General features: G+C 44.8%; 9 protein-coding genes and 1 long non-coding RNA gene across 16 annotated transcripts; 5 read left to right on the top strand and 5 right to left on the bottom strand.

Annotated features, from left to right (window-relative positions):
- Positions 1 to 1,305: 1,305 nt before the first annotated feature.
- On the bottom strand, positions 1,306 to 5,165 carry LOC106593981 (oocyte zinc finger protein XlCOF6). 2 transcript variants are annotated; one of them, XM_045710676.1, is made up of 3 exons: positions 5,040 to 5,165; positions 3,968 to 4,550; positions 1,306 to 3,717 (listed from the first exon to the last, which is right to left on the bottom strand). In XM_045710676.1, the coding sequence occupies exons 2-3, from the start codon at positions 4,541 to 4,543 to the stop codon at positions 1,621 to 1,623; spliced, it is 2,673 nt and encodes an 890-aa protein (XP_045566632.1). In that variant the 5' UTR covers positions 4,544 to 4,550; positions 5,040 to 5,165; the 3' UTR covers positions 1,306 to 1,620. The 2 variants fall into 2 exon arrangements, with proteins under 2 accessions (XP_045566632.1, XP_014040835.2); XM_014185360.2 differs by having other exon boundaries at positions 5,097 to 5,149.
- A 10,802-nt stretch (positions 5,166 to 15,967) lies between these two features.
- Positions 15,968 to 30,081, bottom strand: LOC123731538 (zinc finger protein 665-like). 2 transcript variants are annotated; one of them, XM_045710664.1, is made up of 3 exons: positions 28,975 to 30,081; positions 25,923 to 26,490; positions 15,968 to 18,494 (listed from the first exon to the last, which is right to left on the bottom strand). In XM_045710664.1, the coding sequence occupies exons 2-3, from the start codon at positions 26,430 to 26,432 to the stop codon at positions 16,488 to 16,490; spliced, it is 2,517 nt and encodes an 838-aa protein (XP_045566620.1). In that variant the 5' UTR covers positions 26,433 to 26,490; positions 28,975 to 30,081; the 3' UTR covers positions 15,968 to 16,487. The 2 variants fall into 2 exon arrangements, with proteins under 2 accessions (XP_045566620.1, XP_045566613.1); XM_045710657.1 differs by having other exon boundaries at positions 29,038 to 30,081.
- Positions 30,082 to 30,200: 119 nt separating this feature from the next.
- Positions 30,201 to 46,062, bottom strand: LOC106594665 (RNA exonuclease 5). Its single transcript, XM_045710640.1, has 18 exons — positions 45,963 to 46,062; positions 45,158 to 45,512; positions 44,829 to 44,955; positions 44,344 to 44,461; positions 44,106 to 44,213; positions 43,863 to 43,951; positions 43,262 to 43,377; positions 43,034 to 43,172; positions 42,394 to 42,488; positions 42,052 to 42,154; positions 41,736 to 41,830; positions 40,012 to 40,120; positions 39,281 to 39,394; positions 36,283 to 36,420; positions 32,591 to 32,686; positions 31,616 to 32,243; positions 31,021 to 31,312; positions 30,201 to 30,549 (listed from the first exon to the last, which is right to left on the bottom strand). The coding sequence occupies exons 2-18, from the start codon at positions 45,394 to 45,396 to the stop codon at positions 30,459 to 30,461; spliced, it is 2,697 nt and encodes an 898-aa protein (XP_045566596.1). The 5' UTR covers positions 45,397 to 45,512; positions 45,963 to 46,062; the 3' UTR covers positions 30,201 to 30,458.
- An 8-nt stretch (positions 46,063 to 46,070) lies between these two features.
- On the top strand, positions 46,071 to 54,993 carry eri2 (ERI1 exoribonuclease family member 2). Its single transcript, XM_045710649.1, has 9 exons — positions 46,071 to 46,307; positions 46,509 to 46,573; positions 46,668 to 46,748; positions 46,866 to 46,993; positions 47,815 to 47,968; positions 48,896 to 48,996; positions 49,104 to 49,185; positions 51,756 to 51,844; positions 52,712 to 54,993. Exons 1-9 carry the CDS (start codon positions 46,285 to 46,287, stop codon positions 54,659 to 54,661), a joined length of 2,673 nt encoding a protein of 890 aa, XP_045566605.1. The 5' UTR covers positions 46,071 to 46,284; the 3' UTR covers positions 54,662 to 54,993.
- Positions 54,994 to 60,692: 5,699 nt separating this feature from the next.
- LOC106593171 (uncharacterized) lies at positions 60,693 to 61,752 on the bottom strand. The gene is made up of 2 exons (XR_001325808.2): positions 61,298 to 61,752; positions 60,693 to 61,202 (listed from the first exon to the last, which is right to left on the bottom strand). It is a non-coding gene; the product is annotated as an uncharacterized lncRNA (long non-coding RNA).
- Positions 61,753 to 62,616: 864 nt separating this feature from the next.
- Positions 62,617 to 65,351, top strand: LOC106593172 (trichohyalin). The gene is made up of 2 exons (XM_014184504.2): positions 62,617 to 63,792; positions 64,359 to 65,351. The coding sequence occupies exons 1-2, from the start codon at positions 63,733 to 63,735 to the stop codon at positions 65,349 to 65,351; spliced, it is 1,053 nt and encodes a 350-aa protein (XP_014039979.2). The 5' UTR covers positions 62,617 to 63,732.
- A 4,346-nt stretch (positions 65,352 to 69,697) lies between these two features.
- On the bottom strand, positions 69,698 to 82,997 carry LOC106564087 (zinc finger protein 600). Of its 3 annotated transcripts, none has more exons than XM_045710624.1 (7): positions 82,896 to 82,997; positions 81,093 to 81,295; positions 80,125 to 80,694; positions 78,518 to 78,613; positions 78,055 to 78,165; positions 73,901 to 74,099; positions 69,698 to 73,774 (listed from the first exon to the last, which is right to left on the bottom strand). In XM_045710624.1, exons 1-7 carry the CDS (start codon positions 82,915 to 82,917, stop codon positions 71,079 to 71,081), a joined length of 3,897 nt encoding a protein of 1,298 aa, XP_045566580.1. In that variant the 5' UTR covers positions 82,918 to 82,997; the 3' UTR covers positions 69,698 to 71,078. The 3 variants fall into 3 exon arrangements, with proteins under 3 accessions (XP_045566580.1, XP_045566581.1, XP_045566589.1); XM_045710625.1 differs by having other exon boundaries at positions 80,404 to 80,694; XM_045710633.1 differs by having other exon boundaries at positions 80,590 to 80,694.
- A 6,178-nt stretch (positions 82,998 to 89,175) lies between these two features.
- LOC106593758 (THUMP domain-containing protein 1) lies at positions 89,176 to 97,491 on the top strand. The gene is made up of 6 exons (XM_045710621.1): positions 89,176 to 89,369; positions 89,522 to 89,746; positions 90,067 to 90,232; positions 90,845 to 90,930; positions 91,106 to 91,268; positions 95,795 to 97,491. Exons 2-6 carry the CDS (start codon positions 89,543 to 89,545, stop codon positions 96,226 to 96,228), a joined length of 1,053 nt encoding a protein of 350 aa, XP_045566577.1. The 5' UTR covers positions 89,176 to 89,369; positions 89,522 to 89,542; the 3' UTR covers positions 96,229 to 97,491.
- Positions 97,492 to 106,883: 9,392 nt separating this feature from the next.
- Positions 106,884 to 168,860, top strand: LOC106593205 (axin-1). Of its 3 annotated transcripts, XM_045710612.1 has the most exons (16): positions 106,884 to 107,058; positions 131,024 to 131,216; positions 133,765 to 133,900; positions 136,984 to 137,581; positions 137,893 to 138,007; positions 139,408 to 139,604; positions 139,743 to 139,883; positions 142,710 to 142,853; positions 142,957 to 143,053; positions 145,154 to 145,291; positions 145,428 to 145,809; positions 150,155 to 150,356; positions 153,772 to 153,951; positions 154,264 to 154,515; positions 158,970 to 159,131; positions 167,624 to 168,860. In XM_045710612.1, exons 4-16 carry the CDS (start codon positions 137,061 to 137,063, stop codon positions 167,748 to 167,750), a joined length of 2,658 nt encoding a protein of 885 aa, XP_045566568.1. In that variant the 5' UTR covers positions 106,884 to 107,058; positions 131,024 to 131,216; positions 133,765 to 133,900; positions 136,984 to 137,060; the 3' UTR covers positions 167,751 to 168,860. The 3 variants fall into 3 exon arrangements, with proteins under 3 accessions (XP_045566568.1, XP_045566561.1, XP_045566572.1); XM_045710605.1 differs by lacking the exons at positions 106,884 to 107,058; positions 131,024 to 131,216; positions 133,765 to 133,900 and adding an exon at positions 134,561 to 134,811; XM_045710616.1 differs by lacking the exons at positions 106,884 to 107,058; positions 131,024 to 131,216; positions 133,765 to 133,900; positions 158,970 to 159,131; positions 167,624 to 168,860 and adding exons at positions 134,561 to 134,811; positions 158,635 to 158,734.
- A 5,310-nt stretch (positions 168,861 to 174,170) lies between these two features.
- gtf3c1 (general transcription factor IIIC subunit 1) lies at positions 174,171 to 244,495 on the top strand. The gene is given in 40 exon segments (XM_045713288.1): positions 174,171 to 174,638; positions 175,290 to 175,493; positions 178,976 to 179,152; positions 179,372 to 179,515; positions 180,275 to 180,371; positions 184,378 to 184,501; positions 186,057 to 186,236; positions 186,376 to 186,491; positions 186,720 to 187,119; positions 189,217 to 189,380; positions 189,490 to 189,581; positions 190,072 to 190,225; positions 190,641 to 190,744; positions 190,851 to 190,996; positions 191,091 to 191,163; positions 191,269 to 191,638; positions 191,641 to 191,686; positions 192,837 to 192,982; positions 193,205 to 193,302; positions 195,354 to 195,450; positions 198,903 to 199,080; positions 199,320 to 199,437; positions 199,515 to 199,647; positions 200,092 to 200,167; positions 203,642 to 203,818; positions 204,631 to 204,776; positions 212,289 to 212,431; positions 213,340 to 213,421; positions 214,031 to 214,143; positions 214,272 to 214,331; positions 220,337 to 220,430; positions 220,950 to 221,122; positions 222,323 to 222,539; positions 222,780 to 223,208; positions 223,428 to 223,576; positions 230,009 to 230,244; positions 230,960 to 231,288; positions 233,206 to 233,653; positions 234,495 to 234,775; positions 243,463 to 244,495. Coding segments are annotated over 40 exon segments (7,011 nt in total). The 5' UTR covers positions 174,171 to 174,417; the 3' UTR covers positions 243,739 to 244,495.
- The last annotated feature ends 43,863 nt before the right edge of the window (positions 244,496 to 288,358 follow it).

Here is a 288,358-nt window from a genome sequence, read left to right as displayed (position 1 = left end):
TATTTGACCCCTCTGCAAAACATGACTTAGTACTTGGTGGCAAAACCCTTGTTGGCAATCACAGAGGTCAGACGTTTCTTGTAGTTGGCCACCAGGTTTGCACACATCTCAGGAGGGATTTTGTCCCACATTACTTTGCAGATCTTCTCCAAGTCATTAAGGTTTTGAGGCTGACGTTTGGCAACTCGAACCTTCAGCTCCCTCCACAGATTTTCTATGGGATTAAGGTCTGGAGACTGGCTAGGCCACTCCAGGACCTTAATGTGCTTCTTCTCGAGCCACTCCTTTGTTGCCTTGGCCGTGTGTTTTGGGTCATTGTCATGCTGGAATACCCATCCACGACCCATTTTCAATGCCCTGGCTGAGGGAAGGAGGTTCTCACCCAAGATTTGACGGTACATGGCCCTGTCCATCGTCCCTTTGATGCGGTGAAGTTGTCCTGTCCCCTTAGCAGAAAAACACCCCCAAAGCATAATGTTTCCACCTCCATGTTTGACGGTGGGGATGGTGTTCTTGGGGTCATAGGCAGCATTCCTCCTCCTCCAAACACAGCGAGTTGAGTTGATGCCAAAGAGCTCCATTTTGGTCTCATCTGACCACAACACTTTCACCCAGTTGTCCTCTGAATCATTCAGATATTCATTGGCAAACTTCAGACGGGCATGTATATGTGCTTTCTTGAGCAGGGGGACCTTGCGGGCGCTGCAGGATTTCAGTCCTTCACGGCGTAGTGTGTTACCAATTGTTTTCTTGGTGACTATGGTCCCAGCTGCCTTGAGATCATTGACAAGATCCTCCCGTGTAGTTCTGGGCTGATTCCTCACCGTTCTCATGATCATTGCAACTCCACGAGGTGAGATCTTGCATGGAGCCCCAGGCCGAGGAAGATTGACAGTTCTTTTGTGTTTCTTCCATTTGCGAATAATCGCACCAACTGTTGTCACCTTCTCACCAAGCTGCTTGGCGATGGTCTTGTAGCCCATTCCAGCCTTGTGTAGGTCTGCAATCTTGTCCCTGACATCCTTGGAGAGCTCTTTGGTCTTGGCCATGGTGGAGAGTTTGGAATCTGATTGATTGCTTCTGTGGACAGGTGTCTTTTATACAGGTAACAAGCTGAGATTAGGAGCACTCCCTTTAAGAGTGTGCTCCTAATCTCAGCTCGTTACCTGTATAAAAGACACCTGGGAGCCAGAAATCTTTCTGATTGAGAGGGGGTCAAATACTTATTTCCCTCATTAAAATGCAAATCAATTTATAACATTTTTGACATGGATTTTTTTGTTGTTATTCTGTCTCTCACTGTTCAAATAAACCTACCATTAAAATTATAGACTGATCATTTCTTTGTCAGTGGGCAAATGTACAAAATCAGCAGGGGATCAAATACTTTTTTCCCTCACTGTATGCCTCAACCTCCCCACTGGAGACCAGGGTTCAATACCTGCATCTACTCTTCACTGTCTTCCCTGCTCATCTGTCTCCCCCTCTACTTCTAACTTGTCTCCATTAAAAACAATTACAACATCAAATATACCCCCCTTTAAAAAAACTAATCCTTCACATCTTGTCTCCTTGAAGTAGTAAACACATCTATAAGGGATTGGACAGGTGTAAACCAGGTTACAATGGTGTCTGATGTGGGTAGGGATAAGGGATTAGCTGATTGTGTGGTAGGTAGGGATTAGGGAGTCTTGGGACAGAGACAGGCTGAGTTTGTCTGTGTGTCTCCTGATGTTTCTTCAGACTGCTCAACTGGGCAAAGGCTTTATCACACATGCGGCACTGGAACGGTTTCTCTCCTGTGTGGGTCCGCCGGTGGTTTTTCAAGACATTCCCATCACGAAACCTCCTCCCGCAGTCAGGGCATTGGTACGGCTTCTCTCCAGTGTGGATTCGAAGGTGAAGAGTGCAGTGGCTCTTACTTGTGAAGCTCTTGTCACAGTAAGTACAGCGGTAAGGCTTTTCACCAGCATGAATCCGGAGATGAAGTTTTAAACTCCCTGTCAGAGAGAAACTCTTCCCACACTGAGGGCAAAGGTAAGGCCTCTCTCCAGTGTGTTTCCTCTGGTGGACTAGTAAATTACGTTTAGTGGAGAAGGTCTTGTCGCACTGTGGGCAGTGGACACGGCTGTTGTGGGTCTTCTGCAGGTGATCCTTTAGAAGAGCCTTGGTAGAGAACTTCTCCCCACAGTGGGGGCATGGAAGAGGGCCTTGGTGCATACGGACTGGACCCAGTGTCTCCCCCTTGTGGTTCTTCAGGTGGTGCTGCTTTAGCGAGATTGTATGACGAAACTTCATCCCGCACACTGAGCAGTGATAGGGTTTCTCTCCTGTGTGAGTTCTCATGTGTCTCTGTAAGAGTCCAGATTGAGTAAAATCCTTACCGCAACGAGGGCAGACGTACGGTTTCTCCCCAGTATGGATTCTCAGGTGTATTTTAAGATTGTCAGCATATCTGAATCCCCTTCCACATTCAGAGCACACGTGTGGATTCTTCAGAGGATCATTTGGCGGGTGTCGTGTTTTTATGTGTGATTCCAGTCTTTCTGCAGTTATGAAACTCTTCTTACATTGACCACAACGGTGAGGGTGTTCTGTGTGAACAATTTCCTGGTGATGTTTCAGGCTTATTTTTACACGGAAATTCTTCCCACAATCCAAGCAATGGAAAGGTTTCTCACCTGTGTGGGTTCTGATGTGTTTCTGTAAGTTACCAGAATCATTGTAGTCCTTCCCACAATGATGGCAGACGTACGGTTTCTCCCCAGTATGAGTTCTGAGGTGTCTCTTAAGACTGCCAGCCTCACTGAATCCCTTTCCGCATGTAGAACACACGTGTGGTTTCTCTCCAGTCAAGTTATCTCTGTATTTCTTCAGGTATTGTAGGTGTAGTTTTAGACTTCTTGCTGTGGTAAAATTCTTCCCACAGTGATCACAGATATGGGAGCCATCTCCTGAGAGGGGTTCCTTACGTTGCTTAGCATTAGGCGTGCTGCGAAGCTTCTCTTTTGTGTGTTTTCTCTGTTGTAGTCTCTGTTCGCGTGAGGTAGCAAAGCTCATCCCACAGTCGTCAGAGGAGAAATGGTAAGGTTTCTCTCCTGTATGGATGCTCTTCGGAGGGACAACGACCTCCTCTCCTGGGTGAGCTCTTTTGATGTGTTTCTTCAAGCCTCCAGATTCAATAAAATCCTTCCCACAACGAGGGCAGTGGAAAGGTTTCTCACCTGTGTGAGTTCTGATGTGTCTCTTTAAGGTTCCAGATTCTGTGAAACCCTTCCCACACTGATAACAAACGTAAGGTTTCTCCCCAGTATGAGTTCTCCAATGTATCTTAAGACTGTAAGCCTGAGAGAATCCCTTTCCGCATTCAGAGCACACGTGTGATTTCTCTGCAGTGACGGAATCACTGAATCTCTTCAGGTTCTGTATGTGTAGTTGTAGACTTCTTGCTGTGGTAAAATTCTTCCCACAGTGATCACAGATATGGGAGCTAGGTCTGTCTCCTGAGAGGGTTTTGTGTTGTTCAGCATTAGACGAGCTGTGGGGTTTCTCTCCAGTCTGTGTTGTCTTGTGTATTATATGGCTACTCTGCCCCTGTGTTTTCCTGCAGTCGACTAGCCGCACGGACACCTTCTTCTGACCCTGCAGTAAGGTACTACTGGGAAAGGCACGACCTGGGGACTCTGAGAAAGGGGAGGGGGGTGGGGGAGGCTTGTCCTGGAAATCATAAAAAAAGAGAGAATTAATCAGGGTGGGTAATACTCTCCTTCGTGTCAAGGAATTTTCACTCTCAAAAGGTGATCTCAAAAGTCTTTCCTTGATTCCTCTCACCATTGATTACTTTGAATCCTTTTCAAAAAACATTGGAAGAGATATTCCAAGAGGATGAACCTTGAATCTTCTCCTCCAATGCATTTATAGAAGGAGGTCAAGGAATCATTTTCTGACTGGGAAAATAAATACTCACCTCTCTTACTCTCTGCTCTGGAGTGTGCCTCTCTGGATCTGAATCTGCCTCCAGCCCATCGCTAGCCAACCAATCCTTGTCCTCCACGTCCCAGTCTTTGTCGCAGTCTGCAGCGTCATCATCGGATTGGCTGGAACTAAAGTGCTCCGCCTTCAGTCCATTGCTAGGCAACCAATCGCTGTCCTCCTTGTCGCATTCTTCTTCATAGTCTACAGCATCATCATCATCATCGGACTGGCTGGGACTAATTTCTGCATCGCTAGCAATCTCCAGCATCCTTCTGATGTCCTCTTTCAGTTGGACTAACCATGACACTCCCTGCTCCTCCGATTTCATTGAATCAGTATTGTCCCACATTTCCTCCATGATTCTACGGCGTAATAAGCGATGATTCATCCCTTTAATTTCCGATCCATCGTTGCCATGACGTTCACACAGGTAACGTAAATTGTCCTCGGTTAAAGTGAATAAACTCTGTTCAATTTCATCAATCAACGTTTCCTTCTCTGAACTGAGTGGATTCATATTGTCCTGCTCTTGTGGCAACAACGACAATGCAGTCAATGGCAGGACCATAGAGTACCTGTAAAAAAAGATGAATACATCAAAACACTCATCTGTAATTTCATGTCCTCATTAGCTGGTATTTAAAACACGTCACCAGGCGTTGTGAGATCTGGCAGCCGTCTACAAAGAAGCCTGGAACGAGACCATCGCTCTGTTAGCCGTTTAGCTAGTTAGCTGGCTACTTAGCTTAGCTAGCTATTCTGTTCACGTTGTGTAGGTGAGCCAAATCAGTTCAATCGATTTACAGATCCTGGAAATACACATTCACAGCTTGAACGTGTAGCACAGTTAGGAAAATAAACCTCATATTACACTATACAATAAACACTACAACAGATCTAGCTAGATAGCGGTGTTCAAAGCAGCTAGACGTCAGCGTAGCTAGATAAGCATGTGCTAACCTAGCTAGCTACCCATGTGGACCTAGCCATCTAGCAGCTATATTGCTGACTATGCCTATCTACAAAGCGAATATAAATTGTCTATATATGCATTTATAATATACCTGGCTGCTTTTAATAGCTCTGATCATATAGTCTGTGATTTTCCTTCTGATGTTTACATTTTGACCACAATTCTACTGGCAGCAGATCGATGACGTCGCATTCTGCTTCTTCTTCTTCTTTGGGATGTAACGCCGGTTGGCATCCAGTATGTTGCATTACCGACACCAACTGGACTTTAATATAAATCCATGATACTTTGTGATACAAAATGGGAAAAGTGGAAAATAGTCAAATCAAATATTTTAAAAACACCCTTCCTACTAACCCTACATTTATTCATAATCGCAGGGCCCTCCAGAGTGTGGTGTGTTCTGCACAACGCATCACCGGGGGCAAACTACCTGCCCTCCAGGACACCTACAGCACCCGATGTCACAGGAAGGCCAAAAAGATCATCAAGGACAACAACCATCCGAGCCACTGCCTGTTCACCCCGCTTTAATCCAGAAGGCAAGGTCAGTACAGGTGCATCAAAGCGGGGACCGAGAGACTGAAAAAGAGCTTCTATCTCAAGGCCATCAGACTGTTAAACAGTCATCACTAACACAGAGAGGCTGCTGCCTACATACAGACTTGAAATCATTGGCCACTGTAATAAATAGATTGCTAGTCACTTTAATAATGCCACTTTAATAATGCCACTTTAATAATGTTTACATGTCTTGCATTACTCATCTCATATGTATATACTGTATTCTATACTATCTATTGCATCTTGTCTATGCCGCTCTGGCATTGCTCATCCATATATTTATATGTATATATTCTTATTCCATTCCTTTACTTAGATTTGTGTGTATTGGGTAGTTGTTGTGGAATTGTTAGATTACATGCTAGATATTGCTGCACTGTCGGAACTAGAAGCACAAGCATTTCGCTACACTCACAATAACATCTGCTAACCAGGTGTATGTGACCAATAAAATTTGATTTGAATTGATTTTGAAACCATGTTATCAACAATCACATGTTTATTAGGTGGACATGATAAAGACAACACGAGGCATCATGTGGCATCATGCGATTCAAGTCAACACCAGTAAAACAATGAATATACAATATGGGAGTTTATACGAAATAACGACCTAATGCCTATATAGTGGACTACTTTTGGCCAGTGCTCATTGGGCTCTGGTCAAAAGCAGTGTCTTGCACAGGAAATGGGGTGCCATTTTGTGTTTTCTTTCTTAATTCCTTCCCTCTGTGAAAACCCCTTAGCTGTGGTATACTGGCCGTATACCACAAACCCTCAACATACCTTATTGATATCATAAACTGGTTACCAAGATAATTAGAACCCGTGATATACAGTCTGATATACCACGGCTTTCAGCCAATCAGCATCCAGGACCCGAAATACCCGGTTTGTAATTTAAAATAACTTTATATTCTCGTAGTGTTTTTCATTCAAGTTTAATTCATCCCGGGTTATATCACACAAAGATGGTTCAGTAGAGGTCTTTGAAGCAGTGCAGTTTCACTCTCTCTCTCTCTTTTGTGAAAATGCTTTCTGATTGCACAATATTTCAAAATCTAGGCCTAATCGCGGGAAAAACTCTGTATTGAAAGCAACCAGTGTTGTTACTGCTGGAGAGAAGAAGGATCAACCAGTGTTGTTACTGTTGAAGAGAAAAGGATCAACCAGTGTTGTTACTGTTGAAGAGAAAAGGATCAACCAGTGTTGTTACTGTTGAAGAGAAAAGGATCAACCAGTGTTGTTACTGTTGAAGAGAAAAGGATCAACCAGTGTTGTTACTGTTGAAGAGAAAAGGATCAACCAGTGTTGTTACTGTTGAAGAGAAAAGGATCAACCAGTGTTGTTACTGTTGAAGAGAAAAGAGCTTTCTGGTCTGAATTGTATTTAATATTGAACAAAGGGCACTCACGTCAGCCATTCAAAGTGGGTGCATAAGCCTATACACTAATGTCAAACCAAAAATGAATGTCAATCACTGGTTTAGTTTGCACATAAACATTTCTAGAATCATGCATTCGTGCTTGGACATGATGTTAGAATACACAATTTATTTGTTGAATCTTACCATTCTAGTAGGCCTATTCTAGAACACTTCCACTGACTCCATAAAATGAGGAGGCTTCTAATTTGTTCTATTGCTTGACCCAGCAGCAATTGTGATACGACCAAATCACGGGCTGGTGCCACCAACTGAAAATGTTAGTATGGAGTCCTCCCTGTAACTACGCTTTTAGAATAGAACATGTGAATTACAGGATCTTTAGACTGTGCTCTCACACTAGTCCCCAGTGTGGAAATACTACTACAACAACAAAATGCTATATTAAGTGAATGTTTTTAAAACGTTTAAAAATATTTCTGGGTGTTAAGAAGGGAAAGTAATCAAATTGTAATCAGATTACGTTACTCATTTAGAGTAATCCAGAGGATTACGTTAACAATTACTTCATTTTTCATGTAACTGTAATCAGTAACAGGTTACATTTTTTCAAGTAATCCGCCCAACCCTAATCCTAATCTTACTTCATTTGCACACACTATATATATACTTTTCTATTGTGTTATTGACTGTACGTTTGTTTATTCCATGTGTAACTCTGTGTTGTTGTTTGTGTCACACTGCTTTGCTTTATCTTGGCCAGGTCACAGTTGTAAATGAGAACTGTTCTCAACTGGCCACCTGGTTAAATAAAGGTTAAATAAATAAAAAAGTTAAACCTGTCTATAGGCAATATCAAAATGTGCAAAAGTAACCTAAATAGGTATAATTACCAGAGATTCTCATGTGGCCCATTATATTAGGCCATTGGTATTTAGAAAATAGATGTTGTGGTGGCAGCTGCAGAGATGTACTTGGGTGTACGAGGTTCTACTGCAGAAGGGTTAGAGGGTGCGTTGAACGAAAGAGTCCTGTCCTCCCAGACCGTCGGCCTGGTGTAGGATCAGTTAGGGTCTAAGTAGTTGAACGGGGTGGTGTATTTTATTTTACTTTATGTAGTAGTGGTATGGTGTAGGGATAGCTGGTGGTATGTAATAGTGGTATGGTGTAGGGATAGTTGGTGGTATGTAATAGTGGTATGGTGTAGGGATAGATGGAGGTATGTAGTAGTGGTATGGTGTAGGGATAGTTGGTGGTATGTAATAGTGGTATGGTGTAGGGATAGCTGGTGGTATGTAATAGTGGTGTGGTGTAGGGATAGCTGGTGGTATGTAATAGTGGTATGGTGTAGGGATAGCTGGTGGTATGTAATAGTGGTATGGTGTAGGGATAGCTGGTGGTATGTAATAGTGGTATGGTGTAGGGATAGCTGGTGGTATGTAATAGTGGTATGGTGTAGGGATAGCTGGTGGTATGTAATAGTGGTATGGTGTAGGGATAGCTGGTGGTATGTAATAGTGGTATGGTGTAGGGATAGCTGGTGGTATGTAATAGTGGTATGGTGTAGGGATAGTTGGTGGTATGTAATAGTGGTATGGTGCAGGGATAGTTGGTGGTATGTAATAGTGGTATGGTGTAGGGATAGCTGGTGGTATGTAATAGTGGTATGGTGTAGGGATAGCTGGTGGTATGTAATAGTGGTATGGTGTAGGGATAGCTGGTGGTATGTAATAGTGGTATGGTGTAGGGATAGTTGGTGGTATGTAATAGTGGTATGGTGCAGGGATAGTTGGAGGTATGTAATAGTGGTATGGTGTAGGGATAGTTGGTGGTATGTAATAGTGGTATGGTGTAGGGATAGTTGGTGGTATGTAATAGTGGTATGGTGTAGGGATAGCTGGTGGTATGTAATAGTGGTATGGTGTAGGGATAGTTGGAGGTATGTAATAGTGGTATGGTGTAGGGATAGTTGGAGGTATGTAATAGTGGTATGGTGTAGGGATAGTTGGTGGTATGTAATAGTGGTATGGTGTAGGGATAGTTGGTGGTATGTAATAGTGGTATGGTGTAGGGATAGCTGGTGGTATGTAATAGTGGTATGGTGCAGGGATAGTTGGTGGTATGTAATAGTGGTATGGTGCAGGGATAGTTGGTGGTATGTAATAGTGGTATGGTGTAGGGATAGATGGTGGTATGTAATAGTGGTATGGTGTAGGGATAGCTGGTGGTATGTAATAGTGGTATGGTGTAGGGATAGATGGAGGTATGTAATAGTGGTATGGTGCAGGGATAGTTGGAGGTATGTAATAGTGGTATGGTGCAGGGATAGTTGGAGGTATGTAATAGTGGTATGGTGCAGGGATAGTTGGAGGTATGTAATAGTGGTATGGTGTAGGGATAGTTGGTGGTGTGTAATAGTGGTATGGTGTAGGGATAGTTGGTGGTATGTAATAGTGGTATGGTGTAGGGATGTCTGGTGGTATGTAATAGTGGTATGGTGTAGGGATAGTTGGTGGTATGTAATAGTGATAGTTGATGGTATGTAGTAGTGGTATGGTGTAGGGATAGCTGGTGGTATGTAATAGTGGTATGGTGTAGGGATAGTTGGTGGTATGTAATAGTGATAGTTGATGGTATGTAGTAGTGGTATGGTGTAGGGATAGCTGGTGGTATGTAATAGTGGTATGGTGTAGGGATAGTTGGTGGTATGTAATAGTGATAGTTGATGGTATGTAGTAGTGGTATGGTGTAGGGATAGCTGGTGGTATGTAATAGTGATAGTTGATGGTATGTAGTAGTGGTATGGTGTAGGGATAGTTGGTGGTATGTAATAGTGATAGTTGATGGTATGTAGTAGTGGTATGGTGTAGGGATAGTTGGTGGTATGTAATAGTGATAGTTGATGGTATGTAGTAGTGGTATGGTGTAGGGATAGCTGGTGGTATGTAATAGTGGTATGGTGTAGGGATAGCTGGTGGTATGTAATAGTGGTATGGTGTAGGGATAGCTGGTGGTATGTAATAGTGGTATGGTGTAGGGATGGCTGGTGGTATGTAGTAGTGGTATGGTGTAGGGATAGTTGGTGGTATGTAATAGTGGTATGGTGTAGGGATGTCTGGTGGTATGTAATAGTGGTATGGTGTAGGGATAGCTGGTGGTATGTAATAGTGGTATGGTGTAGGGATGGCTGGTGGTATGTAATAGTGGTATGGTGTAGGGATGGCTGGTGTTATGTAGTAGTGGTATGGTGTAGGGATAGTTGGTGGTATGTAATAGTGGTATGGTGTAGGGATGTCTGGTGGTATGTAATAGTGGTATGGTGTAGGGATAGTTGGTGGTATGTAATAGTGATAGTATGTAGTAGTGGTATGGTGTAGGGATAGCTGGTGGTATGTAATAGTGGTATGGTGTAGGGATAGTTGGTGGTATGTAATAGTGATAGTTGATGGTATGTAGTAGTGGTATGGTGTAGGGATAGCTGGTGGTATGTAATAGTGATAGTTGATGGTATGTAGTAGTGGTATGGTGTAGGGATAGTTGGTGGTATGTAATAGTGATAGTTGATGGTATGTAGTAGTGGTATGGTGTAGGGATAGTTGGTGGTATGTAATAGTGATAGTTGATGGTATGTAGTAGTGGTATGGTGTAGGGATAGCTGGTGGTATGTAATAGTGGTATGGTGTAGGGATAGCTGGTGGTATGTAATAGTGGTATGGTGTAGGGATAGCTGGTGGTGTAATGTTTTCCTTTCCCCCTTTTTATTGGGTTCACAAAATGTAACTTGATCGACCACACACACTCCCACACAGTAGGCAGTGGCATGCACAAACAAAGTGTGCGAGTGACATGATACCAAAGAAAAGATGGCAGTAGACATAATTGGAACAGGTGTTGGAAGCCTGTGTACTAGTGATGGGGAACACAACTTCCCGAAGCATTGAGGCTTCCCAGACAATTGTGTCGAAAATACTGTAGGTTAACTACTCGGGGCTTCATTATCCGTTCACAATGCACATTAATGACATCTGCTTGTCGGCAATAAAAATAGCAACGGGTGATTATCAAATGGGGTGGTGTAATTTTTTACAGTTTTTTTTCTCTCCACTGTTTTTATCAAAACTCCGCAGCGCAGCGTTAAATCATTGGCTTTAATAGCCTACAATCAGTTGGATTACCAGGGTCGCATCTTACGTCATACTTCCCCTTTTTTCCTTCAACTTTACAATTGTTCTAAAACTGAATCTAGGGCCTTATTTAGGATGCTTAAGACAGAAGCTTATACTAAGTAAAACTAATTATTTTAACAACAGTGCAGAAAGTGTGGTTTCACGTAAAACAATTTTCTAAATAGTGTGCCTTCAACAGGATTCGACCTCATACTCTCAATGTTCCCTACTGTACCTGGAACCAAAAGCATCTTAAGGCTAAGTTCATTATTAGAAACGTCGTAGGAGCATCTTAAATCTCCGAGCTGTTTCCCAAAACCATCGTTACTAAAGTTGCACTTGAAAGGTTCTCGTTATTTAACGACTGCCCCAGACCACTAGAAGAACAGCTAAGTCCGTTGTTAGATGCTTTTTTTACCCTTCCGTGTCACTTTATACACAAGATATCCGCTAAACACAAAATCGTTGTCAGTAGCCTATTGTGGAACAATTGTAATGTTAATATTTCGAAGGGAACTGATCCGAGAGCAGCGATACCTTTCTTTCGATCCTATCAGTATCGACACATGCCGTAACAACGTACTTGGCTAACATTCTCTCTGCATAGTGTTTTGGAAACACATGTTACATCTTCGGCCGTTGTAGGAAAGATGCGTCGTTAAAACTGTTGCAACATTAAAACGCGTGTAAGCTTAAGTTCCATCGCTATTGGGCCCTAAACATTTAGTAAGTGATAAATTACATTTTAGTTGCAACCCTCTGAAGTTACTTAATGGGGAAATGCGTTGGAACCCAACCTGTAAAAGCGTCCATTGAAGTGGCTTTTCTTTTATGTTAGAACTGTTAGGGTTGAACTGGCTATTTGTTTGCATAACTTATATAATATACTGGGGAAGCTATGCTACAATATTAAGTATATGAACTACGGATAAGTCAACTGCTGAAGACAAGAAGAACTACACCCGACGACAGGAAGTGCGTCACGAGGCTGGGATCAGCCTGCACGCCGACAACAGGAGGAGCAAGTTTAAACCACGCTCCTCCTCCCTCTGACAGGCCAGCATTGAGCGGGAACTATCTCTGTCAGAGTATATAAGAGAGAACAATAGGATGTGTCGCTCTCTTTGTCTGCCCTGCGAGGTGTCACAGAGAGACCGTATACGAACGACATATTTACCATATACGTGTTTGCATTAATTAAAGTACAGATAAATCAGAAGTTACTATGTGCTGACTATTTTGTTCTGATACCAGAAACGAATTGACGCAACTTTAACAGAACCTAGCCACTTCAGCAATCTTCTAAAGAAATAATCATATATTTTCCAGCACGTGTTTAGTTTCCTTATATTTTGTAAGAACAAAACTACAGCCCATTCTGCAAAAAGCTCATTTTGGTCCTGTAACTCCAACACAGCAGCTATGTTTCCATTAACTTGTCCAGTCATTTTTTTGTCAATATTTAGAAAGTTGGCATTGAAAATAGATAAAACAATTAATTCCCTGCTTGAGTGCGTTTGATTTAACTATCTTGTGTAGATCAACAGCCGGATGTAATGACGTCACACCTAAACTAGAACGCATTTTCGTAAAAACAGAGTGTTGAATAAGAACGTAGCGGTTGAAGTGTTTCCATTACCCATTGAGGGAAATTGGGCATTAATAAATTGGCGACAGCCTTTATTCCTTCCCACCTATGTTTCATGTATCAGGTATACCGCGAAACCCAGCATGGAGAGAATGCAATACTTTACTAATATTTGCCATATTCTAATAATTCTGATGTGCCAACGAATTGCCACCGTCCGTAGATCTGAAATAATTGGATGGTGAAACTTGCCAGCCAACCAGAAAATCAAGTCGAAGCAATTCACACATTCTTTAAAGTTAGGAAAATCGTTGGCCTGCAATTGTTTAAAAAAAAAAATTCATAGGCGAACAAATAGATTTTGCAAGAAGTAGGTATTTAGAATTAAAATGTGGAGTGGAGCTTATCGTTACACGATGACGTCACCTTCAAAAGTATTCTGCAATCATTTATACAAATGTAATTAAAAAAACAGCTTTTCCATTTGTCGCAATAAAGTTATACAAATGAAAAAATCCACCCCTGTTGAACGGATAAAATGTTGTTGATCTTTAGAAAATGTCTCCTATATCTTCCATTTCCATTAACACGTTGCAATTCTTTTCTTTGTGCTATTGCTTTTGTCGAATACACCTGGGTCAATGGAAACCTGCCTATTGTTAACTTGCAAACCACCCTTTGAAATGGACAAAAACAAATGAAAAGTGTGGATTTCAGGCTAACAGACAGCACCATACTACAAGTTATGTGAGCTCCGCATCAACAGGTGCCCCTGGTCTTCACCGTATGGTTAGGGCTACCCTGCGCTAACCCAGGTCTCTCTTACTCATGCCTTAAACTAATGACTCATGAATATATCGTGTCATAATTACAGCCAGTGTGATATCAATATTTATAAACTGGGTGGTTTGAGCCAAGAATGCTGATTGGCTGGTATATTGGCTGGTATATCAGACCGTAAACAATGGGTATGACAAAACATTTGTTTTTACTGCCCTAATTACGTTGATAACCAGTTTACAATAAGGTACCTCAAGGGTTTGTGATATATGGCCAATATACCACGGCTAAGGGCTGTATCCAGGCACTCTGCTTTGCTTCGTGCATAAGAACAGCCCTTAGCCCCCTCGTGCCTTACTGCTTAAATATATACTATACTGTAGATTGGGTGTTGCAATGTAGTCTACATCTTAGATTTACAACTGACAGGACTAATGGTTGCTATGGAGTTGTCTAGATAATCATTAAAAAAACGGAACAGTTAAACAGAAAACAGCTTCAGTCTGGGTTTGGAGTTACATTGTTTTTTTTTCTCACAACATTTTTTACAATTATAAATTGATGGTGGTGTTTAGAAATGTTATTAACCCCTTTAAAAAATGAACTAGCATTTCTTTAGTGGTCTCCATGAATCGTGGCCCCTCTGCAGTTCACAACACAGCTCTGTAGTTGGAGACAACCACGTATCTGAATAAAGCAGAATGTTTTAAATAACAAACAAACATCACAACAATTTTACCCATATTTGTCATTTAGAATGAACTGGTCAAGGCAAAGATAGTGGATAAATGTTAGATGAACAACTCAAGCTGTTTACCATTGTCTACTTAAGTCGGTGGCTCTCCAATAGACACCAAATGCGAGTCTGGACTACTTAGTTCATTGACTTCCACTGAAACGGAAACATATGGGAGTGGGATGTCTCGATTCAATCTCTGGTCAAGGAGGTAAGTTTGCGGTAAAGTATTTCAAACCCCAGAAATCAGGACACACCAGACCCAATACTTTGAGGAAGTCAGTTGTATAGTTCGATTCAGTCTCCCATCTGTTTTGTCTTTCATTACCTCATCTGGTTCCAAATCCCTCCCTACATCTGGCCAACATAGAAGGGGGAGGGGCCAGGGGGACGTAGTAGGTGGGGGTTTGAGATGTCCTGAGTGCCAAATGGCACCTTTGTCCATACAGAGTGCAATAATGTTGACCAGAGCCCTGGTCAGAGCCCTATGGGCCCTGGTTAAAAGTCTTGCACAAATTGTAGGGCATAGGCTCTGGTCAAAATTAGTGCCCTCTATCGTACAGAGTGTGCCATTTTGGACAGGCTGAGTCAAAGGCAGTGTTCCAGGACTTAAGAAATGCTTCCTCCCAATCTATTTGCTTCAGTTGGTAACCAGATCTATAGAGTGATTCCTCACGAAACCCAGACAACAACAACAACAACAAAAAGACTGGGCGCAGACATCCATTTTAATTCTATTCCATGTTGGTTCAATGTAATTTTCATTGAAATGACGTGGAAACAACGTTTATTGAACCGGTGTGTGCCCAGTGGGATGGGTTTTGGGGAGTGTAACTAAATGTAATCCATAGAATGGTCATTTGGAGGAAGGAATGTTTACATTTATTTGAGATTCATCTCTAAAAGCATAATTGAGAAATAACTGATCAAAGTTATTAGATTTTGGCCTTACCCAGGCCTAATTTAAAACTCTATGTTTCATCTGTAAGTGCTACAAAGCAAAAAATAAACCATTTTTGATTTGGTCATAATATATATATATATATATATACATATACACACACACATACCACCGTTCAAACGTTTGGGGTCACTTAGAAATGTCCTTGTTTTTGGTTGGCCTTCTAGGCAGAGTTGCAAAGAAAAAGCCATATCTCAGACTGGCCAATAAAAATAAAAGATTAAGATGGGCAAAAGAACACAGACACTGGACAGAGGAACTCTATCTAGAAGGCCAGCATCCCGGAGTCACCTCTTCACTGTTGACGTTGAGACTGGTGTTATGCGGGTACTATTTAATGAAGCTGCCAGTTGAGGACTTGTGAGGCGTCTGTTTCTAAAACTAGACACTCTAATGTACTTGTCCTCTTGCTCAGTTGTGCATCGGGGCCTCCCACTCCTCCTTCTATTCTGGTTAGGGCCAGTTTGCGCTGTTCTGTGAAAGGAGTAGTACACAGTGTTGTACGAGATCTTCAGATTCTTGGTAATTTCTCCCATGGAATAGCCTTCATTTCTCAGAACAAGAATAGACAAGAATGAGTTTAAGAAGAAAGTTCTTTGTTTCTGGCCGTTTTGTGCCTGCAATCAAACCCACAAATGCTGATGCTCCAGATACTCAACTAGTCTAAAGAAGGCCAGTTGTATTGCTTCTTCAATCAGCACAACCATTTTCAGCTGCGCTAACATAATTGCAAAAGGGTTTTCTAATGATCAATTAGCCTTTTAAAATGATAAACTTGGATTAGCTAACACAATGTGCCATTGGAACACAGGAGTGATGGTTGCTGATAATGGGCCTCTGTACGCCTACGTAGATATTCATTTTTTTTTTATCAGCCGTTTCCAGCTACAATAGTCATTTACAACATCAACAATGTCTACACTGTATTTCTGATCAATTTGATGTTATTTTAATGGACAAACAATGAGCTTTTCTTTTTAAAAAACAAAGGACATTTCTAAGTGACCCCAAACTTTTGAAAGGTAGTGTAAAAAATATTTATATAGTTGTACATAATATACTCTATAAGCATATCAAAGTTCCAATGTGGAATCTCTTCTAGTTTTAAAGTTAAGCCCACTTTATGAAGTGGAGTCAACATGGGCATCCCTGTGGAATGCTTTCGACACCTTGTAGAGTCCATGCCTCGACAAATTGAGGATGTTCTGAGGGCAAAATGGGGTGCAACTCAATATTAGGAAGGTGTTAATGTTTTATTCTATGGATTATATTTTGTGAATTTCCCCCAAATGATGGTATTTTTCTGTCTGGGTATCGTGAGGAATCCCTTTATAAGAGATTGGACAGGTTATAAACCAGGTTACCATTGAGTCTGTGATGGGTAGGGATAAGGGACATGCTGATTGTGTGGTGGGTAGGGATTAGGGAGTCTTGGGACAGAGACAGGCTGAGTTTGCCTGTGTGTCTCCTGATGTTTCTTCAGACTGCTCAACTGGGCAAAGGCTTTATCGCACACGTGGCACTGGAACGGTTTCTCTCCTGTGTGGGTCCGCCGGTGGTTTTTCAAGACATTCCCATCCCGAAACCTCCTCCCGCAGTCAGGGCATTGGTACGGCTTCTCTCCAGTGTGGATTCGAAGGTGAAGAGTGCAGTGGCTCTTACTTGTGAAGCTCTTGTCACAGTAAGTACAGCAGTAAGGCTTTTCACCAGCATGAATCCGGAGATGAAGTTTTAAACTCCCTGTCAGAGAGAAACTCTTCCCACACTGAGGGCAAAGGTAAGGCCTCTCTCCGGTGTGTTTCCTCTGGTGGACTAGTAAACTACCTTTAGTGGAGAAGGTTTTGTCGCACTGTGGGCAGTGGACTCTGCTTTTGTGAGTCTTCTGAAGGTGATCCTTTAGAAGAGCCTTGGTAGAGAACTTCTCCCCACAGTGGGGGCATGGAAGAGGGCCTTGGTGCATACGGACTGGACCCAGTGTCTCCCCCTTGTGGTTCTTCAGGTGGTGCTGCTTTAGCGAGATTGTATGACGAAACTTCATCCCGCACACCAAGCAGTGGTAAGGTGTCTCTCCCGTGTGAGTTCTCATGTGTCGCTGTAAGAGTCCAGATTGAGTAAAATCCTTACCGCAGCGAGGACAGACGTACGGTTTCTCCCCAGTATGGATTCTCAGGTGTCTTTTAAGACTGCCGGCCTCACTGAATCCCCTTCCACATTCAGAGCACACATGTGGTTTTTTCAGAGGATCATTTGGCGGATGCCGGGTTTGCATGTGTGATTCCAGTTTAAATGCACTTACGAAGCTCTTCATACAGTGAGCACAGCGGTGAGGGTGTTCTGTGTGAACAACTTCCCGGTGATGTAAAAGGCTTATTTTTTCACGAAAATTCCTACCACATTCCGAGCAGTGGTAGGGTTTCTCACCTGTGTGCGTCCTGATGTGTCTCTGTAAGTTTCCAGAATCATTGTAGTTCTTCCCACAATGATGGCAAACATACGGTTTCTCCCCAGTATGAGTTCTGAGGTGTCTCTTAAGACTGCCAGCCTCACTGAATCCCTTTCCGCATGTAGAACACACGTGTGGCTTCTCTCCAGTCAAGTTATCTCTGTATCTCTTCAGGTACTGTAAGTGTCGTTTTAGACTTCGTGCTGTGATAAAACTCTTCCCACAATGATCACAGATATGGGAGCCATCTCCTGAGAGGGGTTCCTTACGTTGCTTAGCATTAGGCGTGCTGCAAAGCTTCTCTCTTGTGTGTTTTCTCTGGTGTACTCTGCGTTTGCGTGAGGTACCGAAGCTCATCCCACAGTCGTCAGAGGAGCAATGGTAAGGTTTCTCTCCTGTAAGGACGCTCTTCACAACGACCTTCTCTCCTGGGTGAGTTTTTCTCATGTGTCTCCTTAAGTTTCCAGAATCACTCCAAGCCTTCCCACAATGATGGCAGATGTACGGTTTCTCCCCAGTATGAGTTCTCAGGTGTCTCTTAAGACTGCCAGCCTCACTGAATCCCTTTCCGCATGTAGAACACACGTGTGGTTTCTCTCCAGTCAAGTTATCTCTGTATCTCTTCAGGTACTGTAGGTGTAGTTTTAGACTTCTTGCTGTGGTAAAATTCTTCCCACAATGATCACAGATATGGGAGCTTGGACTGTCTCCTGAGAGGGTTTCATTGCGTTGTTCAGCAGATGAGCTGTGAGGATTCTCTCCTGTCTGTGTTGTCTTGTGTATTATATGGCCACTCTGCCCTGCTGTTTTCATGCATTCGACCAGCCGCACAGACACCCTCTTCAGACCCAGCAGTAATACGCTACTGGGAGAGGCACGACCTGGGGACTTCGGGAGGGCGGAGTGTGACGTGGAAAGCTTGTTCTGTAAATCATAAAAATAGAGACAAAACAAATCAGGGTGGGAAACACTCTCCTACGTGTCAAGGAATTTTTTGTCTCAAAAGTCTTTCCCTTGACTCCGCTCATCCTTGATTAAAAAACATTGGAGGATAAAGTCCAAGAGGAGAAACCTTGAATCTTTTCCTGCAATACATTTATAGAAGGAGGATAACAAGATGCCGCCGACAGACACGGTTGCCTTGTTTCTAGCTACTAGTCAACTTTTCAGTATTATTTGGGGGTGTTATTTCTGACATATTGAGGTGTTATTTCTGACATTATTTGCTCAGAACGTTTCTTGTATTATTACCTACAGCTGAAAATAACTGACACTAAATCGGCGGTCACTCACCAGAAACTCGAGCAGAAATTCGACTTCCCTGACCTGGATCCTTTGTTTGAACTTCCCGAGACAGGTCTATTCATCCCGGGAGCTGCACCAAAACACTGACGCCGGAAAAGAGGAAGAAGTGGAGCCCGGCGTGCATACCATCCACCACTTCAGAGTACATTACTCTCTAACGTTCAGTCCCTGGACAATAAAGTAGACAAGCTCAGGGCGAGGATCTCCTTCCAGACAGACATCAGGGACTGTAACATACTCTGTTTTACGGAATAATGGCTCTCTCCGGATATATTGTCGCCTGTCCAATCAGCCAGCGGGATTATTCGACCATCACACAGACAGGAAGAAAGAACTCTCAGGGAAAAAGAAAGGCGGAGGGGTTTGTTTCATGATTAACAACTCATGGTGTGATTGTCGTACAGGAACTCAAGTCCTTTTGTTTTCCCCATCTGGAATACCTCATCATCAAATGCAAGCCGAATTACCTCCCGATATACTTTTCTTCGGTCATTGTCACTGCCGTGTATATTCCCCAATCAAGCACACACCGCGACTATGTGCAAACTGGAAAGCACATATCCCAAGGCTGCATTTATTGTAGCTGGGGACTTTAGTAAAGGAAATCAGAGGAAAACGCTACTGCAATTTTTATCAAAACATCGCCTGTACAACATGCGCATCACGTACCCTGGATCATTGTTACTCTCCCTTCTGGGGATGGCCCTACCCTGCCCTCCCATCAGAAAATCAGATCACGCCTCCATTCTGCACCTCCCCACCTATAGGCAGAAACTTGAAGAGGAAGCTCCGGTGGTAAGGACTGGTCGAGGTTGGTCTTGGAATCTACGCTTCAAGAATGTTTTGACCACGCGGACTGGGAAATGTTCCGGGTCGCCTCTGAGAATAATATTGACGTATACACAGACTCAGTGACTGAGTTCATCAGGAAGTGGATAGAGGATGTTGCTCTCACGGTGACTGAGTTCATCAGGAAGTGGATAGAGGATGTTGTTCCCACGGCGACTGAGTTCATCAGGAAATGCATAGAGGATGTTGATCCCTCCTGTCTCAGCCTCCAGTATTTATGCTGCAGTAGTTTATGTGTCGGGGGGCTAGGGTCAGTCTGTTACATCTGGAGTATTTCTCTTGTCTTATCCGGTGTCCTGTGTGAATTTAAATATGCTCTCTCTAATTCTCTCTTTCTGTCTTTCTCTCGGAGGACCTGAGCCCTAGGACCATGCCTCAGGACTACCTGGTATGATGACTCCTTGCTGTCCCCAGTCTACCTGGCCGTGCTGCTGCTCCAGTTTCAACTGTTCTGCCTGCGGCTATGGAACCCTGACCTGTTCACCGGACGTGCTTGTTGCACCCTCGACAACTACTATGATTATTATTATTTGACCATGCTGGTCATTTATGAACATTTTAACATCTTGACCATGTTCTGTTATAATATCCACCCTGCACAGCCAGAAGAAGACTGGCCACCCCTCATAGCCTGGTTCCTCTCTAGGTTTCTTCCTAGGTTTTTGGCCTTTCTAGGGAGTTTTTCCTAGGGAGTTTTTCCTAGCCACCGTGCTTCTTTCACATGCTTTGCTTGCTGTTTGGGGTTTTAGACTGGGTTTCTGTACAGCACTTTGAGATATCAGCTGATGTACGAAGGGCTATATAAATAAATTTGATTTGATTTGATTTGTTCTGGCTGTGACGATTAGAACTTATCCAAACCAAAAACGTGGATAGATGGCAGCATTCACGCAAAACTGAAAGCGTGAATGCATTTAACCGTGGAAAGGTGACTGGGAACATGGACATGTACAAACAGATGAGCTATGACCTTGGTAAGGCAATCAAAGAGGCAAAACGACAGTACAGGGACAAAGTGAAGTCACAATTCAACGGCTCAGACACGAGATGCATGTGGCAGGGACTCAAGACAATCCCAGATTAAAAAGGGAAAGCCAGCCACGTCGCGGACGTGGATGCCTCGCTCCTGGATAAGCTAAACACCCTCACCCACTTCGAGGAAAATATTGAGCCGCCGCCGAGGTCCCTTCTGCTCACTAGGACTGTGTGCTCTCGTTCTCCGTGACCGACGTGAGTAAGTCATGTAAACATGCTAACCCTCACTTGGCTGCCGGCCCAGACGGCATCCCAAGCCGCATCCTCAGAGCATGTGCAAACTAGGAGTGTTTACGGACATATTCAAATTTCTTCATATTCCAGTCTGTTGTCCCCACTTGCATCAAGATGTCCACCATTATTCCTGTACCCAAGAAAATGGTCACTGAACTAAATGACTATCGCCCCATAGCACTCACTTCTGTTATCATTAGGTGCTTTGAGAGGCTAGTTAAGGAACATATCACCTCCACCTTACACAACAACCTAGACCTACTACAATTCCCACTACCTCAACAGATTCACAGATGACAGAATCTCCATTGCACTGAACACTGCCCTATCCCACCTGGACAAGATAAATACCTATGTAAGAATGCTGTTCATTGGCTACAGCTCAGCCTTCAACACCCTAGTGCTGTACAAGCTCATCATTAAGCTCAAGGCCCTGAGTCTGAACCCCTCTCTGTGCAACTGGGTCCTGGACTTTCTGGCAGGCCGACCGCAAGAGGTGAAGGTAGCCAACACGTCCGCCACACTGATCCTCAACACTGCGTGCTCAGCCCCCTCCTGTACTATCTGTTCACCCATGACTGCGTGGCCACGCATGTCTCCAACTCAATCATCAAGTTTACTGACCACCCAGCAGTGGTAGACCTGAGTACAGCCTACAGGGAGGAGGAGAGAGCCTTGGCAGAGTGGTGCCAGGAATATAACCTCTCCCTCAAAAAAAATGAAGGAGCTGATCGTGGACTATAGGAGACAGAGAGCGTACGCCCCACATCCGCATCGACGGGGAGTCAAAAGAGTCAAAAGCTTCAAGTTATAGGCATGCAGATCACTGATGACCTGAAATGGTCCCTTCACACAGACAGTGTGGTGAAGACGGTGCAGCAGCACCTCTTCAATCTCAGAAGCCTGAAGAAATTTGCCTTGGCCTAAGACCCTCGCAAACTTCTACAGATGCACCATTGAGAGCCCCCTGTCGGGCTGTATCACCGCCTGGTGTAGCAAATGCGCTGTCCACAACTGCAGGGCTCTCCAGAGGTGGTGCGGTCAGCCCAAAGCATCATCGGGGACACACTGCCTGCCCTCCAGTACATCGACAGCACCCGATGTACCAGGAAGGCCAAGAAGATCATCAAGGACCTCAGCCACCTGAGCAATAACCCGTTCACCCTGCTACCATCTAGAAGGGACCCACACATAAGACAGACTGTCAAATACTGATTCTACCACCTCTGCAACATTGCCAAAGTCAGGTCTTTCCTCTCCTGTCCTGCTGCTGTAACACATATACATGCATTCATCTCCTCCTGTCTTGACTACTGCAACTCACTACTCTCCGGTATCAATTCAAGTTCCCTCCATAAGCTCCTAAAATCTGCAGCCCGCTTCACCCAGACTAACTCCTGGCAGTACATCACCCAGACTAAGTCCTGGCAGCACATCACCCAGACTAAGTCCTGGCAGCACATCACCCAGACTAAGTCCTGGCAGCACATCACCCAGACTAAGTTCTGGCAGCACATCACCCAGACTAAGTTCTGGCAGCACATCACCCAGACTAAGTCCTGGCAGCACATCACCCAGACTAAGCCCTGGCAGCACATCACCCAGACTAAGCCCTGGCAGCACATCACCCACACTAAGTCCTGGTAGCACATCACCCCACACTAAGTCCTGGTAGCACATCACCCACACTAAGTCCTGGTAGCACATCAACCCTTGCCCTCCGTGAACTCCACTGGCTCCCAACTCATTGACTACAAGATCCTCCTTCAGACCTACAAAGCCCTTCACCATCTTGGTCAAATATTCACACCCGAGTTAATACTTTGTAGGAGCACCTTTGGTGGCTATTACAGCTAGCTGTAAGTCGTTTTTGGGGTAAGTCTCTAAGAGCTTTACACACCTGGATTGGACAATATTTACTATTTTCTTTCCTTTTTCCCTTCAAGGCTTGATCATTGCTAGACAGCCATTTTTCAAATCTTGACATATAAATTTCAAGCCGATTTTAAAGTCAAAACTGTAACTAGGGCACTCAGGAACATTCAATGTCATCTTAGTAAAGCAACTCCAGTGTATATTTGGCCTTGTTTTTTTTGGTTATTGTCCTGCTGAAAGGTGAATTTGTCTCCCAGTGTCTGTCTGAAAGCAGACTGAACCAGGTTTTCCTCTAGGATTTTGCCTGTGCTTGGGCACTATTACGTTTCTTTTTATCCTTAAAAACTCCTTAGTCTTTGCCGATGACAAGCATACACATAACACGGTGCAGCCACCACCACGCTTGAAAATTTGAAGAGTGATGTGTTGTGTTTGCCCCAAACATCACACTTTGTATTCAGGATATATAAATCATTTCTTTGGCACATTTTTTGCACTATTAGTGCCTTGTTGTAAACAACAACTCCAGTGTATATTTGGCCTTGGGTTTTAGGTTATTGTCCTGCTGAAAGGTGAATTCATCTCCCAGTGTCTGGTGGAAAGCAGACTGAACCAGGTTTTCCTCTAGGATTTGCTGCAGTATTACTTTAGTGCCTTGTTGCAAACAGGATGCGTGTTTTGGAATATTTGTATTTTGTACTGGCTTCCTTCTTTTCACTCTGTCATTTATATTAGTATTTTGGAGTAACTACAATGTTGTTGATCCATCCTCAGTTTTCTCCTGTTTAAAACTGTTTAAAAGTCACCATTGTCCTCATGGTGAAATCCCTGAGCGGTTTCCTTCCTCTTCAGCAACTGAGTTAGGAAGGATGCCTGTATCTTTGTAGTGACTGGGTGTATTGATACAACATCCAAAGTGTAATTAATAAGTTCACCAGGCTCAAAGGGATATTCAAATGTCTGCTTTTTAAATTTTTACTCATCTACCAGTAGGTGCCCTTCATTGGACAACCTCTCTGATCTTTGTGGTTGAATCTGTGTTTGAAATTGCTCGACTGAAGGACCTTACAATTATCTGTATTTGTGTGGGCTACAGAGATGAGGTAGTCATTCAAAAATCATGTTAAACACTATTACTGAAAACAGAATGAGTCCATGCAACTTATTACGTGACTTGTTAAGCACATTTCTCCTCATGAACTTATTTAGGCTTGCCATAAAAAAAAGAGGTTGAATACATATCGACTCAAGACATTTCAGCTTTGTCTCAAGGCTTAAATCCTTATTTAAGCTGTCTCTTACCCTTCATCTACACTGATTGAAGTGGATTTAACAAAGGATCATAGGTTTCACCTGGAATCACCTGGTAAGTCTGTCATGGAAAGAGCAGGTGTTCTTACTGTTTTGTATACTCAGTGTATTATGTACAGTAACAGTCGAAGGTTTGGACACACCGACTCATTCAAGGGTTTTCTTATTTTTTTTAAACTATTTTCTACAATGTAGAATAATAGTGAAGACATCAAAATTATGAAATAATTTGTGGAATTTCTTTCCTTCTTAATGCGTTTGCGCCAATCACTTGTGTTGTGACAAGGTGGGGGGGGGGTATACAGAAGATAGCTCTATTTGAAAAAATACCATATTATGGCAAGAACAGCTCAAATAAGGAGAAACGACAGTTCATCATTACTTTAAGACATGAAGGTCAGTCAATACGGAAGATTTCAAGAACTTTGAAAGTTTCTTCAAGTGCAGTCGTAAAAACCATCAAGAGCTATGATGAAACTGGCTCTCATGAGGACCGCCACAGGAAAGGAAGACCCAGAGTTACCTCTGCTGCAGAGGATAAGTTCATTACAGTTACCAGCCTCAGAAATTGCAGCCCAAATAAATGCTTCAGAGTTCAAGTAACAGACACATCTCAACATCAACTGTTTAGAGGAGACCACGTGAATCCGGCCTTCATGGTCGAATTGCTGCAAAGAAACCAATAAGAAGAAGAGACTTGCTTGGGCCAAGAAACACACGAGCAATAGACATTAGACCGGTGGAAATCTGTCCTTTGGTCTGATGAGTCCAAATTTTAGATTTTTGGTTCCAACCGCTGTGTCTTTGTGAGACGCATATTAGGTGAACGGATGATCTCTGCATGTGTGGTTCCCACCGTGAAGCATGGAGGAGGTGGTGTGATGGTGTGGGGGTGCTTTGCTGGGGAAAATGTCTGTGATTTATTTCGAATTCAAGGCACACTTAACCAGCATGGCTACCACAGCATTCTGCAGCGATACACCATCCCATCTGGTTTGCGCTTAGTGGGACTATCATTTGCTTTTCAACAGGACAATGACCCAACACACCTCCAGGCTGTGTAAGGGCTATTTGACCAAGAAGGAGAGTGATGGAGTGCTGCATCAGATGACCTGGCCTCCACAATCACCCGACCTCAACCCAATTGAGATGGTTTGGGATGAGTTGGACCGCAGAGTGAAGGAAAAGCAGTCTAAAAGTGCTCAGCATATGTGGAAACTCCTTCAAGACTGTTGGAAAATAATTCCAGGTGACGCTGGTTGAGAGAATGCCAAGCGTGTGCAAAGCTGTCATCAAGGCAAAAGGTGGCTACTTTGAAGAATCAAAAATATAATTTGATTTGTTTAATAGTTTTTTGGTTACTACATGATTCCATGTGTTATTTCATAGTTTTGATGTCTTCACTATTATTCTACAGTGTAGAAGAAATAGTACAAATAAAGAAAAACCCTTGTATGAGTAGGTGCTGTATGTATGCATTTTTATACACACATATACATTATATATATATATACACATATCAAATTCCTGCCTGACATTGCACGTTTATTTATTATTTTTCAGATATTATTACTGTTGGAGCTAGGAACACAAGTATTTCGCTGCACCTGTGATAATATCTGAAAATGTGTGTTTCGCGACCAACAAACTGATTCGAGAACAAGGAATCAAGGATGAGATTTATCAAAGAAAGACTATAACACACATTTTATGACTGTAAAAATAAATACTCATGTATCTTACTCTCTGATCTGGAGTGTGCCTCTCTGGATCTGACTCTGGCCCCAGCCCATCGCTAGCCAACCAATCCTTGTCCTCCACGTCAAATTCTTCATCGCAGTCTGCAGCGTCATCATCGGATTGGCTGGAACTCAAGTGCTCCACCTTCAGTCCATTGCTAGGCAACCAATCGCTGTCCCCATCGCATTCTTCACCACAGTCTACAGCATCATCATCATCGGACTGGCTGGGACTCATTGGTGCACCACTAGCATCCTCCAGCATCCTTCTGATGTCCTCTTTCAGTTGGACTAACCAAGACATTCCCTGCTCCTCCGATTTCATTGAATCTGTATTGTCCCACATTTCCTCCATGATTCTACGGCGTAATAAGCGATGATTCATCCCTTTAATTTCTGATCCATCGTTGCCATGACGTTCACACAGGTAACATAAATTGTCCTCGGTTAAAGTGAATAAACTCTGTTCAATTTCATCAATCAACGTTTCCTTCTCTGAACTGAGTGGATTCATATTGTCCTGCTCTTGTGGCAACAACGACAATGCAGTCAATGGCAGGACTATAGAGTACCTGTAAAAAAAAGATGAATACATCAAAACACTCATCTGTAATTTCATGTCATTATTAGCTGACATTTAAAGGAATAGTTCAGGATTTTGGCAATGAGTTTCTTTACTTCCCCAGAGTTAAACGGACTTGTGGATACCATGTTTATGTCTCTGCGTCCAGAATGAAATAAGTTAGAGGTATAGTTTCACAAGCCAATGCTAACTTGCAGTAGAGCAATGACAAAGTCTACAGAAACAGCTAGCAGTTTCCTTAGACTTCCAGCCATTCTTATGATCGAAATCAATACAGGCAGGCTTTCATTGTTTTCAAATATGTAGCCTATTTGACTGACAAACCTTAGCTTATTTATTACATAGGCAAGTCAGTTAACAAATTCTTATATACAATGACAGCCTAGGAACAGTTAAATCAACCGGTTTATCCTCATTAGCTGTGATAACCGTTGATAACAGGGAGCTTCATAGCAGGAGATTCATCCATCATCTTGGCGATACTTTCCTCCTTCTCTATTACATGCTGACCAAACCGGACGTGTGAATCCTCTTTCACCTTTATTTAACTCATTAAGTCAGTTATTTACAATGACTGCCTAGGAACAGTGGGTTAACTGACTTGTTCAGGGGCAGAACGACAGTTTTTGACCTTGTCAGCTCGGGGATTTGATCCAGCAACCTTTCAGTTACAAGTCCAACGCTCTAACCACTACCCTAACTGCCTCCACATCCTCATTGGTTTTTAGGAGCATATACACACGTGGGTGATTGAAAGATGAACTTAGGTCCACACTCTGGTAGGTTGTAGTAATGCTGTAAAGTTGGTTGCCAACCGCCATATAAAGTCCAAAGAAGAAAAAGAAGCCTTTAGGAAGGAGGAGAAAGGAATTCCGTTTACCGTTTTATCTGTGGATTAATTGTCAGAGTTGAGGACCTTGTGTGTTTCAGGTAAAATAACAACCCAATGTTTATATCCTAGGACAAATTAGCTAGAAACAGCAAGCTAGCTAGCTAAAATGCCATAAATGTTTAAAATGCTTTTTGACCTGTCCCCAAATTAATATAATTGGTTCTGAGTTTGTTTTCATATTTCAACCTGCGTGTCCAGTTGCTGGGGTAACGTTTGAATTTAGAAAACATTTAGTTATTCAATTAAATATTTTGCTCCAAGAAGTAATCCAACAATGTAAACGTAGCCATCTTGTCTATTCCTCATCTCTCATTGATCAGAGTCGGGTGAGTGTACGCTTGATTGGTGGACACCCACCTGGCTCTTTAATTAATCCACCAATCAAGCGTCACTTTGAATGACACTCACCTGGCTCGATCAATGAGAGCAGATCAGAGATAGAAAAGATGGCGGTGAATACCTTTATGGCGCAAAACATGTATTTAATAACGGGAGCATTTTATGAATTCAATCGTTCCCGCTGCAACTGGACACATACATTTAAGAGAATGGTGCCTCCTAATCGAGAACGATGAAAGTATCGCCAAGAATAAGTTGGTGGCTAAATCTCCTGCTATGGCTATGCAGCTGCCTGAGATCAACGTTTATCACAGCTGATGAGGATAAACCGTTTGATTCCATTAACTATCACTTTACCCAGCTTTGGGACAACATCGGGAGTCTGTATTGGTTGCATCATTCTGGTGGTTGGCGACAGAATATAACGTACCACAATATAGCCGGCTACACACACAAAAAAACGTTTCTGTCAACAAAGGCATATGCATGTATAAGCTCTAGGAACTATTTACCGAAAGTAAAGTGAAATGTGACCCTCGATATCAAATGAACGTTTGTATCCCACTTTTGTCAGAACAGCACCATGTTCCTGTTGAGTTAGACAGTGGGTTGTCATTAGACCACGCACATCCTACCAATGTCTACAGAGCAGGAATGTGGTGCGGTTCGGACAACGTTTGGATTCAGACGTTTATTTGATAGTGAGGGTCACATTTAAATTTACGTCTGGTAAATGGAGTTCCTAGAGACTATACATATGCTTTTGTGTATCCGGCTATATTGTGGTAGGTTTATTTTCCGTCGCCAGCCACCAGAACCACTATATGCACAACTCAGGGAGTCCACCAATACAGACCCCCGATGCTGTGTCCCAAAGCTACACTATACCATGCATTTCTTTGGAACCACTATATGCACAAAAAGCATTTTCTGGCTATTTAACCGTTAATTTGACCAGCATTGCTCCGCGTAGACGCGAGAAAAATAGAATCTGATGCTTGCAGCGTCTTTTCTCATTCTGCATTATATTTCCATCGTGAGCACGCTCATTCACATGTTCAAAAAACACTTAACGTATGATTTGGGCTTTTTTAAAAGGTCTATATAAACCGTTCTGATATAGGTGACGTTTGAACAAATACGTTAAAACAGCTAACGTTAACTAGCTAGATCAGCTAGCGATCCATGTGGACCTAGCTACAAAGCGATTAAAATTTGGCTAGATGCGCATTTATGATCTACCTTGATGCTTTTAATCAACTTGAATCATATCGTATGTGTGACGTTTCCCTCCGATATGTTTACCTTATGACCAAAGATGGTTTAGATAGTCTTGCTTTCAACTCAGCCTGTTTTGATGGCAGCAGTTTGATGCCGTCATTTCCGGTATGGGAAGCGAGCCTTCTTCACAGGTGTCTTGGCAGACTTGAATGTCTATTGCAGGAAAAAAAATAAAAAGCATTTTTTTGGGGGGGGGTAAACGACATCATAGGCTATACCAGGGGTACTCAACTCTTAGCCTACGAGGTCCGGAGTCTGTTGGTTTGCTGTTCTACCTGAATTAATTGCGCACACCTAGTGTCCCAGGTCTAAATCAGTCCCTCATTAGAGGGGCACAATGGGTAAAAAAACAATACTATACAAAAATAGACCCATTAAAAACCACATCCAGTCATAGCGCAGGGCGGAACATTCTTCGACAGGATTCCAAAGTCCCAAAGAGCGTTCAGCTGCACTTACAATGACGCCAATTGTCTCGGATTTCTTCTCCGTTTGTGCTGTGCCGTTTATGACCATTGCAATCAATTATACAGTCCACCTTTTTAACATGAAATATATCAGGATCCCTTGGTTGCCGAGAAACATTCACGGGTGTAGGCTCTACTACCATTGAGTCTTCAACGCCACTAGATCCTCCCACTTTTCCTTGTTCACCACGGTAACCAACTCGTTCTTACTCTCTGTGTTCTCATCTTCACCCAACCCACCATTAGTTTCAAACAGAACATTGGTTTCCCCCATCTTCCTTCAGAGGAAGCCTTCAAAATAAGACTAGAATGAGTTATGCATTCTACTCAGTGACAGAATGAGTTATAAATGTACTACCAGACAGTAGAAGCTAGCCCTCTATTGAATGACAGAACCATGTTAACAACAATCACCTGTTAATTAGGTGGACATGATAAAGACAACACAAGGCATCATGTGATTCAGATCAGAAGCAGTAATACAGGTCAAACACACTGAGTTTACGTCCAAAATGGCACCCTAATAATCCCTGTAGAGGGTTTTGCCAGGACCCATGGCGTGCCCATAGTGCACACTACATAGGGAATAGGGTGCCCATAGTGCACACTACATAGGGAATAGGGTGTCATTTCAGACACATCCTGTGTTTTACCTTCAATTCGTTGCCTGTGTACAAAACCCTGTCCAGCCTGTACTGAATGAAACATATCGAGCACTCGTAAGTAGACATCTCTTTTTATTTAAAAATAACTTCATATTCTTGTAGCCTATAGCTCTCTTTGTTAGACAAGTTGCAGCACTCCTGGGCTACAGCACACAAAGATGGTAAAACACGGTATCGCAGGCGAAGTGTTGCCAAAATCTGTTAACTTTCCCATTTGGAAGATTCATGAAATCAGGAGGGAATAAGCAAGAAATCCAGAATCCTCCAACCAGGATTTCTGGGAATCTTGGGAAGGTAGCGGATTTTTGCAACCCTATGCAGGTAGCATCAGGTTGTGGGCATGGTCACTGAGTGCTGCTGACCCCTGTTTGACCTCCAGGAAACACAGACCATCGCCATGGGAACTGAAAAAGCAAACCGACAGCGTATTAGAATCCACCCCTCTCTAATATAGGAAACAACAGCTCCCTGAGTTCCCTCTCTCTATAGAAAACAGCCCATCCTGTGAAAACCCCTTTCCTCACCAGGGGTTGTATTCACTAAGAACCCATTGGAAGCAAAGGGACAAAACAGGGAGGGACTACCATAACTAAACATCGTCCAAAAGGAGACTCGTTTTTTTGTTTTGCTACGCTGTGCACTAATGGATACACCTCTGGTGTCCTAATATGACTTTGGCCCGATCTCAAATAAACCCCTAAGCACTTGTGGAGATCTGAGATGAGTTGACAGGTGTAAGAAATCTGGTAATAGCTCCACATTGAACTCCTGATAGGCTAGGTGATATCAACATATTGCTCATACCAATTAAATCCTTTCAGATCTCCACAAGTGCATAGGTGATGATTTGGGATTGGGCCAGTGTCTTTTCTCACCTGTTGTGACCAGGTAGCAGTACGATGCTGAGGGTGTTGTCAGGTAGAGATCTGAACAGCTTCCCCACGCGCCGGTCCAACTTCCTCATCACACACGCCACTTCCTGTTCCTCTCTTCCAGTTTCCTGTGACGACTCGTCCGGTGTCTCTCTGTCAGACCCAGTCGTCGTCATCATAGTAACCCAGGAGTGCAGGTGGGGCGGAGTCAGGGCTCTGCGAGTGCTCACCTTCCTGTCCCAGAGTTCCACAGGTGAGCTGAGGACCGCGTCCACAGTGTCAGGACTATCATACTCTGTAAGAATATACACCGTGTACACATTTTAATATGATGATTAACAAACAAATTGCATTTTCAAATCATACTTTATATTTCGAACAACAAATTCAACAGCTAAAATTAAACTCGGGTCATTGATGATGGGCAGCAGGTAGCCTAGCGGTTAGAGTATTGGGCCAGTGACCTAAAAGGTTGCTGGTTCGAATCCCTGAGCCAACAAGGGTAAGTTGCTCCGGATAAGAGCGTCTGCTAAATTACTAAAATGTAAAAAAAAAAAAAAAAGAGAAAAGTGTTGGTACATGTGAAGCATTGACTCACTTAAGAAAGCATGTCTCCTACGTTTCTGTTTTCCAGAGTGCTTTGCAGGTAGGATTACGCCCTGAACCGTTCCATACTGTCCAAAGGCCTCGCAGAGGTCCTCTTCACAGAGTCCGGCAGTCTTAACATGTAGCCTCGCTCCAACATTGGCTTCGGCTGCTATCTCTGCTAGCATAGTTTTCGCTTTGAGCAGAGTGCCATTGACTTCAGCTGAGAGCTCTGCTAGCTTAGCAAATTTAGCTTTAGCATGTAGCCCAGGTCCATTCACTTCAGCTAGCTTAGCTTTAGCATTTAGAAAAGTTCCATTGACTTTCTCTAAGAGCCCTGAATGGTTTGCTTTAGCGTGTAGCCTAGCTCTATTGACCTTAGCTGGGAGTGCTGCTATGTTAGCATTTAGCCCAGTGCCATTGACTTTAGCTGCTGCGTTAGCATTTAGCCCGGTCTCATTGACTTCAGGTGCTGCGTTAGCATTTAGCCCAGTCCCATTGACTTTGGCTGCAAGCCGTTCAGTTTTAGCATTAGCCTTTAGCCCTGCGGCGTAGATGACATTAGCATTTAGCGGGTCATCCTGCAGGCAACTCAGGAAGACGTCCAGATCCAGCATGGACTCCTTTACAGGTCTCTGGACCTGACAGGTAGGAGAGAGTTATAACACACATTAGATTTACATTCAGAAAGAGCATGAGCAACAAGACCAAAAGGGGTGAATTACTGGAACCAAAGGTCAGAGGGAGAAATTAGAATGAGTATATGGAAAAAAGGACAGAGTGGGAGAGTGAGTGGGGAGACAGACAAAGTGTGAAAGAGACAGACAGAAAGGCAGGGCAGAAAGCAATAGAGATTGAGAGAGACAGAAAGCGAAAAAAGAGAGGTAGAAAAACCAGACAGATACATAGAGGGGGTTAGGAGAGAGCGAAACGTAGACAGAGTAAGAGAGGTAGATAAACAGAAAACGAGAGAGGGATAGATCCAGACCTTGAGGATGTGTCGGGTGTGTAGCAGTGTTCCGTTGAGCATCTCTATAGCCAGCACAGCTCCCTCCAGCAGCTCAAACTCTACCTCTGCATGCACCTGCCGAGTCATCACAGGGTCAAAGGTCAAACTCACATTTATGAGGCACATATACTCATAGGAAAGTAATCTTGATTACTGGTCACCAACTCTGGACCTCATCAAGACTTTGATTAGTGGAATCAGGTGTTCGTGCTGGTCCGATGAAGCGGATGCTAAGCTACTGTTTCACTGGCACAGACTGGAATATATTCCGGGATTCATCCAATAACATTGAGGAGTTTGGCACATCAGTCACTGCCTCCGTTAATAAGTGCCTCGACGACGACGTCATCGCCACAGTGACCGTAAGTACGTACCCCAACCAGAAGCCATGGATTCTAGGCAACATCTGCATTGAGCTGAAGGCTAGAGCTGCCGCTTTCAAGGAGCGGGACATTAATCTGGAGGCTTATAAGAAATGCCGCTACGACATCCGATGAGCCATCAAACAGGCAAAGCGTCAATACCGGACTAAGATCGAATCCTCTACGCCAGCTCTGATGCTCGAGGGAAGTGACAGGGCTTGCAAACTATCACAGATTACAAAGCCAAACCCAGCCACGACCTGCCCAGCAACGCAAGCTTACCAGACAAGCTAAATTTGCTTCTATGCCCACTTTGAGGCAAGCAACACTGAACCATGCATGAGCGCACCAGTTGTAAGTAAGTAAGACCGAGTAAGACCTTTTTAAATAGGTTAACATTCGCAGGGCCAGACGGAATACCAGGACGCATACTCAGAGCATGCAATGACCATCTGGCAAGTGTCTTTACTGACATTTTCAACCTAACCCTGTCTGTAAAGCAACTTGTTTCAAGCTGACCACCATTGTCCCCGTGCCAAAAACCTCCCAGGTAACCTGCCTAAATGACTATCGCCCAGTACCACTCACATGTATAGCCATGAAATGCTTTGAAAGGCTGGTCATTGCTCACATCAACACCATCATCCCAGACACCCTGGACCCACTCCAATTCACATACCCAACACATACACAGATGACTCACTCTATTGCACTCCACACTGCCCTCACCCATCTGGACAAAAGGATTACCTACCGGTATGTAAGAATGCTGTCCATTGACTACAGCTCAGCATTCATCACCAAGCTCAGGACCCTGGGACTAAACACCTTCCTCTGCAACTGGATCTGAACTTCCTGATGGGCCGGCTCCAGGCGTTAAGGGTAGGCAACAACACATCCGCCACGCTGACCATCAACATGGGCCGCTCGGGTGTGTGCTTAGTTCCATCATGTATTCATTGTTCACCCACGACTGTGTGGCCGCGCACGAGTCCCAACACCATCATCAAATTTACCTGATGACACGATGGTGGTAGGACTGATCACCGACGATGATGAAGCAGCCTATGAGGATGAGACCCGAGGCCTGGCCATGTGGTGCCAGGACAACAACCTCTCCCTCAACGTCAGAAAGACAAAGGAGCTGATCGTGGACTACAGGAAACGGAGGGGTGAGCATGCCTCCATCCACATCAATGGGGCTGTAGTGGAGCGGGTCGAGAACTTCCAAGTTCCTCAGTATCCACATTACTAAGGAATGAACATGGTCCACCCACACAGTTGTGACGATGGCACGACAGCGCCTCTTCCCCCCTCAGGAGGCGGAGAAGATTTGGCATGGAGCCCTCAGATCCTCAAAGTTCTACAGCTACACCATCTTGAGCATGTATTGACCCTCTGGGCAGAATAAAATTGGTTTGAGCTTTCATATTGTCCATTGAGTTTTAGCTCTGAAAATTAGAACCTAACAGCACACACACTCACATACTCACACCCCATTTACACACTACATACACACACACTCACACCCCAGCACACACTACATACGCCCAGACACACACTCACACCCCAGCACACACATACGCCCAGACACAAACACTCACACCCCAGCACACACTACATATGCCCAGACACAAACACTCACACCCCAGCACACACTACATACGCCCAGACACACACACTCACACCTCAGCACACACTACATACGCCCAGACACACACACTCACACCCCAGCACACACTACATACGCCCAGACACACACAACATGCATGCTGATGCCACACACACTTTTCATACTCACCACATATGCTGCTGCTACTGTCTTATCTGTTCTATTGCCTAGTCACTTTACCACTACTATATATCTACCTCCATTACCTCGTACCCCTACACATCCACTCCGTACTCGTACTCCCTATATATAGCCATGTTATGTTTAAGCAATAAGGCCCGAGGGGGTGTGGTATATGGCCAATATACCACGGTTAAGGGCTGTTCTTAGATACAGTCCTTAGCCGTGGTATATTGGCCATATACCACGGACCCCAGAGGAGCCTTATTGTTATTATAAACTGGTTGCCAATGTAATTAGAAGGGTAAAACTGAATGTTTTGTCATACGGTTTGATATACCACGGTTTACAGCCAATCAGCATTCAGGGCTCGGACCACCCAGTTTTATAATATTCGTTATTCACTGAGTATTTGTTTAGTTTATTAATTTGACCATTTAAAAAAAAAAAAAACAAGCACACATAAAACTTAAGCCATAAATGCACATGAATAAAATCATGGAGTCTGGGACTTATTTCAAAGTCTGGGACTTATTTCCATTGTGGTCCTCTTGAGACAAGATGGCTAGACAAGATCAAACAGTATGGCAGAGAAATAATACAACAGAAACAGAAGAAGAACATCTATCTCATCATGCAGTTACATCATAGGGGTTATTCATATGGGGACAGAGGACATCAAACATATTTTTACTTCCTTTTTAAAGCTGTCCAGAGAGGACGTTGTTTTTATAGGCAGAGGCAACTCATTCCATTCTGAGGCTCCAGTACACAAGAAAGTACCTTTCCCAGCATTACTCCTGAACCTGTATAAGCACACATCAGCAACACCTGTTCTGGTGCTGTGATTGTGTGCATCCCTAACACGAGGAAAGTAATCACTTAGATATCTGGGTGCAGGACCATAAATACTCCTGTAAACCAAACCTAGTCTAATCTAGGATCATATAACATGTTTATTGTTACCTCTGCGCTGTTGGAAAATAACCTATAAGTAAGCATTTCACTGTTAGTCTACACCTGTTGTTTACAAAGCATGTGACAAATAACGTGATTTGGATGGAACAAAAGCCTGTACCCATTGGAGATCCCTGGGCCAGTACTCATAAAGCCCCTCTGAGAAGGAGTGCTGATCCTGGATCAGCTCTACTGTGGTAATGAATGGACAAGGGGGACCTGATCCTGGATCCGCTCTACCGTGGTAATGAATGGACAAGGGGGACCTGATCCTGGATCAGCTCTACTGTGATAATGAATGGACAAGGGGGACCTGATCCTGGATCCGCTCTACCGTGGTAATGAATGGACAAGGGGGACCTGATCCTGGATCAGCTCTACTGTGATAATGAATGGACAAGGGGGACCTGATCCTGGATCCGCTCTACCGTGGTAATGAATGGACAAGGGGGACCTGATCCTGGATCAGCTCTACTGTGATAATGAATGGACAAGGGGGACCTGATCCTGATCAGCACCACTGTGAGACGCTTTATGGCTTCTTATATTTGGTCACGTACCCTCTGAGTAGCATTCAGCAGCCTGACAGCCCGTACTTTTCCACAGCTCCTGAACAGCCTCCTCACATCCCTCTCTGTGTAGTCGCTAGGCAACGGCCCTGCAAACACCACACACATCTCTCTCAGACGCTGAGACATCTGGAACACACGACATGACATGGCACACACGACACACACATACAAAGTTCATTTAGACAGATATGAAATCAACAGTAGGCGCCCCCTATTGTATACAGTAGGCGCACCCTATTGGAATATAAAGTCATTACAGCTGACGGGACTTGTTCAGTATACAGTAGGCTCCCCCTATTGGAATATAAAGTCATTACAGCTGACGGGACTTGTTCAGTATACAGTAGGCGCACCCTATTGGAATATAAAGTCATTACAGCTGACGGGACTTGTTCAGTATACAGTAGGCTCCCCTATTGGAATATAAAGTCATTACAGCTGACGGGACTTGTTCAGTATACAGTAGGCTCCCCCTATTGGAATATAAAGTCATTACAGCTGACGGGACTTGTTCAGTATACAGTAGGCGCCCCCTATTGGAATATAAAGTCATTACAGCTGACGGGACTTGTTCAGTATACAGTAGGCTCCCCTATTGGAATATAAAGTCATATGATAGCCAGAGAGGTAGACAGATTCATACCATATGGTAGTGATACACATAGTAGACAGAGAGGTAGACAGATTCATACCGTGTGGTAGTGATACATATGGTTGACAGAGAGGTAGACAGATTCATACCGTGTGGTTGTGATTAGAGGTCGACCGATTATGATTTATCAACGCCGATACCGATTATTTGAGGACCAAAAACCCTGCTGCCGATTAATCGGCCGATTAAAAAAATATATATATAATAATAGTAATAATAATAATAATAATAAAATGTCAATTATTATTTTTTGTAATAATGACAATTACAACAATACTGAATGAAATGAACACTTATTTTAACTTAATATAATACATCAAAATCAATTTAGTCTCAAATAAATAATGAAACATGTTCAATTTGGTTTAAATACCAAAGCAAAGTGTTGGAGAAGAAAGTAAAAGTGCAATATGTGTCATGTAAAAAAGCTAACGTTTAAGTTCCTTGCTCAGATCATGAGAACATATGAAAGCTGGTGGTTCCTTTTAACATGAGTCTTCAATATTCCCAGGTAATAAGTTTTAGGTTGTAGTTATTATAGGACTATTTCTCTCTATATGATTTGTATTTCATATACCTTTGACTATTGGATGTTCTAATAGGCACTTTAGTATTGCCAGCCTAATCTCGGGAGTTGATAGGCTTGAAGTCATAAACAGCCCAATGCTTGAAGCTTTGCAAAGAGCTGCTGGCAAACGCAGTAAAGTGCTGTTTGAATGAATGCTTACGAACCTGCTGCTGCCTACTACCGCTCAGTCAGACTGCTCTATCAAATCATAGACTTAATTATAATATAGTAACACACAAATACGAGCCTTAGGTCATTAATATGGTCAAATCCGGAAACTATCATTTCGAAAACAAAACGTTTATTCTTTCAGTGAAATACGGAACCGTTCCGTATTTTATCTAACGGGTGGCATCCATAAGTCTAAATATTGCTGTTACATTGTACAACCTTCAATGTTATGTCATAATTATGTACAATTCTGGCAAATTAGTTCGCAACGAGCCAGGCGGCCCAAACTGTTGCATATACTCTGACTCTGCGTGCAATGAACGCAAGAGAAGTGACAATTTCCCTAGTTAATATTGCCTGCTAACATGAATTTCTTTTAACTAAATATGCAGGTTTAAAAATATATACTTCTGTGTATTGATTTTAAGAAAGGCATTGATGTTTATGGTTAGATACATTGGTGCAATGATTGTGCTTTTTTTGCAAATGCGCTTTTGTTAAATCATCCACCGTTTGGCGAAGTTGGCTGTCTTTGTTTGGAAGAAATAGTCTAAACACAGTTCTCAACGAGCCAGGCGGCCCAAACTGCTGCATATACCCTGACTCTGTTGCACAGAACGCAAGAGAAGTGACACAATTTAAAAGAAATTCATGTTAGCAGGCAATATTAACTAAATATGCAGGTTTAAAAATATATACTTGTGTATTGATTTTAAAGAAAGGCGTTGATGTTTATGGTTAGGTACACATTGGGGCAACGACAGTGCTTTTTTTCACGAATGCGCTTATTAAATCACCCGTTTGGCGAAGTAGGCTGTGATTCAATGATAAATTAACAGGCACCACATCGATTATATGCAACGCAGGACACGCTAGATAAACTAGTAATATCATCAACCATGTGCAGTTAACTAGTGATTATGTTAAGATTGATTGTTTTTTAAAAGATAAGTTTAATGCTAGCTAGCAACTTACCTTGGCTCCTTGCTGCACTCGCATAACAGGTGGTCAGCCTGCCACGCAGTCTCCTCGTGGAGTGCAATGTAATCGTCCATAATCGGAGTCCAAAAATGCAGATTACCGATTGTTATGAAAACTTGAAATCGACCCTAATTAATCGGCCATTCGGATTAATCGGTCGACCTCTAGTAGTGATATGATAGCCAGAGAGGTAGACAGATTCATACCGTGTGGTAGTGATAGATATGTGATATGACAAAGAGGTAGACAGATTCATACCGTGTGGTAGTGATAGATATGACAGACAGAGAGGTAGACAGATTCATACCGTGTGGTAGTGATAGATATTACAGACAGATTCATACCGTGTGGTAGTGATAGATATGACAGACAGAGAGGTAGACAGATTCATACCGTGTGGTAGTGATAGATATGACAGACAGAGAGGTAGACAGATTCATACCGTGTGGTAGTGATAGATATGACAGACAGAGAGGTAGACAGATTCATACCGTGTGGTAGTGATAGATATGACAGACAGATTCATACCGTGTGGTAGTGATAGATATGACAGACAGATTCATACCGTGTGGTAGTGATAGATATGACAGACAGAGAGGTAGACAGATTCATACCGTGTGGTAGTGCTGGTCAGTAGAGATCATAGACGTCAGATGGTCAGAGAAGGAAGACAACTGGACAACGCTGAACGAGTGAGACTCTAGTCCTCTTTTAAAGGAAGACAGGACCTGGAGGAGAGAATGAGGGATAGTTAGGGTGGAGGGTTTAGATGGTAGGGTGGAGGGTTTAGGAGGTAGGGTGGAGGGTTAAAAGTTAAGAGGTAGGGTGGGAGGTTCGGAGGGTTAGAGGTTAGGAGGTAGGAGAGGGTAGGAATGAGGTTTGGAGGGTTAGGAGGTAGGGTGGAGGGTTAGGAGGTAGGGTGGAGGGTTATAGGTTAGGAGGTTAGGAGGTAGGGTGGAGGTTAGGAGATAGGGTGGAGGGTTAGAGGTAGGTTGGAGGTTAGGAGGGTTTAGGAGGTAGGGTGGAGTTTAGGAGGGAGGGGTAGGAAGGTTGGAGGGTTAGGAGGGAGGGTGGAGGGTAAGGGAGGTAGGTGGAGGGTTGGAGGTAGGGTGGAGGTTAGGAGGGTTGGGGGTAGGGTGGAGGTTAGGAGGTAGGGTGGAGGTTAGGAGGGTTTAGGAGGTAGGGTGGAGTTTAGGAGGGAGAGTTAGGAGGGGTTGGAGGTAGGAGGGGAGGGTACTTTTCATACTGGTCCCCAGTGGGAATTGAACCCACAACCCTGGCATTGCAAGTGCCATGCTATACCAACTGAGCCCCATGGAAACCCCTGACCAATCACACGTCTCACCTCTCTGTCTGACCTGTGCCACTGCTGATTGGATAGATCCAGGGTGATGTCAGCACGCTTCCCTATAAACACGGCTGATTGGCCAGAACTCTTCAGGGCCTCGGCAAACCTGAGAGAGAGAGAGAGAGAGAGAGCTATAGTAATGTTGTTACTACAAGAGGAAAATGAGAGTCACACTCTAGGTCAGATGCAATCATTTATTAACCATTTCCACAGACAAGCTGTCTTCATCACCCTTTTCCAGGTGTTCTACTCCGCTAGCCAGCACCTCTCCTAAACAGGTGTTCTACTCCGCTAGCCAGCACCTCTCCTAAACAGGTGTTCTACTCCGCTAGCCAGCACCTCTCCTAAACAGGTGTTCTACTCCGCTAGCCAGCACCTCTCCTAAACAGGTGTTCTACTCCCCTAGCCAGCACCTCTCCTAAACAGGTGTTCTACTCCCCTAGCCAGCACCTCTCCTAAACAGGTGTTCTACTCCGCTAGCCAGCACCTCTCCTAAACAGGTGTTCTACTCCGCTAGCCAGCACCTCTCCTAAACAGGTGTTCTACTCCGCTAGCCAGCACCTCTCCTAAACAGGTGTTCTACTCCGCTAGCCAGCACCTCTCCTAAACAGGTGTTCTACTCCCCTAGCCAGCACCTCTCCTAAACAGGTGTTCTACTCCGCTAGCCAGCACCTCTCCTAAACAGGTGTTCTACTCCCCTAGCCAGCACCTCTCCTAAACAGGTGTTCTACTCCGCTAGCCAGCACCTCTCCTAAACAGGTGTTCTACTCCCCTAGCCAGCACCTCTCCTAAACAGGTGTTCTACTCCGCTAGCCAGCACCTCTCCTAAACAGGTGTTCTACTCCCCTAGCCAGCACCTCTCCTAAACAGGTGTTCTACTCCGCTAGCCAGCACCTCTCCTAAACAGGTGTTCTACTCCCCTAGCCAGCACCTCTCCTAAACAGGTGTTCTACTCCGCTAGCCAGCACCTCTCCTAAACAGGTGTTCTACTCCCCTAGCCAGCACCTCTCCTAAACAGGTGTTCTACTCCGCTAGCCAGCACCTCTCCTAAACAGGTGTTCTACTCCCCTAGCCAGCACCTCTCCTAAACAGGTGTTCTACTCCGCTAGCCAGCACCTCTCCTAAACAGGTGTTCTACTCCCCTAGCCAGCACCTCTCCTAAACAGGTGTTCTACTCCGCTAGCCAGCACCTCTCCTAAACAGGTGTTCTACTCCCCTAGCCAGCACCTCTCCTAAACAGGTGTTCTACTCCGCTAGCCAGCACCTCTCCTAAACAGGTGTTCTACTCCCCTAGCCAGCACCTCTCCTAAACAGGTGTTCTACTCTGCTAGCCAGCGCCTCTCCTAAACAGGTGTTCTACTCCCCTAGCCAGCACCTCTCCTAAACAGGTGTTCTACTCCCCTAGCCAGCACCTCTCCTAAACAGGTGTTCTACTCCGCTAGCCAGCACCTCTCCTAAACAGGTGTTCTACTCCGCTAGCCAGCACCTCTCCTAAACAGGTGTTCTACTCCGCTAGCCAGCACCTCTCCTAAACAGGTGTTCTACTCCGCTAGCCAGCACCTCTCCTAAACAGGTGTTCTACTCCGCTAGCCAGCACCTCTCCTAAACAGGTGTTCTACTCCGCTAGCCAGCACCTCTCCTAAACAGGTGTTTCTTTCGCCTCCAGGCTAATACAAGAGGAACCACATATGGACAAGAGGGGAAGGGTTTGTTGGTCGTACCTGTTGTTGTTATGTGTAGATGTTGCTCTGTTGACAGGAGGCTGGTATATGGTAGGACTCCCACCCCACAGCTCTTCACAATACAGCTCCACCACCTGATACAGAACACACAGTCTGGTTACACAGCCTGGGAGTCTGTGTGTGTACCTGTCGTGGTCCAGTGTGTGTGTGTGTGTACCTGTCGTGGTCCAGTGTGTGTGTATGTACCTGTCGTGGTCCAGTGTGTGTGTGTGTACCTGTCGTGGTCCAGTGTGTATGTGTGTGTGTTGTGTACCTGTCGTGGTCCAGTGTGTGTGTGTGTGTGTGTGTCGTGTACCTGTCGTGGTCCAGTGTGTGTGAAGTACTGAGCCAGTTCCAGGGCAGCCTGGGCGTCCTCTGTGGGGTCATGACCCTTCCTCTCCTCCGTCTGGATCTGCTTCCTGTGGGTCACAAACATAAGAGTTGGATGAAGTTGCCCATAGACACTGATCTTGGGTCAGTTTAGCATTTCCCCCACTAATGGTTAATGTTAGGATTAGGGGAGGAGGAAGCTGATCCTAGATCTGTACCTAGGGAAAAATTCACCCCAGAGCAGAAACAGAAACATGCTGCAGTTCCTACCTATTATGGAGCGCAGCGGTCAGTTGTCAGTGTGTGTGTGTTGTGAAAATGAACTCACTTGAGCACGGTCTCAGCCAGCACCTTGAGTTTAAACCTCTGTCCAAACTCTCTCCTGTACAGCAGGGAGGTGTCAATCACATGGGGGTGGATCAGCTGGGAGGAGACAACACAACAAGTCAGGGCTTAGAGGTCAGGGGTCAGCTGAGACGAGACAACAGGTCACAGTTCAGGGGTTTTGAGGTCAGGGGTCAGCTGAGACGAGACAACAGGTCACGGTTCAGGGGTTTTGAGGTCAGGGGTCAGCTGAGACGAGACAACAGGTCACAGTTCAGGGGTTTTGAGGTCAGGGGTCAGCTGAGACGAGACCGGGTCGAATTCATTAGCGCTCACAGTAGCAAAACGCTTTTCAATGGAAAACAAAAAACAAGGGTTTCTTATTTGACAAATTCAGGTAGGTCCCTCCCCGTTTTGGCCCGTTTAGTTCCTAGTGAATATGACCTATGTGTGTATTCCAGATAGAAATGAATAGATCTGACATGATTCCTATTCTACCTGACAGTCATATCTGTTCTACAACATACATTTCTATCTGAACGTTCTGTAATGTTATATTCTCCTGAACAGGCCTCGGGCATTGCTGCTAGCTGCCATTGCAACCACTATCGTCATGGCTACATTGATAAACCACGGCGACTCACGTTCAGGGCCCTGAGGTCGTTGTCAAGGGAGTGGCCAACCAGGACCGCGTCCCGAGGCAACACTTTCTTGAGCTTTGATTGGACTTCTCTTAGGGTGGTGGTGATTGGCTGCAGCATTGCACGGGTGATACCAGAGAACCTATCAGGGGAGAGGAGAGGTTACGTACAGATATTGAGAAGCAAACACGCACATACACACGTAAACACACACACACACACTCGGCTTACTGTGTAAGGTAGTTGAGGATGCGGTTGGGAGGTTTGACCAGCTCGTCCAGAACACAGCTCCCTGTGCTGTCTACTAGAGAAATACGCGTCAGCTCGTTGCCCCGTTCTGTCAGACACTACACACACACCACACACACACACACACACACACGTTAGACACCGAGCAATAACTAAAGAACAGGAGGTTTCATCTACTGTTTATAAAATCTATGAATGATATGACATGAATATGGGATGTCACAAATGGCACCCTATTCCCTATATAGTACACTACTTTTAACCAGAGCCCTATTCCCTATATAGTACACTACTTTTAACCAGAGCCCTATGGCACCCTATTCCCAATATAGTGCACTACTTTTAACCAGAGCCCTATGGCACCCTATTCCCTATATAGTGCACTACTTTTAACCAGAACCCTATGGCACCCTATTCCCTATATAGTGCACTACTTTTAACCAGAACCCTATGGCACCCTATTCCCTATATAGTGCACTACTTTTAACCAGAACCCTATGGCACACTATATAGTACACTACTTTTAACCAGAGCCCTATGGGGCTGGATCATGGTGCCATTTGGGATGCAGTCATGTCCTCACCATCTCACAGTCCAGCCCATAGAGAGGACTACTGTCAGTCACACAGTCATCACTGTCTGTACACACAAAGCCCTCACTGCCAGGCATACCTGGAAAACACAGCACAGAGAGACATCAGAGAGAGAGAGGGACCTGTGTGTCCAGTGTGTGTGTGTGTCCAGTGTGTGTGAGTGTCCAGTGTGTGTGAGTGTCCAGTGTGTGTGAGTGTCCAGTGTGTGTGAGTGTCCAGTGTGTGTGTCTCACCGCGGACAGGGAAGTGTTTCTTGATCATATCCTCCTGGGTGAGGAGGTATCCAGTCAGCCCTCTGGTCTCCAGACCAAACTTCCTGATCACTGGGTGCCACCGCAGACCTACACACACACACACAGGTACAAAACACACTCCGGAAATCAACATCCTAACAATTAGACCAAGAGGAAATCCCCCCTTGCACCGAGGGTGGCTGATTTTGAAGTTGCAGACAGGGCTACCCATACATACCTCCCTCTGGCTGAGCACTCTTCTGGTCTCCTAGCGCATCAGCAGGACTATTGTTGACAACTTCACTGCTGAATATTCCAGAAATCACGTTGCCAGGCGACGGAGTATAACAGTGTCTCTGAGGTCAGAGGGTAAAAAAAAAACTGTCACGGTGGAATCTTATGCAATATGACTAACACAGTCTGTGTCCCAGATGTCACCCTGTTCCCTATAGAGTGCACTAATTTACGACCCCTACGGTTCTGGTCAAAAGTAGTGCACTAAAAACGGGAATAGGGTGCCATAGGGTCAAGTCAAAAGTAGTGCACTATGTAGGGAATAGGGTGCCATAGGGTCAGGTCAAAAGTAGTGCACTATGTAGGGAATAGGGTGCCATAGGGTCAGGTCAAAAGTAGTGCACTATGTAGGGAATAGGGTGACATAGGGTCAGGTCAAAAGTAGTGCGCTATAAAAGGGAATAGGGTGCCATTTGGTCCTTGACTTACAGAGGTGTACTTGGTGCGGAGGTGTTTGAAGTGCAGGTAGTGTCTGTAGAAGTGGGCCTGGCTCAGTCCTTCTAGAAGGATCACGCTCACCCCTGATACCCTCCTCTGGTGGTGGAGGCGACACCAACTGAAACAGGTACAAGACAATAACATGTTATCACTTATCAATCCACATACATATCTATCATGTTATTATTGTGGCAGAATGTTTGCTTCAGTTCCTGTCGTGATGTGACGTCCATCTCTATGGAGTGGTGTTGTTGCCTCGAGAGTCTAGACTGATCTAAGTTTTGAAGTGTTTTGTTGTTGTAGCTAGCTAGCTAACATACCTGGGTTGTTTCAGCCCACCGGTATTCCCCAGAGCAGCAAACTGAAGCAGTTCCGTCAGATCTTTCAACGTGACCGGTTCCTGGAGACGGTCAAACGGCAGAGAGAGCCGTGGGGGTCGGGAACCGGAACGGTGCTCAGACTCTGGAACTCCGTTAAGTTCTGTCTCTTTCACTTGTTTACTGCTCTCTGGTGTTGGGGAAAGTTCCCGCTTCCTCTTGAGACAGACTTGTGGATCCATGCATACGGGGAGTCCCAGGTTGGATGGAGGAAAGTTGTAGCTCCGAGATCAAGTTCTCATGAACGTCAGCAGCTGTGTTGGTTGGCTAGTTGTTGTGACTCAAACTGGACATGGATCTGAGTGAAGAAAGTCAATTATATCATCCTAACTTAAACTCTGTTTTTCGAAAATATTAAGTTATTTAAGAATAGGACAGTTAGTTGAGCTGACTAATTTATTAATCCTGCTTTTATGGAACAAATCCTGTATCACCCAATGGAGTTTTCAGAAGATACATCTAGCTAGCGATCATATCCTAGCAACAGTCTCAACGGTGACAAAATTCCATTACATTTTCTTTCATAATTGATTTAATAAGTCTTCCTTATGTCGTTGACGTGTCTGTTTTTTACCGGTGATCGAACTCAACACTACTGCATCTCGACTCGGTCGACGAGAAGTGATCGTGACTTCTTTATTTACACAACCACAACAATCATACATACGCAAACAATAAGTAAATACAGTAGCATGTCCATAGTCTACTAACAAGTTACAGTGTGACTAGTGCAAATAAAGATCAATACCTCGTAGTGGGTCAATCTGTTTTGTAAAGTTCTCCGGCTTCGCCTCACACGTTTCAAGGTTTCCATGCTGCTGATCGATCATCACTTCCTGCTCGATTGTTTTTTCCTTTCAGCCCAAACCAGTCGAGCGCAGCAGAGTATCACAGATGCGACGAGAATTCAAAAAAGATCACCGCGAATCCAACACTGCTTTGTTATGAAGTTGTATGCGATATTTTACCTGGTACTTTATTTTTGAAGTCGTACTTCGGTTGTCACATTGTTCACATTTTAATGTACACTATTCGTAACGAAGTTGAGTCCGTGGCCTGAGGAAAACGACATGTCTACAAAGAAACTGGCGAAGTAAGTAACGTTAGCTAGCTTTCTAGCTAGAGTATATCTAGACAGCCATACTAGCCGAGAAACAATGTAATTCAAATGCCGACTTGCCATGATTCTCAAATGGTTTTTAGCGCTCCCATGAACATAAAAGTACAACGAGTAATGTTCACAGTGGCAGGGGGTGACAAAACTGAAGGGATGATGTCTTCCCTAACAAAACAGACAATTAGGGTTCGTGAGGAAACGCAGCCAGTCATCAACTGGACAGAAGAAACCACTAACATCTAGTAAGTCTTTTAAAACGCCCTACATTTTTGGTTTTCTGCTTGAATCAATGACATCTCGTTCAACTTCCATAACTTTTGACTTTCTACTTTCCAGATCAAATATTTCCATATCTGATTGTCATTGACTTCGAATCCACGTGCTGGAGAGAGAGGAACAGCTATGGGCAGGAGATTAGTAAGTGTACAGTACTTTGACAATATTTGTGGTAATATCATACCTACATACTGTAACCATTGCACTTTTTTTGTCCCCCTCCCCTCTCCTCTCTCCCCCTTGCCTCCCCCCATCTAGTTGAGTTTCCTGCAGTTCTCCTGAATACCGCTACAGGCGAGGTGGAGTCAGAGTTCCATACGTACGTTCAGCCGCAGGAGCACCCCATACTGTCTGACTTCTGCACTGAGCTCACTGGAATCACACAGGTATTCACACTGTCTGACTTCTGCACCCAGCTCACTGGAATCACACAGGTATTCACACTGTCTGACTTCTGCACCCAGCTCACTGGAATCACACAGGTATTCACACTGTCTGACTTCTGCACCCAGCTCACTGGAATCACACAGGTATTCACACTGTCTGACTTCTGCACCCAGCTCACTGGAATCACACAGGTATTCACACGGTCTGACTTCTGCACCCAGCTCACTGGAATCACACAGGTATTCACACGGTCTGACTTCTGCACCCAGCTCACTGGAATCACACAGGTATTCACACTGTCTGACTTCTGCACCCAGCTCACTGGAATCACACAGGTATTCACACTGTCTGACTTCTGCACCCAGCTCACTGGAATCACACAGGTATTCACACTGTCTGACTTCTGCACCCAGCTCACTGGAATCACACAGGTATTCACACTGTCTGACTTCTGCACCCAGCTCACTGGAATCACACAGGTATTCACACTGTCTGACTTCTGCACCCAGCTCACTGGAATCACACAGGTATTCACACTGTCTGACTTCTGCACCCAGCTCACTGGAATCACACAGGTATTCACACTGTCTGACTTCTGCACCCAGCTCACTGGAACCACACAGGTATTCACACTGTCTGACTTCTGCACCCAGCTCACTGGAATCACACAGGTATTCACACTGTCTGACTTCTGCACCCAGCTCACTGGAACCACACAGGTATTTACACTGTCTGACTTCTGCACCCAGCTCACTGGAACCACATGTCTGTCCCGGTTCTCTCTCACACACACACACTTTGTTATTCATTTTGTTTACAGCAACAGGTGGAGGCCGGGGTTCCCCTTCACATCTGTCTGTCCCGGTTCTCTCGGTGGCTGCAGACTCTGGAGCACCAGAGGGGTGTGGTCTTCCCCAGGGACCAGAGGGCTCCAGTCGCAGAGCAGCGCCCCTGTGCCTTCGTCACCTGGTCAGGTATAGTAGCTTAGGATAGGAACGGTTACCCGGGTCACCTTCAAATGAGACCAAATGTTTTGATACGGAAATCAGAAATTCTTATTTCCCTCCCTTTCTCTGTAGGCCCAGGACTCATATCTGACTATATACTGCCTTTCTCTGTGGGCCCAGGACTCATATCTGACTATATACTGCCTTTCTCTGTGGGCCCAGGACTCATATCTGACTATATACTGCCTTTCTCTGTGGGCCCAGGACTTATATCTGACTATATACTGCCTTTCTCTGTGGGCCCAGGACTCATATCTGACTATATACTGCCTTTCTCTGTGGGCCCAGGACTCATATCTGACTATATACTGCCTTTCTCTGTGGGCCCAGGACTCATATCTGACTATATACTGTCTTTCTCTGTGGGCCCAGGACTCATATCTGACTATATACTGCCTTTCTCTGTGGGCCCAGGACTCATATCTGACTATAAACTGCCTTTCTCTGTAGGCCCAGGACTCATATCTGACTATATACTGCCTTTCTCTGTGGGCCCAGGACTCATATCTGACTATATACTGCCTTTCTCTGTGGGCCCAGGACTCATATCTGACTATATATTGCCTTTCTCTGTGGGCCCAGGACTCATATCTGACTATATACTGCCTTTCTCTGTAGGCCCAGGACTCATATCTGACTATATACTGCCTTTCTCTGTGGGCCCAGGACTCATATCTGACTATATACTGCCTTTCTCTGTGGGCCCAGGACTCATATCTGACTATATACTGCCTTTCTCTGTGGGCCCAGGACTCATATCTGACTATATATTGCCTTTCAGTGGATTCTTTAAGGTTTAGAGGAAATAAGGATATTTTCACACTTTTGTACAGTCTCAAACATTTAATGGGAATAAGCTTGTTCAACTTGATTATCTGTGTCCTATTGTTTCAGACTGGGACCTGGGGGTGTGTCTGCTGTATGAGTGTAAACGGAAGCAGCTCCACAAACCTGCTGTTCTGAACAGCTGGATAGACCTGAGAGCTACGTACAGAGTAGGTGGTTGTGTGTGTGTGTGTGTGTGTGTGTGTGTGTGTGTGTGTGTGTGTGTGTGTGTGTGTGTGTTACTCTTAACCCAGTCTAACTCATGTCTCTTTCTCAGCTGTTCTACAACAGAAAACCAAAAGGACTGAATGGAGCTTTACAGGATCTAGGGATACAGTTCTCTGGACGGGAGCACTCAGGTACACACAGACCAAAGACATCTCTCTGTCATTTATAGTGCCTGAGCTTCTCTGGACAGGAGCACTCAGGTACACACAGACCAAAAACATCTCTCTATCATTTATAGTGCCTGAGCTTCTCTGGACGGGAGCACTCAGGTACACACAGACCAAAAACATCTCTCTGTCATTTATAGTGCCTGAGCTTCTCTGGACGGGAGCACTCAGGTACACACAGACCAAAAACATCTCTCTATCATTTATAGTGCCTGAGCTTCTCTGGACGGGAGCACTCAGGTACACACAGACCAAAAACATCTCTCTATCATTTATAGTGCCTGAGCTTCTCTGGACAGGAGCACTCAGGTACACACAGACCAAAAACATCTCTCTATCATTTATAGTGCCTGAGCTTCTCTGGACGGGAGCACTCAGGTACACACAGACCAAAGACATCTCTCTATCATTTATAGTGCCTGAGCTTCTCTGGACAGGAGCACTCAGGTACACACAGACCAAAGACATCTCTCTATCATTTATAGTGCCTGAGCTTCTCTGGACGGGAGCACTCAGGTACACACAGACCAAAAACATCTCTCTATCATTTATAGTGCCTGAGCTTCTCTGGACGGGAGCACTCAGGTACACACAGACCAAAGACATCTCTCTATCATTTATAGTGCCTGAGCTTCTCTGGACGGGAGCACTCAGGTACACACAGACCAAAAACATCTCTCTATCATTTATAGTGCCTGAGCTTCTCTGGACGGGAGCACTCAGGTACACACAGACCAAAAACATCTCTCTATCATTTATAGTGCCTGAGCTTCTCTGGACGGGAGCACTCAGGTACACACAGACCAAAAACATCTCTCTATCATTTATAGTGCCTGAGCTTCTCTGGACGGGAGCACTCAGGTACACACAGACCAAAAACATCTCTCTATCATTTATAGTGCCTGAGCTTCTCTGGACGGGAGCACTCAGGTACACACAGACCAAAAACATCTCTCTATCATTTATAGTGCCTGAGCTTCTCTGGACAGGAGCACTCAGGTACACACAGACCAAAAACATCTCTCTATCATTTATAGTGCCTGAGCTTCTCTGGACGGGAGCACTCAGGTACACACAGACCAAAAACATCTCTCTATCATTTATAGTGCCTGAGCTTCTCTGGACAGGAGCACTCAGGTACACACAGACCAAAAACATCTCTCTATCATTTATAGTGCCTGAGCTTCTCTGGACGGGAGCACTCAGGTACACACAGACCAAAAACATCTCTCTATCATTTATAGTGCCTGAGCTTCTCTGGACAGGAGCACTCAGGTACACACAGACCAAAAACATCTCTATCATTTATAGTGCCTGAGCTTCTCTGGACAGGAGCACTCAGGTACACACAGACCAAAAACATCTCTCTATCATTTATAGTGCCTGAGCTTCTCTGGACAGGAGCACTCAGGTACACACAGACCAAAAACATCTCTCTATCATTTATAGTGCCTGAGCTTCTCTGGACAGGAGCACTCAGGTACACACAGACCAAAAACATCTCTCTATCATTTATAGTGCTGAGAGATTAACAGAAATGTGTTTATTTAAAAAAAAATTTAACAACTCATTGACTGACATCGGTTAAATTATTTAAATTCCATTTAGGTCTTTTTTTCTTCTTCTGTGAGCTCAATGTGTAGTTTCTCTAGAGATGCATCAGATCCAGCCTGAACTGTGAGATGTTGTAGTTTCCAACAGGCCAATATTCCACATAGTTTAGCGCATAAAATGTGGTAATTAACTACAATAACCATAATCCATTGCTCGTCTACTTGTCCGGTCTGTTTTATGTTATGCCTGCTACGGAAGAGGCTGAAGAGAGCAGCTGTTGCTTCATGAGGTAGCTCTCTACCTGAAAATGCATGCTCTAAGTGATTGATAGTTGGTAATCAGCAGTCAGAAAAGTATGCCTTATTTACTTTGAAGAACTACAAAATACTGATTTCTGTCAGACAGCAGCTCTACAGAGATCAACCAAATGTTATATACACAACAACTGAAATATTTTATTAGAGTAAAGTGAATAAATGGTTAATTGGTGATGAGCAGTGAGGGGCCATCATGGGACTTTTAGTAATAGTTGGATTCTGTGTTACAGCATTCATCCCACATAATCGAAAACCTGGATTATTTTTTAAATGATCGAATTGAAACTGAACCGTCCTCAAAAAAAAGCACTAATTGCTCAGCACAAGTGGCTGGCTAGCTAGCTATTAGCATTCTCTGCACTAGTGGCAGGCTAGCTAAGTATTAGCATCCTTAGCACTAGTGGCTGGCTAGCTAAGTATTAGCATTCTCTGCACTAGTCATTTAATAACATTAGGATCGAAACATACACACAAGACTCCAGTCATCATTGTCAGTTACTGGGAATAATATACATATTGTTTGATGGTCTGGACGAAGCCCATAACAGTTACAATGAATAACATTCATATAAAACAATGTGAATATTTCTCTTCAGCATTTTTGATAATCTAGACATAGTTTATAGTACATAGAAAACAGTTTTTGTTGAATGTTATTTGCAGGCCTGGATGACGCCCGCAACACGGCCCACCTGGCCTGGAGGATGATGAGGGATGGCTGTGTGATGAAGATTACGCGCAGTCTGGAGAGGGTGAGTGGCTTCCTGACGAACCCCCACTACTACACCCCCAGTACTAACGACCCCACCGTGCTGACGACCCCTGGACTACTGTACTACGCCCCTAAAGACTCACCCAGGGGCGACCTACATCGAACCCTTGGATTTCTGTCAACGCCCCAGAATACCCACTCCTCCTCCCGTAAAGACTCACGCGCGTAGGTGACTCTTCCCCCGTTCCATACACACCTGGGTTGTATTCATTAGTGTAAACCGTAGCGAAACATTTTGCCATGTAAAACGTTTTGCAATGAAAACGAGTTTCTTACTGGAGTTCAGGAAGCCACTCCTTGTTTCGGGTCTGTTTTCTTCTGTTTGGTTTCTAGTGAATATGACTCAGTCTCCTCTGTTTACTGGACTGACTATCAATAAAGTTTGTAAAAAAAATGTTTTGATTTGAGGCCTCCCGAGTGGCGCAGCGTTCTAAGGCACTGCATCTCAGTGCTAGAGGGGTCACGACAGACCCTGATTCGATCCCGGGCTGTTTCACAACCGGCTGTGATCGGGAGTCCCATATGGCAGCGCACAATTGGCCCAGTGTCGTCCGGGTTACGAGAGGGTTTGGCCGGGGGGGCTTTACTTGGCTCATCGCGCTCTTGTGGTGGGTCGGGCGCCTGCAGGCTGACCTCGGTCATCAGTTGATGCGGCTGGCTTCCGGGTTAAGAGGGCGGGTGTTAAGGAGCGAGGTTTGGCGGGTCATGTTTCGGAGGACGCATGACTCGACCTTTGCCTCCTGAGCCTGTTTGGGAGGCGCAACGATGAGACAAGATTGTAATTGGGGAGAAAAGGGGGAAAAAATAATTATAATGTATTGATTTATTTTATTTGTTTACCTCTTAGGCACCTTTGAAGACCAAACCCCTGTTTGGAAATGGGAACGTGCCAGGGAATGCTTGTCCTAGCAACAAGGGGGATAACAACACCACTATCAAAAAAACCTCCAAGACGGCAGAGAGCGGCGACCATCTTGAAAATCAACCCAACAGCAAGCCAGTTAGCAACACAGACGTTGTTGAAACACGACCCAAGCCTTCAGACAACATGGTTCCCAACACAGAGGTGAACTACAACTTAACCGCTGAACCTGTTCAGTATCAGAGTATTGTTTCACCAAAGACCCTTCTAAATGGTCTGACCACTCCAATGTGTGGTGGTAGTAGTAATAGCAGCAGAACAGTTAGAATAGGAACAATACGGTCCGTCTCCTCTCCTATGACTTTCAATATCCCCTCTCCTCATCACTACATCAACAGCCTCGTTCTGGTCTCCACCACTATGAATTGCATTACCCATCTACCCCAGCCAGACCCGACCCTTGACCCAGAAACAGGAAGTATGGAGGAGGACTTGCCCATCTTGGTGGAAACGGAGTCGTGCGGTTCATATGACGACGTGGTGTTGGAGGAAGACTGGGATGTCATGGTTAGTGACGAGGCTTCTGTTTCTGATGTGTACACAGAGAACGAGAGGTTTGAGGTGGATGATACCTCTGTCTATGGGAAGACCTTGCTGTGTCCAAGCCCAGTACATTCAAATCCTGGTAGAGGTCCAACCAACAGTAGGCCTAGTTCCAATACCACCAACACGCCCTGCCAACATCTGACCAGCCTGGTACACAAGACCGATACTAGAACGTCCTCCAGGAACTTGGTGTCTTTGAAGGCTGAGACAACAAGGACCTACAACACCTCTGCACCCAATAGTCTGTCCCCTTCCTCTTTTGTCAAACCCAGACCTGTTACCCCTGGCTCAAACCTCTCAGATACACGGTCAAGACTGAACACGGAAACGTCAAAAAACTCCTTTGTGATTGTCAAGAACGGATCGAGAATATCCTCCAGTTCTACAAAAGCTGAGACAACGAGGATATTCAGCACCTCTGGGTCCAATAGTTCATGCAGTTTCTCCTTTGCCAAACCCAGACCTGTTACCCATGATTCCAACCGCTCAGCTACACGGTCAAGACCGCAAACGGCAACATCAAAGAACTCCTTTGTGATCTACAAGGACAAGCCAAGAGCCTCAAATACCTCTTCTACATCCAGTATTTCTATCACATCCAATACCTCGACAGCATCCAATCATTCCTTTGTCAAACCCAGACCAGGCCTCCAGAACTCCAACCTCCATGCTACACTGTCAAGATCGCTCACAACAAAAAACCCTGGTAACTCCTTCACATCCATGTCCTCTACTACAAACCTTCCCAATCCTTCCTTCACTAGACCCAAACCAGTTACCACCAGCAGTGATTCTAACCTCTCTGTTTCACACACACAGACATCAAACGGCTCTGCATCCAATCTTTCATTTGCCAGGCCCAGACCTGTCATCCATAACCCTAACCCTTCGACTTCACGTTCAAGTCTGCACGCAGAGACGCCAAACTCATCTTTCATGATCCACAAGTACTCTTGCCTCTCCTCTGTCTCTCGTCCTTCTGTCGGTGGATCGTCCTCCATCCTCTCCTCGTCCGTTAACCGGTCCTCGTTCCTGCCGAACCGCAGCACCAAGATCACGGCCCCGCTGTGTGACTGTGGGCGGCGAGCCAAGCGTCTAACGGTGTGTAACGGCGGTCCGAACCAAGGCCGAGCGTTCTACTGCTGTGCGGTGCGTAAACACGGCCCTGGGGGACCAGGAAGGGATGTGAGTTATTTAAGTGGGAGTCTGCTCTCCTCCAGGCTAAATCACCAGCCTCCGCTGCCGCCTCAATCGCTCTGTGTTTTGGTCTCAACTCCAGTGTTGTTCGTCCCCCTGTCATCATCTAGGATGAGATATCAATTAGCTTGAGGTCATAGGGAGACTCTCAAAAGCATTTCCTTCTCATCCAATGGGTTTGTGAGGCGGCGAGGAGAGGACACGAGGAATCAAGGAAATGCAATTGAGATTCTCCTCACAAAGGTCTCATATTTTAAACTGTACTTTATGAAAATATGTATGATGCGTGTTTTGAGTATATGATTTATGTCCACATACTAAATCTGGTGCATTCATTGACCAATATCCTGTACAGTTTCTAAATGGAATTGATCCTCATAATGTGAGATGACATGACGTCATGATGAAATGTAAAATACTTTTTAGGTCGGTATAGTCATTAATAAAATATGTCATGAATTTTATTACATGGGTTCTATTGTTGTAAATATAACAGTTGAGGTCGGACCAAAATGGAAATTATAAATGTTTTGTGTTCTGACATGAGGTTGGAATTGCACATATTGCAAATTGTCCCTCTTGGCGCCCTGTACTAGAGCCACCAATATTTTACATGCGCAAAAATAGTGGAATCGGCGGTAAGCCTTCAAAATTAACTGTGAATAATGAGTGAGAAAGTTAGTGGGTCAAAGATCATACCGCTGAAGACATGCTAGCCTCTCCTGTTATTGTAATGGTGAGAGGTTAGCATGTCTTGGGGGTATGATATATACTGCTCCAAAAAATAAAGGGAACACTTAAACAACACATCCTAGATCTGAATGAAATAAATAATCTTATTAAATACTTTTTTCTTTACATAGTTAAATGTGCTGACAACAAAATCACACAAAAATAATCAATGGAAATCCAATTTATCAACCCATGGAGGTCTGGATTTGGAGTCACACTCAAAATTAAAGTGGAAAACCACACTACAGGCTGATCCAACTTTGATGTAATGTCCTTAAAACAAGTCAAAATGAGGCTCAGTAGTGTGTGTGGCCTCCACGTGCCTGTATGACCTCCCTACAACGCCTGGGCATGCTCCTGATGAGGTGGCGGATGGTCTCCTGAGGGATCTCCTCCCAGACCTGGACTAAAGCATCCGCCAACTCCTGGACAGTCTGTGGTGCAACGTGGCGTTGGTGGATGGAGCGAGACATGATGTCACAGATGTGCTCAATTGGATTCAGGTCTGGGGAACGGGCGGGCCAGTCTATAGCATCAATGCCTTCCTCTTGCAGGAACTGCTGACACACTCCAGCCACATGAGGTCTAGAATTGTCTTGCATTAGGAGGAACCCAGGGTCAACTGCACCAGCATATGGTCTCACAAGGGGTCTGAGGATCTCATCTCGGTACCTAATGGCAGTCAGGCTACCTCTGGCGAGCACATGGAGGGCTGTGTGGCCCCCCAAAGAAATGCCACCCCACACCATGACTGACCCACCGCCAAACCGGTCATGCTGGAGGATGTTGCAGGCAGCAGAACGTTCTCCACGGCGTCTCCAGACTCTGTCACGTCTGTCACGTGCTCAGTGTGAACCTGCTTTCATCTGTGAAGAGCACAGGGCGCCAGTGGCGAATTTGCCAATCTTGGTGTTCTCTGGCAAATGCCAAACGTCCTGCACGGTGTTGGGCTGTAAGCACAACCCCCAACTGTGGACGTCGGGCCCTCATACCACCCTCATGGAGTCTGTTTCTGACCGTTTGAGCAGACACATGCACATTTGTGGCCTGCTGGAGGTCATTTTGCAGGGCTCTGGCAGTGCTCCTCCTGCTCCTCCTTGCACAAAGGCGGAGGTAGCGGTCCTGCTGCTGGGTTGTTGCCCTCCTACGGCCTCCTCCACGTCTCCTGATGTACTGGCCTGTCTCCTGGTAGTGCCTCCATGCTCTGGACACTACGCTGACAGACACAGCAAACCTTCTTGCCACAGCTCGCATTGATGTGCCATCCTGGATGAGCTGCACTACCTGAGCCACTTGTGTGGGTTGTAGACTCCGTCTCATGCTACCACTAGAGTGAAAGAATCGCCAGCATTCAAAAGTGACCAAAACATCAGCCAGAAAGCATAGGAACTGAGAAGTGGTCTGTGGTCCCCACCTGCAGAACCACTCCTTTATTGGGGGTGTCTTGCTAATTGCCTATAATTTCCACCTGTTGTCTATTCCATTTGCACAACAATGTGAAATGTATTGTCAATCAGTGTTGCTTCCTAAGTGGACAGTTTGATTTCACAGAAGTGTGATTGACTTGGAGTTACATTGTGTTGTTTAAGTGTTCCCTTTATTTTTTTGAGCAGTGTATATTGCTAACCTCCCCTGTTATTGGTAATGGTGAGAGGTTAGCATGTCTTGGGGGTATAATATATAATGCTAACCTCCCCTGTTATTGGTAATGGTGAGAGGTTAGCATGTCTTGGGGGTATAATATATAATGCTAACCTCCCCTGTTATTGGTAATGGTGAGAGGTTAGCATGTCTTTGGGGGTATGATCTTTGACCCTCTAACTTTCTAACTCATCTTTATTCACAATTCATTCAGCATTATCCGTAATCATGGTAGCATCCACATTAATGTGAAAGTGTTTCTTTTTGTAACTCCAAAATGACACACTACGTTATTTACCATTTAATTTCTATTTGTTATAACATAATCTGAAACAAAAAAATGCTTATGGAATATGATCTACATTTGTCAAGGTGATATAATCATTGCGTGCTAGGAATGTGGGACCAAATACTAAACTTCTGACTACGGTATAAGAATCTTTAGGGGTGTCAATTTGTTGTTGTATTACTTGTTAAAAACAATCTTTCTCTGAGCGATTGTATAAAATAATAGAAGTTACCCGTTTGATTATTTTGTTGCATACAATATAGCTGTTTGAATTATTTTATACAGTCATTATTGTTCATCTTTATTAAGGGTGTCAATTTCACACCCCACTGTGTATATGGTGTTACTTCATGGTGGACTGAGGTCTATAAGCCTAGAAACACTTTCTACTTCAACCACTCCATTGGTCCCAATGCAATAGACTATATGCCTATAAATTACACATTGGCTTATAGAGAAGAAATGATTCCATCTGCCTTAGTAAAAGTGTGGTTGGGATTACTTAGTAGGGTCTGTAGAATCAATGTACGGGTGACTCAGTTGGTAGAGCGTGGTGCTTTCAACGCCAGGGTTGTGGGTTCGATTCCCACAGGGGACCAGTAGCCTATGGATATGTATGCACTCACTACCCTAAGTCTCTCTGAATAAGAGCATCTCCTAAATGACTAACATGTAAATGATACATGGTCTATGCCTACAGTGTATTGCATTGGAACCAAGTGGGTGGAGTAGAAAGTGCTGCTGGGTATTTAAATCACAGTCCCACAAGAAATAACACCATATACAGACTCTCCAGATTCTACAGTAATCCCAACCCTAGCTTTACTTCCACACACACAATTGTTTTTTCTCCCTCTATAAACCAATTTGTAATGTTATAGGCCTACAATGTATTCCAGTGGGTTGGGTAGAAAGTGCTGCTGGGTATTTAGACCACAGTCCCATAAGAAATAACACATTGTATAGATTCTACAGACCCTATACAGTAATCGCCATGGATTCTACAGACACTATACAGTAATCGCCATGGATTCTACAGACACTATACAGTAATCGCCATGGATTCTACAGACCCTATACAGTAATCGCCATGGATTCTACAGACCCTATACAGTAATCGCCATGGATTCTACAGACCCTATACAGTAATCGCCATGGATTCTACAGACCCTATACAGTAATCGCCATGGATTCTACAGACCCTATACAGTAATCGCCATGGATTCTACAGACCCTATACAGTAATCGCCATGGATTCTACAGACCCTATACAGTAATCGCCATGGATTCTACAGACCCTATACAGTAATCGCCATGGATTCTACAGACCCTATACAGTAATCGCCATGGATTCTACAGACCCTATACAGTAATCGCCATGGATTCTACAGACCCTATACAGTAATCGCCATGGATTCTACAGACCCTATACAGTAATCGCCATGGATTCTACAGACACTATACAGTAATCGCCATGGATTCTACAGACCCTATACAGTAATCGCCATGGATTCTACAGACCCTATACAGTAATCGCCATGGATTCTACAGACACTATACAGTAATCGCCATGGATTCTACAGACCCTATACAGTAATCGCCATGGATTCTACAGACACTATACAGTAATCGCCATGGATTCTACAGACACTATACAGTAATCGCCATGGATTCTACAGACCCTATACAGTAATCGCCATGGATTCTACAGACACTATACAGTAATCGCCATGGATTCTACAGACCCTATACAGTAATCGCCATGGATTCTACAGACCCTATACAGTAATCGCCATGGATTCTACAGACCCTATACAGTAATCGCCATGGATTCTACAGACCCTATACAGTAATCGCCATGGATTCTACAGACCCTATACAGTAATCGCCATGGATTCTACAGACCCTACAGAGTATTCCCAACCCCACATTTATCTCAGCACATAATTTTTTTTTTTTTTTCTCTCTACAGCCCAAAATTGTGAATATACCAATCTGAACATTGTATTTTTCGATAGGGGTCTTAAAACCTGTTATGGACAGGAGCTCCGCTAGCGGAACCCCTTCGCCAACAGCCAATGTAATAGCAGGGAAATACAAAACAGCAAAAATCTCATTCAATTTTCTCAAACATACAACTATTATACACCATTTTAAAGAGAATCTTCTCGTTAATCCAACCACATTGTCCGATTTCAAAAAGGCTTTACGGCGAAAGCATAACAGTAGATTATGTTAGGACATCAACTTCACAAGAAAAACCACAGCCATTTTCCAAGCAAGGAGAGGCATCACAAAAAAAACAGAAATACAGCTAAAATGAATCACTAACCTTCGATGATCTTCATCAGATGACACTCCCAGGACTCAATGTTACACAATACATGTATGTTGTGTTCGATAAAGTTCATATTTATATAAAAGAATAATAAACATTTTACATTGGCGCGTGATGTTCAGAAAATGTATTGCCTCCCAAAACTTCCGGTGAATGAGCACATCAATTTACAAAAACACTTCATAAACGTTGATAAACTTTACTACAGTTATTGAAAGAATTATAGATATACTTCTCCTTAATGCAACCGCTGTGTCAGATTTTAAAATAGCTTTATGGCAAAAGCACATTGTTCAATATTCTGAGTACAGAGCTCAGCCATCAAAGCAAGCTATACAGTTACCCGCCAAGTTCTGGAGTCAACTAAACTCAGAAATAGTATTATAAATCTTCACTTACCTTTGCTGATCTTCGTTGGAATGCACTCCCAGGACTCCCACAAGAAATGTTCTTTTTGTTTGAAAAACTCCATATTTATGTCCAAATACCTCCTTTTGTTCGCGCGTTCAGATCACTATCCAAAGGCAAAATGCGCGGGCGTAAAACCAAAGAAAAAGTCAAAATGTTCCATTACCGTTCGTAGAAACATGTCAAACGATGTTTACAATCAATCCTTAGGGTCTTTTTAACATAAATATTCGATAATATTCCAACCGGACAATAGCGCAGTAAACAACTCGCTGATTCCAGGCAGTCCACTGGTTGACTGGGCTCTTATGCTCTGCCCAGTAACAGTAGAAGCATGAAACAAGGTTCTAAAGGCTGTTGACATCTAGTGGGAGCCTTAGGAAGTGCAATATGACCCCACAGACACTGTAGTTTGGAAAGGGATTAGATAGAAAAACTACAACCCTCAGATTTCCCACTTCCTGGTTGAATTTTTCTCTGGTTTTTGCCTGCCATATGAGTTATGTTATACTCACAGACATCATTCAAACCGTTTTAGAAACTTCTGAGTGTTTTCTATCCAAATACTAATAATATGCAAATATTTGACTCTGGGCCCGAGTAGCAGGTAGTTTACTCTGGGCATGCTTTTCATCCGAACGTGAAAATACTGCCCCCTATCCCTAACAGGTTTTAAATGGTTTTTGAAGCATGTTTGTAATTGTTTCCATAAAGTACTCCTTGCGTTTGCTTATAAATCACAATAGAAATTGACATAGATTAAAATGTAATATTTTAATGTTTTTGAATGAATTCTACACATTGCAGTGTTTTGAAATGCGGGCTTTTATTTTGAATACTAGTCAGAATAGCGTTTTTGAGCGCTAAAGAAGACCATTATGATAGCCTTCATTTAGGCCTTAAAATATACTGTTTGGTTTGTTGTTGAACACAGCATCATTTGTCCTTGTCTTTAACTTGTCTCGAATTGTCCCTTATCCCGTCTTTCACATCCTTTACTAAAGAATCCCGAAGTCTTCCGGCTTTTCTCCCCATCTCCCCGACGTTTTTAGGCAGTCCCGAAGCCTCATGTCGTATCTGGCGAACTGTTTTGAACTTCAGCAGTTTGGTTGTCGCATCTTTTCCGGCAATTCTTGCCTTCATCCAGGCATAAGCGGTGAGCTGTGCGGCCCGTCGTATAGGTCGCAACTCGGCCAGTTTTTCCACCACTGGCGCTTTGTTGAGCAGAGCGGATAGAAGACGACTCAACACCATGTTACAACGATCTGTTTGGGAACAATACAATAACCTGGCTTTATAATGTATGCAATCGGTAGGTATAGAGGAATGTGAAATGAGGATACCTGTCAATGCAAGCTACCTTAGCTGTCCCGTTCTGGACTCGGCATTGCTTCTTCTTCGATAGCCCATCTCTATGGAATGTGAAAGGTTTTTTAGGTCCGTGTCGCCATCTTGTGTCACGGAGGTCCTGAAACATTTCTGAAAAACTCAAAAGGGTCGTTCCACTAATTCGGTGCCTTTTGTGATGTGGAGAAAAAAAAAAAACTTATATTTCACCTAATTTTAACATTGCCAAAAAGAGAACACGTTCAACTTAAAAATAAATAAAAAACACATCCCATCTCGAGGTTAAGTAAAAAAAAGACCTAATATTAAGTACCAAAACAAGTAACAGGGTTGACGATTTCATCTTAATTCAGACATAAATCCCCTTGTGACAGGGGAAATGGAAGCTTGAGTAACCGGGTAGAGGTGTTATGCTCGACCCACTCAGTTTCCACCACAAAACACCAGAAAATGCCCCAAAAGTGCAGAACCAGCTCACCTTCTTTTACACTATGATTTGACTATTACATAGACGTTCAATGTTTGTTTTTCTTTTTTCTATTTATTTTATTAAGGAATAGTTTCTCCATATTAAGACGAGAGTTCAGTTCACGTAACACGGTTTACCTTAACACAAGGGACAGATTATTTTTCTTTACCTTTAATTTTAATCACTTTAATCAAATTAAATGAATAATAATAATCAGAAATGACTGTCAAACAACAAAATAACGGTTTTTTGGGGGGGGGTTAAAGGTAAGAGGTCGATACAATCGGTCGTGTGTCCTCCTTAACAAATGTTTTGTTTTGTACCGAAACGTAATGTTTTTAATTTGTACGGTATGATTTTACTCGCATAAAAACTATGGATGTTAACGTGGTTGAGAGACAATGGGAGGAATTGGAATTAATGTTAACTTCGTGAATTGACTGAATTGAAAATGAATGTACCCCAATTTAGGACCAAGCTCATGAAAAGGGACAACCTGAGAAAAGGACCAGCCGAAACACATGGAGGTAGGGTTGCCACCTGTCCCGTATTGGCCGGGATGTCCCTTATATTGGGCTAAATTGGTTTGTCCCGTATATTCATCCAAACACAGTAAAGCGTAAACGTGCAAATTCCTGCAAAGCAATTTCTGTTATTGTTCGGTCGGTTTAGCATATCAAGGAAATATGGATAAACCTGTAAAAAAAGACTGCAGCTACAACAAACAATGTGAAGCAAAAAAAAGACGTGGGTTAAGCCCTTCAGTGGTGACTCGACGAAAGCTTTCTGTACTTTATGCGTCGGGAATTCTCAATTGGCCATGGAGGGGAGAATGACCTAATTCAGCATGCATCCACAGAAATGCACAAGGCCACGCGAGCTAAAGGTGCTAGTAATATCGGTGCATTCTTTGTGACGTCTACTGCGGAAACACCTCACCGTTTACCAGTTATTGAGCAGTGCCAACAATCGCATTCTGAAAGGTAATTGCCCAGCTCACATAGCTCATAATGCCTGCAAGCACGCCTGCGATCAGCTGTCAGTGGATATTGAGACAATTGTTTTACAGATCTACAGCCACTTATCAGTATCTGCTTCCCGAAGAGATGACCTGCGTGCATTTTTTTCTTTGTTGACATTGAGTGGCGTGAAATTCTGCGACATGTTTGCACGCGATGGCTCTGTCTTCATCCAGCTGTCGATCGTCTCCTGCAAAGCTGGCCAGCTCTTACTTCATACTTCAGGTCCCTTGGGGAGACCTGTCCTGTGGCACTGAAGAGTATTTTTGAGTATGAAGAAAAAACGGAAGCTGCTGAGATATATCTGTGCTTTTTCCACAACGTGGGTGTGTTTTTGACCAACTCGTAAAAAGCGGGAGGAAACAACGCTCTGCATCACAGATGTTTACGAGGAAATCAAAAAGTTCAAAATGAAGATGCTTCAGCTGAAACAGGACCGTTTTTTGGATACCAGACCAAGCAGCTGATGGACAAACAATTGTCAGCACAAAGGTCCAAGCAGCAACAGGACTTTGAAGTTCTATGACACTGTCATTACATACATTGATAAGTGGTTTGATTTCTCACCAGAAAATGTAATGGTGAAACTGATGTGCCTCTATGAGGAGCTCTCCTTCACTGATCTGGAGCAGCTGGTGGTTGCCCTCAAACTGACAGAGACGGTCAGTCAGTATGGACCAACTCTATGAAGAGTTTTGTGCTAGCCGGGAGGAAATACAGAAAGCCAGACAGGATACCACAAAATCCGCCAGTGAGAAGTGGGTGGCAATTTTCCAAGACCTAGGGAAAGCCAACTTGTTCAACATGTTCAGGATTGTCTCATTTGTCCTCCATGTGCCAGGCTCAAATGCCTTTGTAGAGAGGATTTTCTCTCTGATGACCATTAAATGGCCAGACTCAAGAAACAGATGCAGAGCTGATCAAAAATGAACTTCAGATATTTGTGAACTGTGATTGGCTATGCAAGAGGAGAAAGGACTGCTTGAATCAGTCAAGAGCAGCAAAAAATATGTAGACTTGGTGAGTGACTCATGCCCCTCTTTTCCTCTTTTGCATTTGAAAAGTATTTTTTTTTCTGTAAAGGTCCAAATTGTGATTTCATTGATCATTTATTTTGAGGTTTATTCACATTTGTTTACATAATGATACAGTTTTAGTAAAGCTATAGACTAAATGGAATATAGTGTAACGACCCTGGGTTTATAAGCGAGGATATCGACTCTGCCGCTCGAGCATGCTTTTGCTGCACAGTCGATAGCGCGCTGGACTTTGGGCTAGAAGGTCGAGGGTTCGAGACCTGCTCCCTGCTGTTTCATTACAATACAAATGTTTTGCCTTTCCAATTGGAATAAGAATATGAATATACACTGTATATGAGGAGACTCTCTCCATGCAGACACAGACAGATTTTGGTTGTGGCATTTTTGTGGCTGTTTGGTTTGTTTGCGTTGGCAACTTTCAACACCCCTCATTATCACATGTATACATGCGACCACTCACTTACACCATTGTTAATTGTATTTACTTCAGAGAATAACAAAATGTATTTATTAACTATCTCCACGTTGTCTCCCTTTTTGTTACAGGCTTCTAGCCGGTTCGTGACAACACCTACCCATACCACCGAGCACTGGCACGCGACCTTTTGGCCCTTATTTGATAGTGAGAAAGTTGACAACCATAAAATGGAGGAGAGGAGCTCAAGAGGACCAGACGAAACACAGGGAGGAGAGGAGCTCAAGAGGACCAGACGAAACACACGGAGGAGAGGAGCTCAAGAGGACCAGACGAAACACAGGGAGGAGAGGAGCTCAAGAGGACCAGACGAAACACACGGAGGAGAGGAGCTCAAGAGGACCAGACGAAACACAGGGAGGAGAGGAGCTCAAGAGGACCAGACGAAACACACGGAGGAGAGGAGCTCAAGAGGACCAGACGAAACACAGGGAGGAGAGGAGCTCAAGAGGACCAGACGAAACACACGGAGGAGAGGAGCTCAAGAGGACCAGACGAAACACACGGAGGAGAGGAGCTCAAGAGGACCAGACGAAACACAGGGAGGAGAGGAGCTCAAGAGGACCAGACGAAACACACGGAGGAGAGGAGCTCAAGAGGACCAGACGAAACACAGGGAGGAGAGGAGCTCAAGAGGACCAGACGAAACACAGGGAGGAGAGGAGCTCAAGAGGACCAGACGAAACACAGGGAGGAGAGGAGCTCAAGAGGACCAGACGAAACACAGGGAGGAGAGGAGCTCAAGAGGACCAGACGAAACACAGGGAGGAGAGGAGCTCAAGAGGACCAGACGAAACACAGGGAGGAGAGGAGCTCAAGAGGACCAGACGAAACACAGGGAGGAGAGGAGCTCAAGAGGACCAGACGAAACACAGGGAGGAGAGGAGCTCAAGAGGACCAGACGAAACACACGGAGGAGAGGAGCTCAAGAGGACCAGACGAAACACACGGAGGAGAGGAGCTCAAGAGGACCAGACGAAACACACGGAGGAGAGGAGCTCAAGAAAAGAGAGGAGAAACCAGTAAAGGAGAAGAGGACAACAAACAAGGGGAGAAAACAGTGAAAACAGAATATGGGTGGGAGGGGGAAACGGAGAGTTGTGAGGGCAGTCAGTAGATAAAGCTGCAGAAACAGACAGAGAAGAAGACAATGAGGAAGAAAAGAAAACCGTGTGAAGAGAATGACGACTGAGAATCGTGTTTTCACGACATACCCACCTCTGAGTGGTGTCAACACAATGGTTCTCTGACACTACATACCCCACACAACAACAACCAGTAGACACCATATTTGTTGTTAGCCAAATGGAAAATGAAACTGTTTTGAAATGTCTTGCACGTTGGTCAGTTGGTGCATTACTAGTGTGCGATATGGATTAGTTGAGAAGCTCCCGTATAGTTTGAATAGCGTGCCTTCTTTTGGTTTTAGCTAGTAACAGTATGCCACACTCATGAAGAATGAATGTGGCTTTGGCCACATCACGTCCAAGGCTAACGTAAGTCTATTCCGTTTTTAAAAACCCTCTTGTAGTTAAAGCAGAACTAGGGACCACGCTACTGTAGATGAACCCAATGAGGGCAGAGAAGAAGAACCATGTGACCAGAAAACAAACGAAAAGGAGGAACAGAAAAGAAGTGGATTAAAAGCAATGGTTCTGAAACTAAACGAGGACAGCGAAACAGAACGTTGTTTTAAGAGCTTCTACCCAGTCCTATCTATCCAAGAGAACAGTGAAACAGAACGTTGTTTTAAGAGCTTCTACCCAGTCCTATCTATCCAAGAGAACAGTGAAACAGAACGTTGTTTTAAGAGCTTCTACCCAGTCCTATCTATCCAAGAGGACAGTGAAACAGAATGTTGTTTTGAGAGCTTCTACCCAGTCCTATCTATCCAAGAGGACAGTGAAACAGAATGTTGTTTTGAGAGCTTCTACCCAGTCCTATCTATCCAAGAGGACAGTGAAACAGAACGTTGTTTTAAGAGCTTCTACCCAGTCCTATCTATCCAAGAGGACAGCGAAACAGAATGTTGTTTTATGAGCTTCTACCCAGTCCTATCTATCCAAGAGGACAGTGAAACAGAATGTTGTTTTATGAGCTTCTACCCAGTCCTATCTATCCAAGAGGACAGTGAAACAGAACGTTGTTTTAAGAGCTTCTACCCAGTCCTATCTATCCCAGAGGACAGTGAAACAGAATGTTGTTTTATGAGCTTCTACCCAGTCCTATCTATCCAAGAGGACAGTGAAACAGAACGTTGTTTTAAGAGCTTCTACCCAGTCCTATCTATCCAAGAGAACAGTGAAACAGAATGTTGTTTTAAGAGCTTCTACCCAGTCCTATCTATCCCAGAGGACAGGTAAACAGAATGTTGTTTTAAGAGCTTCTACCCAGTCCTATCTATCTTCACCAAAGTATCTTATTAAAGGTGCAATCTGTGATATAGTAAATGCAGTTTAATGGTCACTTTAGTTAAAGGTTCAATGCATTTAAAAAAAGTGATTTTCCTGTGTTTTATGTTTCCACACTATGAGGTTGGAATAATACTGTGAAATTGTGAAAATGATGATAATGCCCTTTTAGTGTAAGAGCTGTTTTGGTGGGATGGAGTTTTGCCCTAGCTACCATGACAAAGAACAAAGCCGGCGGGAGTACCGTTGAGGACAGTGGAGTCTATCACACGTGAAGGATCTTTTAAACAAACAAAAATAGTTATACAAGCAGTTGTTACAACAACAACAAAATAGCTTCAAGTGTTTTGTCCAAATACTGATGGATTCAACTAATAAAAGAATGAACGACCTGACCAGAGAGGACCAGTACCTGACCAGAGAGGACCAGGACCTGACCAGAGAGGACCAGAGGTCCAGGACCTGACCAGAGAGGACCAGGACCTGACCAGAGAGGACCAGAGGTCCAGGACCTGACCAGAGAGGACCAGGACCTGACCAGAGAGGACCAGAGGTCCAGGACCTGACCAGAGAGGACCAGGACCTGACCAGAGAGGACCAGAGGTCCAGGACCTGACCAGAGAGGACCAGGACCTGACCAGAGAGGACCAGAGGTCCAGGACCTGACCAGAGAGGACCAGGACCTGACCAGAGAGGACCAGGACCTGACCAGAGAGGACCAGTCCAGGACCTGACCAGAGAGGACCACGAGAGGACCAGGACCTGACCAGAGAGGACCAGGACCTGACCAGAGAGGACCAGAGGTCCAGGACCTGACCAGAGAGGACCAGGACCTGACCAGAGAGGACCAGAGGTCCAGGACCTGACCAGAGAGGACCAGGACCTGACCAGAGAGGACCAGAGGTCCAGGACCTGACCAGAGAGGACCAGGACCTGACCAGAGAGGACCAGAGGTCCAGGACCTGACCAGAGAGGACCAGGACCTGACCAGAGAGGACCAGAGGTCCAGGACCTGACCAGAGAGGACCAGGACCTGACCAGAGAGGACCAGTACCTGACCAGAGAGGACCAGAGGTCCAGGACCTGACCAGAGAGGACCAGGACCTGACCAGAGAGGACCAGGACCTGACCAGAGAGGACCAGGACCTGACCAGAGAGGACCAGGACCTGACCAGAGAGGACCAGAGGTCCAGGACCTGACCAGAGAGGACCAGGACCTGACCAGAGAGGACCAGAGGTCCAGGACCTGACCAGAGAGGACCAGAGGTCCAGGACCTGACCAGAGAGGACCAGGACCTGACCAGAGAGGTCCAGGACCTGACCAGAGAGGACCAGGACCTGACCAGAGAGGTCCAGGACCTGACCAGAGAGGTCCAGGACCTGACCAGAGAGGACCAGGACCTGACCAGAGAGGTCCAGGACCTGACCAGAGAGGTCCAGGACCTGACCAGAGAGGTCCAGGACCTGACCAGAGAGGACCAGGACCTGACCAGAGAGGTCCAGGACCTGACCAGAGAGGTCCAGGACCTGACCAGAGAGGACCAGGACCTGACCAGAGAGGTCCAGGACCTGACCAGAGAGGACCAGGACCTGACCAGAGAGGACCAGAGAGGTCCAGGACCTGACCAGAGAGGTCCAGGACCTGACCAGAGAGGACCAGGACCTGACCAGAGAGGACCAGAGAGGTCCAGGACCTGACCAGAGAGGTCCAGGACCTGACCAGAGAGGACCAGGACCTGACCAGAGAGGACCAGAGAGGTCCAGGACCTGACCAGAGAGGTCCAGGACCTGACCAGAGAGGTCCAGGACCTGACCAGAGAGGACCAGAGAGGTCCAGGACCTGAAGAGCTGTTCTTGTCTATTAATGTTCTGTATTATGTCATGTTTCATAGGGATCCTAATAAAATACCAAATACCCTGACTGGTGACATCACCAGAAGGTAAATTAGTTAATAGACCAATAAGAAAGAGAGTTCCAAACTTCTCTGCCAATAACAGCTAGTTTTCCATTTTCACCTTCCCACTAAGGCCACTCCAAGACAGTCCTAGCAACATTCTAGCTTGAGAAATTGCTCTTTGCTGAGAAGCAATTTTTGACCATTTGAATTGAAAACAATCACAGTAAGGTACTCATTTGTTACCCAGAAAATGATTTGATTATTAAGATGAGAAAGCCACAATGATTTCTATGTTAATTCAGCCTGTCTCACTAGGTGACATACATAACTGCCAAAATAAAGGAACACCAACATAGTGTCTTATTATTGGTGTTGGGTCACAACGAGCCAGAACAACTTCAATGCACCATTTAGGCATAGATTATACAAGTGTCTGGAACTCTATTGGAGGGATGTGACACCATTCTTCCATGAGAAAATCCATAATTTGTTATTTTGTTGATGGTGGTGGTGGGGAAAACACTGGCTCTGGCCCTGCTCCAGAGTCTCCCATAAGTGTTCAATTGGGTTGAGATCTGGTGACTGAGACGGCCATGACATATGGTTTACATCGTTTTCATGCTCATCAAACCATTCAGTGACCACTCGTGCCCTGTGGATGGGATCAAGGTCATCCTATGAGAGTATAGCCATGGTAGCCAAAATAATTGCATTTACATTTAATAATTGCCAGCCTAGCATTTATATACAGTACATGACCCTTAGCATGATGGGATGTTAATTGCTTAATTAACTCAGAAACCACACCTGTGTGGATGCACCTGCTTTCAATATAATTTGTATCCCTCATTTACTCACATGTTTCCATTATTTTGGCAGTTACCTGTAACAACCAATACCTTAAGAATGATTCCCACAGAATAATCATTTCTGTACAATGGATGTAAATTCAGAAACTGTTGTCGATAACTTTTCACTAAGACAGATCGGGGAGAGGCCAAAATGATTCATTTTGAAATGTTTTTAACCGTTCATTACAGGGCATCGTAGAACAAATTGTAACATACAAAATGGAAGGATGACAAAATTGAGGATAATGCATGGGTTGCTGTTATGTTTATTACAATTCTTCTAGACATATAGTTGCAGTTTTGTAAAGGATATATACAATTGGCTGTTTTACAAAGCTAAGAAGTTTGTAATTAAAAAAATAAACATTTTTCAACAGATTAGATTATTTCATTCAATAGGGAGAATTAAAAATTAACTCATTCAATAGGGAGAATTAAAAATTAACTCATTCAATAAGGATAATTAAAAATTAACTAATTCAATATGGAGAATTCAAAAGTAACTCATTCAATATGGAGAATTCAAAAGTAACTCAAAGAAGCAGTTTATTTTGTGTGGAAAAAGTAGAAGGGTTTTAGTCTGTTGATAAGAACCACCCAACAGGAATGCTATCTAATTTACCCAACAAATACATCTGGTTAGTGTATATCACAAATCAAAATGACTAGTGCTCTTTTCAGAGTTGGCTGAATTATGAGTTTACTGGCACAAGCCCCAGTATTCAGACTTCTACACATGTGCTTGAAACTGGGCAGTGCATCATCCTCCCCAAAATTCACCCAATGGAACATCTGCCCACTGAGAGATCTGTTACAATAGCATTTTATCAGCATTTCAGTCTTCAGCGATTCCTCGAATCAGACAATATTTATCTTCTCTCAGAAAGTTCTGGATCGTTGCAATAAGACAGCCATGGACAATTGTGCAAGACAAAGAATTTAAACCATTCATGTACTTAATAGGCCTTATTTATGCGACGGGTGGAATAAGGTCTATTGCATTTGGAAACATCCCCATTGACATTGGTCTAATAGGCTAATTGATAACCTCGTCAAAATAGTAAGTTGAAGTCTCCATTCCAAACCTTCTTGGAATGCACCTGCAGCACTTCCCATGGGCGTGCTTTATGCTGCCTTCACGACAAACGGGAAACTGGGAGCAACGAGTTGAGTACATTCACATGCTTTGAACCAATTTAGAAAACACCGATTGGCTGATGGCAAAACTGTGTCAACCATAAACTGAAAGTACAGCAACCTGCTCACTAACAACTTGTTTTCAAAAAACATATTCATAGATTTTTTATTTTATTTTTTATAAATAATGTTTTGTTGTTGCATTTAACTGCCAAAAATGCTGTTATCAAGGTAATTTCCTTAATTACATTTCTTTGTCTGTGATGTCAGAGTTCAGCATGTGGCAGAAGTCGGAAGCTCAGAGATGACAGACCAGTTTCCCCACTAGTAATTACCAGTTGGAGAGGCGTTAAAGTGGATTCTTTTTCACAGTCAGATTGCTGGTATTCCCAAATTTACCAGATGTTATGAACGCAGGGTAAGACAGAATTATAACACGTCTGAATACTGACACAATAAGAACTCTTTATCTTAACTCTTGAGCCGAAAGGCAACTAGGAACACAGAGCTTGATGTTGCCTCAAATCGCCTTTCTGTCTAAAGCCCTTCCCACAAAGCGTACATTTGAAAGGCCTCTCCCCTGTGTGACACATCATGTGCAGTTTCAGATGCTTATTAGTGGTAAAGCGTACTTGACAAAGAGTACACGCAAATGGCCGCTCTCCCGTATGAATCAGTCGATGTTGTGTCAGGGTACCCTTACGCTTAAAGGTTTTCCCACAATCCGTGCAAGAGTATGCCCGCTCGTCTGTGTGCACACGCTCGTGTGATTCCAATGCACTCTGAGATGGGAAATCCTTGCCACACGTATCACATAGATAAGGCCTGTAACTATGACAACGAATATGAAACTTTAATTGATTATGTCCAGCAAACATTTTCCCACAAAAGCTACAGGAGAACCCATCTCCTGTGTGACATACCATGTGGGATTTCAGTTTCTTTTCGCTTGTGAACTGTTGCAGACAATCGGGGCAAGTGAAGACCGGCGTGTCTTTTGTGGGAACGATTACGGTGGTAAGATTACGGCGCATTGGCCCACAGCCTGATTTGTTGGCCAGGTGAAACTTTAAATCCCTGTTGCGACCAAAGCACCTTGAACATATGGGACACTTAATGGCCCCCTCACCGTGACGTCTCAGATGCAAAATCAGGGATTGTTTCCTACGAAAACTCTTGGAGCACACATGACATGTTCTAGAATCTAAATTCACACCAGGGGGCAGAGTGGGGGAAGTGTCGCAGGTTGTTGGGTTCTGGGATTCAGTACTGTGGGGCTGGGGAGTCTCTATCCCGTTCCCCCTTGAAGGCTGAGATGTGCTTCCACCTGCTCGGTCAACCTCCCTTAGGGGTTGGCTTGCATTGACTTCCTCATTAAAGTCTTGCTGTGTCTGAATGTTCCTCTCATCACACTGGTTGGCTCTTCGGGGTCTAGACCGGCTTACTGTAAGAGCAGTTCGCTGATCGAAAAAGCACCTTACAAATAAGTTTGATTGATTGACTGATTGGTTTAGCTGGTGTTGCTGAGAGTCATTTGAGAAGTCAACGTCTGTGCTGCTGGACTGTGGGATCTCCATCTCCTTTTCCCCTGTATTTAGTGGCCAGGCTGTCTGGTGTCTTTTAAGGTTCACTTCCTGACTTGTCATTTCCTGCTGCTGCTGCCTATATTGAGAAGTCCTTGTCCTGCACCCGGGACACTTTCTGGAATCTGGAATGTTTTGACCGGAACACTCGTCTGAGTGTTTCTCCCGATCAGATGTGCTTTGGAAACTCTCCCCACATTTGAAGCACAGATGAGGAAGTACGCCATGTTGAAATCTCAGATGTCTTCTCAGGTCATCTCCGTTATCAAAAGCTTCTTTACACAAAAGGCATTTTCTGTAATGATTAGCTAGCTGAAAGGGCAGAGCATTGGAGGTGGTTGGGTTTTGGGGTGTTGTGTTTGAGGGCTGAGGTATCTCTGTCGCATTCTCTACTGCTGCTAAAAGCACGCTGGCCTCTGGAAGAGCCTTCCTCTGAAGTTGCTGTGGGTTCACGTCCTCACGCACGTTTGGCTCAGAGAGATCAAAGGTGTCCCCGCACAGAGAGCAAGAGAGACGTTTCTTTGTCTTCAAGCACACTTTTTTATGTTTCTTCAAAGTGGAGTTCTCAAAAACATCCCCACAGTTGAGGCACAGGAGCTTCCCATGTGTGTATCTCATGTGCTTTTCCATGTGGGACGCCTTACTGAAGGTCCTGTCACACAGGGAGCATTTGATGACTTTGGAAGACTGTCTTGGTTTACCATGTTGGATTTTCATGTGCCTTCTCTGGGGTAAAGTGTTGTGGGGCTGGGATATCTCTGTGCAATCCTCCGTCGATGTCGCAGACGTGTTATCCTCTTCTGGTTGAATTGCCACCTCACACACATTCTGACGATGTTTCTGTAAGTCCTCATGGTATTCAACGTCTTGTCTACACATGGTGTTCTGGTAAGGCCTCTGCTCAGTGTGAGATGTTATGTGTGCTGTCAAATCCTTTGCTTCCCTGAAAGTTTTCCCACACAAGGAGCATATTTTGACACGCATGCTTCTTTTAGGCTGCCCCTTAGTATGGCATGGGCCAGGGACCAGAGAATATTGAGGTTGGCTATCTGAGGGCTCTACATCGACATTCCTCTCGCTCTTTTGTGATATGACCCGTCCTTCTCTCTGTCCTTGGGTTTCCACATTGTCAATCTGAAGCCTCTCTCTGCTCGGCGTTGGAAAAACCTCTGACACAGGTGACAGCATATCATTAATGTCAAGTCTGTGCAGCAGCACCGTGGGCTCAAGGAGCCGACAGGACGTAGACAAATTAGAAACGTCCTGCACTTCCTTTTCGAAGCGGCGAGCTCCTGGTTGGATTTTCGGCCCACTGTCAGCACGAAGGTGAAGAAAAGCATGATCCATTTCACTCTCTTTGTCAAGAGTTTCCTTGTTTACACACTCTACCTCTTCATTCAAAGGCAAAATGTCCACATTTGCAGTGTGGTCTAAATTCATCCCTCGTTGACTCTCCCTGTAATCCAGCGAAGGTGTCATTTCTGACTCAAAGTAATATGATGCAGGGCTTTGAATGGTTATAAATGTCTGTATGGGTTCTGATTGGATCTCTGCGTCAGCTTGGTCAGTGAATGACTCTCGGGGAGATGGAGACAGGATGTGGTTGTCTCCAGATTACAGAGCCGAGGACAAGAGAAGAAGAAAAGGCAATATCAAAACATGAATGTCAAAAACCGTAAAAAAAAACATTACAATGATCATTCCTTAATTTTTCAAAAGTCTTCTTCTCCTACCATTGGCCTCAATATGTGGTACTGGAGAAGGGTTGGTGTGGTACTGGAGAAGGGTTGGTGTTGTACTGGAGAAGGGTTGGTGTGGGACTGGAGAAGGGTTGGTGTGGTACTGGAGAAGGGTCCTCAAAGGTTGAGGGTGACGCACCGACTGCCCACATTCCTCCAGGACAGAGGGGTCAGGTAGAAACCAAGATGCAGTCTGAGGGAAAGAGAATGGCTTGACAATGACAATAGATCCAGTTCTATAATATCATAACCTCGTTGTCCTAGAAACCCACTTTTTGATGGACTATTATTTGTCTTTTTTACATGAAAAAAAGCTGTTGTTGGCATCTAGCAGTTATTGCCATCCATGTCCTGTAAAAGTTTAATGACTGTAGTAGAACTAATAAAAGTAATTCAAATTACCTTGTGGACTTTTAATACAAGCAACTAGAGGGTAATTTTCCATTAAGAAAAATTGTGTGACTTGCTTGAGCTATTTGAATGTATTTTTTGGTAATGGAAGAAGTGTTCTGATTTTAGATTTGAAAAGCAGGGAAGTAGACTAAGATTTCATACACTACGTTTTTGTCTAACTTGTTGAGAAAGTGGTCAAACTGTCAGTTATAAAAATTAAAAATTAAAAAAGAGAAAATATATACTTAACAAAAATATAAATGCAAAAATGTCAACGATTTTACTGAGTTACAGTTCATATAAGGAAATCAGTCAATTGAAATAAATTAATTAGGTCCTAATCTATGGATTTCACATGACTGGGCAGGGGCGCAGCCATAGGTGGGCCTGGGAGGGCATAGGCCACCCACTTGGGAGCCAGGCCCAGCCAATCAGAATGAGTTTTTCCCCACAAAAGGGATTTATTATAGACAGAAATACTCCTCAGTTTCATTAGCTGTTTGGGTGGCTGGTGTTAGACAATCCTGCAGGTGAAGAAGCCGGATGTGGAGGCCCTGTGCTGGCGTGGTTTTACACTTGGTCTGCGGTTGTGAGGCCGGTTGGACGTACTGCCAAATTCTCATTCCTGCAGTCAGCATTCCAATTGCACGCTCCCTCAAAACTTGAGACATATGTGGCATTGTGTTGAGTGACAAAACTGCACATTTTAGAGTGGCCTTTTTATGGTCCCCAGCACAAGGTGCACCTGTGTAATGATCACGCTGTTTAATCAGCTTCTTGATATGCCACACCTATCAGGTGGATGGATTATCTTGGCAAAGGAGAAATGCTCACAAACTGGGATGTAAACAAATTGGTGCACAAAATTTGAGAGAAATAAGCTTTTTGTGAATATGGAACATTTCTGGGATCTTTTATTTCAGCTCATGATACATGGGACCAACGCTTTACATGTTGCGTTTATATTTTTGTTAAGTTTAGTTTCTGTGATTACTAAAACAGCTGTAACTTTTGTTTGGAAGAATATATTTCTGTTCTGATTTCAGATTTTAATAGCGGAGACTTAAGGCTTGTGGTCTATCGACATGTCTGTAGACAGTTGTCACAGTGACATCATGAACATTCTATTGTCATCTGACAGCATCCTTGTCGTTATGAAAAAATATAAACACAAAAACGCCAGGCTGCATGACATCAACAGCATGGTGGTCCAAATAGCATAAATGCTGTATTTTAATTGAACCCATCCGTCTAAAAATGTATTTAGTAGATGTCAATCTATCAAGCCAGGCAACTAAAAGCAACTTCCTAAACAATGTTTGGTTTGTTTGTAACTTGTTAGCTAGCTGCCTAGCCAGTTAAAATAATGACCAGAGCATAGCTGACAACGTCTTTAGCTAATTTGTATCCATCATTACAGGAAGATAAATTACAACAAGATCTAAATAATGTGACGAAATAAAAGCAGGGCATTCTACTTAAGATTTTTAGAACGTGTGCGCTCTCGTTTCTGGTAACCATGACAACGAACGCTGAAACAGGGTCAAAGTTTCATTTTCTGTCTGCAATATGAACATGGAAACCGACAGTCGCAGCTACGGTCTACAGACATTCCACCAGAGTATAAAATGAAATGTCGTTTTGACCAACGATACTTGTCGAATTGTAATTGTCTACAAACACGTTGTTAGGTCAAATATAAAAACAGCCTTAAGATGTTGTATGCTCTAAGTTTTTGTCTAAGTTTTTGGGAAAGTGGTCAAAGTCGCTGATTTGCATCAAAAGTGACAATGTTTACAGAATGTTAGAAGTCATGGGAGTATTCAACAACGGAAGCTTTAGAATGTTGAAGAAATTCTATTACATTTACATTTACATTTTAGTCATTTAGCAGACGCTCTTATCCAGAGCGACTTACAGTAGTGAATGCATACATTTCATACATCTTTATTTTCACACAGTTCCTCAGCACTGGAACATTTTGGAATCACAGTCATGAAACCCCCCTTAAACATATGACACAATGTTCTCACTACAACTGAGGACTCTTACAGTGGTGGACTTTATTTTAATAAATAGGTCTCAAATCAAATCAAAGTTTATTTGTCACGTGCGCCGAAAGCAACAGACCTTAGAGTGAAATGCTTACTTACAGGCTCTAACCAATAGTGGGAAAAAAAGGTGTGTGTGTGTGTGTGTGTGTGTGTAGGTAAGTAAAGAAATAAAACAACAGTAAAAATACATTTGAAAATAAGAGTAGCAAGGCTATATAAAGACATCGGTTAGTCAGGCTTAAGAGTTGTGAACTACAAATATGGCGTCTTTTTGTAGTTTTCTTCCTAACTCTAACCCTAGCTCAGTTCATCTGCTTTATCAATGGTGCAACATTCAGCCCCTCCAAAATGCCTTAATTCATCTGATGCATCCCTTACGCAGATCCACTGACGTCCGAATCACTATTTCAATTTGTCTACAGACTCAATAGTATTTGCATTTCAAAATGCAGTATTCTCATTCATTTTGCTGATTCTTTCTCATTAAGGGACATTCACTAAGAGGATTTGTTCAGATCAATGTGCTGCTCTAACATTTTAACACTGAGCCATGTGACTATACAGTAGCCTACATCTATAGTCTACTGTAAAATCATATGCTGCTTTAGGCTAAATACTATAGTTTTCTGTGTGTTTCAAAAGGACAAATGGAAAGTCGTCCTACTGTATTCTAGATGGTGGTGTAGAGTATCTACAATGTGACCTCCCTAAATAATGGTGGTGTAGTGTATCTACAATGTGACCTCCCTAAATAATGGTGGTGTAGAGTATCTACAATGTGACCTCCCTAAATAATGGTGTTGTAGAGTATCTACAATGTGACCCTTCCTAAATAATGGTGGTGTAGTGTATCTACAATGTGACCTCCCTAAATAATGGTGGTGTAGAGTATCTACAATGTGACCTCCCTAAATAATGGTGGTGTAGTGTATCTAGAATGTGACCCTCCCTACATAATGGTGGTGTAGAGTATCTACAATGTGACCTCCCTAAATAATGGTGGTGTAGAGTATCTACAATGTGACCTCCCTAAATAATGGTGGTGTAGAGTATCTACAATGTGACCTCCCTAAATAATGGTGGTGTAGTGTATCTACAATGTGACCTCCCTAAATAATGGTGGTGTAGTGTATCTACAATGTGACCTCCCTAAATAATGGTGGTGTAGAGTATCTACAATGTGACCTCCCTAAATAATGGTGGTGTAGTGTATCTAAAATGTGACCTCCCTAAATAATGGTGGTGTAGTGTATCTACAATGTGACCTCCCTAAATAATGGTGGTGTAGTGTATCTACAACTATTAAAGTGGAAGAAGTATTTATTTTTATTTTTTTAGGAAAAAACATTTAATAGTTTTAAAAGTATAAATGGTTTCAAAAAGGTGTATTTAAGCATACTATTCCAGACCAGTATGCACGTTTTAAAGTTTTGAATGGCATTTCTAGCTTAAACGGTGTAAAACGAGTAGCATTCCAAAGAATAACTGAAAAGAAATCGTGTTTATCCAGGACGCTGACAAAATGCATGAATGGTTTAAAACGCACAATGGTATAGAATAAAATATACATTTTATGCATCTATTCATGCACTTAATGGATATTTTTTCATTTGTGTAAAGTCCCCGTTTGGTATAACCCTGATGTATGAAGGCTAGCCTCAGTCCGATGCTGATGAAGGTAGTAAGATGTTATGGTGGTACCTGTTGAAGGGTCGGTGTTGGAAGCAGCTTCTCCAGTCTGGAGAGGAACTCCCACACCAGAGTCTGCAGTGCGGAGTGATACTTTGGGCCGAATTCCTCTGGAAAAACGTTCTGAGAAACAACCAAACAAGTAGAGAATAGGACAGTGCTTTTTGAATCTAAGCATTGAACACTACCTTGTCAAAGCATTCAACACCTTGGAGTTATTATCCTCCTCATCACCATCATCATCATCAACAGAATCAGCTACTTAGTCACTGACCTGAAAGAAGCGTTCTCTCTCAACTGGGTCTTCCAGCAGCATTTGAATCAGCTACTTAGTCACTGACCTGAAAGAAGCGTTCTCTCTCAACTGGGTCTTCCAGCAGCGTTTGAATCAGCTACTTAGTCACTGACCTGAAAGAAGCGTTCTCTCTCAACTGGGTCTTCCAGCAGCGTTTGAATCAGCTACTTAGTCACTGACCTGAAAGAAGCGTTCTCTCTCAACTCGGTCTTCCAGCAGCGTTTTAATCAGCTTCAGGAAGTTGGATTCTGATGCCTCCACCTCAGGATCACAAATCTACAGGAAGTATGGATAGCACAGTGAATAACAGGAAGTATGGATATCACAGTGAATAACAGGAAGTACGGATAGCAGAGTGAATCATGGATAGCACAGTGAATAACAGGAAGTATGGATATCACAGTGAATAACAGGAAGTACGGATAGCAGAGTGAATCATGGATAGCACAGTGAATAACTGGAAGTATGGATAGCAGAGTGAATAACAGGAAGTATGGATAGCAGAATGAATAACAGGAAGTACGGATAGCAGAGTGAATAACAGGAAATACGAATAGCACAGTGACTAACAGGAAGTACGAATAGCACAGTGACTAACAGGAAGTACGAATAGCACAGTGAATAACAGGAAGTATGGATAGCACAGTGAATAACAGGAAGAATGGATAGCACAGTGAATAACAGGATGAATGGATAGCACAGTGAATAACAGGAAGAATGGATAGCAGAGTGAATAACAGGAAGAATGGATAGCAGAGTGAATAACAGGAAGAATGGATAGCAGAGTGAATAACAGGAAGAATGGATAGCAGAGTGAATAACAGGAAGAATGGATAGCAGAGTGAATAACAGGAAGAATGGATAGCAGAGTGAATAACAGGAAGAATGGATAGCAGAGTGAATAACAGGAAGAATGGATAGCAGAGTGAATAACAGGAAGAATGGATAGCACAGTAAATAACAGGAAGAATGGATAGCACAGTGAATAACAGGAAGAATGGATAGCACAGTGAATAACAGGAAGAATGGATAGCAGAGTGAATAAATCAAAAGAGCCAGCATCTATAACACCTTGCCTGGTTAACCAGAGCACGTGGCACAATCGCAAGCTGTGTGTATGCCGTTGACGTACCTTTCTTATTTTGCCGTGAGCATTTGCCCAACTTTTGTGGAAAAATGCATTGAAAGTGTAGGGAACGTTACCTTACTACCCGTGAACGGGGATCAGCATTTACCCACCTATTTCTCCGTTACATAACTAGTTATCGCAAACCCTTTTCCCCCCAAGGGGTTGAGACAGCTGTAATGATTTGAAAACCATAGAGTTAAAATGATGGCTCTGGATGGATTATAACCCATTTTAGCATGGATAATGACATTGAAGGCTTCCACCATTTTTAAGTAGTCAACTGGGTGGGGATTCCTATGGGTTGGGAGCGATCAGCCAATGATCAGAGCGTTGTCTTTTTCATATAGAGTGCTATTGTTTTTAAATGGCTTTATGTTATATGACTGTCATCTTGTGGCCACAATAAATGAATGACATGCTAGATTTGGTTCAGGACTCCAGCACTGCAGGGGGTGGTAAATCACCAATATTAGCTTTACACTACGAAGAAAATTGACTTCTTTAAAAATGGAGACAGCCCTCAATAGCGCTGTCCATGCTGTCCCAGAAGCCATTATGGCACAGATACAAAAGTGAGCCGTGTTTCTGTCGCTATGGTTTGGTATCAACCACTACAAATAATACCAGCAGAGTTACAATGTCACTGAGTGACACTCACCTGGTTGTCCCTATGGGTGATGCTGCAGGTCTTCATCCTATTCAGGTGTGACTGAATGGTGTCAGAGTCGGCTAGTTGTTCTGAGTGACTCACCTGGTTGTCCCTATGGGTGATGCTGCAGGTCTTCATCCTATTCAGGTGTGACTGAATGGAATCAGAGTCAGCTAGTTGTTCTGAGTGACTCACCTGGTTGTCCCTATGGGTGATGCTGCAGGTCTTCATCCTATTCAGGTGTGACTGAATGGAATCAGAGTCAGCTAGTTGTTCTGAGTGACTCACCTGGTTGTCCCTATGGGTGATGCTGCAGGTCTTCATCCTATTCAGGTGTGACTGGATGGAATCAGAGTCGGCTAGTTGTTCTGAGTGACTCACCTGGTTGTCCCTATGGGTGATGCTGCAGGTCTTCATCCTATTCAGGTGTGACTGGATGGAATCAGAGTCGGCTAGTTGTTCTGAGTGACTCACCTGGTTGTCCCTATGGGTGATGCTGCAGGTCTTCATCCTATTCAGGTGTGACTGGATGGAATCAGAGTCGGCTAGTTGTTCTGAGTGCAACAACTTCAGAACCAGCTGATGGGAGTAAAAGATAGATTACTTTTTTAAAGAAGTCCATCAAATTATACTGGTGCGTGAGCCAGCAAACAAAACCAGTGTATTGACTGCAGCTGAGATGAGCCTTTTTCCTATGGAGCCATTTTAAGCACGGCGGTGTATGCATCATGTCTCAGAAAATATGAAAACTGTGCCTTTGGGAGAATACTTTTTCATGGGACGATATCAATTTCTATAGCAATGCACAGTGGTATAGCCTAGTTCTCAAGCTAATTACTTCATATAGAATTACCCAGATTATAACCAAACAACTACATGCATCTAATGAAGTGACCTCACCCCCGGTGTTGAAACAAGGGGTTCTCCTGAGTCTCATCTCTCCTTTACCCTCTCCACCCATCAGCCCCATCTCTCACCTGTGCTCTCAGGCCCATGATGAGTTGGACTTTCTCTCTGTAACTCATCAGATCTGGGACTATGTCCAACACAGTGATGACAAACTCCTCCACCAAGCCGTAGTCCATGACGTCTCTCCGCTGAACAACCTGCCATAGTGCTGCAGACATCAGCCGCAGTGGAGGAACCAAAAGACGCAGAGACGCTGGGGGAAGAAAGGGACCTACAGGCACAAATTCAGAAAAGGAGACATCGTTTGTGGACCATTCCCTGGGGAAGTCAACCTGAGCGTACAGAAATAAGGTTAGTCATTTCCAAATGATACCATGTTGCTAATTATCCCTGAGGTCTATATGTTAGAGTGCAGACTGAATCCGTGTATGTAGGAGTCTGCATGAATGTTGGCAAGTGTCAAATGATGCATTTCAGTCAATTATATTCCATGGCTTTTGGAAAGGGCTCACAGATCTTTTTTTCCACTCACAGCTGCCTCACAGTGTTTGTTATGAAGTTGACACTGGCTCTGACACTCATCGGATGTGGCAGGCTTGTAAACTATTACAGACTACAAAGGGAAACCTAGGCGCAAGCTGCCCAGTGCCTACCAGACGGGCAAAATGCCTTTTACGCTCGCTTCGAGGCAAGCAACACTGAAGCATGCATGAGAGCACCAGCTGTTCCGGACGACTGTGTGATCATGCTCTTTGTAGCCGATGTGAGTAAGACCTTTTAACAGGTCAACATTCACAAGGACGCAGGGCCAGATGGATTACCAGGACGTGTACTCAGAGCATGCGCAGACCAACCGGCAAGTGTCTTCATTGACATTTTCAACCTCTCCCTGACCGAGTCTGTAATACCTACATGTTTCAAGCAGACCACCATAGTACTTGTGCCCAAAAAAAGCGAAGGTAACCTGCCTAAATCACTACCGACCCATAGCACTCACGTCAGTAGCCATGAAACTAACAGACTGAATTTCAATAACCACCCTCCAAAGATAATCTGTTTCTGTTTTCATTGCGTTTTTCTGAGACTTTCCCTTTAAATCGCCATAGAAACAGCCATCTCAATGTAGATTGACCGTGATTATAGGCAATTATTTTTTGTGGTTATAGGCAATTAAGAGAAGGATCTGGAGATGGCTCCCGAGTGGTGCAGCACTGCATCTCAGAACTTGAGGCGTCACTACAGACCCTGGTTCGATTCCAGGCTGTATCACAACCGGCCGTAATTTGGAGTCCCATAGGGCGGCGCACAATTGGCCCAGCTTCATCCGGGTTAGGCCGTCATTGTAAATAAGAATTAGTTCTTAACTGACTTGCCTAGTTAAATAAAATGTAAAAAATGTTATCTAAAATTGTATGGTGGTATTTTACATGTTGTGTTGTGGATATGTGGTGGTGTAGGGATGTTATATGATGTACTGTTTTATCTTTAGTTCATTCAGTACAAACATAGTTCACTGTTTTATACGTAATGTGGGTGCTTTGGTGTGTTTGGACCACAAGAAGAGTAACGTTAGCTGCTGCCTTGGCAGGAACTAATGGGGATCCCTAATAAATACAAATACTGTTCTTGACATGACGTGAGGCTACCACGGCAAATGACAAGATAAAGGTTTTCCTGCCGAATTCATAATAGGCTAGTTTATATAGCTCGCTAGCCTAGCTGTCACTTGATCGCAACTTAAATAACTCACTTTAGCTAGCTAGTTAGTTAGCTATGAGACAGAGGCGAAAGAGAGATCAATCTTAGGAAAATTTCTCTGCAGATGCTACCACACTGCAACGATAGCAAACTACTAGCTAGCTACTAGTTACCTTTTTCCTTGAGATGTTGCATTTCGAGCTTTGTTAGCTAGCTACGTGTTCTTGCCAGTTGCACTAACAGGTCAAATCCGGGTCACGGAATTTAGGGGAATTTCAAAATAAAGTCCCCCATGCAATAGTAGAAAAGTGTCAAACGATTAATTTACAGCCACGTCCATAATTATTGGCACCCTTGATAAAGATGATCAAAAAATACTGTATCAAATAAATAATACAAATAATGAGCTATATTGCATGCTCAAAAAAATATTGAAAATTAAATTATTTTATACCAATACAATTTCTCAGAGAAAGAGATTTTGTTTAAAGGTCCAATGCAGCCGTTTTTATCTCAATATAAAATCATTTCTGGGTAACAATTAAGACAGGGGTGCACTTTGGTTTTAGAAGAGGGTGGGGGGCATAACCTGGAGGGGGGTCTGGAGTTCCTGCTCCAGATTTTTCGGATCTAAAGCTCATTTCCTGCCTTTCTACACAATCCAATATGACCCATGGCCCTTCTAGTCATCTCTATTTAGAACAACAAAAAGTAAGCAAAAATGCCCACAGTCATCAAGCTAGGTGAGAGATTATTACATATGTATAAGTGATTGATAAGACTGAAGTAGATCAAAGGTAATTAAAAAAATGTATATTATGTTGCACCTTTAACCAAAAGCCTAACAAACGAACTCTTAAAAAAATTACAAAGTACAAAGACTTGATTGTCTTTGTAACAGTGTAGGTTCCGTCCCTCTCTTCGCCCCAACCCGGGCTCGAACCAGGGACCCTTGCACACATCAACAACTGACACCCCACGAAGCATCGTTACCCATCGCGCCACAAAAGCCGCGGCCCTTGCCTAGCAAGGGGAAACCCTACTTCAAGTCTCAGAGCGAGTGACGTCACCGATTGAAACGCTATTAGCGCGCACCACCGCTAACTAACAAGTCCTTTCACATCGGTTACATCTTTATTAAGACATCCTCTATTTCAAATTTCAGCCAGTCAGCCCAAGCTGGCCACACGCCCGACCCCCACCAGTTTAGTCAATAACTCAACTCACTCCCAACACAATTTCCTTCCCACCTTTTCTTTTTTTTTTATTCCCAAGGGAAAGGTTTGGAAACCAAAGTAAAAAAAACACAAAAAACACATGCATCTACACATTATTATAATTATAAAAAAAATAATATTTAACCTTTATTTAACTAGGCAACCCAGTTAAGAACAAATTCTTATTTACAATGACTGCCTACCCCGGCCAAAACCAGACGGCACTGGGCCAATTGTGCACTGCCCTATGGGACTCCCAATCACGGACAGATGTGATACAGCCTGGATTCGAACCAGGGACTGTAGTGACACCTCTTGCACTGAGATGCCTTAGACCTTAGACCTCTACGCCACCCGGGAGCAGCACATTTTCCATATAATTAACCTCATATGCCTAATAGTACGGTAGAGCTCTTTTTACTTGCACCCAATATAGCTGGGTCACCCAGTCCTGCCGCTAGGGGTCCACCACCCTGCCCCTAGGGGTCCACCACCCTGCCCCTAGGAGTCCACCCTCCTGCCCCTAGGAGTCCACCACCCTGCCCCTAGGAGTCCACCACCCTGCCCCTAGGAGTCCACCACCCTGCCCCTAGGAGTCCACCCTCCTGCCGCTAGGGGTCCACCACCCTGCCCCTAGGAGTCCACCACCCTGCCCCTAGGAGTCCACCACCCTGCCCCTAGGAGTCCACCACCCTGCCCCTAGGGGTCCACCACCCTGCCCCTAGGGGTCCACCACCCCTGCCCCTAGGAGTCCACCACCCTGCCCCTAGGAGTCCACCACCCTGCCCCTAGGAGTCCACCACCCTGCCCCTAGGAGTCCACCACCCTGCCCCTAGGGGTCCACCACCCTGCCCCTAGGAGTCCACCACCCTGCCCCTAGGAGTCCACCCTCCTGCCCCTAGGAGTCCACCACCCTGCCCCTAGTGGTCCACCCTCCTGCCCCTAGGAGTCCACCACCCTGCCCCTAGGAGTCCACCACCCTGCCCCTAGTGGTCCACCCTCCTGCCCCTAGGAGTCCACCACCCTGCCCCTAGGGGTCCACCACCCTGCAGCACACCAACCTAACACACCCCGCTCACCTTAAGGATCTTAGTGAAACATTCATTATTGGTTTCGGGTGTGTTAGGCCAAGGCCAGAGTGACAACACACAGGACGGCAGACCCCCAGGACCAGGACTGAGTTGCCCAGCAGCTAGGGATTGCCTTAATAGACTTGGTATCTCCCCTGACCTGGGCATGTTTTCAATACAGACTCCTTTTGTTATACTGTATTCCATATAAGGCATCCAGACCTTATAAAAGTTGCCCAGATACCCTTAAGCTTGTAATAAATCAAATCTAGTGATATATAACTTCACATTTCTGCCATCCATTGTGACATTGTGGGTGGATAACCAACATTCCAATTAATGGCAATGTATTTTCTTAGTGCTAAAAAATGCTTGGTTACACAGTTTCTTCTGATAACAGACTCCAGCATCGACATTTTCCAAGCAAACAAAAACAGGAAGATAAAATAACATACTCTTTTCGAGAATTCAGCCAGCCTTCACTAGACCATTACATATGTAAATATGTCCCCTTTTGTCTTTTACACCTCCAGCAGAGGAATGACATTTCTGAGTGCATGATATTCAGTTTCACTGGCATATAGTACGTTCTATGAATGGTCTTCAACTGCAGCAATTTGTATTTGAGATGATATGAACATGACTGGGCATTCTAACATATCTGTATTCATTCATCATCATCAATAGCTTCTACCAGGTCTTCTTCACATTTTTGTTTTACATGTTGTGTCATCGGGAGAAGCCTTGATCAACCCTTGATACAGTTTTGAAATCAACTTTGGAGCATTGTCAGATTGCCTTAAAATAGTTTCAGATAAGAGCTACAATGCTAATATTTGTGTAAACTCTTCAGAATTGTAATCTGTGGGTGTCACTGAGTAAGCTGCCCATTTGGACCTCAGATCCATAGGTAAGGCTGTACATTGCAAGATAAGTATTCCCCCAATGTAAGAATGCTGTTCATTGACTACAGCTCAGCATTCAATACCATAGTACCCTCCAAGCTCATCATCAAGCTGGAGGCCCTGTGTCTCAACCCCGCCTTGTGCAATTGGGTCCTGGACTTTCTGACGGGCCGCCCCCAGGTGGTGAAGGTAGGAAACAACATCTCCACTTCGCTGACCCTCAACACTGGGGCACCACAAGGGTGCGTGCTCAGCCCCCTCCTGTACTTCCTGTTCACTCACGACTACTTGGCCATGCATGCCTCCAACTCAATCATCAAGTTTGTAGACGACACAACAGTAGTGGGCTTGATAACCAACAATGACGAGACAGCCAACAGGGAGGAGATGAGGGCACTCGGAGTGTGGTGCCAGGAAAACAACCTCTCACTCAACGTCAACTAAACAAAGGAGATGATCATAGACTTCAGGAAACGGCAGAGTGAGCACCCCCCATCCACATCAATGAGCCCAATCCAAATCCACAGGACAGTCGTGGAGAAGGTGGAAAGTTTTAACTTGTGATGGATAGGGGGCAGTATTTTCACGGACGGATAAAAAACGTACCCGATTTAATCTGGTTATTACTCCTGCCCAGAAACTAGAATATGCATATAATTAGTAGCTGTGGATAGAAAACACTCCAACGTTTCTAAAACTGTTTGAATGGTGTCTGTGAGTATAACAGAACTCAAATGGCAGGCCAAAACCTGAGAAGATTCTGTACAGGAAGTACCCTGTCTGACCATTTCTTGGCCTTCTTTGTCATCTCTATCCAAAACAAAGGATCTCTGCTGTAACGTGACATTTTCTAAGGCTCCCATAGGCTCTCAGAAGGCGCCAGAACGTTGAATGATGACTCTGCTGTCCATGGCTGAAAAACAGTAGCGCATTTGGTAAGTGGTCGATCTGAGAACAATGAGACGGGCGCACGCATGCACGTGAAGAGTCCATTTTAGATGTTGAGTCTTTGAACGGAAAGGACGTCTCCCGGTCAGAATATTATCGCTTTTTTACGAGAAAAATCGCATAAAAATTTATTTTAAACAGCGTTTGACATGCTTTGAAGTACGGTAATGGAATATTTTGAATTTTTTTGTCACGATACGCGTCCGCGCGTCACCCTTCGTCACCCTTTGGATAGTGTCTTGAACGCACAAACAAAACACCGCTATTTGGATATAACTATGGATTATTTGGAACCAAACCAACATTTGTTGTTGAAGTAGAAGTCCTGGGAGTGCATTCTGACGAAGAACAGCAAAGGTAATCCAATTTTTCTTATAGTAAATCTGAGTTTGGTGAGTACCAAACTTGGTGGGTGTCAAATTAGCTAGCCCGTGATGGCGAGCTATCTACTCAGAATATTGCAAAATGTGCTTTCACCGAAAAGCTATTTTAAAATCGGACACCGCGATTGCATAAAGGAGTTCTGTATCTATAATTCTTAAAATAATTTCTTATGTTTTTTGTGAACGTTTATCGTGAGTAATTTAGTAAATTCACCGGAAGTGTTCGGTGGGAATGCTAGTTCTGAACGTCACATGCTAATGTAAAAAGCTGTTTTTTGATATAAATATCTACTTGATTGAACAAAACATGCATGTATTGTATAACATAATGTCCTAGGAGTGTCATCTGATGAAGATCATCAAAGGTTAGTGCTGCATTTAGCTGTGGTTTTGGTTTTTGTGACATTATATGCTAGCTTTAAAAATGGGTGTCTGATTATTTCTGGCTGGGTACTCTGCTGACATAATCTAATGTTTTGCTTTCGTTGTAAAGCCTCTTTGAAATCGGACAGTGTGGTTAGATAAAGGAGAGTCTTGTCTTTAAAATGGTGTAAAATAGTCATATGTTTGAAAAATGGAAGTTTTCGGATTTTCGAGGAGTTTGTATTTCGCGCCACGCCTTATCATTGGATATTGGAGTGGTGTTCCGCTAGCGGAACGTCTAGATGTAAGAGGTTCCTCGGAGTATCATAGTACCCTCCAAGCTCATCATCAAGCTGGAGGCTTGCGACTTCAACTGTACATATGTACAGACTGTACATATGTACATATGTACACACTGTACATCTCATTCACCCCTTTATATCTGTGTGTATTGGGCAGTTGTTGGGAATTGTTAGATTACTTGTAAGATATTACTGCACTGTCGGAACTAGAAGCACAAGCATTTCGCTATACTTGCATTAATATATGCTAACCATGTTTATGTGACCAATAAAATTTGATTTGATTTGCAATTCTGAAGTTCAAATCAAATCAAATTGTATTAGTCACATGCGGCGAATACATTTCACCTTACAGTGAAATGCTTAATTACGAGCCCCTAACCAACAATGCAGTACCAATAAGAATAAGAAATAAAAGTAACAAGTAATTAAAGAGCAGCAGTAAAATAACAATAGCGAGACTATATACAGGGGGGTACCGGTACAGAGTCAATGTGCAGGGGCACCGGTTAGTCGAGGTAATATGTACATGTAGGTAGAGTTATTAAAGTAACTATTAAAGTAAGACTATGCATAGATGATAACAACAGAGAGTGGCAGCAGGGTAAGGGGGGGGGCAATTCAAATAGTCTAGGTAGTCATTTGATTAGATGTTCAGGAGTCTTATGGCTTGGGGGTAGAAGCTGTTTAGAAGCCTCTTGGACCTAGACTTGGCGCTCTGGTACCACATGCCGTGCGGTAGCAGAGAGAACAGTCTATGATTAGGGTGGCTGGAGTCTTTGACAATTTTTAGGGCTTTCCTCTGACAGCGCCTGGTATAGAGGTCCTGGATGGCAGGAAGCTTTGCCCCAGTGATGTACTGGGCCGTACGCACTACCCTCTGTAGTGCCTTGTGGTCGGAGGCTGAGCACTTGCCATACCAGGCAGTGATTCAACCAGTCAGGATGCTCTTGATGGTGCAGCTGTAGAACCTTTTGAGGATCTGAGGACCCATGCCAAGTCTTTTCATTCTCCTGAGCGTGAGTAGGTTTTGCCGTGCCCTCTTCACGACTGTCTTGGTGTGCTTGGACCATCATCCCTAAGTTTATACATCCACAGTGCGATCAACGGATTTTACATTTTTGTTGTCAAATTGTCTTTTGTTTCATTTTTATAACAACATTCCACACTTGTTTAGCATTTATAGTCCAACTGTGTCATGATTTCAATATTTTTATTAGTTTGCCTGTTTCAACGGGAACCTTTATTTTGAAGGCGATACGCCAATTCCACTTTTGCTGCTCACAACACTCGCGTGTTTGAATGAACGAAGGAGCCCACGAGTACCTTCAGACTCAACTTGAGAAGTTTACGATAAACATTGACTAGTATTTCTATAACTTAGCAAATTAAACGATACATTGTTAGCATTTAATCCAACGTGTACGGTTACTGATTGAGGTTTAGTACAGTAGCTAAAGTAAGCAATCCCGACTCGTGTCGTTTGTTGTGCTAGCTTGCATGTTAGCTAGCTAGCCAATTCTTCTATACTTGCTAGTGACAAATAAGAAACTAGATAGATAACGTTATCCAGGTAAATGTGTTTTTTCTAACAGTTAAACTATTATCCAGGAGTCCTGTATATGATCAAATATGTCCGAAGCACAAGACTTGAGAAAGCGCAGTAAGAAACGCTATGGCGGCGGACACCGGAGTAAGAAGTACAAGGGTTCCCGGGAGCTTGAGGTGGGCATGCAAGGTATTCTCATCACCTGTAATATGAACGAGAGGAAATGCACCGCGGAAGCCTTCAACCTGCTCAACGAATACGCCGATCAACTCTACGGACCTGAGAATGTAAGCAGTACATTTAGCGAGGCCATGTACGAATACGTGAAGAGGTGTTTCCCTTAATTCCTGCCTTGAAGTCATCACTGGTGAAAAGCCGATAACTGTCCAATCATGTCAATCAAATCAGGGATTAACTGAACGTACATAGGAGTAGGAGAAAGGAGTCATTTCTGAAGTAACTGCGCCAACTTTACGAAATGTTGAAGTGTGAATTGTTAGTAGATATTATTTGTACTGTACATCTTTATTGGTAGTTATCGTTGTTAATAGTTATAAATCTGTCTTTTTGTTTAAAGTAACTTCTCTAAACTCTCCTGACAACCCAGTTTAAGGAACCCGAGGAGAGCAGTAGTGAGGAGGATGAAGATGTGGAGGCAGCTCTGAAGAAGGAGGTGAAGCAGCTCAAAGCATCGTCAGGGAAACGGGAGCGGCGCTTCCAGGCTATGGACAGTGGAGCCAACAACGTCATCTTCATCAAGACGAAGAACCTCGGTGAGGAAGAGTTTGACAGACAGCATCCCAGCTCCTTAGACAGAGATGAAGCATGTCTCAAGACTCCCAGTATATATTTATATATTTTTTAATTGATCCTTTATTTAACTAGGCAAGTCAGTTAAGAACAAATTCTTATTTACAATGACGGCCTACACCGGCTAAACCCGGATGACGCTGGGCCAATTGTGCGCCGCCCTATGGGACTCCCAATCACGGCCGGTTGTGATACAGCCTGGATTCGAACCAGGGTGTCTGTAGTGTCACCTCTAGCACTGAGATGCAGTGCCTTAGACCGCTGCGCCACTTGGGAGCCCACTACTTTGAACCAGCACCCTGAGTGGAGAGTGAGACCACTCATTTAGTAGACACTTTTATCATAGTTCTTTGGAATGATTTGTGCCGTCATGCCACTACTTGGCATGACAAGGAACTGACATGACAGCAGAAACAGATCTGGGACCAGGCTAGGTTTTATCCTTAGTTCATTAAAGAACTGCCAACAGTGACAATTACACCTATTCAGAAGTCCTCAAAATAGTCTGTTTGGTTTATAACTAACTAGTCTTTTTATTCTCCCCATCCCCCCTCTCTTGCTCTGTCTCTCTCCAGACCCTGATAAGCTGGTGCATCACATCCTGTCAGACCTCCACATCACCAAGAAGAACAAGTCACGAGTCATCCTCAGAATGCTGCCGGTGAGCACATGTAATGTCATGTGGCTGAGTATCAGGTGGCATGGAGGTTTCCTGACCGTCCAACCAGAAGAGAGAGGGAGAGACTAGCTGGAAGAATTTCTCTTTTTGGGAATGTGTGTTTTTTTTTTGGTGGGGGGGGGGTTCCTTGTGGTTCTGATGGTTCTGTGTGTTCTAGGTGAGTGGAACGTGCAAGGCGTTCCAGGAGGACATGGATAAGTTCCTGAGTGTGTTCTTAGAGCCGTGGTTTAAAGCCCCCAACCAGGGCAGCTACCAGATTGCCTTCAAGGCCCGGAACAGCTCCCACAACAAGAGGGATGACATCATCAAGGCCCTGGCAGGTAGGCTACATGGACACAGTACTGGCAAACATCTCTAGATACAGTGTGTTCAGAGACGAGAGAATAACCCAGAATCAAATCACATTTTATTGATCACATGCACCGAATACAGCTGGTGTACATTGAAATGCTTGCTAACGAACCTTTCTCAACGATGCAGAGTTTAAAAATATAATGGTAACTAACACGAGGAATACAATAAAATACACAATAATTAAGCTATATACAGGGAGTACCAGTACCAGATCAATGTGGAGCTATATACAGGGAGTACGACAGATCAATGTGAGCAAATAAGATCAAGTGGAGCTATATACAGGGAGTACCAGTACCAGATCAATGTGGAGCTATATAAAACACAAGGCAAAAAGGAGTACCAGTACAGATCAATGTATACACAGATCAATGTGGAGCTATATACAGGGAGAACCAGTACCAGATCAATGTGAAGGGAGCTATATACGGGAGAACCAGTACCAGATCAATGTGGAGCTATATACAGGGAGTACCAGTACCAGATCAATGTGGAGCTATATACAAACCAGATAACAGGGAGTACCAGATCAATGTGGAGCTATATACAGGGAGTACCAGTACCAGATCAATGTGGAGCTATATACAGGGAGTACCAGATCAATGTGGAGCTATATACAATAAAGAGACCAGACAGTGGAGTATATACAGGGAGTACCAGTACCAGATCAATGTGCAGAGGTACAAGGTATTTGAGGTAGACATGTACATGAAGGCAGGGTAAAGTGACTAGGCATCAGGATAGATAATAATGAGGTATTTGAGGTAGATATGTACATGAAGGCAGGGTAAAGTGACTAGGCATCAGGATAGATAATAAGGTATTTGAGGTAGATATGTACATGAAGCCAGGGTAAAGTGACTAGACATCAGGATAGATAATAATAAGGTATTTGAGGTAGACATGTACATGAAGGCAGGGTAAAGTGACTAGTCATCAGGATAGATAATAATAAGGTATTTGAGGTAGACATGTACATGAAGGCAGGGTAAAGTGACTAGGCATCAGGATAGATAATAAGGTATTTGAGGTAGATATGTACATGAAGCCAGGGTAAAGTGACTAGGCATCAGGATAGATAATAAGGTATTTGAGGTAGATATGTACATGAAGGCAGGGTAAAGTGACTAGGCATCAGGATAGATAATAATAAGGTATTTGAGGTAGATATGTACATGAAGGCAGGGTAAAGTGACGAGGCATCAGGATAGATAATAATAAGGTATTTGAGGTAGATATGTACATGAAGGCAGGGTAAAGTGACTAGGCATCAGGATAGAATAATAAGGTATTTGAGGTAGACATGTAGATGAAGGCAGGGTAAAGTGACTAGACATCAGGATAGATAATAATAAGGTATTTGAGGTAGACATGTACATGAAGGCAGGGTAAAGTGACTAGGCATCAGGATATAGATAATAAGGTATTTGAGGTAGATATGTACATGAAGGCAGGGTAAAGTGACTAGGCAGCAGGGTAGATAATAATAAGGTATTTGAGGTAGATATGTACATGAAGGCAGGGTAAAGTGACTAGGCATCAGGATAGATAATAATGAGGTATTTGAGGTAGATATGTACATGAAGGCAGGGTAAAGTGACTAGGCATCAGGATAGATAATAAGGTATTTGAGGTAGATATGTAGATGAAGCCAGGGTAAAGTGACTAGACATCAGGATAGATAATAATAAGGTATTAGAGGTAGATATGTACATGAAGGCAGGGTAAAGTGACTAGGCATCAGGATAGATAATAATACAAGTAAAATAAAGAACAGAGTAGCAGCAGCAAATGATGTGTGTGTGTGTGTGTGTGTGTGTAAAGTCTAGTGAGTGTGCGATCAGTGCAAGATAGTTCGGATTCCATTAATTGACTATTTAAGCAGTCTGGCTATTTAAGCAGTCTGGCTATTTAAGCAGTCTGGCTATTTAAGCAGTCTGGCTATTTAAGCAGTCTGGCTATTTAAGCAGTCTGGCTATTTAGCAGTCTTTTAGCTTGGGGATAGAAGCTGTCTCGGAGCCTGTTCCAAGAGCCGATGCTCCGGTACCGTTTGCCAGACTGATATAGAGGTCCTGGATGGCAGGGAGCTCGGCCCCAGTAACATACTGGACTGACCGCAACACTGTAGCGCTTTGCGGTCAATGACAGTGCATTTGCCACACCAAGTGGTGATGCAGCCAGACAAGATGCTGTGGATGGTGCAGCTGTAGCTCTCGACCCGCTCCACTACAGCCCTGTTGATGTGGATGGTTCTCCTGTAGTCCACTACAGCCCTGTTGATGTGAATGGTTCTCCTGTAGTCCACTACAGTCCTGTTGATGTGAATGGTTCTCCTGTAGTCCACTACAGCCCTGTTGATGTGAATGGTTCTCCTGTAGTCCACTACAGTCCTGTTGATGTGAATGGTTCTCCTGTAGTCCACTACAGTCCTGTTGATGTGGATGTCGTTCTCCTGTAGTCCACTACAGCCCTGTTGATGTGGATGGTTCTCCTGTAGTCCACTACAGTCCTGTTGATGTGAATGGTTCTCCTGTAGTCCACTACAGTCCTGTTGATGTGGATGGGGGCGGTGCTCTCCCCTCGTTCTCCTGTAGTCCACTACAGCCCTGTTGATGTGGATGGTGCTCTCCCCTCGTTCTCCTGTAGTCCACTACAGTCCTGTTGATGTGGATGGTGCTCTCCCCTCGTTCTCCTGTAGTCCACTACAGTCCTGTTGATGTGGATGGGGGCGGTGCCTCCTCGTTCTCCTGTAGTCCACTACAGTCCTGTTGATGTGGATGGGGCGGTGCTCTCCCCTCGTTCTCCTGTAGTCCACTACAGTCCTGTTGATGTGGATGGGCGGTGCTCTCCCCTCGTTCTCCTGTAGTCCACTACAGTCCTGTTGATGTGGATGGGGGCGGTGCTCTCCCCTCGTTCTCCTGTAGTCCACTACAGTCCTGTTGATGTGGATGGGGACGGTGCTCTCCCCTCATTCTCCTGTAGTCCACCATCAGCTCCTTGGTCTTACCGACATTGACTGAGAGGTTGTTGTTGTCGTGGCAACACATTGCCAAGTCTCTGACCTCCCTGTAGGCTGACTCATCGGTGTCGGTGATCAGGCATACCAAGCGTCGTGTCGTCGGGTAAATTTGATGGTGGTGTTGGAGTCCTGCGCGGCCACACGGTCGTGGGTGAATAGGGAGTACAGGAGGGGACTAAGCATACACCCCTGAGAGGCCCACGTGTTGAGGGTCAGCGTGGCGGAAGTGTGCCTACCCTCACGACCTGGGTGCGGCCCGTCAGGAAGTCCAGGAACCAGTTGCAGAGGGAGAGTTTCAGTCCCAGGGTCCCCAGTTCTATGATGAGCTTGGAGGGATCTTTGGTGTTATTTCTCTTGTTCCGGTGGGAGAGGGCAGTGTGCATTTCAGATTGCGTCATCTGTGAATCTGTTGGGGTGGTATGCAATTTGGAGTAGGTGCAGGGTTTCTAGGACAATGGTGTTGATGTGAGTCATAACCAGCCTTTCAAAGCACTTCATAATAACAGATGTGAGTGCTACAGGACGATAGTCATTTACGCAGGTTACCTTGGGGCTCTTGGGAACAGGGACAATGGTGGTCAGTTTGAAACATGTTGTGATTACAGACTGGGACAAGGAGAGATTGAAAATGCCCTTGAAGACACTTGCCAGCAGGTCTGTGCATGCTTTGAAAAACTTGGTATTCTGTCTGGCCCGGCAGCCTTGCTAGTTTTAACCTGTTTAAAAGTTTTACTTACGTTGGCCATGGAGAGTGAGATCAGAGTCATCCTTAACAATAGGTGCTTTCATACAAGACTCAGTGTTGTATTCCTCAAAGCGAGCATAAAAGGCATTTAGCTCATATGGGAGTTCTACATCGCTGGGCAACTCATGGCTGGGTTTCCCTTTGTAAAACGTTATCGTCTGCAAGCCCTGCCACATACGATGAGCATCGGAGGCGGCGTACTAGGATTCCTCCTATATTGTCCTTCTGCATGTTTGATGTCGTAGCTTTCTTGTGTGTGTCCATGTCCCGTTCCTTATAAGTGGTAACTCTAGCCTTTAGCCCAGCGTGGATAGCCCCTTCAGCCCTGCCTGTAATCCATGGTTTTTAGTTTGGATACATTCTTATAGGCCTGTATGCACTTATTGAGGAAGCTCGTGACTGTTGTGGATGAATCCCGGAACATATCCCAGTCTGTACTAGCAAAACAGTCTTGTAGCCTCATGTCTGCTTGGTCCGACCACTTCCATCCTAGATGTTTCAGTATATCTCATCGGACCAGTTTCCCCAGACACAGATTAAGCCTAGGCCTGGACTGAGACGCATGCTGGATAGAGATTACATGCAGGAAACTGTCTCTATATGTTCCTAGTGTGTTCATATCTCACACACCTGTCCTCTGTCCATGGGACAACCCCTGTGTGTGTACTGTGCTCTCTCATATAACCTCTGTACCTGGCCACTCTCATTATGTTTATGTCCCCCTGCAGGCCTGGTGGGGAAGATGAATCCTAAAAACAAGGTTGACCTGACCACCCCTGAGCTCACCATCATCGTCGAGGTCATCAAGAGTGTGTGCTGCGTCAGCGTCGTCAGGGACTACACTCTCTACAGGAAGTACAACCTGCAGGAGGTCGCCAAGGAGGAGGGGCCTAAAGACGTGAAACAGGAAGAGGTCACCACAAACCAGGAAGAGATAAAGTCGAACCAGGAAGAGAAGGATGGGAAACAGGAAGAGATCAAGTCGAACCAGGAAGAGAAGGATGGAAAGCAGGGAGATGGCAAGTCGAACCAGGAAGAGAAGGATGTGAAACAGGAAGAGATCAAGTCGAACCAGGAAGAGAAAGATGGAAAGCAGGAAGAGGGAAAGGATGCCCCAAAAACAGACAAGGAAGGAAAGGGGGATGAAGAGGAGGAGAAGTAGATCCATGTACCAGGAGGGGGAGAAGAAGAGGAAGGGGAATGAGGGAGGAAGTGAAATGGGACTGATAAACAACTAAGGCATCTCACAGTGCAGGTGATGCAGTCAATGTGTTTTAGATAGCTTTACTGTAGAACAGGTCCTATTCCTATTGTCCATTCCAAATGGGACCCTAATCCCTACATAGTGCACTACTTTTGACCTGAGGCCTATGGGTCCCGGTCAAAAGTAGTGCACTATAAAGGGAATAGGGTGCCATTTGGGACATAACCCGTATGTTATTTTTTTCCTTGTACCTCCAGCTGTATGGTGCATAGTTAACTAGTACCAGGGTTGGGGTCAATTCCCTTTTCAATTCCAGTCAACTCAGAAAGTACACTGAAATTCCATTTCTCTTCGATGTGTTTTCAATTAGGAACCTTTTGGAATTTGGGTTACTTTCTGAATTGACCCCAACCCTGACTACGACAAAATCCTTTGGTCCTCCATTTTGTATTGTCTCCAACATGTCCTCCATTTTGTATTGTCTCCAACATGTCCTCCTCATCACTGACAGTCCATTGGTCTCCTCTCCATCACCGAGCACTCACTGGAAGCTGATGGGTACATTTTTTAATTTCATTAGATTTTTAAAAAGATTAACTTTTATTTTTTAACATAAAAGGTGTCATACATTGTTTTCGAATATATATTTGTTGGTTTTCCAGAAATCCTGGTTGTAGGGTTCCAAGTTTCCTGCGTATTCCCTCTTTATTCAGGAAATCCTACATCTGGGATTTCTGGAAAACCAGGGAATTCATTGAAAGTTCACAGAATTTTTCAACCCTAGTCAGCTGACAGTCTTTCCTCTGTAAATGAAAGTTAGAAGAATCTCTAGTCTTCTAAGTTGACCCAGTTCTTACAGGGCTGGTTTCCTGGACCCAGATGAAGCATAGTCATGGACTAAAACACTTTTTTTCATTGAGAATCTCCATTGAAAGTGCTTCTTTGTCCAGGGGCCGTTATCTATCATGTGTCTCAGAGTAGGAGTGCTGATCTAGGATCAGGTCCCCCTGTCCATATAATTGTATTTGTTATAATCTTAAAGACTGATCCTAGATCAGCTCTGAGACCATTGATACGGCCCCAGGAATGTAGCCCTGATCTGAGTGCAGGACTCTCATATACTGTCTGATAATGGAGGTATACTGTAATATACCTTTTTGTTTTGTAGAACAGAGTAACTTCCCAAAAAAACTGCTCCTTGAAATAAAGTGTGATTTTTTTTTTTTTTTTGGTGTGTTTTTATATTCTCATTCTCCCTCCACTTTGTTTTCAAAGTAACTCACTAGCTCGGTTTCCATCTAACTGATGAGAGATTTTCAATATGAATATTGTAAAATCAGCATAAAAATAATATGCAAATTTTCCCACGAGAGAGATGTTTCCATCAAACTGACTTGTTGCAGATAAAAGGCTGTGTGATGACGTAGGGCACATAGAATATTTTTTTTTAGTGTTAAATTCCCACGTAGCGAATAAATCTGTTTCCATTGCATTTTCAACTCTCACAAGACATGTTGCGTTGTATAGCGAGTGATGAGATTTATGTACTAAAGAGAGAAATCATTTTTATTTGTCAAAAGGCAGCCAATCATGTCAACAGAATAAGACCCTCAATATTTATTGTAAAGGAGCATCACTTTTCACCACCCTGTGAAGTTCATATCTTATTTCATCTGGAGGCTAATAAACTGCTTTACCGACGAGTCGTAGGGGAGGACCACTCACCATGTCATCGCGTGACTCCAGGGTTACTTCCATATGATGGGTATTATATCAATATCTGTACGTAAAAGCCTTTTCACTGACACAAGAAGATCCCACCTTGTCCGGCGTATTTAGTTTTGTCGACATTTTGAAAGTTTACCGAAAACACATTTTTGTTTCTGTCAGGCTTGTCATGAGATTTTGACTTAACTCAGATAACAAATAATAATTAAAAGTTGGGTGGAAACCTGCTTCTACACCTGCATTGCTTGCTGTTTGGGGTTTTAGGCTGGGTTTCTGTACAGCACTTTGAGATATCAGCTGATGTAGGAAGGGCTATATAAATACATTTGATTTGATTTGACTTATTCCAATTTCATTTTGATGTTTGCCATTACTGCTCTGTAACACAAGGTGGCGTTGTATTGCACTGTAAACCCAGCCAGTAGCACAGGTGACCAAATCCTCTCCATATGGAGAGCTACTGACAGAGCAGGCTTTTGTTCCAGACCTATTTTAATTTTTTTACCCCATTTGTTTTAGTAGTTACGGTCTTGTCCCATCGCTGCAACTCCCGCACGGCGAAGGTCGAGAGCTGTGCGTCCTCTGAAACAACCCAGTCAATCCGCACTGCTTATTGACAAAATGGCAGCTTAACCCGGAAGCCAGCCGCACCAATGTGTCGGAGGAAACACCGTAACCTGGCAACCGTGTCAGCGTGCACTGCACCCAGCCCGCCACAGGAGTCACTGGAGCGCGATGGGACAAGGACATCCCGGCCAGCCAAATCCTCCCATAACCCGGACGACTCTGGGCCAATTGTGCGCCGCCTCATGGGTCTCCCGGTCGCGGCCGGCTGCGACAGACCCTGGACTCGAACCAGGATCTCTAGTGGCATAGCTAGAGACCACTGTACCACTCGGGAGGCCCTGCTCCAGACCTATTTTACACAACACACCTGGTTCAGCTTATCAAGGTTCTGAGTATCAGCTGATTAGTGAAATCAGGTGTCACAGTAAGGCTGGAACAAAACCTTGCCTCTGGTGCGTATCTCTGGCCACTCCGACTCCTGGGTCCAATTCATTAGAGGCACACCGTAGCGAAACATTTTGCAACGGGGAAAGCGAGTATTATTGGGCTAGTGCAGGTAGTCCCTCCCTGTTTTTATACCTGTTATTGACCAAAATAACTTTTCACTGCAAAACAACTGAAGATGGCCAGGTTCAGTACATCAGCCATCGGTCTCTTCATAACTCTCCTTAATGAGCAGGTTAGGATCATTGTCTGAACACTCACCATCTCAGGAGTGTTAGAATGCTTCCCTAATGGCACCGTATTCCCTATATACTGCCCTACTTTAGACTAGAGCCCTATTCCCTACATAGAGCCCTACTTTTGACCAGAGCCCTATTCCCTATATACTGCCCTACTTTAGACCAGAGCCCTATTCCCTATATAGTGCCCTACTTTAGACCAGAGCCCTATTCCCTATATACTGCCCTACTTTGGACCAGAGCCCTATTCCCTATATAGTGCCCTACTTTGGACCAGGGTGCATAGGATAGGGAATAGAGTGCTACTTGAGTGTAATTTGAGCAACAACTCATTGACTTCCATTATGGATCTGTAGGCAGAGTGAAATGACTGTAAGACAGACAGACAGAGACAGGGGGGATGGCTTGTACTAATTGGCTCATAGACTTCCAGTGATATTGACAGACAAACGGATAGGAGAGACAGGTTGTCAATGTGGAGACAGAGGCTTCCATTAGAATAGAACAGAATATTTTCATATTGAATTCTGTCTTCCATTTAGGAGGAGCTGCGCTTAGGAACAGCTGACTCATTTCTAGAGCTAATTTAGAACACCTCTCTCTCTCCCCCCTCTCTTTCTCTGCCTCCCGCCCTGTCTCCCTCTCTCTCCCTCCCCCCTCTCTCTCTCTCCTGCCCTGTCTCCCTCTCTCTCCCTCCCCCTCTCTCTCTCTCCCACCCTGTCTCTCTCTCTCTCTCCCCCCTCTCTTTCTCTGCCTCCCGCCCTGTCTCCCTCTCTTTCCCTCCCCCCTCTCTCTCTCTCCCACCCTGTCTCTCTCCCTCTCTCTCCCCCCCTCTCTTTCTCTGCCTCCCGCCCTGTCTCCCTCTCTCTCCCTCCCCCTCTCTCTCTCTCCCACCCTGTCTCTCTCCTCTCTCTCTCCCCCCCTCTCATTTGTATGCCATATTGACCTCTCTCACACACACATCTCCCCAAAGTGGCAGTTTTCACTCTCCCTTATTAAAGCTAATTACCTGGGCAGGGAGTGTTTCTAGCGACCCCGTCGATCGTTAGTCCCGACAGCCGGTGCGTTCCGTTCCTCCTCGTTGGAAAATTAGCTGCTACCGGCTCGTCTCAAGCGCCCCGGTTTGACATTTTACTGGACAAGGTGAGAATCTCAACAGCGCCCGAGTAGAGGATGATTGGAGCGCGTTTTAAAGCCTAGAAATACAACGGCCATTAAAATTATACCCCATTAGATATCTAATGTCATAATGACCAATTTACAGAATATGAGTCATCGGAATACGGTCTGCCTGTTAGTCTATCCTGACCTGCACCTGATGGGAATGAATTAACCAGTTAATACTGTTAGAATAATATGGTAAATAGGTCACATAAAATGATTCCTCCATCAGGCTACAGGGGACAAACATTGTCGCCATTTGAAGCGGTTAAAGCCTACAATATTATCCATGAATTCAGTTTGTACTTGGTCGTCTCTTAAGAAAACTCACAGGAGTCTCACACACCCTCTTCCTGTCTCTGTTGTTTTAATTGGCCCTCTGGTCCTGTCTAATTGCTCTGTGTTTCTCTGTGGGACCTGAGCCCCCTGCCACTCAGACCTGAGACTCACACACCAGTCACTCAGGATTGTCCGAAACCCCTCTCGTTTGAGTGGAAAGGTCAGAGGCCCCGGAAACAATGGAACATACAGTACACACACACACACACACACTCATGTGCACGTTGTCCCTGAGGACATGGGGATTATCAGCCACTAGCGTAGCCCTATGCCTGTGTTCCAAACGGGACCTTATTCCCTATATAGAGCCCTCTGGGCCCTGCTCGTAGCCCTATGCCTGTGTTCCAAATGGGACCTTATTCCCTATGTAGAGCTCTCTGGGCCCTGCTCGTAGCCCTATGGCTGTGTTCCAAATGGGACCTTATTCCCTATGTAGAGCCCTCTGGGCCCTGCTCGTAGCCCTATGGCTGTGTTCCAAATGGGACCTTATTCCCTATGTAGATTTGGGCCCTGCTAGCCCTATGGCTGTGTTCCAAATGGGACCTTATTCCCTATGTAGAGCCCTCTGGGCACTGCTCGTAGCCCTATGGCTGTGTTCCAAATGGGACCTTATTCCCTATCTAGAGCCCTCTGGGCCCTGCTCGTAGCCCTATGGCTGTGTTCCAAATGAGACCTTATTCCCTATGTGGAGCCCTCTGGGCCCTACTCAATAGTAGTGCACTACCTAGGCTATAGTGTTGCCATTTGAGGAGCAAGCCATATCTGACCTTCACCGTCAGATGCAAACTTATCTGTCTCCTGGGCCTCCTTCCAGACATCTGGCCCTGACACACACACACACACGTCCTCTGCATGTAGGCATCACACTGGTCTCTGCTGAAGAGTTAGCTCGCTAGTTATTGAGTTCTGCCATTCAATTCAGCATTTAAAGGATGTCAGACTGCTGCTACAGAGGTCAGAGTTGAACAGGATGTTAGACTGCTGCTACAGAGGTCAGAGTTGAACAGGATGTCAGTTAGACTGCTGCTACAGAGGTCAGAGTTGAACAGGACGTCAGTCAGACTGCTGCTACAGAGGTCAGAGTTGAACAGGACGTCAGTCAGACTGCTGCTACAGAGGTCAGAGTTGAACAGGACGTCAGTTAGACTGCTGCTACAGAGGTCAGAGTTGAACAGGACGTCAGTTAGACTGCTGCTACAGAGGTCAGAGTTCAACAGGACGTTAGACTGCTGCTACAGAGGACAGAGTTGAACAGGACGTCAGTCAGACTGCTGCTACAGAGGTCAGAGTTGAACAGGATGTCAGTTAGACTGCTGCTACAGAGGTCAGAGTTCAACAGGACGTCAGTCAGACTGCTGCTACAGAGGTCAGAGTTGAACAGGACGTTAGACTGCTGCTACAGAGGTCAGAGTTGAACAGAACGTCAGTCAGACTGCTGCTACAGAGGTCAGAGTTGAACAGGACGTTAGACTGCTGCTACAGAGGTCAGAGTTGAAAAGGACGTCAGTCAGACTGTTGCTACAGAGGTCAGAGTTGAACAGGACGTTAGACTGCTGCTACAGAGGTCAGAGTTGAACAGGACGTCAGTTAGACTGCTGCTACAGAGGTCAGAGTTGAACAGGACGTCAGTCAGACTGCTGCTACAGAGGTCAGAGTTGAACAGGACGTCAGTCAGACTGCTGCTACAGAGGTCAGAGTTGAACAGGATGTCAGTTAGACTGCTGCTACAGAGGTCAGAGTTGAACAGGACGTCAGTCAGACTGCTGCTACAGAGGACAGAGTTGAACAGGAAGAAGTGATATTTCAGGGTGTGATTCTCTAGACTGTTGTGTGCTGAGTGGTTTTGTGATTCTCATGCCACACACACTTTCCCCTTCCCACAGTCACGACACACACACACACACACACACACAACACACACACACACACACACACACACACACACACACACACTTCCTGAACTCCTCTCTGTATCACTCACCACAGGTAATATAAAGTCCCACTTGTTATTCACACCTTGTTGGGAGATGTAGTTACATCCATTTACTGGTGAGATTACCCCATAATGACTCTCCCCCTTCCCTCTGCGAGCGTGTGTGTGTGTTTGTGTGTGTGTACGGTGTGTAGTGTGAATGAGTCTTATAATGAGAAACTCTTATCATCACTCAGCAGCCTGTCAGCTGAATGCTATTAGCTGTAACCACGGCAACACAGCAAAACACAGCAGGTAGGGCTGTCTCAAGTGGCCCGTGTTGACTCTGAGCACCCATTGGTCCCCTCGGACCCCAAAGCTTCCTGTGGGAATGGAAGTCATCAGACTGATGGAACCCAATCCCCCCTACATAGTGCACTACTTCAGACCAGGGCCCATAGGGAATAGGGTGCACTACTTCAGACCAGGGCCCATAGGGAATAGGGTGCACTACTTCAGACCAGGGCCCATAGGGAATAGGGTGCACTACTTCAGACCAGGGCCCATAGGGAATAGGGTGCACTACCTCTGACCAGGGCCCATAGGGAATAGGGTGCACTACTTCAGACCAGGGCCCATAGGGAATAGGGTGCACTACCTCAGACCAGGGCCCATAGGGAATAGGGTGCACTACTTCAGACCAGGGCCCATAGGGAATAGGGTGCACTACTTCTGACCAGGGCCCATAGGGAATAGGGTGCACTACTTCAGACCAGGGCCCATAGGGAATAGGGTGCACTACTTCAGACCAGGGCCCATAGGGAATAGGGTGCACTACTTCAGACCAGGGCCCATAGGGAATAGGGTGCACTACTTCAGACCAGGGCCCATAGGGAATAGGGTGCACTACCTCTGACCAGGGCCCATAGGGAATAGGGTGCACTACTTCAGACCAGGGCCCATAGGGAATAGGGTGCACTACTTCAGACCAGGGCCCATAGGGAATAGGGTGCACTACTTCAGACCAGGGCCCATAGGGAATAGGGTGCACTACTTCAGACCAGGGCCCATAGGGAATAGGGTGCACTACTTCAGACCAGGGCCCATAGGGAATAGGGTGCACTACTTCAGACCAGGGCCCATAGGGAATAGGGTGCACTACTTCAGACCAGGGCCCATAGGGAATAGGGTGCACTACCTCTGACCAGGGCCCATAGGGAATAGGGTGCACTACTTCAGACCAGGGCCCATAGGGAATAGGGTGCACTACTTCAGACCAGGGCCCATAGGGAATAGGGTGCACTACCTCTGACCAGGGCCCATAGGGAATAGGGTGCACTACTTCAGACCAGGGCCCATAGGGAATAGGGTGCACTACTTCAGACCAGGGCCCATAGGGAATAGGGTGCACTACTTCAGACCAGGGCCCATAGGGAATAGGGTGCACTACTTCAGACCAGGGCCCATAGGGAATAGGGTGCACTACCTCTGACCAGGGCCCATAGGGAATAGGGTGCACTACTTCAGACCAGGGTCAATAGGGTGCTATTTGGGCCCTAGATATGGAGTAGTTTGAGATGTGATTGGAGGAGATTATGAACCAGGAAGGGAATGGAAATGGGAAGATGTGTTTTTATAATGATGTGTTAATTAGTGATGAGAAATGAGTTTTAACACCTGACTCAGGGTAATCAGTCACTGTTACTCAGTATTTATTACTGTTAGGGGAGAGAGAGAGAGAGAGAGAGAGAGAGAGAGAGCAGTATGAATTAAAGACAAAGTGAGAGAAGAGGAGGAAAGGGGGAGACTGACAGATTGAGAAAGAGGGAGAGAGGGACTCTGGTCTGGACTAAATGACCTTGACAGCAGTGTTCTAGTTCTTTGTTGTTCTGCTGTCGGTGGTTCTACATGGCTGATTACCATACTGCTACAGAGGTCACATGACTAACTGGACTCTGGAGGACAGGTGGGCTCTAAAGCAGCAAACATATTAAAATGGTAATGTCTGAGGAGGGGGAGGGGAGAGAGGAGAGGAGAGGATGAGGGGAGAGGAGGGGAGAGGACGGGAGGGGAGAGGAGGGGAGGGGAGAGGGCGAGAGGACGGCAATGGAGAGGAGGGGAGAGGAGGTGAGAGGAGAAGGGGAGGGGATGGGAGAGGAGGGGAGGGGAGATTGAGGAGGGATAGTCTGTTGTGGTGTGAACTGTGGAGAGAGAAAGAAAGCGACAGGAAGAAGTAGAAGAGGGGAAGAAGCTGCTTCAGAGTATTGAGATATGTCCCATGTCTGATTCAGAGTATTGAGATATGCCCCATGTCTGATTCAGATTATTGAGATATGCCCCATCATGTCTGATTCAGAGTATTGAGAAATGTCCCATCATGTCTGCTTCAGAGTATTGAGAAATGTCCCATCATGTCTGCTTCAGAGTATTGAGATATGTCCCATCATGTCTGCTTCAGAGTATTGAGATATGTCCCATCATGTCTGCTTCAGAGTATTGAGATATGTCCCATCATGTCTGCTTCATAGTATTGAGATATGCCCCATATCTGCTTCAGAGTATTGAGATATGCCCCATCATGTCTGCTTCAGAGTATTGAGATATGTCCCATCATGTCTGCTTCAGAGTATTGAAATATGTCCCATCATGTCTGCTTCAGAGTATTGAGATATGCCCCATCATGTCTGCTTCAGAGTATTGAGATATGTCCCATGATGTCTGCTTCAGAGTATTGAGATATGTCCCATGATGTCTGCTTCAGAGTATTGAGATATGTCCCATCATGTCTGCTTCAGAGTATTGAGATATGCCCCATGTCTGCTTCAGAGTATTGAGATATGTCCCATCATGTCTGCTTCAGAGTATTGAGATATGCCCCATGTCTGCTTCAGAGTATTGAGATATGCCCCATGATGTCTGCTTCAGAGTATTGAGATATGTCCCATGATGTCTGCTTCAGAGTATTGAGATATGTCCCATGATGTCTGCTTCAGAGTATTGAGATATGTCCCATGATGTCTGCTTCAGAGTATTGAGATATGTCCCATCATGTCTGCTTCAGAGTATTGAGATATGTCCCATGATGTCTGCTTCAGAGTATTGAGATATGTCCCATCATGTCTGCTTCAGAGTATTGAGATATGTCCCATCATGTCTGCTTCAGAGTATTGAGATATGTCCCATCATGTCTGCTTCAGAGTATTGAGATATGTCCCATCATGTCTGCTTCAGAGTATTGAGATATGCCCCATGTCTGCTTCAGAGTATTGAGATATGCCCCATCATGTCTGCTTCAGAGTATTGAGATATGTCCCATCATGTCTGCTTCAGAGTATTGAGATATGTCCCATCATGTCTGCTTCCAGTGAATGGATCAGATAGACGTTTCCAATATGGCTGCTTTCTGCGGCGTCATCTTCTGCTTTCCCCTTTCCAAGTTACCCTCTCTAAAGCAGCACATCAAACTATATAGATTAAACACACACACACACACACACACACACACACACACACACACACACACACACACACACACACACACACACACACACACACACACACACACACACACACACACACACACACACACACACACAGAGATAGCATGTCAACACAACTCTAAAGGGATAAAAAAATGTTGAAAGGAGGAACATGAATAGTGATTATATATGAAAACTTCAAAGAGAAGCAGCTGCCATGGTTGATGATCTAGACAGAAGGGCTCTCAACAAAAAAAAAACACAAAACAACAACACACACACACACACACACACACACACACACACACACACACACACACACTGCACCATGCAGCATTAACAGGATTTGAGAAGGTATTGAACATAGAGAGAGAGGGAGAGAGGGACAGAGGAAGGAGAGAGGGGGCGAGAAAGAGAGAGAGAGAGGAGAGAGGGAGGGGGGGTGAAAGAGAGAGGGGGTGAGAGAGAGAGTAAGAGAGAGAGAGAGAGATATGAATGAAGCTGTTAAATACAACATCAAACACAGGGCAAGCCCAGCAGGGGGTCTTCTGTCAGTCTGACGTCCTTTCTACTGAGGGTCTGTCCGGTGTGTGTGTTGGTGGCGGGGCCCCCCTGCAGAACGGAGAAGGCCTTCGTTGCTCCTCCATATCGCTGCAGCGTGATGACATCACAACACGGAAACAAGAGAGGGAGGGAGGGAGGGAGGGAGAGGTGGGATGAGAAAGAGAGGAGGAGGAGAGAGAGAAGGGCTGATAACCAAGACAACGACACAAAGATGGCGACAGATTCCACTGCGGGACGCCAACAGGAGTCCAGATTAACAGATCGTCCTGCGGAGTACCAGATCCGTGTCCGTTACAACGGGACGACGACTGGCCTGACACCACGACACGACCACCACCGACCCATCATCGCCACGGTAAGAATCACCATTTACCGTATTACTGCCACCGCCCTCCCACCTTCCGTATGCCAACGGAACCTCCAAACAACAAAGCCCGTTGTGCCGTAACATCTCCCCGCGGCGGCGGCGTCGTCGTCCGACCCGTTTGTTGTCGTGTTCGTCTTCTAATCTAATAACAGTTATTTTTTTCTTCTCTTTCTTTCGCTCCTTTCATCCTGGTCCTTATGTCCCTCCAGAAGCCCTTTATCGACATCAAAGGAAGCACATCAATTGGTTTGACTGCCAGGAGAGTCTCCAGGAAAAAGACCTCGTAGCAAAGATCACCACACGCTTTCCTGATGCATTTATTTACGTCTTCGCCTTGCTGGGGTTTTTCTCCCCATCCTGCTCCATCCTGCCCATCCTGCTCCATCTGGACCCTCCATCCCCTTTCATCCCATCCTTCCGTCCATTCATCTCTACCCTCCATCTCCTTCCACCCCATCCGCTCTTCCTTGGCTGCGGAATGCCTCAGAACTCTCCACCATTGTTTTACAAATCCACGACGTTCCGATTCCACATTCTCATTCCCCAATCACATAGAACTCCTTTGTAGATTGTTATAGAGAGGAAATATTTCCCATTTCTAAACTAGGTTAAATGTAGAGTTCTTTTTTCTCTACTGGGCAGTAGGTAGAGTCTCTATGACTGTTGATGACAATACGTGAAACAATATTTGAATAAGCAGCAGGAGGTAAATCTTTTAATCCAGTGTAGCTAATCCAGCCTTGCAGCAGGAGGAGGAGGAGGCCATTTTGGTCTCTCTATATTCACACTGTCTCAATACACATCAGTAGGAAGCCATGGCAGACATGCTGACACTCCTCTTTATGGGCCCAAGCCGGGCTGAAAAAGAACAGGGGATGAATGAATGGGTTTAAACACCTCTCAGACGTTGTGGTTTCTATGCTTTTTTTCTTTGCGTTTTTTTTCTTTTTCTGGTTATTACTCGGTAATGAGCCTGTGTGGAGCTCTGAGAAGAGAGCCATATCTCAGCCTTTCTCTCGTTAGCTGTTAGGGTTGTCTGTGTGCTATAGAACCCACAGAATACGGATGATAGCTACTATTCTACTATCTCAAGACAATAAGCCAACAAGTCGTGCTCGTCTCCTTAGTTTGATGCTTCGTGACTCTTAACACACATTGTGGGCTATTTAGCTATGACCCAACCCTCTCCAAACAGCCGTTCTCCATGGCTGTTTAGCTACGAACCAACCCTCTCCAAACAGCCGTTCTCCATGGCTGTTTAGCTACGAACCAACCCTCTCCAAACAGCCGTCCTCCATGGCTGTTTAGCTACGACCCAACCCTCTCCAAACAGCCGTCCTCCATGGCTGTTTAGCTACGAACCAACCCTCTCCAAACAGCCGTCCTCCATGGCTGTTTAGCTACGAACCAACCCTCTCCAAACAGCCGTCCTCCATGGCTGTTTAGCTACGAACCAACCCTCTCCAAACAGCCGTCCTCCATGGTTGCGTCCCAAATGGCGCCCGATTCTCCTACGTAGTGCACTACCACCATATTGGCTCAGGGTAAAAAATGGTGCACTACACACTCAGTGTACAAAACATTAGGAACACCTTCCTAATATTGAGTTGCACAACCCCCTTTGCCCTCAGAACAGCCTCAAGTCGTCAGGGCATGGGCTCTACAAGGTGTCGAAAGCGTTTCCGCAGGGATGCTGGCCCATGTTGACTCCAATGCTTCCTACAGTTGTGTCAAGTTGGCTGGGTGTCCTTCAGGTGGTGGACCATTCTTGATACATTCTTGAGCGTGAATAACCCAGCAGCGTGGCAGTTCTTGGCACACTCAAACCGGTACCCCGTTCAAAGGCACTTAAATCTTTTGCCCTTCAATTCAATGTCACACATACACAATCCATGTCTCAAGTCTTAAAACTCCTTCTTTAACCTGTCTCCTCCCCTTCATCTACACTGATTGAAGTGGATTTAACAAGCGACATCAATAAGGGATCATAGCTTTCACCTGGTCAGTCTATGTCATGGAAAGAGCAGGTGTTCCTAATTATTTGTCCACTCAGTGTATTGGGAATAGGGTGCCATTTGGGACGCAGGCCATATGTTCTCTGAGCCCCGAGGTTCCTCTCTCTTTCTCCGGGTGGTATATAATGAAGATTTCACTCATCCTTTCAGCATTTAAATGGCTCTTTGTGTGAGAGGAGGTAAGCCTGTTTCAGTCAGGCCCGTGCGGACACTTAAATCCGCCATGGCAGCTGCAGCAAAGGACCCCTAGACCAGGACACACAGACAAAGGGTGTATCTCAATACTCTTGACTAGACCCTCGTCTAGGACACACAGACAAAGGGTGTATCTCAATAGTCTTACTGGTCCCTAGTCTAGGACAAACAGATAAAGGGTGTATCTATTTGTTAATTTGGACCCCCATTAGCTTCTGCAGAAGCATCAGCTACTCTTCATGGGGTCCACAAAAAACAAGTGACAAAAACAAGTGACAAAACACTGATACACTGATAGACAAGGACAGTCCCACAAATTTAAAATACAACGATATACAATACAACAACAAAAAATGATGTGTGTGTCTGTGTGTGTGTCCCCTCACCATCCCCGTTTTGGACTTGGGAAGAGACCCCTGGTGGCATGTCTTGTGGGGTATGTATGGGTGTGTGAAGAGACCCCTGGTGGCATGTCTTGTGGGGTATGAATGGGTGTGTGAAGAGACCCCTGGTGGCGTGTCTTGTGGGGTATGTATGGGTGTGTGAAGAGACCCCTGGTGGCATGTCTTGTGGGGTATGTATGGGTGTGTGAAGAGACCCCTGCTGGCATGTCTTGTGGGGTATGTATGGGTGTGTGAGCTGAATGTGATTTGATTATGTAGACATTTTGGAATTTTTGCCAGAGTAATATTTATCATAACTAGAAGAGAAGCAGTACATCTCTGGTCAACCCTCAACCAGGAAAGACTGGCAAACACGTTGTTCATATTAGTTTTGGATGTGCAGTTAAGGGCAAGGCGTGCTGCTCTGTTTTGAGCCAGGTTTGCTAGGTCTTTCTTTTCTGCACCATATTACCAGACAGTCATCAAGATGGGACAAGACCAGAGCCTGGACAACTAGTACAGTTAATCTTTGTGTCAAAAACACAGACACAACCCTCCCCATCTTCACAACAACTTAGTCAATATGACTTGACCATGATAACTTCACCCCATCTAAACAACGACTTAGTCAATATGACTTGACCATGATAACTTCACCCCATCTAAACAACGACTTAGTCAATATGACTTGACCATGATAACTTCACCCCATCTAAACAACGACTTAGTCAATATGACTTGACCATGATAACTTCACCCCATCTAAACAACAACTTAGTCAATATGACTTGACCATGATAACTTCACCCCATCTAAACAACTTAGTCAATATGACTTGACCGTGATAACTTCACCCCATCTAAACAACAACTTAGTCAATATGACTTGACCGTGATAACTTCACCCCATCTAAACAACTTAGTCAATATGACTTGACCATGATAACTTCACCCCATCTAAACAACTTAGTCAATATGACTTGACCATGATAACTTCACCCCATCTAAACAACTTAGTCAATATGACTTGACCATGATAATTGACCATCCAATGTTATACCTAGGAGTTTAGCTTCCTCAGCTTTCTCAATGCTCACACCCTTTATACACCACACCAGTTAAGGTCTTAGAGAATGTTTAGAACCAAATACAATGCTTTTAGTTTTAGATATATTCAAGACCAGTTTATTATTACATCACCCATTCTGATACTGACTGTGACCAGTTTATTATTACATCACCCATTCTGATACTGACTGTGACCAGTTTATTATTACATCACCCATTCTGATACTGACTGTGACCAGTTTATTATTACATCACCCATTCTGATACTGACTGTGACCAGTTTATTATTACATCACCCATTCTGATACTGACTGTGACCAGTTTATTATTACATCACCCATTCTGATACTGACTGTGTGTCATAAACGTCGTAATGATCGGACCAAACTGCAGCGGGGATGTGAATCATCTTCTTGATTTATTAAAGAAATGAACACTGAACAAAAGCACACCGAAAAACAGTCCTGTAAGGTACATAGACTTTACATGGAACAACCACCCACAAACACAAGAGAAAATAAACCCACTGAAATATGGCCTCCAATTAGAAGCAACGACAACCAGCTGCTTCTAATTGGAGGTCGGTCCCAAAACTAACATAGAAATAGAAAAACTAGAAAACCCACATAGAAATTAAAACATAGAACATAAACCAAAAACCCCGAAACACACAAAAGAAACACCCCCTGCCACACCCTGACCAAACTACAATAACAAATAACCCCTTTTATTGGTCAGGATGTGATACTGTGACCAGTTTATTGTTACATCACCCATTCTGATACTGACTGTGACCAGTTTATTATTACATCACCCATTCTGATACTGACTGTGACCAGTTTATTATTACATCACCCATTCTGATACTGTCTGTGACCAGTTTATTATTACATCACCCATCCTGATACTGACTGTGACCAGTTTATTGTTACATCACCCATTCTGATAGTGACCGTGACCAGTTTATTATTACATCACCCATTCTGATAGTGACCGTGACCAGTTTATTATTACATCACCCATTCTGATAGTGACTGTGACCAGTTTATTATTACATCACCCATTATGATACTGACTGTGACCAGTTTATTATTACATCACCCATTCTGATACTGACTGTGACCCGTTTATTATTACATCACCCATTCTGATAGTGACCGTGACTAGTTATTTAGAATATCAATGAGCTCACTGGCTTTGGGTGCTGCCATGTAGAGTGTGGAATCATCTGCATGCGTAGCCATTCTAGCTTGGTGTAAGACCAGTGGTAAATCATTTATAAACATAGAGAAATGTAACGGCCCAAGGCAACTTGCATGAGGGACACCGAACTGTACATATCTGATGTTAGAGAAGCTTCCACTGAAGAACTCTCTGGGTTCGAATGGTTAAATAGCTCTCCAATCATGTGATGGCAGGTGATGTAGTTTCTTCAATAACATTAAAGGCTGCTCTGAAATCTAATGATACAGCTCCAATATCATCCTGTTATCCATTTATTTGAACCAATCATCAGTCATCTGAGGCAGTGCAGTATAAGTTGAGTGCCCTTCTCTATATGCATGCTGAAAGTCAGTAGTTAGGGGCGGCAGGTAGCCTTTCGGGCCAGCAACCGAAATGTTGATAGATCGAATTCCTGAGCTGCCAAGGTAAAAATCTGTAATTCTGCCCCTAAACAAGGCAGTTAACCCACTGTTCCTAGGCCGTCATTGTAAATAAGAATTTGTTCATAACTGACTTGCCTGGTTAAATAAACAAAATAGAAACTTGTTCTCTGAAAAATAGAACTGTATTTGGTCATAACAAGCAGCAAACTGATTGGTTGGCTGTTAAAGCCAGTAAAGGGTGCTTTACTATTTTAAGGCAGTGGAATGACTTTAGCTTCCTTCTCCACCTGTGGACACACACACTCCTTTAAGCTTTGGTTAAATATATAGCATATAGCGGTAGCAATACAGTCTGCTACCATTCTCAATGGTTTCCAATCAAGGTTGTCTATACCTGGTTTCATTATTGATGGATAACAATAGTTTCTCTACCTCTCCCACACTAACTTGACCAAATACAAAACAGCAATCCTTCTCTTTCACTATTAGATATTTTATATATTAGTATGATGGTTCACTGTTCAATACTGTCATTTCATTTCTGGGTTTTTCCAGTTTTAGTAGTGAAATATCCATTTGAAATGATTGGCTGTATCAAAAGATTTTGTTATAGGTGACCTATCAACTTCAAAGAACGATGGAGATGAATTGGGTTTTCTGTCCATTATATCATTTAAGGTACTCCAAAGTCCTTTCCCATTGTGTTTTATGTCATTTATCTTGGTTTGGTAATATCATTTCTTCTTATTTTTGCAAAGTTTGTCACAAAATGTCTCAATGTACAGTATGTCAACCAATCAGCTGCATCATGTCTTTGAACCATAAAATGTTTCAATTCCTCATCAATCTAACATGGGTTCTAACATGGTTCTAATGGGGTTCTAACAGGGTTCTAATGGGGTTCTAACAAGGTTCTAACTGGGTTCTAACGGGGTTCTAACGGGGTTCTAACAGGGTTCTAACATGGTTCTAACCTGATTCTAATGGGGTTCTAACAAGATTGTAACAGGGTTCTAACGGGGTTCTAACAGCGTTCTAATGGGGTTCTAACAGGGTTCTAATGGGGTTCTAATGGGGTTCTAACAAGATTCTAACAGGGTTCTAATGGGGTTCTAACAAGATTCTAATGGGGTTCTAACGGGGTTCTAACGGGGTTCTAACAGCGTTCTAACAGTTGTCACAGTTAAGGTATTAACATGTTTGTCAACAATTGGCATGAATCCTTTTACAAATACTTTCAGTGCTGCATCTGGATTTACTTCCTCAAACACATCAGACCAACATGTACATGTTGTACACCTTCAACAAAAGAGTTCTGAGAAAACATATTGTATGATCTCTGATGAATTTACTTTAGGCCCAACCTTTGGCACTTTCCTTGTTATTGACAAAAGGTTATGGTCACTACAGCCAATGGGAACTTATATTAGTTTGGAGAAAAGTTCTTCAGCATTAGTGACTATATGATCAATACAAATGGATGGCACAGATCCAACATTTATTCGTACACACTCTAGTCGGGTGAGTGATAATCTGGGTTATATTACAGGCATTAGTCACAGTTAGAAGATTTATCTTGAGAGGACAGATCGTTGCTAACCAGTCACTGTTCAGGTCACCCAGAAAATAGACCTCTCTGTTAACATCACACACACTGTATCAAGCATTGCACACATATTATCCACATACTGACTGTTGGCACTTGGCCTATAGCAACACCCCAAAATAAGAGTTTAGTCGAGGCAGGTGAACCTGTAGCCATATTACTTCAACAGCATTTGACATGAGATGCTCTTTAAGCTTAACAGGAAGTAGTAGCTGTTGTCTCTGAATTTAAACAACTACACCTCCACCATAGGAATTCCTGTCTTCTCTGTAGATGTTATAGTATATCCCTGTACTGCTACTGCTGTATCATCAAAATAATTATCTAAGTGAGTTTCAGATGGCCAGTATATGAATTTATCCGATATTAGAAAGTTATTCAATTCATTAACCAGATATAAAGGGTGTATCTCAATAATCTTGACTAGACCCTAGTCTAGGACCCACAGATTAAGGGTGTATCTCAATAATCTTGACTAGACCCTAGTCTAGGACCCACAGATATAAAGGGTGTATCTCAATAATCTTGACTAGACCCTAGTCAAGGCCTTTGATCATAAGGAGGAGACAATGACATCATAGATTGTACAGCATCATCTCTCACGGCAACTGCATTCCATGGGTCACGTCACGTATCCCGAAGTCGCCACGGTTAACGAGCCAGGCTTTATGACAAAGGAACTGTCCTTGAGTCAGCTTATACAATACCACACACACACACACACACACACACACACACACACACACACACACACACACACACACACACACACACACACACACACACACACACACACACACACACACACACACACACACCTAGCGCCAGACAGTCTGGGATATGTGGGTCTATATTGTGATTGTTATCTGTCTTGGTTATTATAGTGTGTGTGTGTGTACGTGCATGTGTGCCCGTGAGTGTGTGCCCGTGCGTGTGTGCCCAAGTGTGTGTGCCCGTGTGTGCGTGCCCGTGTGTGTGTCGTCGGCCCATTCCTTGAGCTCAGCAGGTGTGTGTGTTGTAGAATGTATTTTATTGCTTGCATTACGTAATCACCATCATGTAGTCCACCTGATCACTCGCGGCAGCTCTAAAACAACCCCCAGCCATAGACCTTATTACACCAGAGAGATTACACAAGACAATGGCAGAGAGAGAGCGTGTGTGGGTGAGGTTACATGCAGAGCAGAAGAGGTGGTGGGAGGGTTGAGGGGGCAGCAAGTGGATTAAACACACACACACACTCACATCCTTAAGGAGCAGGGGAGGGGAGGGGCAGTTGTGTCTTTGCCCCCCAAGTGAGGTGACCTTTTGTTCAGCTGAGGGCTCAACCGAAGTTCCCTTAGGACGCACACGCACAGACACACACACACACACACACACACACACACACACACACACACACACACACACACACACACTCCCAGTCCCAGTGGGGTCATTAGTGATTAATAAGTAGCAACATGCCCCAGTAGATATGATAAAGGTCAGACTGATCATCTACTCTCTCTATCCTGATACTCTACTGGCTCCACCCTGGGGACTGGCTGTGTGTGTGTGTGTAGTGTGTGAGTGTGTGTGTGTGTACTGTGTGTGTGTGTGTGTGTGTGTGTGTGCGTGTAGTGTGTGAGTGTGTGTGTGTGTATGTGTATGTACTGTGTGTGTACTGTGTGTACTCTGTGTGTGGATATGTGCTGTGTGTGTACTGTGTGTGTGTGTGTGTGTGTGTGTGTGTGTGTGTGTGTGTGTGTGTGTGTGTGTGTGTGTGTGTGTGTGTGTGTGTGTGTGTGTGTGTGTGTGTGTGTGTGTGTGTGTGTGTGTATGTGTGTGTGTGTATTGTGTACGAAGATACATGAAATCTGTAGTGATGGTGATATGTTTGACATGCCAGCCATGTAGCCTCCTACCCTGAGAGGAGGACAGACACCTGGAGGATAAACAACACCAACAGACAGACAGACACCTGGAGGATAAACAACACCAACAGACAGACAGACACCTGGAGGATAAACAACACCAACAGACAGACAGAGACCTGGAGGATAAACAACACCAACAGACAGACAGACACCTGGAGGATAAACAACACCAACAGACAGACAGACACCTGGAGGATAAACAACACCAACAGACAGACAGAGACCTGGAGGATAAACAACACCAACAGACAGACAGACACCTGGAGGATAAACAACACCAACAGACAGACAGAGACCTGGAGGATAAACAACACCAACAGACAGACAGACACCTGGAGGATAAACAACACCAACAGACAGACAGACACCTGGAGGATAAACAACACCAACAGACAGACAGAGACCTGGAGGATAAACAACACCAACAGACAGACAGACACCTGGAGGATAAACAACACCAACAGACAGACAGACACCTGGAGGATAAACAACACCAACAGACAGACACCTGGAGGATAAACAACACCAAACAGACAGACACCTGGAGGATAAACAACACCAACAACAGACAGACACCTGGAGGATAAACAACACCAACAGACAGACACCTGGAGGATAAACAACACCAACAGACAGACAGAGACCTGGAGGATAAACAACACCAACAGACAGACAGACACCTGGAGGATAAACAACACCAACAGACAGACAGACACCTGGAGGATAAACAACACCAACAGACAGACAGACACCTGGAGGATAAACAACACCAACAGACAGACAGACACCTGGAGGATAAACAACACCAACAGACAGACAGACACCTGGAGGATAAACAACACCAACAGACAGACAGACACCTGGAGGGTAAACAACACCAACAGACAGACAGAGACCTGGAGGATAAACAACACCAACAGACAGACAGACACCTGGAGGATAAACAACACCAACAGACAGACAGACACCTGGAGGATAAACAACACCAACAGACAGACAGACACCTGGAGGATAAACAACACCAACAGACAGACAGACACCTGGAGGGTAAACAACACCAACAGACAGACAGACACCTGGAGGATAAACAACACCAACAGACAGACACCTGGAGGATAAACAACACCAACAGACAGACACCTGGAGGATAAACAACACCAACAGACAGACAGAGACCTGGAGGATAAACAACACCAACAGACAGACAGACACCTGGAGGATAAACAACACCAACAGACAGACAGAGACCTGGAGGATAAACAACACCAACAGACAGACAGACACCTGGAGGATAAACAACACCAACAGACAGACACCTGGAGGATAAACAACACCAACAGACAGACAGACACCTGGAGGATAAACAACACCAACAGACAGACAGACACCTGGAGGATAAACAACACCAACAGACAGACAGAGACCTGGAGGATAAACAACACCAACAGACAGACAGACACCTGGAGGATAAACAACACCAACAGACAGACACCTGGAGGATAAACAACACCAACAGACAGACAGACACCTGGAGGATAAACAACACCAACAGACAGACAGAGACCTGGAGGATAAACAACACCAACAGACAGACAGACACCTGGAGGATAAACAACACCAACAGACAGACACCTGGAGGATAAACAACACCAACAGACAGACAGACACCTGGAGGATAAACAACACCAACAGACAGACAGACACCTGGAGGATAAACAACACCAACAGACAGACAGACACCTGGAGGATAAACAACACCAACAGACAGACAGAGACCTGGAGGATAAACAACACCAACAGACAGACAGACACCTGGAGGATAAACAACACCAACAGACAGACAGACACCTGGAGGATAAACAACACCAACAGACAGACACCTGGAGGATAAACAACACCAACAGACAGACAGACACCTGGAGGATAAACAACACCAACAGACAGACAGAGACCTGGAGGATAAACAACACCAACAGACAGACAGACACCTGGAGGATAAACAACACCAACAGACAGACAGACACCTGGAGGATAAACAACACCAACAGACAGACAGACACCTGGAGGATAAACAACACCAACAGACAGACACCTGGAGGATAAACAACACCAACAGACAGACAGACACCTGGAGGATAAACAACACCAACAGACAGACAGACACCTGGAGGATAAACAACACCAACAGACAGACAGACACCTGGAGGATAAACAACACCAACAGACAGACAGAGACCTGGAGGATAAACAACACCAACAGACAGACAGAGACCTGGAGGATAAACAACACCAACAGACAGACAGACACCTGGAGGATAAACAACACCAACAGACAGACAGACACCTGGAGGATAAACAACACCAACAGACAGACAGACACCTGGAGGATAAACAACACCAACAGACAGACAGACACCTGGAGGATAAACAACACCAACAGACAGACACCTGGAGGATAAACAACACCAACAGACAGACAGACACCTGGAGGATAAACAACACCAACAGACAGACAGACACCTGGAGGATAAACAACACCAAAGACAGACAGACACCTGGAGGATAAACAACACCAACAGACAGACAGACACCTGGAGGATAAACAACACCAACAGACAGACAGACACCTGGAGGATAAACAACACCAACAGACAGACAGAGACCTGGAGGATAAACAACACCAACAGACAGACAGACACCTGGAGGATAAACAACACCAACAGACAGACAGACACCTGGAGGATAAACAACACCAACAGACAGACAGAGACCTGGAGGATAAACAACACCAACAGACAGACAGACACCTGGAGGATAAACAACACCAACAGACAGACAGAGACCTGGAGGATAAACAACACCAACAGACAGACAGAGACCTGGAGGATAAACAACACCAACAGACAGACAGACACCTGGAGGATAAACAACACCAACAGACAGACACCTGGAGGATAAACAACACCAACAGACAGACACCTGGAGGATAAACAACACCAACAGACAGACAGAGACCTGGAGGATAAACAACACCAACAGACAGACAGACACCTGGAGGATAAACAACACCAACAGACAGACAGACACCTGGAGGATAAACAACACCAACAGACAGACACCTGGAGGATAAACAACACCAACAGACAGACAGACACCTGGAGGATAAACAACACCAACAGACAGACAGACACCTGGAGGATAAACAACACCAACAGACAGACAGACACCTGGAGGATAAACAACACCAACAGACAGACAGACACCTGGAGGGTAAACAACACCAACAGACAGACACCTGGAGGATAAACAACACCAACAGACAGACACCTGGAGGATAAACAACACCAACAGACAGACAGAGACCTGGAGGATAAACAACACCAACAGACAGACAGAGACCTGGAGGATAAACAACACCAACAGACAGACAGAGACCTGGAGGATAAACAACACCAACAGACAGACAGACACCTGGAGGATAAACAACACCAACAGACAGACAGAGACCTGGAGGATAAACAACACCAACAGACAGACAGAGACCTGGAGGATAAACAACACCAACAGACAGACACCTGGAGGATAAACAACACCAACAGACAGACAGACACCTGGAGGATAAACAACACCAACAGACAGACAGACACCTGGAGGATAAACAACACCAACAGACAGACAGACACCTGGAGGATAAACAACACCAACAGACAGACACCTGGAGGATAAACAACACCAACAGACAGACAGACACCTGGAGGATAAACAACACCAACAGACAGACACCTGGAGGATAAACAACACCAACAGACAGACACCTGGAGGATAAACAACACCAACAGACAGACACCTGGAGGATAAACAACACCAACAGACAGAGACCTGGAGGATAAACAACACCAACAGACAGAGACCTGGAGGATAAACAACACCAACAGACAGACAGACACCTGGAGGATAAACAACACCAACAGACAGACAGACACCTGGAGGATAAACAACACCAACAGACAGACACCTGGAGGATAAACAACACCAACAGACAGACACCTGGAGGATAAACAACACCAACAGACAGACAGACACCTGGAGGATAAACAACACCAACAGACAGACAGACACCTGGAGGATAAACAACACCAACAGACAGACAGACACCTGGAGGATAAACAACACCAACAGACAGACAGACACCTGGAGGATAAACAACACCAACAGACAGACAGACACCTGGAGGATAAACAACACCAACAGACAGACACCTGGAGGATAAACAACACCAACAGACAGACAGACACCTGGAGGATAAACAACACCAACAGACAGACAGACACCTGGAGGATAAACAACACCAACAGACAGACAGACACCTGGAGGATAAACAACACCAACAGACAGACAGACACCTGGAGGGTAAACAACACCAACAGACAAGACACCTGGAGGATAAACAACACCAACAACAGACAGACACCTGGAGGATAAACAACACCAACAGACAGACAGAGACCTGGAGGATAAACAACACCAACAGACAGACAGAGACCTGGAGGATAAACAACACCAACAGACAGACAGAGACCTGGAGGATAAACAACACCAACAGACAGACAGACACCTGGAGGATAAACAACACCAACAGACAGACAGAGACCTGGAGGATAAACAACACCAACAGACAGACAGAGACCTGGAGGATAAACAACACCAACAGACAGACACCTGGAGGATAAACAACACCAACAGACAGACAGACACCTGGAGGATAAACAACACCAACAGACAGACAGACACCTGGAGGATAAACAACACCAACAGACAGACAGACACCTGGAGGATAAACAACACCAACAACAGACAGACACCTGGAGGATAAACAACACCAACAGACAGACAGACACCTGGAGGATAAACAACACCAACAGACAGAGACCTGGAGGATAAACAACACCAACAGACAGACAGACACCTGGAGGATAAACAACACCAACAGACAGATAGACACCTGGAGGATAAACAACACCAACAGACAGACACCTGGAGGATAAACAACACCAACAGACAGACACCTGGAGGATAAACAACACCAACAGACAGACAGACACCTGGAGGATAAACAACACCAACAGACAGACAGACACCTGGAGGATAAACAACACCAACAACAGACAGACACCTGGAGGATAAACAACACCAGACAGACAGACACCTGGAGGATAAACAACACCAACAGACAGAGACCTGGAGGATAAACAACACCAACAGACAGAGACCTGGAGGATAAACAACACCAACAGACAGACAGACACCTGGAGGATAAACAACACCAACAGACAGATAGACACCTGGAGGATAAACAACACCAAAGACAGACAGACACCTGGAGGATAAACAACACCAAAGACAGACAGACACCTGGAGGATAAACAACACCAACAGACAGACAGACACCTGGAGGATAAACAACACCAACAGACAGACAGACACCTGGAGGATAAACAACACCAACAGACAGACAGACACCTGGAGGATAAACAACACCAACAGACAGACAGACACCTGGAGGATAAACAACACCAACAGACAGACAGACACCTGGAGGATAAACAACACCAACAGACAGACACCTGGAGGATAAACAACACCAACAGACAGACAGACACCTGGAGGATAAACAACACCAACAGACAGACAGACACCTGGAGGATAAACAACACCAACAGACAGACAGACACCTGGAGGATAAACAACACCAACAGACAGACAGACACCTGGAGGGTAAACAACACCAACAGACAGACAGACACCTGGAGGATAAACAACACCAACAGACAGACAGACACCTGGAGGATAAACAACACCAACAGACAGACAGAGACCTGGAGGATAAACAACACCAACAGACAGACAGACACCTGGAGGATAAACAACACCAACAGACAGACAGAGACCTGGAGGATAAACAACACCAACAGACAGACAGAGACCTGGAGGATAAACAACACCAACAGACAGACAGAGACCTGGAGGATAAACAACACCAACAGACAGACAGAGACCTGGAGGATAAACAACACCAACAGACAGACACCTGGAGGATAAACAACACCAACAGACAGACAGACACCTGGAGGATAAACAACACCAACAGACAGACAGACACCTGGAGGATAAACAACACCAACAGACAGACAGACACCTGGAGGATAAACAACACCAACAGACAGACACCTGGAGGATAAACAACACCAACAGACAGACAGACACCTGGAGGATAAACAACACCAACAGACAGAGACCTGGAGGATAAACAACACCAACAGACAGACAGACACCTGGAGGATAAACAACACCAACAGACAGATAGACACCTGGAGGATAAACAACACCAACAGACAGACACCTGGAGGATAAACAACACCAACAGACAGACACCTGGAGGATAAACAACACCAACAGACAGACAGACACCTGGAGGATAAACAACACCAACAGACAGACAGACACCTGGAGGATAAACAACACCAACAGACAGACAGACACCTGGAGGATAAACAACACCAACAGACAGACAGACACCTGGAGGATAAACAACACCAACAGACAGACAGACACCTGGAGGATAAACAACACCAACAGACAGAGACCTGGAGGATAAACAACACCAACAGACAGACAGACACCTGGAGGATAAACAACACCAACAGACAGACAGACACCTGGAGGATAAACAACACCAACAGACAGACAGACACCTGGAGGATAAACAACACCAACAGACAGACAGAGACCTGGAGGATAAACAACACCAACAGACAGACAGACACCTGGAGGATAAACAACACCAACAGACAGACAGACACCTGGAGGATAAACAACACCAACAGACAGACAGAGACCTGGAGGATAAACAACACCAACAGACAGACAGACACCTGGAGGATAAACAACACCAACAGACAGACAGACACCTGGAGGATAAACAACACCAACAGACAGACAGAGACCTGGAGGATAAACAACACCAACAGACAGACAGAGACCTGGAGGATAAACAACACCAACAGACAGACACCTGGAGGATAAACAACACCAACAGACAGACACCTGGAGGATAAACAACACCAACAGACAGACACCTGGAGGATAAACAACACCAACAGACAGACACCTGGAGGATAAACAACACCAACAGACAGACACCTGGAGGATAAACAACACCAACAGACAGACAGACACCTGGAGGATAAACAACACCAACAGACAGACAGACACCTGGAGGATAAACAACACCAACAGACAGACAGAGACCTGGAGGATAAACAACACCAACAGACAGACACCTGGAGGATAAACAACACCAACAGACAGACAGACACCTGGAGGATAAACAACACCAACAGACAGACAGACACCTGGAGGATAAACAACACCAACAGACAGACAGACACCTGGAGGATAAACAACACCAACAGACAGACAGACACCTGGAGGATAAACAACACCAACAGACAGACAGACACCTGGAGGATAAACAACACCAACAGACAGACAGACACCTGGAGGATAAACAACACCAACAGACAGACAGACACCTGGAGGATAAACAACACCAAGACAGACAGACACCTGGAGGATAAACAACACCAACAGACAGACAGACACCTGGAGGATAAACAACACCAACAGACAGACACCTGGAGGATAAACAACACCAACAGACAGACAGACACCTGGAGGATAAACAACACCAACAGACAGACACCTGGAGGATAAACAACACCAACAGACAGACAGACACCTGGAGGATAAACAACACCAACAGACAGACAGACACCTGGAGGATAAACAACACCAACAGACAGACAGACACCTGGAGGATAAACAACACCAACAGACAGACACCTGGAGGATAAACAACACCAACAGACAGACAGAGACCTGGAGGATAAACAACACCAACAGACAGACAGACACCTGGAGGGTAAACAACACCAACAGACAGACAGAGACCTGGAGGATAAACAACACCAACAGACAGACACCTGGAGGATAAACAACACCAACAGACAGACAGACACCTGGAGGATAAACAACACCAACAGACAGACACCTGGAGGATAAACAACACCAACAGACAGACAGACACCTGGAGGATAAACAACACCAACAGACAGACAGAGACCTGGAGGATAAACAACACCAACAGACAGACAGACACCTGGAGGATAAACAACACCAACAGACAGACAGACACCTGGAGGATAAACAACACCAACAGACAGACACCTGGAGGATAAACAACACCAACAGACAGACAGACACCTGGAGGATAAACAACACCAACAGACAGACAGACACCTGGAGGATAAACAACACCAACAGACAGACAGACACCTGGAGGATAAACAACACCAACAGACAGACACCTGGAGGATAAACAACACCAACAGACAGACAGACACCTGGAGGATAAACAACACCAACAGACAGACAGACACCTGGAGGATAAACAACACCAACAGACAGACAGACACCTGGAGGGTAAACAACACCAACAGACAGACAGACACCTGGAGGATAAACAACACCAACAGACAGACAGACACCTGGAGGATAAACAACACCAACAGACAGACAGAGACCTGGAGGATAAACAACACCAACAGACAGACACCTGGAGGATAAACAACACCAACAGACAGACACCTGGAGGATAAACAACACCAACAGACAGACACCTGGAGGATAAACAACACCAACAGACAGACAGACACCTGGAGGATAAACAACACCAACAGACAGACAGACACCTGGAGGATAAACAACACCAACAGACAGACACCTGGAGGATAAACAACACCAACAGACAGACAGACACCTGGAGGATAAACAACACCAACAGACAGACACCTGGAGGATAAACAACACCAACAGACAGACAGACACCTGGAGGATAAACAACACCAACAGACAGACAGAGACCTGGAGGATAAACAACACCAACACAGACAGACACCTGGAGGATAAACAACACCAACAGACAGACACCTGGAGGATAAACAACACCAAACAGACAGACACCTGGAGGATAAACAACACCAACAGACAGACAGAGACCTGGAGGATAAACAACACCAACAGACAGACAGACACCTGGAGGATAAACAACACCAACAGACAGACAGAGACCTGGAGGATAAACAACACCAACAGACAGACAGACACCTGGAGGATAAACTACACCAACAGACAGACACCTGGAGGATAAACAACACCAACAGACAGACAGACACCTGGAGGATAAACAACACCAACAGACAGACAGACACCTGGAGGATAAACAACACCAACAGACAGACACCTGGAGGATAAACAACACCAACAGACAGACACCTGGAGGATAAACAACACCAACAGACAGACAGAGACCTGGAGGATAAACAACACCAACAGACAGACAGACACCTGGAGGATAAACAACACCAACAGACAGACAGAGACCTGGAGGATAAACAACACCAACAGACAGACAGACACCTGGAGGATAAACTACACCAACAGACAGACACCTGGAGGATAAACAACACCAACAGACAGACAGACACCTGGAGGATAAACAACACCAACAGACAGACACCTGGAGGATAAACAACACCAACAGACAGACAGACACCTGGAGGATAAACAACACCAACAGACAGACAGAGACCTGGAGGATAAACAACACCAACAGACAGACAGACACCTGGAGGATAAACAACACCAACAGACAGACAGAGACCTGGAGGATAAACAACACCAACAGACAGACAGACACCTGGAGGATAAACAACACCAACAGACAGACACCTGGAGGATAAACAACACCAACAGACAGATAAGGATAAGGCTCTGGTCTGGACTACAGATGAGTTATATAGAGTTTACATAGACAGAGATAAGGCTCTGGTCTGGACTACAGATGAGTTATATAGAGTTTACATAGACAGAGATAAGGCTCTGGTTTGGACTAAAGATGAGTTATATAGAGTTTACATAGACAGAGATAAGGCTCTGGTTTGGACTAAAGATGAGTTATATAGAGTTTACATAGACAGAGATAAGGCTCTGGTTTGGACTAAAGATGAGTTATATAGAGTTTACATAGACAGAGATAAGGCTCTGGTTTGGACTACAGATGAGTTATATAGAGTTTACATAGACAGAGATAAGGCTCTGGTCTGGACTACAGATGAGTTATATAGAGTTTACATAGACAGAGATAAGGCTCTGGTCTGGACTACAGATGAGTTATATAGAGTTTACATAGACAGAGATAAATCAAATCAAATCAAATGTATTTATAAAGCCCTTCTTACATCAGCTGATATCTCAAAGTGCTGTACAGAAACCCAGCCTAAAACCCCAAACAGCAAGCAATTGAGGTGTAGAAGCACGGTGGCTAGGAAAAACTCCCTAGAAAGGCCAAAACCTAGGAAGAAACCTAGAGAGGAACCAGGCTATGAGGGGTGGCCAGTCCTCTTCTGGCTGTGCCGAGTGGAGATTATAACAGAACATTGCCAAGATGTTCAAATGTTCATAAATGACCAGCAGGGTCAAATAATAATAATCACAGTAGTTGTCGAGGGTGCAACAAGTCAGCAACTCAAGAGTAAGTGTCAGTTGGCTTTTTCATAGCCGATCTTTGAGAGTATCTCAACCGCTCCTGCTGTCTCTAGAGACTTGAAAACAGCAGGTCTGGGACAAGGTAGCACGTCCGGTGAACAGGTCAGGGTTCCATAGCCGCAGGCAGAACAGTTGAAACTGGAGCAGCAGCATGGCCAGGTGGACTGGGGACAGCAAGGAGTCATCATGCCAGGTAGTCCTGAGGCATGGTCCTAGGGCTCAGGTCCTCTGAAAGAAAGAAAGAAAGAAAGAAAGAAAGAAAGAAAGAAAGAAAGAAAGAATTAGAGAGAGCATATTTAAATTCACACAGGACACCGGATAAGACAAGAGAAATACTCCAGATGTAACAGACTGACCCTAGCCCCCCGACACATAAACTACTGCAGCATAAATACTGGAGGCTGAGACAGGAGGGGTCAGGAGACACTGTGGCCCCATCCGATGATACCCCAGGACAGGGCCAACCAGGCAGGATATAATCCCACCCACTTTGCCAAAGCACAGCCCCCACACCACTAGAGGGATATCTTCAACCACCAACTTACCATCCTGAGACAAGGCCGAGTATAGCCCACAAAGATCTCCCCCACGGCACAACCCAAGGGGGGCGCAACCCAGACAGGAAGACCACGTTAGTGACTCAACCCACTCAAGTGACGCACCCCTCCTAGGGACGGCATTGAAGAGCACCAGTACGCCAGTGACTCAGCCCCTGTAATAGGGTTAGAGGCAGAAAATCCCAGTGGAGAGAGGGGAACCGGCCAGGCAGAGACAGCAAGGGCGGTTCGTTGCTCCAGAGCCTTTCCGTTCACCTTCACACTCCTGGGCCAGACTACACTTAATCATAGGACCTACTGAAGAGATGAGTCTTCAGTAAAGACTTAAAGGTTGAGACTGAGTCTGCGTCTCTCACATGGGTAGGCAGACCATTCCATAAAAATGGAGCTCTATAGGAAAAAGCCCTGCCTCCAGCTGTTTGCTTAGAAATTCTAGGGACAATTAGGAGGCCCGCGTCTTGTGACCGTAGCGTACGTGTAGGTATGTACGGCAGGACCAAATCGGAAAGATAGGTAGGAGCAAGCCCATGTAATGCTTTGTAGGTTAGCAGTAAAACCTTGAAATCAGCCCTTGCCTTAACAGGAGATAAGGCTCTGGTCTGGACTACAGCAGAGTTATATAGAGTTTACACAGACAGAGATAAGGCTCTGGTCTGGACTACAGATGAGTTATATAGAGTTTACACAGACAGAGATAAGGCTCTGGTCTGGACTACAGATGAGTTATATAGAGTTTACATAGACAGAGATAAGGCTCTGGTCTGGACTACAGATGAGTTATATAGAGTTTACACAGACAGAGATAAGGCTCTGGTTTGGACTAAAGATGAGTTATATAGAGTTTACATAGACAGAGATAAGGCTCTGGTCTGGACTACAGATGAGTTATATAGAGTTTACACAGACAGAGATAAGGCTCTGGTCTGGACTACAGATGAGTTATATAGAGTTTACACAGACAGAGATAATGCTCTGGTCTGGACTACAGATGAGTTATATAGAGTTTACACAGACAGAGATAAGGCTCTGGTTTGGACTAAAGAAATTGGAGTCTGCCTGTCTCTCTCCTCTGTTCTCTCCAATCCCAATTCTCTCTCCCTATCGATCTCCTTCCCCATTAGTTGAGCTACCTGCTTGACACCCTGTCGCTGTTTCTCTCTACCCCCTCTCCCTTCACTCGTCTACTCCCTTCACTCGTCAACTCCCTTCACTCGTCTACTGCCTTCACTCGTCTACTCCCTTCACTCGTCTACTCCCTTCACTCGTCTACTCCCTTCACTCGTCAACTCCCTTCACTCGTCTACTCCCTTCACTCGTCTACTCCCTTCACTCGTCTACTCCCTTCACTCGTCAACTCCCTTCACTCGTCTACTCCCTTCACTCGTCTACTCCTGTAACGGTCGTCGTATGTAGTGGATCAAGGCGCAGCGGGTTGAGTGCTCATAATGACTTTTATTGAACAAACAAAACAAAACGATCGAACAGGATTGCAGGCTAAAACACACAGCTATGCAAACAACAACTTCCCACAAAGGCACAGGTGAAACAGGGCTACCTAAGTATGACTCTCAATCAGCAACAACGATGTACAGCTGTTCCTGATTGAGAACCATACCAGGCCAACACAAATAAATACACAACATAGAAAACCATAGAAATTCAAAACAAGAACATTACCCAAAAACCCCGGAACACATAAATCAAACACCCCTCTTACATAAATACATATCCCATTAAACCACGAACCACATAAAACAAATACCCACTGCCACGTCCTGACCAAACTACAATAACCAATAACCCCTTATACTGGTCTGGACGTGACAACTCCCTTCACTTGTCTACTCCCTCCCCTCCTCTCTCTCCTTTCACTTGTCTACTCCCTTCACTTGTCTACTCCCTTCACTTGTCTACTCCCTTCACTTGTCTACTCCCTTCACTTGTCTACTCCCTTCACTTGTCTACTCCCTTCACTTGTCTACTCCCTTCACTTGTCTACTCCCTTCACTCAGTAAGATATTGGAGGGTATTGTGAGTAGACAAATATGGGAGTACATGAAAAAGAATGATCTGATTACAGCCAATCAGCATGCTTATCGCAAAAACCATTGCACTACCACTGCAATGGTTGACATGACATGACATTACATTTACATTTTAGTCATTTAGCAGACGCTCTTATCCAGAGCGACTTACAGTAGTGAATGGATACATTTCATACATTTTTTTTTTTTGTACTGGTCCCCCGTGGGACATGACAGTGGTTCAATGCTATGGATAATGGCAGGTTTGTGGGTGTATTATTTTTTGATTTTACTGCAGCGTTTGATTTAGTGGATCATGAAATAATTTTGACAAAATGAATGCATTATGGTTTTAAGGAGGTAGCATTGAATTGGGTACAGTCATATCTAACTGACAGGAAACAGTCCACCTATATCAATGGTTAATTTTCTTCCCCTCATGCTTTAAACTGTGGAATACCGCAGGGCAGCTGCCTTGGGCCACTTCTTTATTTAATATATAACAACGACCTTCCTTATGCCTTATCTGTAACTCAAGCTACTATATTTGCAGATGATACTACAATTTATACAGCAAGACAATCGGTTCAACAGGTACAGCAAGCTTTACAAGGAGATTTTGAGAATATCAGGGAGTTGGTTTGCCGGAACAAACTTGTTTTAAACACCAAGAAAACCAAAGTTATGTTGGTCTGTTCCACTAAGAAAAGGCCAACACAGCATGGGGATACAATTAAGTATGGAGGGAGTTCAAATTAAGGAAGTGTCAGAAACCAAACTACAGGGAGTGCAGCTAGACAACTGAGGAAGTGGCAGAAACTAAACTACTGGGAGTGCAGCTAGACAACTGCTTATCATGGTCGTCTCAAATAACTAATCTATGTAAAACAATATTAAAACAGCATGTATAATCAGAAGGATAGCTAAATATTTACCAGGAAAAATTCTTAAGCAGATAACACAAGCATTAATTGGGAGTCAGGTGAACTAGTGTTCTGTGGTCTGGGGAAATGCATCAGCAAGTGAAATTAGGAGGCTGCAGATTGCACAGAACAAAGCAGCAAGGATTGTTTTACGGTGGAGATATGGTTTTTCTGTTGTAGTCATACGCAATGTTCTTGGTTGGTCATCAATCAACAAGATAATTGAAAAAAGCATGCTTATTTTATTTCATAATATACACCATTTAAAACAGCCAAACTCTATTCACAACAGTATTCAGTTGGTAAGAGACAGACATTCAGTAAATACTAGGAATAGATTGTCCACCATCTATGTGTTATCCAGACAGAAAAGAGAAATAGGAAAAATAACATTTTATTTAGAGCAATATAGAAATTGAATAATTTAACTGAGCAAACCAGAAACCTCTCAATATATACATTCAAACAATACTTTAAAACCATTTATTAAATATAATACATAGACATGTTGTGATGGACTATAGTAGATGAAGAATCAATATCTTTTTACACTGTTAGAGTATTTATCTGGTCAATATGTTAGTGTATTATGTCTGTTTGTAACAGTGTGTTAAATGTGAAAATGTGTTTGTGTTATAAATTGTATTTTAATGTTTAAGGACTCTTGGAAGATTAGTCCAAATGAGGACTAAAAGAGATCCAAATAAAAATCAAATCAAATCTCTCCCTCCTCTCTCTCTCCCCTCTCTCTTCCCCTCTCTCTCTCTCCTCCCTCCCCAAAAGAGACACCTGTTTGAACCCTCTCTCTCTCCCTGTCTCTCTCCCTGTCTCTCTCCCTGTCTCTCTAACTCCCCTCTCTCCCTCCCCTCCTCTCTTTCCCCTCTCTCCCTCTCTCCCTCCCCTTTCTCCCTCCCCCTCCTCTCCCCCCCTCTCTCTCCTCCCTCCCCAATAGACACACCTGTTTGAACCCTCTCTCTCTCTCTCTCTCTCCCCAGGGCGGTATGGAGAGAGGACCTAGCAGCAGCCAGGTGTGGAACCCCTCCTCTGTTTTCTGTATGGACAGAGCAGAGCCCCCCCTGCTGACCTGGTGGTCCACCTGCAGGTCTGGGATGGGGAGAGGGGAAAAACCCCAGTCCACTGGAGAGGAGTGGCACACCATACAGGACGCTTGTGTGCAGCTGTTTCAAGGTAACGATGATTTACATTTTTGCTATAATAGGCATTTGTAAAACATAGACCTATTTGAATACATTCAGTACCAGTCAAAAGATTGGACACACCTACACATTCTTTATTTTTACTATTTTCTACATTGTAGAATAATAGTGAAGACATCAAAACTATTTAATTTCACATATGGAATAATGCAGTAACCAAAAAAGTGTTAAACAAATCAAAATATATTTTCTATTTGAGATTCTTCAAAGTAGCCACCCTTTGCCTTGATGACAGCTTTGCATACTCTTGGCATTCTCTCAACCAGCTTCATGAGGTAGTCACCTGGAATGCATTTCAATTAACAGGTGTGTCTTGTTAAAAGTTAATTTGGGGAATTTCTTTCCTTCTGAGCCAATCAGTTGTGTTGTGACAAGGTAGGGTTGGTATACAGTAGAGGTCGACCGATTAGCCGATACCGATACTGATTATTGGAGGACCAAAAAAAGCAGATACCGATTAATCGTTTGATTTATATATATATAAATCAAATATATATATATATATATATATATATATATATATATATATATATGCAATAATGACAATTACAACAATACTGAATGAACAATGAACACTTTTATTTTAACTTAATATAATGCATAAATAAAATCTATTTAGTGTCAAATAAATAATGAAACATGCTCAATTTGGTTGAAATAATGCAAAAATTAACAGGCACCGCATTGATTATATGCAACGCAGAATAAGCTAGTTAACCTAGTAATATCATCAACCATGTGTAGAAGTGATTATGTTAAGATTGATTGTTTTTTATAAGATAAGTTTAATGCTAGCTAGCAACTTACCTTGGCTCCTTGCTGCACTCGCGTAGCAGGTGGTCAGCCTGCCAAGCAGTTTCCTCTTGGAATGCAATGTAATCGGCCATGATCGGCATCCAAAAATGCAGATTACTGATTGTTATGAACACTTGAAATCGGCTGTAATTAATCGGCCATGCTGATTAATCGATTGACCCCTAGTATACAGACAATAACCCTATTTGGTAAAAGACCAAGTCCATATTATGTCAAGAACAGCTCAAATAAGCAAAGAGAAACAACAGTTTTTTTTGGTATATATTTCACCTTTATTTAACCAGGTAGGCCACTTGAGAACAAGTTCTCATTTACAACTGCGACCTGGCCAAGATAAAGCAAAGCAGTGCGACAAAAACAACAACACAGAGTTACACATAAACAAACGTACAGTCAATAACACAAATAACACAGTCCATCATTACTTTAAGACATGAAGGTCAGTCAATCCAGGAAAATGTAAAGTTTCTTCAAGTGCAGTCGCGAAAACCATCAAGCACTATGATGAAACTGGCTCTCATGAGGACCGCCACAGGAAAGGAAGACCGACCCAGAGTTACCTCTGCTGCAGAGGATAAGTTTGAGAGTTACCAGCCTCAGAAATCGGCAATTAACTGCACATCAGATTGCAGCCTAAATAAATGCTTCACAGAGTTCAAGTAACAGACACATCTCAACATCAACTGTTCAAAGGAGACTGTGTGAATCAGGCCTTCATGGTCGAATTGCTGCAAAGAAACCAGTACTAAAGGACACCAATAAGAAGAAAAGACTTGCTTGGGCCAAGAACCACGAGCAAGGAAAATTAGACTGGTGGAAATCTGTCCTTTGGTCTGGAGTCCAAATGTAAGATTTTTGGTTCCAACCGCCGTGCCTTTGTCAGACGTGGAGTAGGTGAATGGATGATCTCTGCATGTGTGGTTCCCACAGTGAAGCACGGAGGAGGAGGTGTGATGGTGTGGGGGTGCTTTGCTGGTGACACTGTGATTTATTTAGAATTCAAGGCACACTTAACCAGCATGGTTACCACAGCATTCTGCAGCGATAAACCATCCCATCTAGTTTGTGTTTAGTGGGACTACCATTTGTTTTTCAACAGGACAATGACCCAAAACACATCTCCAGGCTGTGTAAGGGCTATTTGACCAAGAAGGAGAGTGGAATGCTGCATCAGATGACCTGGTCTCCACAACCACTCGACCTCATCCCAAATGAGATGGTTTGGGATGAGTTGGACCGCAGAGTGAAGGAAAAGCAGCCAACAAGTGCTCAGCATATGTGGGAACTCCTTCAAGACTGTTGGAAAAGCATTCCAGGTGACTACCTCATGAAGCTGGTTGAGAGAATGCCAAGAGTGTTCAAAGCTGTCATCAAGGCAACAGGTGGCTACTTTGAAGAATCTAAAAGATATTTTGATTTGTTTAACACTTTTTTGGTTACTACATGTTTCCATATGTGTTATTTCATAGTTTTGATGTCTTCACTATTATTCTACAATGTAGGTGTGTACAAACTTTTGACTGGTACTGTTTAACTAGAATTATAGTATATTCCTAATGTTTGAATACATATTGCACTGGCCAAGTAACTGAATATAATGACTTGGTTTTACTATTGAGTCTCCCTCCTTCCTTTCCGATCTCTACCTACCTCCCTCCCTCCTCTCTCTCCCCTCCATCTCACCCTCCCCCTTCTCTCCACAGGTCGATGCCTGATTTACTGACTACAGGCGTGTGACTGACAGCTCGGCTGTCGGCGGCATGCTCTCGCGCTGTCCTGCTGTCAGTCACTCTGGAGATGGGTTCTGCGCCAGGCGACCGGAGCAGCAACAGCAGAAAGGTAGATTTATACAGATTTCTTCGTTTATATAATGTATGTTTTGGGCTGTTGTTTCTGTTTTTCTTTTTGTCAATTTAATTGTCGGGATTATCTTTATTTTATAATTTTTTTAATCGAAGACAATAGGCTACTTTTGCTTTTGGTTAGTCTACCTGGCTGTTTTTATTGAGCACATACTGTCATGTAGAACGTTTGTCTAGAAGCCGACGTCGGACCCTATAACCATTCAAAGGTGCGCGTTAGGCTACGTCATTCTATTCATTTGCCATTCTGTTCACATTGCAAGAAAAGTATTGATTCTGATTCTGCTTATTGATCAGTGATTTGTAATTGCTTGGTTATTTTCTCGCCATTCTATCTCATATGTAATGCAACGGGTGTCATCAGTGTATTCATTGTCTAGCCAAATCGGTGATTTCTTAAAAAGTACCTTATAGCCCTTTTCTGTACGAGGACAGAAATTATTTTTCAGGATTGAGATAATTTAACCGATATTCTGTACCATTATCCATCATGTGTTTATTAATTGAGTCAATTCAATACCTACATCATATTTGGTTTCTTATTAATATTTTTTTGGGGGCAATGTTCTGAACATTCGCTCCACGGGACATTCCAATGTTCTCCTCTCTCCCGGTGCAGTGTGTCGTTCCGAACGGACGAGGCGCTGTTAAACACACACTCGATACTAGCGCACACCGACCGTCACATACTCCAGCACGCATTCTCACTCTGCTTGGAGTGTACTGGAGACCTCCATGGCCACGGGGAGTTGAGAGGGCAAGACAGAAAGGGTTGTTTTCTTTCACGTTTTAATACTGTCAAGTTGTCCTTATGCCGCGTTTCACACACTACTGTTCTCGCCACTATCCCCGATGCGGTGGAAAACGGGGTGCGGGCTTTCAGATACGGTAGGTTGTATACTTTAAGCCGCTAAATACGGGATGTTTGGGGTTTTTAGGTAGCTTGCTAGCCCCTTAGCCAAGCGGCGGGGTGAAACGTGCCTTCGCTTTCTGCTTGTGTGTTTGATCCTTGATCGAAGGATTGGGGCTGTTGCGCTTTGATCGATCAAACGGCTTCGGGATGTTCGTGTCCGGTACGAGAACGCTCAACTGTGTTCGCCATCCGAGTTAGTTAGCAATCTGGCTACTGTTTACTGTGTCAAGTAGTGTTGCGGGCTACCTCAAGGGGTTTAGTGGAGGAAAGGAAAGGCAGCAGGCCCGTCTTGTGTGGTGGTGTGGAGTTTGTTGCTTGTACCCCCTCCCCCACCGTCTTTGCGAGAGGCCAAGATGAATGGGATCTCACTTCAAAGCAATGTGAGGGAGAGGCTAGCTAGCTACTACACCTAGCCGGAGTAGAGGAAGCGAGAGGACTGAACTAACGTTGACTAGTTACTGTACTGTAGCCATCTTTGAAATGCATTGTTTATTTGCTAGCTAGTTAACGTTAGTTACAGTACACATTAAGTGCAAACTCATTGTTATTATTGACCTGCTGCTAGCTAACTAACAGTTACAGAGCTAATGCATCTAGCTGGCTGTGTTTTGTTAAACTGGGAGCTAGCTAACTAACAGTTCCAGAGCTAATGCATCTAGCTGGCTGTGTTTTGTTAAACTGGCAGCTAGCTAACTAACAGTTATAGAGCTAATGCATCTAGCTGGCTGTGTTTTGTTAAACTGGCAGCTAGCTAACTAACGCGTACCGGTGACGTTAGGATAACGAAGCTAACGTTGGTTAACCACTGTTACCTTCTTTAACCATAGCTTCTGTTTTGATGAGCTATTACGGCACTACCTAGTTAGCTGGCTAACAACTAACGCTAACCAATGGTTTAGAATGACCGTATTTGCTAGCTAGTCTGTGTTGATCATTGCTGATAGCCGTCATTGTGAAAGTTGAAATCAGCATGGCTATGCTAGCAAGTGGCAGGTACAACCTCTTTGATTAGTTAGCTAGTTATTTGTTATTAGCTTCAAAACATGTTCGTTGTGATGGAGGTAACCTTATTCATTGTGTCTGTAGAAGAAGACCATTGGTTCCGTGTTAGGGTAAAAACATATCGCAGCCTATCATCCTGAATCACGTTAACACTACTATACATCCCTCCCTTGTTCCTCTTTCTTCTCCTTTATCCTCTTTCTTTCACTCAGATAGTACGTCATCTTCCAGTTTCACCTTTCCCATTTTCTCTCTCTCTCTCTACTCTTCCCCCTCTTTTTTTCCCAGGGTCGATCTGTGTGTGTGAGTCTAACCACACCAACCGTAGCTCATTCCTTCACTCTATAGTTCAGCTCTGACCCTCTCCTTCCTTCACTCTATAGTTCTGCTCTGACCCTCTCCTTCCTTCACTCTATAGTTCAGCTCTGACCCTCTCCTTCCTTCACTCTATAGTTCAGCTCTGACCCTCTCCTTCCTTCACTCTATAGTTCAGCTCTGACCCTCTCCTTCCTTCACTCTATAGTTCTGCTCTGACCCTCTCCTTCCTTCACTCTATAGTTCAGCTCTGACCCTCTCCTTCCTTCACTCTATAGTTCTGCTCTGACCCTCTCCTTCCTTCACTCTATAGTTCAGCTCTGACCCTCTCCTTCCTTCACTCTATAGTTCAGCTCTGACCCTCTCCTTCCTTCACTCTATAGTTCAGCTCTGACCCTCTCCTTCCTTCACTCTATAGTTCTGCTCTGACCCTCTCCTTCCTTCACTCTATAGTTCAGCTCTGACCCTCTCCTTCCTTCACTCTATAGTTCAGCTCTGACCCTCTCCTTCCTTCACTCTATAGTTCTGCTCTGACCCTCTCCTTCCTTCACTGTGTAGTTCAGCTCTGACCCTCTCCTTCCTTCACTCTATAGTTCTGCTCTGACCCTCTCCTTCCTTCACTCTATAGTTCTGCTCTGACCCTCTCCTTCCTTCACTCTATAGTTCTGCTCTGACCCTCTCCTTCCTTCACTCTATAGTTCTGCTCTGACCCTCTCCTTCCTTCCTTCCTCCAGATAGAATTGTTCATGTTTCAGTTCCTCGTTCTCCTCTTTTCTGTCAGGTAGGACCATTCCTCTCTTTTACTCATCCCCTCTTCTCTTCCACCACAGGAAGAATCTCTCATCTTCAGCTGTTCTAGAGGTGTGGGTGTGACTGGTGCCCAACCCAGTGGTCCCCAACCAGAGACATGAGTGTGGTCCGAGACCCACAGGGAGCGTACAGGGGGGTGGGAGGGGGCGACCATCTGGGGGGTCTAGGGGTGGGGATGGGGGTGGACCCCCACAGCCACTTCACAGAGCACGCCCCTCGGCCCCCTGTCCCTGGAGAAGAGGGGGGCGACCGTGACCCCCACCACCTCCCCTCCAGCCATGGAGGCCGCCCCCCCACCCAGTCCACTTGCTACCCCCCCTCCAAAACAGACCCCTCCTTCCGTAGTAGCGAGTCCCCATCCTCGGCCACCCCCACCCCCAGGCGACCGGACCTGGACCTAGGGTACGAGCCTGAGGGTAGCGCCTCCCCCACGCCTCCCTACCTGAAGTGGGCCGAGTCGCTCCACTCTCTCCTGGATGACCAGGAGGGCATACAGCTGTTCAGGGGCTTCCTGAGACAGGAGGGCTGTGGGGACCAGCTTGACTTCTGGTTCGCCTGCTCCGGCTTCAGGAAGAGCAGCCAGGAGAAGAGGCCCAAGCTGGCCAAGGCCATTTACAGGTAGGGATGTCTTTTCTCTCTCATCTCTCTATTCTCTCTCTTTCTCCTCTCTCTATTCTCTCTCTCTCTTTCTCTCTATCACTGTCTCTCTATTCTCTCTCTCTCTTTCTCTCTATCACTGTCTCTCTATTCTCTCTATTCTCTCTCTATTCTCTCTCACTGTCTCTCTATCTTTTCTTTTCTATCACTGTTTATTTTTTATTCTCTCTCACTGTCTCTCTATTCTCTCTCTCTTTCTCTCTATCACTGTGTCTCTATTCTCTCCCATCTCTCTATTCTCTCTCTCATCTCTCTCTTCTCTGTCTTTCCAGGAAGTATATCCAGGACAGTAACGGCATCGTGTCGAGGCAGATTAAACCAGCTACTAAGAGCTTCATCAGAGACTGTGTGGTTAGACTGCATCTGGACCCTGCCATGTTCCAACAGGTAGCAATGCAACAACCAATCATTACCTGATGTTGGAACAGGAAGTAATGCATCAACCAATCATTACCTGATGTTGGAACAGGAAGTAATGCATCAACCAATCATTACGCGATGTTGGAACAGGTAGCAATGCATCAACCAATCATTACGCGATGTTGGAACAGGTAGCAATGCATCAACCAATCATTACGTGATGTTGGAACAGGAAGTAATGCAACAACCAATCATTACGTGATGTTGGAACAGGAAGTAATGCAACAACCAATCATTACGTGATGTTGGAACAGGAAGTAATGCAACAACCAATCATTATGTGATGTTGGAACAGGAAGTAATGCAGCAACCAATCATTACGTGATGTTGGAACAGGAAGCTGTTTTATGAATAACCTTTCACTGACCAGGCAGATGGTTGAGAACACACTGTTAATATCCTCTCAGTGGCAGGAGACACAGGAATCAGGACAAATATACATTCATTGATGTTTTATTGCGAACATATTTTCATGAACAGTTGTAGACAAGGGGTGGATGTGTTGGTAGCTTGTACATAACCAACAACTGTGTGTTGCTGCTGGTGAAGAACCCAGCTTCCCTCTCTGGGATGTGTGTTGCTGCTGGTGAGGAGCCCAGCTTCCGTCTCTCTGTGTTGCTGCAGGTATAGAACCCAGCTTCCCTCTCTTTGTGTTGCTGCTGGTATAGAAGCCAGCTTCCCTCTCTGTGTTGCTGCTGGTGAGGAACCCAGCTTCCCTCTCTTTGTGTTGCTGCTGGTATAGAACCCAGCTTCCGTCTCTCTGTGTTGCTGCTGGTATAGAAGCCAGCTTCCCTCTCTGTGTTGCTGCTGGTGAGGAACCCAGCTTCCCTCTCTTTGTGTTGCTGCTGGTATAGAACCCAGCTTCCCTCTCTGTGTTGCTGCTGGTGAGGAACCCAGCTTCCCTCTCTGTGTTGCTGCTGGTGAGGAACCCAGCTTCCCTCTCTGGGATGTGTGTTGCTGCAGGTGTAGAACCCAGCTTCCCTCTCTGCGTTGCTGCTGGTGAGGAACTCAGCTTCCCTCTCTGGGATGTGTGTTGCCGCAGGTGAGGACCCAGATTCCCTCTCTGGGATGTGTGTTGCCGCAGGTGAGGACCCAGATTCCCTCTCTGGGATGTGTGTTGCTGCAGGTGTAGAACCCAGCTTCCCTCTCTGGGATGTGTGTTGCTGCAGGTGTAGAACCCAGCTTCCCTCTCTGGGATGTGTGTTGCAGCAGGTGTAGAACCCAGCTTCCCTCTCTGGGATGTGTGTTGCCGCAGGTGAAGAACCCAGCTTCCCTCGTTTAATCTCACTTTCGTTTTTATTTTATATGCTGACTGAACAATAAAGTTTTTGGAACTTTGTACTGAAGCGAAGTTGTCCCTCTCCCAGGCCCAGACAGAGATCCAGAGCACCATGGAGGAGAACACCTACCCTCTGTTCCTGAAGTCAGACCCCTACCTGGAGTACACCCAGACAGGGGAGGAGAGCCCCAAACCACCCAGCGACCACAGCTCCTCATCGGGTACTGGTCCTGGGCCGCTGGGGCCTGGCTACCTGCCCACCCTCACAGAGGACGTAGAGTGGAGGTGTGTGTGTCTCTCTGTGTATCCAGATCCTGCGTATATTCTGGTCTATATTGTGTTCTTGTTGTCAGCACCATGTCACCAGGTCAAACTCCTGGTCCATGTGAATGTACTTGGTGATTTAAGGTGGTTGTGATTCAGGTGCCGGGAGGAGGAGGAGGAAGAGGAGGAGGAGGAGAGCGGGGATACGCAGGCCAGCAGGCTGACCCAGAGGTTGCTAATGGAGACGGCTCCTCACAGAGTGTCGACCAATCGGAGAGCAGGGGAAAGCCGAGAGTACAGGTAGGAGACCAGAGAGCGTGTTTATGGATGTGTGTGTTTGCGCCTGATTGTGGGAAATTCATGACAGTGTTTAGTATTTGTCAGAGTGGTTGCTTTGCAGTTGTGCCTGTAGGGAATCTCTGTGTTTGTACGCGTCCTGCGCCCGGATGATACCAGTATCGCGCGGCAAGGCAACATAACACGAAGCGGATTTAACTTCTTCAGGAGAACAGCCATCATGTTGGAAACAGACCTCATCATGCTTTCATGCAGAGTCACGTTCATCTTCCAAGCTTTAGCTTCAATAATTAACATACAGCTTTAGCTTCAATAATTAACATACAAAGAGTTTGATCTGCTTCCTGTTTTGATTTTTACCATGGAAAAAATATTGAGATACTGGTATCATCACAGCCCTAGTCTTGTCTGTGTGTAATATATATATATTCCCTCATCAATCTACACACAATACCCCATAATGACATCACAATACCCCATAATGACAAAGCAAAAACAGTTCTTTTTTTGACATTTATTAAAAAAATAAAAGACTGACATTTACATAAGTATTCAGACCCTTTACTCAGTACTTTTCTGAAGCACATTTTGCAGTGATTACAGCCTTGAGTCTTCTTGGGTATGACGCTACAAGTTTGTCACACCTGTATTTGGGGAGTTTCTCCCATTCTTCTCTGCAGATCCTCTCAAGATCTGTCAGGTTGGAATAGGAGTGTTGCTGCACAGCTATTTTCAAGTCTCTCCAGAGATGTTAGATCGGCTTCAAGTCCGGGCTCTGGCTGGGCCACTCAAGGACATTCCAACTTGTCTCGAAGCCACTCCTGTGTTATCTTGGCTGTGTGCTTAGGGTTGTTGTCCTGTTGGAAGGTGAACCTTCACCCCAGTCTGAGGTTCTGAGTCCTCTGGAGCAGGTTTTCATCAAGGATCTCTCTGTACTTTGCTCCGTTCATCTTTCCCTTGATCCTGACTAGTCTCCCAGTCCCTGCTGCTGAAAAACATCCCCACAGCATGATGCTGCCACCACCATGCTTCACCGTAGGGATGGTGCCAGGTTTCCTCCAGACGTGACGCTTGGCATTCAGGCCAAAGAGTACAATCTTGGTTTCATCAGACCAGAGAATCTTGTTTCTGATGGTCTGAGAGTCTTTAGGTGCCTTTTGGCAAACTCCAAGCAGGATGTCATGTGCCTTTTACTGAGGAGTGGCTTCTGTCTGGCCATTCAGTACCATTAAGGCCTTCTGGAAGGTTCTCCCATCTCCACAGAGGAACTCTGGACCTCTGTCAGAGTGATCATTGGGTTCTTGGTCACCTCCCTGACCAAGGCCCTTCTCCCCTAATTGCTCAGTTTGGCCAAGCGGTCAGCTCTAGGAAGAGTCTTGGTGGTTAAAAACTTCTTCCATTTAAGAAAGATGGAGGCCACTGTGGTCTTGCGACCTTCAATGCTGCAGAAATATTTTGGTTCCCTTCTCCAGATCTGTGCCTCGACACAATCCTGTCATGTAGCTTTACTGACATTTCCTTTGACCTCATGTCTTGGTTTTTGCTCTGACATGCACTATCAACTGTGGGACCTTATTTAGACAGGTGTGTGTCTTTCCAAATCATGTCCAATCAATTGAATTTACCACAGGTGGACTCCAATCAAGTTGTAGAAACATCTCAAGGATGATCAATGGAAACAGGATGCACCTGAGCTCAATTTACAGTCTCATAGCAAAGGGTCTGAATACTAATGTAAATAAGGTATTTCTGTTTTTTTTATTTTTAAATTGCATATATTTCTAAAAAAAACTATTTTCGCTTTTGTCATTATGGGGTATTGTGTGTAGATTGATGAGAATTAGTTATTCAATCAATTTTAGAACAAGGCTGTAACGTAACAAAATGTGGAAAAACTGAAGGGTCTGAATACTTTCCGTGTGTAACCATCTCTCCTCTCAGACCATGCAGAGAGCTGGTAGTTAACCCCTACTGTGTGTGTGTGACCATCTCTCCTCTCAGACCATGCAGAGAGCTGGTAGTTAACCCCTACTGTGTGTGTGTGTGTGTAACCATCTCTCCTCTCAGACCATGCAGAGAGCTGGTAGTTAACCCCTACTGTGTGTGTGTAACCATCTCTCCTCTCAGACCATGCAGAGAGCTGGTAGTTAACCCCTACTGTGTGTGTGTAACCATCTCTCCTCTCAGACCATGCAGAGAGCTGGTAGTTAACCCCTACTGTGTGTGTGTAACCATCTCTCCTCTCAGACCATGCAGAGAGCTGGTAGTTAACCCCTACTGTGTGTGTGTGTGTGTAACCATCTCTCCTCTCAGACCGTGCAGAGAGCTGGTAGTTAACCCCTACTGTGTGTGTGTGTGTATAACCATCTCTCCTCTCAGACCGTGCAGAGAGCTGGTAGTTAACCCCTACTGTGTGTGTGTGTGTGTGTGTGTGTGTGTGTGTGTGTGTGTGTGTGTGTGTGTGTGTGTGTGTGTGTGTGTGTGTGTAACCATCTCTCCTCTCAGACCGTGCAGAGAGCTGGTAGTTAACCCCTACTGTGTGTGTGTGTGTGTGTGTGTAACCATCTCTCCTCTCAGACCATGCAGAGAGCTGGTAGTTAACCCCTACTGTGTGTGTGTATAACCATCTCTCCTCTCAGACTGCAGAGAGCTGGTAGTTAACCCCTACTGTGTGTGTGTGTGTAACCATCTCTCCTCTCAGACCATGCAGAGAGCTGGTAGTTAACCCCTACTGTGTGTGTGTGTGTGTAACCATCTCTCCTCTCAGACCATGCAGAGAGCTGGTAGTTAACCCCTACTGTGTGTGTGTATAACCATCTCTCCTCTCAGACCATGCAGAGAGCTGGTAGTTAACCCCTACTACGTTAACATGGGTTCAGCTCGCGCCCCGGTGACCAGCGCTAACGACAGTGAACAGCAGAGCATGTCCAGCGTCTCCGACGGCGACACACTCTCACTGACTGACAGCAGTGTGTGAGTACACACACAAATACACACACACACAAACATATCCTCTATCTCTCACACACACTGAAACACATTCTTCTGAATACTAACGTGTGTGTGTGATTTGCAGGGATGGTGTTCCACCCTACCGGTATCGTAAACAGCATCGTAGAGAGATGCATGAAAGTGCCAAAGCCAATGGACGTGTGCCCCTACCTCATATACCTGTAAGTAGTATACACACTACTTTATACCCTACCTCATATACCTGTAAGTAGTATACACACTACTTTATACCCTACCTCATATACCTGTAAGTAGTATACACACTACTTTATACCCTACCTCATATACCTGTAAGTAGTATACACACTACTTTATACCCTACCTCATATACCTGTAAGTAGTATACACACTACTTTATACCCTACCTCATATACCTGTAAGTAGTATACACACTACTTTATACCCTACCTAATATACAGTTGAGGTTGGAAGTTTACATACACATTAACCAAAGACATTTAAAAACGTTTTTTTTCCTGACATTTAATCCTAGTAAAATTCCCTGTCTTAGGTCAGTTAGGATCTCCACTTTATTTAAGAATGTGAAATATCAGAATAATAGTAGAGAGAATGATTTATTTCAGCTTTTATTTCTTTCATCACATTCTCAGTGGGTCAGAAGTTTACATACACTCAATTAGTATTCGGTAGCATTGCATTTAAATTGTTTAACTTGTGTCAAACATTTCGGGTAGCCTTCCACAAGCTTCCCACAATAAGTTGGGTGAATTTTGGCCCATTCCTCTGGACAGAGCTGGTGTAACTGAGTCAGGTTTGTAGGCCTCCTTGCTCGCACACGCTTTTTCAGTTTTGCCCACACATTTTCTATAGGATTGAGGTCAGGGCTTTGTGATGGCCACTCCAATACCTTGACTTTGTTGTCCTTAAGCCATTTTGCCACAGCTTTGGAAGTATGCTTGGGGTCATTGTCCATTTGGAAGACTCATTTACGACCAAGCTTTAACTTCCTGACTGATGTCTTGAGATGTTGCTTCAATATATCCACATATTTTTCCTCCCTCATGATGCCATCTATTTTGTGAAGTGCACCAGTCCCTCCTGCAGCAAAGCACCCCCATGCTGCCACCCCTGTGCTTCACGGTTGGGATGGTGTTCTTCGGCTTGCATGCCATTCTATATTTATTTCTATATTTGTTTCATCAGACCAGAGGACATTTCTCCAAAAAGTACGATCTTTGTCCCCATGTGCAGTTGCAAACCGTAGTCTGGCTTTTTTATGGTGGTTTTGGAGCAGTGGCTTCTTCCTTGCTGAGTAGCCTTTCAGGTTATGTCGATATCTATATCCACTCGTTTTACTGTGGATATAGATACTTTTGTACCCGTTTCCTCCAGCATCTTCACAAGGTCCTTTGCTGTTGTTCTGGGATTGATTTGCACTTTTCACACCAAAGTACGTTCATCTCTAGGAGACAGAACGCGTCTCCTTCCTGAGCGGTATGACGGCTGCGTGGTCCCATGGTGTTTATACTTACGTACTATTGTTTGTACAGATGAACGTGGTACCTTCAGGTGTTTGGAATTTGCTTCCAAGGATGAACCTGACTTGTGGAGGTCTACAATTTTTTTTTTTCTTGACTGATTTCTTTTGATTTTCCCATGATGTCAAGCAAAGAGTCACTGAGTTTGAAGGTAGGCCTTGAAATACATCCACATGTACACCTCCAATTGACTAAAATGATGTCAATTAGCCTATCGGAAGCTTCAAAAGCCATGACATCATTTTCTGGAATTTTCCAAGCTGTTTAGTCACAGTCAACTTAGTGTATGTAAACTTCTGACCCACTGGAATTGTGATACAGTGAATTATAAGTGAAATAATCTGTCTGTAAACAATTGTTGGAAAAATTACTTGTGTCATGCACAAAGTACATGTCCTAACTGACTTGCCAAAACTATAGTTTGTTAACAATACATTTGTGGAGGGGTTGAAAAACGAGTTTTAATGACTCCAACCTAAGTGGATGTAAACTTCCGACTTCAACTGTATATAGATCATATCTGATAGATGTTCTGTGGTCTTAACGGTAGACCATGTATGTGATGTTTATGGTATCTGATAGATGTTCTGTGGTCTTAACGGTAGACCATGTATGTGATGTTTATGGTATCTGATAGATGTTCTGTGGTCTTAACGGTAGACCATGTATGTGATGTTTATGGTATCTGATAGATGTTCTGTGGTCATAACGGTAGACCATGTATGTGATGTTTATGGTATCTGATAGATGTTCTGTGTGTAGCGTACATACCGTGTGCCAAAGGATGTCCACGTTGAGCCGGAGAGGTTTGCTGTTGACCTCATCAGTCGACTGGAGGGAGTTCTGAGAGAGAGAGAAGCTCAGGAGAGACTGGAGGAGAGACTGAAGAGGGTCAGACTGGTATGTAGTGGGGTGTCTGTGTGACGTGTGTGGTTTGGATGTGTGTGTGCGTGTGTTGGATGGTAATCATCCCACACACACTAACCTGCTTCTCCTCTAACCCTGCCCCCTTCTTTCCTCTCCTGCTCTGTGATAGGAGGAGGAGGGTGACGACGCCGACGTCTCCATGGTAAACTCCCTCCCCCCCTACGGCAACAAGCCCCTCCCCCCCTCCACCTCGTCCCTCCACCCCCACTACGGGTCCCGTTATTCAGAGACCTTGTACAATGGTGTTCTGGCGCTACAGGATGCGCACGAGGAGAACCCGGAGTCCATCTTAGACGAACACGTGCAGAGAGTGATGAAGACGCCGGGGTGCCAGTCACCAGGCACCGGGAGACACTCACCCAAGTCCCGCTCCCCCGACGGGGGGGTAGGGGTGTACCCTCCGCCTCACTCTGGGAGAACCCAGGGGCCTCCAGGGGTGAAAGGCCACAAGCCAGGAGCCAAGGGAGGGGACCCATCGGGGATGGGAGCAGGTATGTTGATGTTGTCTTTATTTATCCAGGTTAGTCTCAACGATAAACATATTCTAGTGTTGTCTTTATTTATCCAGGTTAGTCTCAACGATAAACATATTCTAGTGTTGTCTTTATTTATCCAGGTTAGTCTCAACGATAAACATATTCTAGTGTTGTCTTTATTTATCCAGGTTAGTCTCAACGATAAACATATTCTAGTGTTGTTGTCTTTATTTATCCAGGTTAGTCTCAACGATAAACATATTCTAGTGTTGTCTTTATTTATCCAGGTTAGTCTCAACGATAAACATATTCTAGTGTTGTCTTTATTTATCCAGGTTAGTCTCAACGATAAACATATTCTAGTGTTGTCTTTATTTATCCAGGTTAGTCTCAACGATAAACATATTCTAGTGTTGTCTTTATTTATCCAGGTTAGTCTCAACGATAAACATATTCTAGTGTTGTCTTTATTTATCCAGGTTAGTCTCAACGATAAACATATTCTAGTGTTGTCTTTATTTATCCAGGTTAGTCTCAACGATAAACATATTCTAGTGTTGTCTTTATTAATCCAGGTTAGTCTCAACGATAAACATATTCTAGTGTTGTCTTTATTTATCCAGGTTAGTCTCAACGATAAACATATTCTAGTGTTGTCTTTATTTATCCAGGTTAGTCTCAACGATAAACATATTCTAGTGTTGTCTTTATTTATCCAGGTTAGTCTCAACGATAAACATATTCTAGTGTTGTCTTTATTTATCCAGGTTAGTCTCAACGATAAACATATTCTAGTGTTGTCTTTATTTATCCAGGTTAGTCTCAACGATAAACATATTCTAGTGTTGTCTTTATTTATCCAGGTTAGTCTCAACGATAAACATATTCTAGTGTTGTCTTTATTTATCCAGGTTAGTCTCAACGATAAACATATTCTAGTGTTGTCTTTATTTATCCAGGTTAGTCTCAACGATAAACATATTCTAGTGTTGTTGTCTTTATTAATCCAGGTTAGTCTCAACGATAAACATATTCTAGTGTTGTCTTTATTTATCCAGGTTAGTCTCAACGATAAACATATTCTAGTGTTGTCTTTATTTATCCAGGTTAGTCTCAACGATAAACATATTCTAGTGTTGTCTTTATTTATCCAGGTTAGTCTCAATGATAAACATATTCTAGTGTTGTCTTTATTTATCCAGGTTAGTCTCAACGATAAACATATTCTAGTGTTGTCTTTATTTATCCAGGTTAGTCTCAACGATAAACATATTCTAGTGTTGTCTTTATTTATCCAGGTTAGTCTCAACGATAAACATATTCTAGTGTTGTTGTTGTCTTTATTTATCCAGGTTAGTCTCAACGATAAACATATTCTAGTGTTGTTGTCTTTATTAATCCAGGTTAGTCTCAACGATAAACATATTCTAGTGTTGTTGTCTTTATTTATCCAGGTTAGTCTCAACGATAAACATATTCTAGTGTTGTCTTTATTTATCCAGGTTAGTCTCAACGATAAACATATTCTAGTGTTGTCTTTATTTATCCAGGTTAGTCTCAACGATAAACATATTCTAGTGTTGTTGTTGTCTTTATTTATCCAGGTTAGTCTCAACGATAAACATATTCTAGTGTTGTCTTTATTTATCCAGGTTAGTCTCAACGATAAACATATTCTAGTGTTGTCTTTATTTATCCAGGTTAGTCTCAATGATAAACATATTCTAGTGTTGTCTTTATTTATCCAGGTTAGTCTCAATGATAAACATATTCTAGTGTTGTCTTTATTTATCCAGGTTAGTCTCAATGATAAACATATTCTAGTGTTGTCTTTATTTATCCAGGTTAGTCTCAATGATAAACATATTCTAGTGTTGTCTTTATTTATCCAGGTTAGTCTCAACGATAAACATATTCTAGTGTTGTCTTTATTTATCCAGGTTAGTCTCAACGATAAACATATTCTAGTGTTGTCTTTATTTATCCAGGTTAGTCTCAACGATAAACATATTCTAGTGTTGTCTTTATTTATCCAGGTTAGTCTCAACGATAAACATATTCTAGTGTTGTCTTTATTTATCCAGGTTAGTCTCAATTAGGGCAGACCCCATTTAGTCGACTGGTCGATAGGTTGTTGGTCGACCAAGATTTTTTTTTGTTGTTGAGCAGTGACATATATATATATATATCTATCACATCACACAAGACACCTGTCTGAGTGGACTGAAGAGGACTGGCCACCCCTCATAGCCTGGTTCCTCTCTAGGTTTCTTCCTAGGTTCTGGCCTTTCTAGGGAGTTTTTCCTAGCCACCGTGCTTCTACACCTGCATTGCTTGCTGTTTGGGGTTTTAGGCTGGGTTTCTGTACAGCACTTTGACATATCAGCTGATGTAAGAAGGGCTTTATAAATACATTTCATTGATGGACTCGTCCATTGCGGAGGCCTGTCTGGGTGGACTAGTCCATTGCGGAGGCCTGTCTGGGTGGACTAGTCCATTGCGGAGGCCTGTCTGGGTGGACTAGTCCATTGCGGAGGCCTGTCTGGGTGGACTAGTCCATTGCGGAGGCCTGTCTGGGTGGACTAGTCCATTGCGGAGGCCTGTCTGGGTGGACTAGTCCACTGCGGCGGTGACGTAGATGGCACACTAGTATCATCAGTAGTACATTGACCGTTAATTAACCTCATTTCTAATCTACAATGTTTGTTGGTTTACGGATTTTTTTTCTTGTTAATGCATTCAATATTATTATTCATGTCTTCTCGTTATTATTGTAGGAGTGGACATGTTGTTTACAGAGCGCACAGGCTACACTTATCAGGAAAAAAGTTTGGGATTATTTAGCGATCCTGTCAATCTTGAGTAACGACACGCACCTGATTACACATAGAAGTAGTCCTATAGGCTACCTGGCCCTGATTACACATAGAAGTAGTCCTATAGGCTACCTGGCCTGATTACACATAGAAGTAGACCTATAGGCTACCTGGCCTGATTACACATAGAAGTAGTCCTATAGGCTACCTGGCCCTGATTACACATAGAAGTAGTCCTATAGGCTACCTGGCCCTGATTACACATAGAAGTAGTCCTATAGGCTACCTGGCCCTGATTACACATAGAAGTAGTCCTATAGGCTACCTGGCCTGTAGGCATATAAATGTGCCCATTTGGGGATGTGTTACTATTTCTGATCGTCTTAACTCACCGTCACTGTGGAGCTTCTCAAAGTCATTTGTTCTTCGCCTCATTGAGAATGACTATAGTCCCTCAATGTAGCCTACTCTCCCTTTCAATAACCACTCAGCATGTTGGGGGACAAAATGTAATGCTCTGATCCGGGGGAAACGTCATAAGATAGACCTACCTGATTACTTCTTAGCTCGCTGGCGTGGGAAACTCTGAGGGCGCAGAATATTTTACACAATGTTGCAAGTTTGTTAGCATGATGGGCTGGACTAAGTTAATAGTTGATACAATGTTTCTAGTTCCTTACAGACAGGCCATGTGTAGCCAATGTGATTTATAGGATATTCATTTTTATCAGGATATTTTCCACCTGCAGGCTGCAATGTTTTTATTTGTTGGTTTATGTCGGCTATTTTTACATAGTGGTCATGGCCATAGAAGTTACTTTTTAGATTTGTATCATTTTCATTCAGATAGAATATGTTGATCAACCACATGACATTGATTTTGAGAAATTAAGACTTTTTATTCTAAATGAAACTGTTCCAAGAAAATATGCATATGAAAACCATAACTGGCATACAGATCAGTAGAAATGGTAGGATAATTTGGCACTCCAAATGGAAAAGGTTGCCGACCGCTGGTTTAGCCTGTTACCAGCAACTCCAGAAGCATAATGGCAGAATCTGAGAAGACCAGCGGCTGCAGGCAGCGGGAGGGGACAGGTTTTTCTTCTGGTTAGGCCATGATGATATCTAGCTCCCTCTTTAGTCATTTTTGGTGTCTTCATTTTTTTTTATCGCAGTGCTTAAAGCATCAGACAAGCTCAGTAGTCTACGTATGTATAGTGTTGACGTTGTATAATCAATGTGATGGAGTGTATTCAACCAACAGAACACAGAGCATCGGAGTAGGAGTGCTGTTCCATATAATCATATTCTTTATGGTTTTGAAGGTCAATCTGATCCTAGATCAGCACTCCTACCCCGAGATGCTTTATGAGTACAGGCCCAGGTATAGAGGTGAAATATATCATAGACCACCTCTAAACCAATCTCTTTTTGAATGTGTCCATAAAGGCTGTACCACCACATGGCATGGCTAACACCACCTTTGTTGGGTTAAGAGGTAGAGTTCTAGTTATTTAACCTATATGTCTCTGTTCCCTCAGGTGTGTACCACCACAAGCATGGCTACCACCACCCCCCAGGGGGCACCAAGCCCAAAGAGCCCCAGATGGATGAGGTGGTGCTGGGTGGAGGCTCCAGGACCCAGGGGAGCGGCCTGTGGAACGGGGAGGCCCACCACTACGCTACCGGGAAGGGACGCAACTACGCAGATGGGGCTGGGACCATGGACGCAATGGGCTATAGGTTAGTACCTGGGGGGGTTTATGTGTTATCAGTGTTGTCGTACTTGAGGCTAGGCCTCGAACTAGACTCGGACTCAAGTCACGATTTTCATGACTAGAACAGTGCGGCCTTACTAATGTGGAACGCTGTCCACTAGCTAGCCTTACTAATGTAGAACTCTGTCCACTAGCTAGCCTTACTCATGTAGAACTCTGTCCACTAGCTAGCCTTACTAATGTAGAACTCTGTCCACTAGCTAGCCTTACTAATGTAGAACTCTGTCCACTAGCTAGCCTTACTCATGTAGAACTCTGTCCACTAGCTAGCCTTACTCAAGTAGAACTCTGTCCACTAGCTAGCCTTACTCGTGTAGAACTCTGTCCACTAGCTAGCCTTACTCATGTAGAACGCTGTCCACTAGCTAGCCTTACTCGTGTGGAACGCTGTCCACTAGCTAGCCTTACTCGTGTGGAACGCTGTCCACTAGCTAGCCTTACTCGTGTAGAACGCTGTCCACTAGCTAGCCTTACTAATGTAGAACGCTGTCCACTAGCTAGCCTTACTCGTGTAGAACGCTGTCCACTAGCTAGCCTTACTCGTGTAGAACGCTGTCCACTAGCTAGCCTTACTCGTGTAGAACGCTGTCCACTAGCTAGCCTTACTCGGTAGAACGCTGTCCAGTAGCTAGCCTTACTCGTAGAACGCTGTCCACTAGCTAGCCTTACTCGTGGAGAACGCTGTCCACTAGCTGGCCTTATTAATGTGGAACGCTGTCCACTAGCTGGCCTTATTCATGTGGAACGCTGTCCACTAGCTGGCCTTATTCATGTGGAACGCTGTCCACTAGCTGGCCTTATTCATGTGGAACGCTGTCCACTAGCTAGCCTTACTAATGTAGAACGCTGTCCACTAGCTAGCCTTACTCGTGTAGAACGCTGTCCACTAGCTAGCCTTACTCGTGTAGAACGCTGTCCACTAGCTAGCCTTACTCGTGTAGAACGCTGTCCACTAGCTAGCCTTACTCGTGTAGAACGCTGTCCAGTAGCTAGCCTTACTCGTGTAGAACGCTGTCCACTAGCTAGCCTTACTCGTGTAGAACGCTGTCCACTAGCTGGCCTTATTAATGTGGAACGCTGTCCACTAGCTGGCCTTATTCATGTGGAACGCTGTCCACTAGCTGGCCTTATTCATGTGGAACGCTGTCCACTAGCTGGCCTTATTCATGTGGAACGCTGTCCACTAGCTAGCCTTACTAATGTGGAACGCTGTCCACTAGCTGGCCTTACTCATGTGGAACGCTGTCCACTAGCTGGCCTTATTCGTGTGGAACGCTGTCCACTAGCTGGCCTTATTCGTGTGGAACGCTGTCCACTAGCTGGCCTTATTCGTGTGGAACGCTGTCCACTAGCTGGCCTTATTCGTGTGGAACGCTGTCCACTAGCTGGCCTTATTCGTGTGGAACGCTGTCCACTAGCTGGCCTTATTCGTGTGGAACGCTGTCCACTAGCTGGCCTTACTCGTGTGGAACGCTGTCCACTAGCTGGCCTTACTCGTGTGGAACGCTGTCCACTAGCTGGCCTTACTCGTGTGGAACGCTGTCCACTAGCTGGCCTTACTCGTGTGGAACGCTGTCCACTAGCTGGCCTTACTCGTGTGGAACGCTGTCCACTAGCTGGCCTTACTCGTGTGGAACGCTGTCCACTAGCTGGCCTTACTCGTGTGGAACGCTGTCCACTAGCTGGCCTTACTCGTGTGGAACGCTGTCCACTAGCTGGCCTTACTCGTGTGGAACGCTGTCCACTAGCTGGCCTTACTCGTGTGGAACGCTGTCCACTAGCTGGCCTTATTCGTGTGGAACGCTGTCCACTAGCTGGCCTTATTCGTGTGGAACGCTGTCCACTAGCTGGCCTTATTCGTGTGGGAACGCTGTCCACTAGCTGGCCTTACTCGTGTGGAACGCTGTCCACTAGCTGGCCTTACTCGTGTGGAACGCTGTCCACTAGCTGGCCTTACTCGTGTGGAACGCTGTCCACTAGCTGGCCTTACTCGTGTGGAACGCTGTCCACTAGCTGGCCTTACTCGTGTGGAACGCTGTCCACTAGCTGGCCTTACTCGTGTGGAACGCTGTCCACTAGCTGGCCTTACTCGTGTGGAACGCTGTCCACTAGCTGGCCTTACTCGTGTGGAACGCTGTCCACTAGCTGGCCTTACTCGTGTGGAACGCTGTCCACTAGCTGGCCTTACTCGTGTGGAACGCTGTCCACTAGCTGGCCTTACTCGTGTGGAACGCTGTCCACTAGCTGGCCTTACTCGTGTGGAACGCTGTCCACTAGCTGGCCTTACTCGTGTGGAACGCTGTCCACTAGCTGGCCTTACTCGTGTGGAACGCTGTCCACTAGCTGGCCTTACTCGTGTGGAACGCTGTCCACTAGCTGGCCTTACTCGTGTGGAACGCTGTCCACTAGCTGGCCTTACTCGTGTGGAACGCTGTCCACTAGCTGGCCTTACTCGTGTGGAACGCTGTCCACTAGCTGGCCTTACTCGTGTGGAACGCTGTCCACTAGCTGGCCTTACTCGTGTGGAACGCTGTCCACTAGCTGGCCTTACTCGTGTGGAACGCTGTCCACTAGCTGGCCTTACTCGTGTGGAACGCTGTCCACTAGCTGGCCTTACTCGTGTGGAACGCTGTCCACTAGCTGGCCTTACTCGTGTGGAACGCTGTCCACTAGCTGGCCTTACTCGTGTGGAACGCTGTCCACTAGCTGGCCTTAATAATGTGGAACGCTGTCCACTAGCTGGCCTTAATAATGTGGAACGCTGTCCACTAGCTGGCCTTACTCATGTGGAACGCTGTCCACTAGCTGGCCTTACTCATGTGGAACGCTGTCCACTAGCTGGCCTTACTCATGTGGAACGCTGTCCACTAGCTGGCCTTACTCATGTGGAACGCTGTCCACTAGCTGGCCTTACTCATGTGGAACGCTGTCCACTAGCTGGCCTTACTCATGTGGAACGCTGTCCACTAGCTGGCCTTACTCATGTGGAACGCTGTCCACTAGCTGGCCTTATTCATGTGGAACGCTGTCCACTAGCTGGCCTTATTCATGTGGAACGCTGTCCACTAGCTGGCCTTATTCATGTGGAACGCTGTCCACTAGCTGGCCTTATTCATGTGGAACGCTGTCCACTAGCTGGCCTTACTAATGTGGAACGCTGTCCACTAGCTGGCCTTAGTAAGTAAGATACGATATTCAGTTTAAAAGGTAATTGGACAGAATTCTTTAACCCTTAGAAGGGACTTGGAACCAGACATGGACTGGAAGCCTATCTGTATCGCCATACTGACCTGTGTATCGCCATACTGACCTGTGTATCGCCATACTGACCTGTGTATCGCCATACTGACCTGTGTGTTTGTGTGTTCCCTGCACCCCAGCAGTAAGGGCAGCACCCTATCGAAGCGTGGCTCTAAGAAGGGGGCGGAGCCGACAGGTAAAGGTGATGAGGGGCGTGTTCAGGAGGCCCAGGTACCGCTGGAGGACCTGGAGAGAAACCACAAGATACTGCAGTGGATGATGGAGGGGGAGGCACTACGACACAAAAAGAACACGCACGGGTAACAGACACACACGGGTAACACACACACACACACGGGTAACACACACGGTAGGACGCACTCTCTGTCCCTCACTTACTCCAATGTTAACTAACCTTTTCTTTCTCTCTCGCTCCCCTTCTCTCTCTCCCTCTTTCTCTCCTCTCCCCCCACTCTTTCTCTCTCTCCCTCTTTCTCTCCTCTCCCCCCTCTCTTTCTCTTTTTCTCTCTCCCCTCTTTCTCTCTCTTTCTCTCTCCCCTCTTTCTCTCTTTTTCTCTCCCCCCTCTTTCTCCCTCCCTCTTTCGCTTTCCTTCTCTCTCTCTCCTATCTAGGAGTACCACAGGCTCCAGGAAGACCCAGGGGAGTGTGGAGCTGTTGAGACCCAGCTCTGTGGAGCGTCCTGGGGCAGTGCACCCCTGGGTGAGCGCCCAGCTGCGGAACAACGTGCAGCCCTCCCACCCCTTCATCCAGGACCCCACCATGCCCCCCAACCCCGCACCCAACCCCCTCACTCAGCTAGAGGAGGCCCGGAGGAGACTGGAGGAGGAGAGGAGGAGGGCCGCCCTGCTGCAGGCTAAACAGAGGTAAGAGGAGGAGGGGTTGAGGTGGGAACGAGGGGTTAGCGTTGAGATGAGGATTAGGGGTTGAGGTTGGAACGAGGGGTTAGCGTTGAGATTAGGATCAGGGGTTGAGGTGGGAACCAGGGGTTAGCGTTGAGATTAGGATCAGGGGTTGAGGTTGGAACGAGGGGTTAGCGTTGAGATTAGGATCAGGGGTTGAGGTTGGAACGAGGGGTTAGCGTTGACATTAGGATCAGGGGTTGAGGTTGGAACGAGGGGTTAGCGTTGAGATTAGGATCAGGGGTTGAGGTTGGAACGAGGGGTTAGCGTTGAGATTAGGATCAGGGGTTGAGGTTGGAACGAGGGGTTAGCGTTGAGATTAGGATCAGGGGTTGAGGTTGGAACGAGGGGTTAGCGTTGACATTAGGATCAGGGGTTGAGGTTGGAACGAGGGGTTAGCGTTGAGATTAGGATCAGGGGTTGAGGTTGGAACGAGGGGTTAGTGTTGAGATTAGGATCAGGGGTTCGAGCAGGAGGCTGGAGAGGAGATGGGGTTAGGTTTGGGATTGAGATGGAAAATTAAATGTTTGTGCTTTTCTAATAACCAATGTCTGTGTTCATGTAAGTGACTGACTGAACGAATCCTCACAATCAGTTTTTGCAATTTGGCAGTACGCCCAGAACCTTGTTTTGAGAATGAAAGATATGTTTCAAGGTCTCAGTTTAGAGAGAAGAAGCCTTGTGAGGGGTTGGTCGGTCACATGTTATGACCCGGTGTTAATAACCTCTTACATCTAGCTAGCGGAACACCTGCTCCAATATCCAATGATGGGCGTGGCGCGAAATACAAACTCCTCGAAAATCCGAAAACTTCAATTTTTCAAACATATGACTATTTCACACCATTTTAAAGACAAGACTCTCCTTTATCTAACCACACTGTCCGATTTCAAAAAGGCTTTACAGCGAAAGCAAAACATTAGATTATGTCAGCAGAGTACCCAGCCAGAAATAATCAGACACCCATTTTTCAAGCTAGCATATAATGTCACAAAAAACAAAACCACAGCTAAATGCTGCACTAACCTTTGATGATCATCAGATGACACTCCTAGGACATTATGTTATACAATACATGCATGTTTTGTTCAATCAAGTTCATATTTATATCAAAAACCAGCTTTTTACATTAGCATGTGACGTTCAGAACTAGCATTCCCACCGAACACTTCCAGTGAATTTACTAAATTACTCACGATAAACGTTCACAAAAAATATAACAATTATTTAAAGAATTATAGATACAGAACTCCTTTATGCAATCGCGGTGTCCGATTTTAAAATAGCTTTTCGGTGAAAGCACATTTTGCAATATTCTGAGTAGATAGCCCGGCCATCATGGCTAGCTATTTTGACACCCACCAAGTTTGGTACTCAGCAAACTCAGATTTACTATAAGAAAAATTGGATTACCTTTGCTGTTCTTCGTCAGAATGCACTCCCAGGACTTCTACTTCATCACCCAATGTTGTTTTGGTTCCAAATAATCCATAGTTATATCCAAATAGCGGCGTTTTGTTGTGCGTTCAAGACACTATCCGAAGGGTGACTTGCCCGGCGCGTATCGTGACAATTTTTTTTCTAAATATTCCATTACCGAACTTCGAAGCATGTCAAACGCTGTTTAAAATCAATTTTTATGCGATTTTTCTCGTAAAAAGCGATAATATTCCGACCCGGGAGTCGTTGTTTTTGTTCAAAGACTGAAAATGTAAACATGGAGTCGTCTCGTGCACGCGCGCCCCCGTCTCATTGTTCTCAGATCGACCACTTACCAAATGCGCTACTGTTTTTCAGCCATGGACAGCAGAGTCATCATTCAACGTTCTGGCGCCTTCTGAGAGCCTATGGGAGCGTTAGAAAATGTCACGTTACAGCAGAGATCCCCCTGTTTTGGATAGAGATGGCAAAGAAGGCCAAGAAATGGTCAGACAGGGTACTTCCTGTACAGAATCTTCTCAGGTTTTGGCCTGCCATTTGAGTTTTGTTATACTCACAGACACCATTCAAACAGTTTTAGAAACTTTGGAGTGTTTTCTATCCAAAGCTAATAATTATATGCATATTCTAGTTTCTGGGCAGGAGTAATAACCAGATTAAATCGGGTACGTTTTTTATCCGGCCGTGAAAATACTGCCCCCTATCCATAACAAGTTAATGATTCATTAACCTCTCTAGGCTAGGCGGGACGAATTCGTTCCACCTACGTAACAGCCACTGCTATCCTGTGGCGCGATTTTCAAAACCTTAAAAATCCTATTACTTCAATTTCTCAAACATATGACTATTTTACAGCCATTTAAAGACAAGACTCTCGTTAATCTAACCACACTGTCCGATTTCAAAAAGGCTTTACAACGAAAGCAAAACACATTAGATTATGTCAGCTGAGTACCAAGCCAGAAATAATCAGACACCCATTTTTCAAGCCTGCATATAATGTCACCAAAACCCAGAAGACAGCTAAATGCAGCACTCACCTTTGATGATCTTCATCAGATGACAACCCTAGGACATTATGTTATACAATACATGCATGTTTTGTTCAATCAAGTTAATATTTATATCAAAAACCAGCTTTTTACATTAGCATGTGACGTTCAGAACTAGCATACCCCCCGCAAACTTCCGGGGAATTCGCTAACATTTTACTAAATTACTCACGATAAACATTCACAAAAAGCATAACAATTATTTTAAGAATTATAGATACAGACCTCCTCTATGCACTCGATATGTCCGATTTTAAAATAGCTTTTTGGTGAAAGCACATTTTGCAATATTCTAAGTACATAGCCCAGGCATCACGGGCTCGCTATTTAGACACCCGGCAAGTTTAGCACTCACCATAATCATATTTACTATTATAAAAGTTTGATTACCTTTTGTTGTCTTCGTCAGAATACACACCCAGGACTGCTACTTCAATAACAAATGTTGGTTTGGTCCAAAATAATCCATCGTTATATCCGAATAGCGGCGTTTTGTTCGAATGCGTTCCAGACACTATCCGAAATAGTAAAGAAGTGTCGCGCGCATGGCGCAATTCGTGACAATAAAATTCTAAGTATTCCATTACCGTACTTCGAAGCATGTCAACCGCTGTTTAAAATCAATTTTTACGACATTTTTCTCGTAGAAAAGCGATAATATTCCGACAGGGAATCTCCTTTTCGGCAAACAGAGGAAAAAAATCCCAAAGGCGGGGCGGTCGGGGTCACGCGCATAAGCCAGTGTCCCTTGATCGGCCACTTGAGAAAGGCGATAATGTGTTTCAGCCTGGGGCTGGAATGACGACATTCTGTTTTTTCCCGGGCTCTGAGCGCCTATGGACGATGTGGGAAGTGTCACGTTAGAGCAGAGATCCTTAGTAAATGATAGAGATGGAAAACAAGTTCAAGAAATGGTCAGACAGGCCACTTCCTGTAAAGGAATCTCTCAGGTTTTGACCTGCCATTTGAGTTCTGTTATACTCACAGACACCATTCAAACAGTTTTAGAAAATTTAGGGTGTTTTCTATCCATATGTAATAAGTATATGCATATTCTAGTTACTGGGTAGGAGTGGTAACCAGATTAAATCGGGTATGTTTTTTATCCAGCCGTGTCAATACTGCCCCCTAGCCCTAACAGGTTAATTATGAATGATGAACAAGCTAAATCATGCAAATATAACTTGTCTGTATATAAGAGAACGAACGGGATATAAGAGAACTAATGGGACTGACCCGGTGGAGCTCCTGATTGACATGTGTACTATGGTGCATTCAGTTGGTTGGAACCTCTCCAGCGTACTGATAATAAAGAATGATTCATTTAAGATTGACTTCCAGTGTCCTTGTGTAGAATTTCTACTACATGATGTCAAGTTACTGGGACAGGAAGCTGTATTGGGAGAGGAGGGAGACTCCAATATGCTGATGGATCAGTCAGTCTGACACACATAGACACTACATGGTGACAGAGTTTGTCTCATGTCTCCATCTCTCCTCTCCTCCAGACAGAAGTCTTTAAGCAGTACTGTCTGTCTCCATCTCTCCTCTCCTCCAGACAGAAGTCTTAAGCATACTGTCTTTTCTCCAGACAGAAGTCTTTAAGCAGTACTGTCTGTCTCCATCTCTCCTCTCCTCCAGACAGAAGTCTTTAAGCAGTACTGTCTGTCTCCATCTCTCCTCTCCTCCAGACAGAAGTCTTTAAGCAGTACTGTCTGTCTCCATCTCTCCTCCAGACAGAAGTCTTTAAGCAGTACTGTCTGTCTCCATCTCTCCTCTCCTCCAGACAGAAGTCTTTAAGCAGTACTGTCTGTCTCCATCTCTCCTCCAGACAGAAGTCTTTAAGCAGTACTGTCTGTCTCCATCTCTCCTCTCCTCCAGACAGAAGTCTTTAAGCAGTACTGTCTGTCTCCATCTCTCCTCCAGACAGAAGTCTTTAAGCAGTAAGAAGCAGGTGTCGCAGTGTGAGAACGTAACTGTGGCCTACTACTTCTGTGGCGAGCCAATCCCCTACCGCACCACGGTCAAAGGTCGCGTGGTGACCCTGGGACAGTTCAAGGAGCTACTCACCAAGAAGGGCTACTACAGGTGAGAGGTCGTTGTCATGGAGATTAAACTCTGGAGACCACGGGGGGGTGTCCCAAATGGCACCCTGTTCCCTACGCAGTGCACTACTTGTGACCAGAGCCCTATGGGCCCTATGAAGGGAACAGGGTGAATACCTGTGGACGATGAAGTCCTGTCTTCTAACCCTGTTCCCTACGTAGGGCTGTGTGTGTGTGTTGATTCACTGTGTGTGTGTGTGTGTGTGTTGATTCACTGTGTGTGTGTGTGTGTTGATTCACTGTGTGTGTGTGTGTGTGTGTTGATTCACTGTGTGTGTGTTGATTCACTGTGTGTGTGTTGATTCACTGTGTGTGTGTGTGTTGATTCACTGTGTGTGTGTGTGTGTTGATTCACTGTGTGTGTGTGTGTGTTGATTCACTGTGTGTGTGTGTGTGTTGATTCACTGTGTGTGTGTGTGTGTTGATTCACTGTGTGTGTGTGTGTGTTGATTCTCTGTGTGTGTGTGTGTGTTGTTTCACTGTGTGTGTGTGTGTGTTGATTCACTGTGTGTGTGTGTGTGTTGATTCACTGTGTGTGTGTGTGTGTGTTGATTCACTGTGTGTGTGTGTGTTGATTCACTGTGTGTGTGTGTGTTGATTCACTGTGTGTGTGTGTGTTGATTCACTGTGTGTGTGTGTGTGTTGATTCACTGTGTGTGTGTTGATTCACTGTGTGTGTGTGTGTGTGTGTGTGTTGATTCACTGTGTGTTGATTCACTGTGTGTTGATTCACTGTGTGTGTGTGTGTGTTGATTCACTGTGTGTGTGTGTGTGTGTTGATTCACTGTGTGTGTGTGTGTGTTGATTCACTGTGTGTGTGTTGATTCACTGTGTGTGTGTTGATTCACTCTGTGTGTGTGTTGATTCACTGTGTGTGTGTGTGTTGATTCACTGTGTGTGTGTGTGTTGATTCACTGTGTGTGTGTGTTGATTCACTGTTGTGTGTGTGTGTGTGTGTTGATTCACTGTGTGTGTTGATTCACTGTGTGTGTGTGTTGATTCACTGTGTGTGTGTGTGTTGATTCACTGTGTGTGTTGATTCACTGTGTGTGTGTGTGTGTGTTGATTCACTTGTGTGTGTGTGTGTTGATTCACTGTGTGTGTGTGTGTTGATTCACTGTGTGTGTGTGTGTGTGTGTGTGTTGATTCACTGTGTGTGTTGATTCACTGTGTGTGTTGATTCACAGTGTGTGTGTGTGTGTTGATTCACTGTGTGTGTTGATTCACTGTGTGTGTGTGTGTGTGTTGATTCACTGTGTGTGTGTGTGTGTTGATTCACTGTGTGTGTGTGTGTGTTGATTCACTGTGTGTGTGTGTTTATTCACTGTGTGTGTGTGTGTTTATTCACTGTGTGTTGATTCACTGTGTGTTGATTCACTGTGTGTTGATTCACTGTGTGTTGATTCACTGTGTGTTCATTCACTGTGTGTTGATTCACTGTGTGTGTGTGTTGATTCACTGTTGTGTGTGTGTGTGTGTTGATTCACTGTGTGTGTGTGTGTGTGTTGATTCACTGTGTGTGTGTGTGTGTGTTGATTCACTGTGTGTGTGTGTGTGTGTTGATTCACTGTGTGTGTTGATTCACTGTGTGTGTGTGTGTGTGTGTGTGTGTTGATTCACGTGTGTGTGTGTGTGTGTGTGTTGATTCACTGTGTGTGTGTGTGTGTTGATTCACTGTGTGTGTGTGTGTGTTGATTCACTGTGTGTGTGTGTTGATTCACTGTGTGTGTGTGTTGATTCACTGTGTGTGTGTGTTGATTCACTGTGTGTGTTGATTCACTGTGTGTGTGTTGATTCACTGTGTGTGTGTGAGTGTGTGTTGATTCACTGTGTGTTGATTCACTGTGTGTTGATTCACTGTGTTGATTCACTGTGTGTTGATTCACTGTGTTGATTCACTGTGTGTTGATTCACTGTGTGTGTGTGTGTGTGTGTGTTGATTCACTGTGTGTGTGTGTTGATTCACTGTGTGTGTGTGTGTGTGTGTGTTGATTCACTGTGTGTGTGTGTGTGTGTGTTGATTCACTGTGTGTGTGTGTGTGTTGATTCACTGTGTGTGTGTGTGTGTGTTGATTCACTGTGTGTGTGTGTGTGTGTGTGTGTGTGTGTGTGTTGATTCACTGTGTGTGTGTGTGTGTGTTGATTCACTGTGTGTGTGTGTGTGTGTTGATTCACTGTGTGTGTGTGTGTGTGTGTGTTGATTCACTGTGTGTGTGTGTGTGTTGATTCACTGTGTGTGTGTGTGTGTGTTGATTCACTGTGTGTGTGTGTGTGTGTGTTGATTCACTGTGTGTGTTGTTGTGTGTGTGTGTGTGTGTTGATTCACTGTGTGTGTGTGTGTGTGTGTGTTGATTCACTGTGTGTGTGTGTGTGTGTGTTGATTCACTGTGTGTGTGTGTTGATTCACTGTGTGTGTTGATTCACTGTGTGTGTGTGAGTGTGTGTTGATTCACTGTGTTGATTCACTGTGTTGATTCACTGTGTTGATTCACTGTGTTGATTCACTGTGTGTTGATTCACTGTGTTGATTCACTGTGTGTTGATTCACTGTGTGTGTGTGTGTGTGTTGATTCACTGTGTGTGTGTGTGTGTGTGTTGATTCACTGTGTGTGTGTGTTGATTCACTGTGTGTGTGTGTGTGTTGATTCACGTGTGTGTGTGTGTGTTGATTCACTGTGTGTGTGTGTGTGTTGATTCACTGTGTGTGTGTGTGTGTGTTGATTCACTGTGTGTGTGTGTGTGTGTTGATTCACTGTGTGTGTGTGTGTGTGTTGATTCACTGTGTGTGTGTGTGTGTGTTGATTCACTGTGTGTGTGTGTGTGTGTTGATTCACTGTTGTGTGTGTGTGTGTGTTGATTCACTGTGTGTGTGTGTGTGTTGATTCACTGTGTGTGTGTGTGTGTGTTGATTCACTGTGTGTGTGTGTGTGTGTTGATTCACTGTGTGTGTGTGTGTGTTGATTCACTGTGTGTGTGTGTGTTGATTCACTGTGTGTGTGTGTGTGTGTGTGTGTGTGTGTGTGTGTGTGTGTGTTGATTCACTGTGTGTGTGTGTTGATTGACTGTGTGTGTTGATTGACTGTGTGTGTGTGTGTTGATTCACGTGTGTGTGTGTGTGTGTGTGTGTGTGTGTTGATTCACTGTGTGTGTGTGTGTGTGTGTGTGTGTGTGTGTGTGTGTGTGTGTTGATTCACTGTGTGTGTGTGTGTGTGTGTTGATTCACTGTGTGTGTGTGTGTGTGTTGATTCACTGTGTGTGTGTGTGTGTGTGTGTTGATTCACTGTGTGTGTGTGTGTGTGTTGATTCACGTGTGTGTGTGTGTGTGTTGATTCACTGTGTGTGTTGATTCACTGTGTGTGTGTGTGTTGATTCACTGTGTGTGTGTGTGTTGATTCACTGTGTGTGTGTGTGTGTGTGTGTGTGTGTGTGTGTTGATTCACTGTGTGTGTGTGTGTGTGTGTTGATTCACTGTGTGTGTGTGTGTGTGTGTTGATTCACTGTGTGTGTGTGTGTGTGTGTTGATTCACTGTGTGTGTGTGTGTGTGTGTTGATTCACTGTGTGTGTGTGTGTGTGTGTGTGTTGATTCACTGTGTGTGTGTGTGTGTTGATTCACTGTGTGTGTGTGTGTGTGTTGATTCACTGTGTGTGTGTGTGTGTGTGTTGATTCACTGTGTGTGTTGATTCACTGTGTGTGTTGATTCACTGTGTGTGTGTGTGTTGATTCACTGTGTGTGTGTGTGTGTGTGTTGATTGACTGTGTGTGTGTGTTGATTGACTGTGTGTGTGTGTTGATTCACTGTGTGTTGATTCACTGTGTGTGTGTGTGTGTGTGTTGATTCACTGTGTGTGTGTGTGTGTGTGTGTTGATTCACTGTGTGTGTTGATTCACTGTGTGTGTGTGTGTGTGTGTGTGTGTTGATTCACTGTGTGTGTGTGTGTGTGTGTGTTGATTCACTGTGTGTGTGTTGATTCACTGTGTGTGTGTGTTGATTCACTGTGTGTGTGTGTGTGTGTGTGTGTGTGTTGATTCACTGTGTGTGTGTGTTGATTCACTGTGTGTGTGTGTTGATTCACTGTGTGTGTGTGTGTTGATTCACTGTGTGTGTGTGTGTGTGTGTGTTGATTCACTGTGTGTGTGTGTGTGTGTTGATTCACTGTGTGTGTGTGTGTGTGTGTTGATTCACTGTGTGTTGATTCACTGTGTGTTGATTCACTGTGTGTTGATTCACTGTGTGTGTGTGTGTGTGTTGATTCACTGTGTGTGTGTGTGTGTTGATTCACTGTGTGTGTGTGTGTGTTGATTCACTGTGTGTGTGTTGATTCACTGTGTGTGTGTTGATTCACTGTGTGTGTGTTGATTCACTCTGTGTGTGTGTTGATTCACTGTGTGTGTGTGTGTTGATTCACTGTGTGTGTGTGTTGATTCACTGTGTGTGTGTGTTGATTCACTGTGTGTGTGTGTTGATTCACTGTGTGTGTGTGTGTTGATTCACTGTGTGTGTGTGTGTTGATTCACTGTGTGTGTGTGTGTGTTGATTCACTGTGTGTGTGTGTGTGTGTTGATTCACTGTGTGTGTGTGTTGATTCACTGTGTGTGTGTGTGTTTATTCACTGTGTGTTTATTCACTGTGTGTTGATTCACTGTGTGTTGATTCACTGTGTGTTGATTCACTGTGTGTTCATTCACTGTGTGTTGATTCACTGTGTGTGTGTGTGTTGATTCACTGTGTGTGTGTGTGTGTGTTGATTCACTGTGTGTGTGTGTGTGTGTTGATTCACTGTGTGTGTGTGTGTGTGTTGATTCACTGTGTGTGTGTGTGTGTTGATTCACTGTGTGTGTGTGTGTTGATTCACTGTGTGTGTGTGTGTGTTGATTCACTGTGTGTGTTGATTCACTGTGTGTGTGTGTTGATTCACTGTGTGTGTGTGTTGATTCACTGTGTGTGTGTGTTGATTCACTGTGTGTGTGTGTGTGTTGATTCACTGTGTGTGTGTGTGTGTGTTGATTCACTGTGTGTGTGTGTTGATTCACTGTGTGTGTGTGTTGATTCACTGTGTGTGTGTGTTGATTCACTGTGTGTGTGTGTTGATTCACTGTGTGTGTGTGAGTGTGTGTTGATTCACTGTGTTGATTCACTGTGTGTTGATTCACTGTGTTGATTCACTGTGTGTTGATTCACTGTGTGTGTGTGTGTGTGTGTGTGTTGATTCACTGTGTGTGTGTGTGTGTGTGTGTGTTGATTCACTGTGTGTGTGTGTTGATTCACTGTGTGTGTGTGTGTGTTGATTCACTGTGTGTGTGTGTGTGTGTGTTGATTCACTGTGTGTGTGTGTGTGTGTTGATTCACGTGTGTGTGTGTGTGTGTTGATTCACTGTGTGTGTGTGTGTGTTGATTCACTGTGTGTGTGTGTGTGTTGATTCACTGTGTGTGTGTGTGTGTGTGTGTTGATTCACTGTGTGTGTGTGTGTGTGTGTGTTGATTCACTGTGTGTGTGTGTGTGTGTTGATTCACTGTGTGTGTGTGTGTGTGTTGATTCACTGTGTGTGTGTGTGTGTGTTGATTCACTGTGTGTGTGTGTGTTGATTCACTGTGTGTGTGTGTGTGTGTGTGTTGATTCACTGTGTGTGTGTGTGTGTGTGTGTGTTGATTCACTGTGTGTGTGTGTGTGTTGATTCACTGTGTGTGTGTGTTGATTCACTGTGTGTGTTGATTCACTGTGTTGATTCACTGTGTGTTGATTCACTGTGTGTTGATTCACTGTGTGTTGATTCACTGTGTGTTGATTCACTGTGTGTGTGTGTGTGTGTGTGTTGATTCACTGTGTGTGTGTGTGTGTGTGTGTTGATTCACTGTGTGTGTGTGTTGATTCACTGTGTGTGTGTGTGTTGATTCACTGTGTGTGTGTTGATTCACTGTGTGTGTGTTGATTCACTGTGTGTGTGTGTGTGTGTTGATTCACTGTGTGTGTGTGTGTGTGTTGATTCACTGTGTGTGTGTGTGTGTTGATTCACTGTGTGTGTGTGTGTGTTGATTCACTGTGTGTGTGTGTGTGTTGATTCACTGTGTGTGTGTGTGTGTGTTGATTCACTGTGTGTGTGTGTGTGTTGATTCACTGTGTGTGTGTGTGTGTGTTGATTCACTGTGTGTGTGTGTGTGTGTGTGTGTGTGTGTGTTGATTCACTGTGTGTGTGTGTGTGTTGATTCACTGTGTGTGTGTGTGTGTGTTGATTCACTGTGTGTGTTGATTCACTGTGTGTGTGTGTGTGTTGATTCACTGTGTGTGTGTGTGTTGATTCACTGTGTGTGTGTGTGTGTGTGTGTGTGTGTTGATTCACTGTGTGTGTGTGTTGATTCACTGTGTGTGTGTGTTGATTGACTGTGTGTGTTGATTGACTGTGTGTGTTGATTCACTGTGTGTGTGTGTGTGTGTGTGTGTGTGTTGATTCACGTGTGTGTGTGTGTGTGTGTGTGTGTGTGTGTGTGTGTGTGTGTTGATTCACTGTGTGTGTGTGTTGATTCACTGTGTGTGTGTGTTGATTCACTGTGTGTGTGTGTGTGTGTGTTGATTCACTGTGTGTGGTGGTGATACTGTGTGTGTGTGTGTGTGTGTGTGTGTGTGTGTGTGTGTTGATTCACTGTGTGTGTGTGTGTGTGTGTGTTGATTCACTGTGTGTGTGTGTTGATTCACTGTGTGTGTGTGTGTGTGTGTGTTGATTCACTGTGTGTGTGTGTGTGTGTGTGTTGATTCACAGTGTGTGTGTGTGTGTTGATTCACTGTGTGTGTTGATTCACTGTGTGTGTTGATTCACTGTGTGTGTGTGTGTTGATTCACTGTGTGTGTGTGTGTTGATTCACTGTGTGTGTGTGTGTGTGTGTGTGTTGATTCACTGTGTGTGTGTGTTGATTGACTGTGTGTGTGTGTTGATTGACTGTGTGTGTGTGTTGATTCACTGTGTGTTGATTCACTGTGTGTGTGTGTGTTGATTCACTGTGTGTGTGTGTGTTGATTCACTGTGTGTGTTGATTCACTGTGTGTGTGTGTGTGTGTGTGTGTTGATTCACTGTGTGTGTGTGTGTGTGTGTTGATTCACTGTGTGTGTGTGTTGATTCACTGTGTGTGTGTGTGTGTTGATTCACTGTGTGTGTTGATTCACTGTGTGTGTGTGTGTTGATTCACTGTGTGTGTTGATTCACTGTGTGTGTGTGTGTGTGTGTGTGTTGATTCACTGTGTGTGTGTGTTGATTCACTGTGTGTGTGTGTTGATTGACTGTGTGTGTGTGTTGATTGACTGTGTGTGTGTGTTGATTCACTGTGTGTTGATTCACTGTGTGTGTGTGTGTGTTGATTCACTGTGTGTGTTGATTCACTGTGTGTGTGTGTGTGTGTGTGTTGATTCACTGTGTGTGTGTGTGTGTGTGTGTTGATTCACTGTGTGTGTGTGTTGATTCACTGTGTGTGTGTGTGTGTTGATTCACTGTGTGTGTGTGTGTGTTGATTCACTGTGTGTGTGTGTTGATTCACTGTGTGTGTGTGTGTGTGTGTTGATTCACTGTGTGTGTGTGTGTGTGTGTGTTGATTCACTGTGTGTGTGTGTGTGTGTTGATTCACTGTGTGTGTGTGTTGATTCACTGTGTGTGTTTGTGTTGATTCACTGTGTGTGTTTGTGTTGATTCACTGTGTGTTTGTGTTGATTCACTGTGTGTGTGTTGATTCACTGTGTGTGTCTGTGTGTTGATTCACTGTGTGTGTGTGTGTGTGTGTGTTGATTCACTGTGTGTGTGTGTGTGTGTGTGTTGATTCACTGTGTGTGTGTGTGTGTGTGTGTGTGTTGATTCACTGTGTGTGTGTGTGTGTGTGTTGATTCACTGTGTGTGTGTGTGTGTGTTGATTCACTGTGTGTGTGTTGATTCACTGTGTGTGTGTTGATTCACTTGTGTGTGTGTGTGTGTGTGTGTGTGTGTTGATTCACTGTGTGTGTGTGTGTGTGTGTGTGTGTGTGTTGATTCACTGTGTGTGTGTGTGTGTGTGTTGATTCACTTGTGTGTGTGTGTGTATGTTGATTCACTGTGTGTGTGTGTGTGTATGTTGATTCACTGTGTGTGTGTGTGTGTTGATTCACTGTGTGTGTTTGTGTGTGTTGATTCACTGTGTGTGTGTGTTGATTCACTGTGTGTGTTTGTGTTGATTCACTGTGTATGTGTGTGTGTGTGTGTGTGTGTGTGTGTTGATTCACTGTGTGTGTGTGTGTGTGTGTTGATTCACTGTGTGTGTGTGTGTGTGTGTTGGTTCATTGTTGATTCACTGTGTGTGTGTTGATTCACTGTGTGTGTGTTGATTCACTGTGTGTGTGTTGATTCACTGTGTGTGTGTTGATTCACTGTGTGTGTGTGTTGATTCACTGTGTGTGTGTGTGTGTTGATTCACTGTGTGTGTGTGTGTGTGTGTGTTGATTCATTATGTGTGTGTTCTAGGTTCTACTTTAAGAAGGTGAGTGATGAGTTTGACTGTGGCGTGGTGTTTGAGGAAGTCAAAGAGGACGACGCCGTCTTGCCCATCTACGAGGAGAAGATCATCGGTAAGGTAGAGAAGGTGGACTGAACCAGGAAACAGGAAATGGAGCCGGGAGGAAGTAGGAAGTGGAGGAGGAACAATGACGCAGAGAAAAGACTGAACCGGAACGGAGGAAGAGGAGGTGGAGAGAGTGCTTTTGGAAGAGGAGGAGCGGGGGAGGATGTAAAGGAGGGTGGGAAAGGATGAGACACAAGGATGGAATGGTACACAGAATGTCACTGCCTGGTTGAAGCGTAGAGGAACACGTTTGGAAAGGAAGGATGGAGGGATGAACAGGGTGAAAAGCCGATTTCTAAACAGTCTTCCTCCTGTTCTGGGGGAGTTGTTCTCCTTCCAGAACCAGCTGCTGCTAAGTTGCTATGGTGACGTCATGGTGCTCGGAACAGGATGACGGCTGAGTTCCATTCCGGAATCTCACTCCCTTCAGTCCCTAGACTCGTCACTGAGGGGGCAGAGGGGATGGGTGCGGCCCAAATAGCACCCTAGACCCCAGTGATCATCAACTAGATTCAGCCTTAGGCTGATTATTATTATTTTTTTAATCTTGAGTGGCTGGTCAGGGGGCCTGAATATAATTACATAGAATTTGTGGACTGCAAATTGAATACAACAAGCCCAAACAGATAGACTATTTGACTAAAACATAATCATTTCAAACCTTGCTTACATTTGTATACAATCACCTATCTCTCTATTATGCCTGGGAATATTTTTAGAATACCGAAATGTAAAATAATTTGGAGCTGAAAGACGGTGTTTTTACAAGCTTTTATGTTCCAAAATAAAAGCCCTATGGTCCCTGGTCACTATAGGGAATAGGCTGCCGTTTGGGACGTAAACCGATGAGGTGAGGATTTTCATCATGGAGCGGAGCCTTCATCTCCTCAACACGTGGACATCATAATGACATCATAAAGAACCTTCACGCTCCATCCTCTGATGTCACCTAGCGATGTCAAAGCATTCTGTTCAAACAAACATTGCTCTGTAAAACTGGTTTACTGCAGCTGTATATTTTTGATACAACGCTATGCCTACGGACATAAAAGGAAAAGTAGTCTTTTTACCTGTAGACGTGGAGTATTTTTTCTGGGTGGGTAATGTACAGGTACTAGTAGGTTTTAACATGTGTACAGGCTGGGGTACAGTCCCTAACGGCACCCTATTCCCTTTCTAGTGCACTACTTTTAACCAGAGCCCTATGGCTAATGGCACCCTATTCCCCAGCTAGTGCACTACGTGGGGGGAGAGGGGGGTTAGGGTGTGGTTTGGGACTCCTTGTGTTTTTATATGTAAAGGTATATATTTTAAAGCTAGATGGCTGAGTCTTGTAAGGGCTGAAATCTGTTTTCAGGCAGTCCATGCTTCTCCAGGAGACGCTTCATGTCTATTATCCCGTTCAACTGCCTCTAACCCCTACACCCTAGGTTGAAACCCTAACCCCTACACCCTAGGTTGAAACCCTAACCCCCTACACCCTAGGTTGAAACCCTAACCCCCTACACCCTAGGTTGAAACCCTAACCCCCTACACCCTAGGTTGAAACCCTAACCCCCTACACCCTAGGTTGAAACCCTAACCCCCTACACCCTAGGTTGAAACCCTAACCCCCTACACCCTAGGTTGAAACCCTAACCCCCTACACCCTAGGTTGAAACCCTAACCCCTACACCCTAGGTTGAAACCCTAACCCCTACACCCTAGGTTGAAACCCTAACCCCTACACCCTAGGTTGAACCCTAATCCCTACACCTTAGGTTGAACCCCTAACCTCTACACCCTAAGTTGAACCCTACACCCTAGTTTGAACCCTAACCCCTTACACTCTAGGTTGAAACTCTAACCCCCTACACCCTAGGTTGAAACCCTAACCCCCTACACCCTAGGTTGAAACCCTAACCCCCTACACCCTAGGTTGAAACCCCTAACCCCCTACACCCTAGGTTGAAACCCTAACCCCCTACACTCTAGGTTGAAACCCTAACCCCCTACACTCTAGGTTGAAACCCTAACCCCCTACACTCTAGGTTGAAACCCTAACCCCCTACACTCTAGGTTGAAACCCTAACCCCCTACACTCTAGGTTGAACCCTAACCCCCTACACTCTAGGTTGAACCCTAACCCCCTACACTCTAGGTTGAACCCCTAACCCCCTACACTCTAGGTTGAACCCCTAACCCCCTACACTCTAGGTTGAACCCCTAACCCCCTACACTCTAGGTTGAACCCCTAACCCCCTACACTCTAGGTTGAACCCCTAACCCCCTACACTCTAGGTTGAAACCCTAACCCCCTACACTCTAGGTTGAAACCCTAACCCCCTACACTCTAGGTTGAAACCCTAACCCCCTACACTCTAGGTTGAAACCCTAACCCCCTACACTCTAGGTTGAAACCCTAACCCCCTACACTCTAGGTTGAAACCCTAACCCCCTACACTCTAGGTTGAAACCCTAACCGCCTACACTCTAGGTTGAAACCCTAACCCCCTACACTCTAGGTTGAAACCCTAACCCCCTACACTCTAGGTTGAAACCCTAACCCCCTACACTCTAGGTTGAAACCCTAACCCCCTACACTCTAGGTTGAAACCCTAACCCCCTACACTCTAGGTTGAAACCCCTAACCCCATACACCCTAGGTTGAACCCCCCTACACCCTAGTTTTGGAGTGGGGACTAGGGATTGGTTTGGAATTTGAAAACTGTCTGTCGATCATTAATGTACTGCAACTCTCCCCAACTTCTCCCCTCAGACACCCAGGGCCTGTATCTGTTTCAGATCAAAGCTGCCGAATAGCAGAGCACAGATCTAGAATCAGCTTAGCCCTAACCCTGTGTTGTGTCTCAAGTGACACCCTATTCCCTATATAGTGCACTACTTTTCACCAGGTTTCATAGGGCTGTGGTCAGAAGTAGTGCACTACATAGGGAATAAGGTGTCACTCTCTGCAGAGGAAACTGTCTTAGGATCTGTTTTTTACTCCAAGGTTCCTGTACTGTGTGTATTCTATGTACTATGTTGTATTTCTACAATGAACTGATCTACAGTGCGTGGATCTATGTAAACAGCCAAAGAAAATCCATAACCTGTCTGTGTTGCGATGTCTGTCTGTCTCTGGGCACTGTCTGTACATCTGTCAAATGCGTCTGTCTGTACAGTTAGTCCCGTTGTGAAATGTATTGTTTTATTGTGCATCTGTCTGTATGGCAGAAATTCACTTGGTTATCCCTATTTTCCCCAATAGTCCAGTCTATAATGTGGAGTTAAATGTATAGGGTTTTAAATCAACTTCTGGAGAAACAGTGCCTGAAGTTGACTTGCACTCAGATCTGGTCGAAGAGGGTAAATACACAATAGGACTATTTCATCCCAAAAAATCCAAGATGGTGACCCACTATAAATCCAAGATGGTGACCCACTATAAATCCAAGATGGTGACCCACTATAAATCCAAGATGGTGGTCCCACTATAAATCCAAGATGGTGGTCCCACTATAAATCCAAGATGGTGGTCCCACTATCTCCCCCTCTGAATTATAACGTTTTAGATGAGAGAATGTTGTTTCATGCGACAATATCTGTCCAATAATCGGCAAGCATGTTCTCATTTTATATAAAATGTATTTTACGATTATACATTGGATTATACCTGATTTTAGTTTTATTTGTAGTTGTAAACTACATTGCCCCTTTTGAATGGTATTTAATGCTGTGTTATTGGAAGTATTGGGGGGGATGTCCTGGATTGCACCCTATTTTCTATATTGTACTCTACTGGCCTTAAAAGTAGTGCACTACATAGAGAATAGGGTGCCATTGGCCATAGGGACCTGGTAAAAAGTAGTGCACTATATAGGGAATAGGGTGCCATTTGAGACGTCTCCCTGGAATTCTCATAAATTAATGGGAAAAGCTGTAAGGGTCCTTTTTTAGAATGGTAGTAATTATAATTAAGGTAATTTCCATTTAATTTAACTAAGTTCTTACAGGGTCACTACAGAGTATGTGGGACTGATCTATAATTTTATTTGTTTATTTTAAGATCACAATGAATAACATTACATTTGTAATTTAGCAGACGTTCTTATCCAGAGCGACTTACAGTAGTGAGTGGAATACATTTTCATTGATACTGGTTCCCCGTCCCCCCTGGCGTTGCAAGTTCCAACTGGACAGGGGGGACAACCTGATCCTAGATCCAGCCAACCTACTCTGAGAAGATTTCTGAATACAGGCCCAGATGTCAGTGGTGGTGGGGTGAAAACTGTGCCTTTTTATTCCCATCCTAACTTCAATCACTGATTGTCATAAAACCTGTCATTACATGCATTAGCCTCTAGGTGCTGTTTTTAAATCATTGTTATTTAGTTTATTATTTTCAACCAACATTACGCTGTGTCGGTCTAGACAAGCCTGCTCTTCACTATGTAAATATGTACATTGCCATATTTCCTATGTTTTCAGTCCTCAACCCGCTGACAGCCAGCCAATCTCTGAGGTTTATAAACTACAGACTACACAGAGATTGCAGAGCGCTGGATTCACGTGTACATTTCTTTTTAAAAAGGTACTTCGTTAATAAATACATTGAATAAAATATGACCCCTGTCCTTGTTGATGGAGTAGTAGCGCATCGTTCTGTTGCCGTCGCTATGCCATTGCTATGCTGTCAGGATTTATGTGAAAAGGATGTATTGACGCTTTACAAAACCTAAACATTGATGACTGCTTCTGGGCAGGCACTTCTACCAATCTATACATGGAGTCTGCTAAAGGTACCAATCTATACATGGAGTCTGCTAAAGGTACCAATCTATACATGGAGTCTGCTAAAGGTACCAATCTATACATGGAGTCTGCTAAAGGTACCAATCTATACATGGAGTCTGCTAAAGGTACCAATCTATACATGGAGTCTGCTAAAGGTACCAATCTATACATGGAGTCTGCTAAAGGTACCAATCTATACATGGAGTCTGCTAAAGGTACCAATCTATACATGGAGTCTGCTAAAGGTACCAATCTATACATGGAGTCTGCTAAAGGTACCAATCTATACATGGAGTCTGCTAAAGGTACCAATCTATACATGGAGTCTGCTAAAGGTACCAATCTATACATGGAGTCTGCTAAAGGTACCAATCTATACATGGAGTCTGCTAAAGGTACCAATTAGGGAAGCACGATATATCGGTAAGCATATCGGAATCGGACGGTATTAGCTAAAAATACCAGCATCGGCATCAGCCCGATGTCTAGTTTAACGGCGATGTGCAAAACCGATGTCTTAGCTGACGTGCCATACCTATATAACGTAGGTACATGACATAATGACGCCACGTAAAATGTCGCGCTACATGTGCAACACAGCATTCCTAACCTAGCCCACAATGTCTGCTGTGTGGATAGAGCAGTCAACAAGTCCAGCAGTCATTTGAAAGAGTAAAAACACTTCAGCGAGACAATTCAAAGGCGAAGGACATTAACACCAAGATAATGGAATTCATTGTCCTTAACAATCAACCGTTCTCTGTTGTGGATGATGTTCGCTTTCGCCGACTGGTGGAGCACCTCGAGCCCCAGGACACACTACCAATTAGGCACTATTTTTCAGATGTTGCCCTACCGGAGTTACACAGTATTGTTGAAACGCACATCCATGAGCTACTTGCTACGGGCGTCACTGCTATTAGCTTCATGACATTTGGACCAGCGATGTCAGCCCCATGAGCATGCTGAGTTTGACAGCACAGTGTGTCGACGAGGATTTTGTACTGAGGAAAGCCGTATTGCTCAAGAATGTGCTGGTTCTCATACCGCTGCTGCCATTTCAATGGCATTTGAGAACATGTTTGAAACATGAACACACTCCTAGCTCCATTCGAACAACTGACTCGAGAAATAAGCTCATCAACTGCGTCTGCAGCAGACGTGATACCCTCTAATGGTATTGACGCGCCTGCTCAACAAAACTGCCGACACAGACCATGGGGTTAACTTAGAAAAGTACTCGAGGCTGTGCACAAGCGATTCGGTTGCGATCTCTCTGAGCCTCTTTACTGTGTTGCCACCATGCTCGATGCTAGGTACAAGGACCGCTACTTCGATGCAGACAAGAAACAGGGTTTACGTTAAATGTTAGACACAGCTGGACAACATGGAAACAGACACAATCCTCCTGACTATTTGTTCCCATCGGTTTAGTGCACCCTTTAAGGACAGTCCCAAGCTATTCCGCAACATATTTTAGCTCAGCCCTTTTAATATCAGGAGTTGGATGCAATAACGTTTGTTGATTTCAGTTTATTGCCCTCATTTAACTGTTGTGATGACTACAGTTTCCGTTGTATTTTTCCAGGTAAATGTGAGTAGTACGCCATCTTGTGGAACATTGGGAGATGTCCTTCGGGTAACCTGACCGTTCGCGAATGACGTACAACACAAGGTCAAAGTTTACATGTGCAACGTAACGACAGGAACACACAGTTGAAACGGCAGCTCCCAAAGAAAACATACATTTTTGCGTGAAATGTGCTTTATTTAACGTTTTAATTTGGCGGTTTTAATTAAACAGGATACAATTCAGATGCTTTGAATGCATATCGAGCCGTACAGTAGTAGCTGGTCATTTTTTAAACTTTGAGTCACGAATTCGCAGCGGAGCTAGCGAGCTAACGTTAGTTTGCTAGCCATGGATCCGCTAGACATAGTGATGGACGAAGTGGCGTTGGAGGGACTGGACGGGGTTACTATCCTCTCTCTGTGGATTCGGTTGGAAAAGAGGAACCCTGCTTTCCCACGGAATCTAGACTCGTATACTAAAGAGTTCATTTGGAAATCCTTGGTCTCGAACCACGAAGTCGACTTCTACGAGCTGCCGCAAGAGAGAGCGGATGTCGTGCTCGTCGACAGGTAGGTTGGAGTTTTTCTTACGCGTCGATCACACGTACAGTGTCATTACGAAAAATGGGACGGAGCATCGTCTGGATATGTGTGCAACAAAAGTTCAACATTCACCTTCTGCTACCATTTCTGTCAAGCCGTCTGCGCATACAGTATGACGCATACTTTAGATAAATCCAAGGTATTCACTGCAACTGCCTCTGAAACGCAATGTTGCAAGGCAAACGCAGCGTTCCATTGGAATGAAAGTACTTCAGGTGTACCAAAATGCATTGACACTGTCGGCGTGATCGAGCCGTTACTTGTCTAGCTACTTCAGTGCGTTCAAGACCACTGAGAAATTGGAGAGAAAAAACTAGCTCCAACTGCGAAAGTTTGTTTTGAACATGGATTTCCCAGTTCCTAACAGTCCTACTAAACATTTCCCCTATATCGTACATTTGTAGCGTTATGTCATTGTTTGATAGCCTCTGAATTTGAAACAAACTATCTAACTAGCTAGTAAAACCATTCAGAAGCCCTGACTCCAAAGCTGACACTAACTAGTTAACTAACCTTGATGGCTAAATATCTAGCCATGCTCAGTGCCAAATGTTCAGTTAGCTGCGTGCAAGCTGCCAATGCCACTATCCCTCTCCATGCCATATGTCTGTTCTTCAGGTTTGCAGACATAGATCCAGACACAGGGATTCAGGAAGCATCTTGTTGGGACAGAGTGGACTCCTACCCTGTCCAGATCTTATTGGAGGATAAGAGGGGAATCCAGGGCTCGTGCGTCTTCTTCAAGGAGAGGAGAAACGTCACCCCAATCATCCGCACCACCAGCCTGACGCCACGTCTAACGTTAGAGGATGCCTTCAAAAGGTGGGAGAAACTGGCTGAAGATTAATGTGTGTGTGTGTTGGGGGGGGGTAAACTGTCTGAAGATTCAAGCTATCTCTAAGACATTCATATCCAGCTGGTCCCAATTTCTCCACCTCTCCTTGGCCGTAACCCTTCAGTGTACATTTTGTGGCGGTATCCAGATCTTCATACCGTTTCTGTACCATACAGTATATGGTATTATTGGAAGTACACACAAAGGTGCTATTTGACACACAAAACAATTTAGGCAACAGGGATCTTGATCCAGCAGGTGATTAAATGTCTCTAGTCTGAGTACCGGTCTTTTTAGCTAACATCTCAATGTTCAATATGCAGCTACATTTACACCGGAGTTGCTCATTGGTTGTTAGAAATTACATTGATATTTTCCATGACAACATGTAGAGCCTAAAGAATATAATTCTAATTATAACAGTCAAAAACAAACATTTAGCCGTTAGCTTGGCAAGCTGTTGTATTTTGATAGCTGTTAGCTAGGCAAGCTGTTGTATTTTGATAGCTGTTAGCTGGGCAAGCTGTTGTATTTTGATAGCTGTTAGCTGGGCAAGCTGTTGTATTTTGATAGCTGTTAGCTGGGCAAGCTGTTGTATTTTGATAGCTGTTAGCTTGGCAAGCTGTTGTATTTTGATAGCTGTTAGCTTGGCAAGCTGTTGTATTTTGATAGCTGTTAGCTTGGCAAGCTGTTGTATTTTGATAGCTGTTAGCTTGGCAAGCTGTTGTATTTTAGATTTTTGTAACACATTTGAGTTTGTATCCTTAAAAATGTTTGAAATTTCAATAAAATAAAAGCCAATATTTGGATAATGTTTGAGATTGGAAGATAGCTGTGAGGGGTTATCGAATCTCGATCAAGTCCTCTGTTCTCCTCGTGCTCATTAATGATAGAATGTTAATATTTGAAGATGGTAGAAAGGCCAGTCTGTTTGGCAATGACAGAGAGAGGCAAGGAGTGGCTTGTTAGCTAAAGAAGCTGTTACTCAGGCTGTTATGTCTCTGCTGTAATCAAGAAGTTTGATCTTAACAAGTTAGCAAACCAAATGCATAGCTGGATCCCTGAGCTGGATATAGTTTGACACTTATAGTTACACTTCGTTATCGTTATAAGCAGTGGCGGAGCGATATTGAAAATCATACCGTCGGTGTTTCGAAATGCCCCCGTATGTATATAAACGGTATATCGCCCAAGCCCACTTCAATGTTTGTAGATCTGTAATGTGGAAGCAATAAACTGGTGCACATTGATATAAACTGGTGCATATTGGTGATTTATTTTGTATTTTATTTCACCTTTATTTAACCAGGTAGGTTAGTTGAGAACAAGTTCTCATTTGCAACTGCGACCTGGCCAAGATAAAGAGTAGCAATTCGACACATACAACAGAGTTACACATGGAATAAACAAAACATACAGTCAATAATACAGTAGAACAAAAGAAAACAAAAAGTCTATCTACAGTGAGTGCAAATGAGGTACGTTAAGGCAATAAATAGGCCATGGAGGTGAAGTAATTACAATATAGCAATTAAACACTGGATTGGTAGATGTGCAGAAGATGGATGTGCGAGTAGAGATACTGGGGTGCAAAGGAGCAAGTTAAATAAATAAATAAATACAGTATGGGGATGAGGTAGGTAGATAGATGGGCTGTTTACAGATGGGCTATGTACAGGTGCAGTGATCTGTGAGCTGCTCTGACAGCTGGTGTTTAAAGCTAGTGAGGGAGATATGAGTCTCCAGCTTCAGTGATTTTTGCAGTTCGTTCCAGTCATTGGCAGCAGAGAACTGGAAGGAAAGACGACCAAAGGAGGAATTGGCTTTGGGGGTGACCAGTGATATATACCTGCGTGCTACTATGGTGACCAGTGAGCTGAGATAAGGCGGGGCTTTACCTAGCAGAGACTTGTAGATAACCTGTAGCCTTTGGGTTTAGCGACGAGTATGAAGCGAGGGCCAGCCAACCAGAGCGTACAGGTCGCAATGGTGGGTAGTGTATGGGGCTTTGGTGACAAAACGGATGGCACTGTGATAGACTGCATCCAGTTTGTTGAGTATTGTTGGAGGCTATTTTATAGATGACATCACCGAAATCGAGGATCGGTAGGATGGTCAGTTTTATGAGGGTATGTTTGGCAGCATGAGTGAAGGATGCTTTGTTGCGATATAGGAAGCCGATTCTAGATTTAATTTTGGATTGGAGATGCTTAATGTGAGTCTGGAAGGAGAGTTTACAGTCTAACCAGACACCCAGGTATTTGTAGTTGTCCACGTATTCTAAGTCAGAGCCGTCCAGAGTAGTGATGCTGGACGGGCGAGCAGGTGCGAGCAGTGATCGATTGAATAGCATGCATTTAGTTTTACTTGCGTTTAAGTGCAGTCGGAGGCCACGGAAGGAGAGTTGTATGGCATTGAAGCTCGTCTGGAGGTTTGTTAATTAACACAGTTTCCAAAGAGGGGCCAGAAGTATACAGAATGGTGTCGTCTGCGTAGAGGTGGATCAGAGAATCACCAGCAGCAAGAGCAACATCATTGATGTATACAGAGAAGAGTCGGCCCGAGAATTGAACCCTGTGGTACCCCCATAGAGACTGCCAGAGGTCTGGACAGCAGGCTCTCCCATTTGACACACTGAACTCTATCAGATAAGTAGTTGGTAAACCAGGCGAGGCAATCATTTGAGAAACCAAGGCTGTCGAGTCTGCCAATAAGAATGTGGTGATTGACAGAGTCGAAAGCCTTAGACATGTCGATGAATACAGCTGCACAGTAATGTCTCTTATCGATGGCGGTTATGATGTCGTTTAGGACCTTGAGCGTGGCTGAGGTGCACCCATGACCAGCTCTGAAACCAGATTGCATAGCGGAGAAGGTATGGTGGGATTCCAAATGGTCGGTGATCTGTTTATTAACTTGGCTTTCGAAGACCTTAGAAAGGCAGGGTAGGATAGATATAGGTCTGTAGCAGTCTGGGTCTAGAGTGTCTCCCCTTTGAAGAGGGTGATGTAAACGGTGGTGCACGTTGGTGTAACCAATGAGGAGATGGCATGTGGGTATCTGCTTCTATAAACCAATGAGGAGATGGGAGAGGCAGGACTTGCACCGTGTTCAGCGTCACAAATAGAACTGACTTCTATTTTAGCGCTTGGAAACGCAGACGCTCGTTAGTGCGCGAGCAGCGTGGGTGCAGTAATTGAATAACATGTGTGTTTACATTTATTTTGCGACGCGAGCGGTGTGGTCAGCATGTTACATCAAGGGTTTAGGGCCAAGGGGGAGGGATAGGGTGTGATATGGGACAGGCTGTTAGCATTACATTAGCTGGCCGACTACAGAAAGTCATAGCCCCAACTGATGACCTCTCCCCGAGGTAGAATCAATCCACAACTTGTCATGAACTAGTCAGGTACATACTAAGCATGGTCCTAAAACAACCCTTAACCCATGATAACCTCTCGTCCTCCAGGTGGGGGAGGAAGCTGGTAATGGTGGCCTCCCAGAGGGTAAGGTTCAGGGTGTTGATAGGTGATGGAGGAGACCCAGACATGAAGCTGACTGACCACTCATACTGTATCCTGGAGAGGCTGGGGAGGGCCCGCTGGCAGGGAGAGTTACAGAGAGACCTGCACTCCTGCTCGTTCAAGTAGGAAAACACATATCTACCTCTTTAGCTACTGAGAGACCATGCTCATTCAAGTAGCTGGCTTGACAGGAAAACCACAGTGATCTCCTCTACCTCTTTAGTGTTTATGTACCAGCATGCTCTCTGTCACACTTTCATCTCTGTAAAGTTGCTAGAATACCACTATAGTCTGCTCTGATTGGTCACACTATGTAATAAGCTGTGTTGTGATTGGTGCAGGACGGACCCGAGGAAGATGCACTACTTGAGGAAGTCTCTGACGCAGAATGATCTGATCACCATGCAGTCTCACGTCATCAGACTGGCCAGTGGAGCACAGCAACACTCCATACTGCTGCTGCTCAAACGCTTCCACGTAGACCGGTCAGTACACACTGTCTGTCTGATTCATGGAAAACATGTTTACATTTCCAAAGCAAGTGAACTTGATCATTTGTATTGGTTATTTCACTTTTGTTTATTAACAGTGAACATTACACTCACAGAAGTTCCAAAAGAATAAAGACATTACAAATGTCATATTATGTATATATACAGTGTTGTAACGATGTGCAAATGGTTAAAGTACACAAGGGAAAATAAATAAGCATAAATATGGGTTGTATTTACAATGGTGTTTGTTCTTCACTGGCTGCCCTTTTCTTGTGGCAACAGGTCACAAATCTTGCTGCTGTGATGACACACTGTGGTATTTCCCCCTGTAGATATGGGAGTTTATCAAAATTGGGTTTGTTTTCAAATTATTTGTGGATCTGTGTAATCTGAGGGAAATATGTGTCTCTAATATGGGCATACATTTGGAAGGAGGTTATGAAGTGCAGCTCAGTTTCCACCTCATTTTGTGGGCAGTGTGCACATAGCCTGTCTTCTCTTGAGAGCCAGGTCTGCCCACGGTGGCCTTTCTTAATAGCAAGGCTATGCTCACTGAGTCTGTACATAGTCAAAGCTTTCCTTAAGTTTGGGCCAGTCACAGTGGTCAGGTATTCTGCCACTGTGTACTCTCTGTTTAGGGCCAAATAGCATTCTAGTTTGCTCTGTTTTTTTGTTAATTCTTTCCAATGTGTCAAGTAATTATCTTTCTGTTTTCTCATGATTTGGTTGGGTCTCTCTCTGTCTCTCCAGGCGTAGTAAGTATGATATCCTGATGGAGTTGACCTCTAACCTCCTGTCAGAGGCGCCCAACCACATAGCCTCCATGATCACACTACGAGACCAACTGGTGAGACCTCCGTGTGTGTGTGTGTGTGTGTGTTCCAGTCAACAGTGCATCATTGAGCAGTATGTGGTTAGAGTGTGTATCAGCAGTGTGTGGTTAGAGTGTGTGTATCAGCAGTGTGTGGTTAGAGAGTGGGTGTGTATCAGCAGTGTGTGGTTAGAGAGTGTGTATCAGCAGTGTGAGGTTAGAGAGTGTGTATCAGCAGTGTGAGGTTAGAGAGTGTGTATCAGCAGTGTGAGGTTAGAGAGTGTGTATCAGCAGTGTGAGGTTAGAGAGTGTGTATCAGCAGTGTGAGGTTAGAGAGTGTGTATCAGCAGTGTGTGGTTAGAGAGTGTGTATCAGCAGTGTGTGGTTAGAGTGTGTGTATCAGCAGTGTGTGGTTAGAGAGTGTGTATCAGCAGTGTGAGGTTAGAGAGTGTGTATCAGCAGTGTGAGGTTAGAGAGTGTGTATCAGCAGTGTGAGGTTAGAGAGTGTGTATCAGCAGTGTGAGGTTAGAGAGTGTGTATCAGCAGTGTGTGGTTAGAGTGTGTGTATCAGCAGTGTGTGGTTAGAGAGTGTGTATCAGCAGTGTGAGGTTAGAGTGTGTGTATCAGCAGTGTGTGGTTAGAGAGTGTGTATCAGCAGTGTGAGGTTAGAGAGTGTGTATCAGCAGTGTGAGGTTAGAGAGTGTGTATCAGCAGTGTGAGGTTAGAGAGTGTGTATCAGCAGTGTGAGGTTAGAGAGTGTGTATCAGCAGTGTGAGGTTAGAGAGTGTGTATCAGCAGTGTGAGGTTAGAGTGTGTGTATCAGCAGTGTGTGGTTAGAGAGTGTGTATCAGCAGTGTGAGGTTAGAGTGTGTATCAGCAGTGTGAGGTTAGAGTGTGTGTATCAGCAGTGTGTGGTTAGAGTGTGTGTATCAGCAGTGTGTGGTTAGAGTGTGTGTATCAGCAGTGTGAGGTTAGAGTGTGTGTATCAGCAGTGTGTGGTTAGAGTGTGTGTATCAGCAGTGTGTGGTTAGAGTGTGTGTATCAGCAGTGTGTGGTTAGAGAGTGTGTATCAGCAGTGTGAGGTTAGAGAGTGTGTATCAGCAGTGTGTGGTTAGAGAGTGTGTATCAGCAGTGTGAGGTTAGAGAGTGTGTATCAGCAGTGTGTGGTTAGAGTGTGTGTATCAGCAGTGTGTGGTTAGAGAGTGTGTATCAGCAGTGTGAGGTTAGAGTGTGTGTATCAGCAGTGTGTGGTTAGAGAGTGTGTATCAGCAGTGTGAGGTTAGAGTGTGTGTATCAGCAGTGTGAGGTTAGAGAGTGTGTATCAGCAGTGTGAGGTTAGAGAGTGTGTATCAGCAGTGTGAGGTTAGAGAGTGTGTATCAGCAGTGTGAGGTTAGAGAGTGTGTATCAGCAGTGTGAGGTTAGAGAGTGTGTATCAGCAGTGTGTGGTTAGAGAGTGTGTATCAGCAGTGTGTGGTTAGAGTGTGTGTATCAGCAGTGTGTGGTTAGAGAGTGTGTATCAGCAGTGTGAGGTTAGAGAGTGTGTATCAGCAGTGTGAGGTTAGAGTGTGTGTATCAGCAGTGTGTGGTTAGAGAGTGTGTATCAGCAGTGTGAGGTTAGAGAGTGTGTATCAGCAGTGTGAGGTTAGAGAGTGTGTATCAGCAGTGTGTGGTTAGAGTGTGTGTATCAGCAGTGTGTGGTTAGAGAGTGTGTATCAGCAGTGTGAGGTTAGAGTGTGTGTATCAGCAGTGTGTGGTTAGAGAGTGTGTATCAGCAGTGTGAGGTTAGAGTGTGTGTATCAGCAGTGTGTGGTTAGAGTGTGTGTATCAGCAGTGTGTGGTTAGAGTGTGTGTATCAGCAGTGTGTGGTTAGAGAGTGTGTATCAGCAGTGTGAGGTTAGAGAGTGTGTATCAGCAGTGTGTGGTTAGAGAGTGTGTACCAGCAGTGTGTGGTTAGAGAGTGTGTATCAGCAGTGTGAGGTTAGAGAGTGTGTATCAGCAGTGTGAGGTTAGAGAGTGTGTATCAGCAGTGTGAGGTTAGAGAGTGTGTATCAGCAGTGTGTGGTTAGAGTGTGTGTATCAGCAGTGTGAGGTTAGAGAGTGTGTATCAGCAGTGTGAGGTTAGAGAGTGGGTGTATCAGCAGTGTGTGGTTAGAGAGTGGGTGTATCAGCAGTGTGTGGTTAGAGAGTGGGTGTATCAGCAGTGTGTGGTTAGAGAGTGGGTGTGTATCAGCAGTGTGTGGTTAGAGAGTGGGTGTGTATCAGCAGTGTGTGGTTAGAGAGTGGGTGTGTATCAGCAGTGTGTGGTTAGAGAGTGGGTGTGTATCAGCAGTGTGTGGTTAGAGTGTGTACCAGCAGTGTGTGGTTAGAGTGTGCACCAGCAGTGTGTGGTTAGAGAGTGGGTGTATCAGCAGTGTGTGGTTAGAGAGTGGGTGTATCAGCAGTGTGTGGTTAGAGAGTGGGTGTGTATCAGCAGTGTGTGGTTAGAGTGTGTACCAGCAGTGTGTGGTTAGAGTGTGTACCAGCAGTGTGTGGTTAGAGTGTGTACCAGCAGTGTGTGGTTAGAGAGTGTGTACCAGCAGTGTGAGGTTAGAGAGTGTGTACCAGCAGTGTGTGGTTAGAGAGTGTGTATCAGCAGTGTGAGGTTAGAGAGTGTGTATCAGCAGTGTGAGGTTAGAGAGTGTGTATCAGCAGTGTGAGGTTAGAGAGTGGGTGTATCAGCAGTGTGTGGTTAGAGAGTGGGTGTATCAGCAGTGTGTGGTTAGAGAGTGGGTGTATCAGCAGTGTGTGGTTAGAGAGTGGGTGTGTATCAGCAGTGTGTGGTTAGAGAGTGGGTGTGTATCAGCAGTGTGTGGTTAGAGTGTGCACCAGCAGTGTGTGGTTAGAGAGTGGGTGTATCAGCAGTGTGTGGTTAGAGAGTGGGTGTGTATCAGCAGTGTGTGGTTAGAGTGTGTACCAGCAGTGTGTGGTTAGAGTGTGTACCAGCAGTGTGTGGTTAGAGTGTGTACCAGCAGTGTGTGGTTAGAGTGTGTACCAGCAGTGTGTGGTTAGAGTGTGTACCAGCAGTGTGTGGTTAGAGAGTGTGTACCAGCAGTGTGTGGTTAGAGTGTGTACCAGCAGTGTGTGGTTAGAGAGTGGGTGTGTACCAGCAGTGTGTGGTTAGAGAGTGGGTGTGTACCAGCAGTGTGTGGTTAGAGAGTGGGTGTGTACCAGCAGTGTGTGGTTAGAGAGTGGGTGTGTACCAGCAGTGTGTGGTTAGAGAGTGGGTGTGTATCAGCAGTGTGTGGTTAGTGTGTGTATCAGGACATGCAGTGTGTGGTTAGTGTGTGTGTATCAACATGCAGTGTGTGGTTAGTGTGTGTATCAGGACATGCAGTGTGAGGTTAGTGTGTGTATCAGGACATGCAGTGTGAGGTTAGTGTGTGTATCAGGACATGCAGTGTGTGGTTAGTGTGTGTATCAGGACATGCAGTGTGAGGTTAGTGTGTGTATCAGGACATGCAGTGTGAGGTTAGTGTGTGTATCAGGACATGCAGTGTGAGGTTAGTGTGTGTATCAGGACATGCAGTGTGAGGTTAGTGTGTGTATCAGGACATGCAGTGTGTGGTTAGTGTGTGTGTATCAGGACATGCAGTGTGAGGTTAGTGTGTGTGTATCAGGACATGCAGTGTGAGGTTAGTGTGTGTATCAGGACATGCAGTGTGTGGTTAGTGTGTGTGTATCAGGACATGCAGTGTGTGGTTAGTGTGTGTGTATCAGGACATGCAGTGTGAGGTTAGTGTGTGTATCAGGACATGCAGTGTGAGGTTAGTGTGTGTATCAGGACATGCAGTGTGTGGTTAGTGTGTGTGTATCAGGACATGCAGTGTGAGGTTAGTGTGTGTATCAGGACATGCAGTGTGAGGTTAGTGTGTGTATCAGGACATGCAGTGTGAGGTTAGTGTGTGTATCAGGACATGCAGTGTGAGGTTAGTGTGTGTATCAGGACATGCAGTGTGAGGTTAGTGTGTGTATCAGGACATGCAGTGTGTTTTCTCTCTGCAGAGTATCAGTGAGAGGACCTTCAAGCGTATGTATCAGTACATGCAAGCAGCCAAACTGGTCCAAGTGGTCATTAAACCAGTTGAACACCTCAACCCTACAGTAGGCACCTGTGATACCAGGAGAGGTATGTACCCTACACACTACCTCACTACCTCAACCCTACAGTGGGCACCTGTGATACCAGGAGAGGTATGTACCCTACACACTACCTCAACCCTACAGTAGGCACCTGTGATACCAGGAGAGGTATGTACCCTACACACTACCTCACTACCTCAACCCTACAGTAGGCACCTGTGATACCAGGAGAGGTATGTACCCTACACACTACCTCACTACCTCAACCCTACAGTAGGCACCTGTGATACCAGGAGAGGTATGTACCCTACACACTACCTCACTACCTCAACCCTACAGTAGGCCCCTGTGGTACCAGGAGAGGTATGTACCCTACACACTACCTCACTACCTCAACCCTACAGTAGGCACCTGTGATACCAGGAGAGGTATGTACCCTACACACTACCTCACTACCTCAACCCTACAGTAGGCACCTGTGATACCATGAGAGGTATGTGCCCTACACACTACCTCACTACCTCAACCCTACAGTAGGCCCCTGTGGTACCAGGAGAGGTATGTACCCTACACACTACCTCACTACCTCAACCCTACAGTAGGCCCCTGTGGTACCAGGAGAGGTATGTACCCTACACACTACCTCACTACCTCAACCCTACAGTAGGCACCTGTGATGCCAGGAGAGGTATGTACCCTACACACTACCTCACTACCTCAACCCTACAGTGGGCCCCTGTGATACCAGGAGAGGTATGTACCCTACACACTACCTCACTACCTCAACCCTACAGTAGGCCCCTGTGATGCCAGGAGAGGTATGTACCCTACACACTACCTCACTACCTCAACCCTACAGTAGGCCCCTGTGGTACCAGGAGAGGTATGTACCCTACACACTACCTCACTACCTCAACCCTACAGTAGGCCCCTGTGATGCCAGGAGAGGTATGTACCCTACACACTACCTCACTACCTCAACCCTACAGTAGGCCCCTGTGATACCAGGAGAGGTTTGTCCTCCACAATACACGCTAGACTTTTTTTAGCCATTACACATGAGACCCTGGCCGTGACCCTGGCCGTGACCCTGCAAGGGTGTCTCGGGGAGTTGGGATATGTGTAAAAAAAAAATGAACACATTTTCAATTACCACATGCGTATTAATACTAACTTGTACATGTGAAACAGGACAGATAAAACCACCCAGTCTGATGGCTGGTTCTCCTATACACTATGCTCTTTGTTCTGTCTGGTACCCTGTTTCCTTCCTCACTAACTCAGATAAAACCACCCAGTCTGATGGCTGGTTCTCCTATACACTATGCTCTTTGTTCTGTCTGGTACCCTGTTTCCTTCCTCACTAACTCAGATAAAACCACCCAGTCTGATGGCTGGTTCTCCTATACACTATGCTCTTTGTTCTGTCTGGTACCCTGTTTCCTTCCTCACTAACTCAGATAAAACCACCCAGTCTGATGGCTGGTTCTCCTATACACTATGCTCTTTGTTCTGTCTGGTACCCTGTTTCCTTCCTCACTAAGTCCCCCATCCTTACTCTCCTTGTCCTCACTCAGGCCCCCTTGTTTCCTCTCCTCTAGGTACCAAAGTGGTGGCTCGCTGTCTGAAGCTAATCAAACCCTACGTGAGGAAGGAGGTGGTCGAGGCTGAGGATGACGATGATAACGACGATGATGATGGGGGAGGAGCAAATAGGAAGACCGTCCCCACAGAGGGGCGGATCATGGAGAGAGACTTCCTCTCACAGGCCTATGGGATCAGTACGTTCTGGTTTGCTCTTTTCTTATTGGCCAAAATATTGGTGTAGAAATAGATATATTTTCCTTTTTAAGGCAGGTAACGGTTCCATTTCTCATTGGTTGAATGTCTTACTCTCTGCTTTGTGATTGGCTGATCTAGTCGTGTCCTGCGGGACCAAGGGCATCTCTCAGAGTGCATTGCGTGCGAGGATGTGCATCGGCAAGCTGGAGTCCCGTATGATCTGCCGACTGCTGGAGAGGACAGACATGATCAAGGTAAAGTCTGTGTATACACATGAAATAATATATTCACAGATATGTCATCTACTGTGATGTCACCATTGTTTTGTCATAGATCATCATTGATCTGTCATGTTTCTGTTATGTCAAAGCTTATTGAGCTGTGTTGTTTGCCTTGTAAATTTGTTTCCCCATATTTTTCTTTTAAATGATTTATGAAATAGACAATTGTGTGTGTTATCCATGTGTCCGTCCGTCCCTCAGGGTTTCATGGAAGACGAGGGTCGTCAGAGGACCACTAAGTACCTCAGCCATCTGCATGTAGATGAGTCTGATCTGCTTCAACATCTAGTTAAAGAACAGGAACGATCAGACAGGCTTCGCACTGTTGGAGGGGAAGGAGAGGGGGTCCCCAAAACCCCAGCACAGACCACCCCAAAAACACCAGCTACCCCAAAGACTCGGCCTACCCCAAAAACATCATCGCTTCTGGGAAACACTGAGGGAGAGAGGGATGAGGAAGACCAAGACTGGGAAATCAAGAAGAAAGGGAAGAAGGGAGCGAAGAAGAAAAAAGCAAAAGAAAAGAAAGTGAGCAAGATGTCTCTCCTGAAGCAGTCCAAACTCAACTTCCTGGTCACTACTCACTCTACACCCATCAACAGTAAGTACCCAACACCTTAAATACTGACCGAACTCTACTTCCTAGTACCTACTCACTCTGCACCCACCCGAACACCCAATTCCCTACCCCTTAGCATCCTGTAGGGGTTCAATCTAACTAATGCTCACTTAAGATTTCATCTCCATTTACAGTGCAATCGGAAAGTATTCAGAACCCTTCACCTTTTCCACATTTTACAGCCTTATTCGAAAATGTATTAAAAAATAAATAAAAAATCCCTCATCAATCTACAGTTGTGGCCAAAAGTTTTGAAAATGACACAAATATTAATTTTCACAAAGTCAGCTGCCTCAGTTTGTATGATGGCAATTTGCATATACTCCAGAATGTTATGAAGAGTGATCAGATGAATTGCTATTAATTGCAAAGTCCCTCTTGCCATGCAAATGAATTGAATCCCCAAAAACATTTCCACTGCATTTCAGCCCTGTCACAAAAGGACCAGCTGACATCATGTCAGTGATTCTCTCGTTAACACAGGTGTGAGTGTTGACGTGGACAAGGCTGGAGATCACTCTGTCATGCTGATTGAATTTGAATAACAGACTGGAAGCTTCAAAAGGAGGGTGGTGCTTGGAATCTTTGTTCTTCCTCTGTCAACCATGCTTACCTGCAAGGAAACACGTGCCGTCATCATTGCTTTGCACAAAAAGGGCTTCACAGGCAAGGATATTGCTGCCAGTAAGAATGCACCTAAATCAACCATTTATCGTATCATCAAGAACTTCAAGGAGAGCGGTTCAATTGTTGTGAAGAAGGCTTCAGAGCGCCCAAGAAAGTCCAGCAAGCGCCAGGACCGTCTCCTAAAGTTGATTCAGCTGCGGGATCGGGACACCACCAGTACAGAGCTTGCTCAGGAATGGCAGCAGGCAGGTGTGAGTGCATCTGCACGCACAGTGAGGCGAAGACTTTTGGAGGATGGCCTGGTGTCAAGAAGGGCAGCAAAGAAGCGACTTCTCTCCATGAAAAACATCAGGGACAGACTGATATTCTGCAAAAGGTACAGGGATTGGACTGCTGAGGACTGGGGTAAAGTCATTTTCTCTGACGAATCCCCTTTGCGATTGTTTGGGGCATCCGGAAAAAAGCTTGTCCGGAGAAGACAAGGTGAGCGCTACCATCAGTCCTGTGTCATGCCAACAGTAAAGCATCCTGAGACCATTCATGTGTGGGGTTGCTTCTCAGACAAGGGAGTGGGCTCACTCACAATTTTGCCTAAGAACACCGCCATGAATAAAGAATGGTACCAACACATCCTCCGAGAGCAACTTCTCCCAACCATCCAGGAACAGTTTGGTGACGAACAATGCCTTTTCCAGCATGATGGAGCGCCTTGCCGTAAGGCAAAAATGATAACTAAGTGGCTCGGGGGACAAAACACTGAAATTTTGGGTCCATGGCCAGGAAACTCCCCAGACCTTAATCCCATTGAGAACTTGTGGTCAATCCTCAAGAGGCAGGTGGACAAACAAAAACCCACAAATTCTGACAAACTCCAAGCAATGATTACGACTGTACAGTCGTGGCCAAAAGTTTTGAGTATGTCACAAATATTAATTTCCACAAAGTTTGCTGCTTCCGTGTCTTTAGATATTTTTGTCAGATGTTACTATGTAATACTGAAGTATAATTACAAGCACTTCATAAGTGTCAAAGACTTTTATTGACAATTACATGAAGTTGATGCAAAGGGTCAATATTTGCAGTGTTGACCCTTCTTTTTCAAGACCTCTGCAATCCGCCCTGGCATGCTGTCAATTAACTTCTGGGCCACATCCTGACTGATGGCAGCCCATTCTTCCATAATCAATGCTTGGAGCTTTTCAGAATGTGTCTATTTTAGAATAAGTAACATAACAAAATGTGGAAAAAGTGAAGGGGTCTGAATACTTTCCGAATGCTCTGTACCTGTCCAGAACGTTGAGATAGAAATGTTGGTTGTAGAACAGATGATTGGCTGTCAGGTAGAGGAATTGTATCAGATGTATTTCTATCTGTGATGTTTCATGTTCCTGAATATGCCCCTGCTTTACCTTGGTTCACTTGCCTCCCAGGTAAGACCACGCCCTACCAAAGGTGGAGCCAATCAGGAGCCAGAGCTGGAGTCTTGGCTCAGCCCAGGTGAGGAGTCATCAAAATTATGTCCTGACGTTTCATTGGACCAGACGGAGAGTATGTTCGCAGGCAACAGTCAAACGGAGGACAGTGTCACGGTCATCGAGGAGATCCCCAGTCAGAAGGTGAGGCTGTCTCTCTCTCAAACATTATGATGGAAGATGTCTTTAAAGGTAGTGCATGAATTCTCTGTCTAAATCCCTCTCTCCCCCCACCCGGTCTCTGTTTGGTCAGGAGCACACCCGCCAGACGTACCGCCTGCTGAAGAGGAAGAACGTGATTGTGGAAGCTGTCCAGAGCCTCAAGATCATAGAGGGCCTCTTCACGTCAGTCACACCACTTCCTGTCTCACTGGGATTTGTAGATTTATTTTTAAAATTCTCAATCTGATTATATCGTCCTTCTCATCCCCCCCTCCTGTCTCTCTGTCCCCCTCTCTCCCCCCTCATCTCTCTCTCCCTCTCTCCCCCCTCATCTCTCTCTCCCTCTCTCCCCCCTCATCTCTCTCTCCCTCTCTCCCCCCTCATCTCTCTCTCCCTCTCTCCCCCCTCATCTCTCTCTCCCTCTCTCCCCCCTCATCTCTCTCTCCCTCTCTCTCTCTCCCCCCTCATCTCTCTCTCCCTCTCTCCCCCTCCTCCCTCTCTCCCCCTCCTCTCTCTCTCCCCCTCCTCTCTCTCTCCCCCTCTCTCCTCTCTCCTCTCTCTCTCCCTCTCTCCTCTCTCTCTCCCTCTCTCCTCTCTCTGTCCCTCTCTCCCCCTCCTCTCTCTCTGTCCCTCTCTCCCCCTCCTCTCTCTCTGTCCCTCTCTCCCCCTCCAGAATCCAGAGGTTGGTCCAGGATGAGGAGAAGCTAGATGGTGTGAACACTAAGTGTTGTAAGAAGTCTATCCTGCGTCTCATCAGATCTCTGTCTAAAGAGGGGATGCTCAAACTGTTCAGAACCACTGTTATACAGGACGGAGTCAGCAAGAAGGTACACACACTGGACACGCACACACACTGGACACGCACACACACTGGACACGCACACACACTGGACACGCACACACACTGGACACGCACACACACTGGACACGCACACACACTGGACACGCACACACACTGGACACGCACACACACTGGACACGCACACACACTGGACACGCACACACACTGGGCACACACCGGACCCACATAAACAGACATAATTCACACACACACACACACACACACACACACACACACACACACACACACACACACGGTGCATTTACAGCTTGTTACCATGACTACACACCTATAGAGATGATATATTCAACTTGTTTCTCTAACACTTTATCACTTTGTCCTCTCCTCTCCTCTCCTCTCCTCTCCTCTCCTCTCCTCTCCTCTCCTCTCCTCTCCTCCAGGTAGAGTTTATAGTCCATCCCTCTGTCTCTCCTAGTGATGCTGTAGTGAAGTCAGCTATAGAACAAGTCCGCTTCCGCATCTCCAGCTCCTACCCTGCTGCACGGTGAGACGGACAGACGCACTGACAGATTTAAGAGTGTGTAAAGGCTCCTCTAGAACTGGTCTCCCTCTCTCTCTCTCTCTCTCACATGTCTCGCTCTCTCTCCCAGTATTAATGAAATGCAGGAGGAGAAGGCTAAGGAGAGAGAGAGGAGCAGTGTGGGAAATGAGGTCCCTGCTGAACCCCAGGATATGAGAACAGAGGACAAGATGGGAGACAAAGACAAACAACTGAAGAACTTCAAACCTTCTATAGGTACACTTCTGTGTGACGTGAGATGGTTGTAACCCTGCTACCTGGAATATGACTGTTGAGTATCTGAGAATCCTCTCTCTGTCTCCCCCCCCAGTCCCAGGTCTCAGCAGGTCTTTGGGGTACCAGCCTAAGATGCCACGTCTGAGACTGACACACACCTTCTTGTGGTGCGCACCAGTATTACCCTGAAACTAACTAGTCCAACAGTCAAGCTACTTTTCCCTTTGTCCGATAAAGTATTTTGAATTAAATTGAATGGAATGTCTTCCTAGGTATCTGGTCTACGGACACCCCCTGAGACACACCTCTACCAACACCCCCCCTGACCCCCACAACACCTCCAGCTCTATCGTCCTCTCCACTGATAACCCTGGTGTCCAGACTACCTACCCCACCACCCCCAGTAACCCCTCACAACCCCAAACTACACACCCTGACAACACCCATCCTTCTGGCTCTGAACACACAGACCTCCCCACCTCAACCCCCCGAAACACAGACTCCCCCAATCCCCAAAACTCAGACCGCCCCGACACCCAGAGCCCACCCACTGACAACGCTGCAGTAAGTGACTCCGCCTCCACAGAGGGCCAGCCAGGCCTGACCCCTGAGAAGGGATGTCATCGTTGGCGGAGGAAGGGCAGGAGGTGATCAATCTGACAGATGTCGGACACGACCCTGACATGAAAGGTACATTTCCTGAGCGATATGTGAACAAATGCTAATCCTCCCCTGTTATTGGTGCTAGAATATGTGAATTAATGCTAATTCTCCCCTGTTATTGGTACTATAATATTTGAATAAATGCTAATCCTCCCCTGTTATTGGTACTAGAATATGTGAATTAATGCTAATTCTCCCCTGTTATTGGTACTAGAATATGTGAATTAATGCTAATTCTCCCCTGTTATTGGTACTAGAATATGTGAATTAATGCTAATTAATTCAGGGGAGGTTAGCAATCATTCACATATTCTAGCACCAATAACTCTTACTAGCACCAATAACAGGGGAGGTTAACCTCCCTGTTATTGGTGCTAGTAAGAGGTTAGCATTAATGCTAACCTCCCCTGTTATTGGTGCTAGTAAGAGTTATTGGTACTAGAATATGTGAATGAATGCTAACCTCCCCTGTTATTGGTGCTAGTAAGAGTTATTGGTACTAGAATATGTGAATGAATGCTAACCTCCCCTGTTATTGGTACTAGAATATGTGCATTAATGCTAACCTCCCTGTTATTGGTGCTAGTAAGAGGTTAGCATGTTTTGGGGACATGAGCTTTGTGCCTCTAACATTCCAGCTCGTCATTATTCACCATCCATTCAGGATTATCTGTCATCATGGTAGAAGTGTTCAGAAACATGTTATATTCTTATTTACAGTAAAAGTGACTCCAAAATGACAAAATACATTCATCCAAAACACAATCAAAACAAACTGCAAATACAACAAGTGTGTAGAGTCACAAGCTTGATATAATCATTGCCCATCGTCGCCTCATATAAAACATTTGATCTCAAATCCAAAGTTGAAGCTTCTCTGTGTAGTGTTCTGTTGGGGTTTGGATGAAATGGCACTTTGTCTTCTAATATGTGCTTACTTTCGCTCTCGCTCCCCCCCTTGCTCACTCTTCCTCCTCGCTCGCTCCCCCCCTCTCTCGCTCTCCCTCCTCCCCCCTCTCTCGCTCTCGCTCCTCCCTCCTCTCTCGCTCCCCCTTCCCTCGCTCCCCCCCTTCTCTCGCTCTCCTCGCTCTCCTCTCTCGCTCCCCCTTCCCTCGCTCTCCCCCCTTTCTCGCTCGCTCTTCCTCCTCCCTCTCCCTCCTCTCCCTCCTCTCTCCAGTCTATGTAGATGAGTTGTCTTGGAGGAGGTATATCCCCCCTGCTCCGGTCCACAGAGATTTTGGTCCAGGCTGGGCCCTGACCTCTGATGTTGTGCTCTGTCTGCCTCTCTCCATCTACATTCAGATTATACAGATATCCTTCAAGGTACACACACACTCCGGCTGCACAGTACACACACACACACTCCTGCTGCACAGTACACACACATATTTTTCAAACAGTAGTGAGAGACCTCTTAGGTAATCTGTGTTTCTGTCTGTGTGTTTCTCTCACTGTGTTTTTCTCTCTGTTTCTCTCTCTGTGTGCTTTTTCTCTCTCTCTCTCTGTCTCTCTCTCTCTCTCTCTCTCTCTCTGTGTGTGTGTTAGGTGGATGGTTTGGAGGAGTATCTGAATGACCCAGTGAAGCAGCACTACCTCATCAGGTTCCTGCCTTCTAGGATGAAGACCCAACTACTGCACAAACGGTGACACACACACTAGTTAAACACCCACAAACGGTGACACACACACACACACTAGTTAAATACCCACAAACGGTGACACACACACACATAGTTAAATACCCACAAACGGGGTGACACACACACACACACTAGTTAACCTCTCTAGGGTATGTGGGACAAAATCGTCCCACCTACTCAACAGCCAGTGGAATCCCGTGGCGCGTTATTCAAATACCTTAGAAATGCTATTACTTCAATTTCTCAAACATATGACTATTTTACACCATTTTAAAGACAAGACTCTCGTTAATCTAACCACACTGTCCGATTTGAAAAAGGCTTTACAAAGAAAGCAAAACATTAGATTATGTCAGCAGAGTACCCAGCCAGAAATAATCAGACACCCATTTTTCAAGCTAGCATATTATGTCACATAAACCCAAACCACAGCTAAATGCAGCACTAACCTTTGATGATCTTCATCAGATGACAATCTTAGGACATTATGTTATACAATACATTCATGTTTTGTTCAATCAAGTTCATATTTATATCAAAAACCAGCTTTTTACATTAGCATGTGACGTTCAGAACTAGCATTCCCACCGAACACTTCCAGTGAATTTACTAAATTACTCACGATAAACGTTCACAAAAAATATAACAATTATTTAAAGAATTATAGATACAGAACTCCTTTATGCAATCGCGGTGTCCGATTTTAAAATAGCTTTTCGGTGAAAGCACATTTTGCAATATTCTGAGTAGATAGCCCGGCCATCATGGCTAGCTATTTTGACACCCACCAAGTTTGGTACTCAGCAAACTCAGATTTACTATAAGAAAAATTGGATTACCTTTGCTGTTCTTCGTCAGAATGCACTCCCAGGACTTCTACTTCATCACCCAATGTTGTTTTGGTTCCAAATAATCCATAGTTATATCCAAATAGCGGCGTTTTGTTGTGCGTTCAAGACACTATCCGAAGGGTGACTTGCCCGGCGCGTATCGTGACAATTTTTTTTCTAAATATTCCATTACCGAACTTCGAAGCATGTCAAACGCTGTTTAAAATCAATTTTTATGCGATTTTTCTCGTAAAAAAGCTATAATATTCCGACCCGGGAGTCGTTGTTTTTGTTCAAAGACTGAAAATGTAAACATGGAGTCGTCTCGTGCACGCGCGCCCCCGTCTCATTGTTCTCAGATCGACCACTTACCAAATGCGCTACTGTTTTTCAGCCATGGACAGCAGAGTCATCATTCAACGTTCTGGCGCCTTCTGAGAGCCTATGGGAGCGTTAGAAAATGTCACGTTACAGCAGAGATCCCCCTGTTTTGGATAGAGATGGCAAAGAAGGCCAAGAAATGGTCAGACAGGGTACTTCCTGTACAGAATCTTCTCAGGTTTTGGCCTGCCATTTGAGTTTTGTTATACTCACAGACACCATTCAAACAGTTTTAGAAACTTTAGGGTGTTTTCTATCCAAAGCCAATAATTATATGCATATTCTAGTTTCTGGGCAGTAGTAATAACCAGATTAAATCGGGTACGTTTTTTATCCGGCCGTGCAAATACTGCCCCCTATCCCCAACAGGCTAAATACCCACAAACGGGGTGACACACACACTAGTTAAATACCCACAAACGGGGTGACACACATTAGTTAAATACCCACAAACGGGGTGACACACACACACACACACACACACTAGTTAAATACCCACAAACGGTCACACACACACTAGTTAAATACCCACAAACGGTCACACACACACTAGTTAAATACCGACAAACGGTCACACACACACTAGTTAAATACACACAAACGGTCACACACACACTAGTTAAATACACACAAACGGTCACACACACACTAGTTAAATACCACAGACGGTCACACACACACTAGTTAAATACACACAAACGGTGTGACGTGTCTGATTTGTTCATTCATTTCAGTCGCCCAATTACAAACTGTCACGTAAAGACCCTCTTTGCATCGTCCAATCAGACAAAGCCGTAACAGGAAGTGTTGATGATATATTTCCTGTTTCTATCTATCATCCAGGAAGTACATCTTTAGTTTCCATGACAACATGCAGCGTCTGATTTACATGGGTCTGCTGCAGTTTGGGCCGGTGGAGAAGTTCCAAGACAAAGACCAGGTATATCTTCTAGCACAAATACAATTTATAACATTTTTGACATGCGTTTTTTTCTGGATATTTTTGTTTTTCTGTCTCTCACTGTTCAAATAAACCTACCATTGAAATGATAGACTGATCCTTTCTTTGTCAGTCGGCAAAGATACAAAATCAGCAGGGGATGAAATACTTTTTCCCCCACTGTACATCAGTTACACATGTCAAGTCCACTATATGGGATACTTTGAGCGGTTGTGGACCGGTTCCAGACCGACCTTTTGGTGTGCAAAGTGCTGTGTGAACGCTGTAGGGTCCTGTGCTTTATAATGGCAGAAAGCTCTGTCTGTCTCGTCTCTGCTTCCACACTCAGCAGAGCTTGAAGTGGCAGGTTATCAGAACCCAGATTTGCATAGGGAGTGACGTCACGTTTTCTGGCCTATCCAGACAAAGAATAGACTTCCTCTTCCTCTGTTCAAGTTAACCCAGCCAATGGTGACAGCAGATGAAAGGTGACCCGTCTAGCGAGTCCAACCATTATGGTTTCATCATGTTGTGATATTCTCAGCCAGATTTGGAGCTCACAACATTTACAAAATACTAAATGATTTCCTAGAATTTTAACAAGACTACGTTCTCTTAGAGACAAATCACTTTGTGCTTAAAGCTGAAGTTGTAACGAGTCTGCACACATTTAAAATCAAATTGTATTTGTCACATGCACCGAATACAACAGGTGTAGACCTTACAGTGAAATGCTGAATACAACAGGTGTAGTAGACCTTACAGTGAAATGCTGAATACAACAGGTGTAGTAGACCTTACAGTGAAATGCTGAATACAACAGGTGTAGTAGACCTTACAGTGAAATGCTGAATACAACAGGTGTAGTAGACCTTACAGTGAAATGCTGAATACAACAGGTGTAGTAGACCTTAATGAAATGCTGAATACAACTGTAGAAAATGCTGATGAGACGGAAAAGGGGGAATACAGTGAAATGCTGAATACAACAGGTGTAGTAGACCTTACAGTGAAATGCTGAATACAACAGGTGTAGTAGACCTTACAGTGAAATGCTGAATACAACAGGTGTAGTAGACCTTGCAGTGAAATGCTGATTACAACAGGTGTAGTAGACCTTGCAGTGAAATGCTGATTACAACAGGTGTAGTAGACCTTGCAGTGAAATGCTGATTACAACAGGTGTAGTAGACCTTGCAGTGAAATGCTGATTACAACAGGTGTAGACCTTGCAGTGAAATGCTGATTACAACAGGTGTAGACCTTGCAGTGAAATGCTGATTACAACAGGTGTAAACCTTGCAGTGAAATGCTGATTACAACAGGTGTAAACCTTGCAGTGAAATGCTGATTACAAGCCCTTAACAAACAATGCCGTTTTGAGAAAATACAAAAAAAAAGTAGGATAAAAATAAGTAATTAAAGAGCAGCAGTAAATAACAATAGCGAGACTATATACTGGGGGTACTGGTACAGAGTCAATGTGGAGGCTGTATACAGGATGTACCAGTACAGAGTCAATGTGGAGGCTGTATACAGGATGTATCGGTACAGAGTCAATGTGGAGGCTATATACAGAGTGTACCGGTACAGAGTCAATGTGGAGGCTGTATACAGGAGGTACCGGTACAGAGTCAATCTGGAGGCTATATACAGGGGGTACCGGTACAGAGTCAATGTGGAGGCAGTATACAGGATGTACCGGTACAGAGTCAATGTGCAGGGCCACCGGTGTCGAGGTAATTGAGGTAATATGTACATGTAGGTAGAGTTATTAAAGTGACTTTGCATAGATAATAACAGAGAGTAGCAGCAGCGTAGGGGGGAGGGTGCAAATAGTCTGGGTAGCCATTTGATTAGATGTTCAGGAGTCTTATGGCTTGGGGGTAGAAGCTGTTTAGAAGCCTCTTGGACCTAGACTTGGCGCTCTGGTACCACATGCCGTGCGGTAGCAGAGAGAACAGTCTATGATTAGGGTGGCTGGGATCTTTGACAATTTTTAGGGCCTTCCTCTAACACCGCCTGGTATAGAGGTCCTGGATGGCAGGAAGCTTGGCCCCAGTGATGTACTGGGCCGTACAATCTACCCTCTGTAGTGCCTTGTGGTCGGAGGCCGAGCAGTTGCCATACCAGGCAGTGATGCAACCAGTCAGGGTGCTCTCGATGGTGCAGCTGTAAAACCTTTTGAGGATCTGAGGACCCAGGCCAAATCTTTTCAGTCTCCTGTGGGGAAATAGGTTTTGTCTTGCCCTCTTCACGACTGTCTTGGTGTGCTTGGACCATGTTAGTTTGTTGGTGATGTGGACGCCAAGGAACTTGAAGCTCTCAACCTGCTCCACTACAGCCCCGTCAATGAGAATGCTCGGTCCTGCTATTCCTGTGGTCCACAATCATCTCCTTCGTCTTGATCACGTTGAGGGAGAGGTTGTTGTCCTGGCACCACACGGCCAGGTCTCTGACCTCCTCCCTATAGGCTGTCTCATCGTTGTCGGTGATCAGGCCTACCAGTGTTGTCATCGGCCAACTTAATGATAGTGTTGGAGTCGTGCCTGGCCGTACAGTCATGAGTGAACAGGGAGTATAGGAGGGGACTGAGCATGCACCCCTGAGGGGCCCCCGTGTTGAGGATCAGCGTGGCGGATGTGTTGTTACCTACCCTTACCACCTGGGGGCGGCCCGTCAGGAAGTCCAGGATCCAGTTGCAGAGGGAGGTGTTTAGTCCCAGGGTCCTTAGCTTAGTGATGAGCTTTGTGGGCACTATGGTGTTGAACACTGAGCTGTAGTCAATGAACAGCATTGACAACACTGTTAAGTCTACACCTGTTGTATTCGGCTCATGTGACCAATAAAAATTGTATTTGATTTGAATAGGCTCTTTGAAAGGGTTTCCATAAATGATTTGGGCGTATTGATACACCATCCACAGAGTAATGAATTACTTCACCAAAGTAAAGCTCAAAGGGAATGATGACATCATTCAATGTCTGCTGCTTTTTGAATATTTTTTTCACCCATCAGTCTGTAACAACAACATGTGGAGAAAGTCAAGGGGTGTGTGACTTTGTGAAGGACTGGACCTTCATGTATTCTTTGTTTTAACTATTTGATTTTGACAATGTGTTGGGCTAATTAGCTATCTCTATTTACAATGTGCTTCTGTCTCTCTCTCCCTCCATCTGTCTCTCCCCCTCTCTGTCTCGCCCTCTCCTCTCTCTCCCCTCTCTCTCCCCTTTATCTCTCTATCTCTCTTCTCTCTCCATCTCTCTCTGTCTCTCTCTCCCTCTCTGTCTCTCTGTCTGTCTCTCTCGCCCTCTCCTCTCTCTCTCCCCTCTCTCTCCCCTCCATCTCCCCTTTATCTCCTCTCTCTCCATCTCTCTGTCTCTCTCGCTCTCTCTCTCTCTCTCTCCCTCTCTGTCTCTCTCCCTCTCTCTCTCGCCCTCTCCTCTCTCTAGGTGTACCTGTATGTGAAGCGTAACTGTATGATAGTAGACACTACTATGTGTGAGCCCCACTATAACCTGGTGTTGGAGACGAGGGTGTTTGAGAGACGGAGATACACACTGAACACCCTGACAGACGTAGACAACTACTGGTTTGACCTGATGTGTGTCTGCCTCAACACACCACTAGGTAGGCCGCACACGCAGACACGCAAAAACGATCACTATCAACGATCTGCCTGCATGCACAGGCTACTCACGCCGTCTTGCCTTCCCTCTCTCCCCTTTTCTCCTTCTCTCTCTCCCTCGCTCTCGCTTCGTCCCTGTCTCCATTTGTCTCTCTTGCTCTCTCCATCTCTGTCTCTGTCGCTCTTTCCATCTCTCTCCATTTCTGTCTCTCTCTCTCCTCTCTCCCTCTCTCTCTCCCAGGTGTGATCAGGAAGGAGCGGCCGAAGAGAAGCTCTGCCTCCAAATCCCAGGAGGGGCCAGTCAAGGTTCCCGTGGATACAGACCGCCACAAGTTCCGTCACCTGGATCACATGCTCAAGTAAGGGGGAGAGAGGTGTGTGTGTAACCTGTGTAACGTGTGTGTGTGTAACCTGTGTAACGTGTGTGTGTGTGTAGGGGCAGCAGGGAGGTGTGTTATGCAGCAGTAATACCAGGGGACAGTAAAGGAGCAGGAGGTCTGGACTCGGACTTCTTCGGACACCTCAAACGCAACTGGATATGGACCTGTCATCTGATGAGAACCAAGAGGGTAAAACACACACACCACACACACATCACATCATCACACACTATCATCTATCTATCTATCTATCTATCACTATCTACACACTACTATCTATCTACTATCTATCTACTATCTACTATCTATCTATCTATCTATCTATCTATCTATCTATCTATCTATCTATCTATCTATCTATCTATCTATCTATCTATCTATCTATCTATCTATCTATCTATCTATTTTTTATTTTATTTCTATACACACACTAAAACACACACACCCACTAAACCACCCGTATACACACAAATAAACCGTTATTGTTATGTTGTCTATATAAATTCTCAACTTTCAGTGCTCTGGAATTGTAAGCCTTTCAGTGCTCTGGAATTGTAAGCCTTTCAGTGCTCTGGAATTGTAAGCCTTTCAGTGCTCTGGAATTGTAAGAGATCAATATAATGTGTGTTCTAGAGCAACAACCAGTACGAGTCCAGTAACACAGTGAGACTGAATAGTCTACTGACCAAACATCTGACCATGGATATAGGTGAGTTACACACTCCTGTCTGTGTTTTACATTTATACACACTCACCGGTCAGTTTATTAGGTACACCGCCCCATTCACGTAAATGGATCGCTCCTATAGACCTTCATTCAAGTGGCTGTAGCTTGCTATATAAAGCAGGCAGACAGGCATCAAGGCATTCAGTTACTGATTGAATGTTAAAATGGGCAGAATAAGTGATCTAAATGACTGAGCGTGGTATGATCGTCAGTGCCAGGCGCCCGGATCCACTACCTCAGAAACGTCTGCCCTCCTGGGTGTTTCACACACGACAGTGTCTAGGGTTTACTGAGAAGGGTGTGACAAACAGAACAACCTCCAGTCAGATACAGTCCTGTGGGAGAAAACAGCTCCTTGATGAGAGAGGCTGAATGAGAATGGCAAGAATGGTGCAAGTTAACAGACAGGCCACAAACAGACAGATAATGGAACAGTACAGTGGTGTACAGAACGGCATCTCAGAACACACGGATGGGCTCTTACACGACCACACCAGGTTCCACTCCTCCTCCTCCTTCGCTGATAGAAGAAGAGGAGGAAGAAGAAGATGAAGCTCGAGTGGGATCACCAACTCTGAACAATTTGAGGCCTGAAAAAACATTGCCTGGAACATGAGTGACATGACAGCTGAAAACCAAGGCTCATGCGCGTGTCGATAGGACCAATGGGGTGGGAGTAGCTCCGTTTCATACAGACAAACAGGGTTCGCACAAGATGCTTAAAATACTTGAATTTGGCACTCTGAAATTCAAGTACTGGAATACCTTGAAAATCAGACATTTTCTCAAGTTGGTATTTGAAAAGTACTTGAATTAAAATGAGAGGAGAACAGATAATGATCAAATATATTTATTTGGCACTGTGTAAGGTGCAAAACAACTGTGCCAGACTTTGACATAGTGGTCATGGGTGAATCGGCCTTGACGATCCACACGAAGGGGGGGAGACAGCCCTGAAGATCCACACGAAGGGGGGGAGACAGCCCTGAAGATCCACACGAAGGGGGGGAGACGGCCCTGAAGATCCACACGAAGGGGGGGAGACGGCCCTGAAGATCCACACGAAGGGGGGGAGACTGCCCTGAAGATCCACACGAAGGGGGGGAGACAGCCCTGAAGATCCACACGAAGGGGGGAGACAGCCCTGAAGATCCACACGAAGGGGGGAGACAGCCCTGAAGATCCACACGAAGGGGGGGAGACAGCCCTGAAGATCCACACGAAGGGGGGGAGACGGCCCTGAAGATCCACACGAAGGGGGGGAGACTGCCCTGAAGATCCACACGAAGGGGGGGAGACAGCCCTGAAGATCCACACGAAGGGGGAGACAGCCCTGAAGATCCACACGAAGGGGGAGACTGCCCTGAAGATCCACACGAAGGGGGGGAGACTGCCCTGAAGATCCACACGAAGGGGGGAGACTGCCCTGAAGATCCACACGAAGGGGGAGACTGCCCTGAAGATCCACACGAAGGGGGGGAGACAGCCCTGAAGATCCACACGAAGGGGGGGAGACGGCCCTGAAGATCCACACGAAGGGGGGAGACTGCCCTGAAGATCCACACGAAGGGGGGAGACAGCCCTGAAGATCCACACGAAGGGGGGAGACTGCCCTGAAGATCCACACGAAGGGGGGAGACAGCCCTGAAGATCCACACGAAGGGGGGGAGACTGCCCTGAAGATCCACACGAAGGGGGGGAGACTGCCCTGAAGATCCACACGAAGGGGGGGAGACAGCCCTGAAGATCCACACGAAGGGGGGGAGACTGCCCTGAAGATCCACACGAAGGGGGGGAGACGGCGAGGCATCCTGCACTGGTGCTAGTTCAACATCGTCGTGTGTTTGCCATCTGCTTCATTCACAGGAGTGCCCGCGATATTCCGCTTTATTAAGAGGCAGCCGTTCTAGTGGCCGTCCACGTGCCATTTTCCTCACAGCCCACACGCCCTTTTCCCACGCGGTCACACTAAAGCTGCAAAAGTCCTTGAATTTGACTTGTCTGTACGAACCCTGGAAAAAAACTGGTTATATGTAGAAACCTGTCGTGGAAATTGTTGTGTGGATACGTAGGGCATATGTGGATACGTAGGGCATATGTGGATACGTAGGGCATATGTGGATACGTAGGGCATATGTGGATACGTAGGGCATATGTGGATACGTAGGGCATATGTGGATACGTAGGGCATATGTGGATACGTGGGGCATATGTGGATACGTAGGGCATATGTGGATACGTAGGGCATATGTGGATACGTAGGGCATATGTGGATACGTAGGGCATATGTGGATACGTAGGGCATATGTGGATACGTAGGGCATATGTGGATACGTAGGGCATATGTGGATACGTAGGGCATATGTGGATACGTAGGGCATATGTGGATACGTAGGGCATATGTGGATACGTAGGGCATATGTGGATACGTAGGGTATATGATGTTGTGTGGACATGTAGGGTATATGATGTTGTGTGGACATGTAGGGTATATGTTGTTGTGTGGACGCGTAGGGTATATGTTGTTGTGTGGACATGCAGGGTATATGTTGTTGTGTGGATATGCAGGGTATATGTTTTTGTGTGGATATGCAGGGTATATGTTTTTGTGTGGATATGCAGGGTATATGTTTTTGTGTGGACATGTAGGGTATATGTTGTTGTGTGGATATGTAGGGTATATGTTGTTGTGTGGATATGTAGGGTATATGATGTTGTGTGGATATGTAGGGTATATGATGTTGTGTGGATATGTAGGGTATATGATGTTGTGTGGATATGTAGGGTATATGTTGTTGTGTGGATATGTAGGGTATATGTTGTTGTGTGGATATGTAGGGTATATGATGTTGTGTGGATATGTAGGGTATATGATGTTGTGTGGATATGTAGGGTATATGATGTTGTGTGGATATGTAGGGTATATGTTGTTGTGTGGATATGTAGGGTATATGATGTTGTGTGGATATGTAGGGTATATGATGTTGTGTGGATATGTAGGGTATATGTTGTTGTGTGGATATGTAGGGTATATGTTGTTGTGTGGATATGTAGGGTATATGATGTTGTGTGGATATGTAGGGTATATGATGTTGTGTGGATATGTAGGGTATATGTTGTTGTGTGGATATGTAGGGTATATGATGTTGTGTGGATATGTAGGGTATATGTTGTTGTGTGGATATGTAGGGTATATGATGTTGTGTGGATATGTAGGGTATATGATGTTGTGTGGATATGTAGGGTATATGTTGTTGTGTGGATATGTAGGGTATATGATGTTGTGTGGATGCGTGGTTGGGATCAGCTTGGCTTGGATGGACAAGGATGTTTTCACTATTATTCCACAATGTAAAAATAAAGAGAAACCCTTGAATGAGTAGGTGTGTCCAAACTTTTGACTGGTACTATCCATATCTGTGTCTGTGTGTGTGTTAATCTCTGTGTCCCCTGAAGGCCCCAAGTTCCCCGGGCCCCTGTCCTCTAAACAGGGGGTCCCAGCAGGGTTGAGGTTGGAGGAGGTCCACATCTCCACTGAGCCGTCCAGTAGGAACCGGCTGGTTAAAGGAGGGAACAAGAGGAAGAGGAAGAGAACTGTCAAACAGGTCAAAATACCACAGAAGAAGAAGAAAGGTGAGGCCAGACACACTATTGCTGAGCCAATAGACACACAGACACACTATTGCTGAGCCAATAGACACACAGACACACTATTGCTGAGCCAATAGACACACAGACACACTATTGCTGAGCCAATAGACACACAGACACACTATTGCTGAGCCAATAGACACACAGACACACTATTGCTGAGCCAATAGACACACAGACACACTATTGCTGAGCCAATAGACACACAGACACACTATTGCTGAGCCAATAGACACACAGACACACTAGTGCTGAGCCAATAGACACACAGACACACTAGTGCTGAGCCAATAGACACACAGACACATTAGTGCTGAGCCAATAGACACACAGACACACTAGTGCTGAGCCAATAGACACACAGACACACTAGTGCTGAGCCAATAGTGGTTTTTAGCTCTGTTTCGGTTAGATTATAACAAACCATTTTATGGTTTTGTAATATTGTTTTTGTATTTTTAATGCACTGTGCATTATGTGGGTTGAATACTGTAACTAAAACTGTTAATACAAGTCTGGTGAGGGTGGGCCTCCTGAGGGGTGCACTGCGTCTCGGCGGTCTAGGGCGCTGCGTCTCGGCGGTCTAGGGCGCTGCGTCTCGGCGGTCTAGGGCGCTGCGTCTCGGCGGTCTAGGGCGTCACTACAGACCCGGGTTCGATCCCAGGCAGTGTCGCAGCTGGCCGTGACCCGAGAGGCACAATTGGCCCAGCGTTGTCCTGGTTTGGGGGAAGGTTTGGCCGCCCGGGATGATGATGATAATTATGATGTGTGTGTGTGTGTGTGTGTGTGTGCAGTAGAGGTTAGAAAGCGGGCCCCAGTCCATGATGCAGCAGACCACAAAGCTCTGATGATGATGACCAGACAGAGAGTAACATGGAACGTCAGCGAGGACTCTGTACTCATCCTCTGTAGAGTCGCTTCACACTTCCTTAACCGCAAGGTAGACACACACACACACTTCTCATGATATGAAGTGGTCACACTTCAACATCGCTCTGTCTGCCGCTCTGTCTGCCGCTCTGTCTGCCGCTCTGTCTGCCGCTCTGTCTGCCGCTCTGTCTGCCGCTCTGTCTGCCGCTCTGTCTGCCGCTCTGTCTGCCGCTCTGTCTGCCGCTCTCTCTGTCTGCCGCTCGTCGCTCTCTCTGTCTGCCGCTCGTTGCTCTCTCTGTCTGCCGCTCGTCGCTCTCTCTGTCTGCCGCTCGTCGCTCTCTCTGTCTGCCGCTCGTCGCTCTCTCTGTCTGCCGCTCGTCGCTCTCTCTGTCTGCCGCTCGTCGCTCTCTCTGTCTGCCGCTCGTCGCTCTCTCTGTCTGCCGCTCTCTCTCTGTCTGCCGCTCTCTCTCTGTCTGTCGCTCTCTCTCTGTCTGTCGCTCTCTCTCTGTCTGTCGCTCTCTCTCTGTCTGTCGCTCTCTCTCTGTCTGTCGCTCTCTCTCTGTCTGCCGCTCTCTCTCTGTCTGTCGCTCTCTCTCTGTCTGTCGCTCTCTCTGTCTGTCGCTCTCTCTCTGTCTGTCGCTCTCTCTCTGTCTGTCGCTCTCTCTCTGTGTCGCTCTCGCTCTCTCTCTCTGTCGCTCTCTCTCTGTCTGTCGCTCTCTCTCTCTGTCGCCGCTTCTCTGTCGCTCTCGCCTTCTCTCTGTCGCTCTGCCTTCTCTGTCGCCTTCGCTTCTGTCGCTTTCTCTCTGTCGCTTCTTCGCTTTCTCTGTCGCCTTCTCGCTTTCTGTCGCTTCTCTCGCTTCTGTCGCTCTGGCGCTTTCTCGTCGCTTTCTGTCGCCGCTTTCTGTCGCTGTCGCTCTCGCTTGTCGCTTCTCGGCTTGTCGCCGCTTTCTCTGTCGCTCGCTTTGTCGCTCGTCGCCTCTGTCGCTTTCGCTCTGTCGCTCGCTCTCGCTCTCTGTCGCTCCGCCTCTCTCGCTCGCTCTCTGTCGCTCTGTCGCTTTCTCTGTCGCTCTGTCGCTCTCTCTGTCGCTTCTGTGTCGCTCTGTGTCGCTTTCTCTCTCGCGTCTGTCGCTGCTCTCTGCTCTGCTCGCTTCTCTCTCTCTCTCTGTCGCTTCCTCTCTCTCTCTCTGTCGCTTCTCTCTCTCTCTCTGTCGCTCTCTCTCTCTCTGTCGCTCTCTCTCTGTCGCTCTCTCTCTGTCGCCTCTCTCTCTGTCGCTCTCGCTCTCTGTCGCCTTCGTCTTCTGTCGCCTCTCTCTGTGTCGCTTTCTGTCGCTCTCTGCGCCTTCGCTGCTCTGCGCTTCCCTCTCTGTCGCTTCTCTCTCGCTTCTGTCGCTTCCTTCTCGCTCCCTCGCTTCTCTGTCGCTTCGCCCTCTGTCGCTTCTCGTGCCTCTCGCCCCTCTGTCGCTTCGCTGTCGCCTCTCGCTCTGTCGCTCGCTTTCTCGCCCTCGCTTTCCTGTGCTTCTCTCTCGCCTTCTGTCGCTTCTCTGTGCTCTCTGTCGCTTCTCTCTGTCGCTTTCTCCTTGTGCCTTCTCCTGTCGCCCTTCGGCCGCTCCCGTCGCTCGCTCTGTCGCTTCGCTTCTCTTGTCGCTTCGGCTTTCTGTCCTGGCCTTCGCGCTCCGCTTCTCTCGCTCTGTCGCTTTCTCTGTCGTTGCGCTTCGCTTTCTCTGTCGCTTTCCTTCTCGTGCTTTCGCTCTCGTCGTTTCTCTCTCGCTCTTGTCGCTTTCTTCGCTTTCTCGCTCTTCGTGCCTTCGCCTCTGTCGCCTTTTGCGCTTCTTCGTGCTTCTGTGCGCTTCTTGTCGCTCGCTGTCGCCGCCCTCTGTGCTGCCTCTCTCGCTCGCTTTCTCTGTGCCTCCCTGTCGCCTTCCTCTCCGTCGCCTCTCTCTCTCTGTCGCTTTCTCTCTCTGTCGCTTCTCTCTCTGTCGCTTCTCTCTGTCGTCGTCGCTTCTTCTCTGTCGCCTCTCGCTTGTCGCTTTCGCCTCTCTGTCGCCTTTTCGCCTTCTGTCGCTTTCGCCTTCGCTCCTGTCGCCTCGTGCTTGTCGCTCCCCCCTGTCGCTCTCTGTCGCTTTCCGCCCTCTCGCTCTCTGTCGCCTTCGCCTTCTCTGTCGCTTCTCGCTCTCTGTCGCTTTCCTCTCGCTCCCGTCGCTTTCTCCTCGCCTTCTCGCTCGTCTGTCGCCTCGTCGCGCTTGTTCGTCGCTCGCTGTCGTTCGCCGCTTGTCGCTTCTCCTCCTCGTCGCCTCTCTCTCGTGCCTCTTCTCGTCCCTCTCTGTCGCCTCTCCCCTGTCGCTCTGCGCTTTCTCTCTCTGTCGCCTCTCTTCTGTCGCTTCTTCTCTGTCGCTTCCTCTCTGTCGCTCTGTCGCCTTTCTGTCGCTTTCTCTGTCGTTCGCTCGCTGTTCTCGTCGCTTTTCTCGTCGCCTTCTCTGCGCTTTTTCGCCTTCGCGTCTCGCTTCGCCCCTCGCTCCTCGCCTCTCTCTGTGCCTTCTGTCCCTCTCCGCTTTCGTCGGTCTGTCGCTCTCTTCGTCGCTTCGTCGCCTCTGTTGTCGCTTGGCTCTCGTCTTTCGTGCTTGTCGCTTTCTCCCTGTCGCTTCTCTCTCTCTCTGTCGCCTTCTGTGCTTTCTCCTCCTCTGTCGTTCGGTGCTTTCGGCTGTGCTTCTGTCGCTGTCGCTTCTGCGCCGCTCCTGTCGCCGCTCTCTCTGTCGCCGCTTCTCCTCTGTCGCCGCTGTCGCGCTTCTTGTGCCCTTCGCGCCCGCCCCTGTCGCTCCCCTGTCGCCTTCTCTCTCTCTGCGCCCTTGTCGCTCTCTCTCTGTCGCTCTCTCGTCGCTCTCTCCGTCGCTTCCTCTCTGTCGCTTTCTCTCTGTCGTCTTCTCTCGTTTCGCTTCCGCTTGTCGTTCTTTCGCCTCCTCTGTCGCTGCCGCTCTGTCGATCTCTGTCGCCTTCGCTCTCTCTGTCGCTTTCCTCTGTCGCCTTCTCCTTCGTCGCTCTCTGTCGTCCTTGCGCGCTCTGTCGTCTCTCTCGTCGCCGCCCTCTCTCTGTCGCCTTCGCTCTCTCTCTGTCGCCTCGCCCCTCGTCGTCTTCTGTCGCTTCTGTGCCTCGCTCTGTCGCTCGCTCTCCGCCTCCCTCTCGTCGCTTCCTCTGTGCTTCTCTCTCTGTCGCCTTCTCTGTCGCTTTCGCTCTCTTCGCGTCGCTTCCTCGTCGTCGTGACTTGTCTGTCGCCTTCGTCTGTCGCTCTGTTCGTCGCGTCGTCGCTTGTCCGTCGCCGCTTTCTGTTGCTCGCCGCTTGTCAATCTCGCCGTTTCTCTCTGCCGCTTTTCTCTCTCTGTCGCCTTCTCTCGCTTGTCGCTTTCTGTCGCGTCGCCTTCTCGGCCTCGCCGCTTCGCCGTCCTGTCGCCGCTTCTGTCGCCGCTTCCGTCGCCGCGTTGTCGCCGCCTTGTCGCCGCTTTCTGTCGCCGCTTTCGCTGTCGCCGCTTTCTGTCGCGCTTTCCTCCTGTCGCCGCTTCTTCTCTCTGTCGCGCTTTCTCTCTTGTCGCCGCTTTCTCTCTCTCTGTCGCCGCTTCTCTCTCTCTGTCGCGCTTTCTCCGTGCCGCGTTTCTCTCTCTCTGTCGCCGCTTTCTCTCTCTCTGTCGCCGCTTTCTCTCTCTCTGTCGCCGCTTTCTCTCTGTCGCCGCCTTCTCTTCTCTCTGTCGCCGCTTCTCTCTCTCTCTGTCGCCGCTTTCTTTCTGTCGCCGCTTTCTCTCTGTCGCCGCTTTCTCTCTGTCGCCGCTTCTCTCTCTCTGTCGCCGCTTCTCTCTGTCGCCGCTTCTCTCTCTGTCGCCGCTTTCTCTCTGTCGCCGCTTTCTCTTCTGTCGCCGCTTTCTCTGTCGCCGCTGCGCTCTCTGTCGCCGCGCTTTCGTCGCCGCCGCTTTCTCTCTGTCGCCGCCGCTTCTGCGGGCTCTTGTGGCGCTTCTGTCGCGCTTGTCGCGCTTTCGTCGCCGCCGCTTTCTGCGCCGCCGCCTGTCGCGCGTTTTTCTGTCGCCGCTTCTTCCTGTCGCCGCTTTCCTTCTGCGCGCGCTCTGTCGCCGCTCTCTCTCTCTGTCGCCGTCGCTTTCTTCTGTCGCCGCTCGCTTCTCTGTCGCCGTCGCTTTTCTCCTGTCGCCGCCTTCTGTCGGTTTCTGTCGCGCGCTTTCTCTCGCCGCCGCTTTTCTGTCGCCGCCGCTCTGTGCGCGCTTTCTCTGTCGCGCGCCGCTTTCTCTGTCGCGCCGCTTTCTGCGGCTTTTGTCGCCGCCGCTTTTCGTCGCCGGCTTGTCGGCTTCGCTTTCTGTCGCCGCTCGCTTTCTGTCGCCGTTCTTCCGCCGCGTTCTGTCGCCGCTTTCTGTCGCCGCTTCGCCTCGTCGCCGCTTCTGTCGCCGCTTTCTGTCGCCGCTTTTTCTGTCGCCGCTTTTTCTGTCGCCGCTCTCTGTCGCCGCTTTCTCTTCTGTCGCCGCCTTCTCCTCTCTGTCGCCGCTTTGTCGCCGCTGCCTGTCGCCGCGCTTTGCGTCGCTTTGTCGCCGGCTTCGCGCTTCGCTTCGTTCTTCTGTCGCGCTTCTCTCTGTGCTTTCTCTCTCTGTCGCTGTCTCTCTCTCTCTGTCGCTGTTTCTCTCTCTCTCTGTCGCTTGTCGCTTCTTCTTCTCGCTTTCTCTCTGTGCTTTCTCTGTCGCTTCCCCTTCCTGTCGCCCTCTCGTCGCTTTGTTGTCTGTGTCGCTTTTCTGTCGCCGCTTCTCTGTTGCTCGTCGCTTTCTCTCTGTGCTCTCTCCTCCTGTCGCGCCTTTCTCTCTCTCTGTCGCCTTCGTCGCTCTTCTCTGTCGCCTTGTCGCGCCTCTCTGTCGCTTCGTCGCGTTTTTCTGTCGCCTGTCGCGCTTTCTCTCTGCCGCTTCGCCGCCTCTCCGTCGCCTCGCGCTCGTCGCCTTCCTCTGTCGCCTTCTGTCGCCGCTCTCCTCGTCGCTGCTTCTCTTCGTCGCCGCTCCTCTGTCGCCGCTTTCTCTCTCTGTCGCCGCTTTCTCTCTCTCTGTCGCCGCCTTCTTTCTGTCGCGCCGCTTTTCTGTCGCTCGCCGCTTTCTGTCGCCGCGCTTGTGCCGCTCGCCGCTTCTCTTCTCTCTGTCGCCGCTTCTTCTGTCGCTGTTTCCTCTCTCTGTCGCTTGTCTCTCTCTCTCTGTCGCTCTCTCGCTCTGTCGCTTTCTTCTCTCTCGCTCTCTCTCTCTGTCGCCTTCTGTCGCTCTCTCGCTCTCTGTCGCTCTCTCTCGGCCTTTGTCGCTCTGTCTGTCGCTCTCTCGTTGCTCTGTTCTGTCGCTCTCTCTGTCGCCGCCTTCTGTTGCTCGCCGCGACCTCTCTCTGTCGCTTTCTCTCTCTCTGTCGCTTTCTCTCTCTCTCTCTCTGTCGCCTTCTGTCGCGCTTCTCTCTCTGTCGCTTTCTGTCGCGGCTTCTCTCTGTCGCGCGCTCTCTCTCTGTCGCGCTCTCTCTGTCGCCGCTCTTCTCTGTCGCCTTCTCGCGCTTCTCTGTCGCCTTCGTCGCGCTTCTCTCTGTCGCTCTCGTCGCGCTCTCTCTGTCGCCTCTGTCGCGCTTCTCTCTGTCGCTCTCTGTCGCGCCTCTGTCGCTTCTCGGCGCTCTCTGTCGCGCCTCTGTCGCGGCCTCTCTGTCGCGCTTCGCGCGCTCTCTCTCTCTCTCTGTCGCGCCCCTCTCTCTCCTCTCTGTCGCGCTTCTCTCTCTCTGTCGCGCTTCTCTCTCTCTGTCGCCTTCTCTCTGTCGCTCGCTCTCTCTGTCGCTCGCTCTCTCTCTGTCTCTCGGCTCTCTGTGTCCGTTTGTCTCTCGCGCCTTCTCTGTCTCTCGCGCTCTCTCTCTGTCTCCGCTCTCTCTGTCTCTCGCTCCTCTCTCTGTCTCTCGCCTTCTCTCTGCTCTCTGTCTCTCGCTCTCTCTCGTCTCTCGCGCCTCTCTCTGTCTCCGCTCTCTCTGTCTCTCGCTCTCTCTCTCTTCGCTCTCTCTTTCTCGCGCTTTCTCCTCTCTCTCTCCGCTTCTCTCTCTGTCTCTCTCCGCTTCTCTCTCTGTCTCTCTCTCGCTCGCTCTCTGTCTCTCTCTCGCTCGCTCTCTGTCTCTCTCTCGCTCGCTCTCTGTCTCTCTCTCGCTCGCTCTCTGTCTCTCTCTCGCTCGCTCTCTGTCTCTCTCTCGCTCTCTCTGTCTCTCTCCGCTCTCTCTCTGTCCTCTCCGTCTCTCCGTCCCCCTCGTCTCTCTCTGTCTCTCTCTCTGTCTCTCTCTGTCTGTCTCTCTCTCTGTCTCTCTCCGTCTCCCTCTCTCTGTCTCTCTCTCTGTCTCTCTCTCTGTCTCTCTCTGTCCTCTCTCGCTTTCTCTCTCTCGTGTCGCCGCTTCTCTCTCTCTGTCGCCTCGCTTTTCTCTGTCGCCGCTTTTCTCTGTCGCCGCTTTCTCTCTGTCGCCTCGCCTCTCTCTGTCGCTTTCTCTGTCGCTCTCGCCCTCTCTGTCGCTTCTCTCTGTCGCCCTCGCTTTCTCTCTGTCGCCTCGCTTCTTTCTGTCGCCTCGCTTCTCTCTGTCGCCCCTCGCCTTCTCTCTGTCGCCTCGCCTTCTCTGTCGCTCTCGCTCTCTCTCTGTCGCCTCGCTTCTCTCTGTCGCCTCGCCTCTCTCTCGCCCTCGCTCTCTCTCTGTCGCTCTCGCCTTCTCTCTGTCGCCTCGCTTCTCTCTCTGTCGCCCGCTCTCTCTCTGTCGCTTCGCTTCTCTCTGTCGCCTCGCTTCTCTCTGTCGCTCTCGGCTCTCTCTGTCGCCTCTCTGTCTCTCTCTGTCGCGCTCTCTGTCGCTCTCTCGCTCTCTCTCGCTTCTCTCGCTCTCTCTCGTCTTCTCGCTCTCTCTCGCTTCTCTCGCCTGCTCTCTCTGTCTCTCTGTCGCTCTGTCTCTCTGTCGCTCTGTCTCTCTGTCGCTCTCTCTCTGTCGCTCTCTCTCTGTCGCTCTCTCTCGCGTTCTTCTCGCGCTTCTCTCGCTCTCTCTCGCTCTTCTCGCTTCTCTCGCGCTCTCTCTCGCTCTTCTCTTCGCTTCTTCGCTTTCTCTCGCTTTCTCTCTCTCTCTGTCGCTCTCGCTTTCGCTGTCGCTTCGCTGCTTTCTCGCCGCTCTCTCGCTGGCTTTCTCTCGCTCGCTTTCTTCGCCGCTTTCGCCGCTGTCTTCGCTCGCTCTCTCGCTCGGCTCGCTCTCTCTCTCGCCGCTCTCTCTCTGTCGCTCTCGCTTTCTCTGTCGCTCTCGCTCTTCTGTCGCTCTCGCTCTCTCTGTCGCTCGCTCTCTCTGTCGCTCGCTCTCTCTGTCGCTCGCTCTCTCTGTCGCTCTCTCTGGCTCTCTCTCTCTGTCGCTCGCTCTCTCTGTCGCTCTCTCTCTGTCGCTCTCGCTCTCGCTCGCTCGCTCTCTCTCTCTCTCTGTCGCTCTCTCTCTCTGTCGCTCTGTCTCTCTCCAGCTCAAGGTTCTGTTGTCTTGTAGTGCTGGTTCTGCTGGTTCTACTCTGTGTGTTTTTGAACTCTGTGTGTTGTAGCTCCGCAGGCCCTTCGTCCCATGGTGTGTAGTGAGGGATCTGCTCCACGCAGAGTTTGAAGAGTCTCTGGATAAAACCTCTCCATCTGTCGGACGACGATCACGTTACATACTGAAGAACCCCCAGACACACCTCAACTACAAGTACGTTACATACTGAAGAACCCCCAGACACACCTCTCTGTAGATTAGTGGGGTTGGTTAGCACCTCTGTAGATAGTTGTAGTTTTGGTCCTACTGTATTAGTGGGGTTGGTTAGCACCTCTGTAGATAGTTGTAGTTTTGGTCCTACTGTATTAGTGGGGTTGGTTAGCACCTCTGTAGATAGTTGTAGTTTTGGTCCTACTGTATTAGTAGGGTTGAGTCCTGTTAGATAGACCACTGACAACATGTTGACTTCTCCGCCTGGCCTCTGGACATCAGGTAAAGGGCTTCAATCAGCAGGATGTAGGACTTCTCAAGGTTACTGTCTGTAATGGACGCGCTGTGTTGATCTGTAATGGACGCGCTGTGTTGATCTGTAATGGACGCGCTGTGTTGATCTGTAATGGACGCGCTGTGTTGATCTGTAATGGACGCGCTGTGTTGATCTGTAATGGACGCGCTGTGTTGATCTGTAATGGACGCGCTGTGTTGATCTGTAATGGACGCGCTGTGTTGATCTGTAATGGACGCGCTGTGTTGATCTGTAATGGACGCGCTGTGTTGATCTGTAATGGACGCGCTGTGTTGATCTGTAATGGACGCGCTGTGTTGATCTGTAATGGACGCGCTGTGTTGATCTGTAATGGACGCGCTGTGTTGATCTGTAATGGACGCGCTGTGTTGATCTGTAATGGACGCGCTGTGTTGATCTGTAATGGACGCGCTGTGTTGATCTGTAATGGACGCGCTGTGTTGATCTGTAATGGACGCGCTGTGTTGATCTGTAATGGACGCGCTGTGTTGATCTGTAATGGACGCGCTGTGTTGATCTGTAATGGACGCGCTGTGTTGATCTGTAATGGACGCGCTGTGTTGATCTGTAATGGACGCGCTGTGTTGTCTTGTAGGATCTGTCTGGCGGAGGTGTACCAGGACAAGCCTCTGATAGGGAAGCTACAGGGAAGGAAACACAACCCCAACGACCCCGAGGTAACACACACACACCACCCGTCTGTTCACGACCCCACGGCAACACACCACCCGTCTGTTCACGACCCCACGGCAACACACCACCCGTCTGTTCACGACCCCACGGCAACGCACGCACCACCCGTCTGTTCACGACCCCACGGCAACGCACGCACCACCCGTCTGTTCTCGACCCCAACGACCCCGCGGTAACACGCAGTAGGTCAGATTGAGAGGTTGGGGGTCAGAGGGGGCAGTAGGTCAGATTGAGAGGTTGGGGGTCAGAGGGGGCAGTAGGTCAGATTGAGAGGTTGGTGGTCAGGGGGCAGTAGGTCAGATTGAGAGGTTGGGGGTCAGAGGGCAGCAGGTCGGATTGAGAGGTTGGGGGTCAGAGGGCAGCAGGTCGGATTGAGAGGTTGGGGGTCAGAGGGCAGCAGGTCAGATTGAGAGGTTGGCGGTCAGAGGGGGCAGTAGGTCAGATTGAGAGGTTGGGGGGTCAGAGGGGGCGTTGTGTCAAATTGGTACCTAAACATGGTAGACACGTGCCCCAGGCTGTGGAATTACTGCTAGACCATCCAGGACACAGGTGTCTTGTATTTGTGTGTAAATGAATCAGTGGGTGTGTTCCAGGAATGTTCTACAGTGTTCCGTGAGTTTGTGTCGTTACTCAGACAGAAGTTTAGCTCCGCCTCCGGGTCGTGTGATGTCACCATCCCTGACACCAAGACACAGCTGTTCTCACGGTAACACACACTCACACACACTTATAAACACACACCCCACGGTAACACAAACACACATATGGAACATCTAATGATAACACACTCCTTTGCTCTCCTATTGGCTGACGTGTGTTGTTGATGTCATTTAGGTTTAAGGTGTACACCCTAGAGGACATGTCAGATGAGAAAACCAAGGACTCACTCAACAGGTATACAACAATACAACTGTCTGACATGACTATAATACATGACAACAATACAACTATCTGACATGACTATAATACATGACAACAATACAACTATCTGACATGACTATAATACATGACAACAATCTGACATGACTATAATACATGACAACAATACAACTATCTGACATGACTATAATACATGACAACAATACAACTATCTGACATGACTAGAATACATGACAACAATACAACTATCTGACATGACTAGAATACATGACAACAATACAACTATCTGACATGACTATAATACATGACATCAATACAACTATCTGACATGACTAGAATACATGACAACAATACATCTGACATGACTATAATACATGACAACAATACAACTATCTGACATGACTATAATACATGACAACAATACAACTATCTTACATGAATATAATACATGACAACTATCTGACATGAATATAATACATGACAACAATACAACTATCTAACATGACTATAATACATGACAACTATCTGACATGAATATAATACATGACAACAATACAACTATCTGACATGACTATAATACATGACAACTATCTGACATGAATGTAATACATGACAACAATACAACTATCTAACATGACTATAATACATGACAACTATCTGACATGACTATAATACATGACAACAATACAACTATCTGACACGACTATAATACATGACAACAATACAACTATCTGACATGACTATAATACATGACAACAATACAACTATCTGACATGACTATAATACATGACAACAATACAACTATCTGACATGACTATAATACATGACAACTATCTGACATGACTATAATACATGACAACAATACAACTATCTGACATGAATGTAATACATGACAACAATACAACTATCTGACATGAATATAATACATGACAACTATCTGACATGACTATAATACATGACAACAATACAACTATCTGACATGACTATAATACATGACCACTATCTGACATGACTATAATACATGACAACTATCTGACATGACTATAATACATGACAACTATCTGACATGACTATAATACATGACAACAATACAACATCTGACATGACTATAATACATGACCACTATCTGACATGACTATAATACATGACAACTATCTGACATTAATATAATACATGACAACAATACAACTATCTGACATGACTATAATACATGACAACTATCTAACATGACTATAATACATGACAACAATACAACTATCTGACATGACTATAATACATGACAACAATACAACTATCTGACATGACTATAATACATGACAACAATACAACTATCTGACATGACTAGAATACATGACAACTATCTGACATGAATATAATACATGACAACTATCTGACATGAATATAATACATGACAACAATACAACTATCTGACATGACTAGAATACATGACAACAATACAACTATCTGACATGACTAGAATACATGACAACAATACAACTATCTGACATGACTAGAATACATGACAACAATACAACTATCTGACATGACTATAATACATGACAACTATCTGACATGAATATAATACATGACAACAATACAACTATCTAACATGACTATAATACATGACAACAATACAACTATCTGACATGACTAGAATACATGACAACAATACAACTATCTGACATGACTATAATACATGACAACAATACAACTATCTGACATGAATATAATACATGACAACTATCTGACATGAATATAATACATGACAACAATACAACTATCTGACATGACTATAATACATGACAACAATACATCTGACATGAATATAATACATGACAACAATACAACTATCTGACATGACTATAATACATGACAACAATACATCTGACATGACTATAATACATGACAACAATACAACTATCTAACATGAATATAATACATGAAAACAATACAATTATCTTACATGAATATCATACATGACAACTATCTGACATGACTATAATACATGACAACAATACAACTATCTGACATGACTATAATACATGACAACAATACAACTATCTGACATGACTAGAATACATGACAACAATACAACTATCTGACATGACTAGAATACATGACAACAATACAACTATCTGACATGACTAGAATACATGACAACAATACAACTATCTGACATGACTAGAATACATGACAACAATACAACTATCTGACATGACTAGAATACATGACAACAATACAACTATCTGACATGACTATAATACATGACAACTATCTAACATGAATATAATACATGACAACAATACAATTATCTGACATGAATATAATACATGACAATAATACAACTATCTGACATGACTAGAATACATGACAACTATCTGACATGAATATAATACATGACAACAATACAACTATCTAACATGACTATAATACATGACAACTATCTAACATGAATATAATACATGACAACAATACAACTATCTGACATGACTATAATACATGACAACTATCTGACATGACTATAATACATGACAACTATCTGACATGAATATAATACATGACAACAATACAACTATCTGACATGACTATAATACATGACAACAATACATCTGACATGACTATAATACATGACAACAATACAACTATCTAACATGAATATAATACATGAAAACAATACAATTATCTGACATGAATATCATACATGACAACTATCTGACATGACTATAATACATGACAACAATACAACTATCTGACATGACTATAATACATGACAACAATACAACTATCTGACATGACTAGAATACATGACAACAATACAACTATCTGACATGACTAGAATACATGACAACAATACAACTATCTGACATGACTAGAATACATGACAACAATACAACTATCTGACATGACTATAATACATGACAACTATCTAACATGAATATAATACATGACAACAATACAATTATCTGACATGAATATAATACATGACAACTATCTGACATGACTATAATACATGACAATAATACAACTATCTGACATGACTAGAATACATGACAACTATCTGACATGAATATAATACATGACAACAATACAACTATCTAACATGACTATAATACATGACAACTATCTAACATGAATATAATACATGACAACAATACAACTATCTGACATGACTATAATACATGACAACTATCTGACATGAATATAATACATGACAACAATACAACTATCTAACATGACTATAATACATGACAACAATACAACTATCTGACATGACTAGAATACATGACAACAATACAACTATCTGACATGACTATAATACATGACAACAATACATCTGACATGACTATAATACATGACAACAATACAACTATTTAACATGAATATAATACATGACAACAATACAACTATCTGACATGACTATAATACATGACAACAATACAACTATCTGACATGACTAGAATACATGACGACAATACAACTATCTGACATGAATATAATACATGACAACTATCTGACATGAATATAATACATGACAACAATGCATCTGACATGACTATAATACATGACATCAACACAACTATCTGACATGACTAGAATAAATGACAACAATACAACTATCTGACATGACTAGAATACATGACAACAATACAACTATCTGACATGACTAGAATACATGACAACAATACAACTATCTGACATGACTAGAATACATGACAACAATACAACTATCTGACATGAATGTAATACATGACAACAATACAACTATCTGACATGAATGTAATACATGACAAAAATACAACTATCTGACATGACTATAATACATGACAGCTATCTGACATGAATATAATACATGACTATAATACATGACAACTATCTGACATGAATGTAATACATGACAACAATACAACTATCTGACATGACTATAATACATGACAACTATCTGACATGACTATAATACATGACAACAATACAACTATCTGACACGACTATAATACATGACAACAATACAACTATCTGACATGACTATAATACATGACAACAATACAACTATCTGACATGAATGTAATACATGACAACAATACAACTATCTGACATGAATATAATACATGACAACTATCTGACATGACTATAATACATGACAACAATACAACTATCTGACATGACTATAATACATGACCACTATCTGACATGACTATAATACATGACAACTATCTGACATTAATATAATACATGACAACAATACAACTATCTGACATGACTATAATACATGACAACTATCTAACATGACTATAATACATGACAACAATACAACTATCTGACATGACTATAATACATGACAACAATACAACTATCTGACATGACTATAATACATGACAACAATACAACTATCTGACATGACTAGAATACATGACAACTATCTGACATGACTAGAATACATGACAACTATCTGACATGAATATAATACATGACAACTATCTGACATGAATATAATACATGACCAATACAACTATCTGACATGACTAGAATACATGACAACAATACAACTATCTGACATGACTAGAATACATGACAACAATACAACTATCTGACATGACTATAATACATGACAACAATACAACTATCTGACATGACTATAATATATGACAACAATACAACTATCTGACATGAATATAATACATGACAACTATCTGACATGAATATAATACATGACAACAATACAACTATCTGACATGACAACTATCTGACATGAATATAATACATGACAACAATACAACTATCTGACATGACAACTATCTGACATGAATATAATACATGACAACAATACAACTATCTGACATGACAACTATCTGACATGAATATAATACATGACAACAATACAACTATCTAACATGACTATAATACTTGACAACAATACAACTATCTAACATGACTATAATACATGACAACAATACATCTGACATGACTATAATACATGACAACAATACAACTATCTGACATGAATATAATACATGACAACAATACATCTGACATGACTATAATACATGACAACAATACAACTATCTGACATGACTATATTACATGACAACTATCTGACATTACTATAATACATGACAACAATACAACTATCTGACATGAATATAATACATGACAACAATACATCTGACATGACTATAATACATGACAACAATACAACTATCTGACATGACTATAATACATGACAACTATCTGACATGACTATAATACATGACAACTATCTGACATTACTATAATACATGACAACAATACAACTATCTGACATGAATATAATACATGACAACAATACAACTATCTAACATGACTAGAATACATGACAACAATACATCTGACATGACTATAATACATGACAACAATACAACTATCTGACATGACTATAATACATGACAACAATACAACTATCTAACGTGACTATAATACATGACAACAATACATCTGACATGACTATAATACAATACAACTATCTGACATGACTATAATACATGACAACAATACATCTGAAATGAATATAATACATGACAACAATCTGACATGACTATAATACATGACAACAATACAACTATCTAACATGACTATAATACATGACAACAATACATCTGACATGACTATAATACATGACAACAATACAACTATCTGACATGACTATAATACATGACAACAATACATCTGACATGAATATAATACATGACAACAATACAACTATCTAACATGAGTATAATACATAACAATACAACTATCTGACATGACTATAATACATGACAACAATACAACTATCTGACTTGAATATAATACATTAATATAATACAAGTATCTAAAAACGATTTCAAGAAAAAGTAATATTTTTAACTAGGCAAGTTAAGGACTAATTCTTATTTAAAATGGCCACCATGAATATAAATATATGACGACAATTATCCTACTATGTTATCTTTCTATGATGGTTGTGTCTCTGTCTCTCTTTTTGTGTGTGTGTGTCTGTGTTCCAGTATTGAGGACATCCACTCCCTGGTGTTGAATAATCTGATCCAGAGCACATTGGCCATGTCCAACTCTCAGATGAAATGCTGCCGATCCTTCCAGGTATACACGCGCACACACATGCACACGCACAATTGTAGACCCAAGGCAATCTAATGTCCCAGCGTATTTACAGATCATTAAAGGTATATCAACAGTTCTAACACTGAATTCATTATTCCATTTAAGAAGGATGGTTGATTCTCTCTATTTCTGTCTCTATTTCTCTGTCTCTCTCTCTCTGTCTCTCTCTCTCTCTGTCTCTCTCTCTCTCTTCTCTCTCTCTCTGTCTCTCTCTCTCTCTGTCTCTCTCTCTCTCTGTCTCTCTCTCTCTGCTCTCTCTCTCTCTCTCTCTGTCTCTCTCTCTCTCTCTCTCTCTCTGTCTCTCTCTCTCTCTGTCTCTCTCTCTCTGTCTCTCTCTCTCTCTGTTTTTTTTTTTTTCTCTGTCTCTCTCTCTCTGTCTCTCTCTCTGTCTCTCTCTCTGCTCTCTCTCTGTCTCTCTCTCTCTCTCTGTCTCTCTCTCTCTGCCTCTCTCTCTGCCTCTCTCTCTCTGTCTCTCTCTCTCTCTCTCTTTGTCTCCAGACCTTCCATACCTACAGTAGGTACCGTCAGGAGGTTCTGTGTCAGGTGTTTGTCCAGTGTAGGAAGAAGGGATTGGTCAACAGACGAAGGATCAGTCAACTGTGTGGCCCCAATAAGAACCGTGCCCTACCCATTCTGCCCATGTCTTACCAACTGTCTCAGAGTTACTACAGGTTAGTAACACTACTACTAGTTACTACAGGTTAGTAGCACTACCACAGGATAACAACACTACTACTACTAGTTACTACAGGTTAGTAACACTACTACTAGCTACTACAGGTTAGTAGCACTACCACAGGGTAACAACACTACTACTACTACTAGTTACTACAGGTTAGTAACACTACTACTAGCTACTACAGGTCAGTAACACTTCTACAGGGTAATAACACTACTTCTAGTTACTACAGGTTAGTAACACTACAACTAGTTACTACAGGTTAGTAGCACTACCACAGGGTAACAACACTACTACTACTAGTTACTACAGGTTAGTAACACTACTACTAGCTACTACAGGTTAGTAACACTTCTACAGGGTAATAACACTACTTCTAGTTACTACAGGTTAGTAACACTGCTACAGGTTAGTAACACTACTACTAGCTACTACAGGTTAGTAACACTTCTACAGGGTAATAACACTACTTCTAGTTACTACAGGTTTGTAACACTACAACTAGTTACTACAGGTTAGTAACACTGCTACAGGTTAGTAACACTGCTACAGGTTAGTAACACTGCTACAGGTTAGTAACACTGCTACAGGTTAGTAACACTGCTACTAGTTGCTACAGGTTAGTAACACTGCTTGTTAGTGCATGTTAGTAACACTGCTGCTAGTTAGTAACATTAATACAGGTTATTAGCACTACATGTTAGTAACATGGTCAAGTAATCGTAATAGTATGTATTGGTAACATTGTATCAAGAGGTTTGGTTAATTCCATTCGCCCAAATTAACTTCCTGAAAATTGAATTGCCGTCTTTCAGAAACAAGTTTTCACCTGGCCTTTTGTCACAACCTCTCTCCCTCACCTCCCCCCACTCTCCCCCTCTCCCTCACCCCCCCCCCACTCTCCCCCTCTCCCTCACCTCCCCCCCACTCTCCCCCTCTCCCTCAACTCCTCCCCCCACTCTCCCTCACCCCTCTCCCTCAACTCCTCCCCCACTCTCCCTCACCCCTCTCCCTCACCTACTCTCCCCCTCTCCCTCACCTACTCTCCCCCTCTCTCACCACCTTCCCCCTACTCTCCCCCTCACCTCTCCCCTCTCTCACCTCCCCCTCTCCCTCACCACCTCCCCCCCTCTCCCTCACCTCTCTCCCCACTCTCCCTCACCTCCTCCCCCCACTCTCCTCTCTCCTGTAGGTGTTTTACATGGCGTCTGCCCACGGGTCTGTGTACAGAGGTGTTTGACTTCATGCAGGCCTTGAGCAGGAACGGGACTGGAGACAACCACCCTTCCACGGCCTTCATACACGAAGGAGAGGAGAAGAAGAGAGAGAGCATGGAGAAAGAGAGAGGGGAGGAGGGCATGGAGAAAGAGAGAGGGGAGGAGGGCATGGAGAAAGAGAGAGGGGAGGAGGGCATGGAGAAAGAGAGAGGGGAGGAGGGCATGGAGAAAGAGAGAGGGGAGGAGGGCATGGAGAAAGAGAGAGGGGAGGAGGGCATGGAGAAAGAGAGAGGGGAGGAGGGCATGGAGAAAGAGAGAGGGGAGGAGGGCATGGAGAAGGAGAGAGGGGAGGAGGGCATGGAGAAGGAGAGAGGGGAGGAGGGCATGGAGAAAGAGAGAGGGGAGGAGGGCATGGAGAAAGAGAGAGGGGAGGAGGGCATGGAGAAAGAGAGAGGGGAGGAGGGCATGGAGAAAGAGAGAGGGGAGGAGGGCATGGAGAAAGAGAGAGGGGAGGAGGGCATGGAGAAAGAGAGAGGGGAGGAGGGCATGGAGAAAGAGGGCAAGAATGAGAGAAGTGCGGAGAATATGGATAAGGAAAGAGGGGAGGAGGAGAGAGAAAAAGATGAAGATATGGAGACAGAAGAGAGAGGGAAGAACACAGAGAACGAGCAATTGGAGGAGAACGAGGACAAGGCAGCCCACAACCAGAACCAAGCAGAAGAACAGGTCTCGTCTTTTACCATCCATGGAGTTGAGTCTACCTCCAGGGACCCTGCCTCCTGTCCTCTCACCCAGACGGAGGAGCCTGAGTCGGGTACAGCACCCGGCCTTGGCCCCTCTCTCCCTCTGGATCTCACGGAGGTGGGTTTACTTCCTTTGTGGTTTGTAGTATTTAAAAGTGAAATGTTTCCTCAACAAAGCTGAAATGCCAATGCCACTTCCTAAACATAGCAGCAATAGTCTTCATATATACTTCTAGCTCTGATGCTGATGCCTCCATGTTCACTTCACACACTGTTTAATGAGACCACCTGTATAAGATACCGTAGTTAATAAATGTTCTGTTAATTAAATCTCCAGATGTTGCAGTTCCCTCTGGAGTCCCCGGGGGGCGCCACTCTGGCCTGTCTCAGTCTGATGACTCTGGGTCTGCTGTCAGTCCACGTCTCCATACCTGAACACATAGTGGTGTTGGACAGCACCATGGTGGACAATGAGGTGGTTAAGAGGTACACACACAGCTACAGAGATGCCTACACACAGACGCCCCCGCTCAGGCAGATGCCCCCGCTCAGGCAGACGCCCCCTCTCAGGCAGACGCTCAGGCAGACGCCCCCGCTCAGGCAGACGCCCCCGCTCAGGCAGACGCCCCCTCTCTGGCGCTCTTTCTTTCTCCCTGTCTAAAATGAAAAGTTGTTTCTCCAAGTTAGTTTTTCTCATGTGGCGCCAGATCCATATTATTATACAGTCCCCTACGTATTTATTTGGGCAGTGAAGCTAAAACATTTAATTTGGCTCTATACTCCAGCATTTTGGGATTTGAGAAAGTGTTTCATATAGTTATCAGTATTGTATTAGGATCCTCATTAGCTGTGGCGACTGTATTAGGATCCTCATTAGCTGTGGCGACTGAATTAGGATCCTCATTAGCTGTGGCGACTGAATTAGGATCCTCATTAGCTGTGGCGACTGAATTAGGATCCTCATTAGCTGTGGCGACTGAATTAGGATCCTCATTAGCTGTGGCGACTGAATTAGGATCCTCATTAGCTGTGGCGACTGTATTAGGATCCTCATTAGCTGTGGCGATTGTATTAGGATCCTCATTAGCTGTGGCGATTGTATTAGGATCCTCATTAGCTGTGGCGACTGTATTAGGATCCTCATTAGCTGTGGCGATTGTATTAGGATCCTCATTAGCTGTGGCGATTGCAGCAGCTACTCTTCCTGGGGTCCACACAGAACATGAAACATGACGACATACAGAACATTACTAGACAAGAACAGGACAGAATTACATGCATTTAAAATAAGACATACACTTTCACTACTCAGCTCCCCTGACGTGAACAGAGAAATAATTCATGAATCAGTTAAATCCTGGCTCTTTTCCCCTGATCTGACAGAGTGGTGATTCATGAATCAGTTCACTCCTGGCTCAGTTCCCCTGATGTGAACAAAGCTACATATCATAGAGCTTCACTGAAGGTGTAATGGGTCTCCTGGGGTAAAATGTAGTCTAATAACAGTTACCTCCTGTAATGGGTCTCCTGGAGTAAAATGTAGTCGGATAACAGTTACCTCCTGTAATGGGTCTCCTGGGGTAAAATGTAGTCGGATAACAGATACCTCCTGTAATGGGTCTCCTGGGGTAAAATGTAGTCGGATAACAGATACCTCCTGTAATGGGTCTCCTGGAGTTAAATGTAGTCGGATAACAGATACCTCCTGTAATGGGTCTCCTGGAGTTAAATGTAGTCGGATAACAGATACCTCCTGTAATGGGTCTCCTGGAGTTAAATGTAGTCGGATAACAGATACCTCCTGTAATGGGTCTCCTGGGGTAAAATGTAGTCGGATAACAGTTACCTCCTGTAATGGGTCTCCTGGGGTAAAATGTAGTCGGATAACAGTTACCTCCTGTAATGGGTCTCCTGGGGTAAAATGTAGTCGGATAACAGATACCTCCTGTAATGGGTCTCCTGGAGTTAAATGTAGTCGGATAACAGATACCTCCTGTAATGGGTCTCCTGGAGTTAAATGTAGTCGGATAACAGATACCTCCTGTAATGGGTCTCCTGGAGTTAAATGTAGTCGGATAACAGATACCTCCTGTAATGGGTCTCCTGGAGTTAAATGTAGTCGGATAACAGTTACCGATAAGACTGATTTGACATGGCAGGTAGTTCCATGCCATCATGGCTCTATATAAGACTGATTTGACATGGCAGGTAGTTCCATGCCATCATGGCTCTATATAAGACTGATTTGACATGGCAGGTAGTTCCATGCCATCATGGCTCTATATAAGACTGATTTGACATGGCAGGTAGTTCCATGCCATCATGGCTCTATATAAGACTGATTTGACATGGCAGGTAGTTCCATGCCATCATGGCTCTATATAAGACTGATTTGACATGGCAGGTAGTTCCATGCCATCATGGCTCTATATAAGACTGATTTGACATGGCAGGTAGTTCCATGCCATCATGGCTCTATATAAGACTGATTTGACATGGCAGGTAGTTCCATGCCATCATGGCTCTATATAAGACTGATTTGACATGGCAGGTAGTTCCATGCCATCATGGCTCTATATAAGACTGATTTGACATGGCAGGTAGTTCCATGCCATCACGACTCTATATAAGACTGTGCGTTTTATTTGAGGTCTGTGAAGAGACCCCTGGTAGCATGCCTGGTGGGGTACCGCTGTCCGTCAGAGATGTATGTTAGTTGATTGAATAGACAATTCAGAATTTTTAACATATTTCTTATCAAAACAACAAGTGACGCAATCAATGTCTCTACTGTCAGGGAGAGCCTGATATCCATACGGTTGACATTAGCCCTCTGTGAACATCGAAGGGCAAGACGTTCTGTTCCTGTGAACATCGAAGGGCAAGACGTTCTGTTCCTGTGAACATCGAAGGTCAAGACGTTCTGTTCCTGTGAACATCGAAGGTCAAGACGTTCTGTTCCTGTGAACATCGAAGGGCAAGACGTTCTGTTCCTGTGAACATCGAAGGGCAAGACGTTCTGTTCCGGGGCAGCTGCAGCTTTCCTAGGTCCTTCGTTGTAGCACCTGACCACATCACTGGGCGCTAGTCAAGATAGGATACAACTCGAGCCGGCAGGACTTGTTTGGTCGACTGCGGTGTTTAGAATGCTCAGCATCTCTATCACAGACAGACCTCTCCCCATCTTTACAACCATTGAATCAATATGTTTTGACCGTGACAGTTTACAGTCTTAAAGTGACACCAATAAGTTTAGTCTCCTCAACGTGCTCAACAGCTGCGTCATTCATTACCAGATTCAGCTGAGGTCTACAACTTTGGGAATCATTTTTTTTACCAAATGCAAATGCTTTGTCTTCGATATATTCAGGACTAGTTTATTTCTAGCCACACATTGTAAAAGTGCAGTGTAATGTGTTGTTGTACAGGGTCAGTCATAGTAGTATGATGGGTGCAGTGTAATGTGTTGTTTTACAGGGTCAGTCATAGTAGTATGATAGGTGCAGTGTAATGTGTTGTTGTACAGGGTCAGCCATAGTAGTATGATGGGTGCAGTGTAATGTGTTGTTTTACAGGGTCAGTCATAGTAGTATGATAGGTGCAGTGTAATGTGTTGTTGTACAGGGTCAGTCATAGTAGTATGATAGGTGCAGTGTAATGTGTTGTTTTACAGGGTCAGTCATAGTAGTATGATAGGTGCAGTGTAATGTGTTGTTGTACAGGGTCAGTCATAGTAGTATGATAGGTGCAGTGTAATGTGTTGTTGTACAGGGTCAGTCATAGTAGTATGATAGGTGCAGTGTAATGTGTTGTTGTACAGGGTCAGTCATAGTAGTATGATAGGTGCAGTGTAATGTGTTGTTGTACAGGGTCAGCCATAGTAGTATGATATGTGCAGTGTAATGTGTTGTTGTACAGGGTCAGCCATAGTAGTATGATAGGTGCAGTGTAATGTGTTGTTGTACAGGGTCAGTCATAGTAGTATGATAGGTGCAGTGTAATGTGTTGTTGTACAGGGTCAGCCATAGTAGTATGATAGGTGCAGTGTAATGTGTTGTTGTACAGGGTCAGCCATAGTAGTATGATAGGTGCAGTGTAATGTGTTGTTGTACAGGGTCAGCCATAGTAGTATGATAGGTGCAGTGTAATGTGTTGTTGTACAGGGTCAGCCATAGTAGTATGATAGGTGCAGTGTAATGTGTTGTTGTACAGGGTCAGCCATAGTAGTATGATAGGTGCAGTGTAATGTGTTGTTGTACAGGGTCAGCCATAGTAGTATGATAGGTGCAGTGTAATGTGTTGTTGTACAGGGTCAGTCATAGTAGTATGATAGGTGCAGTGTAATGTGTTGTTTTACAGGGTCAGCCATAGTAGTATGATAGCTGCAGTGTAATGTGTTGTTTTACAGGGTAGTACGGCACCCCTGGAGCAAATTGGGGTTAAGTGCCTTGTTCAAGTGGACATCGACAGATTTTTCACCTTGTCGGCTCGGGTATTCGAACCAGCGACCTTTGCTTACTGGCTCAATGCTAACCGCTAGGCTACCTGCCTCCCAAAGGGTGCTTTACCATTCTTGGGTGCTTTACCATTCTTGGGTGTTTTACCATTCTTGGGTGTTTTACCATTCTTTGGTGCTTTACCATGTTCTTTACCATTCTTGGGTGCTTTACCGTGTTCTTTACCATTCTTTGGTGCTTTACCATTCTTGGGTGCTTTACCATTCTTGGGTGCTTTACCATTCTTGGGTGCTTTACCATTCTTGGGTGCTTTACCATTCTTGGGTGCTTTACCATGTTCTTTACCATTCTTGGGTGTTTTACCATTCTTGGGTGCTTTACCATTCTTGGGTGTTTTACCATTCTTGGGTGTTTTACCATTCTTTGGTGCTTTACCATGTTCTTTACCATTCTTGGGTGCTTTACCATTCTTGGGTGCTTTACCGTGTTCTTTACCATTCTTTGGTGCTTTACCATTCTTGGGTGCTTTACCATTCTTGGGTGCTTTACCATTCTTGGGTGCTTTACCATTCTTGGGTGCTTTACCATGTTCTTTACCATTCTTGGGTGCTTTACCATTCTTGGGTGCTTTACCATTCTTGGGTGCTTTACCATGTTCTTTACCATTCTTGGGTGCTTTACCATGTTCTTTACCATTCTTGGGTGCTTTACCATGTTCTTTACCATTCTTTGGTGCTTTACCATTCTTGGGTGCTTTATCGTTCTTTGGTGCTTTACCATTCTTTGGTGCTTTACCATGTTCTTTACCATTCTTGGGTGCTTTACCATGTTCTTTACCATTCTTTGGTGCTTTACCATGTTCTTTACCATTCTTTGGTGCTTTACCATGTTCTTTACCATTCTTGGGTGCTTTACCATGTTCTTTACCATTCTTTGGTGCTTTACCATTCTTTGGTGCTTTACCATGTTCTTTACCATTCTGGGTGCTTTACCATGTTCTTTACCATTCTTGGTGCTTTACCATGTTCTTTACCATTCTTGGGTGCTTTACCATGTTCTTACCATTCTTTGGTGCTTTACCATTCTTTGGTGCTTTACCATGTTCTTTACCATTCTTGGGTGCTTTACCATGTTCTTTACCATTCTTTGGTGCTTTACCATTCTTTGGTGCTTTACCATGTTCTTTACCATTCTTGGGTGCTTTACCATGTTCTTTACCATTCTTGGGTGCTTTACCATGTTCTTTACCATTCTTGGGTGCTTTACCATGTTCTTTACCATTCTTTGGTGCTTTACCATTCTTGGGTGCTTTATCGTTCTTTGGTGCTTTACCATTCTTTGGTGCTTTACCATGTTCTTTACCATTCTTGGGTGCTTTACCATGTTCTTTACCATGTTCTTTACCATTCTTGGGTGCTTTACCATGTTCTTTACCATTCTTGGGTGCTTTACCATGTTCTTTACCATGTTCTTTACCATTCTTGGGTAGTGGAATGACTATCTTTTCTCCAGGCTCAGATTAAAGATATGACAAATGGCAGTGGCATCATAGTCCTCTACCATCATCAGTAGTTTCCATCTTGGTTGTCAATACTAGATACTTTCTCATTATTGATGGACAACAATGTTTCCACTTCTCCCACACTAACTTTATAACGTTTTTAATGAACTTTTCTTATTTTGTGCATGAATTTGATGGCTCACAGTTTGTTGTCATTTCAAACCTGAGTTTGCCCACAAAGTAGTCATTCAGATAATTGGCAATATTCGATAGATTTTGTGATGAATGAGCCATCTGATTCAGTGAAAGACGGGAGTTGAATTAGTCTTTCTGCCCTTCATTTCGTTTGGGGGGGGTGACAGTGGGCATGGCCAATGCCGTGGTCCAAATACATATGGTTCCTTCAAATGGGGGCGGGACGAGATGCATAAAGTGCTTTCATTTAAAAATGGTAAAACAGATATGGATGAAAATACCCTCAAAAGGTGACATTCTGTAATGTCGCCTCATATAAAACATTTGATCTCAAATCCAAAATGCTGGAGTATAGAGACAAATTCAAAGTTTTAGCTTCCCAGTCCAATTAAATAATTAGGGGAGGTCCATATTGTATTGTTCCATATTCTCGTATTTACTGACGCCCCGTCTGTCTCTCTGCCCCCCGCCTGTCTCTCTGCCCCCCCGTCTGTCTCTCTGCCCCCCCCGTCTGTCTCTCTGCCCCCCCCCCGTCTGTCTCTCTGCCCCCCCCCCGTCTGTCTCTCTGCCCCCCCCCCGTCTGTCTCTCTGCCCCCCCCGTCTGTCTCTCTGCCCCCCCCGTCTGTCTCTCTGCCCCCCCGTCTGTCTCTCTGCCCCCCGTCTGTCTCTCTGCCCCCCGTCTGTCTCTCTGCCCCCCCGTCTGTCTCTCTGCCCCCCGTCTGTCTCTCTGCCCCCCCGTCTGTCTCTCTATGCCTCTTCTCTCAGTATCTCAGTGCTGGCTGAGGATGATGATGATGAAGAGGAGAGCGAGGGGCGGAGGGGGATCGAGGTGAGGGCTCACAAGGCGTCCCACACCAAGTACCTGATGATGCGTGGCTACTGCGTTCCCGGGATCGTTAACCTCCGAAACCTCAACACCAACGATAGTATCGTGGTGGAGTCATGCACCATGAGACTACATCTACGACACACACCTGTACACACTCTGTTTATTACCCAGGGTAGGTACACACACCTGTACACACTCTGTTTATTACCCAAGGTGGTTACACACTCTGTTTATTACCCAGGGTAGGTACACACACCTGTACACACTCTGTTTATTACCCAGGGTAGGTACACACACCTGTACACACTCTGTTTATTACCCAGGGTAGGTACACACACCTGTACACACTCTGGTTATCACCCAGGGTAGGTACACACACCTGTACACACTCTGTTTATTACCCAGGGTAGGTACACACACCTGTACACACTCTGTTTATTACCCAGGGTAGGTACACACACCTGTACACACTCTGTTTATTACCCAGGGTAGGTACACACACCTGTACACACTCTGTTTATTACCCAGGGTAGGTACACACACCTGTACACACTCTGTTTATTACCCAGCGTAGGTACACACACCTGTACACACACTTTAAACCGCTCTCCACAACACATAAGAATTCTCTCTCTCCCTCATCTCTCTTCCCCTCCCTCTCTCTCTCTCCCCCTCCCTCGCCCTCTCTCTCTCTCTCTCCCCCTCCCTCGTCTCTCTCTCTCTCATCTCTCTCCCCCTCCCTCTCCCTCATCTCTCTCTCCCTCCCTCGCCCTCTCTCTCTCTCCCCCTCCCTCGCCCTCTATCTCTCTCTCTCTCTCTCTCTCTCTCTCTTTCTCTCCCTCATCTCTCTTCCCCTCCCTCGCCCTCTCTCTCTCCCCTCCTCTCAGACTCTCCTCCCATAGACTTCTCCAGACACGGTCCCTCTCTCCTCCCCTCCCTACTCACCCATTCCCTCAGAGCCCATCCCTCCTCCTCCCCTTCTCCCTACTCCTCCCCCCTCCCCGTCTCCCCCTCCTCCTCTGTAGAGGTGTGTGAGGGGCGTCTGGTGACACGGAGAGGGTATAGCCCAGAGGACATTGGGGCTGTGGCAGAGCTCAGAGCAACGCTGGAGAGACACGGAGCCTTCGGATTGGACAGACGGGACCTGGTGACATCACACTCACACCTGGCCGACCCGAGAGACGGACGTACTAGAGGTCTGCAGCAGTACATACAGGTAGAGACACACTGAAACACACTGCTGCAGTAGTACATACAGGTAGAGACACACTGAAACACACTGCTGCAGCAGTACATACAGGTAGAGACACACTGAAACACGCTGCTGCAGCAGTACATACAGGTAGAGACACACTGAAACACGCTGCTGCAGCAGTACATACAGGTAGAGACACACTGAAACACGCTGCTGCAGCAGTACATACAGGTAGAGACACACTGAAACACGCTGCTGCAGCAGTACATACAGGTAGAGACACACTGAAACACGCTGCTGCAGCAGTACATACAGGTAGAGACACACTGAAACACGCTGCTGCAGCAGTACATACAGGTAGAGACACACTGAAACACGCTGCTGCAGCAGTACATACAGGTAGAGACACACTGAAACACGCTGCTGCAGCAGTACATACAGGTAGAGACACACTGAAACACGCTGCTGCAGCACTACATACAGGTAGAGACACACTGAAACACGCTGCTGCAGCAGTACATACAGGTAGAGACACACTGAAACACGCTGCTGCAGCAGTACATACAGGTAGAGACACACTGAAACACGCTGCTGCAGCAGTACATACAGGTAGAGACACACTGAAACACGCTGCTGCAGCAGTACATACAGGTAGAGACACACTGGAAACACGCTGCTGCAGCAGTACATACAGGTAGAGACACACTGGAAACACGCTGCTGCAGCAGTACATACAGGTAGAGACACACTGAAACACGCTGCTGCAGCAGTACATACAGGTAGAGACACACTGAAACACGCTGCTGCAGCAGTACATACAGGTAGAGACACACTGAAACACGCTGCTGCAGCAGTACATACAGGTAGAGACACACTGAAACACGCTGCTGCAGCAGTACATACAGGTAGAGACACACTGAAACACGCTGCTGCAGCAGTACATACAGGTAGAGACACACTGAAACACGCTGCTGCAGCAGTACATACAGGTAGAGACACACTGAAACACGCTGCTGCAGCAGTACATACAGGTAGAGACACACTGAAACACGCTGCTGCAGCAGTACATACAGGTAGAGACACACTGAAACACACTGCTGCAGCAGTACATACAGGTAGAGACACACTGAAACACACTGCTGCAGCAGTACATACAGGTAGAGACACACTGAAACACACTGCTGCAGCAGTACATACAGGTAGAGACACACTGAAACACACTGCTGCAGCAGTACATACAGGTAGAGACACACTGAAACACGCTGCTGCAGCAGTACATACAGGTAGAGAGACACTGAAACACACTGCTGCAGCAGTACATACAGGTAGAGAGACACTGAAACACACTGCTGCAGCAGTACATACATGTAGAGAGACACTGAAACACGCTGCTGCAGCAGTACATACATGTAGAGAGACACTGAAACACGCTGCTGCAGCAGTACATACAGGTAGAGACACACTGAAACACGCTGCTGCAGCAGTACATACAGGTAGAGACACACTGAAACACGCTGCTGCAGCAGTACATACAGGTAGAGACACACTGAAACACGCTGCTGCAGCAGTACATACAGGTAGAGACACACTGAAACACGCTGCTGCAGCAGTACATACAGGCAGAGACACACTGAAACACGCTGCTGCAGCAGTACATACAGGCAGGGTTTCTGTAGAGACTGAAACACACTGCTGCAGCAGTACATACAGGCAGGGTTTCTGTAGAGACTGAAACACACTGCTGCAGCAGTACATACAGGCAGGGTTTCTGTAGAGACTGAAACACACTCAATGTGAATGCTATTTCATTAGGAGTTTGTAGTCTTTCTCTTTCCGTCTTGAAACACTCCTCCCTAATTGGTCTCCTTCCCTTTCTATACTGAACCTCTGCTCTGTGATTGGTTGATGTGTCTTTTTCTCCTCTGTGATTGGCTGTAGGACCTGCTGGAGGAAGAGCTGGTGTTGGAGGTGGGAGGGAACTCAGTGCGTCTGGTGTTATTGAGTCACGCTGAGCCCTGGCTACTGACCTCCACAGAGAGGCAGAGAGACCGGCCACACCAAGCCCAGCGAGGGGCCTCTGCCTTTGGGGACAGAAAGCACCACAACCCCCTCCTCCGCAAGAGAAGAATGGTGGCCCCCAGAGAGAAGGAACCACGTAGTAAGAGAGGGAGAAGAGAAACACTGATGGAGGAAGAGGAGGTTGAGAAGAGGGAGGAGACATCGGAGGAAGAGGAGGAGAGGAAGAAGATGCAGCCTGAAGAGAAAGACAGGAACGAGACTGCGGAGGAGAGATGGATGAAGAGAGGAGAGGAGGAGGAAGAGATGGAGAAAGAAGAGAGGGTACAAGAGGAACCATCATCTACTATTGAGACAGAACAGAGCACAGGTGAGACTACAGCTGACCCCGTTAACCAGACTGCAGCTGACCCCGTTAACCAGACTGCAGCTGACCCCGTTAACCAGACTGCAGCTGACCCCGTTAACCAGACTGCAGCTGACCCCGTTAACCAGACTGCAGCTGACCCCGTTAACCAGACTGCAGCTGACCCCGTTAACCAGACTGCAGCTGACCCCGTTAACCAGACTGCAGCTGACCCCGTTAACCAGACTGCAGCTGACCCCGTTAACCAGACTGCTGCTGACGCCGTTAACCAGACTGCAGCTGACCCCCGTTAACCAGACTGCAGCTGACCCCGTTAACCAGACTGCAGCTGACCGCCGTTAACCAGACTGCAGCTGACCCCCGTTAACCAGACTGCAGCTGACCCCCGTTAACCAGACTGCAGCTGACCCCCGTTAACCAGACTGCAGCTGACCCCCGTTAACCAGACTGCAGCTGACCCCCGTTAACCAGACTGCAGCTGACCCCCGTTAACCAGACTGCAGCTGACCCCCGTTAACCAGACTACAGCTGACCCCGTTAACCAGACTACAGCTGACCCCGTTAACCAGACTACAGCTGACCCCGTTAACCAGACTACAGCTGACCCCGTTAACCAGACTACAGCTGACCCCGTTAACCAGACTACAGCTGACCCCGTTAACCAGACTGCAGCTGACCCCGTTAACCAGACTGCAGCTGACCCCGTTAACCAGACTGCAGCTGACCCCGTTAACCAGACTGCAGCTGACCCCGTTAACCAGACTACAGCTGACCCCGTTAACCAGACTGCAGCTGACCCCGATCTGTTCACTGGTGTGTTTCATTGTGTTTTTATTTTCCTCAGAGGGCGACGGTGAGAAGCCATTTTCATCTCTAGCTGAGGAAGAGGATGGTGAAGCTATCGGTCTGCGTGAGGAAGAGGAGGGTAGCGTCGGTGTGTGTGACGTGTCGTTCATCAGTCGTCCGTGGCGTATCGTGGACGGCAGTCTGAACAGGCCGGTGTGTAAAGGCATGCTGGAGGCTGTCCTCTACCACATCATGACCCGACCTGGTTTACCAGAACACATCTTACTGGAACACTACAGAGGGGTCCTGCAGCCAGTGGTGGTACTGGACCTCGTGCAGGTAGGAACAACACACACCAGGGCCGTGCACAGACCTTTGGTGGGGCAGGTGCAAAAAAATATTATATATATATATATATATATATATATATATATATATATATATATATATATATATATATATATATATATATATATATTACACACAGTGGGGGGGAAAAAGTATTTTGATCCCCTGCTGATTTTGTACGTTTGCCCACTGACAAAGAAATGATCAGTCTATAATTTTAATGGTAGGTTTATTTGAACAGTGAGAGACAGAATAACAACAAATATATCGAGAAAAACGCATGTCAAAAATGTTATAAATTGATTTGCATTTTAATGAGGGAAATAAGTATTTGACCCCCTCTCAATCAGAAAGATTTCTGGCTCCCAGGTGTCTTTTATACAGGTAACGAGCTGAGATTAGGAGCGCACTCTTAAAGGGAGTGCTCCTAACCGCAGCTTGTTACCTGTATTAAAGACACCTGTCCACAGAAGCAATCAATCAATCAGATTCCAAACTCTCCACCATGGCCAAGACCAAAGAGTTCTCCAAGGATGTCAGGGACAAGATTGTAGACCTACACAAGACTGGAATGGGCTACAAGACCATCGCCAAGCAGCTTGGTGAGAAGGTGACAACATTTGGTGCGATTATTCGCAAATGGAAGAAACACAAAAGAACTGTCAATATCCCTCGGCCTGGGGCTCCATGCAAGGTCTCACCTCATGGAGTTGTAATGATCATGAGAACGGTGAGGAATCAGCCCAGAACTACACGGGAGGATCTTGTCAATGATCTCAATGCAGCTGGGACCATAGTCACCAAGAAAACAATTGGTAACACACTACGCCGTGAAGGACTGAAATCCTGCAGCGCCCGCAAGGTCCCCCTGCTCAAGAAAGCACATATACATGCCCGTCTGAAGTTTGCCAATGAACATCTGAATGATTCAGAGGACAACTGGGTGAAAGTGTTGTGGTCAGATGAGACCAAAATGGAGCTCTTTGGCATCAACTCAACTCGCCGTGTTTGGAGGAGGAGGAATGCTGCCTATGACCCCAAGAACACCATCTCCACCGTCAAACATGGAGGTGGAAACATTATGCTTTGGGGGTGTTTTTCTGCTAATGGGACAGGACAACTTCACTGTATCATTTGACGGGGCCATGTACTGTCAAATCTTGGGTGAGAACCTCCTTCCCTCAGCCAGGGCATTGAAAATGGGTCGTGGATGGGTATTCCAGCATGACAATTACCCAAAACACACGGCCAAGGCAACAAAGGAGTGGCTCAAGAAGAAGCACATTAAGGTCCTGGAGTGGCCTAGCCAGTCTCCAGACCTTAATCCCATAGAAAATCTGTGGAGGGAGCTGAAGGTTCGAGTTGCCAAACGTTAGCCTCGAAACCTTAATGACTTGGAGAAGATCTGCAAAGAGGAGTGGGACAAAATCCCTCCTGAGATGTGTGCAAACCTGGTGGCCAACTACAAGAAACGTCTGACCTCTGTGATTGCCAGCAAGGGTTTTGCCACCAAGTACTAAGTCATGTTTTGCAGAGGGGTCAAATACTTATTTCCCTCATTAAAATGCAAATCATTTTATAACATTTTTGACATGGGTTTTTCAGGATTCATTCCATTCAACGTCATTCCCCAAAATTAAACATCATTCCATTCAACTTCATTCCCCAAAAATGAAACATTCCATTCAACGTCATTCCCCAAAATGAAATGTCATTCCATTTCTACAAATTCACCATGTTGTTTTTTAACACAGCCCTTTTTTTGGCCTAAAAATAAAGGCATAAGCAAACTTGAACCACAGATAAAGGGTGTTAGAAACCACTACTGGGGACGACTAGATCAGCTGATCGTCTGTGATGTAGGCCTGATCAGCTGATCGTCTGTGATGTAGGCCTGATCGTCTGTGACGTAGGCCTGATCGTCTGTGACGTTGGCCTGATCGTCTGTGACGTTGGCCTGGTCGTCTGTGACGTTGGCCTGATCGTCTGGTCGTCTGTGATGTAGGCCTGATCGTCTGTGATGTAGGCCTGATCGTCTGTGATGTAGGCCTGATCGTCTGGTCATCAGTGATGTTGGCCTGATCGGCTGGTCGTCTGTGATGTTGGCCTGATCAGCTGGTCGTCTGTGATGTTGGCCTGATCAGCTGGTCGTCTGTGATGTTGGCCTGATCAGCTGGTCGTCTGTGATGTTGGCCTGATCAGCTGGTCGTCTGTGATGTTGGCCTGATCAGCTGGTCGTCTGTGATGTTGGCCTGATCAACTGATCGTCGGTGATGTAGGCCTGATCAGCTGATCATTGAGTTCAAGGTTGAGCTCATGAGAAAATAATGATTGTTTGAAGGGCAATTTGTTGCATTTAAAATGATGACAGATAATTAAATACAAGAGGAAAGATAAGTAATAAAAAGTAACTAACCACACCCCTACCTGTCCCACACTATACTCTGTTATAGCAGGAAGCACCCTACCTGTCCCACACTATACTTTGTTATTGCAGGTAGCACTTGACCTGTCCCACACCATACTCTGTTATAGCAGGTAGAACCCATACCTGTCCCACACTATACTCTGTTATAGCAGGTAGCACCCCTACCTGTCCCACACTATACTCTGGTATAGTAGGTAGCACCCTACCTGTCCCACACTATACTCTGTTATAGCAGGTAGCACCCCAACCTGTCCCACACTATACTCTGTTATAGCAGGTAGCACCCTACCTGTCCCACACTATACTCTGTTATAGCAGGTAGCACCCCTACCTGTCCCACACTATACTCTGTTATAGCAGGTAGCACCCTACCTGTCCCATACTATACTCTGTTATAGCAGGTAGAACCCTACCTGTCCCACACTATACTCTGTTATAGCAGGTAGAACCCCTACCTGTCCCACACTATACTCTGTTATAGCAGGTAGAACCCTACCTGTCCCACACTATACTCTGTTATAGCAGGTAGAATCTATACCTGTCCCATACTATACTCTGTTATAGAAGGTAGCACCCTACCTGTCCCACACTATACTCTGTTATAGCAGGTAGCACCCCTCCCTGTCCCATACTATACTTTGTTATTGCAGGTAGAACCCTACCTGTCCCACACTATACTCTGTTAAAGCAGGTAGCACCCCTCCCTGTCCCATACTATACTTTGTTATTGCAGGTAGCACTTGACCTGTCCCACACCATACTCTGTTATAGCAGGTAGCACCCCTACCTGTCCCACACTATACTGTGTTATAGCAGGTAGAACCCCTACCTGTCCCACACTATACTCTGTTATAGCAGGTAGAACCCCTACCTGTCCCACACTATACTCTGTTATAGCAGGTAGAACCCCTACCTGTCTCACACTATACTCTGTTATAGCAGGTAGCACCCCTACCTGTCCCACACTATACTCTGTTATAGCAGGTAGCACCCCTCCCTGTCCCATACTATACTTTGTTATTGCAGGTAGAACTTGACCTGTCCCACACCATACCCTGTTATAGCAGGTAGAACCCTACCTGTCCCACACTATACTCTGTTATAGCAGGTAGCACCCTACCTGTCCCACACTATACTCTGTTATAGCAGGTAGCATCTATACCTGTCCCATACTATACTCTGTTATAGCAGGTAGAATATATACCTGTCCCATACTATACTCTGTTATAGCAGGTAGCACCCTACCTGTCCCATACTATGCTCTGTTACTGCAGGTATATAATGTGATGTTATAGCAGGTATATAATGTAATGTTATAGCAGGTTTGTAATGTTGTAGCAGGTTTGTAATGTAATGTTATAGCAGGTTTGTAATGTAATGTTGTAGCAGGTTTATAATGTAATGTTGTAGCAGGTATATAATGTAATGTTGTAGCAGGTATATAATGTAATGTTGTAGCAGGTTTATTATGTAATGTTGTAGCAGGTTTATTATGTAATGTTGTAGCAGGTTTATTATGTAATGTTGTAGCAGGTTTATTATGTAATGTTGTAGCAGGTTTATTATGTAATGTTGTAGCAGGTTTGTATTATGTAATGTTGTAGCAGGTTTGTATTATGTAATGTTGTAGCAGGTTTATTATGTAATGTTGTAGCAGGTTTATTATGTAATGTTGTAGCAGGTTTATTATGTAATGTTGTAGCAGGTTTGTAATGTTGTAGCAGGTTTGTAATGTAGCAGCAGGTATATAATGTAATGTTGTAGCAGGTATATTATGTAATGTTGTAGCAGGTATATTATGTAATGTTGTAGCAGGTATATTATGTAATGTTGTAGCAGGTATATAATGTAATGTTGTAGCAGGTATATAATGTAATGTTGTAGCAGGTATATAATGTAATGTTGTAGCAGGTTTGTAATGTAATGTTGTAGCAGCTTTGTAATGTAATGTTGTAGCAGCTTTGTAATGTAATGTTGTAGCAGCTTTGTAATGTAATGTTGTAGCAGCTTTGTAATGTTGTAGCAGGTATATAATGTAATGTTGTAGCAGGTTTGTAATGTAATGTTGTAGCAGGTTTGTAATGTTGTAGCAGGTTTGTAATGTTGTAGCAGGTTTGTAATGTTGTAGCAGGTTTGTAATGTTGTAGCAGGTATATAATGTAATGTTGTAGCAGGTTTGTAATGTTGTAGCAGGTTTGTAATGTTGTACCAGGTTTGTAATGTAATGTTGTAGCAGGTTTGTAATGTTGTAGCAGGTTTATAATGTGATGTGTAGCAGGTTTGTAATGTAGCAACAGGTTTATAATGTGATGTTATAGCAGGTTTGTAATGTAGCAGCATGTTTATAATGTAATGTTGTAGCAGGGTTGTAATGTAGCAGCATGTTTATAATGTGATGTTGTAGCAGGGTTGTAATGTAGCAGCAGGTTTATAATGTAATGTTGTAGCAGGTTTGTAATGTAGCAGCATGTTTATAATGTGATGTTATAGCAGGTTTGTAATGTAGCAGCAGGTTTATAATGTGATGTTATAGCAGGTTGATAATGTGATGTGTAGCAGGTTTGTAATGTAGCAGCATGTTTATAATGTGATGTTGTAGCAGGGTTGTAATGTAATGTTGTAGCAGGTTTGTAATGTAGCAGCATGTTTATAATGTGATGTTATAGCAGGTTTGTAATTTAGCAGCAGGTTTATAATGTGATGTTATAGCAGGTTTGTAATGTAGCAGCAGGTTTATAATGTAATGTTGTAGCAGGTTTGTAATGTAGCAGCAGGTTTATAATGTAATGTTGTAGCAGGTTTGTAATGTAATGTTGTAGCAGGTTTGTAATGTTGTAGCAGGTTTGTAATGTTGTAGCAGGTTTGTAATGTTGTAGCAGGTTTGTAATGTTGTAGCAGGTATATAATGTAATGTTGTAGCAGGTTTGTAATGTTGTAGCAGGTTTGTAATGTTGTACCAGGTTTGTAATGTAATGTTGTAGCAGGTTTGTAATGTTGTAGCAGGTTTATAATGTGATGTGTAGCAGGTTTGTAATGTAGCAACAGGTTTATAATGTGATGTTATAGCAGGTTTGTAATGTAGCAGCATGTTTATAATGTAATGTTGTAGCAGGGTTGTAATGTAGCAGCATGTTTATAATGTGATGTTGTAGCAGGGTTGTAATGTAGCAGCAGGTTTATAATGTAATGTTGTAGCAGGTTTGTAATGTAGCAGCATGTTTATAATGTGATGTTATAGCAGGTTTGTAATGTAGCAGCAGGTTTATAATGTGATGTTATAGCAGGTTGATAATGTGATGTGTAGCAGGTTTGTAATGTAGCAGCATGTTTATAATGTGATGTTGTAGCAGGGTTGTAATGTAATGTTGTAGCAGGTTTGTAATGTAGCAGCATGTTTATAATGTGATGTTATAGCAGGTTTGTAATTTAGCAGCAGGTTTATAATGTGATGTTATAGCAGGTTTGTAATGTAGCAGCAGGTTTATAATGTAATGTTGTAGCAGGTTTGTAATGTAGCAGCAGGTTTATAATGTAATGTAGCAGCAGGTTTATAATGTAATGTTGTAGCAGGTTTATAATGTAATGTTGTAGCAGGTTTATAATGTAATGTTGTAGCAGGTTTATAATGTAATGTTGTAGCAGGTTTATAATGTAATGTTGTAGCAGGTTTATAATGTAATGTTGTAGCAGGTTTATAATGTAATGTTGTAGCAGGTTTATAATGTAATGTTATAGCAGGTTTATAATGTAATGTTACAGCAGGTTTATAATGTTGTAGCAGGTTTGTAATGTAATGTTGTAGCAGGGTTGTAATGTAATGTTGTAGCAGGGTTGTAATGTAATGTTGTAGCAGGGTTGTAATGTAATGTTGTAGCAGCTTTGTAATGTAATGTTGTAGCAGCTTTGTAATGTAATGTTGTAGCAGGTTTATAATGTAATGTTGTAGCAGCTTTGTAATGTAATGTTGTAGCAGCTTTGTAATGTAATGTTGTAGCAGGCTTGTAATGTAATGTTGTAGCAGGGTTGTAATGTAATGTTGTAGCAGGGTTGTAATGTAATGTTGTAGCAGGTTTGTAATGTAGCAGCATGTTTATAATGTGATGTTATAGCAGGTTTGTAATTTAGCAGCAGGTTTATAATGTGATGTTATAGCAGGTTTGTAATGTAGCAGCAGGTTTATAATGTAATGTTGTAGCAGGTTTGTAATGTAGCAGCAGGTTTATAATGTAATGTAGCAGCAGGTTTATAATGTAATGTTGTAGCAGGTTTATAATGTAATGTTGTAGCAGGTTTATAATGTAATGTTGTAGCAGGTTTATAATGTAATGTTGTAGCAGGTTTATAATGTAATGTTGTAGCAGGTTTATAATGTAATGTTGTAGCAGGTTTATAATGTAATGTTATAGCAGGTTTATAATGTAATGTTACAGCAGGTTTATAATGTTGTAGCAGGTTTGTAATGTAATGTTGTAGCAGCTTTGTAATGTAATGTTGTAGCAGCTTTGTAATGTAATGTTGTAGCAGGCTTGTAATGTAATGTTGTAGCAGGGTTGTAATGTAATGTTGTAGCAGGGTTGTAATGTAATGTTGTAGCAGGTTTGTAATGTAGCAGCAGGTTTATTATGTGATGTTATAGCAGGTTTGTGATGTAGCAGCAGGTTTATTATGTGATGTTATAGCAGGTTTGTGATGTAGCAGCAGGTTTATTATGTGATGTTATAGCAGGTTTGTGATGTAGCAGCAGGTTTATTATGTGATGTTATAGCAGGTTTGTAATGTGATGTTATAGCAGGTTTGTAATGTAGGAGCAGGTTTATTATGTAATGTTATAGCAGGTTTGTAATGTGATGTTATAGCAGGTTTGTAATGTAGCAGCAGGTTTATTATGTAATGTTATAGCAGGTTTGTAATGTGATGTTATAGCAGGTTTGTAATGTAGCAGCAGGTTTATTATGTAATGTTATAGCAGGTTTGTAATGTGATGTTATAGCAGGTTTGTAATGTAGCAGCAGGTTTATTATGTAATGTTATAGCAGGTTTGTAATGTAGCAGCAGGTTTATTATGTAATGTTATAGCAGGTTTGTAATGTGATGTTATAGCAGGTTTGTAATGTGATGTTATAGCAGGTTTGTAATGTGATGTTATAGCAGGTTTGTAATGTGATGTTATAGCAGGTTTGTAATGTAGCAGCAGGTTTATTATGTGATGTTATAGCAGGTTTGTAATGTGATGTTATAGCAGGTTTGTAATGTAGCAGCAGGTTTATTATGTGATGTTATAGCAGGTTTGTAATGTGATGTTATAGCAGGTTTGTAATGTAGCAGCAGGTTTATGTGATGTTATAGCAGGTTTGTAATGTGATGTTATAGCAGGTTTGTAATGTAGCAGCAGGTTTATAATGTGATGTTATAGCAGGTTTGTAATGTGATGTTATAGCAGGTTTGTAATGTAGCAGCAGGTTTATTATGTAATGTTATAGCAGGTTTGTAATGTAGCAGCAGGTTTATTATGTAATGTTATAGCAGGTTTGTAATGTGATGTTATAGCAGGTTTGTAATGTGATGTTATAGCAGGTTTGTAATGTAGCAGCAGGTTTATAATGTGATGTTATAGCAGGTTTGTAATGTAGCAGCAGGTTTATTATGTGATGTTATAGCAGGTTTGTAATGTGATGTTATAGCAGGTTTGTAATGTAGCAGCAGGTTTGTAATGTGATGTTATAGCAGGTTTGTAATGTGATGTTATAGCAGGTTTGTAATGTAGCAGCAGGTTTGTAATGTGATGTTATAGCAGGTTTGTAATGTGATGTTATAGCAGGTTTGTAATGTGATGTTATAGCAGGTTTGTAATGTAGCAGCAGGTTTATTATGTAATGTTATAGCAGGTTTGTAATGTGATGTTATAGCAGGTTTGTAATGTGATGTTATAGCAGGTTTGTAATGTAGCAGCAGGTTTATTATGTGATGTTATAGCAGGTTTGTAATGTGATGTTATAGCAGGTTTGTAATGTGATGTTATAGCAGGTTTGTAATGTAGCAGCAGGTTTATTATGTGATAGCCTCCCTGTGAAAGGTGGATATAAGAGTTCAGATCTCAGACTCCTTCACAGTTGCTGACATCACCAGTTCTGGTCAGGTTCACTCATGTTCATCTCTCCCTCTTCTTCCTTTTACCTCTCTCCCCGTCCCTCCCCTCCTCTTCCTCCTCTCTCCCCGTCCCTCCTCTCCTCCTCCTCTCTCCTCCCCTCAGGCCCTCGTTGAGTTGGGCTGTATTAAGAAGAAGTACGTGACCAGACGTCCCAAACCCTCCCTCTTCTCCCGCCCAGCCGCCTTCCTCATGGTGGAGGAGGAGAGAGCGGGAGAGACAGGGGTGAGGCTGGGGGAGACGGGGGTAAGACCGGCTGAGACGACCACTGTGTTCTATGAGCCGACCATCGACTGCTGCCTGCGTCTAGGACAGGTTTTACCCCATGAAAACAACTGGAACCAGTGGGTCCAGTTCGCACAACATGAGAACAAACAGTAAGGACTGGAGTTTAAACTGATCTGGGTTCAATTCTTTAGTACACACTGTAGTGAAACGTTTTTAGGCTATAGCAAAACGTTATGCAACAAAAAACAACAGTTTCTATTAGAAAAATGTAAGTATGTCCTTGGCCGTTTCGTTCCCCATGATTCTGTTTGGTTCCATTTAGTTCTTAGTGAACACACCCCAGGACTGCTAGGGGACGGGAGGTCGACTTGATCAGGATTAATAGGCCAGGAGTTAAAACAACAAGTTTCTTCACAGTGGGTAACCAATGGTCTTTAGTTCTGACCCTTAGTGACTCTTACCGGACAACATGATTTGATTTTAGCTAAAAAATGTTTAGTTTCAGTTGTAGTTATACAGAGCTCTGGGAATTAGTTTGTTGTAGTTATACAGAGCTCTGGGAATTAGTTTGTTGTAGTTATACAGAGCTCTGGGAATTAGTTTCTGTTGTAGTTATACAGAGCTCTGGGAATTAGTTTCTGTTGTAGTTATACAGAGCTCTGGGAATTAGTTTGTTGTAGTTATACAGAGCTCTGGGAATTAGTTTTGTTGTAGTTATACAGAGCTCTGGGAATTAGTTTCTGTTGTAGTTATACAGAGCTCTGGGAATTAGTTTCAGTTGTAGTTATACAGAGATCTGGGAATTAGTTTCACATCTTAGTCTTTCATTGGGAAAACCTGTTTTTATGGTTTCATTTGTTTTGTTATTGTTTTCTTGAAAGTGTGATTTAATAAAATTCAAATCGTGGAATGAGACTCTTGATGCTTTAATCTAAGATGAAACAAGTTATTTAGATTATTTTAAAAGAACAAGTCACTTTGTTTTAAAGTTTATCAACATGGACACCTGTAAAATCACACAACTGTTCAATACAATTGAATAACTTCATCAGTCATTTTTGAAGTTTTGAAGTAATTAATTAGTAAAACATAGAAATAGTTCCTCTTCCAAAGACAATCAAGTTGAATCAGTAGAACAAATAACGATACAGAATGTAATTTACTGGTTCATTAACGCCCTGTTACTGGTTCATTAACGCCCTGTTACTGGTTCATTAACGCCCTGTTACTGGTTCATTAACGCCCTGTTACTGGTTCATTAACGCCCTGTTACTGGTTCATTAACGCCCTGTTACTGGTTTACTGGTTCAATAACGCCCTGTTACTGGTTCATTAACGCCCTGTTACTGGTTCATTAACGCCCTGTTACTGGTTCATTAACGCCCTGTTACTGGTTCAATAACGCCCTGTTACTGGTTTACTGGTTCAATAACGCCCTGTTACTGGTTCAATAATGCCCTGTTGCTGGTTCAATAACGCCCTGTTGCTGGTTCATTAACGCCCTGTTGCTGGTTCATTAACGCCCTGTTGCTGGTTCATTAACGCCCTGTTGCTGGTTCATTAACGCCCTGTTGCTGGTTCATTAACGCCCTGTTACGGCTGAAATCCCATTAACGGGATCAATTTGACAACAGCCAGTGAAAGTGCAGAGCTCCAAATTCAAAACAGCAAGAATCTCATTATTATAATTCCTCAAACATACAAGTATTATACACCATTTTAAAGATAAACTTCTTGTTAATCCAACCACAGTGTCCGATTTCAAAAAGGCTTTACAGCGAAAGCACACCAAACGATTATGTTAGGTCAGCACCTAGTCACAAAAAAAACATACAGCCATTTTCCAGCCAAAGAGAGGAGTCACAAAAAGCAGAAATGGAGATAAAATTAATCACAAACCTTTGATGGTCTTCATCAGATGGCACTCATAGGACTTCATGTTACACAATACATGTATGTTTTGTTCAATAAAGTTCATATTTTTATCCAAAAATCTCAGTTTACATTGGCGTAATGTTCAGAAATGTTTTGCCTCCAAAACCACCGGTGACTTTGCAGAGAGCCACATCAATTTACAGAAATACTTATCATAAACTTTGATAAAATATACAAGTGTTATGCACAGAATTAAAGATACACTTCTCCTTAATGCAACCGCTGTGTCAGATTTCAAAAAAGCTTTACGGCGAAAGCAAATTTTGCAATAATCTGAGTACAGCGCTCAGACATCAAAACAAGCCATACAGATACCTGCCATTTTGGAGTCAACAGAAGTCACAAATACCATTATAAATATTCACTTACCTTTGATCTTCATCGGAATGCACTCCCAGGAATCCCAGTTCCACAATAAATGTTTGTTTTGTTCAATAAAGTCCATCCTTTATGTCCAAATACCTCCTTTTTGTTTGCGCGTTCAGTCGAGTAATCCAAATGCACTTTGCTCGCGCAGTAAGTTCAGACAAAGTCAAAAAAGTTATATTACAGTTCGTAGAAACATGTCAAACGATGTATAGAATCAATCTTTAGGATGTTTTTATCATAAATCTTCCATAATATTCCAACCGGACGATTCCTTTGTCTTCAGAAATGAAAAGGAACACACCTAACTCACGGGAGCGCGCACGATTGAGCTCATGTCATTTTCTCAGTCATCTGACTCCATATGCTCTTATTCTCTCCCCATTCACAGTGGAAGCATGAAACAATGTTCTAAAGACTGTTGACATCTAGTGGAAGCCTTAGGAAGTGCAAAATGACCCCACAGACACTGTATACTGGATAGGCAATCACTTGAAAAACTACAAACCTCAGATTTCCACACTTCCTGGTTGGATTTTTTTCTCAGGTTTTTGCCTTTCCATATGAGTTCTGTTATACTCACAGACATCATTCAAACAGTTTTAGAAACTTCAGAGTGTTTTCTATGCATATCTTAGCTTCTGGGCCTGAGTAGCAGGCAGTTTACTCTGGGCACCTTCTTCATCCAAGCTACTCAATACTGCCACCCATCCATAAGAAGTTAACGCCCTGTTACTGGTTCATTAACGCCCTGTTACTGGTTCATTAACGCCCTGTTACTGGTTCATTAATGCCCTGTTAGTGGTTCATTAACGCCCTGTTTCTGGTTGGTTGATAAACGCCCTCTTTCTGGTTGGTTGATTAACGCCCTGTTTCTGGTTGGTTGATTAACGCCCTGTTTCTGGTTGGTTGATTAACGCCCTGTTTCTGGTTGGTTGATTAACGCCCTGTTTCTGGTTGGTTGATTAACGCCCTGTTTCTGGTTGGTTGATTAACGCCCTGTTTCTGGTTGGTTGATTAACGCCCTGTTTCTGGTTGGTTGATTAACGCCCTGTTTCTGGTTGGTTGATTAATGCCCTGTTTCTGGTTGGTTGATTAACGCCCTGTTTCTGGTTGGTTGGTTGATTAACGCCCTGTTTCTGGTTCAATAATCCCGCGTTTTTGCACATTCCCGTTTTAGGCCGCGATTCAATCCGCTCACGCTGTATCAGCAATGCACTTCTTAAAGGCAATGTGAGTTTAACTAGTCTGCAGGCATGACGAAGTTGATGTGCCGTAGGATTGCTATAGCTTATTTGCATAGTCCAAAAAGATCAGATCAGGAAAAAAAACCTGTTAATGCAATGTCTAACCAGGGTTATAGACCTTTTTTTGGAGGAAGAGCATCAGCAAGATTGGAACCTGTGGCCCTTATGGTCCCTATTCCAGTGACTCGTCCACTACACCAGTAGGGGGGAGGGCACCACTTATGGTCCCTATTCCAGTGACTCGTCCACTACACCAGTAGGGGGGAGGGCACCACATTTATAAAGACGTATAGTCATTTAGCACATTATTTGATTTAGAAATGTGATTAATTAAGAAAGTTGGTACAACCAAAGTCGCATCTGGGATTGGAACTGGTAACCTTGTGGGTCACAACTTGTATGTAATGCCCTCCAACCTATCAACTGTACAACATCCTTTTATATTTGATTCTCGCATGTAAACTCCTCCCACTGACCTGTCACTTTAACCTCTGCCCACTGAGCTTTCATCCAATCAATCGACATCGTTCTGACAGTGCCCTAGAGGCGGAGCTTCCCTCAGAACGAGATTGAGACCAGGATTCAATCCAAGGCACGTTGTAGAGCGCTTGACCCTTTTCAATAGCTGGACTGTAGCTTGATAAAGGGACAGGTGTTCTTTCAATAGCTTGATAAAGGGACAGGTGTTCTTTCAATAGCTGGACTGTAGCTTGATAAAGGGACAGGTTTTCTTTCAATAGTTGGAATGTTAACATGATAAAGTGAGTGTTGTAATGACGACACTTTATCATGTTAGTTCTTTCAATAGCTGGACTGCTGTCACTATCATTTTAGCAGTTCAGCTATTGAAAGAACTAACATGATAAAGTGACAGCAGTCCAGCTATTGAAAGAACTAACATGATAAAGTGACAGCAGTCCAGCTATTGAAAGAACTAACATGATAAAGTGTCAGTTGTTCTTGGTACAGTTTGATGGAGCCCTTCTGTGTGGTAAAGTTGTGGAGCGAAAGAGAGATTATCTAGCCGTCCGTGTGTTTATCTGGAGACGAGGGAGCTGCTCCGTGATTGGTTAGAGGAGGTTGTGATGCCGCTCAGCCGGGGGAATCCGCTGTGACACGCCTCTAGACCGGTCATGGAGCCCCTGTAACACACACACAATCATTACACACCTGTACAGTATGTATCTAACAGGACCAGGTCGTCATTACAACACCTGTACAGTATGTATCTGACAGGACCAGGTCGTCATTACAACACCTGTACAGTATGTATCTGACAGGACCAGGTCGTCATTACAACACCTGTACAGTATGTATCTGACAGGACCAGGTCGTCATTACAACACCTGTACAGTATGTATCTAACAGGACCAGGTCGTCATTACAACACCTGTACAGTATGTATCTGACAGGACCAGGTCGTCATTACAACACCTGTACAGTATGTATCTGACAGGACCAGGTCGTCATTACAACACCTGTACAGTATGTATCTGACAGGACCAGGTCGTCATTACAACACCTGTACAGTATGTATCTGACAGGACCAGGTCATTACAACACCTGTACAGTATGTATCTGACAGGACCAGTTCGTCATTACAACACCTGTACAGTATGTATCTGACAGGACCAGGTCATTACAACACCTGTACAGTATGTATCTGACAGGACCAGGTCGTCATTACAACACCTGTACAGTATGTATCTGACAGGACCAGGTCGTCATTACAACACCTGTACAGTATGTATCTGACAGGACCAGGTCATTACAACACCTGTACAGTATGTATCTGACAGGACCAGGTCATTACAACACCTGTACAGTATGTATCTGACAGGACCAGGTCGTCATTACAACACCTGTACAGTATGTATCTGACAGGACCAGGTCGTCATTACAACACCTGTACAGTATGTATCTGACAGGACCAGGTCGTCATTACAACACCTGTACAGTATGTATCTGACAGGACCAGGTCGTCATTACAACACCTGTACAGTATGTATCTGACAGGACCAGGTCATTACAACACCTGTACAGTATGTATCTAACAGGACCAGGTCATTACAACACCTGTACAGTATGTATCTAACAGGACCAGGTCGTCATTACAACACCTGTACAGTATGTATCTAACAGGACCAGGTCGTCATTACAACACCTGTACAGTATGTATCTGACAGGACCAGGTCATTACAACACCTGTACAGTATGTATCTGACAGGACCAGGTCATTACAACACCTGTACAGTATGTATCTGACAGGACCAGGTCATTACAACACCTGTACAGTATGTATCTGACAGGACCAGGTCGTCATTACAACACCTGTACAGTATGTATCTGACAGGACCAGGTCGTCATTACAACACCTGTACAGTATGTATCTGACAGGACCAGGTCATTACAACACCTGTACAGTATGTATCTGACAGGACCAGGTCGTCATTACAACACCTGTACAGTATGTATCTGACAGGACCAGGTCGTCATTACAACACCTGTACAGTATGTATCTGACAGGACCAGGTCGTCATTACAACACCTGTACAGTATGTATCTGACAGGACCAGGTCGTCATTACAACACCTGTACAGTATGTATCTGACAGGACCAGGTCGTCATTACAACACCTGTACAGTATGTATCTGACAGGACCAGGTCGTCATTACAACACCTGTACAGTATGTATCTGACAGGACCAGGTCGTCATTACAACACCTGTACAGTATGTATCTGACAGGACCAGGTCGTCATTACAACACCTGTACAGTATGTATCTGACAGGACCAGGTCGTCATTACAACACCTGTACAGTATGTATCTGACAGGACCAGGTCGTCATTACAACACCTGTACAGTATGTATCTGACAGGACCAGGTCGTCATTACAACACCTGTACAGTATGTATCTGACAGGACCAGGTCGTCATTACAACACCTGTACAGTATGTATCTGACAGGACCAGGTCGTCATTACAACACCTGTACAGTATGTATCTGACAGGACCAGGTCGTCATTACAACACCTGTACAGTATGTATCTGACAGGACCAGGTCGTCATTACAACACCTGTACAGTATGTATCTGACAGGACCAGGTCGTCATTACAACACCTGTACAGTATGTATCTGACAGGACCAGGTCATTACAACACCTGTACAGTATGTATCTGACAGGACCAGGTCGTCATTACAACACCTGTACAGTATGTATCTGACAGGACCAGGTCGTCATTACAACACCTGTACAGTATGTATCTGACAGGACCAGGTCGTCATTACAACACCTGTACAGTATGTATCTGACAGGACCAGGTCGTCATTACAACACCTGTACAGTATGTATCTGACAGGACCAGGTCGTCATTACAACACCTGTACAGTATGTATCTGACAGGACCAGGTCGTCATTACAACACCTGTACAGTATGTATCTGACAGGACCAGGTCGTCATTACAACACCTGTACAGTATGTATCTGACAGGACCAGGTCGTCATTACAACACCTGTACAGTATGTATCTGACAGGACCAGGCGTCATTACAACACCTGTACAGTATGTATCTGACAGGACCAGGTCGTCATTACAACACCTGTACAGTATGTATCTGACAGGACCAGGTCGTCATTACAACACCTGTACAGTATGTATCTGACAGGACCAGGTCGTCATTACAACACCTGTACAGTATGTATCTGACAGGACCAGGTCGTCATTACAACACCTGTACAGTATGTATCTGACAGGACCAGGTCGTCATTACAACACCTGTACAGTATGTATCTGACAGGACCAGGTCGTCATTACAACACCTGTACAGTATGTATCTGACAGGACCAGCGTCATTACAACACCTGTACAGTATGTATCTGACAGGACCAGGTCGTCATTACAACACCTGTACAGTATGTATCTGACAGGACCAGGTCGTCATTACAACACCTGTACAGTATGTATCTGACAGGACCAGGTCGTCATTACAACACCTGTACAGTATGTATCTGACAGGACCAGGTCGTCATTACAACACCTGTACAGTATGTATCTGACAGGACCAGGTCGTCATTACAACACCTGTACAGTATGTATCTGACAGGACCAGGTCGTCATTACAACACCTGTACAGTATGTATCTGACAGGACCAGGTCGTCATTACAACACCTGTACAGTATGTATCTGACAGGACCAGGTCGTCATTACAACACCTGTACAGTATGTATCTGACAGGACCAGGTCGTCATTACAACACCTGTACAGTATGTATCTGACAGGACCAGGTCGTCATTACAACACCTGTACAGTATGTATCTGACAGGACCAGGTCGTCATTACAACACCTGTACAGTATGTATCTGACAGGACCAGGTCGTCATTACAACACCTGTACAGTATGTATCTGACAGGACCAGGTCGTCATTACAACACCTGTACAGTATGTATCTGACAGGACCAGGTCGTCATTACAACACCTGTACAGTATGTATCTGACAGGACCAGGTCGTCATTACAACACCTGTACAGTATGTATCTGACAGGACCAGGTCGTCATTACAACACCTGTACAGTATGTATCTGACAGGACCAGGTCGTCATTACAACACCTGTACAGTATGTATCTGACAGGACCAGGTCGTCATTACAACACCTGTACAGTATGTATCTGACAGGACCAGGTCGTCATTACAACACCTGTACAGTATGTATCTGACAGGACCAGGTCGTCATTACAACACCTGTACAGTATGTATCTGACAGGACCAGGTCGTCATTACAACACCTGTACAGTATGTATCTGACAGGACCAGGTCGTCATTACAACACCTGTACAGTATGTATCTGACAGGACCAGGTCGTCATTACAACACCTGTACAGTATGTATCTGACAGGACCAGGTCGTCATTACAACACCTGTACAGTATGTATCTGACAGGACCAGGTCGTCATTACAACACCTGTACAGTATGTATCTGACAGGACCAGGTCGTCATTACAACACCTGTACAGTATGTATCTGACAGGACCAGGTCGTCATTACAACACCTGTACAGTATGTATCTGACAGGACCAGGTCGTCATTACAACACCTGTACAGTATGTATCTGACAGGACCAGGTCGTCATTACAACACCTGTACAGTATGTATCTGACAGGACCAGGTCGTCATTACAACACCTGTACAGTATGTATCTGACAGGACCAGGTCGTCATTACAACACCTGTACAGTATGTATCTGACAGGACCAGGTCGTCATTACAACACCTGTACAGTATGTATCTGACAGGACCAGGTCGTCATTACAACACCTGTACAGTATGTATCTGACAGGACCAGGTCGTCATTACAACACCTGTACAGTATGTATCTGACAGGACCAGGTCGTCATTACAACACCTGTACAGTATGTATCTGACAGGACCAGGTCGTCATTACAACACCTGTACAGTATGTATCTGACAGGACCAGGTCGTCATTACAACACCTGTACAGTATGTATCTGACAGGACCAGGTCGTCATTACAACACCTGTACAGTATGTATCTGACAGGACCAGGTCGTCATTACAACACCTGTACAGTATGTATCTGACAGGACCAGGTCGTCATTACAACACCTGTACAGTATGTATCTGACAGGACCAGGTCGTCATTACAACACCTGTACAGTATGTATCTGACAGGACCAGGTCGTCATTACAACACCTGTACAGTATGTATCTGACAGGACCAGGTCGTCATTACAACACCTGTACAGTATGTATCTGACAGGACCAGGTCGTCATTACAACACCTGTACAGTATGTATCTGACAGGACCAGGTCGTCATTACAACACCTGTACAGTATGTATCTGACAGGACCAGGTCGTCATTACAACACCTGTACAGTATGTATCTGACAGGACCAGGTCGTCATTACAACACCTGTACAGTATGTATCTGACAGGACCAGGTCATTACAACACCTGTACAGTATGTATCTGACAGGACCAGGTCGTCATTACAACACCTGTACAGTATGTATCTGACAGGACCAGGTCGTCATTACAACACCTGTACAGTATGTATCTGACAGGACCAGGTCGTCATTACAACACCTGTACAGTATGTATCTGACAGGACCAGGTCGTCATTACAACACCTGTACAGTATGTATCTGACAGGACCAGGTCGTCATTACAACACCTGTACAGTATGTATCTGACAGGACCAGGTCGTCATTACAACACCTGTACAGTATGTATCTAACAGGACCAGGTCGTCATTACAACACCTGTACAGTATGTATCTGACAGGACCAGGTCGTCATTACAACACCTGTACAGTATGTATCTGACAGGACCAGGTCGTCATTACAACACCTGTACAGTATGTATCTGACAGGACCAGGTCGTCATTACAACACCTGTACAGTATGTATCTGACAGGACCAGGTCGTCATTACAACACCTGTACAGTATGTATCTGACAGGACCAGGTCGTCATTACAACACCTGTACAGTATGTATCTGACAGGACCAGGTCGTCATTACAACACCTGTACAGTATGTATCTGACAGGACCAGGTCGTCATTACAACACCTGTACAGTATGTATCTGACAGGACCAGGTCGTCATTACAACACCTGTACAGTATGTATCTGACAGGACCAGGTCGTCATTACAACACCTGTACAGTATGTATCTGACAGGACCAGGTCGTCATTACAACACCTGTACAGTATGTATCTGACAGGACCAGGTCGTCATTACAACACCTGTACAGTATGTATCTGACAGGACCAGGTCGTCATTACAACACCTGTACAGTATGTATCTGACAGGACCAGGTCGTCATTACAACACCTGTACAGTATGTATCTGACAGGACCAGGTCGTCATTACAACACCTGTACAGTATGTATCTGACAGGACCAGGTCGTCATTACAACACCTGTACAGTATGTATCTGACAGGACCAGGTCGTCATTACAACACCTGTACAGTATGTATCTGACAGGACCAGGTCGTCATTACAACACCTGTACAGTATGTATCTGACAGGACCAGGTCGTCATTACAACACCTGTACAGTATGTATCTGACAGGACCAGGTCGTCATTACAACACCTGTACAGTATGTATCTGACAGGACCAGGTCGTCATTACAACACCTGTACAGTATGTATCTGACAGGACCAGGTCGTCATTACAACACCTGTACAGTATGTATCTGACAGGACCAGGTCGTCATTACAACACCTGTACAGTATGTATCTGACAGGACCAGGTCGTCATTACAACACCTGTACAGTATGTATCTGACAGGACCAGGTCGTCATTACAACACCTGTACAGTATGTATCTGACAGGACCAGGTCGTCATTACAACACCTGTACAGTATGTATCTGACAGGACCAGGTCGTCATTACAACACCTGTACAGTATGTATCTGACAGGACCAGGTCGTCATTACAACACCTGTACAGTATGTATCTGACAGGACCAGGTCGTCATTACAACACCTGTACAGTATGTATCTGACAGGACCAGGTCGTCATTACAACACCTGTACAGTATGTATCTGACAGGACCAGGTCGTCATTACAACACCTGTACAGTATGTATCTAACAGGACCAGGTCGTCATTACAACACCTGTACAGTATGTATCTGACAGGACCAGGTCGTCATTACAACACCTGTACAGTATGTATCTGACAGGACCAGGTCGTCATTACAACACCTGTACAGTATGTATCTGACAGGACCAGGTCGTCATTACAACACCTGTACAGTATGTATCTGACAGGACCAGGTCGTCATTACAACACCTGTACAGTATGTATCTGACAGGACCAGGTCGTCATTACAACACCTGTACAGTATGTATCTGACAGGACCAGGTCGTCATTACAACACCTGTACAGTATGTATCTAACAGGACCAGGTCGTCATTACAACACCTGTACAGTATGTATCTGACAGGACCAGGTCGCATTACAACACCTGTACAGTATGTATCTGACAGGACCAGGTCGTCATTACAACACCTGTACAGTATGTATCTGACAGGACCAGGTCGTCATTACAACACCTGTACAGTATGTATCTGACAGGACCAGGTCGTCATTACAACACCTGTACAGTATGTATCTGACAGGACCAGGTCGTCATTACAACACCTGTACAGTATGTATCTGACAGGACCAGGTCGTCATTACAACACCTGTACAGTATGTATCTGACAGGACCAGGTCGTCATTACAACACCTGTACAGTATGTATCTGACAGGACCAGGTCGTCATTACAACACCTGTACAGTATGTATCTGACAGGACCAGGTCGTCATTACAACACCTGTACAGTATGTATCTGACAGGACCAGGTCGTCATTACAACACCTGTACAGTATGTATCTGACAGGACCAGGTCGTCATTACAACACCTGTACAGTATGTATCTGACAGGACCAGGTCATTACAACACCTGTACAGTATGTATCTGACAGGACCAGGTCGTCATTACAACACCTGTACAGTATGTATCTGACAGGACCAGGTCGTCATTACAACACCTGTACAGTATGTATCTGACAGGACCAGGTCGTCATTACAACACCTGTACAGTATGTATCTGACAGGACCAGGTCGTCATTACAACACCTGTACAGTATGTATCTGACAGGACCAGGTCATTACAACACCTGTACAGTATGTATCTGACAGGACCAGGTCATTACAACACCTGTACAGTATGTATCTGACAGGACCAGGTCGTCATTACAACACCTGTACAGTATGTATCTGACAGGACCAGGTCGTCATTACAACACCTGTACAGTATGTATCTGACAGGACCAGGTCGTCATTACAACACCTGTACAGTATGTATCTGACAGGACCAGGTCGTCATTACAACACCTGTACAGTATGTATCTGACAGGACCAGTGTCATTACAACACCTGTACAGTATGTATCTGACAGGACCAGGTCGTCATTACAACACCTGTACAGTATGTATCTGACAGGACCAGGTGTCATTACAACACCTGTACAGTATGTATCTGACAGGACCAGGTCGTCATTACAACACCTGTACAGTATGTATCTGACAGGACCAGGTCGTCATTACAACACCTGTACAGTATGTATCTGACAGGACCAGGCGTCATTACAACACCTGTACAGTATGTATCTGACAGGACCAGGTCGTCATTACAACACCTGTACAGTATGTATCTGACAGGACCAGGTCGTCATTACAACACCTGTACAGTATGTATCTGACAGGACCAGGTCGTCATTACAACACCTGTACAGTATGTATCTAACAGGACCAGGTCGTCATTACAACACCTGTACAGTATGTATCTGACAGGACCAGGTCGTCATTACAACACCTGTACAGTATGTATCTGACAGGACCAGGTCGTCATTACAACACCTGTACAGTATGTATCTAACAGGACCAGGTCGTCATTACAACACCTGTACAGTATGTATCTGACAGGACCAGGTCGTCATTACAACACCTGTACAGTATGTATCTGACAGGACCAGGTCGTCATTACAACACCTGTACAGTATGTATCTGACAGGACCAGGTCGTCATTACAACACCTGTACAGTATGTATCTGACAGGACCAGGTCGTCATTACAACACCTGTACAGTATGTATCTGACAGGACCAGGTCGTCATTACAACACCTGTACAGTATGTATCTGACAGGACCAGGTCGTCATTACAACACCTGTACAGTATGTATCTGACAGGACCAGCGTCATTACAACACCTGTACAGTATGTATCTGACAGGACCAGGTCGTCATTACAACACCTGTACAGTATGTATCTGACAGGACCAGGTGTCATTACAACACCTGTACAGTATGTATCTGACAGGACCAGGTCGTCATTACAACACCTGTACAGTATGTATCTGACAGGACCAGGTCGTCATTACAACACCTGTACAGTATGTATCTGACAGGACCAGGTCGTCATTACAACACCTGTACAGTATGTATCTGACAGGACCAGGTCGTCATTACAACACCTGTACAGTATGTATCTGACAGGACCAGGTCGTCATTACAACACCTGTACAGTATGTATCTGACAGGACCAGGTCGTCATTACAACACCTGTACAGTATGTATCTGACAGGACCAGGTCGTCATTACAACACCTGTACAGTATGTATCTGACAGGACCAGGTCGTCATTACAACACCTGTACAGTATGTATCTGACAGGACCAGGTCGTCATTACAACACCTGTACAGTATGTATCTAACAGGACCAGGTCGTCATTACAACACCTGTACAGTATGTATCTGACAGGACCAGGTCGTCATTACAACACCTGTACAGTATGTATCTGACAGGACCAGGTCGTCATTACAACACCTGTACAGTATGTATCTGACAGGACCAGGTCGTCATTACAACACCTGTACAGTATGTATCTGACAGGACCAGGTCGTCATTACAACACCTGTACAGTATGTATCTGACAGGACCAGGTGTCATTACAACACCTGTACAGTATGTATCTGACAGGACCAGGTCGTCATTACAACACCTGTACAGTATGTATCTGACAGGACCAGGTCGTCATTACAACACCTGTACAGTATGTATCTGACAGGACCAGGTCGTCATTACAACACCTGTACAGTATGTATCTGACAGGACCAGGTCATTACAACACCTGTACAGTATGTATCTGACAGGACCAGGTCGTCATTACAACACCTGTACAGTATGTATCTGACAGGACCAGGTCGTCATTACAACACCTGTACAGTATGTATCTGACAGGACCAGGTCGTCATTACAACACCTGTACAGTATGTATCTGACAGGACCAGGTCGTCATTACAACACCTGTACAGTATGTATCTGACAGGACCAGGTCGTCATTACAACACCTGTACAGTATGTATCTGACAGGACCAGGTCGTCATTACAACACCTGTACAGTATGTATCTGACAGGACCAGGTCGTCATTACAACACCTGTACAGTATGTATCTGACAGGACCAGGTCGTCATTACAACACCTGTACAGTATGTATCTGACAGGACCAGGTCGTCATTACAACACCTGTACAGTATGTATCTGACAGGACCAGGTCGTCATTACAACACCTGTACAGTATGTATCTGACAGGACCAGGTCGTCATTACAACACCTGTACAGTATGTATCTGACAGGACCAGGTCGTCATTACAACACCTGTACAGTATGTATCTGACAGGACCAGGTCGTCATTACAACACCTGTACAGTATGTATCTGACAGGACCAGGTCGTCATTACAACACCTGTACAGTATGTATCTAACAGGACCAGGTCGTCATTACAACACCTGTACAGTATGTATCTGACAGGACCAGGTCGTCATTACAACACCTGTACAGTATGTATCTAACAGGACCAGGTCGTCATTACAACACCTGTACAGTATGTATCTAACAGGACCAGGTCGTCATTACAACACCTGTACAGTATGTATCTGACAGGACCAGGTCGTCATTACAACACCTGTACAGTATGTATCTGACAGGACCAGGTCGTCATTACAACACCTGTACAGTATGTATCTGACAGGACCAGGTCGTCATTACAACACCTGTACAGTATGTATCTGACAGGACCAGGTCGTCATTACAACACCTGTACAGTATGTATCTGACAGGACCAGGTCGTCATTACAACACCTGTACAGTATGTATCTGACAGGACCAGGTCGTCATTACAACACCTGTACAGTATGTATCTGACAGGACCAGGTCGTCATTACAACACCTGTACAGTATGTATCTGACAGGACCAGGTCGTCATTACAACACCTGTACAGTATGTATCTGACAGGACCAGGTCGTCATTACAACACCTGTACAGTATGTATCTGACAGGACCAGGTCGTCATTACAACACCTGTACAGTATGTATCTGACAGGACCAGGTCGTCATTACAACACCTGTACAGTATGTATCTGACAGGACCAGGTCGTCATTACAACACCTGTACAGTATGTATCTGACAGGACCAGGTCGTCATTACAACACCTGTACAGTATGTATCTGACAGGACCAGGTCGTCATTACAACACCTGTACAGTATGTATCTGACAGGACCAGGTCGTCATTACAACACCTGTACAGTATGTATCTGACAGGACCAGGTCGTCATTACAACACCTGTACAGTATGTATCTGACAGGACCAGGTCGTCATTACAACACCTGTACAGTATGTATCTGACAGGACCAGGGTCATTACAACACCTGTACAGTATGTATCTGACAGGACCAGGTCGTCATTACAACACCTGTACAGTATGTATCTGACAGGACCAGGTCGTCATTACAACACCTGTACAGTATGTATCTGACAGGACCAGGTCGTCATTACAACACCTGTACAGTATGTATCTGACAGGACCAGGTCGTCATTACAACACCTGTACAGTATGTATCTGACAGGACCAGGTCGTCATTACAACACCTGTACAGTATGTATCTGACAGGACCAGGTCGTCATTACAACACCTGTACAGTATGTATCTGACAGGACCAGGTCGTCATTACAACACCTGTACAGTATGTATCTAACAGGACCAGGTCGTCATTACAACACCTGTACAGTATGTATCTGACAGGACCAGGTCGTCATTACAACACCTGTACAGTATGTATCTGACAGGACCAGGTCGTCATTACAACACCTGTACAGTATGTATCTGACAGGACCAGGTCGTCATTACAACACCTGTACAGTATGTATCTGACAGGACCAGGTCGTCATTACAACACCTGTACAGTATGTATCTGACAGGACCAGGTCGTCATTACAACACCTGTACAGTATGTATCTGACAGGACCAGGTCGTCATTACAACACCTGTACAGTATGTATCTGACAGGACCAGGTCGTCATTACAACACCTGTACAGTATGTATCTGACAGGACCAGGTCGTCATTACAACACCTGTACAGTATGTATCTGACAGGACCAGGTCGTCATTACAACACCTGTACAGTATGTATCTGACAGGACCAGGTCGTCATTACAACACCTGTACAGTATGTATCTGACAGGACCAGGTCGTCATTACAACACCTGTACAGTATGTATCTGACAGGACCAGGTCGTCATTACAACACCTGTACAGTATGTATCTGACAGGACCAGGTCGTCATTACAACACCTGTACAGTATGTATCTGACAGGACCAGGTCATTACAACACCTGTACAGTATGTATCTGACAGGACCAGGTCATTACAACACCTGTACAGTATGTATCTGACAGGACCAGGTCGTCATTACAACACCTGTACAGTATGTATCTGACAGGACCAGGTCGTCATTACAACACCTGTACAGTATGTATCTGACAGGACCAGGTCGTCATTACAACACCTGTACAGTATGTATCTGACAGGACCAGGTCGTCATTACAACACCTGTACAGTATGTATCTGACAGGACCAGGTGGTCATTACAACACCTGTACAGTATGTATCTGACAGGACCAGGTCGTCATTACAACACCTGTACAGTATGTATCTGACAGGACCAGGTGTCATTACAACACCTGTACAGTATGTATCTGACAGGACCAGGTCGTCATTACAACACCTGTACAGTATGTATCTGACAGGACCAGGTCGTCATTACAACACCTGTACAGTATGTATCTGACAGGACCAGGTCGTCATTACAACACCTGTACAGTATGTATCTGACAGGACCAGGTCGTCATTACAACACCTGTACAGTATGTATCTGACAGGACCAGGTCGTCATTACAACACCTGTACAGTATGTATCTGACAGGACCAGGTCGTCATTACAACACCTGTACAGTATGTATCTGACAGGACCAGGTCGTCATTACAACACCTGTACAGTATGTATCTGACAGGACCAGTGTCATTACAACACCTGTACAGTATGTATCTGACAGGACCAGGTCGTCATTACAACACCTGTACAGTATGTATCTGACAGGACCAGGTCGTCATTACAACACCTGTACAGTATGTATCTGACAGGACCAGGTCGTCATTACAACACCTGTACAGTATGTATCTGACAGGACCAGGTCGTCATTACAACACCTGTACAGTATGTATCTGACAGGACCAGGTCGTCATTACAACACCTGTACAGTATGTATCTGACAGGACCAGGTCGTCATTACAACACCTGTACAGTATGTATCTGACAGGACCAGGTCGTCATTACAACACCTGTACAGTATGTATCTGACAGGACCAGGTCGTCATTACAACACCTGTACAGTATGTATCTGACAGGACCAGGTCGTCATTACAACACCTGTACAGTATGTATCTGACAGGACCAGGTCGTCATTACAACACCTGTACAGTATGTATCTGACAGGACCAGGTCGTCATTACAACACCTGTACAGTATGTATCTGACAGGACCAGGTCATTACAACACCTGTACAGTATGTATCTGACAGGACCAGGTCGTCATTACAACACCTGTACAGTATGTATCTGACAGGACCAGGTCGTCATTACAACACCTGTACAGTATGTATCTGACAGGACCAGGTCGTCATTACAACACCTGTACAGTATGTATCTGACAGGACCAGGTCGTCATTACAACACCTGTACAGTATGTATCTGACAGGACCAGGTCGTCATTACAACACCTGTACAGTATGTATCTGACAGGACCAGGTCGTCATTACAACACCTGTACAGTATGTATCTGACAGGACCAGGTCGTCATTACAACACCTGTACAGTATGTATCTGACAGGACCAGGTCGTCATTACAACACCTGTACAGTATGTATCTGACAGGACCAGGTCGTCATTACAACACCTGTACAGTATGTATCTGACAGGACCAGGTCGTCATTACAACACCTGTACAGTATGTATCTGACAGGACCAGGTCGTCATTACAACACCTGTACAGTATGTATCTGACAGGACCAGGTCGTCATTACAACACCTGTACAGTATGTATCTGACAGGACCAGGTCGTCATTACAACACCTGTACAGTATGTATCTGACAGGACCAGGTCGTCATTACAACACCTGTACAGTATGTATCTGACAGGACCAGGTCGTCATTACAACACCTGTACAGTATGTATCTGACAGGACCAGGTCGTCATTACAACACCTGTACAGTATGTATCTGACAGGACCAGGTCGTCATTACAACACCTGTACAGTATGTATCTGACAGGACCAGGTCGTCATTACAACACCTGTACAGTATGTATCTGACAGGACCAGGTCGTCATTACAACACCTGTACAGTATGTATCTGACAGGACCAGGTCGTCATTACAACACCTGTACAGTATGTATCTGACAGGACCAGGTCGTCATTACAACACCTGTACAGTATGTATCTGACAGGACCAGGTCGTCATTACAACACCTGTACAGTATGTATCTAACAGGACCAGGTCGTCATTACAACACCTGTACAGTATGTATCTGACAGGACCAGGTCGTCATTACAACACCTGTACAGTATGTATCTGACAGGACCAGGTCGTCATTACAACACCTGTACAGTATGTATCTGACAGGACCAGGTCGTCATTACAACACCTGTACAGTATGTATCTGACAGGACCAGGTCGTCATTACAACACCTGTACAGTATGTATCTGACAGGACCAGGTCGTCATTACAACACCTGTACAGTATGTATCTGACAGGACCAGGTCGTCATTACAACACCTGTACAGTATGTATCTGACAGGACCAGGTCGTCATTACAACACCTGTACAGTATGTATCTGACAGGACCAGGTCGTCATTACAACACCTGTACAGTATGTATCTGACAGGACCAGGTCGTCATTACAACACCTGTACAGTATGTATCTGACAGGACCAGGTCGTCATTACAACACCTGTACAGTATGTATCTGACAGGACCAGGTCGTATTACAGCACCAGGTATGTATCTGACAGGACCAGGTCGTCATTACAACACCTGTACAGTATGTATCTGACAGGACCAGGGTCATTACAACACCTGTACAGTATGTATCTGACAGGACCAGGTCGTCATTACAACACCTGTACAGTATGTATCTGACAGGACCAGGTCGTCATTACAACACCTGTACAGTATGTATCTGACAGGACCAGGTCGTCATTACAACACCTGTACAGTATGTATCTGACAGGACCAGGTCGTCATTACAACACCTGTACAGTATGTATCTGACAGGACCAGGTCGTCATTACAACACCTGTACAGTATGTATCTGACAGGACCAGGTCGTCATTACAACACCTGTACAGTATGTATCTGACAGGACCAGGTCGTCATTACAACACCTGTACAGTATGTATCTGACAGGACCAGGTCGTCATTACAACACCTGTACAGTATGTATCTGACAGGACCAGGTCGTCATTACAACACCTGTACAGTATGTATCTAACAGGACCAGGTCGTCATTACAACACCTGTACAGTATGTATCTGACAGGACCAGGTCGTCATTACAACACCTGTACAGTATGTATCTGACAGGACCAGGTCGTCATTACAACACCTGTACAGTATGTATCTGACAGGACCAGGTCGTCATTACAACACCTGTACAGTATGTATCTGACAGGACCAGGTCGTCATTACAACACCTGTACAGTATGTATCTGACAGGACCAGGTCGTCATTACAACACCTGTACAGTATGTATCTGACAGGACCAGGTCGTCATTACAACACCTGTACAGTATGTATCTGACAGGACCAGGTCGTCATTACAACACCTGTACAGTATGTATCTGACAGGACCAGGTCGTCATTACAACACCTGTACAGTATGTATCTGACAGGACCAGGTCGTCATTACAACACCTGTACAGTATGTATCTGACAGGACCAGGTCGTCATTACAACACCTGTACAGTATGTATCTGACAGGACCAGGTCGTCATTACAACACCTGTACAGTATGTATCTGACAGGACCAGGTCGTCATTACAACACCTGTACAGTATGTATCTGACAGGACCAGGTCGTCATTACAACACCTGTACAGTATGTATCTGACAGGACCAGGTCGTCATTACAACACCTGTACAGTATGTATCTGACAGGACCAGGTCGTCATTACAACACCTGTACAGTATGTATCTGACAGGACCAGGTCGTCATTACAACACCTGTACAGTATGTATCTGACAGGACCAGGTCGTCATTACAACACCTGTACAGTATGTATCTGACAGGACCAGGTCGTCATTACAACACCTGTACAGTATGTATCTGACAGGACCAGGTCGTCATTACAACACCTGTACAGTATGTATCTGACAGGACCAGGTCGTCATTACAACACCTGTACAGTATGTATCTGACAGGACCAGGTCGTCATTACAACACCTGTACAGTATGTATCTGACAGGACCAGGTCGTCATTACAACACCTGTACAGTATGTATCTGACAGGACCAGGTCGTCATTACAACACCTGTACAGTATGTATCTAACAGGACCAGGTCGTCATTACAACACCTGTACAGTATGTATCTGACAGGACCAGGTCGTCATTACAACACCTGTACAGTATGTATCTAACAGGACCAGGTCGTCATTACAACACCTGTACAGTATGTATCTGACAGGACCAGGTCGTCATTACAACACCTGTACAGTATGTATCTGACAGGACCAGGTCGTCATTACAACACCTGTACAGTATGTATCTGACAGGACCAGGTCATTACAACACCTGTACAGTATGTATCTGACAGGACCAGGTCGTCATTACAACACCTGTACAGTATGTATCTGACAGGACCAGGTCGTCATTACAACACCTGTACAGTATGTATCTGACAGGACCAGGTCGTCATTACAACACCTGTACAGTATGTATCTGACAGGACCAGGTCGTCATTACAACACCTGTACAGTATGTATCTGACAGGACCAGGTCGTCATTACAACACCTGTACAGTATGTATCTGACAGGACCAGGTCGTCATTACAACACCTGTACAGTATGTATCTGACAGGACCAGGTCATTACAACACCTGTACAGTATGTATCTGACAGGACCAGGTCGTCATTACAACACCTGTACAGTATGTATCTGACAGGACCAGGTCGTCATTACAACACCTGTACAGTATGTATCTGACAGGACCAGGTCGTCATTACAACACCTGTACAGTATGTATCTGACAGGACCAGGTCGTCATTACAACACCTGTACAGTATGTATCTGACAGGACCAGGTCGTCATTACAACACCTGTACAGTATGTATCTGACAGGACCAGGTCGTCATTACAACACCTGTACAGTATGTATCTGACAGGACCAGGTCATTACAACACCTGTACAGTATGTATCTGACAGGACCAGGTCGTCATTACAACACCTGTACAGTATGTATCTGACAGGACCAGGTCGTCATTACAACACCTGTACAGTATGTATCTGACAGGACCAGGTCGTCATTACAACACCTGTACAGTATGTATCTGACAGGACCAGGTCGTCATTACAACACCTGTACAGTATGTATCTGACAGGACCAGGTCGTCATTACAACACCTGTACAGTATGTATCTGACAGGACCAGGTCGTCATTACAACACCTGTACAGTATGTATCTGACAGGACCAGGTCGTCATTACAACACCTGTACAGTATGTATCTGACAGGACCAGGTCGTCATTACAACACCTGTACAGTATGTATCTGACAGGACCAGGTCGTCATTACAACACCTGTACAGTATGTATCTGACAGGACCAGGTCGTCATTACAACACCTGTACAGTATGTATCTGACAGGACCAGGTCGTCATTACAACACCTGTACAGTATGTATCTGACAGGACCAGGTCGTCATTACAACACCTGTACAGTATGTATCTGACAGGACCAGGTCGTCATTACAACACCTGTACAGTATGTATCTGACAGGACCAGGTCGTCATTACAACACCTGTACAGTATGTATCTGACAGGACCAGGTCGTCATTACAACACCTGTACAGTATGTATCTGACAGGACCAGGTCGTCATTACAACACCTGTACAGTATGTATCTGACAGGACCAGGTCGTCATTACAACACCTGTACAGTATGTATCTGACAGGACCAGGTCGTCATTACAACACCTGTACAGTATGTATCTGACAGGACCAGGTCGTCATTACAACACCTGTACAGTATGTATCTGACAGGACCAGGTCGTCATTACAACACCTGTACAGTATGTATCTGACAGGACCAGGTCGTCATTACAACACCTGTACAGTATGTATCTGACAGGACCAGGTCGTCATTACAACACCTGTACAGTATGTATCTGACAGGACCAGGTCGTCATTACAACACCTGTACAGTATGTATCTGACAGGACCAGGTCGTCATTACAACACCTGTACAGTATGTATCTGACAGGACCAGTCGTCATTACAACACCTGTACAGTATGTATCTGACAGGACCAGGTCATTACAACACCTGTACAGTATGTATCTGACAGGACCAGGTCGTCATTACAACACCTGTACAGTATGTATCTGACAGGACCAGGTCGTCATTACAACACCTGTACAGTATGTATCTGACAGGACCAGTCGTCATTACAACACCTGTACAGTATGTATCTGACAGGACCAGGTCGTCATTACAACACCTGTACAGTATGTATCTGACAGGACCAGGTCGTCATTACAACACCTGTACAGTATGTATCTGACAGGACCAGGTCGTCATTACAACACCTGTACAGTATGTATCTGACAGGACCAGTTCGTCATTACAACACCTGTACAGTATGTATCTGACAGGACCAGGTCGTCATTACAACACCTGTACAGTATGTATCTGACAGGACCAGGTCGTCATTACAACACCTGTACAGTATGTATCTGACAGGACCAGGTCGTCATTACAACACCTGTACAGTATGTATCTGACAGGACCAGGTCATTACAACACCTGTACAGTATGTATCTGACAGGACCAGGTCGTCATTACAACACCTGTACAGTATGTATCTGACAGGACCAGGTCGTCATTACAACACCTGTACAGTATGTATCTGACAGGACCAGGTCGTCATTACAACACCTGTACAGTATGTATCTAACAGGACCAGGTCGTCATTACAACACCTGTACAGTATGTATCTGAGAGCTAACTGTTTAAAAAAACATATATATATTTGCAAACATTTCTAAAAACCTGTTTTAGCTTTGTCATTATGGGGTATAGTGTGTAGATTGATGCCATTTTTTGTAATCGATTTTAGAATAAGGCTGAGCTCATAACCAAATATATTTTTAACTAACCCAAGATTGGTCATCTGTGTTGTTTTCAATGGGAGCCAATGGAAGTATAGTGGGCAGAACAAGCAGGGAGGTGGGCAGAGCCATGCACGAGCTAGCGAGATCCTATTGGAGCGTTCTAGAGTGTATTTAAATATTTCCCCTAGGGAACGCTTATTCTGTGCAGTGTGCTTGTTCTAGAACTACATTCTTTGCAAACAATGGCATTTAAAAAAAAACTTTGGCAAAGTGTCACGTCTACAAAACTGTGTACTTTATTCGTAACACATTGTGGTTTTGGGAACAGAAAACTCTATTGAGATTGGGCTTTTTCTTCGATGAGAAAATCAGCAGAACCTCGGCCCAGTTCCATCTCGCTCCGTTCTCTCCCACCGCCGACCGCTGGGCTTCCTCTCCTCACCATATTTGTTGGGGTGTGGAAATTCAGACCGGATGCTTCACATTTATACATCTGGTGAAACATTTGGCTCCTTGTTCCACCTGTGACTTAACAAGTCAGAACCAATCACAGTGTTCCACCTGTGACTTAACAAGTCAGAACCAATCACAGTGTTCCACATGTGACTTAACAAGTCAGAACCAATCACAATGTTCCATCAGTGATGTAACAGTCAGAACCAATCACAACGGATTGCATCTGAGAGAATGTAGTGCAGGGGTCTCAAACTCCGATGACCTTGGGGTCAACATCACCTGTTGCTACAGTATGTACGTCTTCAAACTAGTCATGTTGTATCTGCATTGACCTACAAAACTATGTCTGCTGTAGTTGTGACCCCAAATCCATCCTATTGTATGTGTCCTACCCGGTGTTTCCTCCAGCTGAGAGACTGACCCAGCATCTCTCTGGCTTTCTCCAGGTGGAAGTCCCTCACTCGCAGGAAACAAAGAATGTGCTCGTCTTTAGGGATGTGTGTTCTGTAGCCAGCTACGTAGCTGAAGGTGTATGTATTCTGTAGCCAGCTACGTAGCTGAAGGTGTGTGTGTGTTCTGTAGCCAGCTACGTAGCTGAAGGTGTGTGTGTATTCTGTAGCCAGCTACGTAGCTGAAGGTGTGTGTGTATTCTGTAGCCAGCTACGTAGCTGAAGGTGTATGTATTCTGTAGCCAGCTACGTAGCTGAAGGTGTGTGTGTATTCTGTAGCCAGCTACGTAGCTGAAGGTGTGTGTGTGTGTGTGTGTGTGTGTGTGTGTGCGTGTGTGTGCGTGCGTGCTGTGGCCAGCTACGTAGCTGAAGGTGTGTGTGTGTGTTCTGTAGCCAGCTACGTAGCTGAAGGTGTGTGTGTGTGTGTGTGTGTTCTGTAGCCAGCTACGTAGTTCAATGTGTGTGTTCTGTAGCCAGCTACGTAGTTCAATGTGTGTGTTCTGTAGCCAGCTACGTAGTTCAATGTGTGTGTTCTGTAGCCAGCTACGTAGCTGAGTGTGTGTGTGTGTGTGTGTTCTGTAGCCAGCTACGTAGCTGAGTGTGTGTGTGTGTGTGTGTATTCTGTAGCCAGCTACGTAGCTGAGTGTGTGTGTGTGTGTGTGTATTCTGTAGCCAGCTACGTAGCTGAAGGTGTGTGTTCTGTAGCCAGCTACGTAGCTGAAGGTGTGTGTGTTCTGTAGCCAGCTACGTAGCTGAAGGTGTGTGTGTGTGTGTTCTGTAGCCAGCTACGTAGCTGAAGGTGTGTGTGTGTGTGTTCTGTAGCCAGCTACGTAGCTGAAGGTGTGTGTGTGTGTTCTGTAGCCAGCTACGTAGCTGAAGGTGTGTGTGTGTGTTCTGTAGCCAGCTACGTAGCTGAAGGTGTGTGTGTGTGTTCTGTAGCCAGCTACGTAGCTGAAGGTGTGTGTGTGTGTTCTGTAGCCAGCTACGTAGCTGAAGGTGTGTGTGTGTTCTGTAGCCAGCTACGTAGCTGAAGGTGTGTGTGTGTTCTGTAGCCAGCTACGTAGCTGAATCAGACAGCTATCCTGTATAGGTGTCAGATATCGTGGAATAATTCTACCCAATGAGGAGAGACTTTATTTATTCAAAATAATTATACTTTATTCATCAGTTAATTATCGCAATAATGTAGCTGGTCGGGCATGCACTTCTTAGGTGTACGGCCGAGGGCTTGATGAAACCAGGAGTACAACAGCCCTTTATAGTCAAACTGATCGTGGTCTTGGTATGTTTAAGAAGGATGAGATGAAACTGGGGTAAAGTACTGAATTGGGTCGACTCGCACTGTACCAACAGGTGGTTATTCTAGTAAAACAACAGGAACCTCTAGATGGTCGTTAGAAGGAAGTAGAGCAACGGTTCCTTGAATTGAGTCGAGCAAGTGCCTTTTCGCTGTCTGCGGCTATGGAACCCTGACCTGTCCCAGACCTGCTGTTTTCAACTCTCTACAGACAGCAGCAGCGGTAGAGAACTCTGAATGATCGGCTATGAAAAGCCAACGGACATTTACTCCTGAGGTGCTGACCTGTTGCACCCTCGACAACCACTGTGATTATTATTATTTGACCCTGCTGGTCATTTATGAACATTTGAACATCTTGGCCATGCTCTGTTATAATCTCCATCCGGCACAGCCAGAAGAGGACTGGCCACCCCTCATAGCCTGGTTCCTCTCTAGGTTTCTTCCTAGGTTTTGGCCTTTCTAGGGAGTTTTTCCAAGCCACCGTGCTTCTACACCCGCATTGCTTGCTGTTTGGGGTTTTAGGCTGGGTTTCTGTACAGCACTTAGAGATATCAGCTGATGTAAGAAGGGCTATATAAATACATTTCATTTGATTTGCCAAGGGGATGTGTGGTTTCACACCCACCCACACATACATACACCTGCAAGAAGCTATAAAGCCTTTAAAAAACCTTAACACATTAGAAGTCATATCAACTTTAAAAGGTTGTTCCAAACATTTTACGATTTCTCCTCTAGACTTCCCTCTCAAGAGGCTCAGCCTTTCATCAATCAGAAACCCTACTACAGCATTATTAGCATAAACATAAACTCAATTCAACAACAACAAAACACTGTGATGGAACCTTCTAGTGCTCGGCACTATCTCACATGGTAAGTAACCTCCCTTTTGGGTTACTGCGTTTAAGACCCTCTAGTTACAGCACATCCTTCCCAGATATAAGATTAGTCATTACAGCACATCCTTCCCAGATATAAGATTAGTCATTACAGCACATCCTTCCCAGATATAAGATTAGTCATTACAGCACATCCTTCCCAGATATAAGATTAGTCATTACAGCACATCCTTCCCAGATATAAGATTAGTCATTACAGCACATCCTTCCCAGATATAAGATTAGTCATTACAGCACATCCTTCCCAGATATAAGATTAGTCATTACAGCACATCCTTCCCAGATATAAGATTAGTCATTACAGCACATCCTTCCCAGATATAAGATTAGTCATTACAGCACATCCTTCCCAGATATAAGATTAGTCATTACAGCACATCCTTCCCAGATATAAGATTAGTCATTACAGCACATCCTTCCCAGATATAAGATTAGTCATTACAGCACATCCTTCCCAGATATAAGATTAGAGTCATTACAGCACATCCTTCCCAGATATAAGATTAGTCATTACAGCACATCCTTCCCAGATATAAGATTAGAGTCATTACAGCACATCCTTCCCAGATATAAGATTAGTCATTACAGCACATCCTTCCCAGATATAAGATTAGAGTCATTACAGCACATCCTTCCCAGATATAAGATTAGAGTCATTACAGCACATCCTTCCCAGATATAAGATTAGTCATTACAGCACATCCTTCCCAGATATAAGATTAGTCATTACAGCACATCCTTCCCAGATATAAGATTAGAGTCATTACAGCACATCCTTCCCAGATATAAGATTAGAGTCATTACAGCACATCCTTCCCAGATATAAGATTAGAGTCATTACAGCACATCCTTCCCAGATATAAGATTAGTCATTACAGCACATCCTTCCCAGATATAAGATTAGTCATTACAGCACATCCTTCCCAGATATAAGATTAGAGTCATTACAGCACATCCTTCCCAGATATAAGATTAGAGTCATTACAGCACATCCTTCCCAGATATAAGATTAGAGTCATTACAGCACATCCTTCCCAGATATAAGATTAGAGTCATTACAGCACATCCTTCCCAGATATAAGATTAGAGTCATTACAGCACATCCTTCCCAGATATAAGATTAGAGTCATTACAGCACATCCTTCCCAGATATAAGATTAGAGTCATTACAGCACATCCTTCCCAGATATAAGATTAGAGTCATTACAGCACATCCTTCCCAGATATAAGATTAGTCATTACAGCACATCCTTCCCAGATATAAGATTAGTCATTACAGCACATCCTTCCCAGATATAAGATTAGTCATTACAGCACATCCTTCCCAGATATAAGATTAGTCATTACAGCACATCCTTCCCAGATATAAGATTAGTCATTACAGCACATCCTTCCCAGATATAAGATTAGTCATTACAGCACATCCTTCCCAGATATAAGATTAGTCATTACAGCACATCCTTCCCAGATATAAGATTAGAGTCATTACAGCACATCCTTCCCAGATATAAGATTAGTCATTACAGCACATCCTTCCCAGATATAAGATTATAGTCATTACAGCACATCCTTCCCAGATATAAGATTAGAGTCATTACAGCACATCCTTCCCAGATATAAGATTAGAGTCATTACAGCAAAGCGCTTGTTTCCAGAGAGCAGCTGCTTAGTAGAGAACACCTAGAAAGACACGGGACGTTGGGATCACAGAGTCTCTGGGTCTTCAACCAATATTAACCATTTGTCCCCTACACAGATCACCCAGGTAACACGATGTACTCTGCTTCCAACTTAGCACACACACACTTCAGACAACACCATGGTTCTTTGAGGGATAAGAGGCCAATCAAGAGTATTACGGCTGTTGCATCTCTTCCCCCCCACTTCTTCCATCCTCCCTCTTTCCATCCCTCCCTCCCTCTCTCTCACCCTCAGGTGTCCCTGTGTGTCTGCTGCTGATTTTCTCTGAGACCCGAGGGTTCTGATTGGCCAGTGTAACCCAGGGGGCGGGAGCAGGGCGGGGTAGTTCAGGTTAAAGGTTGGGGGTAGAGGTTATCCAGCGAGGGATCAGCTCTTTCAGGTAGAACTCTATTACCTCCTCCTGATTATACATGACATCAATCAATACATCCATTCATCCGTCAATAAATAATGAATGAATACATCAATTAATACATTAACACAACAATCAGCTCTCTCAGGTCCCTCCCCCTTCTCACCCTAAAGAGCAATACATTTATCGATAAAGTCATCAATCGAGAAACAATATATAAATAAATCAGGATCCTTCCCCTCCGTCCCCTCCTCCCTCTCTCTCTCTCTCTCTGGATCCTGTCCCCGTCCCCTCCTCCCTCTCTCTCTCTCTGGATCCTGTCCCCGTCCCTCCTCCCTCTCTCTCTCTCTCTGGATCCTGTCCCCTCCTCCCTCTCTCTCTCTCTGGATCCCGTCCCTCCTCCCTCTCTCTCTCTCTCTGGATCCTGTCCCCTCCTCCCTCTCTCTCTCTCTGGATCCTGTCCCCGTCCCTCCTCCCTCTCTCTCTCTCTCTGGATCCTGTCCCCTCCTCCCTCTCTCTCTCTCTCTGGATCCTGTCCCCGTCCCTCCTCCTCTCTCTCTCTCTCTCTGGATCCTTCCCCCTCCGTCCCCTCCTCCTCTCTCTCTCTCTCTCTCTGGATCCTGTCCCCGTCCCCCTCCCTCTCTCTCTCTCTCTGGATCCTGTCCCCGTCCCTCCTCCCTCTCTCTCTCTCTCTCTCTGGATCCTGTCCCCTCCTCCCTCTCTCTCTCTCTGGATCCTGTCCCCTCCTCCCTCTCTCTCTCTGGATCCTGTCCCCTCCTCCCTCTCTCTCTCTGGATCCTGTCCCCTCCTCCCTCTCTCTCTCTGGATCCTGTCCCCTCCTCTCTCTCTCTCTCTGGATCCTGTCCCCTCCTCTCTCTCTCTCTCTGGATCCTGTCCCCTCCTCTCTCTCTCTCTCTCTGGATCCTGTCCCCTCCTCCCTCTCTCTCTCTCTCTCTCTGGATCCTTCCACCTCCGTCCCCTCCTCCCTCTCTCTCTCTCTGGATCCTCCCCCCTCCGTCCCCTCCTCTCCCTCTCTCTCTGGATCCTTCCCCCTCCGTCCCCTCCTCTCTCTCTCTCTCTCTGGATCCTCCCCCCGTCCCCTCCTCCCTCTCTCTCTCTGGATCCTTCCACCTCCGTCCCCTCCTCCCTCTCTCTCTGGATCCTTCCACCTCCGTCCCCTCCTCCCTCTCTCTCTCTCTCTGGATCCTCCCCCCGTCCCCTCCTCCCTCTCTCTCTCTCTCTGGATCCTTCCACCTCCGTCCCCTCCTCCCTCTCTCTCTGGATCCTTCCACCTCCGTCCCCTCCTCCCTCTCTCTCTCTCTCTGGATCCTCCCCCCGTCCCCTCCTCTCCCTCTCTCTCTGGATCCTCCCCCCGTCCCCTCCTCCCTCTCTCTCTCTCTCTGGATCCTTCCCTCCGTCCCCTCCTCCCTCTCTCTCTCTCTGGATCCTCCCCCCGTCCCCTCCTCTCTCTCTCTCTGTATCCTTCCCTCTGTCCCCTCCTCCCTCTCTCTCTCTCTCTGGATCCTCCCCCCGTCCCCTCCTCTCCCTCTCTCTCTGGATCCGTCCACCTCCGTCCCCTCCTCCTCTCTCTCTCTCTGCATCCTCCCCCCGTCCCCTCCTCCCTCTCTCTCTGGATCCTTCCACCTCCGTCCCCTCCTCCCTCTCTCTCTGGATCCTTTCCCCTCCTCTCTCTCTCTCTCTCTGGATCCTTCCACCTCCGTCCCCTCCTCCCTCTCTCTCTCTCTCTGGATCCTCCCCCTCCGTCCCCTCCTCCCTCCCTCTCTCTCTGGATCCTCCCCTCCGTCCCCTCCTCCCCTCTCTCTCTCTCTCTGGATCCTCCCCCCGTCCCTCCTCTCTCGCTCTGTATCCTTCCCCTCCGTCCCCTCCTCTCCCTCTCTCTCTGGATCCTTCCCCCTCCGTCCCCTCCTCCTTCTCTCTCTCTCTCTGGATCCTCCCCCCGTCCCTCTCCTCTCTCTCTCTGGATCCTTCCCCCTCCATCCCCTCCTCCTCTCTCTCTCTCTCTGGATCCTCCCCCCGTCCCTCTCTCCTCTCTCTCTGGATCCTTCCCCCTCCGTCCCCTCCTCTCTCTCTCTCTCTCTCTGGATCCTCCCCTCCGTCCCCTCCTCCCTCTCCCTCTCTCTGGATCCTTCCCCCTCCGTCCCCTCCTCCCTCTCCAACTCAGTGTGTTCTTCTGAATGAAGTAGGCATTGTCCAACCCCACAGCCTACCACACACACACACACACACACACACACAGTATTTATCCACAACGCCCCACATTGAGAACTATTGAAGAACTTAATCCCAATAAAAAATAAATGGTTGTTTGTATGTGTGTGTGAGAGAGAGATGACCCCTGACCTTCTTGAGGAGTCGGGGTGTGTCCAGGCCGAGTTGGCATCTCCGCTCTACGACACGGGTCGCCCCGTTATCACTGGTGACGTCACTCAGCACCTCGCTGCCGAGGAACAAGGGGATCATGGGACAGGTAGGGAACCACCTCTCGTATGCCTGGAGGACACACACAGTTCCATTAGGAACAAGGGGATCATGGGACAGGTGGGGGACTGTCTCTCATATGCCTGGAGGACACACACAGTTCCATTAGGAACACGGGGATCATGGGACAGGTAGGAGAACCGTCTCTCATATGCCTGGAGGACACACACAGTTCCATTAGGAACACGGGGATCATGGGACAGGTGGGGGACTGTCTCTCATATGCCTGGAGGACACACACAGTTCCATTAGGAACACGGGGATCATGGGACAGGTAGGGGGCTGTCTCTCATATGCCTGGAGGACACACACAGTTACATTAGGAACACGGGGATCATGGGACAGGTAGGGGGACTGTCTCTCATATGCCTGGAGGACACACACAGTTCCATTAGGAACACGGGGATCATGGGACAGGTAGGGGGCTGTCTCTCATATGCCTGGAGGACACACACAGTTACATTAGGAACACGGGGATCATGGGACAGGTGGGGGACTGTCTCTCATACGCCTGGAGGACACACACAGTTCCATTAGGAACACGGGGATCATGGGACAGGTGGGGGACTGTCTCTCATATGCCTGGAGGACACACACAGTTCCATTAGGAACACGGGGATCATGGGACAGGGGGGCCTGTCTCTCATATGCCTGGAGGACACACACAGTTCCATTAGGAACACGGGGATCATGGGACCGCCTCTTATACGAAAGAGAGGAGGATTGGGGGAGGGGACAGTAATGAGATGCTGTGGGATCTCCCTCTCATATTGTAACAAGGTGAAACTTTGCAAGTAAGCTGTGTTCTGGAGTGTATTCAAACGTGCACCAACCCAAACAGTCTCTGGGTCAGTCTCTGTTGTGAGTTCTGAGTGCTCTACTGTGTCAGAGGGAGGCAGTAGTAATATGTAACATGGAGTAGTAATATTGAGTAGTAATATGTAATATGGAGTAGTAATATGTAATATGGAGTAGTAATATGGAGTAGTAATATGTAATATGGAGTAGTAATATGGAGTAGTAATATGTAATATGGAGTAGTAATATGGAGTAGTAATATGGAGTAGTAATATGGAGTAGTATTATGTAATATGGAGTAGTAATATGGAGTAGTATTATGTAATATGGAGTAGTATTATGTAATATGGAGTAGTAATATGGAATAACGAGTAGTTATATGGAGTAGTAATATGCAGTAGTAATATGCAGTAGTAATATGGAATATGGAGTAGTAACATGGAATATGGAGTAGTGACATGGAATATGGAGTAGTAACATGGAATATGGAGTAGTAATATGGAGTAGTATTATGAAATATGGAGTAGTAATATGGAGTAGTAATATGGAATAACGAGTAGTTATATGGAGTAGTTATATGGAGTAGTAATATGGAGTAGTAATATGGAATAACGAGTAGTTATATGGAGTAGTTATATGGAGTAGTAATATGCAGTAGTAATATGCAGTAGTAATATGGAGTAGTAATATGGAATATGGAGTAGTAACATGGAATATGGAGTAGTAACATGGAGTAGTATTATGTAAAATGGAGTAGTAATATAGAATATGCAGTATTAACATGTAATATGCAGTATTAACATGTAATATGCAGTATTAACATGTCATATGGAGTAGTATTATGTAATATCGAGTAGTAATATGGAGTAGTTATATGGAGTAGTTATATGGAGTAGTAATATGCAGTAGTAATATGCAGTAGTAATATGTAGTAACGAGTAGTAATATGGAGTAGTTATATGGAGTAGTTATATGTAGTAATATGCAGTAGTAATATGGAATATGGAGTAGTAATATGGAATATGGAGTAGTAACATGTAATATGGAGTAGTAACATGTCATATGGAGTAGTAATATGGAGTAGTAATATGTAAAATGGAGTAGTAATATAGAATATGGAGTATTAACATGTAATATGCAGTATTAACATGTAATATGCACTTTTAACATGTAATATGGAGTAGTAATATGTCATATGCAGTAGTAATATGGAGTAGTAATATGGAGTAGTAATATGGAGTAGTATTATGGGTAATATGGAGTAGTAATATGGAGTAGTAATAGGGAGTAGTAATATGGAATATGGAGTAGTAATATGGAATATGGAGTAGTAATATGGAATATGGAGTAGTTATATGAAATATGCAGTAGTAATGTCATATGGAGTAGTAATGTCCATATGGAGTAGTAATATGGAATATGGAGGAGTAAATATGGAGTAGTAACATGTCATATGGAGGAGTAACATGGCATATGGAGGAGTAACATGTCATATGGAGGAGTAACATGGAGTAGTAATATGTAATATGGAGTAGTAATATAGAATATGCAGTAGTAACATGTAATATGGAGTAGTAACATGTAATATGCAGTAATATGTAATATGGAGTAGTAATATGCAGTAGTAATATGTAATATGCAGTAGTAATATGGAGTAGTAATATGGAATATGGAGTAGTAATATGGAAAATGAAGTAGTAATATGTAAAATGGAGTAGTAATATGGAGTAGTAATATGTAATAGTAATATCTGGATCTTAGTGTGTGTCTTCACCTGATCCAGCCAGTAATGAATATCTGATCTCTCACACACACACACACACACACACACTATTGTATGAAAAAGGGCAGAGCATATTTATCATTTTGTACATCAGTAGGTCGCCTACAACATACCAGGCCAGCCAAAATACACACACACACACACACACACACACACACACACACACACCCGTCCGTGAAGCTTATACACACACACCTTCTCAGTGTGAAACATGACCCAGGAGTATTGATGACATCACTCACCGCCATCACCATCTCGAACGGGTACTTATAGACTCTGACTGGAGACTGGTACTTCTGAACCATCGTCACTCTGCACAGACACACACACACACACAGACACACACACACCAGTACACATGAAGAGCTGTGTGATAGTCTTCACTCTACAAACATAACACAAAGTTAGAACAAATACATTTTTGATCAATGATTTATAAAATAAAAAAATAAAAATAAATTGATGATCGATAACCTAAAAAATTATGAAATTAACATTGACTACAAACTGTTAGTATCCTATTGGTTCATATTATCTTCCCGTACAAACTGTTAGTATCCTATTGGTTCATATTATCTTCCAGTACAAACTGTTAGTATCCTATTGGTTCATATCTTCCAGTACAAACTGTTAGTATCCTATTGGTTCATATTATCTTCCAGTACAAACTGTTAGTATCCTATTGGTTCATATTATCTTCCAGTACAAAATGTTAGTATTCTATTGGTTCATAATAAACCAACATGAAATTATCATTGACTACAAACTTAGTATCCTCCACTAAATACTGTGAGAGAGAGACATCTCGTGTTGATAGCAAGCCCCAAGCCTGATGGAGAGAAATGTGTGAGTGGATTATGACCCACGGATATATATACACTGCTCAAAAAAATAAAGGGAACACTTAAACAACACAATGTAACTCCAAGTCAATCACACATTTGTGAAATCAAACTGTCCACTTAGGAAGCAACACTGGTTGACAATAAATTTCACATGCTGTTGTGCAAATGGAATAGACAACAGGTGGAAATTATAGGCAATTAGCAAGACACCCCCAATAAAGGAGTGGTTCTGCAGGTGGGGACCACAGACCACTTCTCAGTTCCTATGCTTCCTGGCTGATGTTTTGGTCACTTTTGAATGCTGGCGGTGCTTTCACTCTAGTGGTAGCATGAGACGGAGTCTACAACCCACACAAGTGGCTCAGGTAGTGCAGCTCATCCAGGATGGCACATCAATGCGAGCTGTGGCAAGAAGGTTTGCTGTGTCTGTCAGCGTTGTGTCCAGAGCATGGAGGCGCTACCAGGAGACAGGCCAGTACATCAGGAGACGTGGAGGAGGCCGTAGGAGGGCAACAACCCAGCAGCAGGACCGCTACCTCTGCCTTTGTGCAAGGAGGAGCAGGAGAAGCACTGCCAGAGCCCTGCAAAATGACCTCCAGCAGGCCACAAATGTGTCCGCTCAAACGGTCAGAAACAGACTCCATGAGGGTGGTATGAGGGCCCGACGTCCACAGGTGGGGGTTGTGCTTACAGCCCAACACCGTGCAGGACGTTTGGCATTTGCCAGAGAACACCAACATTGGCAAATTCGCCACTGGCGCCCTGTGCTCTTCACAGATGAAAGCAGGTTCACACTGAGCACGTGACAGACGTGACAGAGTCTGGAGACGCTGTGGAGAACGTTCTGCTGCCTGCAACATCCTCCAGCATGACCGGTTTGGCGGTGGGTCAGTCATGGTGTAGGGTGGCATTTCTTTGGGGGGCCGCACAGCCCTCCATGTGCTCGCCAGAGGTAGCCTGACTGCCATTAGGTACCGAGATGAGATCCTCAGACCCCTTGTGAGACCATATGCTGGTGCGGTTGGCCCTGGGTTCCTCCTAATGCAAGACAATGCTAGACCTCATGTGGCTGGAGTGTGTCAGCAGTTCCTGCAAGAGGAAGGCATTGATGCTATGGACTGGCCCGCCCGTTCCCCAGACCTGAATCCAATTGAGCACATCTGGGACATCATGTCTCGCTCCATCCACCAACGCCACGTTGCACCACAGACTGTCCAGGAGTTGGCGGATGCTTTAGTCCAGGTCTGGGAGGAGATCCCTCAGGAGACCATCCGCCACCTCATCAGGAGCATGCCCAGGCGTCGTATGGAGGTCATACAGGCACGTGGAGGCCACACACACTACTGAGCCTCATTTTGACTTGTTTTAAGGACATTACATCAAAGTTGGATCAGCCTGTAGTGTGGTTTTCCACTTTAATGTTGAGTGTGACTCCAAATCCAGACCTCCATGGGTTGATAAATTGGATTCCCATTGATTATTTTTGTGTGATTTTGTCAGCACATTCAACTATGTAAAGAAAAAAGTATTTAATAACATTATTTCTTTCATTCAGATCTAGGATGTGTTGTTTAAGTGTTCCCTTTATTTTTTTGAGCAGTATATTTTATCTAATTAATTGGTGCAATTGTTATTTTTTGGATTTTTGCACCTCTTATTATGTAAAGAAACTGGCCAAAAAATCACTTTGTCTCTAATTGTTTTCATGGAAGATGAACTTGAGATATAATATGTCTTAATTGCAGATTGGACCCCAGGTGTTTCTTTTGTCCTAGTTTAATCTTTTTTAGTACCTACAGATTATGGAGGCATGCATTTTTTTATGTTGGGACTCTGAGCTAGCTTCCACCCCTTTTTTGTTCAGAAAAAGAGCTGTTTGTTCAGGAAAATAAACAAATTTGAGCACTTTAAATGTTTCAAATTGTTTTTGTATTATGTATTCTGCTTAAAATCGTCCTAAAACTGAGCACATATGACTTTTTATTGCTTTATATGAAATTAACGTGAAGAAAAAAAACTGCTGCAAAATCTAGCATTCTTGGCTGCGGAAATCATCAAAGGATTTTGTGAAATCCTGTAGTGACTGAAAGTGTGCTCGATCAGTTACATTTCGACATAATACAAAGCATGTTGCTTAGCTTACCAAATATAATAGAACTGCCACTGCCTGCGAGTAGCCTGCATCTCTTCCATCGCTACTATACGTTGGCAGTAGCCTGGTGTTGATCTTTCAACCCATTTCCCAAGTCCCCAAGCGCCTGTCACCACCCATCAGACTGCTGTGAGTGACATCAACGGGAGAATCTCAATTGCACACTCCTCGCGTCCTCTCTCCTCCTTCTCATAACCCATTGGAGGAGAAGCTCAGAAGGGCGGGACCTATGGCTTTCTCCTCCAATAGGTTTTGAGGAGGAGACTAGGAGAATACAATTGAGATTCTCCCAGGGATTGATGGAGAAAAACACTCCCCCAACTGCTCCTCGGGCACTTGCCAATAAATAGGCGAGGCTACATGGCCTGAACCAGCTAAGAATTTAACATTCTCAACACTGGAGTAAAATTCAAAGCTATGTCTGAAATGGACAAAAATATAATTGTGACACAATTTGCATTATAAGAAATCTTTATTTAAAATTATACCTAATATGAAGCACAATGGATGTATTTACACAGGCCGAGGGCTTGATGAAACCAGGAGTACATCAGCCCTTTACAGTCAAACTATCAAACTAGGAAGTAGAGCAACGGTTCCTTGAATTGAGTCGAGCAAGCGCCTTTTCGCTGTCTGCCAAGGGGATGTGTGGTTTCACACCCACCCACACATACGTACGCCTGCAAGAAGCTATATAGCCTTTTAAAAAACTTCACACATTAGAAGTCATATAAACTTTAAAAGGTTGTTCCAAACATTTAATTACTTAGAGGTTTTAACAATTTCTCCGCTAGACTTCCCTCTCAAGGGGCTCAGCCTCTCATCAATCAGAAACCCGACTACAGCGTTATTAGCATAAACTCAATTCAACAACAACAAAACACTGTGATGAAACCTTCTAGTGCTCGGCACTAGAAGGTTACTCCAAACATTTAATTACTGATAAGCTTAAAGAGGTTTTAACGATTTCTCCCGTCACCCAGGTAACACTCTATGTACTCTGCTTCCAACGTATCACCTACACACACTAGGAAACATCTCCACCTCTCTGATCCTCAACACTGGTTCCCCACAAGGGTGCGTGCTCAGCCGTCTCCTGTACTCCCTGTTCACCTATGACTGCGTGGCCATGCACGCCTCCAACTCAATCATCAAGTTTGCAGACGACACAACAGTAGTGAGCTTGTTTACCAACAACGACGAGACGGCCTACAGGGAGGAGGTGAGGGCCCTCGGTGTGTGGTGTAAGGAAAACAACCTCACACTCAATGTCAACAAAACAAAGGAGCTGATCGTGGACTTCAGGAAACAGCAGAGGGAGCATCCCCCTATCCACATCGAAGGGACCGCAGTGGAGAAGGTGGAAAGTTTTAAGTTCCTCGGCGTACACATCACGGACAAACTGAAATGGTCCACCCACACAGACAGCGTGGTGAAGAAGGCGCAACAGCGCCTCTTCAACCTCAAGAGGCTGAAGAAATGTCTTGTCACCTAAAACTCTGACAAACTTTTACAGATGCACAATTGAGAGCATCCTGTCGGGCTGCATCACCGCCTGGTACGGCAACTGCACTGCCCTCAACCGTAAGGCTCTCCAGAGGGTGGTGCGGTCTGCACAACGCTTTACCGGGGGGCAAACCAACACACACACACACACACACACACACACACACACACACACACACACACACATCAAATTACACCATGGTTCTTTAAGGGAGAAGAGGCCATTCAAGAGTATTACGGCTGTTGCATCTCTCCTCCCTCTCCTTCCTTCCCTTCCCCCTCTCCTTCCCTCGCTCTCCTTCCCTCCCCCTCTTCAATCCCCCCTCTCCTTCCCTCCTCCGACACACACGTGCTCTCACACATGTAAACAAACTCGCAGGTGCATATGCCGCACACACTCACAGAGGCTCAAGCTCGTAGACCCAGACTTGCACTGTAACAACATGTTTCCATGACGATGAGTCTGTTGTTGTAGGTTTTGTTGTGAGCCTTGATGACCAGAGTTCTGTCTCTCCAACTCAGTGTGTTCTTCTGAATAAAGTAGGCATTGTCCAACCCCACAGCCTACAACACACACACACACACAGTTACAATCCCTCAGTATTATTTATCCACAACGACACACATTGAGAACTATTGAAGAACTTAATCCCAATACCAATCAATGGTTTAGTGTAAGTACGCGTCTGACATTGTGTGCATGAGAGATGACCCCTGACCTTCTTGAGGAGTCGGGGTGTGTCCACGCCGAGTTGGCATCACCGCTCTACGACACGGGTTGCCCCGTCATCACTGGTGACGTCACTCAGCACCTCGCTGCCGAGGAACAAGGGGATCATGGGACAGGTGGGGAACCACCTCTCGTACGCCTGGAGGACACACACAGTTCCATTAGGAACAAGGGGATCATGGGACAGGTAGGGAACCATGTCTCGTACGCCTGGAGGACACACACAGTTCCATTAGGAACACGGGGATCATGGGACAGGTGGGGAACCACCTCTCGTACGCCTGGAGGACACACACAGTTCCATTAGGATCATGGGACAGGTGGGGAACTACCTCTCGTACGCCTGGAGGACACACACAGTTCCATTAGGAACACGGGGATCATGGGACAGGTAGAGAACCGTCTCTCGTACGCCTGGAGGACACACAAATACAGTGGATTCAAAGTATTCAGACCCCTTGACTTTTTCCACATTTTATTACGTTACACCCTTATTCAAAAATTTTGTAAATTGTTTCCCCCCCCTTAATCTACACACAGTACCCCATAATGACAAAGCAAAAATAGGTTTTTAGACATTTTTGCCAAAAACTGAAATATAACATTTACATAAGTATTCAGACCCTTTACTCAGTACTTTGTTGAAGCACCTTTGGCAGCGATTACAGCCTTGAGTCTTCTTCGGTATGACACTAAGTTTGGCACACCTGTATTTGGGGAGCTTCTCCCATTTTTCTCCGTAGATCCTCTCAAGCTCTGTCAAGTTGGATGGGGAGCGTCGCTGCACAGGTATTTTCAGGTCTCTCCAGAGATGTTTGATCAGGTTCAAGTCCGGGCTCTGGCTGGGCCACTCAAGGACATTCAGAGACTTGTCCCGAAGCCAATCCTGCATTGTCTTGGCTGTGTGCTTAGGGTCGTTGTCCTGTTGGAAGATGAACCTTCACCCCAGTCTGAGGTTCTGAGCGCTCTGGAGTAGGTTTTCATCAAAAAATCTCTCTGTACTTTGCTCCGTCCATCTTTCCCTCAATCCTGACTAGTCTCCCAGTCTCTGCTGCTGAAAAACATCCCCACAGCATGATGCTGCCACCACCATGCTTCACCGTAGGGACGGTTCCAGGTTTCCTCCATACGTGACGCTTGGCATTCAGGCCAAAGAATTCAATCTTGGTTTTATCAGAGGAGAGAATCTTGTTTCTCATGGTCAGAGTCCTTTAGGTGCCTTTTGGCAAACTCCATGTGGGCTGTCGTGCCTTTTACTGAGGACTGGCGTCCGTCTGGCCACTCTATCATTAAGGCTTGATTGGTGGAGTGCTGCAGAGATGGTTGTCCTTCTGAAAGGTTCTCCCATCTCCACAGAGGAACTCTGGAGCTCTGTCAGAGTGACCATCGGGTTCTCGGTCACCTCCCCGACCAAGCCCCTTCTCCCCCGATTGCTCAGTTTGGCCGGGCGGCCAGCTCTAGGAAGTGTCTTGGTGGTTCCAAACTTCTTCCATTTAAGAATGATGGAGGCCACTGTGTTCTTGGGGACCTTCAATGCTGCAGAAATATTTTGGTAACCTTCCCCAGATCTGTGCCTTGACACAATCCTGTCTCAAAGGGTCTGAATACTTATGTAAATAAGGTATTTCTATTTATTTGTAATAAATTGGCAAACATTTGTAAAAAACAGTTTATGCTTTGTCATTATGGGGTATTGTGTGTAGATTGAGGAAAATAATTAATGTAGTCAATTTTAGAATAAGGCTGTAATGTAACAAAATGTGGAAAATGTCAAGAGGTCTGAATACTTTCCAAATGCACTGTCGGTGACACACACACTGGGCCAGTCTCTGTTGTGTGAGCTCTGAGTGCTCTACTGTGTCAGAGGGAGGCAGCAGTAGTATTATGGAGTAGTAATATGCAGTAGTAATATGCGGTAGTGACATGCGGTAGTAACAAGCAGTAGTAACACGCAGTACTAATATGCGGTAGTAATATGCAGTAGTAATGTAGAGTAGTGATATGTAGTAGTCATACGTAGTAGTGATATGGAGAAATAATATGTAGTAACGTAATATGGAGTAGTAATATGCACTATTAACATGTAATATGGAGGAGTAACATGTAATATGGAGGAGTAACATGGAGGAGTAACATGGAGGAGTAATATGGAGGAGTAACATGGAGGAGTAACATGGAGGAGTAACATGTAATATGGAGGAGTAACATACAATATGGAGTAGTAATATGGAGTAGTAACGTAATATGGAATATTAACATGTAATATGGAGTACTAATATGGAGTATTAACATGTAATATGGAGTATTAACATGTAATATGGAGTAGGAACATGTAATATGCAGTATTAACATGTAATATGGAGTAGTAATATGTAATATGGAGTAGTAATATGGAGTAGTAACATGTAATATGGAGTAGTAACATGTAATATGGAGTAGTAACATGTAATATGCAGTATTAACATGTAATATGGCGGAGTAATATGGAGGAGTAACATGTAATATGGAGGAGTAACATACAATATGGAGTAGTAACATGTAATATGGAATATTAACATGTAATATGGAGTAGTAATATGGAGTATTAACATATATGGAGTATTAACATATATGGAGTAGTAATATGTAATATGGAGTAGTAACATGTAATATGGAGTAGTAACATGTAATATGGAGTAGTAATATGGAGTAGTAACATGTAATATGGAGTAGTAACATGTAATATGGAGTAGTAACATGTAATATGGAGTAGTAACATGTAATATGGAGTAGTAATATGGAGTAGTAATATGTAATATGCAGTAGTAATATGGAGTAGTAACATGTAATATGGAGTAGTAATATGGAGTAGTAATATGGAGTAGTAATATGGAGTAGTAATATGTAATATGGAGTAGTAATATGGAGTAGTAATATGTAATATGGAGTAGTAATATGGAGTAGTAATATGTAATATGCATTTAGTAATATGGAGTAGTAACATGTAATATGGAGTAGTAAAATGTAATATGCAGTAGTAAAATGTAATATGCAGTATTAACATGTAATATGGAGTAGTAATATGGAGTAGTAACATGTAATATGCAGAATTAACATGTAATATGGAGTAGTAATATTTCATATGGAGTAGTAATATGGAGTAGTAATATTTAATATGAAAAACGGAGTAGTAAAATGGAGTAGTAACATCTAATATGGAGTAGTAACATGTAATATGCAGAATTAACATGTAATATGGAGTAGTAATATGGAGTAGTAATATGTAATATGCAGTAGTAATATGGAGTAGTAATATGGAGTAGTAATATGTAATATGCAGTAGTAATATGGAGTAGTAACATGTAATATGGAGTAGTAATATGGAGTAGTAATATGTAATATGGAGTAGTAATATGTAATATGGAGTAGTAATATGGAGTAGTAATATGTAATATGGAGTAGTAATATGCAGTAGTAATATGGAGTAGTAATATGTAATATGCATTTAGTAATATGGAGTAGTAACATGTAATATGGAGTAGTAATATGCAGTAGTAATATGGAGTAGTAATATGTAATATGCATTTAGTAATATGGAGTAGTAACATGTAATATGGAGTAGTAAAATGTAATATGCAGTAGTAATATGGAGTAGTAATATGTAATATGCATTTAGTAATATGGAGTAGTAACATGTAATATGGAGTAGTAAAATGTAATATGGAGTAGTAAAATGTAATATGCAGTATTAACATGTAATATGGAGTAGTAACATGTAATATGGAGTAGTAATATGTAATATGGAGTAGTAACATGTAATATGCAGAATTAACATGTAATATGGAGTAGTAATATTTCATATGGAGTAGTAATTTGGAGTAGTAATATTTAATATGGAGTAGTAATATGAAAAATGGAGTAGTAATATGGAGTAGTAACATGTAATATGGAGTAGTAACATGTAATATGGAGTAGTAACATGTAATATGCAGTAGTAACATGTAATATGCAGTGGTAACATGTAATATGCAGAATAACATGTAATATGGAGTAGTAACATGTAATATGGAGTAGTAATATGGAGTAGTAACATGTAATATGCAGTATTAACGTGTAATGTGGAGTAGTATCATGGAGTAGTAACATGTAATATGGAGTAGTAATAAGGAGTAGTAACATGTAATAAGGAGTAGTAACATGTAATAGGGAGTGGTAACATGTAATAGGGAGTAGTAACGTGTAATAGGGAGTAGTAACGTGTAATAGGGAGTAGTAATATGGAGTAGTAATATATCATATGGAGTAGTAATATGGAGTAGTAATATTTCATATGGAGTAGTAATATGAAAAATGGAGTAGTAATATGGAGTAGTAACATGTAATATGGAGTAGTAACATGTAATAGGCTACAGACTTAGTACCAGTAATACTAGAATTCTAGCTTAAAGACGTAAAGCCATGTCAGCTCTCTCCTCCAATTCCTCCCTCTCCCTCCTTTTCTCCCACTCCCTCTATCCTTCTCTTCTCCTCTCCCTCCCCCTCTCTCCTTCTCTCCTCCCCTCCCTCTCTCTCATCCTCCCCCCTCTCTCTATTAATTAACCCTGGCCTTCACTTTTCAGACTTCACCTTTCACCCTTCACCAAGGGTATTTTTTGTCGTCTCACAATATCACTGGATACTTACAACTTTATTTCGGACTGCGGTGAGTGACATCAAGGGGAGAATCCTTGTGTCTTCTCTCCTCGTCTTCTTCTCAAAACCCATTGGAGGAGAAGGTCAAAGGGGTGGGACCTCTGGCTTTCTCCAATGGGTTTTGAGAAGAAGACGAGGAGTGAAGACACGAGGAGTATGCAATTTAGATTTTCCCAAAGAAAGACTGATCGAGAAATACACTCTCGCATTTATTTAAATAGGCAAGTCAGTTAATAACAAGTTCTTATTTATAATGACGGCCTACCAAAAGGCAAAAGGCCTCCTGCGGGGACAGGGGCTGGGATTAAAAACAAATGAAATACAAATATAGGACAAAACACACATCACGACAAGAGAGACAACACAACTCTACATAAAGAGAGACTTAATTAAGACAACCAGCTAAGAAGGTAACATATTCTCAACACTGGAGTACAATTCTTAGCTATGTCTGAACCGGACAAAAATATAATTCTATGACAACTTGCGTTCTAAGAAATCTTTACATTTGAGTGATTTAACAGAAGATCTTATCCAGTGCATACGTTTTCATATTTGTTCGTACTGGTCCCCCGTGGGAATCGAACCCACAACCTTGACATTGCAAGCGCTATGTTCTACCAACTGAGCCTCACAGGACTTTATTCAAAATAATATATATTTTTTAATTTAAATATATTCATAACATGAAGCACAATGACTGTATTTACACAGGATGCTCAATTCACCAATTCGTTTCAAGATCAATCAGATCACCTCGGAAAAAGATCTGCTGTGAAAAGAT

The sequence above is a fragment of the Salmo salar genome, chromosome ssa02, assembly GCF_905237065.1.
Source record: "Salmo salar chromosome ssa02, Ssal_v3.1, whole genome shotgun sequence".
NCBI lineage: Eukaryota > Metazoa > Chordata > Actinopteri > Salmoniformes > Salmonidae > Salmo > Salmo salar.
The sequence above is the reverse complement of the archived record's forward strand: the minus strand, read 5'-3'. Positions and strand labels throughout refer to the sequence as shown.

Coding starts and splice junctions, on each gene's coding strand:
- LOC106593981 (XM_014185360.2), bottom strand. CDS start 5,140: ATGCGACGTCATCGATCTGCTGCCAGTAGAATTGTGGTCAAAAT. Junction 4,551..5,096: donor AGTAGAATTGTGGTCAAAAT/GTAAACATCAGA, acceptor CTTTTTTTACAG/GTACTCTATGGTCCTGCCAT. Junction 3,718..3,967: donor CAGAGCAGAGAGTAAGAGAG/GTGAGTATTTAT, acceptor TATGATTTCCAG/GACAAGCCTCCCCCACCCCC.
- LOC123731538 (XM_045710664.1), bottom strand. CDS start 26,432: ATGAATCCACTCAGTTCAGAGAAGGAAACGTTGATTGATGAAATTGAA. Junction 18,495..25,922: donor GGCACACTCCAGATCAGAGA/GTAAGATACATG, acceptor TATGATTTACAG/AACAAGCTTTCCACGTCACA.
- LOC106594665 (XM_045710640.1), bottom strand. CDS start 45,396: ATGGATCCACAAGTCTGTCTCAAGAGGAAGCGGGAACTTTCCCCAACA. Junction 39,395..40,011: donor GGCACAGGTCAGACAGAGAG/GTGAGACGTGTG, acceptor TCTCTCCTCCAG/GTCCTGTCTTCCTTTAAAAG. Junction 31,313..31,615: donor TAGGAGACATGCTTTCTTAA/GTGAGTCAATGC, acceptor ATATTCTTACAG/AGTATGATAGTCCTGACACT.
- eri2 (XM_045710649.1), top strand. CDS start 46,285: ATGTCTACAAAGAAACTGGCGAA. Junction 46,574..46,667: donor GAAGAAACCACTAACATCTA/GTAAGTCTTTTA, acceptor TCTACTTTCCAG/ATCAAATATTTCCATATCTG. Junction 51,845..52,711: donor TTACGCGCAGTCTGGAGAGG/GTGAGTGGCTTC, acceptor TTTACCTCTTAG/GCACCTTTGAAGACCAAACC.
- LOC106593172 (XM_014184504.2), top strand. CDS start 63,733: ATGCAAGAGGAGAAAGGACTGCTTGAATCAGTCAAGAGCAGCAAAAAA. Junction 63,793..64,358: donor GCAAAAAATATGTAGACTTG/GTGAGTGACTCA, acceptor TTTTTGTTACAG/GCTTCTAGCCGGTTCGTGAC.
- LOC106564087 (XM_045710624.1), bottom strand. CDS start 82,917: ATGCAACATCTCAAGGAAAAAG. Junction 74,100..78,054: donor CAACACCGACCCTTCAACAG/GTACCACCATAA, acceptor TCTTTCCCTCAG/ACTGCATCTTGGTTTCTACC. Junction 73,775..73,900: donor ACCACATATTGAGGCCAATG/GTAGGAGAAGAA, acceptor TGTAATCTGGAG/ACAACCACATCCTGTCTCCA.
- LOC106593758 (XM_045710621.1), top strand. CDS start 89,543: ATGTCCGAAGCACAAGACTTGAGAAAGCGCAGTAAGAAACGCTATGGC. Junction 90,233..90,844: donor CATCAAGACGAAGAACCTCG/GTGAGGAAGAGT, acceptor GTCTCTCTCCAG/ACCCTGATAAGCTGGTGCAT. Junction 90,931..91,105: donor TCATCCTCAGAATGCTGCCG/GTGAGCACATGT, acceptor TGTGTGTTCTAG/GTGAGTGGAACGTGCAAGGC.
- LOC106593205 (XM_045710612.1), top strand. CDS start 137,061: ATGAGTGTGGTCCGAGACCCACAGGGAGCGTACAGGGGGGTGGGAGGG. Junction 139,605..139,742: donor ACAGAGGACGTAGAGTGGAG/GTGTGTGTGTCT, acceptor GTTGTGATTCAG/GTGCCGGGAGGAGGAGGAGG. Junction 150,357..153,771: donor ATGGACGCAATGGGCTATAG/GTTAGTACCTGG, acceptor CCTGCACCCCAG/CAGTAAGGGCAGCACCCTAT.